General features: G+C 39.7%; 16 protein-coding genes and 1 pseudogene across 19 annotated transcripts; 10 read left to right on the top strand and 7 right to left on the bottom strand.

Annotated features, from left to right (window-relative positions):
• Positions 1-1,103: 1,103 nt before the first annotated feature.
• Positions 1,104-55,256, top strand: LOC119744950. Its single transcript, XM_038221173.1, has 70 exons — positions 1,104-1,164; positions 1,910-2,242; positions 3,212-3,541; positions 4,417-4,491; positions 4,883-4,924; positions 5,704-5,733; positions 5,898-5,984; positions 6,514-6,609; positions 7,004-7,075; positions 7,787-7,831; positions 8,281-8,385; positions 9,095-9,217; positions 9,802-9,915; positions 10,631-10,741; positions 11,195-11,326; positions 11,673-11,801; positions 12,563-12,685; positions 13,315-13,611; positions 14,319-14,495; positions 14,766-14,816; positions 15,202-15,345; positions 15,679-15,921; positions 16,368-16,568; positions 17,023-17,148; positions 17,638-17,928; positions 18,560-18,742; positions 19,099-19,134; positions 19,755-19,916; positions 20,683-20,976; positions 21,324-21,755; positions 22,111-22,316; positions 22,450-22,557; positions 23,060-23,221; positions 24,109-24,271; positions 25,012-25,182; positions 25,828-26,024; positions 27,074-27,278; positions 28,587-28,619; positions 28,938-28,967; positions 29,686-29,870; positions 31,288-31,431; positions 31,877-32,012; positions 32,652-33,125; positions 33,426-33,452; positions 33,834-34,018; positions 34,468-34,695; positions 35,303-35,444; positions 36,432-36,554; positions 37,308-37,495; positions 37,760-37,867; positions 38,484-38,624; positions 39,101-39,254; positions 39,718-39,900; positions 40,394-40,596; positions 43,738-43,912; positions 44,549-44,823; positions 45,344-45,457; positions 46,304-46,504; positions 47,044-47,209; positions 47,650-47,858; positions 48,192-48,302; positions 48,944-49,105; positions 49,412-49,568; positions 50,319-50,507; positions 50,893-50,989; positions 51,462-51,567; positions 51,936-52,110; positions 52,476-52,978; positions 53,532-53,669; positions 54,130-55,256. The coding sequence occupies exons 1-69, from the start codon at positions 1,104-1,106 to the stop codon at positions 53,664-53,666; spliced, it is 11,316 nt and encodes a 3,771-aa protein (XP_038077101.1). The 3' UTR covers positions 53,667-53,669; positions 54,130-55,256.
• Positions 55,257-59,810: 4,554 nt separating this feature from the next.
• On the top strand, positions 59,811-66,811 carry LOC119745920 (charged multivesicular body protein 1b-like). The gene is made up of 6 exons (XM_038222598.1): positions 59,811-59,938; positions 60,072-60,255; positions 61,627-61,724; positions 62,387-62,602; positions 63,366-63,517; positions 65,155-66,811. The coding sequence occupies exons 2-6, from the start codon at positions 60,237-60,239 to the stop codon at positions 65,270-65,272; spliced, it is 603 nt and encodes a 200-aa protein (XP_038078526.1). The 5' UTR covers positions 59,811-59,938; positions 60,072-60,236; the 3' UTR covers positions 65,273-66,811.
• Positions 66,812-67,244: 433 nt separating this feature from the next.
• LOC119745589 (histone deacetylase complex subunit SAP18-like) lies at positions 67,245-69,419 on the top strand. The gene is made up of 3 exons (XM_038222062.1): positions 67,245-67,370; positions 68,281-68,387; positions 68,561-69,419. Exons 1-3 carry the CDS (start codon positions 67,296-67,298, stop codon positions 68,850-68,852), a joined length of 474 nt encoding a protein of 157 aa, XP_038077990.1. The 5' UTR covers positions 67,245-67,295; the 3' UTR covers positions 68,853-69,419.
• Positions 69,420-69,632: 213 nt separating this feature from the next.
• Positions 69,633-76,938, bottom strand: LOC119745588 (acetyl-CoA acetyltransferase, cytosolic-like). Its single transcript, XM_038222061.1, has 9 exons — positions 76,726-76,938; positions 75,432-75,666; positions 73,988-74,069; positions 73,246-73,363; positions 72,564-72,707; positions 72,097-72,219; positions 71,673-71,827; positions 71,047-71,157; positions 69,633-70,749 (listed from the first exon to the last, which is right to left on the bottom strand). The coding sequence occupies exons 1-9, from the start codon at positions 76,769-76,771 to the stop codon at positions 70,582-70,584; spliced, it is 1,182 nt and encodes a 393-aa protein (XP_038077989.1). The 5' UTR covers positions 76,772-76,938; the 3' UTR covers positions 69,633-70,581.
• Positions 76,939-82,114: 5,176 nt separating this feature from the next.
• Positions 82,115-103,130, bottom strand: LOC119745475 (sodium/glucose cotransporter 5-like). Of its 2 annotated transcripts, none has more exons than XM_038221839.1 (16): positions 100,201-103,130; positions 98,970-99,073; positions 98,429-98,500; positions 97,888-97,992; positions 96,983-97,042; positions 96,572-96,676; positions 95,686-95,794; positions 95,016-95,096; positions 94,385-94,602; positions 88,457-88,592; positions 87,596-87,703; positions 86,570-86,720; positions 85,102-85,273; positions 84,372-84,587; positions 83,672-83,792; positions 82,115-82,951 (listed from the first exon to the last, which is right to left on the bottom strand). In XM_038221839.1, exons 2-16 carry the CDS (start codon positions 99,048-99,050, stop codon positions 82,674-82,676), a joined length of 2,013 nt encoding a protein of 670 aa, XP_038077767.1. In that variant the 5' UTR covers positions 99,051-99,073; positions 100,201-103,130; the 3' UTR covers positions 82,115-82,673. The 2 variants fall into 2 exon arrangements, with proteins under 2 accessions (XP_038077767.1, XP_038077768.1); XM_038221840.1 differs by having other exon boundaries at positions 82,115-82,945.
• On the top strand, positions 90,936-93,047 carry LOC119745476 (annotated as a pseudogene).
• An 80-nt stretch (positions 103,131-103,210) lies between the features above and the next one.
• LOC119745477 (prefoldin subunit 3-like) lies at positions 103,211-107,740 on the bottom strand. Its single transcript, XM_038221842.1, has 6 exons — positions 107,597-107,740; positions 106,322-106,446; positions 105,808-105,874; positions 105,325-105,423; positions 104,701-104,839; positions 103,211-103,826 (listed from the first exon to the last, which is right to left on the bottom strand). Exons 1-6 carry the CDS (start codon positions 107,681-107,683, stop codon positions 103,765-103,767), a joined length of 579 nt encoding a protein of 192 aa, XP_038077770.1. The 5' UTR covers positions 107,684-107,740; the 3' UTR covers positions 103,211-103,764.
• Positions 107,741-108,255: 515 nt separating this feature from the next.
• LOC119745908 (cullin-5-like) lies at positions 108,256-121,008 on the top strand. Its single transcript, XM_038222590.1, has 19 exons — positions 108,256-108,456; positions 109,951-110,060; positions 110,575-110,674; positions 111,386-111,571; positions 112,136-112,277; positions 112,670-112,815; positions 113,137-113,217; positions 113,471-113,564; positions 114,091-114,221; positions 114,366-114,473; positions 114,662-114,726; positions 115,388-115,520; positions 116,289-116,420; positions 116,963-117,086; positions 117,399-117,571; positions 117,890-118,051; positions 118,615-118,733; positions 119,180-119,303; positions 120,061-121,008. Exons 1-19 carry the CDS (start codon positions 108,433-108,435, stop codon positions 120,253-120,255), a joined length of 2,349 nt encoding a protein of 782 aa, XP_038078518.1. The 5' UTR covers positions 108,256-108,432; the 3' UTR covers positions 120,256-121,008.
• A 1,926-nt stretch (positions 121,009-122,934) lies between these two features.
• On the bottom strand, positions 122,935-132,993 carry LOC119745487 (kinetochore protein NDC80 homolog). 2 transcript variants are annotated; one of them, XM_038221857.1, is made up of 17 exons: positions 132,889-132,993; positions 131,612-131,732; positions 130,933-131,059; positions 130,485-130,593; positions 130,192-130,361; positions 129,615-129,717; positions 129,125-129,217; positions 128,443-128,536; positions 128,096-128,190; positions 127,803-127,947; positions 127,441-127,646; positions 126,611-126,772; positions 125,934-126,023; positions 125,187-125,279; positions 124,552-124,682; positions 124,121-124,223; positions 122,935-123,576 (listed from the first exon to the last, which is right to left on the bottom strand). In XM_038221857.1, exons 2-17 carry the CDS (start codon positions 131,712-131,714, stop codon positions 123,487-123,489), a joined length of 1,914 nt encoding a protein of 637 aa, XP_038077785.1. In that variant the 5' UTR covers positions 131,715-131,732; positions 132,889-132,993; the 3' UTR covers positions 122,935-123,486. The 2 variants fall into 2 exon arrangements, with proteins under 2 accessions (XP_038077785.1, XP_038077786.1); XM_038221858.1 differs by having other exon boundaries at positions 123,487-123,576; positions 131,612-131,724; positions 132,889-132,990.
• A 62-nt stretch (positions 132,994-133,055) lies between these two features.
• LOC119745488 (probable L-cysteine desulfhydrase, chloroplastic) lies at positions 133,056-138,941 on the top strand. The gene is made up of 13 exons (XM_038221859.1): positions 133,056-133,122; positions 133,596-133,657; positions 134,200-134,319; positions 134,721-134,889; positions 135,159-135,275; positions 135,447-135,541; positions 135,823-135,851; positions 136,012-136,104; positions 136,423-136,646; positions 137,178-137,288; positions 137,706-137,762; positions 137,894-138,003; positions 138,228-138,941. Exons 1-13 carry the CDS (start codon positions 133,110-133,112, stop codon positions 138,339-138,341), a joined length of 1,314 nt encoding a protein of 437 aa, XP_038077787.1. The 5' UTR covers positions 133,056-133,109; the 3' UTR covers positions 138,342-138,941.
• A 3,513-nt stretch (positions 138,942-142,454) lies between these two features.
• LOC119745264 (organic cation transporter protein-like) lies at positions 142,455-158,980 on the top strand. 2 transcript variants are annotated; one of them, XM_038221500.1, is made up of 12 exons: positions 146,982-147,090; positions 147,910-148,119; positions 148,629-150,993; positions 151,354-151,457; positions 151,870-152,024; positions 152,962-153,130; positions 153,761-153,902; positions 154,273-154,364; positions 154,516-154,724; positions 155,223-155,331; positions 155,962-156,171; positions 156,507-158,980. In XM_038221500.1, exons 3-12 carry the CDS (start codon positions 150,574-150,576, stop codon positions 156,691-156,693), a joined length of 1,797 nt encoding a protein of 598 aa, XP_038077428.1. In that variant the 5' UTR covers positions 146,982-147,090; positions 147,910-148,119; positions 148,629-150,573; the 3' UTR covers positions 156,694-158,980. The 2 variants fall into 2 exon arrangements, with proteins under 2 accessions (XP_038077427.1, XP_038077428.1); XM_038221499.1 differs by lacking the exons at positions 146,982-147,090; positions 147,910-148,119; positions 148,629-150,993; ... (3 more) ...; positions 153,761-153,902; positions 154,273-154,364 and adding exons at positions 142,455-143,705; positions 143,929-144,032; positions 144,545-144,699; ... (2 more) ...; positions 146,090-146,181; positions 146,484-146,547 and having other exon boundaries at positions 154,580-154,724; positions 156,507-158,766.
• Positions 158,981-160,336: 1,356 nt separating this feature from the next.
• LOC119745263 (organic cation transporter protein-like) lies at positions 160,337-168,740 on the top strand. The gene is made up of 10 exons (XM_038221498.1): positions 160,337-160,780; positions 161,075-161,178; positions 161,481-161,635; positions 162,507-162,675; positions 163,283-163,424; positions 164,035-164,126; positions 164,273-164,481; positions 164,981-165,089; positions 165,720-165,929; positions 166,266-168,740. The coding sequence occupies exons 1-10, from the start codon at positions 160,361-160,363 to the stop codon at positions 166,450-166,452; spliced, it is 1,797 nt and encodes a 598-aa protein (XP_038077426.1). The 5' UTR covers positions 160,337-160,360; the 3' UTR covers positions 166,453-168,740.
• Positions 168,741-175,979: 7,239 nt separating this feature from the next.
• On the top strand, positions 175,980-183,781 carry LOC119745261 (organic cation transporter protein-like). Its single transcript, XM_038221495.1, has 10 exons — positions 175,980-176,700; positions 176,995-177,098; positions 177,401-177,555; positions 178,429-178,597; positions 179,205-179,346; positions 179,779-179,870; positions 180,017-180,225; positions 180,706-180,814; positions 181,450-181,659; positions 182,006-183,781. Exons 1-10 carry the CDS (start codon positions 176,281-176,283, stop codon positions 182,187-182,189), a joined length of 1,794 nt encoding a protein of 597 aa, XP_038077423.1. The 5' UTR covers positions 175,980-176,280; the 3' UTR covers positions 182,190-183,781.
• A 581-nt stretch (positions 183,782-184,362) lies between these two features.
• LOC119745262 (organic cation transporter protein-like) lies at positions 184,363-190,243 on the top strand. The gene is made up of 10 exons (XM_038221496.1): positions 184,363-184,797; positions 185,157-185,260; positions 185,565-185,719; positions 186,425-186,593; positions 187,285-187,426; positions 187,922-188,013; positions 188,158-188,366; positions 188,980-189,088; positions 189,455-189,664; positions 189,985-190,243. The coding sequence occupies exons 1-10, from the start codon at positions 184,378-184,380 to the stop codon at positions 190,163-190,165; spliced, it is 1,791 nt and encodes a 596-aa protein (XP_038077424.1). The 5' UTR covers positions 184,363-184,377; the 3' UTR covers positions 190,166-190,243.
• A 2,254-nt stretch (positions 190,244-192,497) lies between these two features.
• On the bottom strand, positions 192,498-200,463 carry LOC119744573 (organic cation transporter protein-like). Its single transcript, XM_038220558.1, has 10 exons — positions 199,984-200,463; positions 199,588-199,691; positions 198,922-199,076; positions 197,962-198,130; positions 197,453-197,594; positions 197,098-197,189; positions 196,152-196,360; positions 195,136-195,244; positions 194,319-194,531; positions 192,498-193,901 (listed from the first exon to the last, which is right to left on the bottom strand). Exons 1-10 carry the CDS (start codon positions 200,401-200,403, stop codon positions 193,715-193,717), a joined length of 1,800 nt encoding a protein of 599 aa, XP_038076486.1. The 5' UTR covers positions 200,404-200,463; the 3' UTR covers positions 192,498-193,714.
• A 2,023-nt stretch (positions 200,464-202,486) lies between these two features.
• Positions 202,487-209,920, bottom strand: LOC119746436 (organic cation transporter protein-like). The gene is made up of 10 exons (XM_038223390.1): positions 209,427-209,920; positions 209,031-209,134; positions 208,365-208,519; positions 207,403-207,571; positions 206,898-207,039; positions 206,543-206,634; positions 205,608-205,816; positions 204,592-204,700; positions 203,774-203,986; positions 202,487-203,417 (listed from the first exon to the last, which is right to left on the bottom strand). The coding sequence occupies exons 1-10, from the start codon at positions 209,844-209,846 to the stop codon at positions 203,231-203,233; spliced, it is 1,800 nt and encodes a 599-aa protein (XP_038079318.1). The 5' UTR covers positions 209,847-209,920; the 3' UTR covers positions 202,487-203,230.
• A 2,566-nt stretch (positions 209,921-212,486) lies between these two features.
• On the bottom strand, positions 212,487-219,933 carry LOC119746435 (organic cation transporter protein-like). Its single transcript, XM_038223389.1, has 10 exons — positions 219,514-219,933; positions 219,196-219,299; positions 218,539-218,693; positions 218,029-218,197; positions 217,004-217,145; positions 216,664-216,755; positions 216,000-216,208; positions 214,887-214,995; positions 213,425-213,637; positions 212,487-213,026 (listed from the first exon to the last, which is right to left on the bottom strand). Exons 1-10 carry the CDS (start codon positions 219,931-219,933, stop codon positions 212,840-212,842), a joined length of 1,800 nt encoding a protein of 599 aa, XP_038079317.1. The 3' UTR covers positions 212,487-212,839.
• Positions 219,934-222,539: the final 2,606 nt, after the last annotated feature.

Raw genomic sequence — 222,539 nt, 5'->3', positions numbered from 1 at the left:
AAAAAAAAAGACTGTCCCGCTTAGTATGCCACATCTACCCCCCCCCCCCCCCCCAAAAAGCTGAAGTTACGATGAACAGGGTATATGCATGTAAATATTCTCTTCTGCTGTACGGTAATGTCTGATTCGAGTATTAAGAACAGCTTCGGACAATCATTAAAACTGACCACTGCAACTGGGCCGCATTATCGCAAAATGCCGAATCCTCCAGTATTTAAGCATGGACGTTCGTCACAGTCTTATCAGTTTTTAAGGTCGGGTTGACACATTCCTAGAGAATCATAAAACATTTAGAATTAAATCCGCCATCTCCCCGAAATAAATATGACACAAACAAAATATTCACTGTCGACACAATAGAATTGTCATCGATTTCTGCCAAATCAATAGAAAACAATATTGATTGTTTCATTGTCTTTGTATTACATCTGTCCATTTGCGTCCGCTTTGATTTGGTACACTTATATCAGTTCATCTTTCCTATGAGCGGAGAGGAACGGATCCTTGGCAGAAAAATACAATAAAATCGTCTTTGGAGCGCGTTTTGGAGTACATAAAACAGGTAAGATTTCACATCCGTAAGGCTTAAGTCCGTTGTGCATTTTTACTGAAAATCCTTGCCGAAAATCGAATCAAAACGTTGGCAAATTAAATAATTCTGGCAATTTTATATACTGGTGTGCAGTGGTTTAGAGGGTCATATATTTTATTGATTAAATAGTATCGATTTTGTTGTGCTCTTTTTGAATTTGGTGCAATAATTTACATCTACAACATATTTACTCAGTAATTTAACAGATATTTTGCTAAAATATTTTGGTGGTTTTTTTAAAGAAAGTAATACCGTCAATGTGGTGTCGTTATTTTTTCTGAAAGGTTTTCTTTAGTACCAAAACAAATACTAGATTGTATTAACGTAACAAAAGCAACTTAACGCAGTTTTCATCATCAGGTGTCTGGGAAAACCTTCCTTCAAAAGGACACATCTTGTTTACAAAATTGAAGAAGAAACCGTCATTTTGTTACAATCTGATTTCTTTTAGTTTGCCGAGTGGCGCTTGTTCTTCAGCTCAGCGTCGCGAGGCAATATTCCGCCGCCGATCATGGCCCGTCTGAAACCCAGAGGCTGGTTCGCGCTGGTGACCTTACTGATTGCGATTACCCGTAAGTACATCACAAATAAATGATATTTAACTATGAACGTCATGAAATGACATAGTTTGAGTTTCGATAAGTGCTTCGTTTTAAGTTTTTTTTAATAACGATATACCAAGTATATGCCCTATGCGTACAGGGTGGCGATACAGAGTGGTGAATCTACGGGGATATGGGGGGGGGGGGGGCGGGTAGGGAAAACACAGCAGAATAATGCCCGCTACCCCCCCCCCCCCCCCCCACCCACCCAGCAGCGCTAAAGGTTCCTCTTGATCTAAACCTTGATCCGCCCCTGGAGACAAGCAGTTTTATTGCTATCTGTCTATTTCTCCCTTCGACATATACATACAACTTGGACATATTCACAAACCAAACCAAATCAAATCCTACTATGTGCCACAAAATGTGAAGAACGTCCCAAGGAAATAAAGACGAACGTTTGCATGCAACTCCCACTAAGTTGATCTCTGTCATTTGCCCTGATGACAAGTAAAGTCAATTAAGTAATGAAACATAATCTCTCCTTCTTCTTCTTCTTCCAAGTTATGCGCCAACTTAACTATAACATAATTATGGTAAGGCACATTGTTAGGTGGTCTCCAACCTTGGAGACGAAATGACTGAAACTGTCCCGCTGTTTTCACCGGAGGAGCAGCATATACTACTCCTCGCAACAAATTATTTTGAAGAAACAAAAGAAGTTGTCTTAAATTCTTAAAGAATTTTTTGTCATTTTCTTGACCCTATACCCCAGGAACCGAGGCATCCGTCAACATGCAAACCAAATACGCTTGCGAGGGTGAGATCCTCAGTCTGGACTGCGGAGAGAAGTACATCAAGGTGTGGAGCGCCCTCTACGGCCGTGCCAATCCAACCATCTGTCAGGAGAACGTGATGGCACCCCTTCCTCACGCCTGCCGAGCCGACAAGTCCAATTTTGAGAGCATACGTCACTGTGACGGCAACAACACCTGCGAGATACGGGCGGAGAATTCCGTCTTCGGAGACGCGTGCGGCAGCATCAAGAAATATCTCCAACTGGAGTTCTACTGCCGCAGCGAGAAATCTTCAGAATGCAACCCAAGAGGTATAAAAACTTCCCTTTACCATCTCAACCCATTTCAAAACATTATTTTTTTCTTATCGCAAGTCAAAACACTGCTCCTTTAAGGTATAACGCATATCGAAATATAGAGGGCGCCCTTCCGATAAACTTGATCTTCCGGGAAACTTCAAACTCCATATGAGTGAAGATGGTTGTTTTGTTGTTACGGGAAACGCTGTAAGTTTGCAGTCTAATCACACTAATCAATGGTACATCTGAATCCTGAAAAGAATATCCGAAGATCGTTTGACTGGAAATGGTCAAAACTGGCCTTTTTATATATGTCAGTAAAATTACCAGTTCCCTTGCTGAGGCTGAGCGGTCCAGCCGGCCGGCTGGCCGGCGCGTAGACCCGTGAACGTGGCTTGTAAACTATTCACGGGTCTAGCCGGCGCGGCGTTCGTCGTGTTTCCGTGTTGGTTCCAACAGCCAAAGATCCTGACGTTATTAAATACTATAAGTCAGAAAACCAGACGGTTCCATAACGATAGCAGTTGAAAAATGATAGCAACTGCGTAAAAAAATACTCGGCAATGAGACGAAGGCTTGTTGTAAAGTTTCATGCTGACGACAAAAGCCCACGCACTAAACCTTGTCAGCATTTCCTGAAATCAGTTTTAACATTAGATACGTAAATTATATAGGCCTATATAAAGAATTGAACATGTTGGCTTAGCCTGCGCCTGCATTTTTTGTTCTTACTTAGTTTTAATGAATATCAAGTTGTGATATTCATATTAACTTCAGTTCAGATATGAAGTTTTAATTAATGATGTTTTTGCGACTTGAGTTCTACACTACTACAGGCCAAGGCCTTTTTTCTTTACAAATTAACGTCACCAGAAACATATGCATGTTGACCCTCATGCTACATTGTTATTGTGACTTGACATTGACAAAATGAAAGGTTCTTAATATCCAAAATATTTACCAAACTTCTAATTCTTACAGACTCTCCGACGTACAACACCAAGTATGCCTGTGATAACACTGACTTGGTGTTGGAATGTCCCAACCCTGGAGACGTCATCAAAATCCTTGATGCCAACTACGGTCGGCAAGGCTCCAATGTCAACTGCACCTACAGGCCCGGCGTCGACGACGTTTTCTGCGACGACGATACCGGGGAGTCCTTTGAGCATGTGTGTTTGGAGTGCCGCGGAAAAACAGAGTGCACCGTTCCTGTCAGCCCGCAAGAATTCAAGGATCGCTGTGTGAATACCAACAAGTATCTGTCAGTGCAGTATGTGTGCATTTCAACAGAGCCTGAAGAGGAAGAAGGTACTTTATGTTCAGAATTAATAGGTTTTATCTCTGTTTTCTTTTTTTTTAACCTGCTCTTTCATTTTGGAGGATTTTGTTAGAGGAAAGAATGTTGTTCCTGACGCCACTTCTTTGGTTTTGTACAGTCTATGGAGAGTTAAGTGCATTTTCAAAATATTTTCTACCAAGTTGGAAATGTTTCTCAGTCCCAGATTCATGTCTTTTCAACATTTTTGCAATGACTGACCTTCATTGAGATAATATATGAAATTATGATGAAGAAAGTGGCGTCAGGATGCAACATTCTTTCCTTGTTGGATTTAGGAAGGTGGAGTTTACCACTATAACTTTATATGGGGATCAGTGCTTCTTGGATAATGACATTGGGCATTTATTAGGTTCTTGCAGTGTGGAGGGTTAAATTGAATAAATTGTGAAAAATACAAAATTGGTTTGGTATCTGCTCCGTTCACAATTGCCCCCTCACTGGCAAAGAAGGAACAGTTGGGGGTGACCGACCGACGCCATCTTGCCTGACTGCAATTCATTTGCCGCGAAGCGCGGCCACTGCATGTACATAGTACAAATCCCCTGGTGTACGTGCGTCATACACAAGGAACGGTGCGCGTCAACCAACGAAATGTCCCGCCCATGGGACGTCGTTGCTAGGTGAAAGGGCGCCCTCTTTGTCGGCGCACGGAGCCCATATTTTACATCGATTCTCTATCTCTGTCAAGTGCCAATTTGGATCAGTGGGCATACCACTGGCAAAGATATACATGTAGGGCCTAAACAGTAAGTTATTACCTGCAATTTATCGTCCATACATCCAGTGTCACAGCCAGGATTTCTTTCCATTCTTTTCATTGCCTCTTCTTTTCTGGTCAATGTAGAAGAAGATGAAAGAGAGACTCCCCAGGAAAGTGAAATTCCTGAAGATAATAACCGACCACCACCAAGACCTCGACGTGAGTTTTTTTTAAGATGATCATGAGTCAACACGTTACGCAGATCACAACTTCTCTATTTCATGACTGATTTGTAAACATTCCTGTCCTGTTGTGTAAATAAAAAGATGTTAAGCGTCCCCAAACTCATTTTGAGTTGATATACATGTGATTTCGAAAACTTGATTTTAAAATGTGTTAAACAGACATGGTGTGTCTAATAATACCGATTCATTTGTATCTTCGTTGCTGTCTTTGTTGCATTTAAACAACAATATTTTATTAGATGACAAGAATTTTGTTGAAAAGTCATCCATTATTTCTCATCTATACCTGGGGCTCACTGCAGCAAGGGTTTGCCGCTTCGTTTTGCATAACTATTTTTTTTCTTCATATTAATGCATCATTACAGCTGAACCAGAGGGCACTACTACCGCAGCACCAAAAGGCCCAAGTGAGTGTAACTGACAAAAAGAATCCCATTGAAGCCTTTAAGTCTCACTCAGGAATGAACTCAATAAATATCATAACTAGGGCCCATCTCAGTTCATGTCTGGAACGAGTTCCAGACAAATTGCAGACATTGTATCGGGTATAAGTTGCAGGACTTGGAACAACTTCCTCGCAATCTTCCCGCAATGAAGTTATCGGTATTGGTGAGTCAAGCAGTTGCTTATGAAAATTTCCCCGGATCATGTCTGGGACAAATGCAGAGCTTCTTCCGGACAAAGTGAACGATTCTACCTGCAACTTGTCCGGAGCTTGTCCCGGCTATAAAATGAGACAGGCCATAAGTAACACAAACGGCCGTATGGTATCAGGTATCCTGACCAATTTCCTTGGAGTCCTCCTGAATTGAAGTTATCAGCATTGATTCAAGACTGATAACTTCCTGATGTGAAGATTTGGGGGAAATTGTTCAAAAGTCTGCAACAAATAGCCATACAATGTACTTATTTTGGATAAACTTTGATGTAACTTTTCCTGGAAATTTATGAGATGACCTCTTATAGACTGCTGATCCATGAATGCATTTGCAGTCCATTTGTGTCAGTTGTGGAGCTACGCAAATAGTTTGCTGATAAGCTTTCTTACTCAGTTGCTCAACAGATGAAGTTGGATTTGTAATTAGTTTGATTTAAGTTTGATTTCCTTGAAGCAAGTTTTCAGTAATTGTAGTGTGATAACTGATTAAAAAAATGCTAACAGGAAGTCTTTTGTTTTCTTTGCTAGTATTTTTCATGCTTCCCAAGCCTGGACAAGGTAAATATGAAATATTCATTGCAGTATTGATTTTTAATATGCTAAGTATGTGGAGTTGTGTTAAATTATGCATATAGTGTATATTATACTGAATATTTTTGTTGTTGTGTGGAATAAATTATTAATGTTGTTAAAGTCAACCCCAATTTTAATTCTGCTTTCAGTGATTTCTGGAAGCATTGGATCTGCCACTGGACAATCTGACACTAAAACTTTCACCTGGAATGGAGGATTAGAAGCACCTAGGCCGGGTAAGAAATCGTACATTTTAAAAATTAACGTTACATTTTTTAAATTTTTTTTAATTTTTTTAAATTTTTTTACATTTGTTACACTAATTATATTATTTAATACTCAAACCGAATTTAAAAAGTGAAAAGGGAAATCTCACCTGGTCATCCAGTTTTCCAATACGTTTGTAGTGCTGTGGTTGTTAATTTTTGTTCTGGCAATCCTATTTATCTGTTTTATGTTAGTCTCTTTGTCAGCTTACTTGTTTTATTTTTTTCTTTTCTTCGTTTGTTAATTTACCTGCTTAGTTTGTGTGTGTTACAATGTATTCCCTGTTAAATAAGAAATGAAATGAAATGGATATGTTTCACTGTTTAAAATGACTTAAAAATAAAGTGGTATTTCTTTTAGGAAACGTGGTAAATGATAAGTATGAACAAAACTTAGCTTCTGTATGATACATAGATTAAAGCGGTATTGCCCAGATTTTAAGGTCCTTATTTAATGCATACAATAACCTTAAATTTGGTATCATATTACGCCTTGTAGGATCCGGCAATACAGGAGGAAGTATTGGATCTGGCACTGATCCAGGATCTGAGAACACCTTCACTTTTCTCAGGCCTGGCCAAGCTGGAACGCCGGGTATGATTAACATTTTTGTTTGAATATTGGTCATTTTTATTTGGAATGTAATTGAACCTTTCCAACGACGGATTTGGTATCTGTTAAGTTTTGTTGAGTATTTCCACAAGGTTCCGTTCCTTTTTGTCAGGATTCTTTTCACAAGGAAAAAGGAAGGAATGGTATTTTATTTAGGTTCATTCATAGTTATTCAACAAGATTCTTTTTGTAAATGAACTTTAAGAATGGCAACAGTTTTACTTTTTCCGAAAGGAAAATTGAATCAAATGCAAGCAGGTAGATGTTGTTTCCAGGACAATTAAATAGCTTCAAGTTTTATTCCTCAGATTGAAGATGAGGAATTCCATGAGAAATGATGTTAACTAAGCCAAAACCCTTCTTTCGATACCGACAGGTAAAAATGGAATCCAGGGAAGCATCGGTTCAACCCGACCTGATGGGTCGGAGAGAAGCTTCACGTGGGGAGGTAAGTCATCATTGATTCATCAAAGGTTAAAATTAGAGAAAATATGGAGTTTAGATTGATACTGTAGCATTAGAATTGCCTACTATCACAGTATGACCTGGTACAAGTAGAGATAGACACTATTTAAACAGTTATTCAATGTAACTCATTACCGAAACTTAATTTCTTTCAAGAGCAGATCCAGGGTGGATCTTTGGAGGGGGGGGGGGGGGGGGCAACAGGGGCCATCCCCCCCCCAAAAAAAAAACGAACCAAATTTTTTTTTTTAAGTGACGTCGCAATAACGGCAGGCACTGCGTACACCATCTTTTCCTCAACAAAAATTGGTTAAAGTGGTCAGAAATTGCCTCGGATCGCACCACAGAGCATCTAGAATCCAAAAAAATTTCAGGGCCCTTAAGCGGGCCCCGAACCCCACGCTGTCATTTTTTGACCCACTTTTTGGGAGACCAAATTTTTTTTTGGCCCCCAAAAAATTGTGTTCTGGATCCGCCCTTGTTTCTTTTCATCTAATAAGTGATTACACACTTGGATGTTAATATATGTACTGAAGTATCACCTTGCTAGGGCCTTCAATCAAGCAGTACCTTTTTTTCGGGGGGGGGGGGAGGCCTGGAGGTACATGTATTTACAATGAATTTGTTTTGCAAAAAGTTCAACAATGTTCAACCCTAAATGACAAAGTGAACTCCTTTTGCATAATTTCTCCAGGAGAGCCATTTGAAGGATTCACCTCTCTCTTTGCACCTGTCGGAGGTAAATTTACAAGATCTTACCTTTATCCTTGAAAAATGTTTATAATAATGTTTACAGAATGCATTCTGTAAAATTTAGAGATTTCTTAACTGTCAAAATACATACACATGTAGATGCATTAGCAATGATATTCTATTGGTTTGGATTTTCGATGTATAACAAGAAAAAAAATCCCTTGTAGGATGCAGAAGTTGAGGATGCAGAGGTTTTAATTTCAGTTATTTGTATTCCTTTGTAGCTTCATGAGCAATATTTTTGATCTTATATAAAAATATTGAAGTAAAATTTAGAGATTTCTAAACTGACAAAATACCACACACGTAGTTGCATTAGCATTGATATTCTATTGGTTTAGATTTTCGATATGTAACAAGGAAAAAAATCCCTTGTAGGATGCTGAAGTTGAGAATACAGAAGTTTTAATTTCAGTTATTTGTATTCCTTTGAAGCCGCTCCTGGTTCGACTGAATTGATCATGAAGATCATTGTGACTACCGACGCGAGTGGACAGAAGTATTTCACCTGGCAGGCAGTGCCAACAGGAGCAACACCTGGTAAAAATAGACATACTGACAAACAGACAAACTGTTTACATAACTGATCTCTTGTAAACTAGCTTTAGACCTGGAATTGCATACAATTGTATCTACCGGTAGGTCACGGCTAATGTTACCCTGGACTTGGCCTTGTTGTGGCACAAAATACTTGCATCTATATAGACTTGTACATTTTCTAGTTAAAGGAGATTTAATCTTGGGTCTTTAGGAATGAAAATGTGAGGTTTCTAACTTTTCAGTTAAAGGTCTAGTATTTTCTTACTCTAAAGAGAAAAGAAATGAAAAATCAAATTCAAGTCTGGAATTGGAAACTGATATTTGACAAAAAATGTTCATGTGTACCACAGAAGAAAACTATTATGCATGCTGCAACTGCCCAGGTACTTATTAACATAGCAGGCCAAGATGTTTTGAGAAAAAAATGTTGCAACCTGATGCCACTTTTTTCTTCATATATCATCTCAATGAAGGTCGGTCATTGCAAAAATGAGGATAACACATGAATCTGGGACTGAGAAACATTTCCAATTTTGTTAGGAAATACTTAGAAAATGTTCTTGACTCTCCATAGACTTTGTACACAACTGCTGAAGTGGCGTCAGGTTGCAACATTTTTTTTTCTGGTTTTGATTTCCAGAGGCAGAGTATGTCAGTCAATACTTTAAATGATCAGATAGATAACTTACTTTATTATCTTATTTTCCAGGTGGTGCTGAATATCTGATGAAGATTGACCTGACCAAGTTAGCTCAGTACACTCAGCAGTTTACATTTGCACAACTGATTGAAGAGTTCAACAGGGGTATCACGTTCTACAACATGTACAACAGTAAGTTCTCACTACCTTCAGTCATTAGCCACATCTGACGTACTGGGATATGGCTGGTATTAACACACATTTCTATGGGAAGTGGCTTAGCCACTTCATAGCCACATGTGTGATTGCAAGTAATTTCGGCTGTGGCTTTTCAATTTGTTTTTACCTTACTATGCTCTGAAAAAAAGATACATGTTTGTATTCTTTGAACTTCAAACTCTCCATGTTTTGGAACACTGAATTGTTATAATAATAATAATAATAATAATCGGCATTTAAGAACGCTCAAGCAATTAGTGACAAAGTGCCTTGCTCAAGGGCACACGCACCATGACCCCGGCTGGACTTGAACCCACAACCCGCAGCTTTACCCACAGACCACGAATCCAGTGCCCTTAACCACGAGGCCGCAGCACTCCACTACTTCTAGGTATTGGTGTTTTAAATATGAACAAAATTGACTTGTTAAAACCATCAACACAAGGCTCAAAAGTTCAGTTGTTGTGTAACAATACAGCATTCCAGCCGGCATAGGTTCAAATCCCGCTTCAGTCATTTTCTTGGTTCAACTTCATGCTCTTGTTTTTAAATGCTAGAACCATCTGATGTCAGTCCACCATTCCAGTTCAGCATCGGCAAGGGTCTTACGGCCTTCTTTCCATCCATATTTGAACTGATCACTGAAGTCGATGCCACAACAGGAAAGACAGGTTAGTGTACAACAAAAATTGAAAACTTGCAATTTGAACTTTTTTAAAATTTATTACTTCTGGTACTGAAACCAAGGATTCCCCAAATAGCGCCCTAGGCACTGTAAGCTCGCATTCCTGAAGAAACCTGTAGAGAGAAGTGAATGAGAAGACATTACAGTTTTAGAGGTGGAAGGAAAAGCCCAGAAGAATATTCTGGGGAAAACCCACGGAATCAGGCAGGGACTGAAAACCCAATCCACATATTGGCCCGGCTGGGATTCGAACCTGGGTCACAGCTGTGGAAGGCGAGGAAAGTACCGCTACGCCAACCTGACTCCCTAATGCTGGTCTCAGAATTTGTCTTAATATACCAGTGAAGGGGTCGTTTGTCAATTTTTATCACAGTATATTAATGTAAAGAACTCTGGATGGACGTCTAACCTACTGTATCAATGGAAAAAAACTAATCAAGCAACCACATCAAGAAAGTGATCTCATCCTCTGTTACGACCAAGGCAAATCATGGTACCTCTTTAGTGAAGGCTTTGTAGCTTGTGGTCACTGATATGTGTATTGTTAACTATAGAAAATACAATTTTGAGGCAGATGAATGAGTAGCTGTTCTTAAGATGCTACACCTGTTAACTTCACTTGGAATGATATAACACATCACTGTCAGTTGCTCTACAACCAGCTGATGAAAACGTCTTGATTTTTATAATTTTTTTTGCAGTCACCGTTCCATCCCCCTCATCGTCCAATTTCCAAGTTCTTCTTGATGGAGGCAACAGGCAAATCATTGAGTACCTCATGTCATTCACCAACATGAACCAGCAATTACGATGTAAGTTGCCTTCAACTTGATGAACAATGTCTTACCTGCAACTGACACACAAAAACTCTGCCACCAGTACATTGCAAGAGTCTTTAAATAAGCACCGACATCCTCATGAATCGGGATCGGCCATGCTGTGCAAGACTGGGAGAATACTGTTGCAGCTACCAGTTGTCGCCACCCACCCCAAGTGACCCAGCCGACATATAGAGACTGACTGACTTCTCATCAGGACATTAGCTAATTTTGAGGAATGATATTCGGCTGAAAGAATTATTTGAACTGAAAAAAAATTGAAATAATTTCATTATATCCGGTCAAATTTTGCTTCAACTTCTTCAACAAATTTTGTTTCGACAAAATGAGAGAAAATAAAAGATTGAAGGAGCTTTACTGTGAAAAAAAACCCTGTTTTAGGTGAAAACAGCAGAGTATTAACTACGTTTATTTTTCTCCTGTTAGCTGAACTGCTTGATCACAATCTGAGGATACCACTGAGGTACTACGATGAGACAACCAAACAGATTGAAGACATCAAAATTCCCTTCTACGTCAACTACAATGGTTTAACAGGGTCCCTTTCGACTGTTTACAGTAAGTAATAATGTACAAACTGATTGGTCAGTTTCTCGAGGTCATACGCAGTCTAGTTGCATAATTAATTGCCAAATCTGTTTACGTACAATAGACCATGGTCAGCTTCGCCTGGGCCAGGGTCTACCGGTATTACATAGACTAGGATTACTTCAGGTTCAGCCAAAAGTTGTACTAACTACAGCAAACAAATTGTGCTTACCGCATCTAGGCGGATATCATGACTAAGACCATCTTTCGGTCAATTTTGTATTGAGAACTTTTTACATTAATGATGAATTTTGACAAATTGTTTTAAAAATATTGATGGCTTTTGATTAAACTACTTGAAACAACTTTTTTGTAGATGCAATGCCGAAACCAACATCCCAGTTTGGAATGAAGTTTCAAATCATTGGGGAGGACGGCAGCAGAGAGCTCATCACCTTACCCCTCACTATCGTTGAGGACCAAGGAAAGAAGATGCTCTTCTTGAGTGAGTAAATTCCAATTTCCTGATGAAATAGTCATCATCTGTTTGTTTTTTTAAAGCAAACCAGTGTCATCAACAAAATAAATCCCATCAGCACCGTTGGATGTCTGTGAGTGTGAGCAATGTTGCTTCTGATTGAGTACCATGTGAATAATCGAGGTGCTTCAACACTGCCTGCACATACATAAAACTTACTGTAGCTTATTCATGTTCTCTTAATTTTTTCAGCATCATTGCAAGTATTCTTTCCTTTTTTTCTCTTAAAAACCTCAAATTCGAAGGAGTGGAGAGGGACACTATAATAATAATGCATATTTAAAGTGCATGTATCCACCAGTATTGGTGCTCAAAGCGCTACATTATTATTACCCTGCTCATTGGGCCAATGAAACATTACAAATACAATCTCAGCTCCCTCGGTGCAAAGCAGCTAAAATCAACCACTAGATACTATCTCTGCCCTCACAGGTACCCATTTACTCCTTGATGGAGAGAAGTAATGAGTGACAAAGTGCCTTGCCCAAGGGTACACGCACCATAACCCTGAGCTGGACTCGAACCCACAACCTGCAGAATTACCCGCAGACCACAAACTCAATGCTCCGGACCACAAGCCACGGCAATTTCCTAGTTGGAAAGAGAAATATAATTCTGCCATGGTTATGCCTATGTCAGTGACTGTTTGATTACTTTTTAAAAACAATTCCATTGATTCCACTAATTGTCATGCAAATATCAAATTGCTAACTTACTTCTCTCTGCAGCACTGTCAACCTGTGCTGCCTATAAGATGTATGGCTTTGGTGACGACAAGGAATATCTCATTGATCCTGATGGAATCAACAAAGGAGAACAACCATTTGTTGTCAACTGTAACATGGAAAAGGGTGAGATTTTAGTGCTTTCTGTATATTCACGAGTTGCTCTTGCCATACATGATATGAAAAGGAACGCATTTTTGAAACATGTTTTTGTTTTCACCATTTTGTTGTGAACTGTACCATAGAAAATTATGGTGGTGTTATAGTGGTTTTGGGAAAGAAGAATTTTATGTCTTGTATTTTGTGCAGTATTTTAGCCGGAGTTTGTTATTTCAGGGGCTTGGTTGACTGCAGTGAAAGTTTAAAGCAGTGATATGGACACTGTCAATAATATGTTGATTCACTGGTCATCCAGAAACACTGATGTTCAATAATATAAAACCATTTATACACATGTCATTTTTATCCAGAAATCGTTCCTCAAATTCAGTTTATTATTACTGTGATTATTTTCTTTGGTAATTTTCCATTGTAAATTAAAATATATCCACTTCTTATGAAGTTCATCGTGTTAACTCTTTAGTCACTGTACTGCCCTAAACCGCCCTGCCTATTACTCCCTGTATCGCCCGAAACCGCCCGAGCCCTCTATGGTTATCATTGATTCTTCAGTGAGTAAACACACAGCAATACAATGTTGTACAGGTGCTAATTAATTAAATTTTGCTTCTTTTTCATCAAACTACTTGAACTAGGCGAGACAATCATCAACCACAATCGCGAGGAGTCAACGGTAGCCTCCTACCCAGCCGGCCAGAGCAGACTGAACGTCGACATCACATATGACGGAGCCTCGGCAGCACAGCTTGCAGCTCTGAAAACCGTCTCGGAAACTTGCGAGCAGGAGCTGTCGCATGAATGTGTCAAAACATCGGCCCACTTTGTGGGTGGAAATGCAAAGATCTGGTGGCAGAGTTTTGATGGGAAGAAGAGAGAGAACTGGGGCGGTGTGGAAACTGACGTCAAAAAGTGTCACTGCGGATTGACTGATGGTACATTTTCACATAAATTCCAAAGAAGAGAAGTTTTTCAAAATAAGTAAACTCGACAGTGTGGTACAGGAATGCAAACATTTCAATTAAATAGAATGGCACCTTTCCCTCAAGCAAACCACATCAAGAACGTGATCGCATCCTCTTATGACCAAGGCAAATCATGGCACCTCTTCAGTGAAGGCTTTGTAGACTGTGATCACTGATCATTTTGTACTATAGAAAATAAAAAAGTTAGGCAGACAAATGAGTAGCTGTTCTTAAGATGCTACATGTGTAAACTTTACTTGGAATGATATCACGTGTCACTTTCAGTTGCACTACAACCGGCTAATGAAAAATGTCTTGATTTAAAAAAAAAAAACTTGCAGTAAACTCAACAATGTGGTACAGGAATGCAGTCATCTCAATTAAATAGAATGGCACCTTTCCCTCAGTACAAAATGATGAATAATTTTAAAGTGGAATATTGCATTATTGTACACTTGTACAGTTTATAATAATAATAAATAATATGGAGCTTTTATAATGCGCCAGATCCACCTTAATTAGGCGCATAAAGTTATAAAGTTGTCTCTGTCTTTAGTTACAACTGCCGGATATTGCTTAACCTGTGACTGACTTTTGCTGAACGAAATCACCTGCAACCCACCCGTACCAATTAATTAAGCACCTGTCTCTCTGTTCTTGGGTTTATTTCACTTCAGCATGCAAGATCAAGGGAAGCCTTTGCAATTGTGACAACGCAGAAGGAACAAGTGACTGGGGTGCTTTGATTGACAAGGACACCCTTCCTGTCAGCAGGGTCGTCTTTGAAACACCTGCTGCTACACAGGGTCAAGACAAACTCAAAGTCGGTGCTCTGAAATGCAGTGGAGATCAAAGTAAGACATATCTCTAACGAAGATTTCTCCAAACAACTGATTTTCTAGATTAGAAATAATATTTTAAATACTTTTCTGTTGACTAGAATTGTTGTTTTTTTTGCGTGCCGTTTATGTTAGAATATGATTTAAGGTAAGTACCTTAGCTGTTTGGTAAAAACTTCAGAAAATGTTTTTAGCAAGATCAAGCAAACCTTTAGTGGCCAAATTCTTGATTGATTATCATTGAAGGGTGGAAAAAACATGAAATCTCATTCCTTTTTTTTTTAGGTTCCAATACCTTGAAGTTTTTCATCATGCTGATGCAGATGTTGGCTCGTGGTAAGCTCGTCTTAAAAAAAAAAGATAATTTTGGAGACTTTTGAAGATGTTAGTTGATAAAAAAGTCAGTACATTGCCCCATTGTTGGCACTCGGTGAATAGTGGTTTTTGTTGAAAATAGAATTGTTAATGTTGTTGAAATTTATTTACTATTGTCCGAACATCACAAATTTATGATGCAGATGATTTTTGGTGTGTGTATCTGATATATTTATTGGCAAGAAATTAATTAATGATTTTGATGTCAAACAGCTGACTGTGGGAGATGTTATCTTTTGGGTATTCATTTTCAACATACTGTTTGGCACAGTCAGTACACGGCACCTGTTGTTTTCAGAAAGGGGGAACAAGTAAATAGAAAACCTCATGTATTGAAACATTGCAGGCACTGGAGGTAAAATTCTGAAAACTTGTGATGAATACAAGAATGTTGGCTACGAGCTTGACGGCGTCTACCTGATTGATCCTGACGGGAAAGGAGGGGAAAAACCTTTCACTGTTGTCTGTGACATGGAAAAACAGGAACATGGTAAGACAGTTTTTTGGTACGTTTATGTTTTTAACTATTTTTTTTTCTCTATTTGTTTTTGTTTTTCAACTCAAAAGTTATGGACGGATTTGCATGAACATTTTTTTAGGGGTGGTCCTTGGTACAAGTATGAATGGATTAGATTAGATTTATTAAAAACATTGACAAAGAAATTAAACATAACATTCTAAAATTCATATCACATATAGAAATATCTGAATTAAAAGTGAAAAAAGGAAGAAAACGCAACATTGATTAAAAAAAAACAACGTATAAATAATTTGTGAGTGATAATGTACCAGAATTTCCTTTATTGTTTTCTACTTTGGATAGGTGTAACCATTGTCCATCATCAGGTCAGCAACCAGCGCACCATGGTCAACAACTTTGAGGAGCCCGGCAGTTACAGCATGGACGTCAGTTACGGGGCCACCTTGAGACAAATCGAGAATCTGAAACACGTGTCGGGAGTCTGCGAGCAGTCTGTCACATACGAGTGCCAGGGGTCTGCGTTCCGCGTCGGCGATGTTCAGTATCACTGGTGGATGTCGTTTGATAATGAGAAGATAGATCCCAGTAAGTCTGATTAATAGTTGTAAATTTGTTGACTCCATGCACGAACAGTTACGGCATTGTTTGACTGTTTACCAGAGCTCCAGTTTGCATGCATGCACACAGCCTTACACACACAGTCGTGTTTTACATAACTCCCTAGGACAAGCCATTGTCTTTTCCTTTATACCTGTAATATGACACTCTCTCATAGACTAAGCACATCAACGCACAATTGATGCCCATGGTGCCCAGTAAAGAGAAGTCAATGTGAACAAATTGCAGTTTTAGATGTGGGAGGAAAAGCCCAGAAGATTATTCTGAGGAAAACCCACGGAGTCAGTTAGGGTCTGAAAACCCTATCCACATAATGGCCCAGGCAGGAATCGAGCCCGGGTCACAGCGGTGGCAGGCGAGGAAAGTACCACTGCACCAACCTGACTCTCCCAATGTCTCTCTGATCATGATAGCTTGCCTGGGAAACTCCAACTGCGACTGTGACAAGGACGACAACGTCTTACGCAAGGACGTCGACCTCTTGAAAGACAAGAACAAACTGCCAGTCATGCAGCTGCGTTTTGGCGACACGGGAGGCAACGATGAATTTGGCTACTACACCCTCGGCCCTCTCAGATGCTGGGATTATTCTAGGAAAGATGTCGCTACCCGTGGTAAGCTCCCTTGAATTCTATATGAAGTACAAAATACTGCTTCAGTTAATGATTTTGCTAAACCTCATATTCTTAAAAAGTTAGCCAAGTCTGTTTCTTGTGTTGTTCTACATGATGAAGTACAAATCTGTAATAAGAAAGGGGTTTTATTTTTTATTTTTTAGAAAACTTGCAGTTGCTAATATCTGGCATGATAGCTTTCTTATTTTAATAGGATTTCCAATTTATTTCGCCTTTCATTTTTTATTATTTTCCTCCATTTTCAACTCTGAGTGTGTTTCCGAAGTAGCATTTTTTTTTTACAGGATTTTTTTATATTCTGTCAGGCATTTGAGGCTAATCACAAGAAGCATAATGCTTTTGTAGAATCAGGATGGCAGCGTCCTAGCTTTAACCAAACATTTCAGAGAATTCTGGTCTTAAGATTTTCAACGAACTTGATTATCCTTCTCAGCTGATCTAAGCTCTTGTGAGGCTATCAAGAAGGCTGATCCAGCAGCCAGAAGTGGCAACTATTACATCAAGGTGAACATAAACTTGGAGAGGTTCCTCGTTTATTGCGACATGTCTGGAACTGAGGGTAAGTTACTTCACACAGTCTGAAAACAGCTACCGTTAAAAAACTGTTAGTATGACCTGCACACAAATCAAACTTGTTACACCTGTACACATTGAAATAATCTGAATGTTTAATTTTATCAAAATATCAATGGTACTTATGTCGGTGGGGAGTGTGGCCTTGTGGTTAGGGTTCATGACTCATGATCAGAGGGTCTGGAGTTGGAATCCAGCTGTTGGTCATATGTCGTGTCCTTGGGCAAGCCACTTCACCCCAACTTGCCTCTCTCCACCCAGGAGTATAATTGGGTACCGGCATTAGCTGGGGAGTAACCTGCGATGGGCTAGCATCCCATCCAGGGGGAGTAGAATTATTCTCAGTCATTTCATGCTACTGAAACTTGAGATAAACGCAGGCCAGATGGGCCACATTTGCTCGTGACAAACTTTACTATTTCTTTACTTATGTCAGTGTTATAAACATTTCTGCTTATGACCATTGGCTTTGTAGGAATCACCATCATCTATCCTGATAGTGTACGAACGCTAGAAATTGACGGCTTCTATGAAGAGCCAGGAACCTGGGCTCGTTCCATCCGCTATGGACCATCTGAGATCCAGCTCCTAGCCCTGACGACTCTGTCAGCCTCCTGCAAGCAGTTCATCAGCCATGGTTGCCATGGCTCCCTGCACCATGACGACGTGACGGGAAAGATGTACACCTGGTGGCAGTCCAGGAGAGGAGAAAAGATGACATACTGGGGAGACACCAAGGAGGGATGTCAGTGCTATGCTGATAAAAGTAAGGACGGCACAAGTTTGGTTTGGAGTGTGGAATTCAGTTTTACTTGAATTCCAAATTTACATCACCAAAATTACAGTGGCAGCAAAACACATGAAGAATATTCAAATTGACCAATGAGACAAGGAAGAGAAAAGGGATAACAAAACAAAGATAATTGAACTGTTTAATGTCCAATAACCCTTAGAACAGAACTCACCCATCAAACCCCAACAGCATGTTTTGTTGGAATCAATCAGGATGGGTACAGTGCCCCTAAACTGACAGTCTTTTACATTGGGTTTGGCACACCTCGGTCAGAAATATGTGGGTGCAGTTTCCCATATGGTGTGGGTATGGTTCCTAGTATTTCTGCTAGGGAGCTAGGGTTAAAGTATGAAGAATGTACATTGTATGTTTTGCACTTTGCAAATGTTTGAAAGAATTGTAGGCAAGAGTCTGTTGCCAGTATGACTGCATATTTCATAGACAGCAGTTGAAAATGCAATCTGAAATGAAAAACGTTTTAGAATTGTTGAGCAGTACCGACAGATCATCAGCTTGTTTCAAGTCTGGTTTCATTACTAGGCTTATACGTTATTCTCTAAACAAGATAAAATTACGCTCGTGTTGTTGTTTATTCAAATAACAGCCTGTCAGGTAGCCAACCAAAAGTGCAACTGTGACGTCAACTCTCAGAGTCTGAGTTCTGACGAGGGATTCTTGACGGACAAGTCTGTGCTTCCGGTGTCAGCCATACGATCCGGAGACGTCAGCGACAACAACGGCTGGGAATATGGAACGGCTAAGCTGGGACCCTTGATGTGCCAAGGAGGTCAGTGGAATCATGCTGTGAAGAAATTACTCGGCACTCAGCTTACAGTAGTAAAGGTCAAAGATTACAGAAACTAACATGAGTCTCCTTATAAGTTTGGGGTATTTGGGGTTTTTTTAACCTTCAAGAAAGCTTTGATGTTTTAATTATCAGATTCAAAAATACTTGAAGTTTGCCAGAAATTGCTCGATTTTAACAGTTGCTCAAGAGTTTGCTTATTTGAAAGTTTAGTTTTATAGTTCAGTTCAGATTGTGATTCAGTTCAGATTTGAAGGTAATGAATACAGACAGATAACTTTAATGTTAACATGAGTTTACAACTTTGCAAATTTTGTCCCTCTTTCACTCTATTGCAGAGCAAGCATTGCCCGGGGTCCGGGAACTTGATTCAGGTATGTACAAATTCATTTTATTTGCATCAGTTATTCAAATTGAAGAAAATTGACTGTGAATAAACTGATTTGAACCAGTCTAAAAAAATGACATAGGCGAGGCATTCTGGCAAAATGTGACTGAACTGGGCACAGGACATAGTGGAGAAAATATTTTAAAAGAATGAGTGTAAAAATGAAGAATAAAAGTGTATGTCAGGAGAAACAAATTGGCATCTTCCATTGTCACCACTACAAAAGTTGACAAATAAAAAATATACACTTTAAACAGCCATAACTTGTCTGATTGAAGTGCAACAAACAGTATTCTATCCTCGTTCCTAAAGCCCGGTTCATACTTCATGCAAAAGCGAAAGCGAATGCGAATCTGAGACGTCATGGCAAGTATTCGCGCTGCGAATTCGCAAAAGTTGAACACATTTCAACTCGGGCGAATTTCGCAGCGAACGTTTCATGGCGTCAAATTCGCATTCGCATGAAGTATGAACCGGGCTTTATACCCACAAACCCCCATTTCGACCTCTGCCCAGTTCTGTCTCATATTTGATACTTTATAAAAAAAACCCTGAAATCAAGAAAATCCTGACAAATCTCATCCCTGCTATAACTTGTCATTTCAGAACCAGATTGTGAGCCTATCATAACTGAAGATGGAGGACAGTATCGGGAAATGACTGGAGAACAGACGCTTAGTGACTTTGAGTTCAGTGTGCGAACCCCTGGGACTGCCATTCTTAAACTGGGTGTATACAGCGGGCCTGCAACTGCTTACTACAAAATTGGTACCAACAATTCTTCTAAAGTCAAAAAGAAATTTTTCATTAAGGTAGTTTTTTGGTCAGACAATGAGATGAGACTACTGACACACTATGGTCATGTTAAGGGACAAAACTGCATTAAAAAAGTCATTGCTTAAAGCTAGAGTCCATCATTTGCAGCCATCCGAAAAGTAACTGGCGTAATTATTGTTGAAAAACAAACTTGGTTGAAAGATAGTAAGGGAACTAAACTCCCTGTGAAATTATTCTTTCTGGGAAGCTGTCATTTTGAAGTAATCAACGAAAGAAGGCATTTCCAACGGTGATTCTTAAGAAGCACCGTAGGAAAATTTAAATTAGTAGTTCGTTTTGTTATTCAGCGCAGCGCGCGCAAGTATTGGAACGACGCACACGCGCGCGCGGTTGTTATAATTCGTCGGATCAGTGCGCTACGTCGCGTATAGCTGCAATTCAAAACAATGCAAAACATGATTCAGTAACTTTTGATTTGAAATTGAGATCTTAGAATGCTGTTTTTCTCGGAATGTACAGCTGAAGCTTAGCTGAAACTTCATCAGGTTAGTTGTTTAGTATCCTTCATTAGATTTTGAACTCTTTTGTTGCTTCAAACGAACAAAATGCACAAATTACAAATGATGGACTATAGCTTTAACAAACCCATACAGTACTGGGGCAGTTTGGAGCAGTACTGGGAGTAACATGGAGGGTGGTTCAGGGTGGTTCAGGGACTAATGGGTGTATATCTCTCTCCTCCGTGCGTTGCCTTCAGAAATTGAGCCAGGGAAAAACGTCAACTTCTATCGTTGCAATTACAATGCGAGACAGGAGGACTGCAGCGACAAACAGACACAGTCCTTTACATCGGCCCCATCCAGTGCCACCGAGGACCGGAAGTTCATCCTCACATTTGGAACGTCCGGACTTGAGTTGACTGAGAATGGCGAGAGCGTGACGTTCCAAGACCGGAGTATAAGAACCTTGCCCGTTAAGTACTTTGCCTACAAGACATCGGGTGGTGATGGCCAGTGGTTGTTTGACAGCATCTGTACAGGGACTGTCAAAGGTCTGATTATTGCTCTTAATGCATAGCATTCAAAAAACAATTTTTCTTTTGTTTTTCAAGCAGTAAAGATGAGGAAGAAACATTGTTTGTTCCCCGTCTTTCTGCCTGTTTGTTGCTGTGCTTGTCTGTACTTTGGTGCATGTGAAAAATATGCAGTACATGTGGATTGGATACGATTTGACAATTCCATACAAAAACCACAGGATCAGATTTATCAGACTTTGTAGCATGTATGATGTTGCATTGTTCAACGTTAATGTTATAGGAAGGCCAACTCTATCTTTCCTTAAATACAGTGGTCCTTGTCTGATTAATGTTTTATTTCTTTATCTCCGTGTGCGGTTTAGTTATGTGTAGTGGAACCGACACATTGAGCTGTGTAGCACCGATGAAGCCTTACATTGTAAAAGCCTTGTATGGACGGACAGAGAGGGATGTTTGCGAAATATCGAACGATCCGACGGATTATCCAGACTGCCAGATAGACGTCACAAAGCAATTACGGAATAACCATGCCTGTTTGAATCAGGGCAGTACTTGCTACTACCATGCCTCGGACAACTCCTACAAAAGTGCTCTGATAAATGCAAGATGCAGGCCGAAGAAGGGATACCTTCACCTTGTTTACTCCTGTCGGAAGGAGTTACCACAGGAGAAGAATCTGGGTGCATGTAGCTCCAACCCCTGCCAACACGGCGGCACCTGCTTAGAGTCGGATGACGAAGCGTCTTATTCTTGTTTGTGCCACGAAAAGTTCGCTGGAGTTAACTGTGAGACAGGTATGATGATATAAGTGGTGAAATAAAATTTGCCTCTCATATTTACACCCTCGCTGTCTCTCCCCCTGAGTGTAATTTTGATCTGTTTTGTGACCGTTGTGAAAAAAAGTGGATTATCCAGAATAAGAAGTTAAGAAATGACACCGTAAAAATGTAGTTTGCTACCTGGGAATGATTTTACATCACTGCGAAGTGCACAAATTGGCCAAGGCAGAGAAAAGTCTTCCTTGGCAAAAGAAAGTTTGGAGTGGTGATTGGGTAATTTTTGCTGCGCCTGCAAAATAACAACATATGCTGCAGTTCCTCCATCTTGATATTTTATTGATCTCTGAATGTTTGTGTTTATCCTTTTCAGAGATGGTTACCTGCAGTGCCCTCGGTGATCCGCACTACAAGAATTTTGCCGCACATAGGTTTGACTTCCAGGGCAACTGCATGTACGTCTTTGCTCGTGACTGCAAAGAGGATCCAGATTTTGAGGTCCTCGTGGTGAATCAGTCTCCGAAGCTTAACACTGCAGTGTCCAGTACTGCAGAGGTTATCGTGGTAATAAACGACAGGGTAAGTTGAACAAACAATTATACTTTCTTGGAGTGATTTTCCCCATTTTGCCATTCAAGACAATCTAGAAAATACACCAAGCATTCACTCCCACTTTTTAAATATTTCAGTCATTTCTCTCCTCTCATTGAAGAAAATCCAACTGAAGAGATACAAGGAAATTCTCGTTGATGGTGAGCGGATCGAACAGCTTCCCGAGGTAGATGAAGATTTCAGCATCAGAGATCGAGGGGCACACGTGGTAAGTTGACTAGCTTAACCAGAGTTTATCAAGCTGCTTTGAAGGGTAGTGTCGCATATGCTTCGCAAAAGAACTGATAGTTGGTTGTCTATATTCTAATACTTTAGTATGCAACCCTACTCTGCCAAACTGAGTCAAAAGAAGAGACAGACCTATGACGTACACTGTAAAAGAAATCCTTGTCTATCATTTTTAATCCTTGTCTAGTCACATTGCTATTAGTCTTAAGGCATGATTACGCCAGTTTAACTGGTATCCTTGGTGCCTGGAGGGAGACTTTCAGCAACTAGAATTTTCATGTCCAATTGTTGTGTGAGGTTGGCGAGCTTTCCTTTCCATGCTTTGAGGCGTGCCTCTGCTGGAGAGGTATCAAGGGGTTCTACACTTAACAGAAAACTCTTATGTGACTTGAGTTAGCTCGGTGGGGGTGTGCCCCACAAAAAGATGATAATGCAGACAGAATAGAACTCACTCGTTTTATTGGTTTTAATTTTCAATTCAGGAGTTGCATGTGCCAGAGTACAGCCTGACAGTAACTTGGAACCACAACGACATTACCAAAGTGATCCTTCCAAAGAACGACGGTTCCAGGGACATCTGTGGACTCTGTGGGAACACGCGTGCATTTCTCTCTGTCGGCAGTTACCAGATGAAGTCAGGAACGGTATGGTTTTTCCTAGTATAAAACATGAAACTGAAGCCACGTATGTTTTGGCCATGGTTATTGTTGCATGTTCCTTCACATGAGCTACAATTTGATCAGGTTTCAAACCTTGTTTGAAGTGTTCAAGTAGCGGCAAAAAGTTGTAATCAGGGAAACACTGATAATGTGATGGTACCTTACTGTCTCCATCCACTGCGTTTTGTGTCACAACTATACTCTCGGTGGTAAAAGTGTAAAACATTTCTTGCCTTGACAGACACTTAAAAACCATTTCCCTGTATCTGAGCTCAGGTTGTTTTATTTCATGCACAATTCATAAGAATTGCGGTACCGGCTGCTACATGTACATCGAATTCAACCCAACCAACCAATCCCGCAAGCTCGGTGGTCGAGCGGTAAGACGTTTGCACTAAAAAGCAGGAGGTCGTGGGTTCCAGTCCCATCCGAGCGATTTTTTTCCAACTTTCACTCGGAGTGAATACACTGAGTATTCAGTGTCCATACGTCAGTGAATGGCAAAACCCTATATTGATTTATTTGATGCAGTTATAACATTCAGGCACGATATAACCCCACTTCACCATTGGAATCCCTCAGTCTCCTGACGACAGGCAGAACATACTGTCCAAAACACTGAGTACCTTCCGTTTTTTTTTTTCAGAATCGCACATACTCACAAAAAGAGATTTTGCCGCACTGTGCTACCGCAGCAACTTATTTTATTGTTAGACATTCGGTTGGATATTAGTCATGAGCAGTTTACACCATTTTGCAGGTGTTGATCAGTGCCTCGCACCTCATGAACTTTTTGGCTCTCACAGATAGGCCAAAGAGCTCTCTACACTTCCTGCACGAAAACCTGTATCTCTCCTCATCACATTTGACAGATTGTGACAGACCCAGTTGTCTTTGGCAATAGCTGGCAAGCTGATACAGACACCTGTGTAGCCAACACGGATCCCAGGAACAAAGGTCAGCTCAGCCAAGCCATCAGCGTTGGACAGCTTGTGATTGCTAGACGATTCTGCAAGGCAATCTCAGCTACTAATGGTAAGTCTCCTCTCTTTACCTGTTAAACTGATTTGTTAAACTATTTGTTATTTAAAATTTGTCTTAAAGCTATAGTCCATCATTTGCAGCTATCCGAAAAGTAGCTGGCGTAATTATTGTTGAAAAACGTACTTGGTTGAAAGATAGTAAGGGAACTAAACTCCCTGTGAAATTATTCTTTCTGGCAAGCTGTCATTTTGAAGTAATCAACGAAAGAAGGCCTTTCCAACGGTGCTTCTTAAGACGCACCGTAGGAAAATTTAAATTAGTAGTTCGTTTTGTTATTCGGCGAAGCGCGCGCAAGCATTGACATGACGCACACGCACCCCCGCGTAGCTGCATTCGGCTCAGCGAGAACGTGTCTCGGACGCTGAATTCATGCGCAATTCAAAATATGATTCAGCAACTTTTGATTTGAAATTGAGATCCTAGAATGCTGTTTTTCTCAGAATATACAGCTGAAGCTGAGCTGAAATTTTATCAGGTCAGTTGTTCAGTACCCTTCTTTAGATTTTGAGCACTTTTGTTGCTTCAAACGAACAAAATGCACAAATTACAAATGATGGACTATAACTTTAAAAAATACCAAATAGCATCCTGCACAAGTAGAAGTACATGAGAAGGAATTTGGCAGCTGAAGTAGTTGGAGGGTTGCGAAGCTAGTGTGGGCAATCCAAATGACGAAATGGATGTAGTAACTTTTCGATCCAAAATAAGTTAATTTGATCTTTCCCTCACAGTTGCAGGATGTCCAAATACAGCAGCCACTGCTGATGCAAGCAGGCAGTCATGTGAGTTTGATCACGCCAGTGGTCTTGCAGAGAAGGCCTGCAACATCATCAAGGATTATCAAGACGAGTGTGTGGAAGAAGGGGGAAGCATTGTATCGGGTGGAAACACCCAGTGTGGTGGTAAGTCCTCGTTTTTGTCGTTTTTTTAAATCCCTTCTTCAAGTTCCTAGATCCCGACGCTCTTGGGGTGACCACAGCTTCTCTCACGCAGGCCCCACTCTCTGGAACAGTCTACCCCTCTCTATCCGTCAAGCTCCCTCTTCGATCTCCTTCAAACAAGAACTCAAAACCTACCTGTTCACACTCTAATCTCCTCTTCGGCTTGTACCTTGCAATTCATATGTCTTGGACCTAGCATTTATAATTTGTAGTTTGTCATTTATAAATTTTGTAGCTTGTACTTACTCTTTGTATAGCGCCATGAGCGTCACCGAGTGATGGACCTGTTTGCACTTAATAAGATGCCACTATTATTTTATTATTATTATTAAATTATGAGTTACATTATGATGCCAAAGTTTTTGTCTTAGAAAGTGCCACATAGCTAATGCCTCTGATGTCCTTGCTAGTACAGGTTTCATACCTCCTGACTAATGCTCTTCGAAAAAAGAATTTTATACTGGCAGACCACAAATGTAAGGCTGGAAATTAAAGTTGGTTGAACAATGGCACCGTGTTTGGAGCTTGCAGGTTCGAGTCCCACTCCGGTCAATTTCTCTATTCAAGTATCACATCTTAACAGATATTTTGACTGGATATCCACAGCTGCATGTGCAAAGCATCTGGAGCACACTCAGTGCGTCATGCCGTGTGGCACCTGCGCTTCGTTCCGTCTCTTATCCGGCAACTGTAATGAGCCCTGCATCTCTGGATGTTCCTGCCCGGATGGAAAGTACGACGATGGTGATGCTTGTGTGGAGGAAGAAGAGTGTGGATGTGCATATGAAGGCAGATACTATAAGGTGAGAACAATTTGATTAACCTTAACATCCTCGGCAGTTTTGTTAGAAACCTTTAGAATCCTAAGTAAGATTTGAGGCTTTGCATGGTGGAGATACTAAATAATGAAAGGTTTGCGGAAACACCATGTGCGGATAATTTCTCAACTAAGAGAATGGTTCTGAAAAGAACCAGAGGTATAAACTCGACGTTCCGGTCAGTATGCTCTGACTGTCTTTAGGAGAGTGCCTAAACTCTAAGAAAGTGGATACTTAAGTAGCAAAAAGCAAAATCATTGAAGTGTGAAGTTGCATCCTGTGAGGATGCCAAGTAGACAGGATCCTAGAGCAAGCTTTAGAATCCTCTCAAATCCACCACTCCACACCAACCGTCTTTGTAAAACATTCGAGCAGACTCAAGTGCCATGTAAAGTAATAGTGGCTGGACTGTTTGTGTTTAAATGCTACCCAAATCTCCAAACCCTCCTGCAGTTTTTGGAAGATCTTAAAAGGTAGGGGTTAAACAAGTAGCTGTCCACACTTTGAAATAAAGGTGGAGGGAGGGGTTAGCAATTAAAGTCTGTCATGAGCCAATGTGGCCCATTTCGGCCGGCATTTATCTCTGGTTTTAGTAGCATGAAATGACTAGGAATATTTCTGTTCCCTTGGACGGGATGCCAGTCCATCGCAGGTTAATGCTGGCACCATTTATACTCCTGGGCGGAGAGAGGCAAGTGGGGGTGACGTGGCATACCGAAGGACACAACATATGACTAACAGCAGGATTCGAACCCCTGACCCACTGATCATGAGTCACAAACCCTAACCACTAGGCCACACTCCCCTGGGGGGAGGGGGAACTTGTAGATTTTTCTCAAAAAAGCCATCTGGATAGATGCCACCTCACCTTATACTTAATGGTAAATGTCAACAGCGTTGTTGAAACAAGAAAGTCAGTACAAATCTGAGAGGCCAAATTGTTACAGATATTCACTGTCAGCAATCAGTGTCAGCAATTACCGAGTTGACATGTGCTTAATAACTCTACCAATTCTTCCCCACAACCTTTGCAGCTTGGATCAAAATTCCTGGATGCCACCTGCACTGAGGAATGCACCTGTTTACAAGACAATGTTGTTGAATGTGGTACACCTGCAGACAAGCTGTGTTCCATGGATAATCCTGAGTTGCATACCATGTGTATGCTCAATGACGGTGTCTATGAGTGCGTGTGCATCAGAGGGTATGAACTAAACGCAGATAAAACAGCCTGTGTAGGTAAGTAAATCTGTGTCCGAAACTGGCTTCCAGAGCTACGGCTATGTCTATTGTCAGCTTGTTCCTACGTTGTTGTAATACGGGTGATTCCCAATACAGTGCTCCACCAAGAGTTGGCCATGGAGAGTCCATTTTTCAACTTTACGGTCCACAAAAACATGGCTGACTTGCCGCAATTTGAGCAAATGTCAGAAGACAACTTGAGGAAAGTTTTGATAGATCGGTGCATAAGCTTTCTGCTGCCTCCCAAAAAACTCCATCAGAAAAGAAAAAAAAATACTTGAATTATAGGCTTACGAAACTACTGATCTGCCTAACTAACAATTTTAAGTGTCCCGTGCCAACAAACTTGTCGATCGTCTCCCAAAATGCTCTGCGAAAAATGGACTCCCTGTGGCAAACTCTTGGTGGCGCACTGTATTGGGAATCGCCCGTATTGAGGAAGACCTACACAATAGGTCTAGTAAAGAGATTCAGACTCGGCCTTACAAACAGCACTGTGGAACTTTCAGAGGGGAACAGAGGCAATAACACCTTGAACTAATCTCAAAGACAGGTGGCAATTCTGATCGGTGTGACAACGGAAATTGCCTTGCTGATAAAAAAAGCAATGTTCAGGCCTAAAGAGTTAGTCAGACATTTCAACCTGAATGTTCATAGACTGTCTCCAATCAAAATATTTTCCAAATGAGGAATGTCAAGATGGAATACATAAAGTAAGACACAACATTGTCTGAAAAACTTTTCACTATTTGCTGTCTCTTTTGCCTGTGCTTACAGTTTGTTCTTTTATAAAATAATTTAAGGGGGTGGGGGGAATACAATTTGAAGCATTACTATTATTTGTATATTATCTGTGGGGCGCTGTGGTCCAATGGTTACGGTGTTCGACTCGTGTGCCGTGGTGCATGGGTTCGAATCCTGACTGTGGGAACATGGTGCTTGTGCTCTTGAGCAAGGCACTTAACCATTATTGCTCCGTCCTTCGGATGGGACTTAAAGCCGTAGGTCCCGTGTGTTGTGTAATGCACGTTAAAGAACCCAGTAACACTTATCGCTAAGAGAAGGGGTTTGCCCCGGTGTTTCTGGCAGTGGCTGCAATGTGCGCCGCAGCACCTTGTAAACCATTATAAGGTGCTACATAATGGGTCTCATATTTCTCATAAACTTTATTTACATTTCTTTAATAATTGACATAATTTCCAGCGCCTTGAGTACCTAATTGTTGGTAGATATGTGCGCTATATAAGACTCCGTTATTATTATTATTATCTGCATGATATCATTTTGTTCCTTTTCTTTCTGTAGCAATGCAAATGAATGATCTAGTGTACCCACCAGGTAAGTTGAGTCCTTTCCATTTAATAATTTAATAATTCTAATCTCATCCATGATTATATGAAAATTATCTTTTCCTGCTAGTAAAGGGATTCAAATGAGAAATTTGGAGCATATTGTTCACTTAATTACCAATTGTTCCAATAATGTAAAAAAATATGTTTAATATAGATGCCAAACCGTGACTGTTTTTCCCTAAGCCAAATCTCTTACCAGATAACACATTGGGCAGATGAAGAAGTATTACAAACTACCATAACCTTTTCGTGATATTCCATCATGGAATGAGAATATTTTTTTTTTACAATTCTTACGTTTCAGGTCGTCGGCGTCGCAGAAGGGATGTCAGTGGTATGTAGACTCATTTCATTCTCAAGTAACACCTATAGTATATGATAAAGACCACCATATTTCTGTCTGGTCGACTTGGCTTTGTTTTTAACCTTGCGCAGAGTGACCTGCTGCCCTTTAGGCCCCAGGTAACCGAATTTTTTGAATAAAAAAAAAAATTAGGGCCAATAACGTTCACCTCCTATCTAATCCTCATTCAACCCTTGCCAAATCAGCTGGTTCAATGAACTTTGCAGCCAGGGCTACACCCAGGCCGTGTCAACAAACTTTCGACCAGGCCTCCTGCCAAGTCTCATTGAAACATCAACAAAGACCTGTAACTTGACACAGTCATCTCCCTTCATAACTGCATACCACAGCCGCCAGTCAATTATCTTTCCAGCGCACTGTCTGGCAACTGTCTGGACACTGTCTGCCACGTGGCTTTTTGTTGTATTGCTATGAATAGGGTCTTGCATAGTGCGGGAAAGTACTTGCTGCCCTCTGGGCAGCAGTTGACGAGTTGTTGTAAAGTTTTTTTGTAAACGCTGCGCAGGGTTAAAAAGCTATCTTGAAATGGATTGTGGTAAAGAAGATTCACAGATAATGTAGAACCTGTCCTCAAAATGGAGTCTTGCCTTGCCATTCATATGAATGGCATAGGAAAATCAGCACAACCAATTATACACCTGTACAGAGTACTTCCATTTCAATCAATTATCCACCTGTGCTCTTGCAGAAGCTGAATGCAATGTGGAATTGGGCATGGCCTCAGGCCGCATAGCTGACAATCAGATCTCCTCCTCCTCAAGCAAGAATGGGAAGAGTCTAGCCAAACATGCACGGCCCAACCTGAGCGGCTGGACCCCACAGAGAGGCGACACCGAGCAGTGGCTCATGGTCGACCTAGTAATACCAACAGAGGTAAACTTTAATAACTACCCCAATGAGAATAAAGATGATAATAATAATTTGGGAGGCTAATCATCCTTACTCGCAGCTGGTATGCTGAATTGCAAAAGATGCGGCTACAACGTGGTCGGGCCGCTGGCACGTAAAGGCGCCTATGGCTGCCGGCCACATCGACCCATATATGACCACGGAGCACAGCCTGAGATCGAAAGTGTTTGATTTTTCCGGAGGGAGGAAAACCGGAGGGCCCGGAGAAACACCCTCGTGGCACAGGAGAGAACCAACACACAACTCTACTCACATGCGATCCGCGGCCAGGATTCGAACCGTGGTCACCTTGGTGAGAGGCGAACGCTTTACGCACAAGCCACCCATGCCACCCAAATAATAATGGCCATAATCAACAATGCCATTAATAAAAAACAATGCCATATACAGTGTTGGAACAACTATTCACCATTAGACAAATCATTGGACACATTCATTTATTCTTTATGGCAAGGATGAAAAATGAAGTTATATGACTAGAGATCTATCGAAAAGCCAGAAGAGGTAGCAACACCTAAAAAGCATAGCTTGTGTGAGGCATGCCATTACAAAGGACATGAACTTTTTACAGGAAACCATTATCCAGGAACAATTTCCCACACGTTTTTTTGCGAGCATGAGCATCAATGTGTAGAATTCGCGTTGTGTATCAATCGCCCTGCACCTGATATCATGGATCATTCAATGGGTTGAGTTTGAAAGAAATTACTCAGCCTATGCTGTTCTCTGGGCCAAGGAATCTTCTGTTCATCTCTGCAGTAAAAAGTCTTTCTTAACCACTTCGCGCCGGGATTATTTTGACATTGACCGGACCCAGGCGCGGGATTGTTTTTACAACCCTTGATGCCAGACGGGTTCAGGCTGTCATCTGCGGGTAGCACACCCTGATATTTCTGGCCTCGCTCACTGCGAGTGGGTTGCAGACAGATATTTCCGGCCTCACTTGTTGCATGTTTATTCGTCATCTGTTCCGAATACCGTGTATACAAGTCATCCAACGTGAACTAGGGAGTCAGGTTGGGGAGTCAGGTTGGCGTAGCGGTTGGGGAGTCAGGTTGGCGTAGCGGTACTTTCTCGCCTTCCACTGCTGTGACCCGGGTTCGATTCCCGTCTGGGCCAATATGTGGATTGGGTTTTCAGTCTCTGCCTGATTCCGTGGGTTTTCCTCAGAATACTCTTCTGGGCTTTTCCTCCCACATCTAAAACTGTAATTTCTTCACACTGTCTTCTCTTTACTGGGACCCATGGGAGATCAGTGGATTCCACTGGATGGGCTACCTAGTTAAAATAAGAAATAAATAAATAAATAAATAACTGGCTAAGGACACTACATTCATTACTTCTTTAAACAGAACCAACATTTCATCTGATCTTTGCACAGATAACTGGTGTGATGACTCTCGGCGATCGCCACAAAGTCGGGAGGAGGTACAAGCAAGCATGGGTGAGTGCCTATGGAGTGGAAATCAAGCTGGATAGCTTGGATCCATGGATAACAGTGAGAGATTCCAACCGCCGAGAACAGGTACGTAATCAATTCTTAAAAAGTCACAGTTATTTTTGCGTTGAAAGTAGTTTGATGTAACTAATACTACTGGTCAATGAGGTATAAAACCTAGGTCTTGTGTTACGTAAGAAAGCACTTTCAAGCTGGACATTTTTTTTTTCACATAAATATTCTCACTCAGCTCATCTCAGGCGTGTGACACACAAAGGAGTTTATCAATGGAAAATCAGCATATAATTTTCAGGAAATGTGTTTGAAAAAAAATTGTTTACAGAAATTTGTTGGGCATCTGAAATTCAAATACAGAATTTACTTGTTAGTGTTAAAAGTGAACGACAGAACGCATTAAATTTCATACTTAACACTAATATTCCTGCGTGGATACTTTCAAACATCATAATGCCCATTTGTAATTTACGGCATAGACATTCAATCCCTTTTTTTTATTTCTATTTTGTTACAGTTTTACGGAAATACAGACACAAACACCCCCGTCACAAACACGTTTTTCGAGCCGGTCCATGCACGCTTCCTACGCATCAGGCCCATATCATTCTATGGTGAAATCAGCATGCGTATGGAGGTGATCGGCTGCAAACGTAAGTAAAATTACTCGGCGTAGTACTTTGCATACATACAGCGTGTGTCAATAGAATGTAGCAGTCAATCCATAAATATTAAAAAAAAATACTAGCACTCCCTTTTTGCTAAACTTATCTATAGAGTCTGAAGGTATAGTAAATACTGTACACAATGGTCTTTATCCCACCTCATTTGGACACCCCAGTCCAGAGATACAGCTCATTAAATGAAAGGACTTAAATTCCAGATTTTTCAGATTATCTGGTATCTAGGCATTCACATACCAAGAAGGTGTGTGAATACCTTTCATTAGATACCAGATAATCTGAAAAGTGGCCCAAAGAGATTTTGACAGTCTTTACAAGCTGTGCCGCTTACAACTTTTAAACAAAGGTCCAAATCACACAGAACAAAAATCTTGTCAAGGGTAAAGAAACCCTCTATCTTCTCATGGTAAATTTATTTACCAAAAAACCTGATGTAGTTTCCACTAGAACAAAAATATTGTTTAGACTGCTACAAAAACATAATCTTCACAAGTTAGGGTAGCAAACACTACCCCCTCCTTTAAAACTATATTCTTTTCGAAACTGAGGGTTATGCTTATGAAATGACTTTTTGATTCCAAATGTGGTTATTGTGTTTTATATGTTCAGAGGTATGCGATGCAGAGATTGGCACCTTCCCTGTCACCCGCCACATTGCATCCGACAACTGGTTTGTCGTCAACACCGGTGAACCAATCACCTGCATGGGTCAGGTCACGGCTTGGAAAGTAATCCACGCTAGAGAAGAACCTCTTGAGGCGTGGGTCCTAAGACCTCTGAAAAATAATCCAGACGGCTTCATGCTTATCGGAAACACCCACATACCTGCTGGTCCTGTCGACAAAGAAGTGGAATACGAACTGATGGGTGATCAGCGCATACCTGTACATACTGGTGACGTCATCGGGTTCTTGTACGAGCGGAACCCTCTCTACTCAAGTGAAGAAGGAGAGGAGACGATGGACTACAAGTGGCTGCACATCCGCGACATCTCCAACTTTGAATCCATGAAACCAGGATTTTCCCTCCGATTCACTGCTGGCGACGGAAAACGTGCTTTCTCCGCTGTTGCTGTTCTTCAGCGTAAGGAAACATTCATGGATGACTTTCATAATCCAAATAGCTCCACAAATTTCCACCAGTCTTACATCCTCATGTTCTCTTAGAGACTTTTGATGATTTCCAACAAGACTTCATTCTCTGAAGTATAGGACTTTAAAAGACCACTCTGTCTGATTTCCCGATTGTGTTTTCAATCTTCATGTACTCCTGTCTTTGAATCTGGAATAAGCAATGCTGACTTCTCAAAATCAGAGTCAGTTGACTTGTGAATGCACATCTTTGGTTTCAATAACCATCAATTCTTTTTCTTAATAATTGCAGCATCCAATGGAGTACCTGTTCCCCCAGGTAGGTACCTTTTTAAAAGTTGTCTACATTTTCGTGTTGTACATTTATCATCATGCAATAATCAAGTGTGTGTTAATCAAATTAGCTTTTGCCCTTCACCGACGTATAAACACTGTATACTCAGTGTGTTACCTCCCAAGTGAAAAATCACTCGGGTGGGACTCGAACCCACGACCTCCTGCTTTCTAGTGCACACATCTTACCACTCGACCACCGAGCTAATGGGATCGGTTGGCTGGTTCGAATCTGATGTACACAGCAGCGGGTAACGCATTAACTATTCATAAGATGGAATTTTTGCGTCAGGGTGATGTAAATCGAAATGTTAACGAAATGCTCTGTTGTTGAATAGTGAGGTACTAAATACACTCCATATTTCAGTCCAATGTGCTGGAGAGATGGGACTGAGCATGGACAAGATAGTGATACCAGATGAGGCGTTTTCTGCGAGTAGCCACGTGAAGGGTCACAAACCAACACGAGCCCGCCTGAACACACTCTACAGCCACGGTGGGATGAGAAGTGGATGGACGCCCAGACGGAGAGACAGGAAGCCTTACTTACAGGTCAGTCTTAAGTTTTAAGCTCCTTGATGCTCTCCATCGGGACTAAAAAACTAGCACCGTGATTTCCAAGTCTCCCATCGTTTGCCACCTCGACTTTTCATTCGGAATCTTTTTACACTTTTGACCCAAAATACAGATCAAAAAGTACACTGAAACATCCGAGTGACCTGCATCACCGGTGCATTGACTTACCACTAAGAAGCTTGCATCTTGTGGACAATTTCTTTAGCAATTGATAGCATCACCCTTACACTTGATTTATCAATTAGGTCCATTCCAAAGGGATGCAATAAGTAGCAAGGCTTATTATGGCTGAAATATGTCAGTATCATTCTAAAATTGCTTTAGAGAAAGATTTTAAAATCGAAATGTAAGGTCCTCTACTTTTTTTGCTTCCCTCTCAAATTAGTTTAGTCAACAAGACTATTTCCGGTCTTTTTTTTTGGAAGGTTGATCTTGGAGATCAGCGACATCTGTCTGGCATCATCACCCAGGGAAGGCACTTAAAGGAAAACTTGAAGAACTTTAAGGCAGACACTGGACGGAAGAGGAGGAGAATGCGACGACAAAAGAGACGTGCCCGAAGGAGAAGTGCCTGGGTTACTGCCTACTTTGTGAAATACAGCTTGGATTGTGAGCACTGGGAGTACATCAGGACACCTGATGGACAACGGCAGGTAAATGGATAAAGAGTATTGTAGACAACTCAAGACGACCACAATAGGCCTAAGACTTAGGCCTAACCTGTAATATTGTATTTCAACTTATTGTACACACTGTACATTTCCTTTTCCAAGGACAGCATAGAAATAAATGTACTATTCAATCAAAACCTAATGATGCCACGCTTTGTTTACGTGTGTGCTTTCCTATGGGAGCCAGGTAGGGACAATTGGCTGGTGTCCCCACCTGGCTCCCATAGGAAAGAGCACATGTAAACAAAGCATGATGTCATTAGGTCTGGGGACTATTACAAAGGTGGTACATCACGTGTGTGACAAGCTGCTCAAATGCTCAAAAGCTTTCCTTATACTTGTGACATGACTTATGATGTGACTTGATATGGGCTCAGCTTCAACTCACCTTGCTCATTTCAACTGGATATCTATGAAAAACTGTGTTCTTAAACACTTTAAAAATGAAATGAAAGCCTTCATAACCTTCGGTTCTAAGATATCTAGAGTCTTTATAAGCTTGGCGGCAGTCGCATGGGGAACACTGGAGTAAGACCTCTTCACAGAACTTTGTTAGAAAGGCTTCTAATTATCTTTTCCTTTTCTCCAGCTGTTTGACGGAAATGTAAACCCAAGCACCCCGAAGACAAACTATCTGGATGAACCCGTAACAGCAAGATGTATCCGCATCCATCCAAAGAAACAGCGGCGGTCAAAAATTGGGTTGAGATTGGAGCTGCTTGGCTGTTCAGGTGAGGTTTTTGTTCTAACAAGACAAATAAGGCCTTCTGGGGCATTGCAGTCAATTGTACGTTATTTGTGGATGTTGTTTGGTGTGTCACTCATTCACACACACTGGAATTTGTATCCTTGTGGAGACATTCCTTTGTTCTCGTGTACTAAAGTTTTTGAGTTTGAAAGTGTAGTTTTGCTCTTATTTTAACCAGAATTAATTTCCTTGGCTGAAATTTGGAATTAATATCCCTTTTCTAACACTCTTCCATTTGCGACAGATCAACATAGCTTGGAAATTCCTAGTTTACGGTAAAATCCATATATCTTTTTTGTAAAAACCTTGTGGAGATGTATTCATCTATAGAAATTGCCCTGTGGAGACGTATACAATCTTTTGTTCCCTATTGTACACACGTCTCCAGAGGGTACGGTGTTTTAGATCATTCATTCAAGTTTAGCTCTAGCTGCATACGGCAGCTGCTGAGCGGGCGTGGAGAGTCAGTCCAACGCGCAACATTTGTCAGTGGTGATAGCGTGGGTGATAGCATGGATGTTGACTACCTGCTGCAGGAGGGTGTGTTGCCTTTTTTGTTGTGCTGGACTGCCGAGTTGCATAACGGAAAACCCTTGGAATCAGGCAGGGGCTGAAAACCCAATCCCCAGCACGTATTGGATTTGAACCCGGGTCATGGAGGTGGAAGTTGAGGTGGAAGTTGAGGAAAGTACCACTGCACCAACCTGACCTTTGACCTTAGCCTTCCACACCAGCAGGCTGTGTGATGACTTCTGCTTCATGATGTCCTGCCAAACACTTCTGTGGAACGCCAGCCGACTTGCTTCTGACAGTGAGATGTCTCTCGTTCTGCAGTCCGTTCCGAGACAGTCGAGCCATTCTTTGTTGGTCTTCCTCTTGATCTTGTCCCATGGGTTCTCCCCTGGAAAATAAACCTAGCTCAAATTTCAATATTGTATTTGGATAATAATTACCAAACTCTCTGTTACAGTTGACCCATGCACCAGCAGCCCTTGTGAACAAGGAGGGACCTGTAGACAGACGTCAGGCCTGAATCCGGATGGTTACGTCTGCCAGTGCCCAGAAGGATGGACAGGAACGAGATGTGAGATTGGTAAGGCAGCATTTTTTGGCTGATCAATTTTTATTGATGTGATAAATTTATTGATCGGTTGATTGGGAGTTTTTAATATACAAATGAAGTTTTTACAGTATTTTAATGGTATTTTATCTATGTGCGGTACTGCGGTACTTAACAGTTATACAGTATTTAACATAGATATTGACTGTTTTGGATAGCACCAACATATAGAGCAACGTAGCTTATAAGAATAGTTTGTAGAGTGTAGAGATGATGTTTTTGAGGTCACAGGTTCATATCCTGCTCTTGTCAATTTGGTTTTGTTTGCTCGTGATATTTATCGATTCATTAACTTCTTAATGGGCCTAGATGATTTCAATCAAGTGTGGAGTTTACTTCGCTTCTGAAGAATGTATCTTTAAATATTAAACAGATAATTTTCTAGCATCTAGAATATATACAATTACTCTTCAAATATTTTAATTGTTTTGGGGTGCTGTGGTCCAATGGTTACGGTGTTTGACTCGTGTGCTGTGGTACATGGTGTCGAACCTCACAAGGAACATGGTGCTTATGCGCTTGGGCAAGGCACAGAACTACAATTGCCTCTCTCCACCCAGGAGTACAAATGGGTACCTGTGAAGGTACAGTCCACATTGCGCGGATCTCGAGCTGCTGCAGGGTCTCATTCTTGATGAACAGGGATAATAATTGTGATGCGCATTTCATCATATTCTTACGGAATTTGCGCAAAATAAATGTATATATTATTATTGACCTACACAGTTGAGGGCATGTGCCGTAGTGCCGGTGACTCCCATTACAACACCTTTGACGGTCGTCATTACTACTTCCCTGGCGAGTGTACGTACACTCTGGCTAAAGATTGCATGAACGGGGATGCACCAACCTTTGACGTTCTCACCAATAATGCTGCTGCTGGCCGTGAGATTTACATCTTCACCAACGATATAGTGAGTAGACATGGCAAAAGTGACTTTTATTAATTTATTCTTTAACTTTTTTCACTTTTCCAGATGGCTCCATCACTAAATAGGTCAAAATCATACACTAATTGGTAAAACAATTCTTAACTAACCATCTTCAGAGACAATGTCAGCATTTTCTTGAACAATTCTATCGTACCTTTGAAATGTTTAATGTATCCATTTTGTTAAAAATTGTCATTTTTTTTTAACCCTCAAATAAAAAATTGTTTTTCTGTTTTTTACTCCCAGATGTTTGAATTCAAACAAGAAGGTGTCGTACATGTCGATGGAGAAGCTTGCAGGCTACCAGTCAAACGGAATGGTGTTTCAGTCGTTCATAATGCCTACACTGGAGTGGTAAGTAGGCCGAAGTATATTCCATAAACTTTTTTTTATAGGAGGTACCATCTTGTTACTTTTTTTAGGACATATACAAGCTTGTTGTGAGCATGCACTCTTTATAAAGATCAGTTCATTAACATTTTGGAAAGTTCTCAAGTTTCATTACAAGTCTTGTAAGGGGAGCCATGTTGAAACTTACAAGGCTGCCTTCTACAGATACAAAAATTTGAAGATTACACTCTAAGTAAAATAACCTAAATTTCATGTTCAAAACTCAGGCAAGTGTCTCCAGTTATTTTGGAGTCACCAGAATAAAGCCTGGTTCACACTCCGCATGAAAGCGAAAGAGAACATGAATTTGTGATGTCATGGCAAGTATTCGCGCTGCGAATTCGGAAAAGTTGAACGTATTTCAACTCGGGTAAATTTCGCAGCGAATGTTTCATGACATCAACTTCGCTTCGTATTTGCATGAAGTATGAACCGGGCTTTAGGCAAGCATAAATTGTATGACCCTTGCTGCAGTACTGAGTCTTAGCATATATTTGGGGATACGGTTTAGTGGGGGAAAAACAAAGCATGTAAAGTGCTGAGTATGATTAACAATATGTATCTTGACCTCTGTTATCAGTTGTTGCAGACAACCTATGGTTTGACTGTAGAATGGGACGGTCACCATCGTGTCGTTGTGAATCTGCCAGCAACTTTTGCGGATGGAGTGTGTGGGCTGTGTGGCAACTTCAACGGTAACAGAGATGATGACATTCCAGAGGTAAGATGATGGATTTTTCTTGTTGTACAGATACTCTGTAAATTATGGCCATTAAACTTTCCTGTTTTCGCCTTCGTCACTTTTTAGGCCAGTGCTGAAGCACTTTTTTGTAAATTTTTACGGTGGCTACAAATATTCACTATTCATCATGTCGCTGCAAATACAGCTGATGTGGACTCGGCCTTATTTTGTGAAGACGATATTGGCACAGAAAGATTTAAAATAGTTAAAAAAAGACGTTTTATGAAGAAATGGAGATATACTACTCAATAAAAGTTTATTGTGATTCGTGAAAGGGTCTCACAAAGGACATTGTCTAACTCTGACTTTGGAATTAAAAAAAAAGAACAATAAAAGTTGAACCGACATAATTATAGGTTTATCATCTCAGGGGATGTAATTTCAAGCCACTGTATTAGCTCATTGTATTCAAAGATTGTATGATGATTTCTTCAAATCTATGTTATTTTGTCAAGGGTGTCTCTGAGATGCAGTATGGAGAAACGTTTGCATCAGAACCGGAGAATTGTGAAGTCTGCGAGAAGTGCCAGCTGGACAAACCATACGATAGCAATCCTGGCAGACAGAGTGAAGCTCAGGAGTCGTGCAGTCCGATCAAGGATCCACTTGGTAAGAATTTATTCATGTTTACTTCCAATCGCTTTTCAAAATCCGAAGTTGTCTCAGATTTCTGAGACAACTTTCTCACCGTGTACATGGATGTATGGACCGCACGTGTATGTACATGCCTGTCGCTGAATCACGAGAAGCGGAGTTACAGCTAAACATGACGCATTCAAATTTGACATGCGTTCACGTATTACGTAACAACGAACATGCCAGACGGACGCACATGCCGTTGGATCGCATGTGTTTGGAATTTGTTTTGTCCAAGGATTGGAATATCACATGATATTCAACAGACACTGTGATTGGATAATGCTTGTGAATGGCGATAGGTCAATTACCCCCTCAACAGCAGTGCACTTGCTATTCTGAAGAAAGTCCTAAAATGTTGTCATCCAACAATAAAATTCACCGTTCCACCACTCATCTCTGACAAGAGTCCTGTTATGTCTTTAATTTCATCCAGGACCCTTTGCACGTTGCCACGGTGTAGTGAGCCCAGACGAGATCTACGATGACTGTCTTCAAGATGTCAGTGACTCAGACTCACTGAGCAGTGTTCCACGCTGCACCCAGTTTGCCGAGTATGCCGACATGTGCTCACTGAATGGCGTAGTCATTACGTCATGGAGGAAGAAGAATTTGTGTGGTAAATATTCTTCTTGAGTTATAGCGACTAATTGGAACTGATTATTAACTTGAACGATGTATCATGGATTTATTTACATAAACAGGAATGAAAGATTCAATACAGTGATAAGTACTTTCACGTCTCCTGTTACAGCTTCTGTTTGGATCAAACAAGGACAAGGGAATATTGGGTTAGGGTACATTTAAGCTTGAAAAATTTTGTGCACAAGTCTATGGGGATGTCTCCTAAATGTCCAATCCAGGGTAATTATTATGATAATAATTATAATAATCAATGGTTGGAGAGTTCATCTAGTACAAATTCCTCTCTTTTTATGGCCGTCTACTTCAATAACTTCAAAACTAATTTTTAAGATTATGCTGAAGTGAAAATTCAACACCAAAATCTAATGTCGTTATCCTTCTTTCAATAGGCTGTCTTGCTGTTCAGGGTGTGGAAATTAAATTAATTATAATAGAAATCAAACAAATAAACTTGATGTCTTTTTCAGGCATTACATGCCCAGCAGGGATGATTTACACTCATTGCGGAAGTGCTTGCCCAGCAACCTGTGGTGACCCCCATGCTCCAAATACCTGCACCAAACCCTGCGAGGAAACCTGTCAGTGTCCAGAGGGGCTTCTCAAGGAGGGTGACAAGCTTTGTGTGCCACCGTCTGAGTGTGGATGCACTGACAATGGATGCTACTTTGAGGTATTGTATTTTCATTTTACAATTTGACTTAATTCTTGAAATTTAATTCAGCTCTCAAATCTGTCGTTGTGAATTTAGAGACTCTTAACAGATTGGACAAGAACCTTGCTACCAACAACAACATGATGCTATGTTTTAGTAGTAATAATAATAATTTTGGGGGCTAATCATCCTTACTCGCAGCTGAGAAGCTGAATTGCGAAGGACGCGGCTACAACGTGGTCGAGCCAAAGCCAATAGGCAGCCGCTATTTGACCCATGTCTGACCATGGAGCACAGCCAGATCGCAAGTGTTGATTTTTGCGGGTGAGGAAAACCGGACAGCCCGTAGCTTACCCTCATGGCACAGGAGAGAATCAACGCACAGCTCTACTCACATATGGCCCGAAGCTGGGAACCGAACCCGGGCCACAGCGGCGAGAGGCAGGCACTTTATGCACTAGCCACCCATGCCACCAACGCTAAATAGTGTTGTGCTCATTACTTTCAGCAGAGGTCCTTAGAATTTACAACTCTGGATATTCACCGTAGTACAGCATCTAAAGCCAAAGCTACAAAACACCATCAGCTACACAAAAGATAGGCACAATATGATATGGATACATATGAAATCTTTTCAAGATTTCATAATCAAATGTAAACTGCTTTCAAGACAGTCTATTCTTTTTGAAAGCACTTTGAGATGCATACCCAGTATGCAGACAGCAATGAACAAAACACCTTACGCATCTCAGCATTCCTCAAATAATAAATGACAACATTGAGCCAGCTATTGGTCATTAAGAGAACGTCACATAAGGCTTCCACCGATAACGGAATGTCAGTCTTCAACTTGACAATTATTCGCACGACATCCGGCACCCAGCCAAGGAGTAACGCGGCAGCGATGACCACTACGGTAGTGAGAGTTCTCATCATGGGTTGTTGAAAGCCGAGAGGATTTGCTGGGGCAATGCGTTGAGCCTGCCTGCGAGCGATAACCAATATGTGGACGTAGAGAACCATGATGATCACCATTGGAATCAGCGTTGATAAAATGTTATTCAGGCCTTCCTTTTGTCCTTTCCAGGTGCACGAATCTGCGCGCAAACCATCAAGAAGTCCGGTAATGATAATAGTGGTTATGATCACACAGGTGGTTATAAACCTTGATCGACGAACCGTCAGTAAACTCAGATAACGAAAAGGGTAGACTATCGCAATGTAGCGTTCCAGAGTCAACATTAGTAAGGCCATCAAGCCAGCATAGAAGAAGGTTTCGTTCATAATTTTAGATACGATGCATGCAGCATGGCCAAGTGGCCACGTCCCTGCAATGTAATCTATCGTGGTTGGTATGGCAGTGAAAACTCCAAGACCGATGTCGCAGATCGTGAGAGCCGTCAGGAAAACTTTGGTTACATCACTGATGCTGCTAACACGCCGGAGGACAACGAGGCACAGCAGGTTCAGTGATAGGATTAAGACGTCAGTCGTCACCATCAGAACCATAAGAAATGTGAAGCAGGATTTGTTGTAAGGCTCTGTCTGCCTGTCAAAATTGTCGTCATAATTGAGGCTTTCGTTTCCCTCAACTTGAGATTCAGACTGCATCTTTGCTAATGGAATTAATTTCCCTGCAACAATTTCGTGACTTTGGATCATCCAGATGTCAACACAAGGACCTGCCAAGATCCGTATTCTAAGGAGTCTACTTCAGAAAGTTCATTGCTGATCACAGATAGTCAAAGAGAAGTAGAAGCATCCCAGTTGTACACAGCTCACAAATATCCTTCAACACTTCAATTAGAGCAAACGTCTCCTTACTTGGTTCAAATAGGTAGATCTCATTTTTTTATAAGAATTCGCTGTGTCAACAAAAAATTAAGCACCTGTTTTCAAAAGTATGTGTTCATGGCACCATCTCATAAAGAGAGAAGAGTAATATCAACAGCTAGGCCTGAGCTTCTTTAAAACAGGAGGTAACAACTTGCTTTGTCTTGTTATTCTGCAGAGCTGATAACAGTGTTGTGGTACTCAAAACGTATGTCAACTGAAAGCTTTATAGACATGTTTGTTTTTTTCAGTCGCTTCCTTCACCTTCTGGAACTGTGTGCTAGAGTAGGCACTTTATCTTGCGAGCCATCAGTTCTCAGACAAGCTAGAATTTGTCTTGAAATGGATCTTGTACATTTTCAAGAATAAATTACTTGCAGATCAAAGATAGCGGAAACTGTCAAAGGATGATACAGCCACTTCTCTAATTTATCCAGCATAACACAAGCTAGAATTTGTCTTGAAATAGATCGTGTACATTTTCAAGAATAAATTACTGTGCAGATCAAAGACAGCGGAAACTGTCAAAGGTTGATACAGCCACTGGTCTAAATTATCCAGCATAACGCGTGTTTCCGAGTTCCTGTTCAATCTGCGTTTCATCCCCATTAAGAGCACCTTTGGCAGATATTAATCAAGATATGGAGGTGGCAAGCAGAAATGTTGTCTTTGGGGCAACACGTTTCTGACTAATCATTAACCATCAAATAGAGGAAGGATTGTGCACTTTATTTTATCATGATTGATATACCATATGGCCTTATTTTTTATGAAGTAAGGGGTACATGACAACTAAACTGAACTTTAGGAACACTTTGTACATTTATTTATATACCATTTTGTTGGCCTAACATTTTTTAACTCATTGAATGAAATTAAATTTAAGAACATAAATTTTCTGTGTGTTTGAAAAAAATACTTACTATTCAGAATTGATAAAGTTTGAAATGTCTTTTGTTTGACACAGATTTTATGGAAATGCTGAGCAGCAATTCTATTCTTTTTAAAGATTAACTCTTAATTCATTTACATCGGCTAAACTAATTAGACTTTCATCATCATCATCAAGTCGACTCTCGTCGGACTGCAACAAATTAGACATGCCTTACATCTGACTGTGAAGCTGAAATGTAAAAATCTAAAAACCACTGTCAAATTTGGTTTTGCCCTTCACCCACGTTTAACGTCGGTGAAGGGCAAAACCTAATTTGATTTATATCACCCCGACACAAAACTCCATCTTAAACCACTGTGTTATCCAAAAATTGAGCCAAAGCTTCGAACAGAATTACAAGTTTTCAAATCATTTTTTCCCTCCTATTTTAGCGTTTGACGACTTTCTACCGCTCCGGATGCACTGAGAGAGGCTTCTGTGGATTGAATGGCGAGGTGATGTATGAAGCAAGCCAGTGTGGACAAGATGCAACCTGCGGATCAAAGGACGGTGTGTATGGCTGCTTCTGCAATGATGGTTTCTCTGGTGATGGACTGCAGTGTACCGGTAAGTTCATCAGGAATAAGGAAGACTTGAAGGATAGAGTATTTTTTAGCATGGGTAATTTTCTTTAGGGGCATACCAAATATGACCTGCTCAAAAGAAAATGTTAATGAAGTGATGAAAACGATGACAATAACAATCAATTAGTGGCATTGACAATGGTGCCAACGATGACAGCAATATTAGGATGAGGGTAATGATATAGATTAGGTCCAGCTTGTATCTAGATACTTCAAAGCACACAAATACAAAATAAAAAAAGAACCATTTAAATATAATAGGCTTCAAAGCCTATGCAAATGCTTATGAGACACTACCATCAGGAGACGTGTTCATTGTAATTGACCTGTCGACGTTTTCGAGTTAGACACCTCCTTAGACAACCCTAAAGAATTTTGTACGTTTAAGTTTCGCTTGTCTCAGATTCTGCGTGTTCTGCGTCCATTTGTATATCATGTAATTGGACAAAATTTCACAAGCTGCGTTTACGCGATTCTACCAGTACGCGATTCTACCGCTAAAGAGGACTTCTGAGAATAAAACTGCTCTCACGGTCATTAGAAGAAAGTATTGTTTTAATTAATAGTCATTTATACAAGTATTTACTACTGACTTTGAGTTCATATCTTCTTGCCACAGATGTTCAAGGTGATAAAGCCTTGCTCACATGCGAAAGTGATGTCTTGAACCTCGACTGCGGGGCGGGTCAGCACATCGATATAGTGGAAGCAGTCTACGGCCGAATGGAGGACTTTGAGAAATGTCCCACCAAGAATCAACCGAAGGGGGAGTGCTCGTCACAATCTACAATGAGTGTTCTCATCGCCAAGTGTCAAGGAAAGGAGGAATGCAGTGTTGATGTCTCATCAGAAGTATTCGGAGATCCTTGCTATGGTGTCAACAAGTACCTAGAGGTATATCTTGGAATTTCAATTCATTGATGAGTTAAAGCATTACAGACCTCTCTAACTGTTTTTTTGACAGCACTGTAGGTATTTAATATAAAACTGTTCTTTATACGTACTTGCTTTTTATGTTATTTTAGTTCACTATAGTATACCAAGAAAGAACCAAGAACAAATTATAACCCTTAGTACCGAACTATTTGCCGTAATTAGATGAAATAATGACTGAAATCTTAACACAGTCGATTATTATCTTATTGTCTCTGTTAGCTAAAATTTCAAGCTGATATACCAGCTTGCCGTGCGCCAGGAATTAAGGTTAAACATTAAAAGTTATTACAATTTTAATTGTTTCTGGATTTTGTTAGGGAATTTCTTTGCAATGTAGAGCATCATAATAATACAGAGTATTTGTACCCTGCTATAAAAGGAAAGAGAAAAATAAAGCACAAATAAAAACAAACTAACACATATTTACCCAAAAGTAAGAAAACAATTTCTTCACGAATGGTTTTGTTTTGTTTTGTAGGTGGACTTCCAGTGCACAGCAACTCCAAAGCCGAAGAGTGTATCTGAGGAGGTGATGAAGAGAGTGTGCCAAGGAGACTCTATGGAGATTGACTGTGGAAACCTGTACATAGAGGTAGGTTTATTATGTTTTATTCGTGAACATTTGTTTTGTTGAGTTTAAGAACATTTGTTTGGTGTATGATTGCAGTACAATGACACAAAATGCAAAGCTACAATGACAGTTCTTCTTCTTCCTTACAAGTGCAGACTTCATGGCTGAAGATAATCGCACTGCCAGAAACACCGGGCGAACCCCTTCTCTTAGCGATAAGTGTACTGGGTTCTTTAACGTGCATTAGACATTATACAACACACGGGACCTCTGGCTTCACGTCCCATCCAAAGGACGAAGCAATAATGGTTAAGTGCCTTGCTTAAGGGCGCAAGTGTCCGCGCCCGGGCTCGAACCCACGTCACTGTTGCCTCTGAAACACCAGAACATGAGTCCGGTGTTCTTAACCGCTAGGCCATGACACTCCTATTTTTCCCATTCATAAGATGGAATTTTGCGCCGGGATGATGTAAATCAATATTAGGTGTTGCCCTTCAGTGATGTATAAACACTGTTTACTGAGTGTGTTACCTCCCGAGTGAAAATTGGAAAAATCCCTTGGTTGGGACTCGAACCCACGACCTCCTTTCTAGTGCAGATTTTTCTCCCTTTATTAAAATTGCGAGTTAAATGAAGAAAGGACATGGACAATACACCAAGAACGAAATGTACGTGGCAATGAGTCAAAGATCAGGGAAAGGGTTACTAAAATCACTTTGCCTGATACGGCCAAGAATGGTTCAAGAGCGGAAGGGGCAAGTATAGACAGTAACAGGTGCTTCTCACGAATTCCCAAATTCTTTCCTCTCTCATTGTAGCATCTCTCAGGAATTCCATGATCTAAGATATTACGTCCTCATTTCTTAGGTTCTTGATGCCGTGTATGGACGTGTGACTGACGGTCAAGTCTGTCCTGGTGGCCACATTGAGAGCGTCGATTGTATGGCCACAACCTCACTGGCGGTCATCCAGCAATTGTGTCACGGAGAGACTAAGTGCACTGGATTGCAAGCAGCCAGTCATCTGTTTGGTGGGAACCCCTGCGGAAGGACGTTCAAATATTTGGAGGTAAAATTGGAGTTTGAAAATGAACAAATTTGATTTCTTTTCCTTGCACCTTGGTTTCTCGTAGCCTGTTGAGATGTTTTGCAAGGATACTTGCTTGAAATCTCTAGCAGCAACAGGTGGAACTCATTGTCTGATGCTTCTTGTTCCTTTATCTCAATATATCCGTGCATTTCAGAGTAAGACAATGCCCGAATATTGTGTTTAGAGAGCTAGGACTAGGTCTTCACTGGTTGCAGCTATGTGGGCAAGTGCTGACAATAGACGTAGTCGTACCCCTGGAAGCCTGTTTCGGACACAGGCTAAGCTATCTTCAGATCAGCTATCCTTGTCACTTCTGATTTCTTCTTTTTGGCACTATGTTTTGAGTAGCTGAAGCTTGTAGTGGCCACTGTCATAAAAAGATGGAAGCAATTCGGAATGGCAGTTCTTATGAGGATCCTTTCAATGCTGAACTTAAATAAGAACAAAGATTCTCTCATCTTCTTCCAACCATTCTCATAACTGTATTCCGTTTACACTGTCTTCAATTTATGTCACAGGTGAAGTACAGGTGTAGTTCTGAAGTTGTACAAAAGGCGAATCTTCCTGCCAACCCATGCGCAGAGAATCCCTGTCTGAACGGAGGACAGTGTGTGACACAGGAGACCTCCAGAGGCTACAAGTGCACCTGTCCTCATGACCGGACGGGGCCGAACTGTGAATTTGGTGAGGAAATCTCAGTTTGTATATCAGGTTTATTATGCAGCCACTTTAACTTAGATCAGTCAATTTCTAAGATTGTATTTTAATTACAGAATGCACTGTCTATTTGCAACAACTTAGCTCAATTATACAAATGTTATAGTAGAGTACATGTGCCAATTATGGAACTTGGTACATCGGATGCATCTCAGTTATAGTAAGAAGTGGCATCAAGCCCTGTGGCACTGTACAATGAAGGTTTTTTTTTCACTCATCAGAAGAGAAGTGGGCAAAAAATGCTGTCATTGCAAAGCTTGCTAAACGTTTGTTATTTATTTTTTTTCTGTAGAAATCTATCATGAAATTTGTGTTTAAATAAAGCCCAATTGGTATTTTAGGTACATTTCTTGTTGTGATAATTGTAAAAATTGAAAATTATTTCCACACTTTCTTTAAATCAACAGAGGAAGTCAGTTGTCGTGCATCAGGAATCTCCCACATTATGGACTTCAACGAGCAACACTTTGAGTTTTTAGGTGACTCCAAGTATGACCTAGCCACGAGTTGCCTCGAGAATAAAAATGACTTCCGAGTCATGATCAAGAAGGCTCGAATGCCGACTGAGAACAGTGTGTCGACCATTGAAGCTGTGCATGTTCATTACGATGGCAAGGTAGTAAACATGTATTAATTATAGTTTAATAAAGTCAATTAGTTTTGAGACGGTCTGTCATGGAAAAGCACATTACAAGTAAAACTTCATTCAGTCTGTCAAAAAGTAATCGTTAAACAAAATTTTCTTCTCTTCCTATTCATTCAGCACATTCAAAATCCAGGCCTACAAATATTCTTGTTTTCCAAGATACAGAAGACTTTCCACTTTTGGTAAAACTTTATTTGATCAGCGTCAGAATCAAAGAAATCTATTTGATACACTTTGGTGAGATCAAGTTGACTCAAATCTCTTTTTAATGGTTGAATAATATTATATTTTGTGTTCTCGAAGGTGATTGAGCTCAAGCAAGAATACAAGGTCCTCATGGATGGCAAGAAAGTGTCTGACACGATGAACCTCAACTTTGGAAAAATCCGGCTCTGTCGAGTCGGCAACTACTTGGTGAGTCTCTCGTGCCAGTAGCTGCAGAATTGGCTAAACATGTCAACTTTTTCTATTGACTCATACAATATCAACAAAGGTTAGGCTATTCGGGGGAACAACTTTTGCAGCAAGATTCAACAAATTCTTTCGTAGAAACAACAACTTTACATAATAATTGTCAACAATGTAAACTTGTATGCTCAGATAAAGTACTGGGCAATGGGTATAGTCAGACTACTAATTAAAATCAGACTACCAGTTAAAGGCAGACTGCTAGTTAAAATAAGACTGTTAGTTATAAAAGTAAGACTGCTAGTTAATGCCAGACTGCTAGTTACAGTCAGATTGCTAGTTAAAGTCAGACTGCCGGTTAAGCTCATGCGCCATTGAAGGTTGAAGAAGTGTGACAACATGAAAGCCATTTTGGTTGTATTGTATTGTATGTTGTGTTACAGTGCATCACAATGAACAATAAAGGTATCATCTGTTACAAAGAAATACAGGAGTGATGGATGTTTTCTAAACATACAGATGGCAATTAACATGTTTACATTAGGTGCATGGGCATGGGTTGAATGCCAATCAGAAAATGGTGTCACGAAATTCCGTCTCTTGCATTTCCGGATGAAATGAAGACTTTATATTTTACTCCATTGTAGCTCCTTAAAACTGACTTTGAGATGATCGTAGCCTGGGATGGCCTTCACCGTGTACAAGTGAGAATGCCAGACAATGTGGCCAGACAGACGTGTGGTCTGTGTGGTACCTACCATGGGCTCGGTACAGAAAACGAAGGATTCATTGGAAAAGATGGAAACAAGGTAAGTCTCATCACTTCAAATAATTCCTCAGGAGTCCGAGAAGAGATGTGAGGGTGCCATGCTGACAAGCTGCACACCAATCTCCGTCAGTTGTGGTGGTTGTGTGTATGGGCTTTGTCAGGATTTTTTCTCTAGAGGGGGACAAAGCACCCAACAGAAGCGAAGGGGGAAATCACCGGCCGTGGAAAAATCGACACCCATGTTGCAAATATACATAAAATTAATGGTAATATGATTCACCCTTTTTCGTTTTCATGCCAACTGAAATATGAGAGACGATAATTTTGATTGATTTTTTTCTGGCAGGTGGATGACGTGGATGCCTTTGGCTCCAGCTGGCGTGTTGCTGCTGATGCTCCAGCCTTTGTCCACACTGATCTCATCACCATGCACCCCTGTAGCATGTGGCCATCACGGGCACATGAGGCATCTGTGTTATGCTCGGAACTCAAGAATGCAAGAGGTTGGTCACAGAATCATTTTCTTTGCATATCATAAATCCAGGGGAGAGAGTCCTTTTATGAAACTGTCCTAGAAGGCACAAGGAATTTTTACAAGGGACCTTTCAATGAATCCACCAAAAGCCTCAACAGACAAATGGCACATTCCTTGCACTCAAATAATGTTGGAACAGCAAATCCCACATAAAATTATAGTGGCTGGAATCTTCCTTTTAAATCCTTGAATAATCCTCCAAAACCTCCGGACAGTGTTTCCCCTGGCTAATGAAATGAGCGAGGTGGTAAAAATTCAAATTGATGATTGAAACAAAATTGACGCAGTTTGCAAACTCAAAAGGATGCTGCCCTTACAAAAATGCGAGATGATTCCATTTACACATCCAAATTGTGAGTTCTTGATACATAGAGGTCAAGGAAAACGCTCATAAATTACACAAAATGAAAATTTTTCCTTTATTGCAAATCTTCACAGCGAGGTGGTGATATTGGCAAAAATTGAGCGAGGTGGTCACTGAAAGTAGCGAGGTGGGCCGCCTCACATTTGAATGGGCAGGGGAAACACTGCCTCCGGATGGAATTTAAAGGATCGCTGAGAGTGAGGGTTAAGGTAAAACTGCAATACTTCAGTGACTGAGGAGGTGAATTAGAGGTTAGGGAAGGGATAAGCAAGACAGTGAGAGAGGGTACCCTCTCTTACTTCTTTGGGGACTCTAATTGGGAAATCTAATCAATCAATTTTGTCAATTGGACAGGTGTATTCAGAAGTTGCTTCGCCAAAGTTGACCCAGGAGAGTACTACCGCAAGTGCATGTATGATATGTGCGCAACACTACCAAGCCAGGAGTTGCTGTGCCAAGCTATGGCTGAATACGCAGATATCTGTCTGGACGAGGGAATCGTCATTGATAACTGGAGATCTAGTTTCAGAGAAGGACAATGTGGTAAGGGTGTCATAAGTTAAAAAGGGATTGTGTAAATTTCTGAGATTGTTTTGACACCTGTGATTGAGGATTGGGTAAATTATGATGTAGCTAATATTAAAGCGAGGAAAATATTCCATTTCACTGCCCTCATCTCACCAGTCACCAAAAACATGCTTCTCATTGTAATTCCTTTTAATCTTATTTTCTGTTGTGTTCCAAATCTTTTCCCATTACTAAGGCATATTAACAACTACAAACAATTGATTATGACCGTGGACAGGGACGATGTGAGATGAAGAGATTCTAAATGCAAGGAACCAAGCAGAACGTTCATTTCACGTTGCAACAGTTACTAGAATTACTCTTATGTTTACAATATATTTTTGGTCTCTCTCTTGTCTAGAAATGGCATGCCCCAACGGACAGGTGTACAGTGCCTGCGTTCAATCCTGCCCCAAGTCCTGTGGTGATCCGCATGCTGGAAAGGAACCTATGGACAGGTATGTAACACTTACACAGACTGGAGAAAAAAATCTACAGTCGCTTACACCCACAACGTCAGTACAGCCCAAACAATGGGAAAACAAATGACTAAACCAACCATCGATGGATCGCTGACTGTGGCTCTCTAAACTAAAACTGAGACTCCACTGAAAACTATCACTGTTAATTCTCTGGACATATACCATATAAATTAAATCTACACATCTGCACGCCAAGACAAATATCCAATTGGACGTACCTGCCAAATAAGAAGTAGCTAGACGGGAGTTAGATTTTGAGCCAGAATGTTTGTAAAATAATCGCAATGCTTAAATAACATTGTAAATATGACACAACTAGAAGATCTTGACATTGTTTTACGATCATAATCACAGACGATAATGATAAAAGTGCCACTGTAGGTAATGTCTATGGCAACTCATGGTCCTTTATATAGAGTTGATTTTAACAATGGCATTGTCTCCGTAGGTGTTATGAAGGATGTATGTGTCCAGAGAGTGGACACTTACAGGATGGCGACCAATGCCTGACATCAGACAACTGTGGCTGTCAGCGATTGGGCATCTATTACCAGGTATGTTGGTTTAAATATTAAAAGTGTCAAGACAACTGGAAGACATACTGCTTTGAACAGCTTTTAAACAGCTCATCAGGCAGTATATTTCAATATGACCGTTTTAGGATGGTTTCTGAGACAAATACAAGTGTTACATATCATTAAGACATTTCACATCGTTATAAAATGGAAAGTTAGCAGTAGCTATTATGAAATAAGCATCTTCTTTGAAATTCACTCGTCACAGAAATAAGAAAACAACTTTTCTAAATTGACATAGATTGGACAATTGCAATTCGCATATCATTTTTTTAAAACATTGTTTACAGGCAAAGTCAAAGAACCATGTAAGGTTACAAACTTTGATTTTTCCTTCTCTTGTCTAGCCTGAGGAAAGGGTTGTCAACGACCAATGCACTGGTCAGTACATCTGCCTACCAGGAGGAAAATGGAATGAGAATCCACTGACCTGCGATGCCAACGCTCATTGTGGAGTGGTGGAGTACAAACAGGACTGTGTTTGCAACGACAACTTTGCTGGAAGTGGGAAGCAGTGTTTTGGTGAGTAATGTAAAGGGCTCAGCTCATGAACTACCCCTCAAATACCCAAAGAAGATATTCATAACAGCAAGATATTAATATCTGTAAATTTCTTTCTGTAGTTCCTGTAGTCATAGTTTTAGTGATCATGAAGAATCAGTTGAAGAAATTGCACTTCTTGTTTCTCTTGTTATGCAATTAACACATCTTGCTCCTTCCAACCTCACAAACCAAATAATGAAACCAATGCTTGCAAGCAAAATGCTGTGGTCAAACTTTGCTCTGCTTCTGTTTTGGGATTCTGTTTGAGCAAAATGGATGGGATGCTTCTTTTCTAATCACTTCTAGGTCAGTGACAATACTTTCTGGTTGTTTGTTTCTCTCAGATGCTAAGCATGTCACTCCCAAAGTTGCCTCTCAGGGTGAGAGCCTCCACATCGACTGCGGAGACGAGTATGTTGATCTCATATCAGCAGACTACAGCTTCACTGATCCAAGCAGTGCCGGAGCGACCACAGATCCCGATTGCCGTGCCTCCAATGTCATGGATGTCCTGGCCAACCACATCTCGAAAGACGGCAAAATCCTGGAAGCCAAGGCATCTGCCTACCACTTTGGTGAGACCTGTCAGCAAACAGGCAACGTCTTGACCGTCAGTTACATGTGCTCTGCACGGCCTGTTGTCCGAGAAGTGGAGCTTGGCAAGGTGGTGCACATGAGGGGATGCCAAGACAGGGAGATCTCCTTGAAGTGCCACAAGGGGTCAAGGATTAAGATCTTGAAGACTGAATATGGACGGCAGACTGGCAGCGAGGTGTGCCAGAGTGCTTACAGCCAACATATACTGACCACTAGCTGTCGAGCTTCTCCAAAGCGACTCGAGAAGAGGGTAAATATCTATAAATGATTACTAAATCATATTTTTCTATTATTACACATATTTATTTTGTAATACTATACCGTTCTATTTGTTATTATTACTTATATCTATGAAGTCAGTGATTCCTCTAAATTATCCACAGCACTGTAGCTTGCAATCCAGTACAGTAAAAAATGGTTGAAGCCATAAGACGATACCCCAACATCAGCATTCTTCAGTTATAAGATATTTGTACACCTAGATCTTATTGTTTTCGTTGCACAAGTCATTTTCAAGGAACCATAACTCTAAGCTAGCTTCGGCTACTTCAAACTTATTTTGATAGGTTGGATAATAGTTGAAGGTTAAAGATATCTTTTTATCTTATTTTTATTTCAGGTGCGAAATGCTAACATGGGCTTTCTTCAGTTATAAAATATATTTACACAGATCTTGTTGTTTTTCTTTACAAAATTCAGTTTCAAGGATCCATAACTCTAAACTAGCTTTGGCTACTTCAAACTGATGTTGATAGGTTGGATAATAGTTGAAGGTTAAACATTTATTTTAATTTGAATTTCAGGTGCGAAGACGTTGTGACAACCGTGAGGAATGTCGCATCCAGATCAAGAAGCGTAAACTGAGAGTGAACCCATGTAAAGAGACGCCAAAATACCTGGATGTCACGTACAAGTGTGAGGCTCATGAGCCAAACTAAATGGTAAATATTATAATCTTGAACCCTGCATTACAATGGGCCTTATTCACAAATCGGCCATATTGAATTGAAAGTTAGGTAAAATCTTAAATTTTTGGAACTTGCGAAGAGGAGTGAAAGCAAGTTAGTTTATAAAAAAATTCGAGTCTGCTTTAATGAATAATTAAAAATTTGTAATTAAACATGTTTAAAGCCACATTTAAAAAAACAAAATCACCCTAAAATAATGCTGCATTGTGCCTGCATAAATAGTCTGGCGCCATACTTTAACAATTATCAATTAATAAAATACATTCAGGGAACTTGACAAAAATGGCCAACTCGTGCATAAGGCCCATTCTCTTCTCTCTTCTTCTAAATATTAAAACATGTTGAAATTTATGAATTCAATTGTGTATTTTGATACATTTCATCTGAGCTTAATGTTGATTCACTGTTTCATTTTCATTCTTTCTTTATTCAGAGGACAAGAAAGCTGAAGTATTGCAGCACAAGGAACTCCTAAACAACAGGTCACTCATTCAGACCTGACAATTATCTTTCTCTTTGTAATAAGGAAATTCTAAAATGTAGTGCTGTCATTCCACAATAATTGTGGGAATGCAAAATTAAAAGGAAATTGGCTTATCATCAATTCAGAAAAAAACATTGTCACACAAAAAAACCCTGTTTCTAATGGGCTAAAGGCCGCGCGAAGTATTTCCAAAAAATTGTGGAATCAAAGTTTTCTTAAAATGTACATTTGTAATTGGTGAACTGTATCAAGGGTTTTCTGGGGAAAAGGTATTCATTTAATAAAAGAGTAACTTCAACTTAATTTTGAGGCCTTGTTTAAATTCCAGATCAATTTAAATTCATGCACCTGTTTATCTTAATTAATTACATTATAGTCATAGAATTACTAACACATTAGAATAAGGAGATTTAAGGCAGAGTAAAGGGTCTTAAGGCAAGTAATTTATCAGTCTTAATGTAGATACTTTGGGCATAATGTATCAATAATTTTGGTCATGAATAACAAAATATAAAAATGGAGTTTTTGTTTTATTTTGGGCAGAAGGTTTACATTAAATGGTGTAAGATGTAATATAATCATCAATCGAAATTAATTTGTTTTCGTGTGAAGACGATCTTGAAAAATTTTGTTCATGGGGGATAAGGTGACTTTCATCGTCATACCAGCTGTGGTGTCTGATTGCAGGCTATATATAGTTTATTTATGCTTTGCACTAGGGATATGTAGAGATATACTTCAGTTGTACTTTGGTACAAGTTAACTTGCATAAACATTTCCTAGGATGATTTAATGAATTCGAAAATCAAAATCTGTCCCATTCATTTCCCGTAAATAAAATGTAGGAGCCAACCAATTTTTTTTTCAATATTTTGTTCAGTTATTTTTTTTTTTAATTCATCTGTCGGAATGGATATATTTTATTTGTTTATTATATTTTTGTCTTTAACCTTTTATTTTGTGATTCTTAAAGTGAATTCCAGTTGTAAAATGCTTGGTGTAAGTATACTTTCGAAAGGTGTTGCTGTATCTAAAGAACTGATTAAAGTTTGAATGCTTCTGGTGGCGTTTCTAAATTGCATACTTGTTTGTTTCCTTATTTGTTGCTGTTCATCAAACGACATTCATTTAGATGACTAGAAAGCAAACGAAATGAGACTCGTGCTTCAGAACCACAAGTGCTTGAAGCAGATGACAACGAAGATTTAATAATGTCATTTGCCGGGGGGATACCTGGGCGACTACTGCCGGCCCGAAGGACCTGCGCGTCAAACTTCAATGTTGCATTATTTTTATTTGCCCGGCGGCGGGCGTAGCGCGCCTCTTCCACGTCGCGCGCGCCCATGGCCATATATGGATCCGCCAGTGACCGAGAAAAATTAAACGTCTGAACTTTCTGAACACTTCAATAAAAAAAATGGTATTTATGAAAACGGGAAAGATTCAAGTACTTTTTAAAATCATTCCACAGATGCAACTTTATTTGATGCCGCCTACATAAATAAACACGTGATTAAAAATTGCGGTTGGCCGACAAATTTAGAAATAAAGATCATTCATGAACAGCTTTCTTCTCTCTGTAATTTGTTTTAAAAAGGGGTCATTTCGATAATTATTCAGTTATTGACTAGTTCATGCTCAGTTAGATCTAACACTTCGATCATATTCCTCTCAGACGGATCGCATTCAGGTCAGGATACCCAGCTGTCTGACATCTTAGGTTGATGATTCCTGATCTAAATCATGATTCCTATTCATACAGCCGCCGTTGTCGTCTTAGAACTAATTTATCATAACTAAACTTATCTGGTCTTTGTTCCTTTGTTGCATTTTGTCTCTATGGTGTCATTAAGCCTACATCTTATTTTATTTTGCATAAACATTGTCTCCATGAAGTTCACTCCTGCAATTTGGAAGTTTTGTCCAGGAAATCTGTATGATGCATTTTAGCTTTGTTTTGGAAAAGTTTTTATAAAAGCGTCTATGTCTTTTGACTTGGTTAATTCCGTGCCTGGCTTATGATTCTAAGCCATTACATGTATGTCTTCAGCAATGTTCTATCGTAGCATCTGAAGTCATCCCTGCCTGAATCAAAAGAGAAGAAAGTAAATATGAAATGGTTAGGTAGCAATTGTTGATATAAGAGTGACAATTACTCCAAATTTAAGTTGTAGGCCTATCTCGAGTTATTTTGTATTCGTTGGTAACGATTTCATCAGATTTGCCCTAATGTCTGTCAGACTGTCATGATGTTGACCTCGGTCGCGAAATACATCAGTGTGCAGCATGTAACTGTCTTATCGTGTGCGCTGATCAGAGGATCATGATCTTGACCTTGATCTTCATCATGACATCAGTCGACGTCACTCAGTTGCCTACGTCATGCTTACGTCATTAATATAAGATGATGTCATTAATACATGCCGCATATAAATGTACATGGCATAGCTGATTAAAAAAGTCACACATACCTAATCTAATTAAATTATGCTAAAAAGGGTCAACGCCTGTTTAGTTTTAGTTTTATTGTAAGCCTACAAGTTCATGATCTTGATCTTGTGGGATTCATCTTAGATCGCATTCAGGATACTCAGATCTCTGACCCTTGACCTTAGATTTTTGATATCCCTGATCTTAATCATGATCCCTAGTTTTACAGTTGTCGTCATCGTCTTTAGAACTAATTTATCATAAATTTAATCAAGTGGCGGATCTTAATCTGGTTCGTGGGGTTGCAACCCCCCCCCCCCCTCCATCAGCTGCTGACTAATGTTACTAGACCTAACATGGGGCCAAACACAATGCAGAAAAGCTCTTATTTTTTCTTGAATTGCCTTAGAATGCTGGAGAAAGCATCGTAGATTTCAAATCCCCCAGATAAACATTCAACATGCCTTATTTGAACCAGACTCCCCCCTCCCATTTGTATACCCCTTTCCTGAGCTGACAACTAGATCCACCTCTGTAAACTCATTATGGTGTCTTCTTTATCAGTAGATGTTTGTTTTCCTCTGTAACATCTATGATCGTTTGAGATGCATGAAATTAAGACTGAACCTGACAATCAATTTAAAGATGATAACTAGTAGGCCTATAGTCGAATTTCACCCCGAAAGGATATTTTTTTTTCTAATTGCTAGTTTTCTAGTAATCTAATTTAAGTTACTCACCTTCGATTATAATATCGTTCCATATTCCATCGGGACGTATATTGAATTATTTTCTTTACAAACTTCCAATTATTTGCAGCCGGCAATATTTTGGCTCTGGAAGGGGGGGGGGGTCATTGTGTGAAAAAATAGAGGGTTGCATGCTGACGAATATTCAAAATCAGATTTTTTTTCTGATTTTTTTCTCAATTATTATTTTATTACAACCATTATTGAATGATACATCAACCGGAAATATCCACCGATGTTACTTGGAAAAAAAACGTGGCGTTTATATATATAAAAAAACCGATTCAATAACTTTTTAAAATCATTCCATGGATGCAACTTCATTTGATGACAACTGCATACATAAACACATTAATGAAATGCGTTTGGCCTACAAATTTAGGAATAAGGATCATTCATGAACAGCTTTCTTCTCTCTGTAATTTGTTTTAAAAAGGGGTCATTTCGATAATTATTCAGTTATTGACTAGTTCATGCTCAGTTAGATCGAACACTTCGATCATATTCCTCTCAGACGGATCGCATTCAGGTCAGGATACACAGCTCTCAGACATCTTAGATTGTTGATCCCTGATCTTTATCATGATTCCTATTCATACAGCCGCCGTTGTCGTCTTTAGAACTAATTTATCATAACTAAACTTATCTGGTCTTTGTTCCTTTGTTACATTTTGTCTCTATGATGTCATTAAGCCTACATCTTATTTATTCTATTTTGTATAAGCATTGTCTCCATGAAGTTCACTCCTGCATTTTGCAAGTTTTTCCAGGAAATCTTTATGATGCATTTCAGCCTTATTTTGGAAAAGTTATAATAGCGTCTACGTTTTTTGACTTGACTAATTCCATACAGACTTCTTTCGATTCTAAGCCATTATATCTTCAGCAATAAGACCACAAGGTGTCGCTCTTCAATCGTAGCATCTGAAGTCATCCCTGCCTGAATCAAAAGAGAAGAAAATAAACATGAAATGGTTAGGTAGCAATTGTTGATATAATAGTGACAATTATTCCAAATTTAAGTTGTAGGCCTATCTCGAGTTATTTTGTATTTGCCCTAATGTCTGTCAGACTGTCATGATGTTGACCTCGGTCGCGAAATACATCAGTGTGCAGCATGTAACTGTCTTATCGTGTGCGCTGATCAGAGGATCATGATCTTGACCTTGATCTTCATCATGACATCAGTCGACGTCACTCAGTTGCCTACGTCATGCTTACGTCATTAATATAAGATGATGTCATTAATACATGCCGCATATAAATGTACATGGCATAGCTGATTAATAAAGTCACACATACCTAATCTAATTAAATTATGCTAAAAAGGGTCAACGCCTGTTTAGTTTTAGTTTTATTGTAAGCCTACAAGTTCATGATCTTGATCTTGTGGGATTCATCTTAGATCGCATTCAGGATACTCAGATCTCTGACCCTTGACCTTAGATTTTTGCTATCCCTGATCTTAATCATGATCCCTATAAAATATTACGTACTGTCGTCGTCATCGTCCTTAGAACTAATTTATCATAACTATAAAGACGTGGCGGATTTAAGGGGGTTCGTAGGGTTGCAGCCCCACCCCCTCCCTCAGCTGCTGACCTATGTTATGATATGCTAATGGGGCCAACTTATAATAAATAGAATACTGAAAGTTCTTAAATGTTATTCTCGAATTGCCTTATAGAATGCAGGACCGTCGGGAGAATCATCGTAGATTTCAAATTTTCCGGGAGACATGCCCCGGATCCCCATATACGACGAAGGCCGTGCCTAGACTCAAACCACCACCCCTCCCCATTTATACCCCTTAAGGCTCCTTTCCTGACGTCAGCTCCGCCTCTGTAAACTCATTTATGGTGTCTTCTTTACCAGTAGATCGCGTTTTCCTTTCAGTGTAACATTTATGATCTTTATTGAAAAGTTCGATATCATGCTCAACTTGGATCGAACCCGCCTCGGGTATTCGATACTCCTCTCATATTTACCAGTAGGCCTATAGTCGAGTTTCACCCCGGAAATTTACATTATTTTTTTCCAATTGCTATTTTTCTAGCAATATAATTTAAGTTACTCACCTTTGAAAGAGACATCGACCGCCAAAAATATCCACCCGGACGTAGTATATAGTTAAATTGAATTATTTCTTAACAAATTCCGATTTTTGTTGCGGCCGGCAATTATTTTGTTTCTGGGAGGTGGGGGGGGGGCTGATTGTGTGCACCCCTCTTAAGTTAATTAGTCTGACCTGAAATTACTTTTAAGTTACATTTTCATTTTTCTACAAGTGCTAAGTGCTAAGGGGGGGGGGGGTAGTTGTCAATTTAATACAGCTCTTGTCACTGACCAAAAAGTTTAGTTGAGGGCGCTGTCTTGTGACAAGCAATCGAGTGATGGTACCCTGCCTTCTTTGCATTATATAGTTATTCATAAATATTTTAGGCACCAGACTTTATCGATGACGCACAGTCACAGCACAGTAAATCACTAGATTGAATAAAACCGAGTTTATATCCGGAAAGTGATATCATTTTTGTTTATAAAACACCCTTCAGTTCTTGTTGCCTGTTTGCCAATAACTAGTAAGTAAAGCTTTACATTTAAAGACGAAGCTCGATTGAATGAGTTGATGCATCTGAAGACATTCATTATCGACTGCGAATTACTTGTGTTCATTTTGTTCAATTTTGTTTTGATTTGGCACTGGCACAGGCGACCATTGTCAACAGAATCAGCTGACTTTGTGTAACAACAGAAATACTGCCACTACCGCTGTACCAGAAGCCGAAATTCTACAGAGATTGTGAACTGAAGATTGTGTACTTTTGGCGCCAACTTAACGTCCAATTTTTGAGATAGTTTAACAACTCGTATAAAATGTCTTCGGCCTTGGAAAGTATCCTTTTTGAAACGGAATAGTGAGTGAGTTGTGTATTTAACATGTTTAAAACTTTAAGTTTTAAGTCCATGTTTAATAGGCCTAGGCCTATGCCACTCATTTTCAGTAAGTTAAACTTTTCTTTTGTTATTATTTTTCATATTATGGAAGATTGTTGGAATTACTAACCAGGGCATGCCATATTCCGAGTAACTAGGACTCTACGAATCCCTTTTTTTTTTTTTTTACATTTGGACATCCCTCGACCATGTCCAAATGTTAAAAAAGGCGATTCATAGAGTCCTTGTTACTCGGACTAGGCATGCCACTACTAACAAGACTTGACTTTTGAATTAAGGCGTGTTACTTGTTAAGATTTGTGTCTTTTGCAATTAAGTGAGAAACTTGAATGTAACCATCCTAGCTCAATGATTTAAATTAACTTCCACAAAGTAAAACGTGAAATTGGTTAAAACGTGAAGTGGTAAAAAGTTTGATTGCTTTCAGTTCTTGTAGTGAGTAAAAAGGTAAACGTAACATATATGACAACTATTGATGAATCCATATTGCCGTTGAAGTTCATACATGTAGTTGTTCTAGGAATTAAATCTTTGCTTTATTTATTAATTAATAAACTGGCACGCAACTTTTCCTCTAATCAGTTGATATCCTCATTTTAAATTTCACACTTTAACCCTTAGGCCAAAAAAAAAAGTCTCCGGTTTCTGGTATGGAGCTTGCCCAAAAAGTGGTGCGGCGACGCGTTTTTTTTTTTTTTTTACCTGATTTTTTGCTTCAAATGTCGGCTGATGACTGCAAATGGTGCCCGACTAAACTTAGTGCAAATATATGGGAGTCCAGAGAGGCCACATAAAGCTTATTCTCGACCGTAACCCAATCTAAAAACATGTTAAAATTGTGCAGCAGCAGGATTCCAGTCAAACCAGTGAGTTTGGCGGTTTTGAGACATCATCTTTCATTGAAAAAAAAAACTTTTTCATTTTGCCGACGCGCATGGCTACGGCGAAGCGCGCGCATACCAGAAACCGGAGACTTTTTTTTTTTGGCCTTAGGCTTTAGTCACTGCAGCGCCCAAAACTTCCCCGCCTATTACTCACAGTAGGACCCGAAAGCCGAAACCGCCCAAGCACTCTGTGGTTTTTATTGATTTTTCAGTCAACAAATACAGTGTAATATAAGGACGTCCAGGCACTAATGGGTTAATATGTTGTTAAAAATGGAAAAACGCTGCATAAAAACTAAGCTTGGAATTTCCTCTTTTGTGTAACTTCCCAGTTACACACCTGATTAGAATAACGAAATACAAATTAATGTTTGTCATCTCAAATCACAAAGAAACAACTTTCCTAAACAAGTTTCCTCCTTCAGAGAACCTCTTTCAGTTGAAATTTGCTGCAAAGCAAATGGATCGCAATTCCAAGAAATGCGAGAAGGAAGAGAAGGTGGAGAAAGGCAAATTGAAGAAGGTCTGTGTATCTTCCTGATTTTGTGTTTGTCTTTTTTTAGGATTTTTATTATTTCTTTATTGATCAATAAATAATTGGTAAATATAAAACAGGACTTGTGAAAGTATTCAACTGATGCCCTAACTACTGATGGAATGGAAATCCCATTTGCATGTTATTTAAAACATGAGTCATGGCATGGTTTGCACATGAATGTATATGAAGGAAGTTCCACACCTTGGATTTTTGGTTGTTCACATTAAATTTACTTTTCTTTCTAAATTCTTTACAGCAAAACTAGCAGAAAATTGTATACTACAGCAGCAAAAAGCAGTAATACAAAATACAAATATGTAAAGTCTGTTTAGAGCCAAAAATGTGGCCCATCAGGCCAGCGTTTATCTCGGTTTCAGTAGAATGAAACGACTGAGAATATTTCTATTCCCCCTGGACGAGATGCTAGTCCACCGCAGGCTACTCCCCTGCTTAGTATCCATTTATACTCCTGGGTGGAGAGAGGCAAGTGTAAATAAAGTGGCTTGCCCAATGACACAGCATATGGCCAGCGGCTGGATTCAAACCCATGAACCTTTGATCTAGGGTCACAAACCCTAACCGCTAGGCCACACTCCCCACAATGTGAAATGTTAAATCTTGTAATTTCCTTTGAATACTTATTGTAGGCCATTCAGAAGGGTAACGCGGACGGGGCGCGCATCCATGCAGAAAATGCCATCCGACAGAAAAACCAGAGCCTGAACTACCTGCGCATGTCGTCCAGGATCGACGCTGTTTCACAGCGTGTACAGACAGCAGTCACGACACAGCAAGTCACCAAGTCCATGTCAGGCGTGGTCAAATCTATGAATGTTGCCTTGAAATCTATGAATCTGGAGAAGGTAAGTCGGACTTTCTTCTAATGAAATAATGAAAATAACAATATATTGTCCTTATTTGCTGCTGTTGTTCTACTTCATGTAGTAGAAAAGGATAGTGTTCTCTGATACACAATATTTGAGCACTTCGAGTGGTATAGTTAAACTAACCTTCCCAGCAGTTTATTTTCCCGAGGTGAAATCAAGGGAGGATGTGCAGAAAATATCCTCTTGAATTTATGAAAATTTTAATCACAGAAGCTTTACTCTAACAACTATCGCTGAAAAAAAAAATAGAAAGCACGTTTTGAAGGTGATATAGTGTATGTAAGAATACACTTCCAAATTTGCATGTTTTTCACAATGATGGGTAGATAAAAAAGACTCGGAAGTAAAGAATGTCAAATGTTCTCAGTCGAGCTTTCCATTTTTGTCTTTTTTTTCTGATTCCACTTATATGTATGGGTTCCAAGCACAAGTACCCCCTCAATGGTTACAAAGGGAGAGTTGGGGGAGACCACTGGGAGGGACATTCAAATGCATTGTCAACAGCGTGTGATGCTCATGCGAAGACGCTGTTGTTTTGTGCACATTCAGAGTAAAATTAGTCATGGTTACTTTGCCCCACACGTGCGCAAAACAGTACACATATGCCGCGTGTCCTGTCCACAGGGCGCTCGAAAGTTGTTCAAAAAGCGTCTTCTACTGTTCGTGCAGGGGTCCATATGGGGTCATGAATTTGGTTCCCCACATCTCAGGGATCACAATTTAATGTTCTTATTTACAGGTAACACGTATTATGGACCAGTTTGAGAAGCAGTTTGAGACCCTTGATGTACAGACTGAGGTCATGGATCAAGCAATGGCAGGAACAACAACTCTCAATGTCCCAGTGGCACAGGTGGATACCCTGATGCAAGAAGTGGCTGATGAAGCTGGGTAACTATCATTGATCCTTAGATATAAAGCCAAATATTTAACCCTCCCATGCAATCCTACATTCTGTGTCAAGTATTCCTTTCAGTCAAAACTAAACAAGTGACTGTTTTCAACAGTTAAGAATTCCCAGCCTACATAAAGCAGGATTGACTGGCTGGGACTGTTTAACCCTTACCCTACTTGACCCTCCAATGCATGCCAATTGTGCCTCAAGAAAATCTCCTATGTTTTTTGCATGGCCCTCCAATATCTGCCATGTCATTTCAAGGGTAACTGGACAGGCACTCCAATACATGCCACAGAGAACAATGAGAGTCCTCTGATAACAAAGTGAGTGCCCCCAGCTGGTCAGTATCAGGCACCCTCCAGGGCCTCCAACTCCTGCCAATTGGAGCCTTCACTGTTAAGACTTGTTATATGCCAAATAACTGCAGCTGGAGGGCATTGGCATAACCAACTGACATGCAGTAAACTACCCTCAGAGAGTAAGGGTTAAGTTACTTGATACAGCTATGCTTTGACTCAGGGTGAATGAAAAAAAAACAGCTGTGACCACAACTTGCCTGCTTTGTCTGTTGACCCAGTTTGACTGGTCACAGTGCTTGCTTGACATAAGCTCTGACTGCTGGTGACTAGCCTTTGTTAAAAGTATAGAAGGGGAAGAGGAAGTGGAAGTGAATTTTGACTGTCTGTGACTTTAAATAGCAGGAGGGTTAAACTGAGAGGTAATCATACCTACCTGTACATGTATCCCCCTTGATACATTTTTCTGAATTCCCTGAATCTTCTGACGTCAATCCTCCAATGTGTAAGAACTCAGTGGCACATTCTTAAAACTTTAGAAGCATTAAGCTTAAGTAATTTGTTAAGTTACAGCAGCTAGACTCTCTCCCCCCCCCCCTCTCATTCCTGCAAAGTCTCTAAAACCATCCTTGTAGATTTTCAAGGATCTGTGTGGGTTGGGGTTAAAATTAATCAAACAAAATTTCTTGATGCGATTTGAGATGGTTTATTTAGTTCAGCACAGTGGTTTATTTAGTTCACCACAGAAAGAGCTAGATGAAGGCGTTTTTCGCTTGTTCAGAAATCTGTATTAGTCACATATTTGGGGGGAATGTTGCCATCCTCTTCTTCATTCCTCAAGTGGTTTGAAGACCTCACAAAGATAATGGATTTTCTTGAAATACTCTGGAAGTGCACCCTTTAGTTACTGTATACCTCATGTTTTAATTAGGAAAAAGTACTTAGTACTTGGTTGGTTCTTCTCCTAAATACTCAGCAGGGGAGTTTTTACGGGAGGCCAGAAACGTCGGGGCAAACCCCTTCTCTTGGTGATAAGTGTTACCGAGTTCTTTTACCTGCATTGCATTACACAACACACGGTACCTATGGCTTTACGTCCCATCCGAAGGACGAAGCAATGTTGGTTAAGTGCCTTGCTTGAGGACACAGGTGTCCAGACCCGGGCTCGAACCCACATTCTGTTGCCTCTGAAACACCAGTGCGGTGCTCTTAACCTCTGTCGATGTCTTAGCCATGTCGACATTCCATGATCATTTCATCAGAGCAAACCCACATCACGTAACTGTAATTTTACACATTTACTTAGTTCATGTTTCTTTGTGTTCTGTCCTCAGCTTGGATTTGAATATGGAGTTGCCGTCAGGGCAGACCACATCCCTTGCCGGAGCCAGTGCTGCATCGATGGAGCAAGACGAACTATCACAAAGATTACAACAACTCAGGAATCAATAAGGCAAAATACGGAGGGTTTTGTAAAGAGGAAAAGATGCAACATGTGCTTGCAAGCTTAAAGTTCGGGCTTAAGATATATAGTAGGATCATTGTTCAAATTCTAGCTCAGAATTTGAAATTGATCTTCCATAAACACCTGGCCCACTATATACTGGATTTGTTGTATTTCTAAACAGTATGCTCGTAGTCATTGTGTATAAACAATATTTAACAACATTTGCCCTATGCTGTTAGACACGAATCAGTGCTGTTTTTTATTGGCATTTTTTGAGAATTTTGTAAGCTAAAAAACAAAAACAAGACAACATTAACCCTCCTATGAAAAAAATGCATTCTGAGCCATGTTATTACTTGGGTCAATGCTGGTCAAGACCCCCATTGGTTTGTTAACAGTATGCCGGGGGAGAGGAAGGAAATTTGGACCGTTTGTGACCTCTTAAATAGCAGGAGGATTAACGAAGAAAAACATCACGGCAATTCAAAGCATGACACGCTGACAGATACATCACGTACATGTAGCTCTTAAATTGCAACTGCATTTTGAACAATTGTAAGTGGTATGTGACAGTGATAAGTGGTTTCGTAGAAGGAATGAAACAGTGCAAAAGTAAATTAGAAAAGTATCATAAAACAGCTTTTGAACCACAAATGTTAGGTATGGTGGACAACTGAGATAAGTGACCACTGATATATTTTATTTATCACAAACTGATATGTGTCTAGATTAATAGGCTATTAATAGCAATACCCTAAAGTATTTGTGAATCTAATTATAGTTCTGTTCGCCTTTATTTAGGACAGAAGCTTTTCATCAAGTACATACTTTACAAGAGGTTTTTAATTGATTTTTTTTTCAAATTAATTAATTAAAGTTACATTTTTGGAAGAGATTTTGATTAGCCGAGGGATGTTGGGTGGTAGTACATGAAGATTAAGCGATCCTTATTTTGGCATTATTATGTTGTTACACAGCATTTACATTGAACAGGTAATAAATAAAAATAATAAAATGATTGAAATGCATGTACCACCACCGAGAACTCCAACATTAACCGTTACAAATCTAGGATTACTTACAACTGAAGCTGTAAATACAAATGTGTAATTCTGGTATGTTATGTATCTTAGATCATTTAGATATGTATTGAATTTCATTGTAAATATTTCTCAAAAAGAAGAAAAATCAGCAAGAACAGGGATTTTTTTATGTAAAAGAGATGGGCCTTTCAGAAGTGTATAGAGTGTAATCGAAAGCGTAAAGCAATCTGCACCTATTTAAAAATTCTGTGTGTTATTAAAAAAAAACATGAAAAATGCACTTGTTCAATGTTATGACAATTACCATTCTCGGGTACCTGAGGGACAACAGACAATGGAGGTCAGAAGTTTCTTGCTTTAACGTTCCAAGGGCTTTATTTTTTAACCATGATTTTTTTCTCACATTTCATCAAACCATATTTAAACCTAAATCACAACCAAGATTAAAATATTTGATTTAAAAATAAATGCAATGTAAAAAGTACATCCTTGTTAAAAGCATGTACCGTGTGCATGTGTGAATACAAAAGGGAAGTGCCTATAGTAATTTAGAATCCCCGAAAACACCAAGCTGAAATCCATCATGAATACGCAGTTTTCATGGAAAGATATACATGTAAATTTGATATCCTACCAAAAATTAATTGTGAAAGGAATTTCCTCATCCAAATATAGCCCTCCCCATTGGTAGGGAAAAGTGTAAAACCTGGCAGAACTTTTTGTTTAAAAAAAAAAATTAAAAAAATGGAAATTGGGTCATATTTAGGGCGCACATGTGTTCTAAGCACTGGGGTATGAATCTTTCCGTATATTCTAGGTTGTTTAAAAACTGCATTGACGCCCCGAGAATCCTCAACAAAAGGTTTATTTTGCCAAGTAGAAATAAAGTAACCGTCGCCCCCCCCCCCCCCGGCCCCCAGTATCTTTAATACTGTGAAGTTGGAAGGGCGCCCTCACGAGGGACGCTACTTCATTGATGTAAATCATGGCGTCTTTCATCGGATCACGCGTGACAGAGGTGGAGAACAAACCTATTGAAAAACCGGTCGATCGTGAAAAGGTAGCTTATTTTTTATTATTTAATACATTGTGACTCCTTATAGAAAGAAATTGTCTAGAAATTGAATTAATGCACCTTTTCCGTAAAAGATTAGCTCTAATTAAATTGCTTATGAATTAACCGGCCGGTCGTTGTTGCCGGGAAATCGTGTAGGGCTACGCGCGTGTCACGGTGTTGCCAGAGAAATAAAATAGCGCCATCACGCAGCCTTTACAGTCTACACGCTCCGAGTTCGAGAGCAGTCCTGTGAAATTATGAACATATAAAAAACGCAGTGGCTATTGTTACGGCAGCCGTAACGCATTTCCCATTTTCTATCGTTACGGTAGACTGCAACCTGGCAACTTTTATAAAAAAACATGACAAGAAAATATAAAATTAGAAGGAAAAAAGTGAATTTGAACTTTATGAAATTCGGACTTTATTTCCCTTTTAAAAAAAATCCTCCAAAGCCTCAGGTTAGAAAAGGAAAAAAATTCGAGTGCAAAACTGAGATTCGAACCCGCAACCTCGCGGTGCAAAATCCTACCCTCTATCGGCTGAGCTGGCGCACTGCTCGATAAAACGTGTGGAAACAAATAATTATATACCTGCGTGCGTATCAAAAAAATATCGTAGAGGGCGCTAAACAACGAGTGCCGTAACGATAGCCACTTCGTATAAAAAAAGGTTTTAAAATTATCAAAATGGAGCAAAAACGCAAACAATCAAGTCAAACTAAACCAGACATGCCAGATTTCCATGGTCCAGTAATTTACTCAACTTCAGGTAAAGCAACCTTTACTCACTCGATTCTTGATACAAGATTTTGTAAAAAGCTGTAGGCCCTAGTCTGAAAAACAAAATGTCATGAATGTAGCTTTTGTAGGCCCTATGAATCTTTCATGTTTGTTTTGCGTCTTGTTTCTAGACATGCCCACTGCTTCTGCGAGTATTCTGCAACTCGGGTCATCACCACAGAGTGGAAGAATTTCAGCGTGGAAGAGTACCACCAAATGAACTACAGATTTACACATGGTAATTTAACCTTTAACAAAAGTCACGTTCCTGTCACATTAAATAGGAATCAACACTTCAACAACAACTAAAGTAGAATAAATACTCCAGAGTTATCTCCAGTCTCCTGTAGCAAGGTTACATGCTTGTATGACTTTCAAGATGATTAACAAACTCTTCTTTTGTACTTCAAGGATGGATGCCTCATTAAAAGAGCTGTCAAGCCTGGTGAAAGAAGTCAATCCTGAAGCAAGACGAAGGGGAACCTTCTTCAGCTTTGCCATCGTCTCTCCAGACAACAGACGTCCAGGCTATCACCTGAATAACATCGGCATGACCTGCTCTGGACGGAAGGGCCCAGATGATGCAGTTACCTTGGCATCGACATCATTCCAGATTGGGGATTATGTGGACATTGCAATCTCATTGCCAACAAGAGGAGGTGGGCCTCCACCTCAGAGAAGAGACAGCTGGGGACGGATGTAGATTTGATGCTTTCTTACTTGTATTTAAGACGCGCGTCTTCTAGGATAGACAGTAGCAGAGCTTGGTATCAACCATCTTTTCTTGAGCAAAGAAGCACACAAACTTGTATGGTTTAAGACACTCCACGTACTGGAAGATGAGGTCTTCAACAAAAAAACCCATCTTCTGAACTGTTACTTGATTGCAAAGCTTGCGCTGTCTCTTAGTATTTTTAACACTTTTTACGCTGTTAAATGCACTTGTAGCAAGTCAGATTTGTAACATTTTGTGCACCCTTATTTGGAAGTCTTTGTAGTTGTCTTCTCAAAAAATTCTCGCTGGAATTTTGTTCACTTCATTAAGCGCCTGTACATAAGCAGAAATTAGTTTGAAGCAAAGGAAAGTAGTGTAGATTTAATCAGTTACTAACATATGGAACCAAGATCAATAAATTTAAAAAGCTACATTTCCAAATCTTGAGCGGGGTAACTGCACAGACATTGTTTTTTTAAAGTAACACATCAGGTATGTATTTCATTGATACTCATTTTAGAAATAAAAGAAGCAGTGAAGTTCACATTACAATGATGCAAGAAGTTTATTTATTCATTTTGTTGAATGAAAAGGCAATTTTTAGTTCAATTATATGCAGATAATCACACATTGTGTACAACACATTAAAATGGCATCTCCCAATTAAAGGAAATCGGATATTTGTGAAATATTCATCTCTCTACAGATACGTGAACTTAATACATAACTAAATTCTGATCATGGAATTTGCAAGCTTGCAAAAAAATCTAGAAATGCTAAAGATCACATGATTTGTCATGTTGAGATAAGACCAACACATGCAGTTAAGTTATGAGTTGTCAACTATTCAAGGGAAATTAGGTTTAACCCATTCATAAATTAGTCAAAGAGCAAAAAAAATACGACTCAAGACAATTTTACATTTTTTTTTAACAACTGGGATTCTAAACAGATGTTAGACTCGTTAAGTGTATTGGGAAATGTGAAATTGTTTCAAAAATTTCAGAAGATTTTGGCAAATTTGCCTAACTAAGAAGCCTTTAAGAAAATAGTATTTACTTACAAGGCCACATTTTAAAGGGGCCAGCCCATCTAGCTTTTGGAATGTTAGCAATATTCAGAAAAAAAAATCGAATTTACTAAGCACCCCCATCAATTATCAGTTAAACAATGTTCAAGGACAACTACACCTTGAAACAGGTATTTGCCGAGTTATACAAGATACTGTCTTACTAAAATATTAGTAACTATCTTTGGGTGTGGAATTCTTTCAGAAAGGGTTTCTACTTCCTCAAAAATTTGATAAACAAGCCTGCCTTGTCCAAGACAAATCCATAATAACAAAATGTCCCTTCATCCAGACAAGCAAGTAAACAAAGCTGTCGGTCATGTCTACTTTATTTCAGCAAACAACGTTGTTGTTCGAAATGTCCTCCTTTTCCCCACAGCCATCTCATCCACATACATTTATTTAAATTATAACAAGCAGAGCTTCAAAAATCTGAATTCCTGCCAATTTCATCCAGAATTTCAGCTGCCAAGTTTGTTACTGTTCAATCACTTTTAAACCCATTAGTCCCTGTACTGCCCTAAACTGCCCTGCCTATTACTCCCTCTTCTGCCCAAGCACTCTATGGTTTTATAGATACTTCAGGGAACAAATACAATGTAGTACATAATGGTGCTAGGGTTGAAGGCGTTCCCCAAAACGAGGATTTTATAATTCGACACACAGTGCAATGCCCATACCCCCTCCCACACATAATGCAGCCACGCCTTTCTTCCCGCCTGTCTGTTTGAGTGCGTGCAGCAGCGTCACAAGAATACGTGCACCTGATGCTCCTATGGGGTGACCCAAAGCTATAGCACCACCATTTATGTTGACCTGTAGAAGAAGAAAAACAAACAAACACAGTTTAATAAATAACTGTTCCCAAAGTGTAATTAGAGGGGGGGGGTGTATAAAAATATGCAAGAGTCAAAAATTTGTGTTACTACAACTACACCATATCAATGTCAAATTGGCACTTCCTGCTGCAAACGGATTCAGAAGCAGCTTATGAAAATATTACGTTTGAGGAAGTTGTTGGTAGAAGGGATTGGACATTTAAAAAAAAAATATTTTCGTTTCAAGAAATTTGGCAGAATTTTAACTTAAATTCTACTGCAAAATAACCTTTACCTTAGCTGAATCTAATCCTAACTCCTTGACAACAGCCAGAGACTGAGAAGCAAAAGCCTCATTCAACTCAAACAGATCCACATCTGATATACTCCAGCCTGCCTTTTCCAACTGCAAGTAAAATTTGAGAGACACGGAAGATGTTAAAGGAGTTTCTGATGATAGGTGCCAGAGGTAACCATACCTGTAACTGTTTATTTAGAACAATAATATGGGCAGCTAAAATGGGAAAGCACAAAGACAATTCAAACTAATTTTAGATAAAGAAATTGCAAGAAATGCTCATCTGTAAAACAGCTAATTTAGAGTTGTAAATATTGATGAGCATGATCTGAATATAAACGTACTGCACGTGACATCTCTAACAGGCATGCAACTTGGAAGAAACAAAAACGAGGAAACTCCAATCTTTACAAGACTTTGAACAGTGTTTTTAAATTTTTAATGGCATGAGTGTGAAGTGAAAAACCAGGAGTCAGCTGATCCAAGGAAAATTTGCATGCCTGCTCTAAACAATAACAAATTTCCTTGGCATCCAAATTTTCTGCTCCAACTCTTTCACGCTTGGCATATTATCACTTCACCTGAATGAAATAAGATCCTAAAGCTTCAAAGACTAGACTCACAGCTTTCTTGATTGCAGGTATGGGTCCAGTTCCCATGACAGCAGGGTCAACACCAGCCTGTGCCCAATTAACAATGGATGCTAATGGAGCGATACCTCTCCTTTCAGCTTCCGACTTCTTCATCAGCACAAGCCCTGCTGCACCATCATTGATACCTATTTACACAAAAAGGAAATCATCAACCTTGATTTAATGCTTGCCATCAAAGAAATTTACACTCAAGAAGACCACTTGGCTTTGTCTTCCATCTTCCATTTCAATCTCAATTCAATGAGATTTGGATGCAACCTGCCAACACAAACCTTGTCTTTGGCTTATTTTTTGTTGTAAAATTGACAGTCTAACAGAACTCTTGCACACTTTTTGAAAAAAACTCTTTCACTGACTAATTTAAACAAATAAAATTCAGAACACTATATTTTACCTGATGCATTCCCTGCTGTCACTGTGCCTGTTCCATCTTGAATGAATGCTGCTCTGAGTTTGGCAAAATTCTCTATCACACAACCCTGCCGTGGAAATTCATCCTTCTTTACAACTGTACTCCCTGTCAAAACAAAAAATTACTCATAAAAATGTGAACCTCAGTGAATTCTTCTCATGAGCATTATAAGCTGAGAAACACTGTAAGCCTAGGGCAAAATGTTGTTTTAAGTAGAATGTAGATTAATCCTCAGGTGTGGCATGGCTTAAAAATGGATGGAGTTGTGCTGAAATCCCGGTCCATTATATTCAATAATTAATACTTCCATTGGCTCAAGTCTCTTAACCAATTAATACTTTTCAGGAACATAAACAACTATCTCAGAGTTGAGATCTGCAAAGATGAACTCAAAAGGTGATGAAGGATGTTTTACATTGTCTTAAGTATTTGAGACAAACAATTCCTACCTTTCCTTTGGGTTATTGTCACCGGAACAATTTCTTCATCAAAAGCCCCTTTTCCCTGGGCTGCTTCACAGCGGAGTTGAGACTTCAGTGCAAACTCGTCTTGCTCCTCCCTGGAGACGTTCCATTGCTTGGCAACATTCTCAGCTACAAGTACAACCAGCAGCAAAGTATGCCAAAGTGATTAATTCCCAGAAAATATTATCGAAAACAGGCAACTGGAAAACATCTCTAGGGCGCCGTGACTTTTTTGTGTCATAATATTTTGTATTTAATGCATGTATAACATCTTAATTTGGAATTTATTTATCTAGATCCAACAGCTTGAAAAAAAAAAAACATAAAGCAAACATAGAAAATGAGAAATTGGGAGGGGACGGGGGATACTGGAATACAGCTCTGATGAGTGTCATAATATCCCTGTTTTGACAATAATGCGTGTCTATTAGGAAACAGTCTTTCTAAGGTTGTTTGTCTGGATTCAACAGTTTGAAAAATATACCTATAAACATAAATTAGGAGGGGGATGCATGAAATTGATTGAAACAGGAGGTTTAATAATGTTGGGGTACAAGGTATAACACATGGGCAAGGCGGATGGGGTGGGAGGGGCAGAGGGTGAAGGGGGAGGGGCAGGGGTGAAGGGGGAGGGGCAGGGAAAGTGCAGCTTCCTCATTCAACACACCTGTTATTCCCATGTGATACTTGTTGAAAGCATCTTTCAATCCATCAGATATTAATGTGTCTGCCAATGAACAATCCCCAAACTTGACGCCATTTCTCATGTGGACAGTATGAGGTGCCTGTGGATGAGTTAAAAGGGGTTTTCCATACATAAGATTAAATAATACTCAGAGTAGAGGTTTATCAATAAAGCTTTTTGATTTCAGTATTTCTTCTATATTGGATTGTAAAATTGCCAGTGTGCCAAGTTTAAATCCGAATATTTCCACATTTGAATAAGATTGCAACAATGATAAGAAATTAAGAAGAAACTGAAAATCATCCAAGGCCAAAAAAAAAAAAAAACCAACCTACTGCTTCTGCTTCCGATTACATGGCATTTGAAAATAGGGTGGGTAGGTAGGGAACTTTTTTGGCAATTTTTTTTGTGTACGATCATATGAAGGAGTCTGTGTGTAGTCAAGGGTAAAACATAGTAACTGATGATTTTCATTTTTTCCCCTCATTTCCCCCTCCCCCCCCCCCCCCCAAAAAACCCACCCAATATGGTAGGACGAGAGGCTGTCAAAATATGTAGGTAGCGCAACCGGAAACAGAACTATTATTTTTGGGGGCCTAAGAAAAGAATGTGGCATAGTAGAAGTGAATGAAATAAAGCCAATTAGTTCCAATCGTAAAGTTTTGGTTAATTATTGCTCATTTGATAATTTTGTCATTATGATAATGCTGTGCATTTGTAATACCTTGCTCATACTCTCTTGGCCACCTGCTACAACTACTGTCGCATCACCACACTGTATGGCTTGGGAACCAAGAACAACAGCCCTGCAAAATAATAAGTAGAGGCCATATAAAATAACTTCTGCTTACATTAAAGCTTAGTCCAGTATATAGACACTTTGAACAGAGACACTGACAAATTGGGGAACCACCAACATAGGGCTGGATAGCTCAGTTGGTAGAGCACTGGAAAGCAATCTGGAGATTTTAAGTTCAAACCCTGTTCCAGTCAATTTCTTTGTGGCAACTTTGAAAAGAAACTTTATAACGCACCTGTAGTGAGTTTCACTTTGTGGTGTTTTAAAACTTTGAAAACATGTTAGACATTTTTTTCAGCTACAAAGCTAATTCCCCCAAAGATCTCAATAAGCATGATAAGACTGATGGACAGATGTATTCTGGGACCCCTGGTACGGGCGAGAATTGTATTTGCAAGTCTTGTAAGAGCCCAGTTCAATGTCGAACTATTTCTATTCCAGTGAAGATAAAACTGATATCTGCACTAAATTCAGACCAGGCACAAAGAGAACAATACTTACTTAAGATACTCTATGTACACAAAGCTATATTTATTTTCAGATTTTGTTTATAACAAAAGGCTTCATACTAAAAATAGGATTCATTGAAGTCAGTGAAATCAGACCACTGATAATACATTTGAAGTGGTCTAATTCAAGCAATGGTCAAAGGTTTTTCTTTTGAAGGTAGAGTGTATTTTAAAGGGGCAGGCTTGAGCACACTTATATACAAATCTGACGACCTACTGTGTATTTCCATACGAGGGAAAGAACATTGCTTTCAGACCATAGGTGTCCAAGTCTCATTTGAAACCCTGTTTTAAATTGGGACACTTTTGAAAATGTGTTAACATGTATTGAAAATGTATGCAAGCTCAAATTAGGCCCCCCCCCAAAAAAATAGTTATGCTTCTGGTTTCCCTACCTACCCTATTCTGACAGCCCCTACCCTAATTTTTTTTCATTGGAAAAATGAGAAAAACACCCAAAACCATCAATATCTATCTTTTACCCTTGAATACATGCAGACGCCTCCATATGATTGTTCACACACAAAAATTGCCAAAAAAAAATAAAAAATTCCCTACCTACCTACCCTGTTTTCAAATGCCATGTAATCGGACGCAGAACTATTTTTGTTTTTGGACCTTAACTGAACTTTCGTTCACCTTATTTTTGTAAAGTTTTTCTTGGCTGAAAACCTAGTGAGGGCAAATTGACTTCTCAAGCTTCCCTTGTGAATTTAATAGTTTTGAAGGTGAACAAAGAAATTCTATGAATTTAATAGAAAATGTGATTCTATAATGAGTTATGACAATCAATGTGCCTGTGGTGATGGAGAAAAGGGGGTTGAGGAGAGAGACAATTTAATTTGGGCAACTCTACATACCTCAATCCTGACCCGCAAACCATGTTGACAGTGCATGCGGGTACAGTGACTGGAATTCCGGCATTAACGCTGGCTTGTCTCGCTGGATTCTGACCTTCCCCGGCCGTTAAAACCTGACCCAGGATGACCTCTGACACATCACCGGGATTGACCTTTCCCCTCTGAAGGGCCTCTTTGATGACAATTGTGCCGAGCTGGTTTGCAGCCAGAGATGAAAGCGCTCCATTGATGGAACCTTTTGAATAAAACAGAGAAAAAAAAAGATTTGGCTTTAAGGTTTTTTTAAAGAAATCGGATGAACGTATAATATAAATGAAATTTATACGTTGTCCTGTCTCTTAGCAATTACAAGTCTTGAAATTTGTATTATATAACTTAATTTTAAATTTAAGCCTACTCAGTGTAGGTGGGCGGAGATCCAGATTTTTTTTTTACTTTGGTTTATCTACAATGATCTAGCTCCAAGACCTACATTCTTGATACTCTATGGTTCTTGAGTCTGGAATGCTAAATCAGCACATAGCAACTGATGAAAACACGCACAAATGAATAGATGCTTTTATCAGATGATAACATTTGATCAGATGATGTCAGCCACTCGATCAGCTTGCCCATACCTACTGAGAAAGCCTATCACTAAAATCACTAACTAAGTGGGTACCTGCAGATTTTACAAAACTATGCAGAACTGTGCCTCATTTCCTCCAAACTTGCCAAGTAAGTATGCTGGGTATCATCCATGTATAAATTCAAATGGAGGGCATGGTGGGAAGAGGTGCTGGCATACCATTTAATCTTACAAAACTAAAGCTAAGCCACTACTATAAACAGATTGGGGGGGGGGGATTTTTATATTTACACTACTTAAGTATTTCACTGAACATGATAATACACCTTTTGCTAAAAACATTTAACCTGATAACCATGAATAAAAATTGAAGGAAATGTAATAAAAGTGCAAAATTAAAGCAAACCAGTTAGGCCTATTTATGTTTTTGCAACCATGCAGCTTTAATTAAAAAAGGCAAAGAAAGAAAACAAATTCCTCAATAACAAAAAGTACAGTGATGGGGTTAAATAAATTTCACTGATTCGATTCAATTCAATTCAACATTTATGTATATCCAAGCACAAACAAAATACAATTCATATAGACATTGAGGGAAATCCAGATTTTTTTTTTATGAAAAACAAATATGGAAAAATATAAAAGAAAATGCAGCTAGTACTAGTACTAGTAGTAAGCCGTAAGCTTAGAAACTCTTTAAATCTAAAATCAAAATTCTAAACTTACCAATCGGAGTTCGAACTGCAGATACAATCACCACTGGATCTGCCATCTTCTGCGGATACGAGCAAACTAAACAAAACCACCACGGCCGGGAGAGACACGAGTGAGTAGAAAGCAGACGGGTTGACCGAAAGGCAATCAATGCGAAACTGATATGATGGCTGCTGATGATCGATGATACGCTTACGAGACGTGCACTTGATGTACATTTGTACATGTGTATGTTGTGCCCATTCTTGGAAATCACGCATTCTCGAGAATGGGCGTGCACATTCTCGAGAATGGACGCGCATTCTTAAGAATGAGCGCCCATTCTTAAGAACGAGCACGCGTTCTTAAGAATGAGCGCTCATTCTTAAGATTGGGTGGGAATATCACGTGCACAATTTATGAATTTTGCCCAATCTTAACAAACATTGCACGACATAATTATGTTAAATGAATTGTATAGCGGTTAAAAGGGAAACAATTCATATAAAGAGGAAAGAAAATGTTCTATGCTTCTGTACTCACATAACTACGATAATTTGAATCATATTAAACCTGTTATTATTGCTTTTTTCTGCCCACTATGGGAAGTTTTGTAATAACGGAGGACTGGGAACTAGTCTGGGAAGTGCTTTGTTTAGGCTAGACAAGTTACAAGTCCCTGCATGTATCATATGCGTGCCACGAAAAAAAAACGATGTCCAGAAGCTGCCAAAATTGCTCTTTTGACTAGATAGAATCCAGCTCTGCGACGTTATGGTGGGATGTGAACAATAAATTGGTGGCAATTTAAATGGGAAATAGCATTAGCACTATGGGATGTCGCAGTATTCATTTCATTCTTCACATTCTTCATTCTTACGTGTCCCCCCCCCCCCCCCCGCTTTTATTATCCCAAAAATCAGAATTCTTTGCACTAGTATTATTATGTCTCTTATTTTTTCCCGGTCCCCCCCCCCCATATCAATACGCCTTTACTTATCATATCCACTCTACTTTTCAGCGCCTTGCGTTGCAACAGTATAATTATTGAGAATCAGTGAACGAGGATTCAGCTAGACTTGCCAAGCGCAGCCGGTGCTCGGCATCGACAAGACCGTTATCTTGTCGCGCATTCTCAAGAATGTGCGCTCAATCTGGAAGAGTTATTTTTGCCAAGATTGAGCAAGGATCCAGTTGCACATTCTCAAGAATGTGCGTGCCCATTCTCGAGAATGCGTGATTTTCAAGAATGGGCACAACATGTACTGTACGCCCGATTTATTTACAAACCTGCATCACGCCAGTACGGAGCGCCGAAGATACAAATGGTTGCTTCTCTTCTTTCATAATGTGCATGCGTGCGGCGCGTGAATGGGGGCGTGGCATTGACATCAGTGCATATTACTAGTTATAAAAGAAATCAGACACTAAGCTTTTTCCTTATTTTAGACCAGATGTTCATATGTTATGCAGCACTTAAGACATTGGTATCACGGCAGCGGTTAGGCTCCTGAAGCTTAAAATTTACTATGGGCCTACATACCGAAAAGTACTTCACATTAAAAGGTTTGAGTTTACAAGATGGAAACATAGTCAATATGATGTGCAATATATTATCGTAAACATATTTCTATAAATAAATTACAGTATATCGTGTTACTGGGATTAACAACGTTAGGGCAGCATTTGATTGGCAAAAACCACAAAGCTTTATTTTCACAAGACAATTAGTGCCACCTGATGTAGGCCTACATGTAGATTCCCATCATGTCATTAATGTGAGTTGAATTTGTTGAATCAGACCACAAATAAAATAAATAGAGCTAAGAAAAATCTGTGGTGAATTTAAAAAAAATCATCACACGCCTAGTGCAAGCAAAACCAAATTGCTACAGAAGCAATTCATGTTGACAAGCATCCCTGTTGTCTTCTCACATGATGGCGCTGTTCTAGTTTACAATGGGTTCGGCGAAAGCGGGTGCAGACATTACTGCGCCGCGCTATCACAGGTCCCCATTATCCGTCTCCGAGCCAGGAGTTACAACGAAATGTTCATTTCCCGAGGATGACGGAGGAAAGTTTGGAAAAAAACCTTACAAACTGAATATTTATAAAGTTCTCCACGGGAAGTTGGGGTCCTCTCATGAACTCTTTCTTCAACTTTTAAATCTTGGAAAGACAGTTTCAATTATACTACTAGATCTGCAGAAGGTTTGAATTAAATGATTGATTTAAATCTCTTCATTGTTTAAGCTGTTTGGGCAAAGCCCATAGCTTTATTCTTGTCATTATAAGTTCAGCTTCCACGTTTCAGCTAAAAAAGTTTTTCAAAGGCGAACTTAGTTGATTTTGGGCCCTACCCTTAGAATTAAAAAAAAATTGATGTTTTGCACACTATAGTAACTGGCTACACAATGAACTTCATTCAAAGTGGATTTGATTGGCTGAAACTTGGACGACTACGAACACAGGTGTTGGAGATGAATAGCGAGAACTCATGAATTTGGGCACACGGCCAGATCCAGACGAGCAGTCAGAACATACAAACAGTGTCACAGCTTTGTGAGGAAAATAAGGAGGATATGGATATTCAGACTCCGAGCATGAGTTACAACTTGTTTTGGAATGCAGAGCACACAAGTCTCTGACTTACAATGATTAAATAAACAGAGTGCGAGTGAATGATTTGAATTATGTTTGTCGACGCCTAATCTTACATGCCTTAAGGTGTCGGTGATTGAAACACACATTTATGATTTATGCTGATTTGTGACAACACATGTGGAGCAGAGGAAACCAAGGCATTCAATGCCTTAAATATGTAAGTAATAAAATATTGCACTATGATTTCGTTTTACCCAAAACAAGAGGAAGGTTGTGCTACTTTATAAAAACAGATTCTATTCGATGCTTAACCTAAACACTGGCTAAACTTAGTCCGTTTCACGGGTCCACTTACCTCTTCATTTCACGTTTTTTTAAACTTACCGATGAAGAACTCTTCTTCTCGTCTTACAGATCATTTGACAACATCCAGCACATTATAATTTCCAAGAGAACAGTTTCTTGCGGCTCAGTTGAACACAGACCTAAATTTCTTCACGGTTACAGTCGGCTCGGTGTCTACGTACGACGAGACAAGTGTCGCATAAGAGCAAAAATATCGAAAATTCTGCCAGTTCTTTGCTTCAAGTTATCCAAGTTTTACCTCAGTCCGTTCGGCAGTGAAAAGTCACTTTCCCTGTCAGTACAAAGTCAGAAACCCAGAAGGTATAGTTGCCTCAAATTCAGACAGAGTCTTTCCAAAAGTTTGACGACATTTTCTCGGAGGTTGAACGCAGCATCACACTCACGTCGCTTTGCACACAGCGTAGTGGTGGAATTTTCCGCAGGAGAAGAGAGCATCTCTGACCGAGAATTTTTCCACTCATTTAGAAAATTCACACTCCACCATGTCACTGCAGATTGTCCCTCTAGAATATGACACGGAAATGTCAAAAACTCCACTCACTGTGTTTTGAAAAAGTTGCTTTTGACATCATAAGTGACCGACGGAAAATTAGCATCCCTGCGCCATGGCGGATTTCACTCGTCTGAAAATTCCACAGTGCAAATTTGTCGAAAAATCAGACGATAGGTGTGAATCGGTCAAGCCAGATTACGCAGAGATCCTTGAGCGATTGAAAGCACATGAACTTCCCTCACAGAATCGTCTAAACGATAATTGCAACAGAGAAAGTCCTCAAATGAGAAGAAATTTGTGTCGAAATAGCTAAAATGAAATTATTTTAACTCTGACTGATGAAGATTGCGTCAGTAGCAAAGCACTATTTTCTTCGACCTCTGCTCTCTTGAAGCGAATGAATATCTTTGACAAGTGCGGGTTTTTCCCCCCCGGCTTTCGTCATTGGCCAATAGTTCGCGATGCACCACTGGGATTGGATAAAACCGGATGCACCAGGTGCTCATTATAATATTTTTCAGTCTGTAAGCGTTCCTTAGTGTATAAACATCTATATCGTTTGACAGTTCAAAATTTCTGTGATTTTAACTGGTCAACTTGAATGACCAGCGGACCAATAACATAAGACAACACATTTCATGTAGCTCCTATGCTTTTGCATGTTATGTGCATTCAGAGCGGCATTATTCACTTTTGAAAAAAAAATAGGCTCTCTGTATAAACTCAACAAACCCATATCGATCGGTCTGGCCCCAAGAATGCCATTCCATTAATGTATGGGATGGTGATTAAATGGGCAGTCATTTTCTTCGGAAAAAAGTTCATGTAATTAAAAACAGATTCGGATTAATCTTAAGTTTATGTTTGATGGTGGGACAGGTTAAAGAATTAATGGAAGGATTCAATGGTTATGTATTGAGTAATAATAAGCAATTGAATAAACAAAAAGGACATCAGTAACATACTTAGTTTTATTAAAATATGACACTTTTATTTTCTACATGTCAAAAAGAAGTCGTACAAACTGCCAAAATAATGTCCTTCTTTGAAAGGTTGATTTACAAAAGACTAAATCCCAAGATGTTGTTGTGAATAATTGTTTCTAACACAACTGGGATGTCTTACATCACTGCCTTAAATAATTAAACCATTAAAGCTTGGATCTCTGATTTTGGAGGGTGGAGGGGAGGGGGGGGGGGGGGTCCCGAATCTCAAGTAAAATCACCCTTTCCCATAAATGTGATAATGTGCATTGATTACTCGTGTGCGTTTTCACATTACATTCAATAACACTGTCATTTTATGCAGAAGCATGTGGATCAATGAAAAGATAGTGGATGATTTCTAAACATTCAAAATATTAATGAGGCTACCTCTGTAAAATATTGAACAGCTACTGGTTGAGTAAACTTGTCAAGCAATAGTGGTGAGCAAATCCAAATCACCACAACATAGATGGGGGGAGGTGGGGGGAGGGGAGGGGATGTAACCTCTGTGTGAAACTGTCTTGAGCTTATCACACCATGCACAGCAGATGAATCCAAACCTTCGAAGAATGATACGTAATCTACTACTGTGTGGTGAAATACTTAAATAAAACCATAAAAATACATGAACATGTTTAATCAAAACACCTCTAACCACCTCTAACTAACCCTAAATTGCTGCAATAAACATACAAAGAAACACAATTTTTAATCTCTTAAACCCCCAAATAAAAACTATTCACACTTATTGGTAACAAAAACACCACTATTTAAAGCTCACGCAATGTGGCATAAAAAGGTAATGTCAGTATTACATGTATACTGAAAATTTGTCTAAAAAGCTACATGTACACGCAATTATTTTTTATTTAAAACGATGAAGTTCAATGTACCTAAACTATTTTCTACGTGCAAAATGGCCAAACTTATAAAAAAAAAGTAACAAGGAGAGTAGAAAAAGCGTTTTTTTTTAATAAGAAATAATCTGCTCAATGTACACATTACCCTTAATTCAGAAAATGTTTCATGTTCCACAAAATATTTATGTAATAGCAGATGTATTAAAACAGAAGATAATATTTCATGAATCTTTTTTTTTTAGAACAGTCCAACCTCTTTCATTAAAAGGTGCTATCTTGGGAAAGATTTGTGGTCTCAAACATCAAAACAATTCAGACAATACAAAAATGCAATTACGGCTTTATTCCAAGTGAAAGGTAAACCTACAGAAAATCTCCCCAACATCTTAAACCAAATTTCATCAAATGTTCATGCTTTCAAAAATAAGCAGAGAAGCAATACTTCATATGCTATTTTGAGTTGTACTTTGTTTTTTTTTGCTAAGCCAAACTTTGTATGCTTAGCTAACACAAGTGCTCTCCAGCTTAACCACTTAGCAAATGTATTAAATTGTATTACATGTTATTTACTCCTCCATGCATCCATCAACCAAAGAATGCCAGGGCAGTTTGGGGTGGTATGAGGAGTAACAGGCAGGGCGGTTAGGGGCGGTACAAGGACTAAAGGCGTAATTAAGCTTGACTGTTTTCATACACCATGATATGAGTTGGAAGCGAGAAGAACGAAAACATCGCAATGGCAGCCAGCAGAACGATCACCAAATTTATGTTCAGGAAGACCTTGGTGCATGTGCTCTGGCTGATGTCAACCGCCTCATACTTAGTAAAGCTGTCGCTGTCGCAGGGACGTTTACGCCTTGGGGTGACGTCGTAGCTCGCATAGCCGCAGAACCACTCATAGCAATGGCGCGCCTTGGACTTGCGCCTCCAGTGGGTCATCTCATCTGCAACTTTCAAAATACAATCACAAGATTGTTCAGAATTTCCCGTCATTTTGTATAGAAACTGTTAGAATCATCTACCAGTACTTTTCCTGCTGTGAATTAGGGAGTTGGACGTATTTGGTGTGCATTTTGGTAGACAGAAGCTAAACCTGGCTTGGTTGTTTCTCATTTGTTTAGCCTCCAGGAGCCAATTTCATGGCGCTGCTAAGCACACAAATTTGCTTAGCACAAAAAAAGACTGGCTTATAAAAGCAGGTTACCAGCCCAAACTCCCCGTGATGTATATTACTCCTGATTAGTATTCAGCTGTTGTTTGCTTAGCATGAAAATCACACAGAGTTTTGGCTGGTAACCTGCTTTTATAAGCCAGACTTTTTTTGTGCTGAGCAAACTTTTGTGTTTAGCAGCGCCGTGAAATTGGGCCCTGCAGCTTTGTGGCTACTTGAGTCCTGCAGTAACTCACAATGATTACTTTCCAAGTCCCCAAAGTGCTTGACCGATGAAAACAACTAAGCAGCAAACAAGCAACAAAAATGGACTTGGACATAACACATCTACGCAAGAAATGGAGACGATATCACTGGATCAAACTAAGAGCAAAATGTTTTATTGCTGCAGTATATAAGTAACGAATCCTTGCATAAGCATGCTTACATGTGCATGCATGTTCATCCCGTCAAAAGTCAATCGATGGCAAATGTGCCTCCTCTATCATGACAGACTTACCTTCATAAGCATCTTCATCTATAAGAAGCTGGAATGGGTCTGTGTGGGCAGTCTCCGATTTCTTCGCACAGCTTTTAGCTGAGGCAGAACTGTGTCGGTGCCAGAACGTGGTACGGACAAGCTACAAACATAAACAGAAAAAGGTCCAATTCTAGTAATCCTGAATTCCCTTTTTGTGAAAAAAAAATTACAAATTAAAATATGCGGAGGATCATCTCAGTGATTCAATTTCAAACGTTGGCATCCTGAGCTAAAGTTAGTATGTCAAGATTAACAAAGCGCAATCCTGTAAGAATTTAGACTAACTGCCGAATTTGCCTTTCCTTGACACGCGCATGTGTGACAAACAAATACGTGATATATGTTCTGCGATTTTTGAAATTATTACCGCGATAAGTCGGACGACTTTGTCGCGTAACTGTAAACGCGCTCATTGATTAGTGCGTGTGTATAAATACGCGTGACATTATCGCGCGACAAAATCGCGTGTGTGTGTATATAAAATTCAGGGAACATGATAAAAAATGGCTACATCTGTTATGGGCTTGCCTTCTCCAGTGGTGGCATTTTGTGCCAATATATCCAGTTGTACGCTAAAGACTTAAGGCATTTTTAAGGTCAAGCATTAAATTTAAGCACCTTTTTTCTCTTGGAGCAATAAATTATGTGATTCTACTTAATCCATCTGACAAAAACTTACCAGTCTGTTATCTGGTGCCGCTGTGCAGAGGCTAATGATGACATCGACAATCACCGTCACCGCAAATATGATCAGAGTGATGTAGAAGGTGTGAACTTTCTTGAAGAACACCGGACGAGTGTCTTCAGTGCCACAGGCTGGTTGCGGGAACATGATGCTGCATACTATGTGCGCAATGCCCAATGCTACTCCAATCAACAGGGCAAAGAAAGAACCCTGCCAAAAAAAGGTCAAACATTTGCCGAGTGTGAATTAGGGTTTGCTGGAAAAAGGTTATCAGCCAAATAAATACAGAAAAGTACATTTTGGCTCTTCAGTGAATTTCAATGTGTGCCTTACATTTCATGTGAAATGAAAATCATTCCAAGCTGATTACCTCGTAATTATATCTATTGCAAAAGAAATTTCATGTGTTCCAAACTAAGGGTGCAATGAAACATTTCAACTGAACAATTTCAACACAGGAACAAATGTGATGTCATCAAGCTACATGAGTCAATTGGCGACCCTGGTCAAAACAATTTTTATTACAGATTTCAACAGAGCACAATCTCAGCATTACTGCTGTAAAACCACATGTTTATACCGTCTTTAGTTTAAAAATTACGGAACTAAGAGATGTGATGAAGTGATGTGATAACGTGGCCCTATTTTGGCCTGCATCTCCAAATATAAATTCCTGACAAACGACTCATTTAGCTTGTTCGCATCACACATAGGAAAGAAGTACCTTCTCATTGGCTCTTGGCCAAACAATGGCCAGAAGGAACACAGCGGCGATGGATGGAGCAAAGCCAAACTGGACTTTGAGGATTGCAGTGAACACGTCACTCATTCCCATACCAAAATGGACTGCGGGTACCCAGGCAAAACAGACTACCAGCATCACAAGGATAGAAGTCCTTAGAAATAAGGTGAAGAACAAGGCGTTTGGGTTAGAAATTCAGAGAGTTCACCTGAGTTGGGGCGTCAGGTTGGCATAGCGGTACTTTCCTCGTCTTCCACCGCTGTGACCCGGGTTCGAATCCCGGCCGGGCCAATATGTGGATTGGGTTTTCAGTCCCTGCCTGATTCCGTGGGTCTTCCCCAGAATATTCTTCTGGGCTTTTCCTCCCACCTCTAAAACTGTACTTTCTTCTCATTCAGTACACTTCAGGTTTCTTCAGGCTTTCGAGCTACAGTGCCTATGGCGCTATTTGGGGAATCCTTGGTTTCAGTACCAGAAGTAATAAATAAATAAATAAATAAACCTGAACACAAATGAGCAATCAAGTATCTTTCAAGAACATAGTATTCGACACGTGAACAGCGGAGGGTGCAATTATGCACTCAGTCAATGTTGTATTAAAGGAGTACAGACTACCAAATGGGGTAAAAAGATACAACTCCGGTAGATATTCAAACCATGGCTCATCTATAGTTAATCCTGGACATTATCTCCATAGTTTAACACAGACATTCATGGATGTTGTAAAAAAACAACTGGTGATGCACTATCACCATCACAACTAGATTATCAAACGGTCTCTAACCCAGAATGTCCAAGTAAAAACCATCGTTCTGCTTCCATGTTTTACCCAGTGTTGTAGTACTCATACTTGGTACTTGTACACGAGTACTACTTGAGTACTTTTTTAAGAGTGCTCGTACTCGTACTTGTACTCAAATGTCAAAGTACTCGTACTCAAAATGACAGTAACAAGCACTCGGGTAGCAAAGTACTCGCACTCGACATGTCTAAATTGTACTCGGTCATCAAAGTCACTCGTATTCGAATGGCAGTGCTCGAAAAAAAAAATGGTATTTTAGCTTGACTTCCCACGGCCTTATTTTATCGATACTCTCAGTTTGAAATGTTTGATTGGCTTTCCTTGTTTTTCTCTGTGCGCGTCTGAAAAAAAAACATTTAACAGCTCACCATAAGAGGTCTGTAGCAGTCTGACTGGACCCAGACCAATTAGCCTATGCACAATGAACCATTTGTCGTATGGCTGTATTAAAAAAAGTACTTGTTCTCGTACTCGGAATACAAGTACTCGTACTCGTACTCGTACTTGGAAGTACAATTACTCGTACACTGAGAACTGTCCTTGTACTTGGAAGTACATGTACTTGTACTTGTACTCGTACTCAGAACCCTAAGTACTCAGCAGTTCTCGGTACTTGGAAAAAGTACTCGACTACAACACTGATTTTACCTAGCGGCAGCCATGGCCCATCGGCCAATTAAACGCTTGTTCACGCCTCCAACGATGTCTACGGTGATGATTGTAGCAGCGCTGTTGAGCACCGACGACAGGTCAGCCATCGCAGCAGCCAACATGACGACCAGTAGGACACCAAGGAGCCCTAATAAACAAAAAGTCGTTCAAAGGGCTTGTTGATTGGCTTTTAACAACCTAGTCTCCAATAACCCTCACCCCAAATCTTTACTTTTTTTGTCATTGGTGAATAGGAAACCCAGACAAGCCTGTTTTTGGTACAAGACTGTAGGCCCAAAACATAATTATTTTGTTATTTGATGCAAAGCCTGCATTTTGCAGCATAGTGCTGGGTTTGGAAAAGTCGGAAAGGTTTCTGTAAGGGAACTGAGCTTGGAGTTAATCCATGACTACTTTCTCAATGTATCTGTGTGACTAAAGTTAAACTGTTTTTTCAATGTTCAATTGTCTATGAGGCATTCGACAAACACCTAAATAACCCAGTTCCTTGTCTCAATCAGGAGTAACAAGAAACCCCAAAAGAAATGTGTAAGCCTACTAGGCATCCTGAATGTAACGACTATTTCAGGGTTCGACTTCAGCCAGCAAGCCAAATGTTAGTCAAAGCAATGGCGGGCTAGTCAAACTATTCCTTAAGTAGCCCGGCTGGCGAGTCAAAAATTATTCAGATATGGCAAAGATGAAAGGACAGGAAGAAATGAATCACTAAATTCAGAAAGCAAACCTGTATCACTTTGTGTCTAATTCTATTAACTGTTTAGGATTACATTATTAGATCTGTTTATTAAAAACACCAGTACAAGATTGCCTCAGGATACACGTTTTACATGTGTGTACATTGTTTTTTATGAGACACTTTATAAAAAAAAGCAGGCGGGCTAGTGAAAATGCCCGCAGGCTAGTTAAGAGCCCATTTCACTAGCCCGGCTGGCTAGTGAAAAAAAAAAGAGTTAAGGTCGAACCCTGCTACTTTAAGACCAAAGCGTCTGAACACTTACGTACCCTGTGGCAAAAGACCCATGATGAGTTTTGGCCATGCAAATTCACTACAGCCATGAGGGTTGCCGCACGCTGCCTGACACTGCTCTTCTGTTGCACAGCCAACAACATCTGAAAAATTCAATCAATTTAAAAAAAAAGCCTGTCATTTGTGATTTGAAAAAATTGAAAGAGAGGCTTGGAACGCATAAATATTCTGGCACCATCCCATTCAACAGTTTACAATTTATGAAATACATTCAGGAAACACGTTAAAAATGGCTTCCTCGTGAATAAGGTGAATTCACACGCATAACAGGTACTTAATTTCAGTGTCTTTTCTTGGTGCATTTGAGTGTCTCTTGTATAATTCAATCTAAAGCTTCCAATTCTAAAACTACTCCGATGACCAAATTACTAAGGCGGCATCACTTAAATTTGAAGTGCTGGTTCACCTGGACAAGTTGTAAGCACCAGGGGTGTGAGTGACCACTGATAAATATAGCTGAAAACAGCTGAAAAAAGGTGCTTAAAAAAGCTGAACTTTGGAAATCTCCTGTACTTTTGTACATAGCAAGTGAGGGAAAAAAAGCTAAAATCCAAAACAAAAAAAGCTGAAATCAGCTTTAAAGTTGAGATTTCACACCCCTGTAAGCAACTGGCCGAGGAGCTTACAGTGCCTTACACACAGATGACTTGCATGCAAGTGTGGTGCCATCAACAAGAAAAGGGGTACTTTTTATGTACTTGTTCCATTGTCCCACATGTGGTACTAAGGGGACCGAAGACACTGTGGGGACAACAGAAAGTCCCCATAACTCGGTTCTAAGTTGCCTAACAATAAAAGACTTCCTCATAATCTGGTAACGGCCCGCCCACACTTACTAGCATACAGGCTGCGGCTGATCATTCCCGGAATCACAAGGAGAAACATGGGCAAGATCTTGAGATACCCAGCAAAGATGCAGCCTCCTTGGGCATGCGACAGGTTTTTAGCGGTCATTGCCTTCTGAACCAGCAACTACAAGACACAGTGTGGTAATATAACAATTATTGTTCTGCCTCGTTCTGAGTGGCGAGTTGAATACATCTGAAAGACATGGGAAAGGCTGGGGGGGGGGGGGATGGGGAGATGCCTGGGGGCTTAACAATGATGGGCTCTTTGTGGCGCTTATATACATGATACATTATCTAACTACATGTAAGTATACTGTCACCTTATAATACGGCTAAGTTTCTTCATGCAGGGCGTCTCACAAAAAAATGTAGCAGTAAAACAACATTTTTTTCTGATGAAACTAAAACATTTTTTTAAAATTCCCATGAGATGATAAAGAAGGTTTCTTTACCCTTGACAGGATTTTTGTCCAGTGTGATTTGGACCTTTTGTTTAAAACTCACGGTAAAGCTTGTAAAGACTGTCAAAATATGTTTGGGCCACTTCCTTGTTGCTCACATTAAACACCTTCTCGGTATGTAAATGCATGATCTGAAAAGTGGCCCAACTTGGAACTCAATTCTTTTCATTTTTAATTAGCTGTATCCCTGGACTAGGGTGTCCAAATGAGATCGAATAAAGACCATTATTTAGAGAATGTACTACACCTTCAGACGCTATTTTGCAAATACATGTAGAGAGTGCCGTTATTCTTAATATATATGGACTGACTCTTACATTTTTTATTGTCACACGCTTTATTAAGAGATTCAAACGTTTAGGTGAGAACATATTCCTGATATTCAAAGAGTAGGGGGGGGGGGGGAGAAAAAAAATTCCCCTTTGCTCCATTCTTCCATCGACAAAGACTCAATATTCTAGACAATGATAACAAACACAAGTCTGGCCTTGCAGTGATAATTTCAGCCAGAATACATGACTTGTATTCTGACTGAAATTATCACTGCAAGGACAGACAGTGAGTATCTTTCTATTAACATTTCTTTTATTTTGGCACTTTACTACTTTTCCGTGTATTTTTTTTGGGTGAAGCTTCCCTTTGTTGCCATTATCTGCTTGATTTCTTTGTTTGATTTCCTTCCCACATAATACTGGCAGGATTTTTCTTTTCCTGGTTATATGAAACAGCTGCTCGAGCACTATTGCTTTCATTATTATTACCAGTGCTACAAAAATATTAAAACAAAATAAACAATGTACTCCTTTTTATGTTGCAGATTTCAGTTTAGGCTGTCATTTTCAGTGGAAAATACTAATATGTGTCTTTGGCATCATTCCAACTTTCGTATGATGTGATAATACAAAGAAAAATGTGAAAATGAAAGTATATTTACACTATTTGCAATTTTTAAAGTTACTTCCTCAAAAATAAGAGTACTGTTACAATTGCCTTTATTGCTGTTGGGCATCTCAGTGGAGTAGGATGGTTTATAGCAGTTAAAGTGCTGAACACTGCGAAATACATCTGTTCGCATAAAGTAAGTTACTTTTTTTATTGAGAAATGACAGCAATTGTTGTTTGCTTCTAATTACTTAAAATCTCTGAATCGTAAACATTTCTGAAAAGTTAGCAAATTACTGCTGTTATATGGATAGCCAAATCAGCATGTACATGTACAGAATCTAGACTGCATGATTTCCTTACTGCACACAAACAAGACAGCAACAATTTTTGTGAGGTTCTTTCCTCGTCTTCCACATCTATGGTCCAGGTTTGATTCCTGCCCTGGTCCACGTGTGGATTGGGTTTTCAGTCCCTACCTGATTCAATGGGTTTTCCCCAGAGTATTCTACTGGGGTTTTCCTCTCACCTCTAAAACTGTAACTTCTTCTCATTGTCTAGTCTCTATCGGGTTCGTTAGTAAAAACGTCATAACTGCGCGCGCACCACTGATTACTAGCCCCCATTGGATGAACACTCAAGTTGCGTTTGCTTCTGGTTCCAATGCTACTGAATGGCCAGTGGGTGTGGTTTAGACGGAACTGACATCACACTAACAAACCGGATAGGTTTCTTCAGGCTTGCGAGCCTCAGGTTGCGTTTGCTTCCGGTTCCAACACTACTTAATGGCCAGCGGGCGTGATTTAAAATGAACTGACGTCACACTAACAAACGGGATAGGTTTCTTCAGGCTTGCGAGCCTCAGGTTGCGTTTGCTTCCGGTTCCAACACTACTTAATGGCCAGTGGGCGTGATTTAAAATGAACTGACGTCACACTAACAAACGGGATAGGTTTCTTCAGGCTTGCGAGCCTCAGGTTGCGTTTGCTTTCGGTTCCAATGGTTCCAATGCTACTTAATGACCAGTGGGCGTGGTTTAAAATGAACTGACATCACACTAACAAACCGGATAGGTTTCTTCAGGCTTGCGAGCCACAGTGCCTAGGCCGCTTTTGAGGAATCCTTGGTTTCATTACCAGAAATGATAATTAATAATAATAATATCCCGAAGAAAACTTCCTTTGTTTTAATTCACAGATTTAAAAGATGGCATCCAGTGTAACAGCTCAGTCAGTGCTCGGTAAGATAAGTGAGGGCCATCTTGAGTGCTCCATCTGCTGCAGCCGTTTCAGGCAACCAAAATTACTTGACTGTCTCCATTCATTCTGCCTGAAATGCCTAGAAGATTACAGAAAAAGTCAGGATCCGAGCAAGGCAATGATTTTGTGCCCTCTGTGTAGACACGAGACATTGCTTGCTGATACAGGCGTAGCGGGTCTGCCAAACAATTTTGCACTTTGTGCCCTGGTGGAGGAGGTCACAATGCAGGAGCAGCTGCTTGAGGGTCAAGGGTCAGAGATCAAATGTCAAGCCTGTGACGAGAAAAACCAAGCCATTTCCATCTGCATGGATTGTGCGCATTTCCTCTGCCAGGAATGCCAAAAGGCACACCAGCGCTTGGCTGTTATGAAGTCTCACAAAGTCTACACCCTGGCTCAGCTTCGATCAGGAGAGATCGTCTACAAGAGCAAGCTCCGGGACGATGTTCCGAAATGCGACATTCATCCTGAGCAGAATCTTAGCATCTACTGCAACACATGTGAGAAACTTCTCTGCACAACTTGCTCTGTTCTGTCCCACGGCAATCTCAAACACTCCCTATTAGGCCTCACTGAGGCTTTAGACAAGTGTAAACAAGATGTTGCGGAGACAGCTGCAGAAGCTGAAGAGAACAAAAAGAAACTGCTCTTGGCTATAGACAACAACAACAAGTCCCGTCAGGTGCTGGAAACGAAGTTTGCCGACACCACAGAGAAGATCTCGATCAAGGCTGAAGAGAAGATTTCCAAGATCAGAGGAGAGATTGACAGGATCGGAGAGGAGGCGCAAAAACTGAAGAAAGAGAAGGCAGAGATTTATCAAGAAAGGGTCAAGACATATGAATATGCTCAGGCAACAAACAGAAAAGGAGTGGAGCAGATAGAACACAAGTTGGAGGAAGCAAACAAAGTGATGGCCCACGCAAGTTGCTACGAGATATTAGAACTCAGGCAAAAACTCTTGCATAATCTCAGAGTATCGTCAAAAGTACAACCAGATATGGTTCCCCAGAAGTTTTCCTTCATGAACTTCAAAGAAGGTAGGGAGTCTCTTTTGAAACTCGTCCTTGAGTGTGAGGATGGGATGACATCTAAGGCTGAAGACGACAAAGAATCAGCAACACCCAGAAAACCAATGGTAACAGAGAATTGGAAATTAAAGACAGACATTAATACATATGGGTCCAGACGGCACAAGTTTGGAGGTGTGTATGACGTAGCAGTCTTCTCTAATGGAGAAGTCATTATGGCAGATTATTTTTACCGAAAGCTAATTTCCTACTTACCTAAGGCCAAGAGCAAGGATACACCGCAAGCCATCCCAAAAGAGCTGAAAATCAAAGATCTTATGAATCCAATACGTATTGCCGTCAACAGTGAAGACCAACTGATCATTCTGGATGGCCCAACAGTCAAGACCTTCGATAGAGAATACCAGCTTCTTCGTCAATTTACAGCAATCTTGGGAACCAACATCACACCAACGTGTCTTGCGGTGGACAAGGACAATCTGATTGCAGTGGGCTATGAGAGAAAGGAGGAGGTATCCCTACACAAGCCAGACGGTACCCTCATCAAGATGCTTCACACTCCCATGATCGATGAGTTTCTGACCACCTGGAAGGAGCGACTCATCTACACCAACTACAAGAAAAAAAGGTGCTCTGTGTGGATTACAAAGGCAATTGGTTGTTCTCCGTGAGCATGTCCAGTGAAAAGTACGAAAAGCGGGGTCCTACTGGTGTGTGCGTTGTCCACGATGACGGAAGCATGTACATCGCTATGCACGGGAGGTCCTTGCAAGGCATGGAAGGTGAAATCCATCGTCTGTATGCTGACGGCCAGTACATCTCAGGTCTCATCAAGGATTGTGGGTTTGCACACAACATCGCATTGACACCTGCGGGTGACTTGGTTGTAGCTGCATCAGATTCCGTCAAAATCTATCAGCGTGTGTAAATTTACTACGCTTGAATAGTTGAGCTTGACATAAAGGGGGGGGGGGGGGAGGGGTCAGTCAGTCAGGGAGTGGGCCAGTCAGTCAGTCGGTCATTGAGTCTGCCCTTCGTCAAGGTATAGTCAGTGAGTCAGTGACTCAGTCAGTCAGAGGAGAGTGGGGCACAACTATAGAATACAGGGCCACTCCACTCTACATCCGCGCCTCCGTATGAATGCATGGAGCCGTGGAGCCGCAGTCGACCTACCACTGAGAATTGCGCCCTCTACCGGCGCGTGACTCCGCGACTCCAAGGCTCCGCCCCTCCAAGGCTTCGCGCCTCCCCTGTAGTCCTGATCATTCATATGGATATCCTACCGCTGAGAATTGCGCCCTCTACCGGCGCGCAACTCCGCGACTCCGCGCCTCCAAGGCTCTGCGGCTTCGAGCCTCCATTAATATGGATATGGATGCTTCGTTCTCAAAGAAATGTAGTCCTAGGATCATTCATATGGATATCCCATCGCCGAGAATTGCGCCCTCTACCGGCGCGCGACTCCGCGACTCTGCGGCTCCGAGCCTCCAGTGCCCCGTCACAAGCGCACCCTCTCTTCCTTGAGAAAACAAATGCATTCGCTGTACTTAGCACTTTTTGCGCATCTGCATATTATTGTACTTTATGCCCACTGACCCCGGCCTCGATTCAAGGCTCCAAGTACATAAAAAAACCTTGCTCTGGCGTGGCCCTGCATTCTATAGTTACTCCGAGAGTGGATGGCGCTTTTGAGTCCAGCAGAAATTACAACCTCAACAAGTCAAAGGAAGGAAAGGAAAGGAACCCACAAAATAAAATATGCGCTATTTGAACATTAGGCTCGGTGCCACTGCATTTATCTTGGCTGAAATGGATATAAGATGATCGTAGGATCTTTTTGCTTCAAGACGTTACGAAGACCCACTTTGCAAGAAGACCCATATATTTGAATAAGATTTTGTGAAATACACAAAGCATCTCATCTCTTGTGGATTTATTCTCGAGTATTTTCAACAGTAATTTTGTAATGGCAGTCAACTGCTAATTCATTTGTTAACCCTTTAGCACTTGTATTAAATTCTATTACATTGTATATACTCCTCCAAGAATCCATGAAACCATAGGCCAAGTTCGGGCGGTCTTTTCTTGACACTGGTGTAATTGTTCTCATGCTCTATCCGTCAGGGTTTTGCACGAATAATAAACCCGTGTCAAGAACAGACCGCCTGAACTCGGCCATAGAGTACCGGGGGGGGGGGGGGGGGGGGGGGAGGTTTTGGGCGGCATAACAGACAGGGTGGTTTGGGGTGGAACAAAAGGTTAAAGGTTAAGTTCAATTCTTACCTGGTCTGCGCACCACATCCAGAAAATATTGCTGCTGTATCCAAACAGAAAAGCGGCCCACGGCATATCAGGCTGATTGGCATCTCTGAGCATGTAGAATGCATTCTCCTTAGGGAAACCGCACGGCTGGTCCATCTTCATGAAACTGTCATTGGATACGGATTTTGGACTGAAATATTTCTTCTTCAAGCCAGGGTATCCACCAACTTCCATGTACGCTGTCAAACAAAATAAAACATTCACTGTCATTGAGTTAAACCACTTCTTCCCCTTCATTAACATTTACCATAAATTAGATTCTTACATCTAATACTGGAAACAAATTGAAAGCGTAAGACTATCAAATTTTACACACTTTTGATAAAAAAATTATCTCCACAGTGTCTTATTCAGAAAACTGTAGATACTTCATATATCTGAAAGATGCATAATCCAAATATGTGTGAATGAAATATCAACAAGGATGTACAAAGAATTTGTAAAGATTATACAAAAGGATTTCTCGTTGCAAAACCAGACGTTTTATTGTGACTTTGCACCAATCAGTTGTGAAGGGCACAGATTTATAAAAGCCAAAATGTGTAAATTCTTGATGAATTTGAATGATAAAATCGCTGTAACGGTAATTTACCATAGACTGCAAGAACAGAGGAGCCAGCAATGATGACCAACGTCTGCACGATGTGCATAGCAATGACAACCCCCAATCCTCCTGTAAAATGAAAACACAAAATAATATATCAGTTCCATTTTACTGTGGAGTGCCATGCCACTTAGTGTGGGGATATGATGCATTTGTAACAGCAAGTGAAAATGAGCCTTTTGTTCAGAATGACTTTCAATTTTACCCCTTATAAAGTAAACTTATGACTGGGAGATTGTATATTCATAAATACCTTTACAGTTTACCCACTCCTATTGGTCAAGAGTCTGTCACGTGGGTGGTTTTAAATGGTTGATAAAACACAGACTGGTTTTAAACACTTTATTCCGGTACCGCTGCTTTCTGCACCAGATTGTGCAGCATGCGTCATGTACACGCCAATCTCCATATAAGGAGATTTTGTAGTACTACTCGTGCGAGGCACATACCGGTACCATAAACATAGCTAGAGGGGTGTTTCAAAAAACATGAAGTAAAACAGTTGAACAAAATTATTTGAAATTTACAAGTTTCAACTTGTTTTGAATTTTTGACCGAAAGGTATTTATGAATGGGAATAAATATGTGCTTGGCTGGTATTAAACAATTTATATGACAGAGACTGTTATTTGATATTTTTGATGGGCCAGGAATTTACCTGGGATTGTGTACAAAGCCACCACCAGAATCATGGGGATCACAACTGCATAAATGCTCCAATCAGGGAAGATAGATTGAAGAAAGGTAGCAACGGCGTACAAATTCACCTGATGAAGAGAAAGTGTAAACAATTATTGAAAAGAATAGGATAATGAATACTACATGACTTGAATATCATGCCTGTATCATGATGTATCTTAATAATGTTAAATGTGAACTATGTTCCGATCTTCTGATTTAATTTTTTTTCAACAAAATCTGTAAAAACAAAAAAAAGGAACAACTATTGAAACTAATCCTTTATGTTTCCGTGTCCGACAGTTTAGTTTAGAGATGACTAAGTTTAGAGATGATTTTATTAAAGTTGGTGTATACATGCTTTTGGGTGTGGCACCTTGAAAAATATATTTTCAAATTGATTGATAATATTCTAGCATTACATTAGTTATAAGCTTTCCTATGAGACATCGTATGAAAAAAATGGGCCTACGACAGGTAATAAATTGATTAATTTAAATTTTTGAATTAAGAGGGGGACGTTCCTAATTCGTTCTGAATAGTGTGCGCAATTTCTGAACTGGAGCGCGGTAATTTAAAACCACTGTTTAAAACTGTATAAAGGCCTGCAAAAACAAACAAGGACATTTATTTGTCACGGGACATATTTGTATTTCTTTAAATATCGTTCGGAAAAGAAAATTGAAATTTTGAAAGAGCATGTACATACCAACTTTAAGTTGTGAGATGCAATGGTTTGCAGAATAGTTAATGTATTTGTCCTTTAGACACAAACGGTTGAAGACAGTTTTTGGCGGTTGAGTGAAAAGGCTGAGGATTTAAACAGGGTTTTAAAAATGGTGAAAAAAATGTTTCAGGTTACTCACAGACAACCTGACTCCGATGTAGAGCACAAGATAGATGATAACAAGTAGGATGCGCATCCGTTGACCACCAAACCGTCGGTGAATGTACTGGGGAAGGCTGAATACCTTCAAGCATAACAAAACAGTCATTTGAAGACAACTTATTGGCACATCTACATTTCTTTATTGTAAAAAAGGCAAAACGTTGTAATTTCAAAAACATTTCCTTTTCCAATTTGCCTTCTGCTCATGAATGTTTCACAGTTGTCCTTGCTGTTTAAGAGGAACATGTCAAAGTGTAGCACTCAACAGGAACTTGGTTTGTATTCATGGACTTTCTATTGATGACTTTCATTTTATGGACAAATCATATTGCACAATTTTATGTCGTGTTCTTTTCTTGTAAATGATCCAACTTTGAAGTTTACTTACATTGCTTGTGATGTAGACTGGAACAAACACCCATCCAAGTACCAACAGAAAAGGCAATGCCTAGGCAAGAGTAATGAGTTTATTATAAATATATAACAAGTCCGTCATTTGTCAAGGTTAGAACAATAGGAAAGTCTCAAGCTATTTGTATTAAATCATATAAAGGCTGGTTCATATTTCATGCGAATGCAATGCGAATTTGACGTCACGAAGCAGTCGCTGCAAATTCGCCAGAGTTAAAATGTGTTCAACTTTTGCGAATTTGCAGCCCAAAAACTTGCCCCGACATCACAAATTTCACGTTCGCGTTCGCGCTGAGTATGAACCAGCCTTAACTAGATTAGTAATGTTAATTATTCTTTGAGATTTGGGACGTGTCTTGTGACTTTGAGACTTGTGAAAATTACATTAAAAAATAATTTTTAAATTCTTAAAAATATCATGTAATAATGGAGAGCAGCTTATGCCAAAAAAAAAAAGTCTTCGGTTTCTGGTATGGAGCTTGCCCCAAAAGAGGTGCAGCGACACGCCTTTTTTTTTTTTTTTTCCCCTTCAAATGTTGGCCGATGACTGCAAATGGTGCCCGACTAAATTTAGTGCAAAATATATGGAGCCCAGAGAGGCCACATAAAGCTTATACTCGATCGTAACCCCATTGTGCAGCAGCAGGATACCAGTCAAACCAGTGAGTTTGGCGGTTTTGAGACATCATCTTACATTGAAAAAAAAAACTTTTTTATTTTGCCGACGCGCATGGCTACGGCGACGTGCGCGCATACCAGAAACCGGAGACTTTTTTTTTGGCCTTAGATTGTCCACATGCACACCTAATTTCAAAGTTCCCAAAATCTTGTTGAAATCTTCAATCTCAAGGACAACAAGAAGTAAAATATTAAATTCCTTACAAGTATTTCAGTAGCTGCAGCTGCGAGGCCTGTGGAGGCTCCGCCCCCAGTTAGGGAAATAATCCTCTCAAAGCTCATGCTGCTAGCAAAGAGTGAGGCTCCAATCTAAGAAAAAAGAAGATAAATCCAGAAAGGGAAATACATGTATGTTTATATTTATAAGTTTAAAGTTGAACAAAGACAAATTTAAAATTATTATAATGCACCTATAGTTAGTTTCCCTTTGCGTTATATTTGAAAATGTGCTTATATTTAGTCAGAAATTGCCAAATCTTTTTTTTTCATTTTACACTTTTAAACAGGGACACACAATATTATATTTTCCCATTTCTTTTTGGAGATGCGGAACTTGATTTGAAATTCCTCTGAATTAACTAATTATTTGAAGGAAAGTAAGGTGAGAGTTGACCTTGACGTCTGGTTGAGGAAAATACATGTAAGTGGTGCATGGGATTGTGAATGTTTCACTTTCATGATTGTTTAAGAGAAAAGAAAGGTTCATTTTTATCTCCGTCCATTAAACACGGACTATTAGATTTACCCCAAACCACGTCACTTTGCGATCTCCAAGGAAGTACCCCTCTTTGCTTCCACGGTCGGATTTCCAAAGCCTCTGAAAAAACAAAAGAAGCATTTGTAGTTGAAAAATGCGGCTTAACTGAAATTCTAAGACAACGTCACAAGGTGTGTAATATTGATAAGGAACAGAGACTTGCATTGGAAATTTGAAGTGGTTTCCGTAGGTATGTCTTAGCGAGGGGTCACGGATACATGTAATTATGCATGTCCAGCCAAATTAAGCAAAATATAATTGATGCGTAATGTTGATGATGAGCGACGAAATTGACTGCAGTGGGATTAGAACCTGTCAGTATTAAAATGCAGTTCCTAACGGACACTCTAAACACTGAGCTATCCACCCCTATGTTGGCAGGCTCCGAACAAAAGTGATTAAATGTCTTGAAAGTCATGCAAGTGCCCGATTGAGATAGTTACTTTGAACATCGAAAAGAATGCAAAATAGAAGCATTTGTAAAAAAAAAAAAAAAAAAGAAGAAGAAAAAGTAGTTAGTGGTACTTACAAAAGCTGCCACGACAAGTGTGAGGACTATATAGATTCCAATGACTGCACGGTCCCAACCTACAAGAGCCAGTTGCTCCATGGTGTATTCTTGAGACAAAAAACCTACAAACCAGCAAAAGACAAACGAGAAGTACATCAGTGGCTGTCTATGCCACAGTAGCAGACAACTCCTTACATGATACTGCAAGTCATAAACAAGTCTAAACAAAAGAACGGCGACATTCCTTTCAAATAAACACGAGATAAAAAATCAGCAGGCCTTCAATTTGAAATCTTATCCTTTCTGAGACATGCGCATTTTTCAATCTTGAACCAAAGACGGAATAAAAAAACAGTTTGTAGATTAAACAGAAAATCAAAATTGTTTTCAATTGCAAAAACATTAAAATTTCTTATACCCTTTACATATCTCTTTTATTCAGTACTTCGTGAAAAAAATAAGGATACACGGCACAGTTTGATTTCAAATTTAAAAGACTTGGAGAATTTGAATGCCAATGAATGGGTTTTATAAAAAATTACCTAAAATTCACCTCTGAAATATTCTCCTCCTTAAGCATTCAACTAAACGCAATATATTAAGAGTTTAGGAAAAGAATGTAGTATCCAGATAGACGTGACTTTTCTGGCTATGTACAAAGTCTACGGAGAGCTGAGTGCATTTTCAAAGTATTTTCTGTCCCAGATTCATGTCTTTTCAACATTGTTGCAATGACTGACCTTCATTGAGAGTATGATGAAAAAAGTGGCGTCAGGGTGCAACATTCTTTCCGAGTTGATTTCCAAAATGCAACATATGACCATTTGAAAATGGTGAAAAAGTTGGACGGTTATGAAACATTACAGAGTAAAATCAATATAACAGCTGTTTTTAAACTTCATTTTTTGCTTTATTGTATTCTTAAGTTGTGTTTAAATATATAGCAGCCATCAAAATGTATTATGGGCAACAAGGAGAGAGCAGGATTCTAAAAGGGAACAAAATGGCATACACCACATTTTGGAAATAACTTTTCGTGTTTCAAATGTCATTTAGTCATCTTCATACCCTCCATGGTCTAACTGTTCAACTGAAAATGACACTCCCATTTCAACATCCAACAAAATTATTCAAGCAGAATAATTCAAATCTTCTTTTGAAGTGTTCATCAGAACAAAACCTCCACATAATGAAAAGAATATTACTACTCAGAGAAAAGTAAACATCAAAAGGAAAGCAAAATACTTACCACCCTTGCCGAAAGTTACCAGATAAAACAGTGAATTGAGTGCCCGAGTGCCCTAAATCCAGTAGTAATGTAGCAGTGTAGTAATGCTAAAAAATATGACGGCCTTGACTGGAGTCCCTGGGTTATCACTCAAAAGTCAGCTCCACACAATGAGGCTGCAGTCACAGTCTGTTGGCTAGCTGGCTCTCATAAAAAAGTAATTTGCATAAAGCTAGCGCTTCACAATGCCACACTTGAATGCCAAAAATGAATTTTTGTTAACATGACCTGGCACAGTATAAATTTATGCATCACCACTGCATCTATTCTGGATACTGTCCGACTACGAATCCTTTTCATGTATACAAACCAATAAACAAACTTAAGCAAAAAATATGGTGCAGTTCAATTAGCATTTTGAGCTGAGAAAGCGACCCGAATAGGACGTGAAACTGTTCTCTATCTAGTAAGTTTTTTTTCTTTCAATCTTCTTTCAAATTTATATCTACCTAGATATCTCAAAATCTCCATCAATCCAATAACCAGAACAGTTCATAATTTTGTCAATTTCAGACACAAAAACCCAACATTCAACAAAATGTACACCGGTTATTTTACATAAAGAATATTCTTTTGCACAAGCAAATTGTTTTTGTTTTTTCCTTATACTGTCAGAACACAAGTTAAAAGAGAATACAAGTTAAACAAAGCTTTTTGTTTTGTTTATACATGTATAATGTAAAGTTTCTGATTTTCACTTGGAGAAACTGGAACTACAGAAAGAAAAGCAAGTAACTGCAAATACAAGTCCATATATCCAGTGATAAAAAACAAACAATTAAGCATTTGTTTCAGACAAATTTGATCAAATAAAGAAGCTTACCCACATGATTTCATTTTAGCTTAAGTTTATTTCACTCAAAGAACTCCTAATATCCTATAGATTCTAATTTAAAAATCATAGTGCTATTACTTCAATTCAAAAGCATAAATCAAACATTTATCGAAATTTCAGATGCAACCATGCAAAATTGAGTATACCCAGAAATGCTGAATATTTGACTGCCCCCAATATCACATTAAATACAATTCCAAGATATGATGTTTATCATGCCTTTTAAGAAAATGCAAACGTGCTATTTAATTTATTTTTTTAATTTTTTTTTACAATTTTCACCAAAATTGTGATGTATCATATTCTGAGAACTGGCTGTGACAAATGTACCCGACAAAAATGTACTTGACTTTTATGAGCTCTGTGCACGAGTACCCCTCTCAACTGTAAGAGAGTTGGGGTTGGGGGAGACTATGGGAGATCAGGGTTCCTACAGAAATCTGAAAACCCAATTCCATGACTTTTCCCAGGACTTTCCAGGACTAAAATTTGACAATTTCGATGACATTTAACGCCATTTTGAAGAGAAAAATTGTTTGGTATTATGATACTGATGAACAGCTGATGTTAGGCTAACCATTTGTTAGCTTTGGAAAATAAGTTTTAATGATGTTCTTGGTTTCATCCATGTCTTTTTGTTGTTGTTGATTTATGAATAAAAGATATGAATTAATAATAAATGGCCTCCTCCTCCCCTTACAGCCATCGTTAAAGCGGCCCATCAAAAACAACCCCTACATGATCTTGATTCCCATGACTTTTTAAATTTTTTCCAATTTTCCATGACTTCCCATGACTTCCCAGGACAAATATTTTCCAGGACTTTCCATGATTTTTCCATAACCGTGGGAATCCTGGAGATACATTTGAGCGCATTGTTGATGACGCCTGACGCTCACGCAAAGTACCGCCCTAAACTGCCCAAGCACCCTGGATCCACTGGATAAACACCATGTAACACAGAGGCATATAGGTTACATGTAAGTTACCTTGGCTGCAGTTATCAATTGAAATTTGCAGGGGGCCCAAGGTTGATATTGTAAACTGGGGAAACGTATGCTTGGTGACAAATGAAAATGGGCATCTACAATCCCGGCCAAAACTCCCTGGACCCCCACCCCCGGCCCCCGGCCAATGTTGTCTCTCATTGCACGGTCTGTGCCCAAGCACGAGATGACAACATTGAGCGGGGGAGCGGGCGAGGGTATGATCATTGTGTGGACGTGTCCCAACCATTTTGGCCAGGATTGTAGACTCTAATCAGTTATTTCATTGAACGCTGTCAGGAAAGAACTAAACTTATTAACAATTCTTTCAGTCCACGAATCTCTGCCATCTTTTTAAAGAATGACTATATTTACACTGTCTTTGGAAAACACAACACAGGTACAACACTCTCGCAAAAATAAAACAAAAATCCAAACAGGCAACCTTCCTGAATCCTTCAAAATCCATCACTTTACAGGAACCAAGTGCCAAATACATGTACTACATACTTTATCTTTCAAGGGACACCATGTGTTAAGTACTAATGGCTGGGTTCACACCAACCTCATCAATCCTACAAAATCCTCCAAAATGTCTGGGGTTTTGTGATCTCGCGTCATCCCATTATTATATATAATGGGTCATCAACTACTACATTAACAAACATCAACACCACATTGTCTGTATTGCTTTATGGATTCTGTGGTCAATAAGAATGATAACTGGTTAAGGCAATGTCTTCAAAGAAGATTTGGAAATCACTTTCTCCATACTTCCCAAGTGTCTTGGTTTTTTCCTAGTATTTTGACATCCAAGCAAATACATTGGGCAATATAGTAGAACATCACTTGACGTGCAAATGTATCGACAGTGAATTTGTACATGAATTCACTGACCGATAAAATTCTGCTAGTATAAAACTATAAAACTGAATTTGTAAATAATTAATGGTTATGAGTGCAATGGTAAGAATAATTTCATGAGGTGACAGATGGAATCTTCCATTCCGCGAGGTGAAGCCGAGTGGACTTGAACATTCCATCTGTCACCTCGTGAAATTATTCTTCCCGTTGCACGAACGTGAAACATTTATCATTTGTTTTATACAACACCTGACTAAATCCTTGTCATCTGATTGATCAGAGCCACCAATCATGTGACCGTGCAATGGAACTTCTATGTACCATGGAATAGAACTATTTTTGCGTTGCATCCGGGCCGTGGGTTTAGATGAATAATTCAATGACATGTGATCAGCGACCCACCAATCAGGTGACGGGAATTTATTCAGGTGTTGTATAATTACATGTAGCACACGAATTTGAAGAGCAATATTTTTTTGGTCAGCAATACTATGGAATTGGGCCCAGTTCCATACATTGATTGGACTGTATGGGGCTAGTGCACGCGAAAAAAACAAGTTTTGTGGTTATTGCAACTGCCATGCAATGGTTACATCATAACCCATGCCCACTTATCCATCTTTTATGAAATAGGAAGGGCTGGCTACAACTAGACAACTTCACATACGTCTGTAGAATCCATTTGTTGCAAAAAGTATACTCTTACTTAGACTCACTTATACACGTATGTATACCAAAAACATCTCAATACAAATATGAAGAGAGCTTTTAATATATTGTTCCATAGGAAAAGCTGCAGTCAATACAAGATGAAGATCAGTAAAGATAAAAAGGGTACACCTAGCTTGCTGACTGGGCACCTTGTCTTTTCTTGACTCCGTAGTTGTATACACGTGCCATGTCTGTGACAATGTGTTAAGGATCGTCAGTAATTTATTGGCATGGGACTTCTGAAAACGAAGCATCTGTTTAGTCAACTTTCTTTTAAGATTAAAGCCCCTTTAAATATTTTACACATATCAAGCAAGTGCGGCATTTTGGGTTGGCAAATTCCTGGCATGATTTTGTGAACATTTATATCAGCACTTCAACGAGTGATGGGGTGAAAATTATGCAGGATAGTTTGGGTGCTTTGTGTTCAAAAGTTTATGAGAACTTGTGATCATATTTCTGAAACAATGTGGATATCATCACCATTTGCAAAGTTATGCCATTGGGATTTAAGTTTGCCAAACGTTGGCAAAATATTTACAGATTGATGAACAAGGTTTATCGGGTAACGATAAAGGGGTGTCTGGGTGTCTTTTGGACAACCTGTTGGCTATTTTGGCCCTACCTTCAGGTTGTTGGGCAAATGAAGCCAACAGCATTAAACGCTTCCTACTTTGATGCCCTGTGTTTCAATAAAAGGCAAACTTCAAGGCAACTAGTTTTAAAATGTTGAAGAAAATTGCTGCCGATCCCTTTTTTTAATGCTGGTCTTATTAGAGGCCCCGTAGCCGAGCAGTTTGAGCGTGGGGCTACGGAGTGGAAGGTTGGCGGTTCGAATCCCATTTGGATCAAAAACTGGAAAATTTTCTACGACGACCCAACAGTAAAAAAAAATGGGTACATGATTCAGTCAGGGAAGGTAAGATGGCAAGAGGAGAGGACTGGGCACCGCCACTCATATGCCGCGCCCAAGACACAGTGGACCTCTAACATCCCACTGCCCCTACGGCCAGTAATGGCTATGGGATACCTTCACCTTTTATTACTTCAAGTTTAAAAGGATACTGACTTCAGTGGTGGTGTACTGATCCCTAAGAAAGTCCAAGTCGTGGTCTACTTGCAGGAGACTCTCCTTCGCTGCGGTGAGGTTGTTTGTTAGTAAAGATTCTGCATCTTCTAAGCTGTACTCTAACATTACATTGGCCTGTGAGGAATAGTATAAGAGAAGGGGTGCTTATTTCACAAAGTCTGGTATAAGCACATTTTTGTTAGGATCAGAACAGGTTTTCTTAGAAATAAAAGATTACCACCAAGTTAAATGAGCTGTTAAGCTGAAAATACTGCTAAGCAAAATACAACTTGTAATAAAAAATTACACTGTGACTAGTTCTAAAGTAATTTTTCATGTGACTAGTTCTAAAGTTGTATTTTGCTGAGCAGTATATTTAGCTTAACAGCTCTTTTAACTTGGGCCTGAGATGCAACATAATATAACATGTTTTAAGTCTAAAAAGTGGCTTCTGTTAATACTGCATCATCCTCGAAAAGGGCATGCACATGATGAAGCCAGTCTATGAACATATTGGATATCTGACACCACTTTTAAAAATCGATTAAGCTAAAATTTCAATTAAATATGCAGATATCTACAAGGGTCCATTTCTCAAAGACTTTGAACTATGTACTTACCCCTAACCATAAGCATACTCTATCAGACGGAGGTATAGATGCCTTAGCATATACCTGGTCAGCTAATAGGAACTGTGTGTCCATCTCTTCACCAGACCCCTGATATCAGAGAAAAAACAAAATTCTCTGTTACAGTTAATTATCACAATACTTGATTGATTGTCTATTAATTGGTCAGTTTGTTACTAATGATTTTTGGCTTATTGTGCTTTATTGCCATGTTTTGCTGTGGTTACTATTCTTTGTTTTGCTTGGTTATTAGTGTTGAAAATAGAAACGAATAAAATGGAGAGGGCAAGCCACACCATAAGCTTTTCAAAAGAACCTTTCATCTACACAAACGAGGACAAAAAAGTAAACAAAATAGATTATTTGAATGGCAAGGGTTAAGACGGGGTAGTTTACTAGACACACTTTGTTATGCTGTCTTACCCACATGGAAATGTGTCTAAATGACGCATTATTTTTTTTAGGCAAACATACCTGTTTACTTCTCATATGTTGTACTATCTCCAGTGTAGTTTTAATATCTGGTATTTGTGCTCTCAATCTAAGACAAATATAAAATACATTAATTATACACAAACTTACATATTTTACATTGACATGTGCCAAAGTTGTATTTTGAGATGTTTAAAAGAGAATGACCAGGGGTCAGGGGTTCGAAACCATCTCCTTGGTAATATGTTGTGTCCTTGGGCAAGCCACTGCACCCCCACTTGCTTCTCTCCACCAAGGAGTATAAATGATTACTGACATTAGCTGGGGAGTAACCTGCGATGGACTAGCATCCCATCCAGAAGGAATAGAATTATTTTCAGTTGTTTCATGCCACGCAAACCGGATATAAACACCGGCCTGATGGGCCACATCGGCTCGTGACAGACTTTACATTTTACTTACTTTCTATGGTTACTGAAAATTATCCATACCAATGCATGTACAATTTTTAGGTGGACTCATTGTACAGACAAGACTCCAGTGATCTAATAAGTACCTTTTCTTCTTTTGAAGTAAATTGAGCTCCATAAACTTATATTTATTGTGCTGCTCGTCTAAACGCTGGACCACTGCTGTTGGGTCTGCATTCTCTGGCTTCTGCATAAATGCATCGACATCCTCCTGCAAGAGACAAATTAATAATACAGCATAAAAATATACAAACTGGTGCACAATGTAGTTCACTTTTTACAACACATACATTGCAAAACACTGCAGAAGACATGTTGCGTCAATAAACTTTCACTTCAGCATTTAGAGATCTGCTTTAAAATTGGGAAAGTATGTATACTACTATATGTTACTCAATCATAAACTCAATAATTCATCTTTAGTTTTTAATTTCTTTTATATCTGAATCCGACAGGCAAGACAGGGTGCTGATATTTAATTTTATTAAATATTCATTTACCTCAACATACACCTTAAATATAATGAATGATCTCAATGTCATAAGAAGTGCTTATGGCTGAGTGGACAAGACTGGTGTGTTTAATTACAATAATAGTTTGAATGCGTTCCAGTAAATAACTGATTAATAAAAGGAAAGAGAGAGTGAGTCAGTCCAGGAGGGAAAATCAAGAAAATAACGATATTAAAGGCATTAGGATGTACGTTTTTGACGCTTCAAAATTTATTGAAAAAAGTGATGTACGTATATTTTAAGATTACCCTATACCTACTCTATTTTGACAGCCCCTACCCTAATTTTTTGTTTGGGAAAATGACTCCCCCCCCCCCCCCCCCCACTGAAAACCATCAATTACTACTTTTTACCCTTGACTACACGCAGACACCTCCATAATGATTGTACACACAAAAAATTGCCCCCCCCCCCCCCAACAAAATTCCCTACCTACCTACCTACCCTAATTTCAAATGCCATGTAATCGGAAGCAGAACCATTTTTTTGGGGGGGGGGGGGGCTAATCTTTCCAATGGGAATATACATCTTATTTTTTTTTTATGCATGATGCCTTGAACTAGCTCTTTTAAAACAACAACTAGGTATGACACTGATCATTCATGCTGATGAAAACAAAATATCACATTCACAAAACAAACCCCTTTAAAGTTGAACATGTACCTGTCTCCCTCAACACAAAATACTTGATTTGCCTGCTAGTCACCCGACTATCCTCACACATTTTTCCTTGGTCACGAAAACACTGGATCATAAAAATTATTAAATTTCCGTAATCAAGAAGTATTACGGTATAGAATGTATCTTATTATTTCCTGCAAAGTAAGGAGAATAAGTAAATCTACAAACCAGGAATACTGCTTCGGGAATTCCAGTGTGAGACTTCGATTTCATCTTCTTGGCGGACTTCGTTCCTTCCTCGACTAGCGCCATCATGCATGCATGCCGTTGTCATTAAACTTGTCATCAGTCCCCGCCGCGCCCAGGCCCCAATCATCGCGTTGGGCGGGACTTTAAATTCTTTTTTTTTTGGGGGGGGGGGGGGGTCCTCCTGTCAAATTCTGGAATATTGGGACACATAATAATTTTATAATTAAATTGTCAAATGATGAGAATTGTGATAGCCACGTAATTTCTTTGACAACATCTTTGCGTAAAAGAATGAAGAAAAAATAATAATAAAGAAGTCTATGATGTCTTGAAAATGCTTGTATTTTTATTCCTCCATGCTTGACTTTATTTTCAGTTTCTTTCCTTTTCTTGAATGATGAATATACCGTAGAGCAAGGAGTTTTAATCAACGTTGTGGATAAGTTGCCCTCATGAAAATTGTTTTGCATGCATAAATTATTTAGAAAGTATCGGCAGTAATCGATGTTTGTTTACTCAGCGCTCCATACAGCGTTGAACAAGGTCACTGAATGACCTTCCTTTGATGACATCAAAAGGCGAAGGACAAATTGTAGTCTGGCAACCTTTCCCATCCGTTCAAAACCCCTGGATAACAAGGCATTACGATCTGGACACAATACCTACAAGGAAAGAGGATTCTTTGTACACACAAACAGTGAATCATTTTGTGCTTTATGCGTCAATTGATTTGTAGCTTTGTACAGTAACTGTTATTAATCTGTGAAAGACTGAAGGTTAGTTTGCCAGAAATACGAAACAGGATAGACGTAATCATGGCGTCCAGTGCGATGCTAAAGGTGAGAAATTTTCACATTTATTTTTAGCCCGACTGCGTCTGGCCGTACAGTACTATCGCAAGCTCTGTAGTACGGCCAGACGCCCGATGCTTCCAAAAAGACTGAATTTTTTTGGCCGCCGATGTAGCGATTTTGCTACATCTTTCGATCGCGATTTTCTTTTCATCCAGGACACAAATTTCCAAAGTTAAGGTTCGTAGTGGTAGAGCAACTCATACCTTTTCGAAAAAAACGTTCTTTGGTCTCAATATTTTCATCCATCTGGCCACAAGACGAATTTCAGTCATCAGATTCCACAAATATCGTCCCCCATGCGATCCCCCATGCGATTTCAAAATGGCGGCCGCGCTGTAATGTATGCATTATGCGAGCGCGCTTGGGCAAGATAATGAATATGCATTATTTAGTTCATGACCTCGTGTTTGTATGGCCAGCCGCGCTAAGTGTCCGACAAACGTCATAAACTATGATGCATATTCATTATCTTGCCCAAGCGCGCTCGCATAATGCATACATTACAGCGCGGCCGCCATTTTGAAATCGCGTGGGGGATCGCATGGGGGACGATATTTGTGGAATCTGATGACTGAAATTCGTCTTGTGGCCAGATGGATGAAAATATTGAGACCAAAGAACGTTTTTTTTCGAAAAGGTATGAGTTGCTCTACCACTACGAACCTTAACTTTGGAAATTTGTGTCCTGGATGAAAAGAAAATCGCGATTGAAAGATGTAGCAAAATCGCTACATCGGCGGCCAAAAAAATTCAGTCTTTTTGGAAGCATCGGGCGTCTGGCCGTACTACAGAGCTTGCGATAGTACTGTACGGCCAGACGCAGTCGGGCTAATTTATTTTATGTGCCTAGGCCGACACGGTGCGTTTTGTATTCGTCCATCAATTCTCAATCTCATCATGAATCAATGTTCAGACAAGTACGTATATATATCACAAAGATAAAAAAGGATTTAAACCATATATAAAAACAAAAAAATTCTAGTTTTTAACATAATTGGTTGCACATTATTACTTCCAGTGGTTATTCAATATGAATGAAATATTAATTATCACTGATTTGTATCATGATTTGTATTTTTGTTTAAATAAATTAACTTAAAAATGTGAATGAAATGATATATATAAAACAAAAATAATCTTTACTTTGTATCAAACATGATGTTCATTGAAAAAAGGTTCTCAATGTGAAAATGTGAACAATTTTCAGACAAGTAAAAGCTATTGAAACATTTGTGTGACTCCCCCTTAAATTTAAAAAGGAAGTATTTTCAGTGTTTAGCAAATGTTTTTTTTTTTCTGAGCAAATTCCTCGTTATAGAACTTTTAAAGTGTTTTTCATAAGTTGACCACAGCAAGATCTAGACTTTGAGAGTCCGAAGTTTTCTTTATACATACACAATTTGGGTGGAATTAAAAAGAAATGAAAACCTGTTCAGTACGAAGATAAATACAACATTTCGTCTTACTATATTTCAACAGGATAAGATGCAGTTACAGTTTGAGGACAAGTGGGAAGGCATGCGTCCTACTGTCCTGAAACTTCTAAGACAGGAGAACGTCAGCAGAGGCGAATGGCAGGATCTCTTCTGGTAAAAACCAAGCCCCATGAATAGGGCCCAGCTACTAAGAGAGGGAGCCGTATCATAAGTCTGACGACTTATAGGTCCGACGCCTCATATGTCTGAAATTTCGGACTTATGAGGCGTCGGACTTATGAGGCATAAATTTATTTATTCCGCCTCATAGGTCCAACGTCTCATAAGTCCAACGCCCCATAATTCCGACGTCAGAAAAACGAGGCGTTTAATTTGTCGGACCTACGAGGCGTCGGAGCTAAGACTGAGGCGTTGGAGCTATGAGGCGTCGGACTTATGGGGCGTCGGACCTATGAGGCGTCGGACTTATGGGCCTTTATTTGGTTAGGGGATGCGATTTTGTTGGACTTATGAGGCGTCGGACCTATGAGGCGTCGGACTTATGAGCAGACCCCCTGAGAGAGGCAGTCCAGTATCTTGGCCCCATATGTGGGGCTAAACATGGTAATACTAGTTGATTCAAATATGTCACCAATTTTGATGCCAATTTTGTCAATTTATATTTCAGGGATGTCCATTCAGTGTGTCTGTGGGATGAGAAAGGGGCCTACAAAGTCCACGCTGCGCTTGTAGATGACATCAGAGAGTTTGTACAGCAAGCTAAATCAGTAAGTGTACTAATGAAAATACATTGACTATTCAAGGTTTTTTTGGGGATCGCTTCTTTTTTAAAGTCTTTAGCACTATTTTTCATGAGCTTAATTCATCACATGTGTGTATCTTGCAGATTCTACCGTTCATTTTGATTTACAAATGGCTATTAATGCATACTTAGTTCAGTGAAAAGATGAAGCTAGTGACATTGATGTTCTATGTACATATAGATCTATTGTTCATTAACCCTAACTCCCCAGCCTAATTTACTAGGAACCGTACCCATCCTGGCAAATTCCAACACCCACATGGGCAATCGTACACACACACTGTTGGACTTAGTTTCTGGAGGTATGCCAACCCCAGTGTAAAAGACCATCAGTTTAGGGGTACTGTACCTATCCCAACAGATTTAAACAAAACCAGCTGTTGGGCTTTGATGGATTGAGTTCTGTTAGGGCTAAGCTAATCAATTTGCAAATATTATTTTTATCATTTTAAGTTGAGTCATCGCAATGCCATCATAAGTCGATCACAAGTCATCTCATTCCGAATCAAGTCACAAGCTATTCAAAATAACTGTGACAAAAGCTCCTGTTACTTGCGACTGGACTTTTAAATTGACTTGTGATTCACAAGTACAAATACATCGACTACAGCACTGATCTTTTGCTCAGATTTCATTTGTTACATCTCAAATAAGCCAATTTCACTTCTTTTCACAGAGGGTGCTACATGACCAAGAAGACACTACATTATTAAAAGCCTACATCAGTGAATGGAGTAAGTTCTTCACGCAGTGTAATTATCTCCCTAAGCCCTTCGGTCCGTTGGAGACGGCGTTAACACAGATGAGCGCTGGCACACAACAGAAGAAGAATGTACAGAATGAGGACACTGTGGTCAGGAAGGTCAGTAATTTTCCCCCTTTTGCTTAAATGTAATTTAATCGTAAACCTCCCAGATTCTTCAAAATGTGAAGGTATTATTTGCATTTCGTTCATTTGTTTTGTTTGAAGCAACAAACTTGCTCAAAATCTTAAGTAAGGTGCATAACAACTAACCAGTGGAAGTTTTAACTAAGTGGCAACTAAACATCTTGAGAAAACAGAGAAAACTTATGCACAATTCTTTGGGTCTCATAACTGGATTTCCTTGCTAATGCACGTAAACAAAAAGTGTGTCTGAGGGCACACCTCTTAAAACCACCTTCTAGGATTGTTTTCTTCCGAGTGATACAATTAGTGCAATATAGGAGAAGGCTCTGTCTCCGTAGCTGACAAGGCGGGATATGGGTACATGGAGTGTGAGAGCCGAGGACCGCAGACCAGGCCTCACATTGCGAAGGTGTATCACGTCCTGGATGTAGATTGGAGCGAGTTGATAATCTTTGCAGTATCCCGTAACAAGAAAACGTATTTGTCTTAAAAGTTTTTTTTTTTTTCATCTTGACTCAATATTAATACTCCTTTCAGCTGATGCTAGAGAGTTGGAACGATCACATCTTCAACAACATCAAGCAGCGACTACAGGACAGTGCAATGAAACTAGTGCTGGCTGAAAGAAACGGAGAAGCCTTCGAAAAACAACTCGTCATTGGGGTCCGGGAATCATATGGTGAGTTGACTTCAACTGTTTGTTCTGAGTACTCCCTCTTTTAAATGACAAACTTTTTTTCGGCCTCCCCATTCTAACGAAACTTTTGTCGAATAAATACAACAGATTAGAATTTCATTTTTGAAAAGCAAAGTTCAACTTTTCACACTGTGAAAGATACTTGAGGTGGCATTAAAATTTTGAAAAATATAATCTTTGGAATATTTGAAGAAGGCAAAAATGTTGAAACCAGGGAGTGAATATTAGGCAATGTCATTGAAAGTCGTAGATATGACGTCTTTATTTTGAGTGTAAAAAGCATATTTTTTGGGAAATATATAATCCTATGTTGCTGTACCTGTCGTGTTAATCTTTGTATTATTTCTCTTGAATTTCTTTTTTTCTTTTTACAGTCAATCTGTGCTCCAATGTTGACGACCGTTTGCAGATTTATCGGGAGAACTTTGAGAGGGCGTACCTGGAAGCCACAGAGACCTTCTACAAGAGAGTAGGGCCGGATTACCTCCGTGAGAATGGTGTACAGAACTACATGAAATTTGTGAGTAAATTATTCCAATCTTGTCACTCATAATCTGTCACCAAATGTATTTCAATCCTCGAAAAAAAATTATCAAATTTTAAGGCTGTCTTTTGTTAAGTAAAAAAGCCAAATACTCTATACTCTCTACTTTAGTCAGTTAATTAAGTACTGGTGTAAAATAATATTTTTTTATTAATTGTGTCAATTGATTTAAAGTTCTTCAACTTCAGTCTCCAACTAAGCAAACAATTCCAAAAATTATAAACATCAAATGTGTGCATATATGAGAGATGTTTAGAAATAACACTCCTTCATCTTTTCAATATTTTGTCCCATTAGGCTGACAATAAGTTGAAGGAGGAGGAAACGCGAGCCCTGAGATACTTAGAAACCTGCAGAGGTAGCAACTCAGTTACTGCAGTAAGTTATAAATCTTTGTTCTTGTAACTTGAAAAATTCACAGTTTTATTAGGATGGTTCTTAGAATATGGATATTTAACATGCAAAACATGCAATAGCAGACCTTGCATGATAACAAATTTTAATTTAAGTAATAGCACTTTGAATCGTATATGATACATTTGCTAATTGTATCTATTACCAGTTTTCACACTGAGAAGCTACCAAGATACAAAGCTGTCTTCAACCTATTTTTTTATATTCCTCGTTTCAGTTATCTGAATGCTGTGTTCAAGCCTTGGTGAGTTCCTTCAAGGAGGAAATTCTTAGGGAGTGTGCTCCGATGATCAAGAGCAATGAGACAGAAAGTAAGTAGGAATGCATGTTCATAGCATACTTAAGCAACAACAAATATAGGATTTAATGCTTACATAACTGAATATCTTTCAAGGGGAGTCAGGGTGGCGTAGGGGAGTCAGGTTGGCGTAGCGGTACTTTCCTTGCCTTCCACCGCTGTGACCCGGGTTCGAATCCTGCCTGGGCCAATATGTGGATTGGGTTTTCAGTCCCTGCCTGATTCCATGGGTTTTCCCCAGAATACTCTTCTGGGCTTTTCCTCCCACCTCTAAAATTGTTACTTCTTCTCATTGTCTTCTCTCCACTGGTTTCTTCAGGCTTGTGAGCTACAGTGCCTAGGGCGCTTTTGAGGAATCCTTGGTTTCATTACCAGAAATGATAAATAATAATAACATTAATAATAAGTCTCGTACAGAAATACATGTCCAAGCTTTTGATACAGTTTTCATATTTGGTCCTCATTTTGCATTTTTATTAAGAGTTTTTGAACCTTTTCTAAACTGTCAGTGTCCTTTTTTTTTATTTCTCAATGTTCAGAACTCAACCTGATGTTCAGGTTAATGGATAGGGTACCAGACGGCATCAACCCAATGCTGAGGGACCTGGAGCATCATATAATGGAAGCTGGTCTGGCTGACATGGTGGCAGCAGCTGATATCATTGTCACAGTAAGGAACCAGACTATTTTTTCTAGGTTAACCCATAACTTTCAGTACGGGAAACGACTCTAGTGGCTGTGATTTTATTGTCAGAAAGCATATATCCCTGTCGATTATTCATGGAAATGCCTATATTTTAATTTTTATCTTCAGGATTCGGAGAAGTATGTTGAGCGGCTACTGGAATTATTCAACAAATTTAGTGCACTTGTCAAGGATGCATTTAATGATGATCCCCGATTCCTAACATCCAGAGATAAGGTAAGTGGAAAAAAGAAAAAAAAAAAGTGTAAAAAAAAAAAAATCAAACTTATGTAAAGAATTGTACTCTACATGGTTTACTTACACAAGACATTATTACAAATGGCTATTCAAAAGGTGTTTGTTTTTTGCCTAAAGGTGTTTTATGCTGCTTTCAAATAATTGACTTCCTTTCGTCTTTCTCTTAGGCTTACAAGCATGTTGTCAATGACACCAAAGTCTTCAGGCTGGACCTACCTGCCAAAAACAAAAGGTATGTGGAATTAATTGCATACTGTTTTTAACTAACCACCAATCCATATACAACAACCTCATCAATTTAATTCCCCTAAATCTTGCTCTTTGAATAAGCCATTTGCGAGTTAATTTTGAATAATATCAAAACGCTGACTTATTCCAATGCTTTGCACGTTTTAACTTTGCAATCTCCCGACCAAAGAGACTGTTACTATATCATGTGATTCGGGGCAAGCCTTACACTAGCAACCCCCAGCTCCGGCATGGTCTGGTGTCTTTGTGCCATTCTCACCCATTGTGAACAATGTATTGGTGCTGAGCGTCACGTAACTATGCAAGAGCTTGCCCCGAATCTTGTGATTAGCAACAGTGTCTTTGGTCTGGAGAATTCAAATTTAAAATGTGCCAAGCATTCTGAGCAAGTCAGTGTACCAGATGTTTTTCAAATTTAAATCCCAAAGGATATAGGTCACTCGCAAATGAGTTATTGGAAGAATGGCCACAGTTTTACGATAATTATTGCAGTGATGAAAAGTAGACATGTGTGTCTACTTTGTTTTCTAATATTCTTACTACGCATTCATTTGGATAGCTGCAAGTTGATTTTACTTTTTCCTTCAAGCATATTTTTCATAAATTTGATGTCATCTGAATTCCTCCCCTCCCTTTGCACACAGTATAAGTAGTAAGACCCAACCAGAGTCCAAATGCCCCGAGCTTCTTGCCAATTACTGTGATCTCCTGCTGAGAAAGACGCCACTGAGTAAGAAACTGACATCGGAAGAGATCGAGAGCAAACTCAGGAACGTGGTAAGGATATCTGGCATCTAGGTCATGTCTCTTACCATCTGAAACTCTGTGGAGAAAACAGTGTGAAGATAACCTAGTGACATTCTTCATACTTTGATAAATCATGTCGCCTGTTTTATCACGACAACTCTGTCTGAATTTGGAAGACTATGCAAAAATGCTTGGCCTGGATGGGATTCAAATAAAAGTTGTGGCTTTCTGTTGCATCCTCACAGAATGCACCGAACTGCAAATGGTATTTCCCCTGGAGTGCAAATAGGTGTTGACCAGTGGTTGGAAGTGTTCCATACTGAAACAGCATCAAATCCATGGGAATGAAAAACGTCGCTTTTAGTTTGTTCCAAAGACATTAGGGACAAAAGGAGCACCCAGGATTGGACTTGGGGGGGGGGGCCTTCACAATTTTTTTTCTCCAAATATTTTAGAAGTTTGAATTTTTCAAAAAATGTTGTCCAAAATTTTTGGCCGCAGACATTTTTTTTTGGGGGGGGGATGGACTATTTGGACGTTGGTGGCGCCATTTACACCCCTATTATACTACTCAAAAATAGGCCACATACATATTATCACGATCAAAACTGTGGGACTAAAAAAAATTGACAACCTCTTGGGGGGGGGGGGGGGGCTGAAGCCCCCGAGCCCCCCTTGGGTGCGCCATTTTTGCCTGGAATTGCTTGACTGTTTTGCTCTGTCATATTGGAAATCATTTGGAAATTGTTTTGACATCATTTCCTTGAGGTTTAACCCCATCTTTGTATTCCCCCATAGCTTTTGGTACTGAAGTATGTGCAGAACAAAGACGTGTTTATGCGCTACCACAAAGCCCACCTGACAAGGAGGTTAATTCTAGACACGTCGGCAGACAGTGAGAAAGAGGAGAACATGGTTGAATGGCTCAGGGTGAGTTGCAAATAAATCTCGGCATTATAGCCCAACCCTTGGCTTGTTCGGCTTCAGAATCGTCAAGAAGCCGTAAATGTTTAAACTAAGGAGAAAAACTCTGACCTCATATTAACCCTAAACCCAAGGCTATTTTGGCTAGAAACCATGCCAAATGCACCAACATGCAAACCAGGCCTGCTCAGTGCAGCAAGATCCATCGTCTCAGAAATCTCGTGGCCAAACTGGCTCAGAGTCAGTGGTCTCCAACTGCGGCAGGATACAACTGTGGCATTGTTCAATGGGACTAGCTCTCATTGTTTCAGAAGCGGCCGTTTGTTCACTGGTGTTGATGGCTCAATGCAGCAAGGTCCCACAGACTACAGTTGTATAATGTGCTGTTTTGTGTGTTACAGGGTTAGTGTTAAAAGATTTGTGCCTAAATGACTTCATTCTTAGATCATAAAGTCAAACCATTTTTCTTGTTGATAGTCACAATTAATTATAGGAAAAATCGATTACTCCTTTTGATTGCAACAACTGCATGAATTCTGTACACACAGGAGGTTGGTATGCCAGCTGACTACGTCAACAAGCTGGCAAGAATGTTCCAAGACATCAAAGTTAGCGAGGATCTCAACCAATCATTTAAGGAACTCCATCGGAACAACTACGACAGTGTAGCAGGTATTCTGATTTTTCCAGATTATTCAATTTCACCTACAAAGAAAGTGGAATTTATTTTCAGTCCACACATGTATTGAATTTTTTGGTTTGAATTCATATGTTCAAATTTCAAAAGTAAAGTTGTATTTTGCCATGATTAAAGCACAAATTTAAAGCGAAAATAATTGTCCCAATGTGCAATTAAAAAACGTTGATTATGCCCCCCTTAAAACTAAAATTGCTCCTTGTTTTCAGAAATGTCGTCTTAAAATGTATTCTTCAGAATACATATTTTTCAGAAAAGAATAATTTTGTGACTTTATTTTTCTTCAGACAACATAAACATAAAGATTCTGAATGCCGGGGCGTGGTCCAGGAGTTGTGAGCGGGTCCCCGTCTCCCTCCCTCTGGAACTAGAAGACTTCATCCCCGAGGTGGAGGAGTTCTACCGGAATAAGCACAGCGGCAGGAAGCTGCAGTGGCATCACCTCATGTCAAATGGCATTGTAAGTCGTGACCTCTGACCCTTGGGTCAAATTTGAAATGGCAGTGACAAGTAGTTGTCAATAGTGAGAACGGTGGTAATTGATTTAAGACTTGGAAGGCGATCAAGTTACTCAAGTTACAAAATCTATCTTGTAAACTACACTTGATACCTCTATTAGAATGGTGAAAATAACGATGACGGTGTTGTTTTCCCAAGAAAAACAATAACCACTTGACTAGATTGATATGAACCTACATCTACTTGGTCAGAAACCAGTGCACAGTACTACGAGAAGTATTCTAAATATCTTTATCCAAATTTGATTTTCCTATTACAGATCACGTTTAGGAATGAGATCGGTGTCTTTGACCTGGAGGTCACGACCTTTCAGATGGCTGTCCTCTTTGCCTGGAACCAGCGACCCAAGGATAAGATCACGCTAGAGAACCTGAGACTGGCCACAGAGCTTCCTGACAGTGAATTGAGGAAAACATTATGGGTAAGCAAAGCTGGAGAGTAAGCACAGCAAAGTCTAGAAAGATCTACATGGCGAATTCACCTTCAAGAAAATCTGTGTGTAATTGAAAAAGAAAAACAATACAAACTCAATGTTTTGGATAGTATGCGGTGCTCAACATCAAAACATACCAACTTTAAGATACTTTAATAGTAAAACTACTAAGGTTTTTATTTTCTTTACTCTGTCTTTTAACTTGTGTGGTTTATTTAGAATAGGGCTCTGCTTAATGTTAAAGAAAATCCCCCTTACTGTAGTAAGAATAATATACTTACTGTTCGCATATTTCACAGATTAGAAATGAATTTTGGCTTTTGCACATGTGTACATTACGGAGCTAAGAATTCTGTGCTTACAGGGTTAATCACAGAATTTTTGCTAGGGTTGTTAGCATGGAATGGTGATCTTAAGTGTGGCATTTTTGTGGTTAGCAGAGCCGTTAAATTGGACCTTGGATAACACCGTTGCATTATTGGTGCATCATATGTTTTGGCAAAAAATTCAAAGACTCAATTAGCGATTTTGTAATTTTTTTCCTTTGGCAGTCCCTTGTAGCGTTTGCCAAGATGAAGCGGCAGGTCGTGTTGTGTCATGTGGAGGCCAAGTCTCCCAAGGACTTCACCGATGCTACAGTGTTCTGGTTCAACCAGCAGTTTGCAGTTATGTAAGTCAGCACTAAAGAATATGACTTTTTTAATATTAAATCTTTGAATACGTGTGGTTTAATGCTATTACTTTTCACTAATTACAAAAGTTCAGAAGCTGCTTGTGAGGGATTTGAATTTTTTTTTTTTAATAGATTTTTTCAAAAATGATATCCCTGACATCCCTCCCTCCCTCCCTTAACCCTTTAGTCACTGTAGCGCCCTCAATCGCTCTGCCTTTTACTCCCTGTATTGCCCGAAACCGCCCGAGTACTCTATGGTTTTATTGTTTCTTCAGTGAATAAACACAATGTAATACAATGTAGTACAGGCGCTAATTGTTAAATCACTTTGTGTGTTTGAAATTAAACTTATTCTCCCATAAACTCTGCGGAGGTAAAAACTGAAGGATATTTTTGAGATAATTACTTTTATTTGATTAATTAATTACTTAATTTTTTTGCAGTAAGAATGGAAAGCCCCAGAAGCGAGGTAAGATCAATCTGATTGGACGGTTACAACTGAACACGGAGAGAAGCGGGGAAGAGGAGAAGGAGGGAATCGTACAGCTGAGAATACTCAGAACACAGGTGGGTAAACGCTGTGCAGTAGTGAATACATCTTGCACCTTGGCCTAAAAAAATCAGAAAGATTTTGTAAGGTTCCCCTACTCCTCAGCACATTGTCTAGAAGCTACATGTGTGGTGTTATTTTTTCCCTGAAATATTTTGATTTTGACCTGCCTCAGCTGGTGAAGTGCAATAAATGTGTTTGCAACGGAATAAAGAGGCATTGTAGTAGACAGCGAGGTTTAAAATATTTAAAATCTGATTTGACCTTGTCTTGACGTGCACCTTGCACATTGCTAGTGCTAGAATTTAGCACTAGCTGTTTTAATTTATTCAAACAGAACATGAAAATCACAAGATTTAATAACCCTTACCTCCCCAACTCCATCAAAATCCATCCCCCCATTTTGGTGAATTTAGGGGACTTGGTCCTGCAGGCCTGGTTTGACTAAATATTGATGGACTGGAGTATGATGGACTTGGGCCTGGAGGCCTGAAGCAAAGCATGCATTGGAAGCAGTGTGATTGATGGATTTTGGCGGACTTAGTCCAGTAATTAGTAGGGACAGTAGGGACTTAGGGTTAAAGAAAATCTGTGAAAATTAAACCTATTAAAAATTACTACTTGCAATTACAACTTCTACATCCTACTCAAGAGTTAGTTTGTATTCAAATCCAGAATTACGCCTTTTGTTTTCGGAAGTACATGTAGTTTATACAACTCCAAATGAGACAAAGTGTGTAAATGTTTGGGGGTTTTTTCTTTCGATTTTTGCAGGAGGCTATTGTAAAGATCATGAAAATGAGGAAGAAGATCACGAACGCTCAGCTTCAGACTGAGCTGGTGGAAATCCTCAAGAACATGTTCCTTCCTCAGAAGAAGATGATCAAGGAGCAGATCGAGTGGCTGATTGAGCACAAGTACATGAAGCGGGAAGAGAACAATATCAACACCTTCATCTATCTTGCTTAGTGTCAACTTTGCTGATTGGGCAGTTAGGTCATTGCCGTCCAGCAAACAACCAATCAGGATGTACATGACTTCTGTCTTGGAAGAAAATGCCCTGCCTGGTTAAAAACAGTGATTGGCCGAGAAGTCTACATCAGACAGTGATGGTAACCACTCAGAAAGTTGCTTTCATAGCACTGCAACAATAGGGTGCTTTTGATTGGCTGTTAAAAATGTGCTTCTGATTTGTAATGACCAATCAGATGTTTTGTTGATAACCGTCTATAAATACTCAGACCAGGTGCTTTGTCGTTTGAATTCATGTACATGTACCAAGTGGATATATATTGAACTGTACTTTGTTGAAGAGTGTACTACAACTGTAAGGGTACATTAAATACAAAAGGCAGCAAAAGTAATAATTTTGTTCCTATAAATGGGTTGATGTAAGAGTCGAAAGCTTTTGAAAAGGTGCTTTGGTTCCCCCTATGAAACAACGCACTGGCTGCAGAGGTGTTGTAAGATTAACAAACCAAAGGCAAGCACAGACTTTTTGCAAACTAAATTAGTAGCAGACAAATGGAAGGAATCTTCAACATCGAAACTTGTAGTGAATGAAATTGTCCGCATCTTTTGATTTCAAAAAGCCATTTACTATAAGACTTTTTTTCTGAAAAGATTCAACGGCATGATTTATAAGCACTTAACCCATTAGCGCATGTGCTACACGGTAGTACACTGTGTTTATTCACTAATGAATGGGGCTGTACAGAGGGGCAAAAAATGTTGCAACCCAACGCCATTTTTTCTTCATATATCGTCTCAGTAAAGGTCAGTTATTGCAAAAATGTTGATAAGACATGAATCAGGGACCGAGAAACATTTCCCATTTTGTTAGGAAATACTTACAAAATTGTCTTAACTCTCCGTAGACTTTGTACACAACTGCTGAAGTGGCATCTAGATACTATATTCTTTCCACAGAGAGTAACAGGCAGGGCATTTTGGGGCGGTACAGAGCGCAACAGGTTTCGTAAGATGTGAAAAACCAAGCTGCTGTAAGAATCCCTTGTAGTCCCAAAATTGTAGCATACACAACTGATTCAAAGCTGACGACCAAGTGTTACCAAAATGGGTTGTTGATTTCAATCGAAGCCTGTTGCCATGGCAATGACCAATCAACATAAAGACTCAAACTGCCTGGAATGTTAAATGAGATACTCAAGACAATGCACATAGGTATATACATACAGACATCAACTACAAGTTCTATTTTAATATTCACATATCACTTGAAAAACAAGACAGTTCATGTCATTCTACATGTACTTCACAAGTACACACATACGCAAGTGAATATACAGTGTCTCTGACTAATAGTCACCATAAACACAAACTTAAAAGCAAATGTAGAATGATTATTACGAGCAGGCACATTGTTGTGTTAAGTCAATTAACATTTTTCTCAATGTTCGGTTTCACTGCATTGTTAATATTCTTACTGCTGTATTATGTTGTAAAAAAATGACTAAAAACAGTGCATGTTGATGCTGAGTGATATGCTGCTCCAAACAAAACAGGAATGTTCCAAATTGTTTTAAATGTTCCCCTTTTTCGACAATATCATATTCTCTCCAGAAATACTTCTGGAACATAATGCTGTCCAAAACTAAAGCATGCTTTGTACAGCGTCAACAATACATTGCTGGGTCTTTTAACCCTCCTGCTATTTAAGCATTCATAGACAGTCAAAATTCACTTCCACTTCCCCTGCTATACTTTTAACAAAGGCTAGTCACCAGCAGTCAGATCATATGTCAAGCAAGCACTGTGACTAGTCAAACTGGGTCAACAGACAAAGCAGGCAAGTTGCGGTCACAGCTGTTTTATCACTCACCTGGAGTCAAAGCATAGCTGTATCAGGTTTCTTAAGCAGTCCAAGGCAGTCAAACCTGCTTTATGAGGGCTGGGAATTCTTAAGGGTTGAGAACAGTCACTTGATTGATTTGGACTGCAAGGACAATTTGGCACAGAATGTATGTTTGCATAGGAGGGTCAATTAGGTTTACTGCTAGTCCACAGAATCCATCCTTAAAGTGTTAAAACGTTAACTGTCTGTCTTCCAAGGTGGTCAATCTTCCCGGATAAAAAAACCCAAACTTGCTGTGTACACCCTGCTGTTAATTAACTAGTGAGGATAATTTTGCCCCAGCAATAGAGTTGTAAATTAGTCAATCACAAGTCAGTTCACAAGGAGCTGGGGATGACCAAAGACAAAGGGATGTCTTTGTCATTGTCCACTAAAATGGTTTGTCAATGGATTTGAAACCGGATGAATTGTGATTGACTTGTGTCGACTTAATTTGGGGAGAATGTTGCATCCTGACGCCACTTTTTTATCATCATATATCATCTCAATTAAAGGTCAGTCATTGCAAAAATGTTGAAAAGACATGAATCTGGGACTGAGAAACATTTCCAATTTTGTCAGGAAATGCTTGTTGGCTCTCCATAGACTTTGCACACAACCGCTGAAGTGGCGTCTGGATACTACATTCTTTCCTTGATTTCAAATCTGCTGTGCATATAAAGAGCAGAAAAGAGTACGAAACGATTTTTGTATATGAAGTTTGAACTGAAGTAATAGTATAACCACATGGTGTGTTTAATTTGTACAGAAATGATTAAACACTACAAATTATCCAAATGTCGGCATATGGTTTTGATTATTTCTCTGTCCTTTCTGAAGCCAGGAATTACAGATGAACCTGTTTTGAATTTCTTTTTTTTGATAATTTACATATCTAAATCTAATTAAACTTTACATAAATTTAAGGGCTTGGTGCTTGAAGTGAACTTAATGAGACTGTTTCTTATTGTTCAAAGCACTAAATTAATTTAGAAATTCACTAGCTAGGGCCAGCAAATTTTGGCTACAGAACAAAAATGAAAATAGCTCCTTGTGTTTGGAACCCAAGCATTACACGGGTGAATCATGGTGCTAGTTCGTTCTCTTTTTACCAAGCCCAACCGGTTTCTAATAAAACAAAACAAAAACAACAAATACACAATATGTACAAAGGTTCTCTACAACTGTTAAGGAAGTTTTAACATACATGTACCTTTAGTTACAAAAGTCAGTAGATGCAGGCAATCTGCATCAATAGTCTTTTCCAAAGTTAAAAGGTTGTTAAGGTTATTCTGGCTGTACAACATTTTTCATCCATGGTTTCACTGACACAATAATCGGCTGGATCATTTGGATGGTGCCGGTGGGGGCAGATCAATGTTCCTCACCCTCTGGATCATCGCAGATGCTTGCTGATCGAGCTCAGAAATGCGCTCCTGAAAAGTAAGACAGAAGATTGATTATCAAATTGTTCGTGAGGAAATAGAACATTTCGCCATTCCAATGGTATTTTTGGTACAAAGTTGAAGTCAGGGTGTGGGATAAAATGACAGACGGATATGAAATCACAGAGTTGTATTTCAAAACTGTGTAATTGCAAGTTCATTTCTCAAACCCAGTGGAACTCGTCTGCAATCCAACAACTACATGGAGATTTACTTAGAAAACCCACTGAAGGAGTCGGGTTGGCGCAGCGGTTCTTTCCTCGCCTTCCACCGCTGTGACCCGGGTTCGATTCCTGCCCTGGCCACATGTGGATTGGGTTTTCAGTCCCTGCCTGATTCCTTGGGTTTTCCATGGAATAACATTCTGGGGTTTTCCTCCCACCACTAAAACTGTAATTTCTTCTCATTGTCTTCTCTCCACAGGTTTCTTCAGGCTTGCGAGCTACAGTGCCTTGGGTGCTTTTGAGGAATCCTTGGTTTCATTACCAGAAATAAATAATAATAATACAAATGTTTATCATCTCTTAGGACTTACATCTATGATGGCCTTGTGTTCTAGCACTTTGGTGCAGGCATGCAGGAGGAACTGCTCATAATCCTTGTATTCTTGCTGCATCTCCGCCACATGCTCATGGTACCTGTGAGAAAAGTTGCAAAGTTACAAATCAATTTAAACAAATAACGAATACAAAATAAGAGATAGACTGGGCATCATTGAATTTTGCCATCTATACTGCTGCAACTGTACTTAAACATTTTTCTCTTTAGACTTTTATTTGTTCCGATCGACCGACCCTACTTCAGAGGCAAAGAAATACGAGGAACCATAAAAATGAAAAGGGATGCCCTAATAGGGATTTGTGCACATTCAGAATAGAAGGAATCTTTTTCAAAATATTCTCCTGGGAGTGGTCACGAAGGTGTCAAGACCTAGATTCACAATTATAACGACGTGAGTTATCTTACCTCGTGATGAGTTCTTTGAGCTCCGCCTGTGCCCTGTTCTGATCTGTGTCTCCTACCACCTGCTGCTGTTGGATCTTCTGCTCCAGCAGGCTCTGCTGCTCAGCCAGCTGACGACTCTCCTCCTTGATTTTCTGTGAGGAGGGGGAAAAAACACAGGAAATCAATTTTAAATTGCAGCAAAGCACATTTTCATCTGCTTACGGAGTGCCGTGGCCTCATGGTCTGCAGCATTGGATTTGTGGTCTGCGGGTAATTCTGCAGGTTGTGGGTTCGAGTCCAGCCTGGGGTTGTGGTGCGTGTGCCCTTGGGCAAGGCACTTTGTCACTCATTGCTTCTCTCCACCCAGGAGTAAATGGGTACCTGTAAGGGCAGAGATGGTTGTTGTGATTGATTTTAGCTGCTTTGTGCCGAAATGGCAGCATGGAGCTGTATACTCCCCAGGGCGCTGAGATTGTCTTTTGAATGTTTCATTGGCCTAATGAGCAGGGTATTAATGCTGCGCCAGGAGTGTCACTATGTGACAGACATGGCGCATTACAAGTCTCCATTATTATTATTATTTATCAAACATAAACACAGGAGAGAAAGGGGAGAAAACCAGGTGTAAGAACTCAAAACTCTTAATTCTTACAAACCTCTTTCAGTGTTTCGAGTTCCTTGGCTCGGCGCTGCAGTCTGGTGTCCAACTTGCTAACTTCATCCTGTTTGCTCTCAACCATCTCCGTCAACTGTAAAAACAAAAATTACAAAGGTGGTTTGATTTGGGCATTTTGACTTGGTCAACGGGGGACAAGGAGATAGGCGGAACTCTAGAATTTGTTGCCACAGTACGCCAAGCACCTTACACCAACCACCTATAGGATGATCCTACGTTTTTTGTTACATGCGTTTGCTCGTACATGCGTAACACCTGCCACAACCACCCTGCTGAGAGGACGTCTTTGCTTAATTGGTCATGCACTGCAGAGACTTGAGGTGTCTCTCGCTGTCTTCTTGAACTCACAAAACCAACTATCACAGCCCTTCTGACAGAAAGGCCTGCGTCGCACCTACCTCTCACAGATTATAGACGACCTTAACGCCATCTGCCTTAAACAAGATCAGGCTGTTCGTGCTGCCCAGGATCTGGCTGGATGGCAGAGACGAATTTCAAGCATTGGAAAAACCAATTGAGTGCGAGTTGAGTGCGGCTCGAGTACTGCAACTATACAGTAGTATGTATTTCTTCAAACTCAAATGAACATTGGCCGCACGTACTTGGAGTGATATGGGGGAGAACCATACATACAAAGGGTTTCAAAGGGATCACCTTGTGCAAGTTTTTCATGAGCGATGATTAGAATGCGAATGTTTAATTGTGGAGGGTATCGTCCTAGGATTACCTGTTCCAGTGTTTCTTCTTCAAGAAGCTTCTGACTGTTCAGCTTGTGGACCTCCTCGTTGACTTGCTTCTTCATTTGAATCAGGGCAGGCTGGAAATAAACGAAAGATACAGTATACTAACGATGTCCTTATTTCAAATAGTGTCATGTATCACAATGTACAGCAGGACGCCAGGATGCAATTTTTTTTTCCCAGACAGGATCTGGCAGGATCGAAAGAGAGTGTCCTCTCCGCGTTCATGCATATTCATAGATGTCCACAGCTTTTGAGAATTTAAGCTAATGCTGGGTCAGTGCTGCCGAGAACAAGTCATTAGATATGTATGTAATGGACCAATCAGAAGATGGGAAACCCAATTCGAATTGACATTTTTTGATAACATTTGTCCACAAGAATCGTTCCCACTTTGCTGTTTGCACTCACATTCAAGTTACATCACAAAACAACTACAGTCGACTCTCGTTAGTACAAACTCTGTTGATACAAAATTCTGGTTGTAACAAACATAAAGCCTTGGTCCCAACTGTGCATTTATATGCACAATGAGTGGGACTGATGTTCCTCTTAATACAAAATTTTGATATAACAAACAAGTTGGCTAGGTCCGAACGAGTTTGTTATAACGAGACTCGACTGTACTACTTGACTGATGGTTCTTTGCCAGCCTTGCTCATACCTTTATTGTGCTGGTGAAGTCCATGAGTGAGGCTTTGTTCCCGTGGGCGTTGTAGAAGTTGATTTTCATCTCGTAGTCTATGCCGTGGGCGTTCTCTGCCGTGGAGGGGATCAGGTTCAGACTCCTTGCCTGGCTGTTGAACTGAGTTACATGCTTCTCCAGCTGAAATAAGGTTAACAAATCGTTGGAAAAGGAGTGAGTTCACTCAAGAAATGTCCACAATTTCCAAACAAGAGGGGAGTTCAAGGTAACACAGTACTTGAACAGGAGAAAAGTTGAAGTACTTTTCATATCAAGTTTGTTAACTTTTGGAGCTGAACTGGACTGCAAACAAATGGAGTATTAGAGAGTGTCTTTAAATGAATCACTTGTTCAACTAGCAAAAATATGTTCTGCCTGTGCCCATGGAGAGCAAATGGTCTTCCATATGAGAAAATTTTAAGCTAACTCAATACAACCCACTCCAACTCAGAACAAGTTGGGAGTACAGTGTTGTCTCGAAATTGCTGTTTACACTGAGGAAAGAGATCGGCTTTCTCTGTGATACACAATGCATGCATTGCATCAATCTATGATCTAATGTTGAATTCAGCCCAAGTTTTTATTCGACTTATCGGGTACTTCCTTGAATAAACTCCCATGGACTTACGCATAGAATCAGCTGCTACCAGGAACAATTCACCAAAATCAGAAATCCAATTCCAAATTGAAGTGATTCTATTTTGATTCAGGCACAGAGGTTCCAAAGCTTACAAACAGTTCTAAAAGGACCAGAAATGTCACACACCACTTACAAAGATCCAAAAACCATCATCTTTCCTTAGCCTCACCTGTTCCTGTTTCTTGGCAATCTGTTTCTCCTTGTCCCATATCTCTTGATCAATCTCCTGCTTGTCTCTCTCGATGGCCTCCAGGGTGGCGTTCAGCTGTCTCATCTCGGAGTGCAGACGCTGCACGTCGCTGGCCGACAGCTCCTGATTGGCCAACTGATGCTCGAATCGCTGCTGCTCGTTCATCGTCTGCTCCAACTCCAATTCTGATCAAAAGAAGGTGAGACAAGAATTTACTCTCGGCTCCTTGCGCAGAATCGTAATCTTAGAATGCAAGCAAGACAACACATGGAAAACAGACTGTCGTGTGTTGATGGAAGATTTTGACAACTTCTAAATGTAAGACCAGAAAATTGTCAGACCTGCTTGTTGGAATTGCAGTTCGATATCTTGCAGTTTCTGCTGGTGGATTCGCTTGTGTTCATTCAACTCCTGCAGATACTTGTAGAAGCGTTCGTTGTCACCAGCCATCATCTGAGCATGCTCTTGTAGTGCTGTCAGGCGACACTGCACAATAAATAGAAAAATTAGCAGAAAGTGTACATAGGGGACCTACATAGTTGGATGACATTGCTAGAAGTGGCAAAAAAGGTTTTGTCGTTCTTTGAGGAAGTTAAGCTATAATGTAAGATGTAATTCATGAGAGGTGACTTACAGGTTCTTGCTGCAGCAGCTGCAGCTCAGCGGCCAATCGCTGCTCCTCTGCTGCCAACTGCTCCAGGTTTCCTGTCTGCCCAAGGCTACGCTGCTCTGCTCATAGAAGAAAAAAACCCACGAATACATGTTAATGAGTTATTTAGACAGTCATTTAACACAACGTCAATCCAATTCAAAATCCTGAGACTTTTATTCTAGGCTGTTTATTAGTCACAAATCAAATAAAATCAAACAATTGAGGAACATTTACAAATTCATACCACAAAAACATCAATTTTGAAAGTTGGTTCGTAAATTATACACTTCAACATTTTCACTGAATAAAAACGAAATATTTTTACTTACTGATGCCTTGTGCCAGGGCTTCCTCCCTTTCTTCAAACGTATCTGCTCCATCCAAGAACTCCTTGTACGCTCCCTCGACATAATTGAACAAAACCTACAAAAAGAGAAGCAAAGTGTTTGAAACAAGTCTCAACACAAATATCATCAAGTGATAATTTTCCAATTTTTCCCTAAATATGGCTTTATTAAAATGGACGATGAGAAGGGCGTTTTGAAAACAAAATGGTAAGTGAACACATTTTTGGGCGCTGTGGTCCAATGGTTATGGTGTTCGATTCATGTGCCAAGGTGCATGAGTTCGAACCCTGGCATGGAACATGGTGTTTGTGTTCTTGGGCAAGACACTTTACTACAATTGCCTCTATCTACCCAGGAGTATAAATGGGTACCTGTGAGGGTAGAGACCAGAATGCGCTGATCTCGAGCTGCTGCAAAAACTGGTCCCATGGCCTGATGAACAGGGGTAATAATTGTAAAGCGCTTTGAGACCTTTGGTATAAAGCGCTATATAAGCATTACGTTATTATTATTATATTATTATTATGACGTTTTTGATCAGTATGCTCTGATCATCTTCAGGGCAAGACTGCAGTCAGTGCCATGTCAGGTATTTTTTTATAAGTGTGCGTCCAAGAACAGTACTAAAGAATAAGTATTTGTAGAAGTTGTGTGATTGTCTCACCTCAGAATCGGTGCCTGAATCAAACTCATCCCCCTGGTCGTCGGTGAGCTGCGCTGAGAAAAGCACCGATTGCTCATCCACACCAAGGGCATACTGTAAAAAAAAAAACACAAATCAATATAATAGTTAAAAGGAAAAATCAAAAAAGGAAGAAAATGCCCATACAACAGACTTTTAATAGTTTTACAATGGATCATAGGCCAAAATTTATTCAAGAAAAAAATATTTGTTGTACCGGAAAGAGAGTACATGCATAAACAAGGACACAGAGTCATTATGAAAAATTCAATTTTACAGCCAGGTGATCACAAACCTAACTGCTGAAGCTCGTCTCAGACATCGAAACTTCAAAAATGCTGGAACAAAATTCATTTAATATGCTGCTCATTTGGTATGACATCCCTCAGCAAATCCAATAGATTCTGCTGTAACTGAAGAGCAACCGATGAAATAGATTCTTTGGGGGGAAAAAAACTTGGTCTCTACTGACCCTGACTGAGTTGAGCAGCCAATGCAGGGCACCCAGGATGTTTGGCCAGGTGTGAGGGCTGCCCACGGTGAACATGGAACTCTTGGAAATGTTGAATGGATATCTGGAAACAAAGTCAAACAAAAAATCATGGATAATTGCTTTTGAACTTCTCATTTAATTGCTGTTGGCGAAAAATCGTCAAGTTGAAATGAAGACAAAGTAAATAATTTTTTTCTGGAAAGTTTGGTATTGGATGCAAGATTTGCTATTAATGAATGACAAACGTCTTAGAGATTTAAATGAAAAATTGAACAAATGACAACTTAACAATTTTCATTTTCAATTGAAAATACATGTAATGTAAAACTTCTTTGAGATTTAAATGAACAATTGAACAAATGACAACTTCACCATTTTCATTTTCAAATGATAATACATGTCATGTAAATTATGCTTCATCAGTACAGGGTTTAATTGAAAGTCTTCCATACAGGCAAGTTTCTACCCGAGCTTGCACAAAAAAGTCATGCATGTTTCTGGATGCCAACTTTACTTAAAAACTGAATATTTCTAAGGGTGAATCACCGTGTCTTACTTCAATGTCTTGAAGATCTGGGGTATCTCCTCTTCAAACTTCTGAGCCGGCGCGTACTTCACCTCCAGGAAGTTGTAGAGGAACTGGAAGATCTTGAGGAAGTCTTTAGTCGTTGGTGTCATCAGCATCTTGTTGTTGAGGGGATGAGGGTAGCCGTGCTGTGTCAGAAACTAAAATGGAAACAAAAACAATATCACAGTTCCCCTGCTGGTGCCAAATTGGGGAATTATTTGTAAAATTGACATAAATTTGCGATAAGAAATACAATGGTGTGATGATAGAGTGTTACGTACGTCCACTATATCTCTGATTTCTCGTTGCATGTAGGACTTGTCGCTGAGGGGTCTTGTGTCCTTCATGATTTCATGGCCAAAATTCCTCCCTCCGTATCCACTCGACTGCCTGTAAAATTGGTGAAAAATAAAGATGGATCAACCTTTCATTGAACATTTCCCTTTGATTGATGAAAACAACAAACTTGAAATAAGGGTGAATAGCTCATGAATAATTTTCTAAGTTGGTCATTAGCTTTAATGTCCTGCGTATTGACAATTTTCTTTTGTTGAGGATCACAATTTAAATACTGCTCATGTAAATCAACCATCACAGTTGAATTTAATAAATGATTTCAACTTTTAAAATTTTAAACAATCATTACTAAATTAGCCTTTTTCTGGAATGAACATTTTGTTGTTCATGAATCCGATGTTTCACAACCGATTATCTGTGACTGACTTTTACCGTTTGGTGTTAATGAAGCCATGTTTCTGGGAGACAGATTTCCGGTTACCGGTTGACGATCTGCTGCTACCTGCTCCACTGTCAGAGCTGAGACGTTTGGAGCTGCCAGCATTGTTAGATCTTCCAGCTATCAAGACAGGCAGGAAAGAAGAAAAAAAAGTTGAACCAATCTCATTGGGGTTCAAATATCATTGGAATTTAGGATGCAGTATGTGAACCTACACTCCCACATATTCAAGCTTCCAATTCTACTAGATTTTGGAGGATCTAGCAGGAATTAGGGTGTTTAGGAAAGGTAGCCTTTGTTTTTTGATAGCCAGAAGTGTGCAGCGAAGGTATATATGTAGCTTACACTGTACTGTGAGACAGCTTGAGCTGCTGAAACTTCACTGCACACCTCTGATTGATCCGTAGTTCCACAACAATGTTGTAGTTTAGTCCATCACAAGTCCAGTCACAACTTAAGTAAGAGTGGATCAAAGATCATTTGAATAGCTTGGTTTTGATGACTTGTGATGGCCTTGCAGAAAGTTACAAAACTTGTGATAGACATAGACTCAACTACATAGCCATGATAGCTGTTCCGTATATGTACCCTGAATGCCTAGAAGGAGAGAGAGACAGTTAGTGTTTTAAACTGTAGAATGTTGATGGTTAAGAACTAAGGAAACTTGCTTACCATTGTCTTGCTTGACTCTGAGTGGGGCTAGTGAGGCACGTCCACTGTTTACTGAGGACCGTCTGCTACTGCTACTGCTGCTACTCTGGGATGGACGGTACATGGTTGTCTCCCTGTATTCCTGTAAAACAAACAAATCAGTGACTGGAATATGATAATCTGACATTCCCATGACGAAAATAAAAAAAATTAAAAGAAAGTACAGATTAAGAAAAACGCAGTGGCTATTGTTACGGCAGCCGTAACGCATTTCCCATTTTTTATCGTTACGGTAGACTGCAACCTGGCAACTTTTATAAAAAAACATGACAAGAAAATATAAAATTAGAAGGAAAAAAGTGAATTTGAACTTTATGAAATTCGGACTTTATTTCCCTTTTAAAAAAAATCCTCCAAAGCCTCAGGTTAGAAAAGGAAAAAAATTCGAGTGCAAATCTGAAATTCGAACCCGCAACCTCGCGGTGCAAAATCCTACTTTCTATCGGCTGAGCTGGCGCACTGCTCGACAAAACGTGGGGAAACAAACAATTATATACCTGCGTGCGTATCAAAAAAATATCGTAGAGGGCGCTAAACAACGAGTGCCGTAACGATAGCCACTTCGTAAGAAAAAATGTTGAAACCTGATGCCATTTTTTTTCTTCACATATCATCTCAATGAAGGTCAGTCAAAATGTTGCATCATATGCTATCGTTTATACGGCAGCCGTAACGCAATTTTCAACTGCCATCGTTACGGCATTGCAACAACACCATTGCGAATATATATCACATTTACAACTACCCAGAGCACTTTGGCAGCTCGATTGGTTACACATTCACATCACAACAACGATTCAGCTACTGTGTGATGTGTGCGGAAGTTTCTGAGATCGACCTCGGCGCTAGGCATGCTAGGGCCCTTCACATTCATGACATTCGTGACATTATTTTTATTTTTTTGATAAAAAAAAATATTAGGCTGGGCCAATGTAGCTTTAAATCTTACTGCATCAAGCTGAAGCATACACAATGTTTATATCTGTGTAAGTATAAAGTGTAACAGTACAGTGTCTTAATTTCAGGACAGGTGTGCACAAAACAAATGCACGCAAGCGAACGACGGCCATGACGGCGCGGCGACGACGACGTTGCACTTGCAGATAAACGCCGATCACATGATCACAACGTCAACATACATCATTTTGTTAGTTTCTTAGGCATTTACTCAATATTAATCTCTTATCAATTATTCAAATTAGTTAGAAGACAAACAATTTCTATACGTATTCACTTACAAAAATCGGCCGTAACGTTACTCCTTCCGTAAGATTTTGAAAATGGCCGCCTTAGCTTAAAATCCTTCCCATCATGCTCTTTATCCCCCAAACGGGGTTTTGATAGTTGTTCTCTCCCGATCGGGGTATATAGAAATAAATTTCAAAATCCTGTCAATTGAGGGCGCTATTATCAACCACCGCATGTGAGTCGAGTGCATGCAGTGAAAATAACTCGAACGATGTCATCCGCAGGTGGGATTATTTATAAAATGAGCAGGATAGTGTTGGTACTTGCGAGTTATTTATAATGCTTACATGCGGTTGGGGATTAGTAACTCATATATTTAAATTCTAGAGCCTAGTAAATACAGGCCTAGGCCTAACGTATTGGCATGAATTTTTTTTTTTTGGGGGGGGGCCCTTTCAATTCAGCTGCTGAAGTTCCTTCTCAAAATGGGGGGGGGGGGGGGGGGGGCTGTGAGTGAAGGCGTGCCTTCCCCCCGCCCCCCACCCTTCATATCAACACCCACCCCACCTCCCGTTTCCTGAAAGCTAGATCCACCCCCTGGTTTATCCTGTTTATCATGTTTATGGTGGTATTATGAAACTACACTGTTGTTAACATGGTTAACTGGTTAATTCCTCACTGGAGCTGCCTAGGTTATAATGTCCACATTAAAACTCAAAACAATACAAATACTTTGTTTGTACCTTCCCCTTTATAGGAAAGCGGGACTTTGGATCATTTCATTCATCTAATGTCGAAGAGCTGATAGCACTTGCACAGGTAACCGGTCGTACAGGCTATTAAGTATTATAAAAATAAAAAAAAGCCGGCCCACTTTGGCACTTTTTTTCTCCAAAGATGGCGATTTTCAAAGAAGGCAGATGGATTCTTTCATTTTCTTAACTCTTTTGCTGGAAGCAAAGGAAATGACAATATCATTGACAATAAATGTGCAAAAATCTATTACAAATGTATAAATGAATGAAAAAAGCGGGCAAGAAAAGCCGGGAAGAGAAAGTATTTTACTTGGCCAGAATTACAGCTGCTTCTAACATCTTCCTGAGCTTAATTTCATTTGTTAATTTGGCCTCCCTATGCTCATATTCAATTTTTAAATGATGAATTGCATCCAGTTTTACGATTGCATAAAATTTGAAGTTTAAACTAATTCATATTTTCAACTTATGGTGAATGATACATCTGAAAGCTGCATGTTTACATAAAAATTGGAAATCTCAATTTAGAGCCAAAATCAATTATAGTGGGAGAATGCAAGATTACTTTTCTCTTACATCTTTTAATTCCTTTTTTTTTCTCCAAAGGACGATTATGTGCCACCAAAGCTACCAACCGATCTACCAAATTTTGCCGACTACAAAGCAGACCCAAGCAGCATTGCAGCATTTGGTCAGGAGATGAAGAACAGACATTTCCTCTTGGAGGTGATCAATATTTATCAGACAATTTTGTGAAAGCAAATGTCTTAAAATTATCACCAAAGTTTTCCTTAAAAAATGGAGTATTTTTCAAACAATATTGTCAAAAATTACAACAGAGGACATGTCAGTTCTACAAAATGTTCATGAAACTTTTGTGGAAAGGGGTCATCATCATCACAACATTTTTCAATTGCAAATTCTTACCATACATTCTGTAGCCAATGAAACTTTGGCTGAACTTGAATCAGGCATGAGCTTTCCTCGATTCCACTGATTTCCTGGGGGGTTTTCTCATGAATGCCACTACAAATTGAAAAACACTGTACAAAGTCTAGTGTGTGTTTTTTTCTAAATTCTCAGTTGCATTCCTGTTAAATATGAACTTTATTTTCTCTATTTTCAAGGAAGAATGCACTTTCCTTAACCACGGTGCCTTCGGTGCCGTTCTTAAGGATGCCTTGACGGCAGCTCAACGATGGCAGACTTACATCGAGAGACAACCTCTGAGGTTCTTTGACCGAGAATCTCTCCCACAGCTTGTGTATGTTGTCCGTAGACTCTCCAAGTTTGTCGGTAAAAAACGCTTTCTCACTTTCCACATTTGACGTTGAAAATAGACACGGTTGTTTGTCTCATTCTAAACTGAATAATTTGTGTATTTTTAGAAAAATAGCAATTACAAAACCGTCTACTTTTCTGGGTAGGGAAAACTGAAAATAACATGGACTGTATATTATATTTTAATTAACACATTGTTTTTTCAACTTTTCGCATTATTTATAATTAATTATGAACAATGATTAATTATTGTGAGCATTATGTTTGTTTCCTTTGCTTTATAGGATGTGACCCAACAGGGCTTGTTTTGGTTCCCAATGTTACAACAGCCATGAACTGTGTAATGAAGAGTTTGAACTTCAAAAAGGGCGATGTTATTTATTGTCTCAGTGTCACTTATGGTATGTATTAAAATCCTCTTAGACCAAGTTATAAAAGATGTGACCATGTTGATATCATAAATACCTTTGTCATTGAAAAATTGAACTAAGAGCAGAATCTGATACAAAGTGCCCAAGGATCTAGTCATACTTGGTGTATAAAACATGAATAATTCACTTTTCTTGAAACAGGTGCCGTTAAGAAGCTTTTAAGACACACTGCAGAGACAACAAGTGCAGTTATACAGGAAGAAACAATCACATTCCCACTGGCTTCTAAAGAGCAGGTACATCAACTGGAAACATTCACTCTGAAATTCGCTGTCATGTAGCCACGAAACCGCTTTTTCAATGAACATGTATATATTTTATCTGTTTAATTCATTTCATCAGGTTGTGGATCTTGCAGTGCAATTTCTGCACTAGAAAATGAAATATACTAAAAAGCACCTTCGGGAAAGTATACAATTGCTCAATAAAATAAGTCTCTTAAAAAAAAATTCAAATTTTCCAGGCATTTCTCGTTCTGCACACTTGTTTGAACTTTCCTTTTAATTTTTTGTTGCAGATAGTGGAAACTGTCAGGAAGAGCCTGAAGTAGGTTGAATCATTTTAAATCTTTTTACTCTGTACTTTTCATGATAGAAAGTTTATAATCCAAAAAGCGAAACATTAAGCAATTCCTTACTCTTATTCCTCTGTTTGCTTCTGTTACATAATGAACTTGCCAATTTATTAATGCTTTTCTCTTCAACAGACCTGGTACACGATTGGCTGTGTTTGATCATGTGCCTAGCAACACTGCTTACATTCAGCCAATCAAAGAACTCATAGACATCTGCCATGAAAGGTATGATTATAACGACCATGTTTTGATTCCCTCTCCCATTTACTTGATTATTAATTCCCTTCATTTCATGCATAATAAACACTGTTAATATTATTTTTTTTCTCACTTATGAATATATATGCTGATTCTGCTTTTTGTTTTGATATGTCAGCCAGTTTGACATTTATATGCATATCTTATGTGGGTGAAAGTCCTATGAATCTTGATTTCTGGTTGTGCAAGATTTGTACAATGAACCTATTACTCAACAGTAACATTTGTGACTGGTGGATTTGCATTTTAAATTTTATGCAACTTTATTTACACCAATTTTTCTAGGGGTGTACCTGTACTGATCGACGGAGCACACGCCCTGGGCACCTTACCCCTAGCCCTAGATTCCTTGGGTGCTGACTTCTACACCTCCAACGCCCACAAATGGTTGTGCTGCCCCAAGGGGTGCGCCTTCTTGCACGTGAAGAGGGAGTGGAGGGGTGCCATCAGACCCCTCGTGGTATCCCATGGGTGGGGTAGTGGGTTCAGCTCCGAGTTCATGTGGTCAGGTGAGGTTCTCATAATGCTTTTGATAATGCCTGTATCTGATCTATGCATTACTCATTGGGGGCGGTGTGCATGTGTGGACTAGCAGTACCCTATTTGGTCTGCATAACCAATTTGGTCGAAAAACAACTTGAAACAAAAACAGTGTGTGTAAAGTGTCTTGCCCAAGGACATAAGTCCTAGGACCTCATCCCCCAGCCTGTGGTGTGACTCTTCATTCAAAACTGCCTTGCAGTTGCCCTGACACCATAAGCTTCTTGAATATCCCAGCTGGAATTACATCTGCAACGATGGTCAAGTCTGTGAATTCCTAGTACAGGAAATGCACTTTCATAAACAGGAATCGTTGCCTTACGTCTGTCCTTGTTTGATTGGGTTCAATATTTCTTTTTCCGAAGGACTTGTGCTACACTTTCCTAAAACAAACTATTATGAGACCATTCAACTAATTGAACTTGTGAAACAAAGTTTAATATATTTCAGTTCAGATATAATTTGTACCAAATTCCGATAAGTAAATTTTTTTTCTTCAGGCCTTCGTGACTACAGCCCCTTCCTGGCTTTACACACCGTGCTTGATTTCTGGGAGGCTGTCGGCGTTGACAAAATCCGTCGGTACAATCATCAGTTACTATGCGATGCAGGTCAGTAACTTTAGGGGAAAGTGGGTAAATTTATAATTTAACGACTTCAAGTTGTTCTGAAAGTTGGCAGTAACGGGATGAATGAGGCTTAAAAGTTTGCATGGTGGACATGAACAATGAATGGATGGATTGCACACTATGCTTGATTTCTGGGAGGCTGCCTCAAAATCTGCATTCTTTTTTCTCATCACGAAAAAGGGGGGGGGGGACGATTCAATAGCCCATCCCCCCGGTCAAATTTTTTTTTTGGGGGGGTGGATATATACCCCCCATCCCCTGGGATTTTCGCCACTGGGTCTGAGGCTGTCTCATCGAATATAATCTGACATCTATTCCTCAGTATATGACTTCTTAGGGCATCCCACTTGTCCGTTTGACTGCATTTGATTAAGTAATGTTTTTCTCTTCTTTATGCAGCTGAACTGTTTATGAAAGAATGGAAAACTAGTTTATTAGCTCCATTAGAAATGTGCGGTAAGTTAATAATGGCTATGTCAATTGACTAAATCACATCAGATTCCACAGAATTCCTTAGTTTCATTTATTAAAAAAATGTGCCAAGTTATCCTTTTTACAATTAGTTTTTGTCTGTTTTTGCTTGTCAGGCTCCATGGCTCTTGTTCAGCTCCCGCCCGACGCCGCTGGAAACAAGACTAAGAATTACGATGCGGCTGAAATGATCCAAAACCAGCTGTACCATGAGTTTAACATTGAGGTAACTTTTTTTGAGGAATTAAAGTTGAGCTCCTATTTTCATCCTTCAAAGAAGTAAACACGAAGAGTTTAGGAAGGGTGCATTTAAGGTCATCTTTCACAGCAAAATCTTATTTCATTGCAGTTTTTCCGCCCTCTTTTCTTTGAGATAGTTGTTTTACCTGAATTGAAGATCCTTATGACTCTTTCGAATTACAAAGATTTTTTCCCCATTGTTTTGCACAGGTACCAATCAAAGCAGTAGACGGTAAACTGTACGTTCGGATTTCTGCCCACATATACAATGAGCTACCAGAATACCAACGACTTGCAGCAGCTATAAAAAGTATTCAGACATGACATAAAATAAAGAAAACTAAGAATACTACAGTAAAAGTATTCAAATATATTTTATTACTGTTTTATTTGAATGCTAATAAAACATACAAAACATATACTAAGTGTGGTCATTATTATTTTATTGTAGAGGCTTCTGAGGAATTTTGACATTCACATTTTAACTAGTTTAAGTTACCGAGTCAAGCATGAACATTTAGGTGACGCTCTCAACATGTGCACACTAGGCGCTCCATACACAAAATTTACATATCATGAATATTTATGATACAGCGACTGGGCATTTAAGCCGCTTGCATAAGGCTTTATTTTAGCGATAGCATTGTTTGAAATACGTGTGTGGCACAAAGCATTTTTATGTTGAAATTCCGTCTTTTTAAGCCATTGCTTGAGAAGCAGAGTATAAAATGGGAGACAGAGTAATCTTAGGAAAGAAGCTGTGACTTTAATGTGGAGGTCAACAAATTGGTTTTGCTTGATTATTCACAGACGGTTACATTTCTCTGATGTGAAATTCTAAACCTCTTTTAAATTTCTCAAGTAGGGCTGAGGAGTTTGGTTCTCGCCCACGTAAATTGATAAGAAAGAATGTGTGAAATTTGAGTTTCATGTACTTCCTAAATATGTGGAAGGTAAATCTTGACAGATTCAAATTATCCGAAGTTCATCTTTTGATTATGTGAACGATACGGTTGGCTCTGACTTAAGAAGTTGTAAAAAAAAATGCCTTTTCAAGTTTCAGATTCTATAATAAGAGCGATTCAATGTAACGTAAACATGCAGTTCCCTTGAGCTGTATAGAAAAGTTCAAATCTAAATCTCATTTTTTTTGGAGATAGTTGTTACGACTTTGGGCTTTATATCCCCCAATATACATAAACGACAAGGCTAAAGTGGCCATTGTTATGCTTTGGAACGTGCAAAGCCAAGTTTGCTCAAACTATTGATAAGAAAAATAAATAAAATCTGAATAAATAGTAATAAGTCTGGAAATATGACACCACTGGTGGTCCATAAAGGCAAATCTAAAAGATAAATCAAAGTACTTGTTGATCTTTAATATTTGCACTCTGTTATCATTTTTCACCGTTGAGGGGGGTACGTGTTGAGTAATTAGTGGTTCCGAAATAAGAATGCTAATTTGATGACTGCATAATGAGTAGACACCGTCGTATAATAAAACTGACGACTTTGGCAACATTTTTATTTAAACAGTAATTGGAAGTCGAGCCAACCCTCAGGACTCTGGTCCTCTTGGGTACCTTGTCCGTAGTCTATCTGATCAGGTTATATAGTTCAATCATTATGTTGGCATCATGAACCGGCCCAGTTAGTCGCGCCAGGCCTGGGCGGAAGTACCGGTGCCGGCCGGTTCTAGCAAACGTCCGATTCGGCGCGGGTCGACGGGGTTCACCCGGCCGTAGGTCAGGAAGCATAACTTAAAGCATAACTAACCGCTCATTCCACTGCTCATTTGCTTAATATTCGAGTTCAACCATCTGCCTTTGTGTTTTCTGTTTAGTTAAATCATCGGCCCAGTTCAAGACATTAAAACATTTCGTGTAGCCTTTACTTTGTTGATCTTAACCGGTTTCTTTGTAAGCATAATCAATTGTTAAACCAGGCACATAATAAGCTTCAGATTACTATAAACAGCTAGAAATGTTTATGAAAAGGGATATCACTGGTGAAGATACTCTTTCTTCAACGGCGGCAGACCATTTCTGAAAGTCAGGAACGAGCAGAAAATATACGTCTCCGTAGCGGGGATCTGATACACCGTGCCCTCTGGAGACATGCACACAATAGGGAACAAAATATTGTATACGTCTCCACAGGGCAATTTCTGTAGATGAATACGTCTCCACAAGGTTTTCACGAACTACATATGGATTTCAACTCAAAAACTAGGAATTTCCAAGGTGTGTTAATGTGTCGCAAATGGTAGAGTTTTAGAGAAGGGATATTAAGTCCGAATTTCAGCCAAAGAAATTAATTCTGGTTAAAATAAGAGCATTTTGAAACTTTACTTTCAAACTCGAAAACTTAAGTACACAAGAACAAAGAAATGTCTCCACAAGGATACAAATTTCAGTATGTGGGATCTAAAAGTTGTAGGAAACCCTTTTTTCCCCTGAAAAATGGGGAGGGGTATTGCCTCCCCACCCTCATGCTTCCTCCACCTGTAAGAAGAACACGGATGATGGTTTCACGGAATGGAACTAGCCGCGCGCGCACTCTACCTAAACAGTTATAATTTCGTGCTCATTAAAAGGCGATTGCGTCAGTCATGGCTGATTCGTGACAGAATAGAAACGAAATGTCGATTAAAAACTGATTCGGCGGGGGGAAAAAACATGATCCGGTGTTGTTCCCGTGCGAACACACAGAGCTGAGGTTTGCAATTGCAGAATTGCGTCACGTAGGCTAAATGTGGCCTTTTGTGATCTTTCGAGAACAGTTATAAGCCCTATGAAAGTCTGAACAATGGAATTTGCAGTATATATCAAAATGATTTATGTACAGATTTAATCTCATTTATAGCACAAAATATGTCTGTCACACGGCTTTCGCTAGGCATGTGGCCCCCAGTCAGCTGGTTTTTTTTTTGAGTGACCTATGGATCAACAATAAAGATCTCATTTTATTTTGTCGCGTTCAACTTCAACTTGAAAATTCAGCAATTATCATCATTTTTTTCAAATTCATATCGAAGTCCCACTGTAATTGGAATCCTGAGAAAAAATCCAAGCATCAATTTGAATAATTCTTCAATTCGTTAAAATGTGTGTATGGGCCCTACATGTACGTCATCGTTCGTAACTCGCACTGTAGCTTTGTTAATTGTGCGAATTACTATTGTAGTAATAAGTTGTCTCGATATTGCTTATCACAGGCATGCAACTTTTCCTCGGATCAGCTGATTTCCTCTTTTTTTTACTTCCCATGCATGTGTGCCATTGAAAATCGAAAAACACTGTACAAAGTCTTGGAAAGATTTGAATTTCCTCCTTTTTTTTGACTTCCCAGTTGCATGCCTGTTATCAGCATAGGATTTTGGCATTCAAGGACGGTATTTTAATTTTATTTCTTTCACTGAATGGACGACATTAGGCTGCATTAAGTTGAGGATCAATATATCAACCAAAGAGAAACTATCAATTTTATTGTCCTTCAGGTAAAACTAGAATTTTAGCCTACACGGACCCATGGTTCATGATCATAGCACGGCCTGTGCCGTCCGCGGAAACTTCGCACTAGGTTCTGAATACAGGACATCATGAGCTATAGGACACTAGCTGCCACCTGCAATGACCAATCACTTCCCTCCTTGGGCCAAGGGATCGAGGACATCGAGTGGGATGGACCGTGACCGTGGCGGTCATCCTGGCCTGACCCCTCGCCTCAACCCGCGGCTAGCTGTCGCCCAACTTGCTGCAGTATTTTTACGTACGTGTTTTTGGTCAGAATGTGTAGAAGTCTCATCTCAAGAAATATATGAGTTCTCAATTCTTTGTCGTACTAACTGTCCGTGTGAGGATACTGGAACTAGCACCAGGCTATAGTCTGAATATCATCCGTTAATTGTTCCACGGAGCCCTCTAGTTACACCAACGTCTGATATAATGTGAGCATGCACATTTTTATGAGACCGCGTGCCAGCCAATCGTACTTGTGACGTTATTTCCATCAGAAATGTGGACTAATAAGCTCTTGATTTGTCAATTTGGCTGCCGTGTTTTTGTACTACAGCAACAGGTTACCGAAGACCCAATATAGGCGCCCGCTGAATGGTCAGAATCTTGATTTTAAGACGCAGATCTAGTTTTGCATAATTAATCGCCGAATCTAGCTGCTCATATAATCATAGACCAATTGCTGTGCCAGGGGATATATACTATTACTTGGCATAGAGCAAGGAAAAAATGAAACTAGTAATTAATAATGCACTTAATGTTATAATGCAACTTCAAGGATACGATCTATTTTTGAAGTAATCTGACCATGATCTGACGGAGGCTGAAACGATCGGCGTTTGTTCCCCCTATGGAGACGTACGCATTTCTTTGTACGGTCTTCATGGAGAAATAGTTTTCCATATATCTTTCAAATCCAGTACATGTATGTTGACTGTGTTGCTTGAAGAGGGTGTTGGATTGAAATGAACAAGTGGTCATGTTTCTGATTTCTCCGAGCGATTGATTATTCGTCATCAACACAATTGCAACACAAACGAAAAGAAGTAGTTTGAGGTGAAATATGATTTTCATTGCTTATTACCCAAGCAAACATCGGCCCGCCAGCGTCGAAAGTGAAATTAACACCTTTTAGTAAACTGAGAACAATCGAGTCGAGTGCATGACTAATCCCCAAACCCAACAACCGTGCTCGTGCCGTTGCAACATAAACATTGTCATCCCGTTACAAGGAAATGCCACGCGTACGTACGATAGCACGTCTCATATTTCCTGGCCTACTTCCAGAGGCTTGGGGAAAAAAGTTGGTTGAGGTCAGAGTTGTAGCTGATAGATTTCCCTTCCTTTCCCCGGCCGTACGTGGTCGGGTTTTAACCACACCGATTAAATATGAGCGACCTTGATAAGTGGGGCTGGCTTACTGACTGACTTTCCGGTGGTCGATATACAGTTCAGGCCTAGCGCCTGCACGATACGAAGGAATGCAGTTGTTTGTTGAGTAAGATACTTTACGGGGAAACCAGGATTACAATGTTGACTTCTCGTTAGCAAGTTCAGTGCCACCACAAGTGTCTGGGGTATTCTGTATGTTAGCGCGATCCAACATGTCTACAAAGTAGTAGTGGCACATTGCGAGAAGTAAGGCAGTGGCTGTACAGTTTATCAGTACAACTCGAAGCGGAAGTTTGTGTTCTGTCCTCAACCAACAACTTTCTCCATTCTGCTTGGGACGCGCGCCTGGAAGACCAGTATGAAGCTCGAAGATATCATACCCTTACTCGGCAACTTCGGTCGCTATCAGTTCTTCATGGTCTGCTACATGGGACTGGTCAGTATCGTCAGTTGCCTGACGACTCTCAGCAATGTGTTCTACGCTGCAGGGACCGACCACTGGTGCAAGGTTTTGCCCAAGGAGAACTGCTCCAGTTGGATGGAGTTTCAAGACAACTGCACAGACGTGAAGAAGTCCATCCTCCTGCCTCCTCCAGAAAATGACACAAACAGTAAGAATGCTTTCTCCAGTTGTAAGCAGTGGGAGTTACCAGATGGGTACGTATTTGATCCGTACGTACCGCTCGATGACTTCGACAATTTCACTTCTTCCGAAGTGTCTTGTGAAGATGGATGGGAGTACGACACGTCGCAGTACAAGACCACCACCAGATCAGATGTAAGTTTTCCTATTAAACGAGTATATACGTGTATTATTGGCTTCTTCGTAATGGATAGACGTAAAGTGTGAGAAAGGGAAGTACGAATCATTTTCTCCACATGGAAAATTCGGCCGGCTAGGACTTTGATTACTGAAACTAAATTATGATGTTGGTATTAAAACAGAATCAAACAAATAATTGGTTAAGAAATGTACGTTCTATTATCCCTTTTGTTTTAAGTTCGACCTGGTTTGTGATGACAATAGTCTGCCAAGCATAGCGCAGTCCGTCTACTTCATCGGTTTTCTGGTAGGATCCTTCGTCTTTGGTACGATCTCTGACTGGTAAGTCATACAGCAGCCTCCTTAACCCCTATTGTGTATGACATATGGGAATTGCAACATTGGCGAGTAAAAAAAAATTCATAAGCTATAGGCCTAATTCAGGTGCATGGGACTCGAACCCACAACCTTTGTCCTGCTCGCTAGTGCATATTTCCTACCTCGGTTAGAGAAAGTGCATTTGAATGATGCTTACTAAATGACGTCGGTCAAATACAAAAACTTTCCCCCGACGCCTTTAGTGAGATCAGATGTTGGAAATATGCAATGTGTGATATAATTATATATTATACGTGTTTGTCTTTGGAAGCTTGAGTGTATTATTTTTCGAACTCTGTATTGCTTTTGAACAGATTTTTGTTCTTAAATAGGGGAAATTACATTATTTCTTCTTAAGCGGTACTTCAATTCCACGAGGAAGGTGCCTCTCCGTTAAATCAAAGAACTTTGACTGCCTCACTAACAGTGGTAAATGAACCGACGAAAAGTTCTTTTCTCATCTCATGCTAATTCAGGGCTGGTCGAAAGAGATCTCTTGTCCTCGGCCTTCTGTTCTGGTTGATTGGTTTCATCGTCACGTCGTTCTCAGTCAACATCTACATGTACACGGCCTTCCGATTCCTGGCTGCCTTTGGCGGGCTTGGTGCATACATCTCAACCTATATATTACGTAAGTTGCTTTCTACTCATAGTTTGATTTCTCCAATTAACTTTTTGTGTGTGATTTGAAAATGACTGAGGTCTCGATTTGGAAAATAAAAGGTACATGCACAACTGAGGGTTTTCCTTGAAAATGGGCTGAAAAACAGAAAATTTTACATACATAGGTAACATTAATGCACAGAGCTACATATGTATTTGTGCAAAAAAACCTCTAAATCGACCCCTGCTTTGCTCTCTCCATGCAAGACTAAAGACGTTTCAAAACCACTTTCTTTCCCAGTTCTTGAGGTTGTTGGGAAGTCGTGGCGAAATGCCGTCACCATGGTAGCGGGGATATTCTTCGCAGTTGGGTACTTCTTTCTGGCGACGGCGGCCATGTTCATCAGGGAGTGGCGGACTCTCTCCCTGGTTCTGTCCGTGCCTTCGATTGTTTTGCTCATTCCAGTCCTGTAAGTATCAAAGTCAACTTAATCCCACAGCAACTAAATTAATGTGTGTGAGGGTAGTGCGAGAATTACATGTATAAAATTGGGATGTCTAATTGACATTACTGATCTTCATTTTACATTCAGTGGAGCATTTATTAAACCAGTCAGGTTTTAATGAACTTGCTTTTTTGCTGGACTCGACGGGCCATCCTATAAATTGTCCTGTGAATGATTGACTGCAGTTGAGTCACTGAAAATAAATAATGTCCTAAAATGAGGCTTTCGGGTCTAGCTGGAATAGGCAAGCTAAGCCATGCCACCCCCTCCCCCAATGACTCCCTTACATTCAATTCAATTCAACAGAACATTTATTTCCATACCTTCAACAGTAATAACGACACAAGAATAATACAATTATGTAAACACTTAATGTAATGCTAAATGAATGTCACAAAAAGACAACAGATAAATAGATATGGAAATAAATAGATAGATATTAATTACATGATATGTACAAGATGAAGGCATGGAGGCACTTTCAAGAAACCTAAGGGTTACTGCTGCTTTCTCCTTGTAGATTTGTTGAGGAGTCCATCCGATGGTTGGTATCTAAGGGCAGGATCGATGAGGCTGAAGCGGTCATCAGGAGAATCGCCAGGATGAACAAGAAGACTTTGCCGGATGTCTTATTCGATCAGGGGGATATACATGAACAAATGGTGAGCATGGCTTCCGAGTTTAGATTAGTATCGAAGTCCTGAGTTATTTTTTCTGGTTTTTGTTTTTGTCAAGGATGGCAACACTCTGAGGTGAGACGAACAAACCACCAAACACATTGAAAAGGTGACAAACATATACTGATAGATGGACTATTGCTTTAAAGAAATATAATAAGCAAATATGAGAATGATAATGCACATGCCGGCGCCTATACATTTAACTTCTCAATTTCTTCACAACTTGTAAAAGGAATTGCAGAAGTCGAAAATACCCCCGTCGGCCATTGACCTCTACAGAACACCCAACATGGCGGTCAAGACTCTAAACCTGCAATTCAACTGGTAAGTCAAGTTTAAAAGTAACCATTTTTCTCTCTTGGTGGACGTGTTTTAATTACGTTTCCTAAACAAGAAGTTTGTTAGCACTCAAGAAGGCCTCCCTGTAACAGGGGTAACACACTGAGTATACAGTGTTTATACGTCAAACTAGTATGAGAAATTTCATGGCAGTATAATTTTTTTGTTGACTAGGGCCTCAATAGTTCTGTGGCCTCAAATTTGCTTGATGATAGATTCGTTTTTTAGGATTCTTTTTTTACTTTCCAGATTGAAATAATAACATTTTCATTCTTTGCTTTTCACAGGATGGTCAACAATCTCGTGTACTACGGCCTGTCCCAGAGCACCGGCGATCTGGGCGTGAACACTACACGTGGTCTTATAGGTGGGAATTGACGTTTTTGATTGAACTTTATCAAATCTTACGACTTGTTAATTTTGTTCACTACAAATGCTCACACTCAAACTGTCAGGTCGGGGAGTCAGGTTGGCGACTTGGCGTAGCGGTATACTTTCCTCGCCTTCCACCGCTGTGACCCGGGTTCGATTCCTGCCTGGGCCAATATGTGGATTGGGTTTTCAGTCCCGACTTGAGTCTTCTGGGGGTTCCCTCCCACATCTAAAACTGTAATTTTTTTCACGTTGTCTTCTCATTACTGGGGCCCATGGGGGACCAGTGTATTCCACTGTATGAGCCACCCAGTTAAAATCAAATTAAATAATATGAGGAAACCCACGCCCCATAATACAGCATTGTGGGAGAAAATAATCTTCCTTTTGTTCTTCGCATTTCTTGTATACAGCTATCGGGATTTGGAGAACAGTGGTCTCCATGGTCGGCAAGTTCTGCATCTCTGTCACTTTCAGCTTAATATATCTCTATTCTACTGAAGTGTTTCCAACACCAGTCAGGTAAAAGATTCAGAGGGACATAAACATGTGTGAATATATGATATGTTATCTTGTGGGTACGGTCAATGTCTTGTCATTTTGCACATCATATGAATCTCTCTCCAAAACTCTGTCTTTTCTCGAACAAGTCAAAATGTCTTCTGCCTCTCTCTATCTCTATCTCTCTCACAACAAAACAAACTCCAACATACCACACACAAAAGGCCCTAAACGGCGTTTCCGAAAAGTACAAAACGATCTATTCTTTACTGACTGACGTGATTTGTTCAACAATTAGGGTGGGCGTTCTCTGACAATTACCATGGCCTTATACAAATGCTGTTGCGTAAGATAGAAGGGCTTTTTTAACACTCCACGAACGCCTTAGCTCTAAGTGAATGAGAAAAGTCAACGAGGACTGACTGACACGTTATTGGTTAAAACTTTCGGACGATTTCATTTATGGCGGGGTGCACAGGTATATACAAAATAAAACAATAATGAGCGGAACGCAGTAAACACATGATCAGCGAAAATAATTATATACTTGTCGGTTGCACTGTAACACTTTTGTGTTTCCATAATGTCATCGAAAAAATAAATAATCTCTTTCAGGTACGGTATCCCAGGGGTCGCGGGTTCGGACCCTGCTCCAGTCAATTGTTTTATAATACTCGCCAATGTTAGAACTCAAAATCGCCTCCCTAGCTGTTGACGATGTCGATGTTTGCTGCCATCATTAAAATAAACCTCATATGGTAAAGGGAGTTCGAAATTCACTTGGTAATCTTTGTATCTTATAGGAGACTGAAAGACTCCCTTTTTGTTCTTTTCACACAGAGCTGTCGGTGTGGGTGTCTGCTCCATCGCATCTCGTATTGGAGGCATCCTCTCTCCCATCATCCTGCTCTTGAAGTACACCTCCCCCGACCTCCCTCTGATACTCTTCGGCTCCAGTGCCGTCGTAGCGGGTCTCTTGGTGTTCCTGTTGCCGGAGACGAAGGGCCAAACACTGCCACAGACGCTGAAGGAGGGAGAAGAAATCGGAAAGTAAGAACTCTTAAAGTGCTTCAAGTAACATATTATTGTAATCTTCATTTCGGGGAGTGTGGTCTGTTGAGTTTATAGGTAAAACAACTCATGATCGGAAGGTCAGGGGTTCGAATCCTGCTGCCAGACATTACGTTGTGCCCTTGGGAAAACCACTTTACCTCCACTTGCCTCCCTCCAGTCAGAAGTATGGGTACCGACAACCTGTGATTGACTGGTACTTCGTCCAGATGGAATAGAAATGTGCTCAATGCCTTCATACTCAGGGAATCTGTTTTGAGGAGTCATGTTGGCTCAAGACAGACAGCACTGCACATAAATCACACAATTTATTTGGGATTATTATCTTATGTTCATGGGCTATAATTAAATGTTGACAATATAGCAATTTCAATCAATCAGCACGTGTACGTAGCGATTGACAATGTAAAGATTAAGACCGATTGTTTTGCTTGCTGGTGGCAACTTGAGCTGCTGATGAGATCCGCTGTTTGGTTCTTGGTTGACAGGTGTCGATGTCTGCGCAGGAGTGACGATGACCAGTCGGTCATTGACCTCTACGAGACCAACGTGAATAAAGACAGCGCCACTACAACTGCAGACCTTGACTCCAATTAAAAGAGAAAGGGGACTATAAACGTGTCATACCATGGAGCTAGGTGATCCTAGCTCCATAGTCATACCAAGAGAGTTGTTGGCTACTGTATGACATTTATCTTTGGTGTGGGCCAAAAGACCGTGTCCTTTTTCAGTTGTCTGAAGCTTCCTGGCGCCTCCCACAGTTTGAAATAAATGTCTGACGACGAATTGTGCGCGGGAACCAGTGATGCATTCCCAACTCTGAAACTACAAAGCTCCTAGATGGTTACAGTTTACCATTGTTTCATGGTGGGAAGGTGATATTTCCCCATAAGTTCTAGGTTTGACATTGACCTTTCAGAACTTGAACTGATTATAAATTTGGCGCGTTTTTTTTTTCATTTTTCCTTTTCTGAGTGTAATGTTTGTTTGTCGTTTGAGTGTTTAGCGTCAAAATTCTACGTTTTTATCTTGATGTAGCCTAAGTTTTGTAAATGGTGATGCTTTTTAGTTTTCTGTGTGGTGCTTTAATTTTTATGGGCATTTGTACAGAAATTAAATTGTATTAAAATGTTAATCCTATGTTTGATGGTTTATGATTTCTTAGGTGAAGCTTCTATCCATAATGATGATAGATTGAAAGTGAATGCGTAAATTTGACTTTAAACGGCGGTTTCACATCAGGGTTTAAACGCATGTAACATACCTTTTGTACATTTCTTACTTTGAAAGAATAAATCTACATCTTCCTACCAGTATTTTCATTACTTTAAGAGCAATGTCCATGTTTTTGTTTGACGCAGCCTGTATATGAATCAAAGGTTAGCCAAAGGTAAACAAATTAACAAATATGGTATATAACAAATATGGTATATTCAACACAAGATAATTGTCCAATTACATGATATACAAATGTACGCGAAACGCGCAAAGTCTGAAACAAATACAACTTAGTGTACACAAACTTTATAGGGTTGTCTAAGGGGCGTGGCTAACTCACAAACGGCGATAGGTCAAATTGACTCGAAACGAGATTAAGAAGATCAAATCAAATACTATACATGCCAAGCTCTTCATGATGTATCTGTTGGTCTATGATTGCGTATAGGTACAAAATTGCTGTCGAGATGTAACTATTAAAGAAATACTGAGTGACATGAGAAAAGTGACATACAAATCAGACGAACTCAACAGATTACAGAATGACCAAATTAACGGATGAGAGAAAGGATAGTTGTTCACGTGCGTTTTTGGTCTTGTTATTGCGCACACATTTTCGACATTTCTAGTCGCAAAATAAAAAAACAAAGGTTTTGTAACGTAACGTCACGAGTGCACCATCATAAAGATCCCTCCATGATTGTGGTAATCATGTATGAAACGAATACAAAAACTCTCAAGTTATGCAATACCCACTGCTCGTTTATTAATGCTGATCTATAAATTGCCTCAAACGCGTTGGTTTTGTTTTTGCAAGAGACGTGCTTTACCACTGTGCAAAACTTGCAAACCAAGTTGACTTTTACAAGGCCTAGTAAATATCTTGTATAAATGTGGGTCACACGTTCAGTCGTCACGTGGTCACATCTGCATTTTTACAATAGTTTGATTAACTCCAAAGGTTACTTCTCGTTATCTTAAAACCAATTTAAAGGCACAATACAGCGATAACAAAATGGTCAGGTCAAATAACGTGTCCAGTTTGCAATTTGTCAAATAGGTCAATTGTACATACTTGAGTGGTAGGGCGGTGCTGCTTTTAGGTGCCAGTGCCGATCTGTTCGAGTTAGTGGTACGCCTATTTCTGGTAGAACAGTAACAACGACAGTAACAGCAACGACAACGAACAACAACATAACTAAATAAACAAACAAAATGAAGCTCGAGAACATTATTCCTATGCTCGGCAACTTTGGCCGATACCAATTGTTAGTTGTTACCTACGCTGCTTTGCACAACATCTTCGGTTGCTTCACAACTCTGGGCAATGTGTTCTACGCAGCGGAGACCGACCACTGGTGCAACGTTTTGAACAACGCGAATTGTTCCAACTGGGCGGAGTTTCAAGACAACTGCACTGACGTGAAGAAGTCCATCTTCCTGCCTCCTCCTGAAAATGGTTCCGACAGCGAGTATCCTTACTCCAATTGTAAGCAGTGGCAGCTACCAGATGGGTACATATTTGATCCGTACGTACCGCTCAGTTACTACGACGGTTTCACTAATGTGAGTGTGCCCTGCAAAGATGGATGGGAGTACGACACGTCACAGTACAAGACCACCACAATCATGGATGTAAGTCAAGGCTTTATTAATCTCATTACGCTGATGTTTGCGTCCATTATAATTCCATGTATTAATAACTGTGTTTTGTAGTTATTACTTTCAATAGTTCACAGCAGGTGCTGCATGTACGCGCGCACTCGGGCGTCATCTACGCCCATTGGCGTGTTTAGCAAATGGGCGCTAGTAATCAGTGTGCGTGCGCGTGTAAGACGTGCAGTCACTTTATACGAAAATCAACCCCTGCGCGCCAGGACTTCGTGAGGCATGCGCACACGCATGCTTCCACCTGTAGCTTCTAATCTGTTCTTCTAATCTTTTCCGCAGGATTAGTCTTGACACATTTCCCTTGTTCGTTTTTGTTCTCTCCAGTATGGTCTGGTGTGTGATGACGCTTACCTGCCCAGCCTGGCGCAGTCCATCTACTTTGGCGGTTTCTTGGTAGGATCGTTCATCGGAGGTTCCTTTTCAGACTGGTAAATAAATACCTTAGGAATAACATCATTGGCAATATGAGTTATTTTTGATCTGTTGAAAAGCAAACAGCAGGCCCTTCGCTAGTGGTGGGGGAGGGGGGGGGGGGGGCGGAGGGGCGCCGTACCCCTGGCAAGCAATTGCCACTCCGCACAAAACCATTATTTTAGCATCAACATTTTATGCAATTGTGTTAATTTCTTGTGGTGTGGCCCCTAGCTGTTAATGTTTAACACTAAACATGTTTAGAGTAAGGATGGATAGTGTTTAGCAACAATACTGATGGTTTAGGAATTGAACACATATATACTGTTTAGCTGCTAAACATGTTTACAAAGTGATAGCAAGATTGTGTTTAATTGCTTAGCACAGATTTTAGAGTGTACCTAAGTAACCTCTTTTTTCTGCCATTAGGTTTGGTCGCAAGAAGGTCGTTATATTCTTCCAGCTGTTGTGGTGCGCCTCTTTCATAACAACTACGTTTTCAGTTAACATCTACATGTACATAGCCTTCCGCGTTATGTCGGCATTGGGCGTTCTGGGAAGCTACGTGGGACTGTACGTGTTAGGTAATTAAAGCAACACACGTTATTTTGTATTCAAACCAAAGGCAAAGATCTTTCCAAACAACTTTATAAAGGGTCCGTGGTATGAAATTTTCTCGGGAACGCAATTTATGCAATTGAAACTCTTCAAAATGAAAGCCATGTTTGACATCCCTTTTGGGTTCTATTCAAAAGTGCATTTCTATAGAAGACATTAAAAAAAATCCATACTTTTCGGACAATTGAGGGCGCTGTTGCTGTGATTTAGGCCCTAATTTCACGATCGGAAGACACTTGTGGTTTTCTATTCAAATTGTGAACTCAAAATTTGCTCAATGACTACAATGCATCGTAAGAGAAAAGAGAATTTATGAGAGATCGAGCAAAATATCCAGTATTCTGGCAACATGTGATGCTGAAATAGCTGTATTTAACATGGAGGTTTCTGCCTCAAATGACATGACTGTTTTGCTCATGAATATGGCAATTTGCATTAGCATAAAAACCAAAAAGGTACTAAAATAGCCTTGTTGAAAATGGCTGAACGATAATTGAAAATAAGGTTGTTAATGGGACTCAAATATGTATTTTCAAGGATTGCATTATACATTACACACATGGGCCCTTTAACTGCACCCTTGTGTCCCACTAAGTTGCCTTTCAATTTTCAGTCTTTGGCCTGTTAATTTCGAGGGCCTGTTTGGGCCTCTTTTGTCGCATAAAAGCACCCGAATTGGTAAAATAACCAATTGAAGTAGCACCACAGTGTAAAGGAATACACGTAGCTGTAGAGAAATAGAGTCATTGTAAATAATTATGGTAAAAATATCAGAGGAATGTGACAAACAATTAGGGTGCCTTGTGGATTTTCTTACATCTCAGAGGCATGCGCATTTCAAGGTTCCCTTTATTTCACGGCCCCTTTACAATGACTTTGCACATTTCCTGTTTGCTTCATCAGTTCTTGAAGTCGTTGGGAAGTCTTATCGCACGGCAGTCACCATGGCCTTAGGGATATTTTTCGCCATAGGCTATTTCTTCATTGCGACGGCGGCCATGTATCTTCGACAATGGCGCTCTCTGTCGATGGCCCTCTCCATATCGTCAGTGGTTCTTTTGATACCGCTGTTGTAAGTTTCAAAGGCAGTTCTCTTTTTAATTGCTTGCTCTTTTGTGATTGGATTAAAGGAGAGAGATTTAAGCTAAAGCAGATTTCACGATCACAATACACTGCAAAAAACGGTGTTAAGTATTATTTTTAAAAAATGTCTAAACACTTGTTTGCTCTTGCAGGTATAAACATGTTTACATACTAAACATGTTTTGAGTATAGATAGATAGTGTTTAGCGATTGAACATTGCTGTTAGGAGTTTGACACGCAATGCTAAACATGAGAAACATGAGAAACATGAGAACGAGAGCAGCATTGTGTTTAATTGCAGAACACTTTAAGTTTTTAGAGTGTACGTTAAAGATTGATTAAGATCGGACATACCGGTGTAATGAAATTTAACCCTCAAACAAACTGTTTTACCTTGTATGAACTCTGACCCTCACACGTGTATTGTCAATGCTCTAATTTCATCCACTGAGGCATGCGCAATACAATCGATGAGTCCATATTTCATAGAGTCAATATGGCACATTACTTCGGCACAGTGAGGCTACAAAAGCCAGCAACTGTTTCCATGTTTGCATACAGGGTATGTTTAGAGAGTACAAGTTCTGTAACTATTTTGTCCCGTCGGTATTCCAACAGCTTCATCCAGGAGTCCATCAGATGGTTGGTATCCAAGGGCAGGATTGATGAGGCTGAGAAGGTCATCAGGAAAATTGCCAAGATGAACAAGAAGACTTTGCCTGATGTCTTATTCGATAAAGAGGACATACAGGCAGAGACGGTAAGTCCGCTCGGAATTATATTAGGTGATAGGCCTAGGTATATCCACACCATTTTGGAGATGTTGTGCTTATGAATAGGGATAGGATTGTATAACTATATGGGATTGCCTTAATCCCATCCACCAGGGGCAGATCCAGCACTGGGTGCGGGTGGGGGGGGGGGGGGGGGGGGGGGGGGGGTAGCTAGCATGTGCTGTATACTTTCATCGGTGTGATAGGGTTAACAAAGATTGCTGTCAATTTGCCCCAAAGGCAAAGTGTGCCTTAATTGACTTTTAACGTCTATGTTGAAAAGCGGTTTTTAAAGTGCGCTTTGGCGTCCGATGCTGGCCTCAGTAACGGCAATCAACACTTTTGTTTTAATTGCAGGAATCAAAGGAGTCGGCAATACCACCATCCGTCATTGATCTGTACAAGACCCCCAACATGGCGGTCAAGACACTCAATATGCAGTGGAACTGGTTGGTAAAATCACAGGACGAAAATACCAATTAGGCCTAAACATTCCTTTGCAATTATTGTTCTATCAATAAATATAATTATGTTGGCTGCCGTTCGTTTATTCTTGTAAGATATTTGGTATCAATTTTTTTTTCTCAACAACCCCTTCAGGTTTGTCAATAGTCTGGTGTACTACGGCCTGTCGCAGAGCACCAACGATCTAGGAGTCGACGACTACTGGGCTTTCTTCGTGTCGGGAGCCGTGGAAATCCCGGCCCTGCTGTACGCCACTTTTGGACTGGAGTGCTTCGGCCGGAAACTGAACTTGGGAATATTGGAGTTGATTGGCGGCGTGGCTTGCTTGGCTACTATCTTTATTCGTACGTTCTGAGCCTGACAGTTTATCAAAATTTCGATATCATGATGCTGGTCAGCACAACTATTTGCTGAACGCAAAAAAAAAGAAAACAAATAATTGCCAGAATGGCATGGGACTTTTCTGTTTGTGTCTTAATTGTTCTCAACTTGTGAAACTTTCCGAAGTAATTGTCTGTTATGGAATTTTGCGTAGGCGTATGTAAAGGTTTCAGTTGAGCGGTATACTTTAACAGCATTTTCAAAGACTACATTAGACCATTGATTACCGATTTGATGACCAACGCTTCTCATTACAATTACTTGATAAACATGTCAAGAATCATTCATGTCCCGAGCTTCTCATGAATTTGCACTTAATATCCAAACTAGTCCAGTGCTGCACTCTTTGTGAAAAAGTCAATTCCTTACTGAACATACTCGGGCAACATGTCAAATATAACACTCTTCCTGTTTGATTGTGCTTCTGTTTTTATTTAGTTTTTGTACTATTCAAATTGTAGCCAAAGGGATCTGGAGGATTGTTGTGGCTATGATCGGCAAGTTCTGCATCTCGGCCACGTTTTCCATCGTTTACGTCTACACTGTGGAGCTATTCCCAACCCCAGTGAGGTGACAATACTTCTTTGATTTGTATAAGTGTTGATTTTGTATGTTGGAGCTGTGGCGCAAACAAAGGACGCAATCCACATCTCAGTTCTCTAAGTATCTTTTGATTCTAACAGAGAAGGCCTATGGAATCAATTTCATATAGTTTAAGTCGTTCCTCTGAACTGCATACCAATAAGAAGACGTCCTGTTTGGTTACATTATTTTTTAGTTATGTCCTAATAAAAAAAAAAAACCCTGACTCTCAGAGGGAGCTGTTACTATGACGTCACTTTTGAATACGATTATATTCTCATAAGGTGGTTTGGTTGCAATTATGACTCTGGAGAAAACACACCACAATTTGTGCATACATTTTGCTCAATGACTGCAACTTGAATAAACATTAAATCAGACATTTGGAGAAGAAAAAAAACTACATTTTAAACATCTATAACGTAAGGCCTAAAACTAAAAGCTTCTGATGACATCACTGTTTTGTGCATGAATTTTAAGGTTCGAAACAGAATTTCTACAGAAGCCAAAACCCTGATACCCTTTCAAAAATGACAAATGTAAACCAAAAATCGGTTTACATCTCAAGCTGTCCATCCAGAAAAAAATATTTCATCAGATCTTAATTTTTTTATGCAGGGCGGTTGGCTTGGGCGTGAGTTCGGTCGCCTCTCGTGTGGGTGGCATTTTGTCACCCATCATTCTGCTCTTAGATAAAACCGTGGCTAACCTGCCGATGTGGCTGTTCGGCTCCAGCGCAATCTTGGCGGGAACTCTGGCGTTCTTTCTGCCAGAGACAAGAGGCAAAAAACTGCCGCAAACGCTGGAGGAAGGAGAAGCATTTGGAAAGTATGTCCCTTTGTCCTATTAGGCTGTAAAATTGAATACGTGAAAGAAAGGACCTGTGTGTTTGCTGACATCAACGTCTCAAAAGTCTCCCATTGGTAGAAGTTTTTTTATAATACTTAGTACAGCCTAAAAAAACCCAGATTTTGGGTGTTTTTTTATGGAGGAGAGGTTCACAGTGTCATCTCCCCCCCCCCCCACTTTTGGGAAATCAAAAGCTGGTGCAGTCTGCCTACTGATCGAGTCTTAACTGAACTGCAATATAAAGATCCTATAGCAGAATCGTCAGTATTATTATTTGTTTGAGTGTAAAAAAGGGCATTTGTTTTTCTTTTTAGATGTCGTTGTATGGGTGGACAAGCTTTCAACGACGAGTCCAGTGTGGAACTTGATGGCATGGACACAGCAAAAGAGGGCGTCTTTGCGATATCCAACGCTGTCTTCGATCACAAGGAGGAGGAGAAGGAATATCGCGACTTCTCGCAGCAATTCACGCGTAAACTTCAAGAGTCCTCCCACATGTGAAAGCACAACATGCTTCGTTAAAGACCAACTGCTTATTGTGGTTGTAGACTTTATTCCCGAGTCGGCCATATTAAATTGAAAGCGATGTAAACTGTTCATTTTTGGAACTTGCAAGTTGAAATGAAAGTAATGCAATCAAAGTTCATCACCAATCGATACCAGTCTGTTCTGATGAATAATGTCAAATTTGTGATTAAACATGCCATAATGTTTTAAGCCAAAATAGTCTGGCACCATCCCATTCAACGGATTATAATTTATAAAATACATTCCATTGGCTTCCTCGTGAATAAGTTGTATGTACTCAAGAATCTAATTCTAAAGACATGCTTTTATCTATATATACTATATCTACTAAACTGGTGGATATAAACTGAAAAGAAAATATAAGCTATGTCGATTTGATCACTGCCATGTAATTATCATGTACTTTATGAGGGAAATCATACAATGTTTTCATTCAGTGTTTTTTTATGAGGAAACACACTTTCGGGTTTTTTTTTAAAGAAAAATCTTCGTTATAAAGTCGGCCGGTTGTGAATTATGGATCATTGATATCTGTGTATCCTTTTTATTATAAAGTTCATTATAAAGCTTTCTGTAATGGAGTATGCTCACATTTTAGACAAATATATTGGTATAAAATGACTAAATACGTATAATATAGTGTTATGATATAAGTGTATATATTAATTAACAGCATAGTACAAGAAAGTATTGATATATTCAAACACAATATTTAATGAAGTAAGTGTATATTATAGTTGGTTATTCCCCGTTTTTAATGATTGTAGGTGTCGTTGATTGTACTTATTTTTCTTCGGTCTCTGATGACACAGCACTAAAATTTTATTGAGAAACATCATTATGTACAAAATATGACCATATCTTAACTGAAAGGACTTCTTTATTACTTGCTCCGACTAATGAGTAGCGGTCATGGCCTGTCCAGTTTGTATGCTTGCCATGACAAGCAAACTGACTAAAGTTGTGATGTTTTCAATTTCCTTAAGCTATAATTAAAATAAATAGGGCGCCCTCACAGACTTTGCCTTTGATTCCATACTGTTAACAAAAATAACTATCGGAAACCCTTTACATCTAAAAACGACGATGATACGTTGATAAGAGAAACATCTAGATCAGTTTTTTTTTTTAAAGCACTATTTTTAGGGCAATCGTGATTATCCTTGTTTACTTTTACCACTTCAAATGTATGCTTATCAGACTATAACATCAAAGGTGGACTGACTGTTGATGGAGACAACATGAAACTATGTGACATAATCATGGCAAATGAGAACTAATAATCAGTCTTTAATGCAATTAATAGCTTAAAGATATACCAGCGGCCCGAAGTCTTGTCTGTCCTGTCGCATGCCATTTGTAGTTGTTTTAGCAAAAATATCAGCACAAGGGTTTTCTCTGTAATACATCCATTATAATCTGATCATTAATAGAAGGCTGTTCACATCCACGCTCCCAAAAGAAGAATAGAAACTCATATCCCGCCGTTCATAGCGTTCATAAACTAAAATTTGAAGAGAAAAACCCAGTTCATTCTGAGCTGTTATATTGTGATTTTGCTTTTTAAGATACAGTTGAAGTGTGCTTCGCGATGTCATATAGGCAGACTTATCTGAACAAGGCACTGTCTACTTTCTAGATATCTCGAAAATAATGTTTCGTCAATTGTAATTCTCAAGTTCATTTTTTGTTTATATTTCCCACAAAATACATTGAGTATATAAGCCTGGATTGGCAAAGTATTACAGTGTTCAAGAACCGTTGTCAAAAACTATAAACCCAAAGTTAAACGCCATGCTTTATCGTGTGAGGGTTCTATAATATGTCGGAGTGCCGTTTCAAAGTTGACACCAAAGATGACGAAATGGAGTTTGTTGTGTGTTAAACTGAAATGGTATTTAAACCTCGAAGTTGGTGGCCCGCGATTGTTTGAAACTTGGAAATGGATTTACTCTAGTACTTTCAGATAAACGTAAACTATTCACATATAAAAACTCACCTCAGAACACTCTCATAACCATGATAACTGGCATTTATCATAACATTTATTTTAAAACCTGCTGCTTCCAATGTTAAAATAACATGCTTTATATATCAAGAGTATATAACATAGTCTTGCCCTACCTTCTACTTGGTTACCCCGGATACTTATGGGATTGATTATTCTGACATCTTTTCAGGAAACGACATGGTTTTATATTAACTGAAATATCACGTAGCTTAATGTGATCCGGCGTGGACAAGGTAAACAAAAATGGTGTTTGTGTTCAAAATTCCATATCAGGAAAAGTACATGAGCGAATTGTTTTTCACTAAAAAAAGCTTATTCATTGGGCTTTCATATCCCAGATCTGGAAAGCACTACATGCAGATATTCTTTTTAAAAAAATAGGGGCACCACGGAGAAATGGACTTTTAATGAATTGTTAAGGGATGAAGATACGTTAGCTTTTTTGGACTCACCCTGTATAACATGCCGATTGTCAGAAAACATGAAGTTGCAACTAGGCATATTCAAATGCCGTCGGGTGCTCAGCGCGGTAGCGCTCCAGTCAATTTCTTAATAATCTTAATGATATCAAAAATGACTATTAAAACAACCACAATCTGCCCATACTAAAACCCAAGAAAGCCTACCTGAGGAAAGTGTGCATTTTGCCACCCAAAAGTCCTTAGTGTAACATTGACCTGTTAATTTTGTTTTTCAGTTGGGAGTGTGACCTTGTTTTGTCTTTTGGGTGTTTAGCGTAAAACTTCCACGTTTTCATTTTGACTTAAGTGTTGCAAATTGTGGGGATCTTTAGATGGTGTGCAATTGTACAGAAATTAAGATTGTAGTAAAAATGTCAATCCTATGATTGATGGATTATGATTTCTTTGGTAAAGCTTCTATCCATAATAACGAAGAGAGAATGAGAGTGAATACATTAATTTTAATTTAAACTGCGGTTTTACATCATTTCTTAGACGCATGTATGATAACTTTGGTATTATTATTTACTTAGAATAATCAATCTTGATCTTCCTGCCAATATTTTCATAACTTTAAAAGCAATGTCCATGTTTTTATTTGACGCAGCCTGTATATGAATCAAAGGTTACCAAAAGTTTAACAAATTAACAACCAGGGTACAAATTAAACCTTTTGACTTCTGATGAATCAATAATCTTTAAACCTTTCGACCTTTGTATATGCAAAATGTTTTTTTTTGGCAAAGTAACTTCACGAGTGCACAGAGAAGATCTGTTCATGGTGGCGGTATACTGAAATGAATACAAAAGCTCTCAGTTATGCAATACCCATACTCGTTCATTTTGCAAATATTACTGCTCATCTGTAAATTACCTTAAACGTGTTGGTTTTATCATTGCAAGAGACGTGCTTATCATTATAAGATCTGCTGGTGCTGGGTCGCAAGTTCAGTCGTCACGTTCAGTCTGCAGTTGTTCAATAGTTCAACAAGCTCCAAAGGTATAATATAGCCTACTTGAGTGGTAGGGCGGTGCTGCTTTTCAGTGCCAGTGCCGATCTGTTCAGGTTTAATAATAGTAGAAGGCCTATTTCTGGTAGAACAGCGACAACGACAGCAGCAGCGACGACAACAGTAACAACAACAACATAACTAGATAAACAAACAACATGAAGCTCGAGAGCATTATTCCTATGCTCGGCAACTTTGGCCGATACCAGTTGTTTGTTTTTACCTACACTGCCTTGCGCATGATCTTCAGTTGCTTCACAACTCTGGGCAATGTGTTCTATGCCGCGGAGACCGACCATTGGTGCAACGTTTTGCCCAGCGCGAATTGTTCCAACTGGGCGGAGTTTCAAGACAACTGCACTGACGTGAAGAAGTCCATCTTCCTGCCTCCTCCTGAAAATGGTTCGAGCAGCAACTATCCTTACTCCAATTGTAAGCAGTGGGAGCTACCAGATGGGTACGTGTTTGATCCGCACGTACCGCTCAGTGACTACGACGGTTTCACTAATGTGAGTGTGCCCTGCAAAGACGGATGGGAGTACGATACATCGCAGTACAAAACAACAACCATCATGAATGTAAGTCGACTTTTAAACCTTCTTGTATTCCGAATACTGAAAGGTAGTAACGGTACTTTGATGATTTCGTTCTGTCAAAAAAACAAATTAGATTTGTCCGTATAATCAATTTGTTTTGCGACCTCCACTGGCCGGTGGAACCAAGCCCTCGCGCAGCCCGCGCGTGCACGTTCAATGCGCCTTTGCTTCAACCAATAGGGTAACTATAATGCGTCGCGCGCGCGTTCCAAGACTAGTGTCACGCATCAGTTCACGATTCGTCTAGCTTCACATGTTCGTCTTTGTTCTCTCCAGTTTGGTCTGGTGTGTGATGACGCTTACCTGCCCAGCCTGGCGCAGTCCCTCTACTTCGCCGGTTACTTGGTAGGATCGTTCATCGGAGGTTCCTTTTCAGATTGGTAAATACATACATTAGAAATGACCTCATAAGCTATTGTTTGATCATTGAAGTGACAAATTAAAGCCATACTGCAAATTTGAGTGAATGGGATTGTCACGCCATCGCGCTGTTGAAAATAGAGAATATCAATGACAAATTGATGAAACAAAGTAAATGTTAAAAAAAGATGAACACTAATAAAAAAGTAAACAACATATCGACCCAAGTAAACAAAAACTTGATTGAAGGAAAAACAAATATTAAAGAATAAAAAAAGAGTATAGGTGATTAAAAAGGTATTTTACTTCTTTTTGCCATTAGGTTTGGTCGCAAGAAGGTCGTTGTATGTTTCGAGCTGTTGTGGTTCGCAACATTTATTGCAACCACGTTCTCAGTTAACATCTACATGTACATGGCCTTCCGCTTCATGTCGGCCGTGGGCAGTATTGGAAGCTACATGGGACTTTACGTGTTAAGTAAGCAACACACATTATTCTGTATTTCAAACTAAATTGCTTTCAAAGGCTCGTGCAATAGATATTTCCAAAACAATTTTTAACTACACCCTTGCGTTCCATTTGCCTTTAGGCCAAAAAATAGTCGGTCTGTGGTCAGACCAAAGTTGCGGAACTGATGCAGATGCGGGTTTTTTTTTAAAGATTGGATTGTACAGAGGAGGTGGAAATTATTTTGCTTTTTTTGTGTCCTCACTAGTGTCCTCCATTATTTGCCTTGTTTGGCGCCCTCCATCATTTGCCTTCCTTGGTGCCCTCCATCATTTGCCTTGCTTGGTGCCCTCCATCATTTGCCTTGCTTGGTGCCCTCCATCATTTGCCTTGCTTGGTGCCCTCCATCATTTGCCTTGCTTGGTGCCCTCCATCATTTGCCTTGCTTGGTGCCCTCCATCATTTGCCTTTGTGCCCTTCCCCATTCCTGGACATACAGTGCTCATTGGTACGAACATTTGTGATGATGCGGCCAAAAAGGGGTAGCTACTGCGGAAAATTTGAAGAAAAAACAAACAAACAAACGTTGACGTGCTTGATCAAAATCGATGCGCGCGCTGACCAGAGACCGACTATTTTTTGGCCTAATTGTCAGTCCGCTTATATTATTTTCGAAGGCCTGCTTTAGACTTTTTTTAAAATATAAAATACCCAAATCGGTAATAAAACTAATCATTGTAGCATATCAGAGTGTGCCAAATGGCAGAGTCATTGTAAATGGTAAAAGAATATAAAAGTGAATCATAACCACGCGAAGCGTGCCTTGTGATATTTCATACATCTCAGAGACATGGACATTAATTTTAGAATGACTTTGCACTGTTCCTGTCTGTTTCATCAGCTCTTGAAGTCGTTGGGAAGTCTTATCGCACGGCAGTCACCATGGCCTTAGGGATATTTTACGCCATAGGCTATTTCTTCATTGCGACGGCGGCCATGTATCTTCGACAGTGGCGCTCTCTGTCGATGGCCCTCTCCATATCGTCAGTGGTTCTTTTGATACCGCTGTTGTAAGTTTCAAAGGCAGTTCTCATTTTAATTGCTTGCTCTTTTGCGATTGAATTAAAGGAGAGAGATTTAGGCTAAAGCAGATTTCACGATCACAATACACTGCAAAATATGGTGTTTAGTATTATTTAAAAAAAATGTCTAAACACTTTTTGCTCTCGCAGGTACAAACATGTTTACATACTATTCATGTTTTGAGTATAGATAGATAGTGTTTAGCGATTGAACATTGCTGTTAGGAGTTTGACACGCAATGCTAAACATGAGAATGAGAGCAGCACTGTGTTTAGTTGCTAAACACTTTAAGTTTTTAGAGTGTACGTTAAAGATTGATTAAGATCGGACATACCGGTGTAATGAATTTAACTCTCAAACAAACTGTTTTACTTTGTATGAACTCTGACCCCCACACGTGTATTGTCAATACTCTAATTTCATCCACTGAGGCATGCGCAATACAACCGATGAGTCCATATTTCATAGAGTCAATATGGCACATTACATCAGCACAGTGAGGCTACAAAAGCCAGCAACTGTTTCCATGTTTGCTAGGATATGTTTAGAGAGTACAAGTTCTGTAACTATTTTCCCCCTTCGGTATTCAAACAGCTTCATCCACGAGTCCATCAGATGGTTGGTATCCAAGGGCAGGATTGATGAGGCTGAGAAAGTCATCAGGAAAATTGCCAAGATGAACAAGAAGACTTTGCCTGATGTCTTATTCGATAAAGAGGACATACAGGCAGAGACGGTAAGTCCGCTCGGAATTACTTGTATATGTGATAGGCCTAGGTATATCCACACCATTTTGGAGATGTTGTGATTATGAATAGGGATAGGATTGTATAACTATACGGGATTGCCTTAATCCCATCCACCAGGGGCAGATCCAGCACTGGTTGTGTGTGGGTGTGTGGGTGGGTGGGGGGTGTGGGTGTGTGGGGGTGTGTTCCTGCATGGCATTACGCCTGAGGACAGACAACAAAAGGAGCACAAAGGGGCCATTGATCCTCGAAGGAAGGTGCCTATTGTCCTCGAACGCAGGTTTGTGTGCTTAGTCTATGGGAGAGTGTTATATTACAGGGACAAAGGAAAACACAAAGCCAATCCTCGGAAGCATAGCAAAAACGACTTTGTGTGTGTGTGTGTGGTGGGGGGGGGGGGGGGGGGGGTAGCAAGCATGTGATGTATACCTTCATCGGTGTGATAGGGTTAACAAAGATTGCTGTCAATTTACCCCAAAGGCAAAGTGTGCCTTAATTGACTTTTAACGTCTATGTTGAAAAGCGGTTTTGAAAGTCAGCTTTGGCACCAGATGCTGGCCTCAGTAACGGCAATCAACACTTTTGTTTTAATTGCAGGAATCAAAGGAATCAGTAATACCACCATCTGTCATTGATCTGTACAAGACCCCCAACATGGCGGTCAAGACACTCAACATGCAGTGGAACTGGTTGGTAAAATCACAGGACGAAAATACCAATTAGGCCCAAACATTCCTTTGCAATTATTGTTCTATCAATAAATATATGTTGGCTGCCGTTCGTTTATTCTTGTAAGATATTTGGTATCAATTTGTTTTCTCAACAACCCCTTCAGGTTTGTCAATAGTCTGGTGTACTACGGCCTGTCGCAGAGCACCAACGATCTAGGAGTCGACGACTACTGGGCTTTCTTCGTGTCGGGAGCCGTGGAAATCCCGGCCCTGCTGTACGCCACTTTTGGACTGGAGTGCTTCGGCCGGAAACTGAACTTGGGAATATTGGAGTTGATTGGCGGCGTGGCATGCTTGGCTACTATCTTTATTCGTACGTTCTGAGCCTGACAGTTTATCAAAATTTCGATATCATGATGCTGGTCAGCACAACTATTTGCTGAACGCAAAAAAAAAAGAAAACAAATAATTGCCAGAATGACATGGGACTTTTCTGTTTGTGTCTTAATTGTTCTCAACTTGTGAAACTTTCCGAAGTAATTGTCTGTTATGGAATTTTGCGTAGGCGTATGTAAAGGTTTCAGTTGAGCGGTATACTTTAACAGCATTTTCAAAGACTACATTAGACCATTGATTACCGATTTGATGACCAACGCTTCTCATTACAATTACTTGATAAACATGTCAAGAATCATTCATGTCCCGAGCTTCTCATGAATTTGCACTTAATATCCAAACTAGTCCAGTGCTGCACTCTTTGTGAAAAAGTCCATTCCTTACTGAACATACCCGGGCAACATGTCAAATATAACACTCTTCCTGTTTGATTGTGCTTCTGTTTTTATTTAGTTTTTGTACTATTCAAATTGTAGCCAAAGGGATCTGGAGGATTGTTGTGGCTATGATCGGCAAGTTCTGCATCTCGGCCACGTTTTCCATCGTTTACGTCTACACTGTGGAGCTATTCCCAACCCCAGTGAGGTGACAATACTTCTTTGATTTGTATAAGTGTTGATTTTGTATGTTGGAGCTGTGGCGCAAACAAAGGACGCAATCCACATCTCAGTTCTCTAAGTATCTTTTGATTCTAACAGAGAAGGCCTATGGAATCAATTTCATATAGTTTAAGTCGTTCCTCTGAACTGCATACCAATAAGAAGACGTCCTGTTTGGTTACATTATTTTTTAGTTATGTCCTAATAAAAAAAAAAAACACCTGACTCTCAGAGGGAGCTGTTACTATGACGTCACTTTTGAATACGATTATATTCTCATAAGGTGGTTTGGTTGCAATTATGACTCTGGAGAAAACACACCACAATTTGTGCATACATTTTGCTCAATGACTGCAACTTGAATAAACATTAAATCAGACATTTGGAGAAGAAAAAAAACTACATTTTAAACATCTATAACGTAAGGCCTAAAACTAAAAGCTTCTGATGACATCACTGTTTTGTGCATGAATTTTAAGGTTCGAAACAGAATTTCTACAGAAGCCAAAACCCTGATACCCTTTCAAAATGACAAATGTAAACCAAAAATCGGTTTACATCTCAAGCTGTCCATACAGAAAAAAATATTTCATCAGATCTTAATTTTTTTATGCAGGGCGGTTGGCTTGGGCGTGAGTTCGGTCGCCTCTCGTGTGGGTGGCATTCTGTCACCCATCATTCTGCTCTTAGATAAAACCGTGGCTAACCTGCCGATGTGGCTGTTCGGCTCCAGCGCAATCTTGGCGGGAACTCTGGCGTTCTTTCTGCCAGAGACAAGAGGCAAAAAACTGCCGCAAACGCTGGAGGAAGGAGAAGCATTTGGAAAGTATGTCCCTTTTGTCCTATTAGGCTGTAAAATTGAATACGTGAAAGAAAGGACCCGTGTGTTTGCTGACACCAACGTCTCAAAAGTCTCCCATTGGTAGAAGTTTTTTATAATACCTAGTACAGCCTAAAACCCCCAGATTTTTGGTGTTTTTTTTTTTATGGAGGAGAGGTTCACAGTGTCATCTCCCCCCCCCAACTTTTGGGAAATCAAAAGCTGGTGCAGTCTGCCTACTGATCGAGTCTTAACTGAACTGCAATATAAAGATCCTATAGCAGAATCGTCAGTATTATTATTTGTTTGAGTGTAAAAAAGGGCATTTGTTTTTCTTTTTAGATGTCGTTGTATGGGTGGACAAGCTTTCAACGACGAGTCCAGTGTGGAACTTGATGGCATGGACACAGCAAAAGAGGGCGTCTTTGCGATATCCAACGCTGCCTTCGATCACACGGAGGAGGAGAAGGAATATCGCGACTTCTCGCAGCAATTCACGCGTAAACTTCAAGAGTCATCCCACATGTGAAAGCACAACATGCTTCGTTAAAGACCAACTGCTTATTGTGGTTGTAGACTTTATTCCCGACTCGGCCATATTAAATTGAAAGCGATGTAAACTGTTCATTTTTGGAACTTGCAAGTTGAAATGAAAGTAATGCAATCAAAGTTCATCACCAATCGATACCAGTCTGTTCTGATGAATAATGTCAAATTTGTGATTAAACATGCCATAATGTTTTAAGCCAAAATAGTCTGGCACCATCCCATTCAACGGATTATAATTTATAAAATACATTCCATTGGCTTCCTCGTGAATAAGTTGTATGTACTCAAGAATCTAATTCTAAAGACATGCTTTTATCTATATATACTATATCTACTAAACTGGTGGATATAAACTGAAAAGAAAATATAAGCTATGTCAATTTGATCACTGCCATGTAATTATCATGTAATTTATGAGGGAAATCATACAATGTTTTCATTCAGTGTTTTTTTATGAGGAAACACACTTTCGGGTTTTTTTTTAAAGAAAAATCTTCGTTATAAAGTCGGCCGGTTGTGAATTATGGATCATTGATATCTGTGTATCCTTTTTATTATAAAGTTCATTATAAAGCTTTCTGTAATGGAGTATGCTCACATTTTAGACAAATATATTGGTATAAAATGACTAAATACGTATAATATAGTGTTATGATATAAGTGTATATATTAATTAACAGCATAGTACAAGAAAGTATTGATATATTCAAACACAATATTTAATGAAGTAAGTGTATATTTTAGTTGGTTATTCCCCGTTTTTAATGATTGTAGGTGTCGTTGATTGTACTTATTTTTCTTCGGTCTCTGATGACACAGCACTAAAATTTTATTGAGAAACATCATTATGTACAAAATATGACCATATCTTAACTGAAAGGACTTCTTTATTACTTGCTCCGAATAATGAGTAGCGGTCATGGCCTGTCCAGTCTGTATGCTTGCCATGACAAGCAAACTGACTAAAGTTGTGATGTTTTCAATTTCCTTAAGCTATAATTAAAATAAATAGGGCGCCCTCACAGACTTTGCCTTTGATTCCATACTGTTAACAAAAATAAGTATCGGAAACCCTTTACATCTAAAAACGACGATGATACGTTGATAAGAGAAACATCTAGATCAGTCTTTTTTTTTTAAAGCACTATTTTTAGGGCAATCGTGATTATCCTTGTTTACTTTTACCACTTCAAATGTATGCTTATCAGACTATAACATCAAAGGTGGACTGACTGTTGATGGAGACAACATGAAACTATGTGACATAATCATGGCAAATGAGAACTAATAATCAGTCTTTAATGCAATTAATAGCTTAAAGATATACCAGCGGCCCGAAGTCTTGTCTGTCCTGTCGCATGCCATTTGTAGTTGTTTTAGCAAAAATATCAGCACAAGGGTTTTCTCTGTAATACATCCATTATAATCTGATCATTAATAGAAGGCTGTTCACATCCACGCTCCCAAAAGAAGAATAGAAACTCATATCCCGCCGTTCATAGCGTTCATAAACTAAAATTTGAAGAGAAAAACCCAGTTCATTCTGAGCTGTTATATTGTGATTTTGCTTTTTAAGATACAGTTGAAGTGTGCTTCGCGATGTCATATAGGCAGACTTATCTGAACAAGGCACTGTCTACTTTCTAGATATCTCGAAAATAATGTTTCGTCAATTGTAATTCTCAAGTTCATTTTTTGTTTATATTTCCCACAAAATACATTGAGTATATAAGCCTGGATTGGCAAAGTATTACAGTGTTCAAGAACCGTTGTCAAAAACTATAAACCCAAAGTTAAACGCCATGCTTTATCGTGTGAGGGTTCTATAATATGTCGGAGTGCCGTTTCAAAGTTGACACCAAAGATGACGAAATGGAGTTTGTTGTGTGTTAAACTGAAATGGTATTTAAACCTCGAAGTTGGTGGCCCGCGATTGTTTGAAATTTGGAAATGGATTTACTCTAGTACTTTCAGATAAACGTAAACTATTCACATATAAAAACTCACCTCAGAACACTCTCATAACCATGATAACTGGCATTTATCATAACATTTATTTTAAAACCTGCTGCTTCCAATGTTAAAATAACATGCTTTATATATCAAGAGTATATAACATAGTCTTGCCCTACCTTCTACTTGGTTACCCCGGATACTTATGGGATTGATTATTCTGACATCTTTTCAGGAAACGACATGGTTTTATATTAACTGAAATATCACGTAGCTTAATGTGATCCGGCGTGGACAAGGTAAACAAAAATGGTGTTTGTGTTCAAAATTCCATATCAGGAAAAGTACATGAGCGAATTGTTTTTCACTAAAAAAAGCTTATTCATTGGGCTTTCATATCCCAGATCTGGAAAGCACTACATGCAGATATTCTTTTTAAAAAAATAGGGGCACCACGGAGAAATGGACTTTTAATGAATTGTTAAGGGATGAAGATACGTTAGCTTTTTTGGGACTCACCCTGTATAACATGCCGATTGTCAGAAAACATGAAGTTGCAACTAGGCATATTCAAATGCCGTCGGGTGCTCAGCGCGGTAGCGCTCCAGTCAATTTCTTAATAATCTTAATGATATCAAAAATGACTATTAAAACAACCACAATCTGCCCATACTAAAACCCAAGAAAGCCTACCTGAGGAAAGTGTGCATTTTGCCACCCAAAAGTCCTTAGTGTAACATTGACCTGTTAATTTTGTTTTTCAGTTGGGAGTGTGACCTTGTTTTGTCTTTTGGGTGTTTAGCGTAAAACTTCCACGTTTTCATTTTGACTTAAGTGTTGCAAATTGTGGGGATCTTTAGATGGTGTGCAATTGTACAGAAATTAAGATTGTAGTAAAAATGTCAATCCTATGATTGATGGATTATGATTTCTTTGGTAAAGCTTCTATCCATAATAACGAAGAGAGAATGAGAGTGAATACATTAATTTTAATTTAAACTGCGGTTTTACATCATTTCTTAGACGCATGTATGATAACTTTGGTATTATTATTTACTTAGAATAATCAATCTTGATCTTCCTGCCAATATTTTCATAACTTTAAAAGCAATGTCCATGTTTTTATTTGACGCAGCCTGTATATGAATCAAAGGTTACCAAAAGTTTAACAAATTAACAACCAGGGTACAAATTAAACCTTTTGACTTCTGATGAATCAATAATCTTTAAACCTTTCGACCTTTGTATATGCAAAATGTTTTTTTTTGGCAAAGTAACTTCACGAGTGCACAGAGAAGATCTGTTCATGGTGGCGGTATACTGAAATGAATACAAAAGCTCTCAGTTATGCAATACCCATACTCGTTCATTTTGCAAATATTACTGCTCATCTGTAAATTACCTTAAACGTGTTGGTTTTATCATTGCAAGAGACGTGCTTATCATTATAAGATCTGCTGGTGCTGGGTCGCAAGTTCAGTCGTCACGTTCAGTCTGCAGTTGTTCAATAGTTCAACAAGCTCCAAAGGTATAATATAGCCTACTTGAGTGGTAGGGCGGTGCTGCTTTTCAGTGCCAGTGCCGATCTGTTCAGGTTTAATAATAGTAGAAGGCCTATTTCTGCATTACTCGGACACTCTCGATAGAAGTGACATTTAATTGAATGTACACGAACCATCGGTACCGATGGTTCGTGTACAAACCAGAATGAGCCAATAAGACAACAGCGCCGATGGTTTGTGCACTGACAGATACAACCAATGAGAGAGCATACAATCACTGGTGGTCATCGGCCCAGTGACCTTGCCAAGCTCAGCTATCAGTGAGATTTACGTAACGTTGCGTAACAAAGTGTATGTGGGGAAACTGTGGCCAGGGCCCTGGCCCTGCACAAGGCCATGCATGTGCATGCTATCTTAATATGTTAATGTAACGTACACTTTGTACAGTTGAAACCTTATATTAATTGCTTCTATTTCCAGACATTAAGGTTTGCTGCATGCACTATAATATATTACTTGGACTTGGTTGTATAGCAAGGACCTATAGTTGTACCATGGAGGAAGGAATAGAAAAATACAACTTGGAAAACGATAATCTAAACGAGAATATGCTGAAATGTAGCGCCCACTGAGAAAGAGAACTGGAGTTGTAATACATGCATGTCAACCGTGCAGACAAGTTCTGGGAGAGAATATTCAACCGACGGCGAGATTACTTACACCATGGAGGAAGGAACACCTCCATGCTTACACAAGCTAAAACTGTAAAAGATTTAATGTTTTCATATTCCTTGCTCTATGGTTATTCCAAATGGTCCGGCCGTGATTATTTTAATTAATCTGTTATTACTGATCATTAATTTTTGTCAAACCTGTTTTATAAACCAACAAACAATCAATTGTTGTTCTATGCATTTTAACTGGACTGGTGTTATTACCATTAAATCCCATATTCAAGGCATAAATAGATATTTGTTGATGTATGATGTAACATAGCATGGCGCCGCCACTGACGCGTGGTGTACTTTGTTTGTTCGTCTGTCGCGCTATCTAGAGCAACAGTTTTGTACTGAACTTTCACAAAAACCGGTATAATTTCATCGAGTTCTAAACACTCCCGTTCCTAAATCACGAGTTAATCCGATTCCTGTTACAAAGTTACAACAAAACATTATTTCGACATGATTTTCCTATTTTATTGCAAAGTGCATGGGTAAACCCTTTGAAAATATCCCCCCCAAAATGAGGAAATAATTTTGTGACAAACTTCTAGTTGGGTATATAATAATGGTTTATCAGATTTTATCAACTTTACAGAATTCTTCAATGGAATTTTCCGATATTTATTTAAGTGCGCCACGTTAGGGAACATTCAGCCGTTTGTGTGCCCAATTTCCGGATGCCACCGTTTTTGAATTTCGGAATATAATCTCATGACACCGAAATAGTTTACAGAGGTATAAACCGCCGCAGTAATAAGGTGTAAGTACCAGTATTTCACGGACTGAATTTGAAGTTTATCAACAAATAAGTTTGGCAACACTACATGAGGAAAGTCAAGGTAAACGTCGAAGTGTGCCAAGTTAGGAAACACCACTATGTAATATATTAAGGAATTGATAGGGTACTGGTTTTAAGAAATATATTTATAGACTTTGAGCGCATTATTTTTAAATTAGAGATGAAGGAAGGGTATTTCCAAAAAGCAGAGCTTGTCGAGTAGGAATCCCCTATAACATGAATTAATACATACATTTAATGAAAAAAGCAATTGCAAACAATTAAACATGTAAGCTGTACATGCCCCCCCCTCACCAAAAGCAGTTCCTTTGCGCCACCATATTCCACGGAGCACACTTTCATGATATAATTTTAGAAATGTTGATACTGATTTCCGGGGCGGGGCAGATACGTGTTCCCTCACGTCCCCCTCATTTTGGCGAAAAATAAACCTAACCCAGCGTAGTTTTTTACTTTTGATGTAACGAAGGAGAAATCAAAAATGTGGGGGTTTTTTTACCCTAAAAGAGCCGGGGCGGAATTCGCCACCCCCTCGACTTTTTCCGCGATAGCCTTTAAACAATTTTTTTCGCAACCTGAGCTGTTATGACTTTTTAGCCTCGAGCCTTGAGCATCTTTTGACAACAAAAAAATATAAAAATCAGACCAGGGGTTGTTGCGCAGCGAAAAATTTCCCGGTGCCATGCGAATTTTCCCATATACGCAGCGTACACAAACCAGAATAACCATTCGTACATATGAATAATTAATGAGCCATAATTCCAGAACCCTTTGTCCTATAATCATGAAATTTCTTGGGTATATTTATGAAGAGTTGCTCTATGCATCTTCTTCGCCCCTTGGGGGGGGGGGGGGGGGGGGGGAGGGGGGCGTGAATTTGCAGCATGTTAGTGCCAAGAGAAGAAAGGGGTGCGGGAAGGCAAAATAGGGGTGCGGGCGTGAATTTGCAGCATGTTAGTGCCAAGAGAAGAATAATCATTCGTACATATGAATAATTAATTAGCCATAATTCCAGAACCCTTTGCCCTATAATCATGGAATTTCTTGGGTATATTTATGAAGAGTTGCTCTATGCATTTTCTTCGTCACTCGGGGGAGGGGGCGTGAATTTGCAGAACGTTAGTGCTTAGAGAGGAAAGGGGTGCGGGAAGGCAAAATAGGGGTGCGGGCGTGAATTTGCAGCATGTTAGTGCCAAGAGAAGAATAATCATTCGTACATATGAATATTAATTAGCCATAATTCCAGAACCCTTTGCCCTATAATCATGAAATTTCTTGGGTATATTTATGAAGAGTTGCTCTATGCATTTTCTTCGTCACTCGGGGGAGGGGGCGTGAATTTGCAGCACGTTAGTGCAAAGAGAGGAAAGGGGTGCGGGAAGGCAAAATATGGGTGCGGGCGTGAATTTGCAGCATGTTAGTGCCAAGAGAAGAATAATCATTCGTACATATGAATATTAATTAGCCATAATTCCAGAACCCTTTGCCCCATAATCATGAAATTTCTTGGGTATATTTATGAAGAGTTGTTCTATGCATTTTCTTCGTCACTCGGGGGAGTGGGCGTGAATTTGCAGCACGTTAGTGCTTAGAGAGGAAATGGGTGCGGGAAGGCAAAATAGCGGTGCGGGCGTGAATTTGCAGCATGTTAGTGCCAAGAGAAGAATAATCATTCGTACATATGAATATTAATTAGCCATAATTCCAGAACCCTTTGCCCCATAATCATGAAATTTCTTGGGTATATTTATGAAGAGTTGTTCTATGCATTTTCTTCGTCACTCGGGGGAGTGGGCGTGAATTTGCAGCACGTTAGCGCTTAGAGAAGAAAGGGGTGCGGGAAGGCAAAATAGGGGTGCGGGCGTGAATTTGCAGCATGTTAGTGCCAAGAGAAGAATAATCATTCGTACATATGAATAATTAATAAGCCATAATTCCAGAACCCTTTGCCCTATAATCATGAAATTTCTTGGGTATATTTATGAAGAGTTGCTCTATGCATTTTCTTCGTCACTCGGGGGGGGGGGGCGTGAATTTGCAGCATGTTAGTGCCAAGAGAAGAAAGGGGTGCGGGAAGGCAAAATAGGGGTGCGGGCGTGAATTTGCAGCATGTTAGTGCCAAGAGAAGAATAATCATTCGTACATATGAATAATTAATTAGCCATAATTCCAGAACCCTTTGCCCTATAATCATGAAATTTCTAGTGTTTATTTATGAACAGTTGCTCTATGCATTTTCTTCGTCACTCGGGGGGGGGGGGGGCGTGAATTTGCAGCATGTTAGTGCCAAGAGAAGAAAGGGGTGCGGGAAGGCAAAATAGGGGTGCGGGCGTGAATTTGCAGCATGTTAGTGCCAAGAGAAGAATAATCATTCGTACATATGAATAATTAATTAGCCATAATTCCAGAACCCTTTGCCCTATAATCATGAAATTTCTAGTGTTTATTTATGAACAGTTGCTCTATGTATTTTCTTCGTCACTCGGGGGGGGGGGGGGGGCGTGAATTTGCAGCATGTTAGTGCCAAGGGAAGAAAGGGGAATCCGCCCCGGCTGTGAGGTGGTCAAAATAACCCGGCAACAATGTTACCAAGCGGGCAAATAATTGTTATTTAAAGATTTTGTCAATTCAATAAAAGTGTCAGTCATGCGTAATGCGCTTGTATGTATTTAGTGTATTTTGTACACTCCATGTTCCAACCTTTAATCATCTTAAAGTTACAATTATTCCTTAAAATATAGCATAAACAGTCATTTTACTCTTCTCTTCTCTGTATTGTTTTAGTGTTAATTTGTTGTTATAATAATGTTATAATATAACAGGTATAATGAATCTAATGCGTAACGTCATCCACGGTAATGTCAGTCACAGAGGTTTATTTGCATATTAAAAGAAATCATGAAAGTTTTGCTCATTTACTACATGTGTTGGTTACCCTATAAGCTAAAATGCTCGCATGGATTTAAATACGTAGAAATTTTAACTTGAAAAGAAATTTGAAAAACATGTTTGATATTTTTTGGTTGCATCGCTTTTTGTAATGTCAGTCACGACAGTAAACTACCACTCTAATTGGAAAAACTGAACATGAAATTTTAAATTTTCAATACCGTATTGTGTATTCAGGTCCCAGTAACTCCCATGCCAAACAATGGTTCAGTTGGCTTTAATTGTTTACACATAAGAGCTGAATTGATATTCAAAATTAGTAAAAATGTAATGTCAGTGACGGTCTTAGGCTTAGTGTAATGTCAGTCACCAAAAAACGATGCTTTTTCCATAAAAGCATTCAAGATAGCAATAAAAATCTGCCCTTCATTGTTTTCTTAGCACGGGGTCTAGGTATATCAACTTCTATTGTTGACAGACGAGGCTATTTTAATCGGGTGTTAATTTGTTTTATATTAACAGGCATATTCATTCAAAAATTCATGATTTTTCCCCCCATCTTACTACATGCGTTAGTAACCCTATTAGCTCTAATGTTCTAATGGATTTTGATCTGCAGCACTTTTAACCTGAAGAGAAATTTAAAAAACATGTTTGACACTTTTGGGTTGCATCGCTTTTTTTAATGTCAGTCACAGCACCAATCAGGGCTCTGGAGTGCTCTGAAACGTGCAAAACTAAATCAGGCCCACTTTACTCACAGTTTAGCCAGCAAATTTCTCCAAAAATTCCACTGGGGCAAAGAAAATGTCCTCAGTATTTCACCAACCAAGTTTGCAGACTCAATTCAATTTTTAAAGGAGACTTTTCTTTAATATTTTGCACATGAGAGGGAAGTCAAGTGATTTCAAAATGGGGCTAAATACTGGACTGGTACATGTTCAACCATGGTCCAACTATTTGAAAAGACTGACCTCATTTCATTCAAAGTCAATAGTCTGGTGGCTTGACTATGGAGAGATGTGTAGTAAATTGAGAATAGTTCCCGCTAGTTCCTGTTTTGGGACTCTCATACACAGTATTGAGAGTCCCAAATTTTCGGACTATCACGGCACTAAACAACCCCCCAAGTCAAAAAAGCTAACCATGAAATTTCAAAGATTCAATACTGTATTGTGTATGTAGGTCCTAGTAACCCCCTTGCCAAACATGGTTCAGTTGGCTGTAATTGTTTAGACATTAGAGCTGATTTGATACATGTAATGTCAATCATGGTGGAATTGCCCAGATAATGAAGACATTAAATCCTGTAGCTTGTGTTGGTAATCTCGCCGTCGGTTGAATATTCTCTCCCAGAACTTGTCTGCACGGTTGACATGTACATGTGAACTCCAGTTCTCTTTCTCAGTGAGCGCTACATTTCAGCATATTCCTGTTTAGATTTTCGTTCTCCAAGTTTCCGTACAACCATGTCCAACTAATATATTAAAGTGCAAGCAGCAAACCTTTGTCCAGAAATAGAAGCAAAGAATTATAAGGTTTCAACTGTACAAAGTGTACGTTACATTAACATATTAAGATAGCATGCACATGCATGGCCTTGTGCAGGGCCAGGGCCCTGGCCACAGTTTCCCCACATACACTTTGTTACGCAACGTTACGTAAATCTCACTGATAGCTGAGCTAGGCAAGGTCACTGGGCCGATGACCACCAGTGATTGTATGCTCTCTCATTGGTTGTATCTGTCAGTGCACTAACCATCGGCGCTGTTGTCTTATTGGCTCATTCTGGTTTGTACACGAACCATCGGTACCGATGGTTCGTGTACATTCAATTAAATGTCACTTCTATCGAGAGTGTCCGAGTAATGTGGTAGAACAGCGACAACGACAGCAGCAGCGACGACAACAGTAACAACAACATAACTAGATAAACAAACAACATGAAGCTCGAGAGCATTATTCCTATGCTCGGCAACTTTGGCCGATACCAGTTGTTTGTTTTTACCTACACTGCCTTGCGCATGATCTTCAGTTGCTTCACAACTCTGGGCAATGTGTTCTATGCCGCGGAGACCGACCATTGGTGCAACGTTTTGCCCAGCGCGAATTGTTCCAACTGGGCGGAGTTTCAAGACAACTGCACTGACGTGAAGAAGTCCATCTTCCTGCCTCCTCCTGAAAATGGTTCGAGCAGCAACTATCCTTACTCCAATTGTAAGCAGTGGGAGCTACCAGATGGGTACGTGTTTGATCCGCACGTACCGCTCAGTGACTACGACGGTTTCACTAATGTGAGTGTGCCCTGCAAAGACGGATGGGAGTACGATACATCGCAGTACAAAACAACAACCATCATGAATGTAAGTCGACTTTTAAACCTTCTTGTATTCCGAATACTGAAAGGTAGTAACGGTACTTTGATGATTTCGTTCTGTCAAAAAAACAAATTAGATTTGTCCGTATAATCAATTTGTTTTGCGACCTCCACTGGCCGGTGGAACCAAGCCCTCGCGCAGCCCGCGCGTGCACGTTCAATGCGCCTTTGCTTCAACCAATAGGGTAACTATAATGCGTCGCGCGCGCGTTCCAAGACTAATGTCACGCATCAGTTCACGATTCGTCTAGCTACACATGTTCGTCTTTGTTCTCTCCAGTTTGGTCTGGTGTGTGATGACGCTTACCTGCCCAGCCTGGCGCAGTCCCTCTACTTCGCCGGTTACTTGGTAGGATCGTTCATCGGAGGTTCCTTTTCAGATTGGTAAATACATACATTAGAAATGACCTCATAAGCTATTGTTTGATCATTGAAGTGACAAATTAAAGTCATACTGCAAATTTGAGTGAATGGGATTGTCACGCCATCGCGCTGTTGAAAATAGAGAATATCAATGACAAATTGATGAAACAAAGTAAATGTTAAAAAAAGATGAACACTAATAAAAAAGTAAACAACATATCGACCCAAGTAAACAAAAACTTGATTGAAGGAAAAACAAATATTAAAGAATAAAAAAAGAGTATAGGTGATTAAAAAGGTATTTTACTTCTTTTTGCCATTAGGTTTGGTCGCAAGAAGGTCGTTGTATGTTTCGAGCTGTTGTGGTTCGCAACATTTATTGCAACCACGTTCTCAGTTAACATCTACATGTACATGGCCTTCCGCTTCATGTCGGCCGTGGGCAGTATTGGAAGCTACATGGGACTTTACGTGTTAAGTAAGCAACACACATTATTCTGTATTTCAAACTAAATTTCTTTCAAAGGCTCGTGCAATAGATATTTCCAAAACAATTTTTAACTACACCCTTGCGTTCCATTTGCCTTTAGGCCAAAAAATAGTCGGTCTGTGGTCAGACCAAAGTTGCGGAACTGATGCAGATGCGGGTTTTTTTAAAGATTGGATTGTACAGAGGAGGTGGAAATTATTTTGCTTTTTTTGTGTCCTCACTAGTGTCCTCCATTATTTGCCTTGTTTGGCGCCCTCCATCATTTGCCTTGCTTGGTGCCCTCCATCATTTGCCTTGCTTGGTGCCCTCCATCATTTGCCTTGCTTGGTGCCCTCCATCATTTGCCTTGCTTGGTGCCCTCCATCATTTGCCTTGCTTGGTGCCCTCCATCATTTGCCTTGCTTGGTGCCCTCCATCATTTGCCTTTGTGCCCTTCCCCATTCCTGGACATACAGTGCTCATTGGTACGAACATTTGTGATGATGCGGCCAAAAAGGGGTAGCTACTGCGGAAAATTTGAAGAAAAAACAAACAAACAAACAAACGTTGACGTGCTTGATCAAAATCGATGCGCGCGCTGACCAGAGACCGACTATTTTTTGGCCTAATTGTCAGTCCGCTTATATTATTTTCGAAGGCCTGCTTTAGACTTTTTTTAAAATATAAAATACCCAAATCGGTAATAAAACTAATCATTGTAGCATATTAGAGTGTGCCAAATGGCAGAGTCATTGTAAATGGTAAAAGAATATAAAAGTGAATCATAACCACGCGAAGCGTGCCTTGTGATATTTCATACATCTCAGAGACATGGACATTAATTTTAGAATGACTTTGCACTGTTCCTGTCTGTTTCATCAGCTCTTGAAGTCGTTGGGAAGTCTTATCGCACGGCAGTCACCATGGCCTTAGGGATATTTTACGCCATAGGCTATTTCTTCATTGCGACGGCGGCCATGTATCTTCGACAGTGGCGCTCTCTGTCGATGGCCCTCTCCATATCGTCAGTGGTTCTTTTGATACCGCTGTTGTAAGTTTCAAAGGCAGTTCTCATTTTAATTGCTTGCTCTTTTGCGATTGAATTAAAGGAGAGAGATTTAGGCTAAAGCAGATTTCACGATCACAATACACTGCAAAATATGGTGTTTAGTATTATTTAAAAAAAATGTCTAAACACTTTTTGCTCTCGCAGGTACAAACATGTTTACATACTATTCATGTTTTGAGTATAGATAGATAGTGTTTAGCGATTTAACATTGCTGTTAGGAGTTTGACACGCAATGCTAAACATGAGAATGAGAGCAGCACTGTGTTTAATTGCTAAACACTTTAAGTTTTTAGCGTGTACGTTAAAGATTGATTAAGATCGGACACACCGGTGTAATGAATTTAACTCTCAAACAAACTGTTTTACTTTGTATGAACTCTGACCCCCACACGTGTATTGTCAATACTCTAATTTCATCCACTGAGGCATGCGCAATACAACCGATGAGTCCATATTTCATAGAGTCAATATGGCACATTACATCAGCACAGTGAGGCTACAAAAGCCAGCAACTGTTTCCATGTTTGCTAGGATATGTTTAGAGAGTACAAGTTCTGTAACTATTTTCCCCCTTCGGTATTCAAACAGCTTCATCCACGAGTCCATCAGATGGTTGGTATCCAAGGGCAGGATTGATGAGGCTGAGAAAGTCATCAGGAAAATTGCCAAGATGAACAAGAAGACTTTGCCTGATGTCTTATTCGATAAAGAGGACATACAGGCAGAGACGGTAAGTCCGCTCGGAATTACTTGTATATGTGATAGGCCTAGGTATATCCACACCATTTTGGAGATGTTGTGATTATGAATAGGGATAGGATTGTATAACTATACGGGATTGCCTTAATCCCATCCACCAGGGGCAGATCCAGCACTGGTTGTGTGTGGGTGTGTGGGTGTGTGGGGGTGTGGGTGGGTGGGTGGGTGGGTGGGTGGGTTTGTGTGTGTGTGTGTGTGGTGGGGGGGGGGGGGGTAGCAAGCATGTGATGTATACCTTCATCGGTGTGATAGGGTTAACAAAGATTGCTGTCAATTTACCCCAAAGGCAAAGTGTGCCTTAATTGACTTTTAACGTCTATGTTGAAAAGCGGTTTTGAAAGTCAGCTTTGGCACCCGATGCTGGCCTCAGTAACGGCAATCAACACTTTTGTTTTAATTGCAGGAATCAAAGGAATCAGTAATACCACCATCTGTCATTGATCTGTACAAGACCCCCAACATGGCGGTCAAGACACTCAACATGCAGTGGAACTGGTTGGTAAAATCACAGGACGAAACTACCAATTAGGCCCAAACATTCCTTTGCAATTATTGTTCTATCAATAAATATATGTTGGCTGCCGTTCGTTTATTCTTGTAAGATATTTGGTATCAATTTGTTTTCTCAACAACCCCTTCAGGTTTGTCAATAGTCTGGTGTACTACGGCCTGTCACAGAGCACCAACGATCTAGGAGTCGACGACTACTGGGCTTTCTTCGTGTCGGGAGCCGTGGAAATCCCGGCCCTGCTGTACGCCACTTTTGGACTGGAGTGCTTCGGCCGGAAACTGAACTTGGGAATATTGGAGTTGATTGGCGGCGTGGCATGCTTGGCTACTATCTTTATTCGTACGTTCTGAGCCTGACAGTTTATCAAAAGTTCGATATCATGATGCTGGTCAGCACAATTATTTGCTGAGAGCAAAAAATAATTGCCAGAATGACATGGGACTTTTCTGTTTGTGGCTTAATTGTTCTCAACTTGTGAACATTTCCGAAGTAATTGTCTGTTATGGAATTTTGCGTTGGCGTATGTAAAGGTTTCAGTTGAGCGGTATACTTTAACAGCGTTTTCAAAGACTACATTAGACCATTGATTACCGATTTGATGACCAACGCTTCTCATAACAATTACTTGATAAACATGTCAAGAATCATTCATTTTCCGAGCTTCTCATGAATTTGCACTTAATATCCAAACTAGTCCAGTACTGCACTCTTTGTGAAAAAGTCAATTCCTTACTGAACATACCCGGGCAACATGTCAAATATAATACTCTTCCTGTTTGATTGTGTTTCTGTGTTTTTTGTTGACTATTCAAATTGTAGCCAAAGGGATCTGGAGGATTGTTGTGGCTATGATCGGCAAGTTCTGCATCTCTGCCACGTTTTCCATCATTTACGTCTACACTGTGGAGCTATTCCCAACCCCAGTGAGGTGAAAATACTTCTTTGATTTGTATAAGAGTTGATTCTGTATGTTGGAGCTGTGGCGCAAACAAAGGACGCAATCCACATCTCAGTTCTCTAAGTATCTTTTGATTCTAACAGAGAAGGCATATGGAAGCAATTTCATATAGTTTAAGTCGTTCCTCTGAACTGCATAGCAATAAGAAAACGTCCTGTTTGGTTGAATTATTTTCAGTTTTTGTCCTAATAAAAAAAACACACCCTGACTCTCAGAGGGTGCTGTTACTATGACGTCACTTTTGAATATGATTTTATTCTCATAAGGTGGTTTGGTTGCAATTATGACTCTGGAAAAAACACACCCCAATTTGTGCATACATTTTGCTCAATGACTGCAACTTGAATAAATACTAAATCAGACATTTGGAGAAGAAAACAAACTACATCTTAAACATCTATATTAAACGTAAGGCCTAAAACTAAAAGCTTCTGATGACATCACTGTTTTGTGCATGATTTTTAAGATTCGAAACAGAATTTCTACAGAAACCAAAACCCTGATACCCTTTCAAAATGGCAAATGTAAACCACAAATTGGTTTGCATTTCAAGCTTTCCCATCCAGAAAAAAAACTATCATCAGATCTTAATTTTTTTTATGCAGGGCGGTTGGCTTGGGCGTGAGTTCGGTCGCCTCTCGTGTGGGTGGCATTCTGTCACCGTTCATTCTGCTCTTAGATAAAACCGTGGCTAACCTGCCGATGTGGCTGTTCGGCTCCAGCGCAATCTTGGCGGGAACTCTGGCGTTCTTTCTGCCGGAGACAAGAGGCAAAAAACTGCCGCAAACGCTTGAGGAAGGAGAAGCATTTGGAAAGTATGTCCCTTTGTTCTATTACTATTAGGCTGTAAAATTGAATACGTGAAAAAAAGGACCTATGTATTTGCTGCCACCAACGTCTCAAAAGTCTCCCATTGGTAGAAGTATTTTCATGGTATTATGATCAGTACAGCCTCAAAAAGAATAGATTTTGTGTTTTTTTATGGAGAGGTTGACAGTGCCAAGTCCCCAAATCCCAACAACCCCCAACAACCCCCACCCACTTTTGGAACATCAACAGTCTGTTAACTTACTGAGTCCTAACTGACCTGCAATATAAAGATCCTACAGCAGAATTGTTATTATTTTTGAGTGTAAAAAAGGCATTGGTTTTTCTTTTTAGATGTCGTTGCATGGGTGGACAACCTTACGACGAGTCCAGTGTGGAAGTTGATGGCATGGACACAGCAAAAGAGGGCGTCTTTGCGATATCCAACGCTGCCTTCGATCACACGGAGGAGGAGAAGGAATATCGCGACTTCTCGCAGCAATTCACGCGTAAACTTCAAGAGTCCTCCCACATGTGAAAGCACAACATGCTTCGTTAAAGACCAACTGCTTAGTGTGGTTGTAGACTTTATTCCCGAGTCGGCCATATTAAATTGAAAGCGATGTAAACTGTTCATTTTTGGAACTTGCAAGTTGAAATGAAAGTAATGCAATAAAAGTTCATCACCAATCGATACCAGTCTGCTCTGATGAATAATGTCAAATTTGTGATTGAACATGCCCTAATGGTTTAAGCCAAAATAGTCTGGCACCATCCCATTCAACGGATTACAATTTATAAAATACATTCAATTGGCTTCCTCGTGAATAAATTGTATGTACTCAAATATCTAATTCTAAAGACATGCTTTTATCTATATATATACTATATATGTTTGCTTATATATAAGACTATAGTCTATACTATACTGTTTTGATCCAAAAAACTTTTCTATTCCAGTTTATATCATATCGATTGAACTAAAGGAGATATACTGAAGAGAAAAGATAAGGTATTTCGATTTGATCACTGCCATGTAATCATGTAATTGATGAAGAAAATCATACAATGTTTTCATTTAGTGTTTTTATGAGGAAACACACTTTCGGTTTTTTTAAAACAAAATCTGTTAACTCAGCGGTTGGGAGTTCTGGATTATTGATATCTGTGTATCCTTTTTATTATAAAGTTCACTAAGATAGCGTTGAGAGCTCATAAGCTTTCTGTAATTGAGTAGGCTCACATTTTAGACAAATATATTAGTATAAAATGACTAAATACGCATAATATAGTCTTATGGTATAAGTGTATATATTAATTAGCAGCATAGTACAAGAAGGTATTGTTACTTGCTCTGAATAATGTGTAGCGCCGTGACAAGCAAACTGATTAAAGTTGTGATGTTGAATCATTTATTTAGTCGCCTTGCACTTGTTAATTACACTGTTCACAACTCATGTTTTGTCTTTTGGGTGTTTAGTGTAAAACTTCCACGTTTTCATCTTGAATATAAAGTGTAGAAAATTTCGGGGATCTTTAGATGTGTGCATTTGTACAGAAAATTAAGATTGTAGTAAAAATGTAAATCCTATGAGTGATGGTTTATGATTTCTTTGGTAAAGCTTCTATCCATAATAACGAAAAGAGAATGAGAGTGAGTGAATACATTAATTTTAATTTAAACGGCGGTTTTACATCATTTCTTAAACGCATGTATGATAACTTTGGTATTATTATTTACTTAGAATAATCAATCTTGATCTTCCTACCAGTATTTTCATAACTTTAAAAGCAATGTCCATGTTTTTGTTTGACGCAGCCTGTATATGAATCAAAGGTTACCAAAAGTTAAACAAATTAACAACCAGGGTACAAATTAAACCTTTGACGTCTGATGAATCAATAATCTTTCAACCTTTCGACCTTTGTATTTGCAAAATGTGTTTTTTTTTGCGAAATACCTTCACGAGTGCACAGTGAAGATCCGTTCATGATGGTGGTATAATGAAATTATTATTATTATTGATTCGGCCAACAAATGAACAAAAGTACAATGTCAAAGCAAAGATATATCAAAAAGTAAACAAAATTGGAAATTGAATAAGTATGACCAGACAAGACTGCAGGATGCGAGAAGGAATGGGTCGGGGGGGGGGGGGAGGGAGGGTGGACAGTTTGGCAAGGGAGAGGAGATAGAGGGAAATAAAACAAGGATAATGTAACATTCCAAACCGGCCAGGGTAAACAAAAGTGTACTTAAACACTGTAGCCCTAAGGCCTGCCTACCCAAGCTAGAAATGTCTACACAAGAATAAAATAGATCTTAAACAAAATGATATAATTATAAATATATAAATGAAAAGAAAATGAATAAAAACAAAACAAAAATGAATACAAAAGCTCTCAGTTATACAATACCCATGCTCGTTCATTTTGCAAATGTTACTGCTTATCTGTAAATTGCCTCAAACGTGTTGGTTTTATCTTTGCAAGAGACCTGCTGGGTCGCAAGTTCAGTCGTCACGTTCAGTCTGCAGTTGTACAATAGTTCAACAAACTCCAAAGGTATAATATAGCCTACTTGAGTGGAGGGGCGGTGCTGCTTTTCAGTGCCAGTGCCGATCTGTTCAAGTTTAATAGTAGAAGGCCTATTTCTGGTAGAACAGTGACAACGACAGCAGCAGCAACTACAACAAACAACAACATAACTAAAATAAACAAACAACATGAAGCTCGACGACATTCTTCCTTTGCTCGGCAACTTTGGCCGATACCAATTGCTTGTTTTTACCTTAGCTGCCTTGCACAACATCTTCGGTTGCCTCACAACTCTGGGTAATGTGTTCTACGCAGCGGAGACCGACCACTGGTGCAACGTTTTGCCCAACGAAAATTGTTCCAACTGGGCGGAGTTTCAAGACAACTGCACTGACGTGAAGAAGTCCATCTTCCTGCCTTCTCCTGGAAATGGTTCCGACATCAACTATCCTTACTCAAATTGTAAGCAGTGGGAGCTACCAGATGGGTACGTATTTGATCCGTACGTACCGCTCGGGAACTACAACAATTTCACTAATGTGGAGGTGCCATGTAAAGACGGATGGGAGTATGATACGTCGCAGTACAAGACAACGACCATCATGAATGTGAGTCGACTTTTAAACCTTCTTGTATTCCGATTACTACGGTACACGGATTCTGAAAGGTAGTTACCGTACTTTGATGATTTCGTTTTGTCAAAAAACCCGAAGTAGAAATATTTGTCCGTATAATCAATTTGTTTTGCGACCTCCACTGGCCGGTGGAACCAAGCCCTCGCGCAGCCCGCGTGTGCACGTTCAATGCGCCTTCGCTTCAACCAATAGGGTAACCAAAATGCGTCGCGCGCGCGTTCCAAGACTAATGTCACGCGTTCGACATGCGCACGTCAGTTCCACTTCAGCAAAGGCTTCTAATTTTGTTCGCCGGATTCGTCTAGACACATGTTCGTCTTTGTTCTCTCCAGTTTGGTCTGGTGTGTGATGACGCTTACCTGCCCAGCCTGGCGCAGTCCCTTTACTTCGGCGGTTTCTTGGTAGGATCGTTCATCGGAGGTTCCTTTTCAGATTGGTAAATACATACAATAAAAATGACATCATTGGAAATGGAAGCTATTGTATGATCATTGAAGTGACAAATTAAAGCCATACTGCAAAGTCGAGTTTATGGGATTGTCATGCCATCGCGATGTTGAAAATATAAAATATCAATAACAAAATGATGATACAAAGTAAATGTTAAAAAGCATGAAAACTAATGAAAAGTAAACAACATATCGACCCTCGTAAACAAAAACTTTATTGAAGAAAAAACAAATATTAAAGAATAAAAAAAAGAGTATACCTGATAAAAAAGGTATTTTTTTTGCCATTAGGTTTGGTCGCAAGAAGGTCGTTATATGTTTCCAGCTGTTGTGGCTCGCAACATTTATTACAACTACGTTCTCAGTTAACATCTACATGTACATAGCCTTCCGCGTTATGTCGGCCTTGGGCTATCTGGGAAGCTACATGGGACTGTACGTGTTAGGTAAGCAACACACATTATTCTGTATTTCAAGCTAAATTTCTTTCAAAGGCCATGCAATAGATCTTTCCAAAACATTTTTTTAACTACACCCTTGCGTTCCATTTGCTTTTAGGCCAAAAATTAGTCGGTCTGTGGTCAGACCAAAGTTGCGGAATTGATGCAGCGATGCGTTTTTTTTTAAAGATTGGATTGTACATAGGACGTGGATATTATTGTGTCCTCACTAGTGTCCTCCATTATTTGCCTTGCTTGGTGCCCTCCATCATTTGCCTTTGTGCCCTTCCACATTCATTGACATACAGTGCTCATTGGTACGAACATTTGTGACGATGCGGCAATAGAGGGTGCTGTTGTAGCTACTGCGGAAAATTTGAAGAAAAAAAACCGTTGACGCACTTGATCAAAATCGATGCGCGCGCTGACCAGAGACCGACTATTTTTTGGCCTACTTGTCAGTCCGCTTATATTATTTTCGAAGGCCTGCTTAAATAGACTTTTTTTTAATATAAAATACCCAAATCGGTAAGAAAAACTAATCATTGTAGCATATCAGAGTGTGCAAAATAGCAGAGTCATTGTTAATGGTAAACGAATATAAAAGTAAATCATAACCACGCGAAGCGTGCCTTGTGAGATTTCATACATCTCAGAGACATGGACATTTATTTTAGAATGACTTTGCACTTTTCCTGTCTGTTTCATCAGCTCTTGAAGTCGTTGGGAAGTCTTATCGCACGGCAGTCACCATGGCCTTAAGTATATTTTTCGCCATAGGCTATTTCTTCATTGCGACGGCGGCCATGTTTCTTCGACAATGGCGCTCTCTGTCTATGGCCCTCTCCATATCGTCAGTGGTTATGATGATACCGCTGTTGTAAGTTTCAAAGGCAGTTCTAATTTTGATTGCTTGCTCGTTTGTGATTGGAAAAAGGATAGAGCTGTAGGCTAGAGCAGACAATACTGCAAAACGGTGTTTAGGAATTAACCACTTTAATTTTTTTCTAAACACTTTCTTGTTCTCAGGTTGTAAATATGTTTACATACTAAACATGTTAGAGTAATTGATGGCTAGTGTTTAGTGATTGAACATTGATGTTTAGGAAATGGACACGTAATGTTAAACTTCTAAACAAAGTTTACAAAGTGTTTACAAAGTGAGAGCAAGATTGTGTTTAATTTGCTAAACACATGCGGGTTTTTTTTTTGGGGGGGGGGCGTGTACGTTTAAGCTTGATTAAGATCAGCCGTACTGGGGTGTCATGTGAAATTGAACTCTCAAACACATTTTTATAAACTCTAACCCTCATACGTGCGTTGTCAATGCTCTGATTTCACCCACTGAGGCATGAGCTTATTGACGGCGACTCGTCCGCCACCTTGACGACGGGGGATAAGCAAACCTGCAGTCTGCTTATACAACCAATAGGTCCAGATTTCATAGATTCAATAGTTCACGTTACTTGGGCACATATAAGGTTAACCAACAATTACTGTTTCCATGTTTGCAGGAGATATACAGAGAGTATACACATTCTATAAGTATTTTTCCTTTCGGATTCAAACAGCTTCATCCAGGAGTCCGTCAGATGGTTGGTATCCAAGGGCAGGATCGAGGAGGCTGAACAAGTCATCAGGAAAATTGCCAAGATGAACAAGAAGACTTTGCCAGATGTCTTATTCGAATATGAGGATATACAGGCAGAGACGGTAGGTTCCCGCGTAATTACATGTATTTTAGGTTAAGGGTCTAGATATAATATTTTTTCTATCTACCCCACTTTGGAAAGTTTGTGCTTATGAATAGGAATAGAATTGTAAAACTCTTGGAGTAGGCCTATACAGGAGAATAACATCGTGAAAACGGCGATGCAGTTTGTTGAAAGCAGTTTTCAAACATCAATCCCACCCTCCAGGGGCGGATCCAGCGCTTGTTCCGGGGGGGGGGGGAGAAACGAGGCATACGCTGTTTACGTTTATCTGCACGATTTTCCTTTTTTGGCGGCCGTGCGGGGGGGGGGGGGTAACCTAGACCTCCCGTAGATTCGCTGCTGCGCACTAGTACCGAACTTCCTAAAACATCACAATTGGGTTAAAAACGATTGCTTTCAATTTTACCCCGAAGTCAAAGCGTGTGACCTTTAACGTCTATGTTGAAAACGTTGGCCTCAGTAACGACAATCGACACATTTGTTTTAAATGCAGGAATCAAAGGAGTCGGCAATACCGCCATCCGTCATTGATCTGTACAAGACCCCCAACATGGCGGTCAAGACACTCAACATGCAGTGGCACTGGTTGGTGAAATCACAAGACGAAAATACCAATTAGGCCTAAACATTCCTTTGCAATTGTTCTATCAGTAAATATATGTTGGCTCGACTTCCGTTCGTTTATTCTTGTATTATTTAATCCATTTTTCCCAACCTTGAACCCGTCAGGTATGTCAATAGTCTGGTGTACTACGGCCTGTCGCAGAGCACCAACGATCTAGGAATCGACGACTACTGGGCTTTCTTCGTGTCGGGAGCCGTGGAAATCCCGGCCTATATCTACGCCACGTTTGGAGTGGAGTGGTTCGGCCGTAGACGGAACTTGGGAATACTGGAGTTGATTGGCGGCGTGGCATGCTTGGCAACTATCTTTATTCGTACGTTCTGCTGACAATTTTAAAGTTCGTAAAAGTGATGCTGGTCAGCACAACTATTTGCTAAGCGAAAAAATACTTGCCAGAATGACATGGGACTTTTCTGTTTGTGTCTTGTCCTCAAGTTGTAAACACTCCCTAGGTAATATTGTCTGTTATTGAATGTTGCCCAGGCCTACGTAAAGGTGTCAAAGTTGAGCGGTATGCTTAAAAGCAATGTTGACTACATTAGACCATTGATTACCGATTTGATAACTATCGTAAGTACTAGTACACGGGAGACACTTTAGTGTCAGAAGTTATACCTTTGAGAGACATGTGGAATTAGAGAGACATGCCGCAGCCCCTATTTAGAGGCAAAATGGTAATGTCGCAATAGGCTACAATCCTGGCCAAATCTCGCCCCGGCCCCCGCTCAATGTTGTCTCTCTCATTGCGCGGTGTGTGCTCCATCAGCTGGAGAGAACAACATTGACTGGGGGAGCAGGGGCGTGGGCGACCTTGAGATGCTAAAGGGAAGAGTCCCAACCATTTTGCCCGGGATTGTAGATCGATTGCTCGTGATCCAATAATTAAAAAAGTTTCTGTGGTTTTTTGTTGACTATTCAAATTGTAGCCAAGGGGATCTGGAGGATTGTTGTGGCTATGATCGGCAAGTTCTGCATCTCGGCCACGTATGCCATCATTTACGTCTACACTGTGGAGATATTCCCAACCCCAGTGAGGTGAAAATATTTCTTTCACAGTCAAAAATTATACATTTCCAACAATTTTGTTGAACAGTTTTACTTCATTGATTTTTTTAAACGCCCCTCTAACTATGGTATGGAATATCCTCTCGTGAGTAGTAGTCAACAATCGCCTTATATGGTGATTGACGCGCGCGTGGTGCGTACTGCGTGATGTTGCGCGGAACGCGGAGCGCCGGTGTGTAGTGTGCTGATTGGCTACACAATTGAAAAAGGATGTCTTGATGCGCGCACGATCGCGATGTCGTCGTAGAAGTTGAAATTTGTCTACTCTTGCGACTACATTTCAAGCTGTCCATCCAGAAAAAAAATCTATCATCAGATCTTTATTTTTGTATGCAGGGCGGTTGGCTTGGGCGTGAGTTCGGTCGCCGCTCGTGTGGGTGGCATTCTGTCACCCATCATTCTGCTCTTAGATAAAACCGTGGCTAACCTGCCGATGTGGCTGTTCGGCACCAGCACAATCTTGGCGGGAATTCTGGCATTCTTTCTGCCGGAGACAAGAGGCAAAAAACTGCCGCAAACGCTGGAGGAAGGAGAAGCATTTGGAAAGTACGTCCCTTTGTCCTATTACTATTAGGCTGTAAAATTGAATACGTGAACAAAAGGACCTATGTATTTGCTGCCACCACCGTCTCAAAAGTCTCCCATTGGTAGAAACATTTTTATGGTATTATTATCAGTACAGCCTCAAAAAGAATAGATTTTGGGTGTTTCTTATGGAGAGGTTCACAGTGTCAAGTCCCTAAACAACTGGTGAAGTCTGCTTACTTACTGAGTCTTAACTGACCTGCAATATAAAGATCCTATAGCAGAATCGTTAGTATTATTTTTTTTTTAGTGTAAAAAATGGCATTGGTTTTTCTTTTTAGATGTCGTTGCATGGGTGGACAAGCTAACGACGAGTCCAGTGTGGAACTTGATGGCATGGACACAGCAAAAGAGGGCGTCTTTGCGATATCCAACGCTGCCTTCGATCACACGGAGGAGAAGGAATATCGCGACTTCTCGCAGCAATTCACGCGTAAAGTTCGAGAGTCATCCCACATGTGAATCATGCATTATGCTTCATTAAAGAACAAGAGTCTAGTGTGATAATGTACTCACCAAGGCATGCTTATATCTATTATGTTCGCTTATATCTAAGTCTACACTGAAAACTTACCTGGGTTAGTTTTACCAAAAAAAGGGTGAAAACTGGAACTACCCAAACTTGGGTTGTTCTATAACCAATTGTTTGGGTTAGAATTTATGTTAAATTCAACCAAAAGTTGTAGTCATACAAAACCAAATTAAATTCGGTCTTGAATGACCACAAATTTTGGTTGAATTGAGCAAAAATTCTAACCCAAACAATTGGTTATAGAACAACCCAAGTTTGGGTAGTTCCAGTTTTCACCCTTTCTTTGGTAAAATTAACCCAGGCAATTTTTCAGTGTATAGAACTTTTATTCTTTCCATACCAGTTTATTTTATATCTATTGAACTGATAAAGATATACTGAAAATAAAGTATAAGGTGTTTCGAGTTAATCACTGTCATGTAATTATCGTTTAATTATCGGGAAAATCATGATTTTTTTCATTCAGTGTTTTTATGAAGAAGCCCACTTTCAGTTTTTTTTACAAATTATTTATAACGGATTGTGAGTTCTGGATCGTGCTAATTGTTGATATCGTGTATACTTTTGTTAATAAAGATCACTAAGATAGAGTTTAGAGCTCAAAAGGGTTTGTGTAATTGAATATGCTTACATTTTAGAAAAATGTATTGGTACAAAATGACTAAATACGTATAATAAAGTCTTATTATCAAGAAAATAATAACAGAAAGTATTGATACATTCAAACACAATATTTCAATGATGTCAATATATATTACAGTTGATTATAACAATAGCAATGTATTCCATATTTAAAGTAAGATTAAAGACATATCAAGACAATAAGTGAATCAACACTTTCGACACTTTTATTCGAGAACTTCATTGGAGAGCTAAACTACAGAAGAAGAACAAAAAGTTCTGGAAACAGTTTCTGTAACATCTTATTTTAATTAATATAATATAATGTAACTACGTAATTAAGTAATTAATACGTATGTTTGCTCAAAAAATGTAAACAATATTACGACAAATAAAAGCGCTCGACGCAATAAAAAAAAAAAGAAAAAAAAAAGTTGGTTATTCCCACTAATTAAGTCAAGTTGTCCTTGTTAACAAGTAGTGTGTGCCGGTGAAATCACAGATCACTCCGAAACAAGGAATTTGGGAAAACGTGTGTTTGTGCTGATCCGTGTCAAGCGTTGCGAAATCTAACAAATGATGACGTCTCGCCATCAAGCTTAATATCATTTTGCCTTAATCTTCTTTTTTGTCTCTTGAAAAACCGAAATGTATAGCTTGAGGAAGTCATATAGAGGAGAACCCATGATTTTCAAAGGGGAGTGGGGGTGGGGGAGGGGATGCTAAGTTGTTGAGGTCAAGGGTCAGCTAAACTTTTTTCATATGTTGGTGCATGTGTTGGGTACAAGAGACAAGTTAACCATTAACCCAGTGTGAAAATAAGGCGCCATCACAGACTTTGCAGTTTGATTCCATGGAGAACTGACATGAACAATAAATCAGAAACCCTTTACATCTATACAAACGATCGCGGATGATACGTCGATAAGAGAAAAAGACAACAGTCTAGTATTTTGAAGCACTTAGGGCAATTGTGATTAGCCTCGTTTATTTTTACCGCTCCAATTAAGTTCTTATCAGACTGAATGGCATCTAAATTGGAAGGACTATTGATAATGTGAGATAACATGAAATTATGTATCATAATCATTGCATAATCATGGCATAATAGCGGCCCATGGAGTCTTCTCTGTCCTGTCGCATGTAATTTGTAGTTGTAGAATTGTTTCATACATCAGCAAAAATATCAGCACATGTTTTTTTTTGTCTCTATAATACATCCATTATAATCTCATCATTAATAGAAGAATGGTCACATCAACCTTTCTAAAAGAAGAACAAGAACTCGAATCCCGCCGTTCATAGTGTTTTTCTTTACAGTAAACCAACATTTGAAGGGAACAAAAAAACAGTTTTAGCTCTTTATATTGCTTTGTGAGTTTGCTTTTTAAGATAAAAATTAAGGGTGCCTCACGATGGCCTATGGGCAGACTTATCTAAACAAAGGCATTCTTTTTAGGTATCTCAAAAATAACCATAATGTTTCGTCAATTGTAATTCTAAAGTTCATTTTATATTACCAACAAAATACATTGTGTACCTATCAGCCTGGATCGGCAAAGTATGGTGTTCAAGGGTCCGTTGTCAAAAACTGCAAAGCTGACACATGCTTCATCGTGTGAGTGTGTCTTAGTAGGAGTGGCGTTTCGAAATTGACGAATTGGAGTTTTGTCTAACCAAAAAGTATATTCGAAATTGTTCACTTGCGATATTTTGTGACAACATCAAATGACAAAGCCATCATGTATAAAACTAAGATCAATTTTTTTTCTAACAGAAAAATAAACAATGGATGTTGTTAACTACAGCCAATGCTGAAAAAAAGAATACTCTTAGGTCTGAGAGATTACAGTGATAGATTGTATATATGTGGCAATATCCTAAATCCTGAAACAGGCAAAGCTTTGCATTGTTTCCTTGGATTGAATAGTCAAAATGTATTTTACTTAAACAATACATGTGACCAATACTGTTGGGCATACAATCGAAATAGACTATAAGGCCCCAGTATCTACAAAATGTACATGTATACATTTGCAATCAATGAAAACGCAAAGCTAAAGAATAAAGTTTAAAAACAGGTAATATACTGTTTCATTCTTTTAGGTTCCATAACTGTGCAAGTTGTCCACCTTTTTCAAATGGATATGTCACGTTATGGAAATATATTCTTCACCTATATTTAAGCAGCCGTGTGTCTAAAAGGTATGGAGTGCAAAATTATAAATTCCCATTTTGTAAAGAATCAAATTAAGTAAAAATCAAAGCATTAATAGCCTTCAGTATAATGTGATAAGATCAATACCAATTTAATTAGGACCGCCCATGAACAGCCATAAACCACTTGTGAACTTGGTTATATAAACGTTATACATATTGATTTTTGTATCACTGTTTTATATAGCACAAAATGCATGTGTATTAGCCAGTTGCTCAATTCAGGATGATATACATATGTTTGTGTATATGTATGACTGTCTGTGTTCATGAGCTGATAACATCGTTTGCGAAGTGGGCAACCGTCGTCCGTAAAGCCTCGCTTTTGGCTATAATGCAAAGTTCGAATTTTCTTGACACAAGTGCCGACTTTCGGCACTCCTTCGAAATTTGAAGACAATGCGCTCTGACTCAATCGGATATAGGCTAAACCAGTAATTGTGTGAACATATATTCATCAATTAGTACAACATTACGTCACAGTGTTTGTGACTAAATGTTGAGTCATATGGTTAATTTATATTTGTTTTGTCTTGTTGAAAACGTCCAACAAAATGATGCATTATATGCTACGTTTTTTTGGCCAGGATAGCACATTGGCAGAGGAAAATAACAAGCGTGTCTCGTGTACATCTTCTGTTCTACATATGCGAACTGTCTCGAAGGTCTTTGGTGAATTGCTGCGAGAAGTCGCGATATTCCTTCTTCTCGTCCTTTTGATCGAAGGCGGCGTTGGATATCGCAAAGACGCCCTCTGTGGCTGTGTCCCCGTCATCAAGTTCCACGTCAGACTCGTCATAGATGTTCCCGCCACCCATGCATCGACATCTGAGAATAACAAAATTAAATGGAATATAGACATTTTTTTGTCAAGCAACTGAAAGTGGAAGTTTGAAGAAGTCAATCATGAAATGCAATTCTGGTAGTGTGTAATGGATCATGAAATGCAATTCTGTATATCGAAACTGAGTGAAAATGTAGAGGGTGCTGCAAACCTCATGGTCTGGAGCATCAAACGTATGATTTATGGTCAATTCTGCAGTGTGTTAGTTTAGCCCATGGGGTTGTGGTGCGTTTGTCATTGAGTAACATATACCTGGTCACGGGAGTAAATGGTCAACCTGTGAGTTGGTTTAATACTGTGATGGATTTTTTTATCGCTTTTCACCGGAATGGCTGCATCAAGCTTATACTCCTATGGAATGTGATATGAAACAAACTGGTAATTTGTCATTATCAACTTACTTTCCAATTTCTTCCCCTTCCTTCAACGTCTGAGGTAACTTCTGGCCGCGTGTTTCCGGCAAGAAGAATACCAGAACGCCGGCCACAAGCGCACTTGCACCGAATAGTATTAAGGGGAGTGCCTCAATGGTGGTGTCTCCAAGCAGCAGGATAATGGGAGAGAGCATCCCGCCGGCTCGAGCCGCAAAGGAACACAGTCCCAATCCAACACCTCTGTAGGGCAAATTTGAATAAAAATGTAAAAAATCATTGTGAATTTATCTTAGTGTGTGAATTAAAAACAACAACCACAAGAACCACATCAACCACCACGAGAACCACATGAACCGCAACCATGTACAAACAATCACCCAATCACGACCACTCGTACCCCAACCACCACAACCACCACGACTACATCCACATAACCAGCACATCAACCACGATCACCACAACCACATCAACTGGATAACAAATGTTCTGGGTGAGTGGAACAGCGGGCCGGGTGAACAGGGAACCTGGCATATTGACCAACGTTTTATAATCTCAAAATCGCAATCCTCACTGGAGAAAACATACTCGAACAAACAGCACACATATTAGAAACAAAATGGCGGGCACTGGTATGAGCGGACATCGTTAATTTCACAAGAAAATACATTTCGGAATCTCCAAAATAGCGCTATCTCTACACCTGGATTGGTAATATACTGCACTATACTTATCAATGCTCGCATATGTTTCAATTGGTCGGGAATATACTTAGGCCTATAGATTATTACACCCAGCATAATTATTTCAATGATCCCAACCAAGTTCCCTGCACGTGAACCTTTACCTGATTGGTGTTGGGAACAGCTCGGTAGAGTAGACATATACGATGCTGAATGTGGCAGAGATGCAGAACTTGCCGACCATGGCGACCACGGTCCGCCAGATACCAGCGGCTGGAAAGAAACAAAAAGGAAAAACTCGTTTGCAGATATGCAAGAAAAGAGAGCAAAGGTGAGTGTGTAGTTAGTGTGGAAATCGTGAAGTGTAGGGCCCCTGTTTTGTTTTGATCAAATAAGAGTAAAAAATGTGTTTTATTGCTCAAAAATCACCTTTATAATCAAAAGCAGACTTTTCTTAATTCTAATGACACCCGTTTTGCAATTTTGAACAGATTTTTGGGGTAGAAATTACGATTTTCCTGCGCGGTTTGTGCTTTTTTTGCGATTCAGCGCGCCGTGCGTGCTCACGGTACATCGCGCGGTGATCGCCATCTTTATTTTCGGGTCGCATGTTGTCGCCGCGCTGTCGTCGTCATTTTACCCCCAAATTTCCCTCAAAAAATCAAAACCCTGCCCTCTATCTATGACTTACCTATTTATTGAGAATGTCGCCAACTAGTTTGGTAGGTCCAATAATTTTAAAGTGGATTTTGTTCACTTATAGGAACCGGGCCCTACCCTACACGATCGCCGTTAGTGTGGAGTGGTTGTGTCCAGACCGGAATGCAAAAGTGGCACACAATTTTCCTCCCTGTGTTAAATATTCCTCAGAGAGGAAGATATAAGTTTTTAAAAAGGAATAATGTTATAAATAAGCATTTGGCCAACACTCTGATGAGCTGTACACTTGAAAGTGCAAGTATTCACATAATATCTCTCGAATAATACACAAAGGGAAGATGCATTTCTGCTCACCATAGAAATAAACAGGCCTGTGAAGATTTGTGTTCAAAGTCTTTAAATATATGTATTTATCAGATATTATTACTTGGTATTACACACTAACAAAGCAAAAACAAAACAAATGTTGTTCAAGTTAAAGGTTTCTGAATAAGGTTTACGAGGTACTGGTTACACTCACGGATGAAGATAGTGGCTAAACACGCTGCGCCGCCAATCAATTCCAATATCCCGGTGTTCAGTTTCCGGCCGAACCACTCCACTCCAAAAGTGGCGTACAGCAGGGCCGGGATTTCCACGGCTCCCGACACGAAGAAAGCCCAGTAGTCGTCGACTCCTAGATCGTTGGTGCTCTGCGATAGGCCGAAGTAAACCAGACTATTAACAAACCTACGAAAAAATAAATTTGAAAGAACAACAATTGTTGATGGTTTCATCCCAAAATGGATACTGATGCTTCTGGGCTACATGATAAAGATTTAAACAGACCTGAGACCTAACGACGTAATGGCTTTGTTTACATAAAATGCGTTTTCCTATGGGAGCGAAGTCGGGACGCCAGACAAGTAGGGATCGTCTACCACATAGAAAAGTGTTCATGTTAACAAAGCGTGACGTCATTAGGTCTCAGGTCTATTTCGCCTTAACGAAACATAATAGTGACATCTTGACGAGAAAATTAATCCCAATTAGCATTTCGAATAAATGCATGACTACATTTAGTCGCAAAGGTAATCTTAATTTTGTATTATATATCTGCATATCAATTAAAGGACTTCAGCGGGGGGGGGGGGGGGGGGGGGGACTATTAAAAAAAGGTAATATTCTTGTAATTCTGGGCGTAGCCGCACCCGCTTTCCCTTTATAAGACAGTATGTTACAAAACACGAAATATAAGGGCCAGAGAATATGTATGTTTTAGTTATAAAATAACAAGACCTACAACGAGCGTTGCCAAATGTTTCCTACAAAAACGTGGCTTTTCCGTCTTGATTTTCCTTCCACCTCTAAAACAAGATTTCTTTCTCATTTCCTCCTTTTTTGCTTTTGGCAGACATGTGAGTTGTCTGTAAAAAAATCAGAATCTTTAGTGTCAATACAATAAGATTTTAAATAATAATAAATACCAGTTCCACTGCATGTTGAGTGTCTTGACCGCCATGTTAGGTGTTTTATACAGGTTAATGACAGATGGAGGGATTGTCGACTCCTTCGTTTCCTGGGGAGAAAAACAGGGGGAAACAATTCACTCAATCTGATTCACTCAATCTATTTTCAGCTTGATTTGTTGCAATTAATGTTCTCTTTTACTGAACAAAGGACGATTGTACTGTCTGTGTACAATAGAAAGAAAAATTGCCTAGATTCATAAATGTATTCATCAGTTTCATAGACATATTTTGGTTCGAAGCCTCTGCAAACGTGTGTCTTCTGGCAGAGGTTTAAGATTGTATGTAAACATTTAACTGTGGTCACTATTACCATTTCTTTCATGATATCCTCTTTATCGAATAAGACATCAGGCAAAGTCTTCTTGTTGTACTTTGCAATTCTCCTGATGACTGATTCAGCTTCATCAACCTTGCCCTTAGACACCAACCATCTAATTGACTCTTGTAGGAAACTACACGGGGGGAAAAAATCAGATTTAATATCGGTTACAGTCTCAAAATAGGACTTGGATTCAGCAGACCTCTTCTCTTATACTTCACAGTTTTACTTCTTGACTCTGTTTGCTAGACCTGAATGACCAGCCGAGGCCTGCTGTTCTCTGGCTGACCGAGTCACTGACTGACTTCGTGTCACTGATTATGAATAATGTCGTTAACTGAGACTCCCGGGTCCAGCTCAATTAAGATAACCTATAGTCTTGTCGTCTTTTTAAGGCGATTTGGGTACAAGTTGAGTACCCTGAAAAAAAGTCTACATGTTATCTGACTTTGCGTTATTCCGTTTTCTCCTAAAAAAACAAAACAGAAATAGATACTAACATCAGCGGGATGAACATGACCACTGACGTCACGTTGAGATACAGCGACAAAGGGCGCCACTGCCTGACGTACATGCCTGCAGTCGCAATGAAGAAGTACCCCACTGCGTACAGCATGCCAACGAACATTGTCACGGCTGTACGCCATGACTTGCCTATGACTTCAAGAACTGATAGGAAGTGAAGACAAACAAAATTGTTATACCTCTGTCTTGAATACTGTATTTTCATTGGCCTAGAATGATCATGCCTTAAGTTTATAAAAAGTTTTGGCACACTCCCTGTGGGATATCACGTGTGCTATGACTTTGTACGTACGGTGCGTACGGTGTGAAACGCTTGTATCGCTGGTACCCACGCTATTTTCACCATGCTTTCACGTATGAGTGGGAGCAGCGATCAGACGATCAGCTGTTTCGAGCAAGTGACATGCCTGTGAGTTGACGTTCAATTGTCATGATTGTCTGGTTTACTGCTGTTTGTTTTCGTGATTTTTACATCAAAATCCAAAGATTCCAATAACAAAACAATTGTTGACTGCTGTGATGTGGGATATGACGTTTTGAACACCCGAGGGGCGCACAGAACGTCATGTCTCACATCACAGCAGTCAACAATTGTTAATTATCTCACATGTTTATCGTGAATCTATCATAAGATAATCATCAATTAAATCACAAGTAAATCACAAGGCAATCGTGTTAAATTATGACTCAATCACAAGTCTTACCTCAATCACAAGTTATTCACAATAAAAATCACAAGCAGTCATAAACGAATCTTAAGTCGATCACAAGTCAGTCACGGGTCATTCACAAGTCAGTCACGAGTCATTCACAGTGTAAATCACAAGTCAATCACAACTGTATTGCGGTTCATTTTGAGTGACTTGTGATTGACTTTGTGATGTCTTGCGATGAGCCTCGATTACAATTTGGGCACTGAAACCATGCTTTCTTACCCAAAACGTACAGGCCGACGTAGCTTGCTATGTTACCGAAACCAGAAATGAATCGGACAGCCATGTACATGTAGATGTTAACTGAAAATGTGGTAGCGAGCACGCCGGCCACCCATAAACACTGTCCAATGATTATGACCTTCTTACGACCAATCCTACCAAAGTTGAAGGAAAAATATCCAATGTTATAAATTGTCAACATTTTTAAGAGTTGTTTTCTATTCTGCATAATTTATCACAAGGCATTCACGGGTATAATCAATTGAACACTAACAAAATAATTCCTTTGTCGCTGTTCATCAGCGCCTGTTACCTGTGATTTGACTTGTGAATTACGGCTATAACTACGGTACATCTCTGATAAGTATGATTAATTTGTTACTTCTTGCTTTCCTTGTGCTTTAAAAAGAATATATTTGTGCTTTTCCTCGAAAAACTCTAAAAGGGGTTCATGTTCACGATACAAAGTATTTCGATTCTGTAGAGTTAACTTTTGGCATTACGAAAGTAGCTATAACATACACGTTTCGATTATTGTGCCGAGTTGGCAATTTGTTGCAAGCATTTAAGTGCATGACCTTTTTCTTATTCCCATGTCAAATTCTTGTTGTACAAAAAGAATACTTAGTCAACTGTAATATTGTAAAATGTCTTGTTTAGACCTACCAGTCAGAGAAGGAGCCGCCAACGAAGGAGCCCACTAACAACCCGGAAAAGTAAATGGTCTGCGCCAGACTAGGCAGGCTTCCTTGGTCACACACCAGACCAAACTTGAAATCAAGAGAAAAAGGTCAAAGAACACAACAACTTATAAAACCTTGTATTTCACCTTGTAATTCGTGTTTTATTACAATACCTTCATCTTATATTCTATCGGTTATGACAGTTCACATACTGGTTCAAACTGAAATTTCAAAATGTTTCTAATGTTCAAAGCATAGATACACGTACACTACGCCTTTCACATTACATCACAGTACTTGATAAGGCTCAGAAGGATTTTGGGATTTGAAAAATACACTAGTCAAACCAAATTTATACCAAATTTCGGGATCTGGTTACCTCTGAAATGGTGGTGGTCTTGTACTGTGACGTGTCGAACTCCCATCCATTTTTGCAGAGCACATCCACGTAGGTGAAACCGTCGTAGTCACTGAGCGGTACGTACGGATCAAATACGTACCCATCTGGTAGCTGCCACTGCTTACAATTGGAGTAAGGATACTCGCTGTCGGAACCATTTTCAGGAGGAGGCAGGAAGATGGACTTCTTCACGTCAGTGCAGTTGTCTTGAAACTCCGCCCAGTTGGAACAATTCTCATTCGGCAAAACGTTGCACCAATGGTCGGTCTCCGCCGCGTAGAACACATTACCCAGAGATGTGAAGCAACCAACGATATTGTTTAGACCCAGGTAGCATATCAGGACGAACTGGTAGAAGCCAAAATTACCGAGAAGCGGAATGATGTCATCCACTTTCATCGTGTTTTAGTGGACAACAAAGTTTCCGACTGAAGTCTCAACAGTTGTATGAAGTTTCTGTCACGGTTACAAGGGATTTTTCACGGGGGGAGGGGATGCTGGTACGTCTGTGGTGGTAGAGCGGACGAGTTACTCATTAATCCAGCGTGTAAATAGGGCGCTATCACAGCCTTTGATTCCCGCCAAGGAAAACTGACCAAACAAAACCGGTCGAGGGTTTCATATATAACACAACAAAGGGCTTTATCTGATTGTCATGAGGTCATGTCTTTATGGCACTAAGAAAATGGCGTATTGGGTCGTGTGGATATTACCATGCAAATCGACACACAGACTGAAAGTTGAAAATTGGAGAAAAAAATAATCTTGCTTGAAATCGTGCTTGTTATTGAGGGTCGAATTGAAGCCTAGGGTTTATATGAGCGATCAAATCTTGGTCAAACCTTTTCATGTTTTTCGTCAATAGTAATTCTAAAGTTCATGTTGATGTTGCCCACCCAGTTCACGCGTTATCCATGAACCTTAATTTCATTTTTGACTTAATCTTATTTATTTTGTCTCTTGAAAAACCAAAAATGTAGCTTGAAGATGTCATTCAGAGGAGACCCCATGAATTTCAATGGGGGGTGGGGGTGCGGGAGGGGATGCTAAGTTGTTGAGGTCAATGGTCAGCTAAACCTTTTTTCATATGTTGGTGCATGTGTTGGGTACAAGAGACAAGTTAACCATTAACCCAGTGTGAAAATAGGGCGCCATCACAGACTTTGCAGTTTGATTCCATGGAGAACTGACATGAACAATAAATCAGAAACCCTTTACATCATTCTATACAAACGATCGAGGATGATACGTCGATAAGAGAAAAAGACACCAGTCTAGTATTTCGAAGCACTTAGGGCAATTGTGATTAACCTCGTTTTTTTATTGCTCCAATTTAGTTCTTATCAGATTGAGTGGCATCTAAATTGGAAGGACTATTGATAATGTGAGATAACATGAAATTATGTATCATAATCATGGCATAATCAGTGCATAATAGCGGCCCATGGAGTCTTCTCTGTCCTGTCGCATGCCATTTGTAGTTGTAGAATTGTTCATACATCAGCAAAAATATCAGCGCATGTTTTTGTTTTCTCTATAATACATCCATTATAATCTCATCATCAATGGAAGAATGGTCACATCAACCTTCTAAAAGAAGAACAGGAACTCGAATCCCGCCGTTCAAAGTGCTTTTCTTTACAGTAAACCACCATTTGAAGGGGAAACACCCCCCCCCCCAGTTTTAGCTCTTTATATTGCTTTGTGAGTTTGCTTTTTAAGATAAAAATGAAGGGTGCCTCACGATGGCCTATGGGCAGACTTATCTAAACAAAGGCATTCTTTTTAGGTATCCCAAAAATAATCATAATGTTTCGTCAATTGTAATTCTAAAGTTCATTTTATATTACCAACAAAATACATTGTGTACCTATCAGCCTGGATCGGCAAAGTATGGTGTTCAAAGGTCCGTTGTCAAAAACTTTAAACCCAAAGCTGACACATGCTTCATCGTGTGAGTGTTCTATGTCCGAGTCGGAGTGGCGTTTCGAAATATGCGAATTGGAGTTTTGTCTAACCAAAAAGTATATTCGAAATTGTTCACCCGCGATATTTTGTGACAACATCAAATGACAAAGCCATCATGTATAAAACTAAAGATCATTTTTTTTTTGCTAACAGAGGAAATAAACAATGGATGTTGTTAACTACAGCCAATGCTGAAAAAAAAAATACTCTTTGGTCTGAGAGATTACAGTGATAAATTGTATATATGTGGCAATATCCTAAATCCTGAAACAGGCAAATCTTTATAGCATTGTTTCCTTGGATTGAATAGTCAAAATGTATTTTACTTAAACAATACATGTGACCAATACTGTTGGGCATACAAACGAAATAGACTATAAGGCCCCAGTATCTACAAAATGTACATGATTATATTTGCAATCAATGAAAACGCAAAGCTAAAGAATGAAGTTTAAAAACAGCTTATATACTGTTTTATTCTTTAAGGTTCCATAACTGTGCAAATTGTCCACCTTTTTCAAATGGATATGTCGCGTTATGGAAATATATTCTTCACCTGCTGTTTAAGCAGCCGTGTGTCTAAAAGGTATGGAGTGCAAAATTATAAAATCCTATTTTGTAAGGAATCAAATTTAGTAAAAATCAAAGCATTAATAGCCTTCAGTATAATGTGATAAGATGAATACCAATTTGATTAGGACCGCCCATGAACAGCCATAAACCGCTTGTGAACTTGGTTATATAAACGTTATACATCTTGATTTTTGTATCACTGTTTTATATATATATACATAGCACAAAATGCATGTGTATTAGCCAGTTGCTCAATTCAAATAGGATGATATACTTATGTTTGTGTATATGTATGACTGTCTGTGTTCATGAGTTGATAACATCGTTTGCGAAGTGGGCAACCGTCGTCCGTAAAGCCTCGCTTTTGGCTAAAATGCAAAGTTCGAATTTTCTTGAATTTTCTTTTTCAAGTGCCGACTTTCGGCACTCCTTCGAAATTTGAAGACAATGCGCTCTGACTCAATCGGATATAAACCAGTAATTGTGTGAACATATATTCATCAATTCGTACAACATTACGTCACAGTGTTTGTGACTAAACGTTGAGTCATATGGTTAATTTATATTTGTTTTGTCTTGTTGAAAACGTCCAACAAAATGATGCATTATATGCTAGGTTTTTTTAGGCCAAAATAGCACATTGGCAGAGGAAAATAACAAACGTGTCTGGTGTTCATCTTCTGTTCTACATATGCGAACTGTCTCGAAGATTTTTGGTGAATTGCTGCGAGAAGTCGCGATATTCCTTCTTCTCGTCCTTTTGATCGAAGGCGGCGTTGGATATCGCAAAGACGCCCTCTGTGGCTGTGTCCCCGTCATCAAGTTCCACGTCAGACTCGTCATAGATGTTCCCGCCACCCATGCATCGACATCTGAGAATAACAAAATTAAATGGAATATAGAAATGTTTATGTCAAGCAACTGAAAGTGGAACTTTGAAGAAGTCAATCAGTGAAAATGTAGAGGGTGCTGCAAACCTCATGGTCTGGAGCATCAAACGTATGATTTATGGTCAATTCTGCAGTGTGTTAGTTTAGCCCATGGGGTTGTGGTGCGTTTGTCATTGAGTAACATATACCTGGTCACGGGAGTAAATGGTCAACCTGTGAGTTGGTGTAATACTGTGATGGATTTTTTTTATCGCTTTTCACCGGAATGGCTGCATCAAGCTTATACCCCTATGGAATGTGATATGAAACAAACTGGTAATTTGTCATTATCAACTTACTTTCCAATTTCTTCCCCTTCCTTCAACGTCTGAGGTAACTTCTGGCCGCGTGTTTCCGGCAAGAAGAATACCAGAACGCCGGCCACAAGCGCACTTGCACCGAATAGTATTAAGGGGAGTGCCTCAATGGTGGTGTCTCCAAGCAGCAGGATAATGGGAGAGAGCATCCCGCCGGCTCGAGCCGCAAAGGAACACAGTCCCAATCCAACACCTCTGTGGGGCAAATTTGAATAAAAATTTTAAAAATCATTGTGAATTTATCTTAGTGTGTGAATTAAAAACAACAACCACAAGAACCACATCAACCACCACGAGAACCACATGAACCGCAACCATGTACAAACAATCACCCAATCACGACCACTCGTACCCCAACCACCACAACCACCACGACTACATCCACCATAACCAGCACATCAACCACGATCACCACAACCACATCAACTGGATAACAAATGTTCTGGGTGAGTGGAACAGCGGGCCGGGTGAACAGGGAACCTGGCATATTGACCAACGTTTTATAATCTCAAAATCGCAATCCTCACTGGAGAAAACATACTCGAACAAACAGCACACATATTAGAAACAAAATGGCGGGCACTGGTATGAGCGGACATCGTTAATTTCACAAGAAAATACATTTCGGAATCTCCAAAATAGCGCTATCTCTACACCTGGATTGGTAATATACTGCACTATACTTATCAATGCTCGCATATGTTTCAATTGGTCGGGAATATACTTAGGCCTATAGATTATTACACCCAGCATAATTATTTCAATGATCCCAACCAAGTTCCCTGCACGTGAACCTTTACCTGATTGGTGTTGGGAACAGCTCGGTAGAGTAGACATATACGATGCTGAATGTGGCAGAGATGCAGAACTTGCCGACCATGGCGACCACGGTCCGCCAGATACCAGCGGCTGGAAAGAAACAAAAAGGAAAAACTCGTTTGCAGATATGCAAGAAAAGAGAGCAAAGGTGAGTGTGTAGTTAGTGTGGAAATCGTGAAGTGTAGGGCCCCTGTTTTGTTTTGATCAAATAAGAGTAAAACATGTGTTTTATTGCTCAAAAATCACCTTTACAATCAAAAGCAGACTTTTCTTAATTCTAATGACACCCGTTTTGCAATTTTGAACAGATTTTTGGGGTAGAAATTACGATTTTCCTGCGCGGTTTGTGCTTTTTTTGCGATTCAGCGCGCCGTGCGTGCTCACGGTACATCGCGCGGTGATCGCCATCTATATTTTCGGGTCGCATGTTGTCGCCGCGCTGTCGTCGTCATTTTACCCCCAAATTTCCCTCAAAAAATCAAAACCCTGCCCTCTATCTATGACTTACCTATTTATTGAGAATGTCGCCAACTAGTTTGGTAGGTCCAATAATTTTAAAGTGGATTTTGTTCACTTATAGGAACCGGGCCCTACCCTACACGATCGCCGTTAGTGTGGAGTGGTTGTGTCCAGACTGGAATGCAAAAGTGGCACACAATTTTCCTCCCTGTGTTAAATATTCCTCAGAGAGGAAGATATAAGTTTTTAAAAAGGAATAATGTTATAAATAAGCATTTGGCCAACACTCTGATGAGCTGTACACTTGAAAGTGCAAGTATTCACATAATATCTCTCGAATAATACACAAAGGGAAGATGCATTTCTGCTCACCATAGAAATAAACAGGCCTGTGAAGATTTGTGTTCAAAGTCTTTAAATATATGTATTTATCAGATATTATTACTTGGTATTACACACTAACAAAGCAAAAACAAAACAAATGTTGTTCAAGTTAAAGGTTTCTGAATAAGGTTTACGAGGTACTGGTTACACTCACGGATGAAGATAGTGGCTAAACACGCTGCGCCGCCAATCAATTCCAATATCCCGGTGTTCAGTTTCCGGCCGAACCACTCCACTCCAAAAGTGGCGTACAGCAGGGCCGGGATTTCCACGGCTCCCGACACGAAGAAAGCCCAGTAGTCGTCGACTCCTAGATCGTTGGTGCTCTGCGATAGGCCGAAGTAAACCAGACTATTAACAAACCTACGAAAAAATAAATTTGAAAGAACAACAATTGTTGATGGTTTCATCCCAAAATGGATACTGATGCTTCTGGGCTACATGATAAAGATTTAAACAGACCTGAGACCTAACGACGTAATGGCTTTGTTTACATAAAATGCGTTTTCCTATGGGAGCGAAGTCGGGACGCCAGACAAGTAGGGATCGTCTACCACATAGAAAAGTGTTCATGTTAACAAAGCGTGACGTCATTAGGTCTCAGGTCTATTTCGCCTTAACGAAACATAATAGTGACATCTTGACGAGAAAATTAATCCCAATTAGCATTTCGAATAAATGCATGACTACATTTAGTCGCAAAGGTAATCTTAATTTTGTATTATATATCTGCATATCAATTAAAGGACTTCAGCGGGGGGGGGGGACTATTAAAAAAAGGTAATATTCTTGTAATTCTGGGCGTAGCCGCACCCGCTTTCCCTTTATAAGACAGTATGTTACAAAACACGAAATATAAGGGCCAGAGAATATGTATGTTTTAGTTATAAAATAACAAGACCTACAACGAGCGTTGCCAAATGTTTTCCTACAAAAACGTGGCTTTTCCGTCTTGATTTTCCTTCCACCTCTAAAACAAGATTTCTTTCTCATTTCCTCCTTTTTGCTTTTGGCAGACATGTGAGTTGTCTGTAAAAAAATCAGAATCTTTAGTGTCAATACAATAAGATTTTAAATAATAATAAATACCAGTTCCACTGCATGTTGAGTGTCTTGACCGCCATGTTAGGTGTTTTATACAGGTTAATGACAGATGGAGGGATTGTCGACTCCTTCGTTTCCTGGGGAGAAAAACAGGGGGAAACAATTCACTCAATCTGATTCACTCAATCTATTTTCAGCTTGAGTTGTTGCAATTAATGTTCTCTTTACTGAACAAAGGACGATTGTACTGTCTGTGTACAATAGAAAGAAAAATTGCCTAGATTCATAAATGTATTCATCAGTTTCATATACATATTTTTTTTCCGAAGCCTCTGCAAGCGTTTGTCTTCTGGCAGAGGTTTAAGATTGTATGTAAACATTTAACTATGGTCACTATTACCATTTCTTTCATGATATCCTCTTTATCGAATAAGACATCAGGCAGAGTCTTCCTGTTCATCTTGGCAATTCTCCTGATGACTTTCTCAGCTTCATCAGGTCTGCCCTTAGACACCAACCATCTAATTGACTCTTGTAGGAAACTACACGGGGGGAAAAATCAGATTAATATCGGTTACAGTCTCAAAATAGGACTTGGATTCAGCAGACCTCTTCTCTTATACTTCACAGTTTTACTTCTTGACTCTGTTTGCTAGACCTAAATGACCAGCCGAGGCCTGCTGTTCTCTGGCTGACCGAGTCACTGACTGACTTCGTGTCACTGATTATGAATAATGTCGTTAACTGAAACTCCCGGGTCCAGATCAAATAAGCTAACCTCTAGTCTTGCCGTCTTTTTAAGGCGATTTGGGTACAAGTTGAGTCCCCTGAAAACAATTCTACATGTTATCTGACTTTGCATTATTTCGTTTTGTCCTAAAAACATAACAGAAAGAGATACTAACATCAGCGGGATGAACATGACCACTGACGTCACGTTGAGATACAGCGACAAAGGGCGCCACTGCCTGACGTACATGCCTGCAGTCGCAATGAAGAAGTACCCCACTGCGTACAGCATGCCAACGAACATTGTCACGGCTGTACGCCATGACTTGCCTATGACTTCAAGAACTGATAGGAAGTGAAGACAAACAAAATTGTTATACCTCTGTCTTGAATACTGTATTTTCATTGGCCTAGAATGATCATGCCTTAAGTTTATAAAAAGTTTTGGCACACTCCCTGTGGGATATCACGTGTGCTATGACTTTGTACGTACGGTGCGTACGGTGTGAAACGCTTGTATCGCTGGTACCCACGCTATTTTCACCATGCTTTCACGTATGAGTGGGAGCAGCGATCAGACGATCAGCTGTTTCGAGCAAGTGACATGCCTGTGAGTTGACGTTCAATTGTCATGATTGTCTGGTTTATACTGCTGTTTGTTTTCGTGATTTTTACATCAAAATCCAAAGATTCCAATAACAAAACAATTGTTGACTGCTGTGATGTGGGATATGACGTTTTGAACACCCGAGGGGCGCACAGAACGTCATGTCTCACATCACAGCAGTCAACAATTGTTAATTATCTCACATGTTTATCGTGAATCTATCATAAGATAATCATCAATTAAATCACAAGTAAATCACAAGGCAATCGTGTTAAATTATGACTCAATCACAAGTCTTACCTCAATCACAAGTTATTCACAATAAAAATCACAAGCAGTCATAAACGAATCTTAAGTCGATCACAAGTCAGTCACGGGTCATTCACAAGTCAGTCACGAGTCATTCACAGTGTAAATCACAAGTCAATCACAACTGTATTGCGGTTCATTTTGAGTGACTTGTGATTGACTTTGTGATGTCTTGCGATGAGCCTCGATTACAATTTGGGCACTGAAACCATGCTTTCTTACCCAAAACGTACAGGCCGACGTAGCTTGCTATGTTACCGAAACCAGAAATGAATCGGACAGCCATGTACATGTAGATGTTAACTGAAAATGTGGTAGCGAGCACGCCGGCCACCCATAAACACTGTCCAATGATTATGACCTTCTTACGACCAATCCTACCAAAGTTGAAGGAAAAATATCCAATGTTATAAATTGTCAACATTTTTAAGAGTTGTTTTCTTTTCTGCATAATTTATCACAAGGCATTCACGGGTATAATCAATTGAACACTAACAAAATAATTCCTTTGTCGCTGTTCATCAGCGCCTGTTACCTGTGATTTGACTTGTGAATTACGGCTATAACTACGGTACATCTCTGATAAGTATGATTAATTTGTTACTTCTTGCTTTCCTTGTGCTTTAAAAAGAATATATTTGTGCTTTTCCTCGAAAAACTCTAAAAGGGGTTCATGTTCACGATACAAAGTATTTCGATTCTGTAGAGTTAACTTTTGGCATTACGAAAGTAGCTATAACATACACGTTTCGATTATTGTGCCGAGTTGGCAATTTGTTGCAAGCATTTAAGTGCATGACCTTTTTCTTATTCCCATGTCAAATTCTTGTTGTACAAAAAGAATACTTAGTCAACTGTAATATTGTAAAATGTCTTGTTTAGACCTACCAGTCAGAGAAGGAGCCGCCAACGAAGGAGCCCACTAACAACCCGGAAAAGTAAATGGTCTGCGCCAGACTAGGCAGGCTTCCTTGGTCACACACCAGACCAAACTTGAAATCAAGAGAAAAAGGTCAAAGAACACAACAACTTATAAAACCTTGTATTTCACCTTGTAATTCGTGTTTTATTACAATACCTTCATCTTATATTCTATCGGTTATGACAGTTCACATACTGGTTCAAACTGAAATTTCAAAATGTTTCTAATGTTCAAAGCATAGATACACGTACACTACGCCTTTCACATTACATCACAGTACTTGATAAGGCTCAGAAGGATTTTGGGATTTGAAAAATACACTAGTCAAACCAAATTTATACCAAATTTCGGGATCTGGTTACCTCTGAAATGGTGGTGGTCTTGTACTGTGACGTGTCGAACTCCCATCCATTTTTGCAGAGCACATCCACGTAGGTGAAACCGTCGTAGTCACTGAGCGGTACGTACGGATCAAATACGTACCCATCTGGTAGCTGCCACTGCTTACAATTGGAGTAAGGATACTCGCTGTCGGAACCATTTTCAGGAGGAGGCAGGAAGATGGACTTCTTCACGTCAGTGCAGTTGTCTTGAAACTCCGCCCAGTTGGAACAATTCTCATTGGGCAAAACGTTGCACCAATGGTCGGTCTCCGCCGCGTAGAACACATTACCCAGAGATGTGAAGCAACCAACGATATTGTTTAGACCCAGGTAGCATATCAGGACGAACTGGTAGAAGCCAAAATTACCGAGAAGCGGAATGATGTCATCCACTTTCATCGTGTTTTAGTGGACAACAAAGTTTCCGACTGAAGTCTCAACAGTTGTATGAAGTTTCTGTCACGGTTACAAGGGATTTTTCACGGGGGGAGGGGATGCTGGTACGTGTGTGGTGGTAGAGCGGACGAGTTACTCATTAATCCAGCGTGTAAATAGGGCGCTATCACAGCCTTTGATTCCCGCCAAGGAAAACTGACGAAACAAAACCGGTCGAGTGTTTCATATATAACACAACAAAGGGCTATATCTGATTGTCATGAGGTCATGTCTTTATGGCACTAAGAAAATGGCGTATTGGGTCGTGTGGATATTACCATGCAAATCGACACACAGACTGAAAGTTGAAAATTGGAGAAAAAAAATAATCTTGCTTGAAATCGTGCTTGTTATTGAGGGTCGAATTGAAGCCTAGGGTTTATATGAGCGATCAAATCTTGGTCAAACCTTTTCATGTTTTTCGTCAATAGTAATTCTAAAGTTCATGTTGATGTTGCCCACCCAGTTCACGCGTTATCCATGAACCTTAATTTCATTTTTGACTTAATCTTATTTATTTTGTCTCTTGAAAAACCAAAAATGTAGCTTGAAGATGTCATTCAGAGGAGAACCCATGAATTTCAAAGGGGGGTGGGGGTGCGGGAGGGGATGCTAAGTTGTTGAGGTCAATGGTCAGCTAAACCTTTTTTCATATGTTGGTGCATGTGTTGGGTACAAGAGACAAGTTAACCATTAACCCAGTGTGAAAATAGGGCGCCATCACAGACTTTGCAGTTTGATTCCATGGAGAACTGACATGAACAATAAATCAGAAACCCTTTACATCTATACAAACGATCGAGGATGATACGTCGATAAGAGAAAAAGACACCAGTCTAGTATTTCGAAGCACTTAGGGCAATTGTGATTAACCTCAGTTTATTTTTTACCGCTCCAATTTAGTTCTTATCAGATTGAATGACATCTAAATTGGAAGGACTATTGAGAATGTAAGATAACATGAAATTATGTATCATAATCATTGCATAATCATGGCATAATAGCGGCATAATAATTCTCTGTCCTGTCGCATGCCATTGTAGTTGTAGAATTGTTCATACATCAGCAAAAATATCAGCACATGTTTTTTTTTTCTCTTCAATACATCCATTATAATCTCATCATTAATAGAAGAATGGTCACATCAACCTTTCTAAAAGAAGAACAGGAACTCGAATCCCGCCGTTCATAGTGTTTTTCTTTACAGTAAACCAACATTTGAAGGGGTAAAAAACCCAGTTCTTTATATTGCTTTGTGAGTTTGCTTTTTAAGATAAAAATGAAGGGTGCCTCACGATGGCCTATGGGCAGACTTAACTAAACAAAGACATTACTTCTAGATACCTCGGAAATAATCATAATGTTTCGTCAATTGTAATTCTAAAGTTCATTTTAAATTACCAACAACCTACATTGTGTACCTATCAGCCTATCAGGGCCCGTTGTCAAAAACTTGAAACCCAAAGCTGACACGTGCTTCATCGTGTGAGTGTTCTATGTCCGAGTAGGAGTGGCGTTTCGAAATATGCGAATTGGAGTTTTGTCTAACCAAAAAGTATATTCGGAATTGTTCACCCGCGATATTTTGAAACGTCAAAGTTACTTAATTACTTAAAAGTGAAAACATCAAATAACAAAGCCATCATATATAAAACTAAGATCATTTTTTTTCTAACAGAAAAATAAACGATGGCTGTTGTTAACTACAGCCAATACTGAAAAAAAGAATACTCTTTGGTCTGGGAGATTACAGTGATATAGATGTCTAATTGTAATATATGGCAACATCGTACATCCTATAAAACAGGCAAAGCTTATAGGCCTATAGCATTGTTTCCTTGGATTGATAGTCAAAATGTATTTTACTTCAACAATAAATGTGACCAATACTGTTGGGCATACAAACGAAATAGACTATAAGGCCCCAGTATCTACAAAATGTACATGTATATTTGCAATCAATGAAAACGAAAAGCTAAAGAATGAAGTTTAAAAACAGCTAAAATACCGTTTCATTCTTTAAGGTTCCATAACTGTGCAAATTTCCACTTTTTCAAATGAATATGTCGCGTTATGGAAACATATTCTTCACCTACTGTTTAAGCAGCCGTGTGTCTAAAAGGTATGGAGTGCATCATTATAAAATCCTATTTTGTAAAGAATCAAATTTAGTAAAAATAAAAAGCATTAATAACCTTCAGTATAATGTGATAAGATCAATACCAACTCAGGTCCGCCCCATTAACTTGAATTAACATTGAACTTGGTTATTATAAACGTTATACATATTAACGCCATGGTCCAGTGGTTACGGTGTTTGACTCATGTACGAAGGTGCGCGGGTTCAAACCCGCCCAGGAACATGGTGTTTGTGCCCTTGGGCAAGACACTTAACTACAATTGCCTCTCTCCACCCAGGAGTATTAATGGGTACCTGTGAGGGTCAAGGACCGATTGAGCGCTGATATCGGCTGCCGCGTGGTCCCATGGCCTGATGAACGGGGTAATAATCGTAAAGCGCTTTGAGATCGTTGATACGATGGAAAGCGTTATATAAGCACATTTATTATTATTATTATTATATTGATTTTTGTATCACTGCCATATACACAGTACAAAATGAATGTGTATTACTAACCAGTTGCTCATTTCAAATAGGAGGATATACAAATGGTTGTGTATGTATGAATTGTCTGTGTTCAAGAGTTGATTACATATCGTGTGCAAAGTGGGCAACTCGCCCGCGAAGCCTCGTTTTTGGCTACAATGTAAAGTCCAAATTTTCGTGACACAACAAGTGCTGACTTTCGGCACTCCTTCGAAAACTGTGGACAATTAAGTTTTGTCTTGTTGAAAGTGTCCATCAAAATGATGCATATGCTGGGTTTATTGTGTCAAGGATAGCGCATTTGCAGATGAAAATAACATAAAAATGTGTATCGTGTACATCTCCTGTTCTACATATGCGAGCTGTCTCGAAGGTCTTTGGTGAATTGCTGCGAGAAGTCGCGATATTCCTTCTTCTCGTCCTTTTTATCGAAGGCGGCGTTGGAAATCGCAAAGACGCCCTCTGTGGCTGCGTCCATGTCGTCAAGTTCCACGTCAGACTCGTCATAGACGTTCTCGCCACCCATGCATCGACATCTGAGAATAAGAAAATTGAATGGAATTTTGAAATTTACGTCAAGCAACTGAATCATTATGAAACCAATGTTATTGTGGTAGAGCTAAACTTAGTGAAAACGGGGGGGGGGGGGCCTCTGTGAACTCTTGGTCTGGAGCATTGAATTTAAGATTTGTGGTCAATTCTGGAGTGTGTGCAATGTGTTGGTTGGAGTTTAGCCTATGGGTTGCGTTGTTCTTGTGCAAAATACTTTGTCACATGAGTAATTAACGGTTAACCTGTGAGGGTAGATTTGGTTTAGTACTGTTATCGAATTTTGTTGCTTTTGAATGAAATGGCGCTATATACTCCTAAATGGTCTTCAGAATGTTATATGGAACAAACTGAGCAGGGGCAATATTTGTCGTGATCATCTTGCTTTCCAATTTCTTCCCCTTCCTTCAACGTCTGAGGTAACTTCTGGCCGCGTGTTTCCGGCAGGAAGAATACCAGAACGCCGGCCACAAGCGCACTTGCACCGAATAGAATCAAGGGGAGTGCCTCAATGGTGGTGTCTCCAAGTAGCAGGATGATGGGTGAGAGCATCGAGCCGACTCGAGCCGCAAAGGAACAAAGTCCTACTCCTACACCTCTGTCAATTAAAGGAAGGCATATGCCAGAATCAAAATGTATACATTATTGAAATGCAGTAATTGAATGAATTATTGAATGTGTGTATTAGTGAATATCAACAAGAAAAACAACAACCACAACATTTTCCAAAACCACAACATCCTCCACAACTACATCCTCCATAACCACCACATCTACCACAACCACCACATCCACAACAACCACCACATCCACAACAACCACCACATCATCCAAGAAAAACAACAACCACAACATTCTCCACAACCACAACATCCTCCACAACTACATCCTCCATAACCACCACATCTACCACAACCACCACATCCACAACAACCACCACATCATCCAAGAAAAACAACAACCACAACATTCTCCAAAACCACAACATCCTCCACAACTACATCCTCCATAACCACCACATCTACCACAACCACCACATTAACCACGACCATCACATCCACAACAACCACCGCATCATCCAAGAAAAACAACAACCACAACATTCTCCACAACCACAACATCCTCCACAGCTACATCCTCCATAACCACCACATCTACCACAACCACCACATTAACAACGACCATCACATCCACAACAACCACCACATCATCCAAAACCACCACCCTCAACACCACCATGTAACTATTACACATTAGTAAGAATAACCGTCCTATTTAAATAATCGCTGATGGCAAATAAGTCTTCTATTAAAGATAATTTGTCATTCAGAAATGACTAAACAGAGTTACTCATTGTTACAAAGAGGCAGCAACAGCATCAACAACAACAGCAACAGCGACAACGGCAACAACGGCAACAACAGCAACAGCAACAGCAACAACAGCAGCAGCAGCAGCAACAACAACAACAACAACAACAACAATAACAATAACAAGATCAACAACATGCAGCAACGACAGCAACAACAGCAACAACAACAACAACAGCAACAACAGCAACAACAACAGCAACAACAACAGCAGCAACAGCAACGACAGCAGCGATAGCAACAACAACAACAACAACAACAACAACAACACCGGAGGAAACATACTCGAAACAATATGAAGGGGACATCATGCACAATACCATCAATTTCGGATTCCCAAAATTCCCAAAATCTCGAAACCTGGATTGTTAACGCATCACACTATAGTCTTATCAACGCTCGTATGTTTTGAACTGGTCGGGAATTTATGTCATAACCACAACATGTTTCACTGACCCAAAACTACCAAAACTTTACCTGATTGGTGTTGGGAACAGCTCGGTAGAGTAGAGATATATGATGCTATATGAGGTAGAGATGCACAACTTGCCTATCATGGCGACCACGGTCCGCCAGACACCAGCGGCTGAGAGGAAGACAGATGGGGAAACACGTTTGTATATTCTATGTAAGCACCGGAGACTAAATGTTAAGGTATGTGTTGCACAAGTGGCGGAACATTTCCTTTGCTGGTCTCACGTTGTAGGCCTATTAAATAACATTTTGATATAAAAAATTAATTTTTTAAAAAGTTGTGCGACGGTACCGACATTGTCAGTATAATTTTAAAATATTTTTAAGAACTCCGTCATTTTTTCGTCCAAAAAATTCATACTCCGCAAGTGCCCCATTAATCCTGGTTAAACGTTTGACCCAGAATTTCTGAGGCAAAGATCCGTCCCAGGCCAACTCCCTTATGATTTATATTGTCTCGTATAGTATTTCAATTGGATTGTCTTGTAAGTATAGCTGCTGTTATCACAAAGGCCATCAATCATCCTTTTACTAGGTACCGGTACAGTCGTGAAGCCTAGACACAGGTGATCCTCAGCCTCTTTTTAGCTACATGTATAAACATGTAGCTCAGGCTGTTGTGTTGGGGGGGGGGTGGGATGGCAAGGGAAACATCAGGGAGATGAAAATTTCACTTTTTTGCACGGGTACTGACCAAACACATAGTAATCCAGGCATGCAAACACTTTGTTTTAGCTTGAAATTGTTTTCTTGAGTAAATATGGCCTCTATCCATCTATTGAGACACTAAAGAGAAGGGATTATGTTCACCAAAACACCTTCTGAAGGGATTGTGTTAGACCGTAACACCCATGCACCATTGCACTAAAAAGTTATACTGTGGTGGATTGCAACTAAAATAAAACGATATCGCCTCGCAGGGTTAAAGTGCAAGTACGAATGGGAAGGTCGTTTCTGCTGAATAGCAGTCAATAGACTTTGGTTTATAACCATTGAGTTAAGGTCTTTATCAGATATAAGTTCTGGATATTACTCAGTAACAAAGAAAATAAAAGTATTGTTCAAACTATTTCATATGTAAGGATGGCGAGAGAATATGGTATTGGTAACACTCACGGATGAAGATAGTGGCTAAACACGCTGCGCCGCCAATCAACTCCAATATGCCGGTGTTCAGTTTCCGGCCGAACCACTCCACTCCAAAAGCGGCGTACAGCAGGGCCGGGATTTCCACGGCTCCCGACACGAAGAAGGCCCAGTAGTCGTCGACTCCTAGATCGTTAGTGCTCTGCGAAAGGCCGAAGTAGACCAGACTGTTGACAAACCTACGAGAAACAGAACACAACATTGTGAAGGACACTTTTTTTTTTTAATATTGACCATTTCATTCCGATTGGTTAATACACTTCTGTGTACACGATAAAGATTTTAATTCCACGTTTACGAAACGTGATAGTGACATAATCGTGTTGACAAAATTACTCCTAACTGCCATTTTGAATAAATGCGTGGCTGCAAAGATAATCTTAATTTTGTATTTGACATCTGCATATCATTTAAAGAACTTTAAAAGGGGAGGGGCCATTATTCTCGGTTTTTTTTTCTCTTCATTTTGGCGGGTACATACAGAAGCCGCACCCTCTTTCAATTAATTAAGGCAACGTAAAAAAAAAATAGAGGTCTATGTCTGTTTGCAACATTTCTCCCTTTTGGGTTTCTTCAGGCATGTGATCATTTTCAGAATCCTTATAGCGCACAGTAAGAATTGCATAATACATACCAGTTATACTGCATGTTGAGTGTCTTAACCGCCATGTTAGGCGTTTTATAGAGATTAATTGCAGATGGAGGGATTGCCGACTCCTTCGCTTCCTGGGTCGAAAAACAGACAACAAAATTGGATTCAATCTAACTTCATCTTTAATTGTTGCAACTGATGTTCTCTTTTACTGAACGGAAGGACGATACTGACAATACAGAGAAAAATGACCGAGATTCATAATTGTGTTCATCAGTTTCATATTCATGTTTTTCTACGATAAGCCTCTCCAAACGTTTGTCTCCTGGCTGACGTTTAAGATTGTACGTATATTAAACATTTAACTATGGTTCACAATTACCATTTCTTCCACGATATCCTCTTTCTCGAATAAGACATCAGGCAAAGTCTTCTTGTTGTACTTTGCAATTCTCCTGATGACTGATTCAGCTTCATCAACCCTGCCCTTAGAAACCAACCATCTAATCGATTCTTGTAGGAAACTACACGGGGAAGAAGTATCTAAAACTGAATAGAGTATTACAGAAGATAAAGTAATCCATATTGCTGGCATTTTTATTAAAAGCCGGATAATTCATGGGATTTGGACTCAGCAGTCACGTGCTCTTACGTCACACTGCATTTGTTCTAGTTTTACTTCTTGAATCTGTTTGAGTATCTGCTGGACCCTAGGTCCACTGTTCTCTGACTGGCTGAATGAGTCACTCGCTGACTTTGAGTCACTGACTGACTTTGAGTCGCTGAGTATGAAAAATGTCCTTAACTGAGACTTTCGGTTCCAGCCCCACTCGGCTTACCTATATAGGCCCTAGACTTGTTCATCTCCTCGTCTTTTTCAGGCGATTTTTTTTTTACAAGTTGCGTCCCTGACAAAAAAATCCTCCATGTATATTTGACTTTGCATTATTGCCTTTTGTAAAAAAAAAAACCCCAAAAACCCACATGCACACGCATCTTTGCAAACACCGGGAATCATGGTCCCCAATTGTCCCTAATCCACATTCCTTTGTTTGTACACTAACTTTTTAGCAACAGCTCTTATTGGTTTTGTACACGAATTTCAATCATGGACTATCGGTCAATCGTGGACCCTTTGTTTATGCCCTAACCCTTTTGTCCCTAGTACACGATTTTGCCAGTGTTTACATACTCACACTCGCACATGTGTATTTACCAGCAGTTGGGGACCCCCTATTGTCCATCTTTTGTCTGTACTCTTTAGGAGAACTCCCATATGTTTTGTTCACAATCGCAAAACTGGGGACCTTCGGGAATTGGGGACCCTATTGTCCTCTATTGTTCAACGTCCCCTATTGAATGCATAAACAATCTCACACACGTCACACACCCAAAAGAAATACTTACAACAGCGGGATGAGCATAACCACTGACGTCACACTGAGATACAACGACAAAGGGCGCCACTGTCTGACGAACATGGCTGCAGTGGCTATAAAGAAGTACCCCAATGAGTACATCATGCCCGAGAACATTGTCACGGCTGTACGCCAGGACTTGCCTATGACTTCAAGAGCTGATAGAAAGGGAAGAAACACAAAAATGCATCGATAATATTGGATGATATCACAGGTATAAATCCAAAATCTATCAAAGATAATCATCAACCAAATCACAAGTGAATAGTCAAATTACTACTCCTTACGCCAGTCACAAGTTTAATTATCACGATAAAAATAACAAGCAGTCTAAATCAATCTTAAGTTGATCACAAGTTGATCACAAGACGTTCATAATGTAAGTCACATCACAACTATTTTGCAGTTCATTTTGAATGACTTGTGTTTGACTTAATTTGCGATATGACTCGCGAAGGGCTTCGATTGCAATTTGGTAAACGAAACCATGCTTTCTTACCCAAAATGTAGAGGCCGACATAGCCTGTTACGCTACCGAAACCAGTAATAAATCGGACGGCCATGTACATGTAGATGTTGACTGAAAATGTGGTAGCGAGCACGCCGGCCACCCATAAACACTGTCCAATGATAACGACCTTCTTACGACCAATCCTACAAAAGGGAAAATATCCAATGTTACTCTGTCAACCTCCGTAAGAAATGTTGCCTATTCTGCATAATTTATCTCAAGCAGAGTTCACAAGATTTTATTGAACTGTACATGTATAACAAATGCATTCATTTGAAGTGTTCATCAACTGTTAGGTGTGATTTGACTTGTGAATTACGGCTGACTACATCTCTCGTAACCATGATTATGAGTTTGTGACTTCTTGCTTTCCTATGCTTTAAACAAAAACCATTTATTTATGCTTACTTTGTGGCAATACGGAAGTATAGCTATAACATACTCGGACGGAGGTCTAGCTATATTACCGAAGTAGAGCTATAAGAGACTCGTTTAGATTATTGTGCCGAGTTGACGATTTGTTAATCGCAAAATATTTATTTAAATGCATGGGCGTTTTTATATTCCCATGTCGAATTCTTGCCGTGCCAAAAGAATCCCTAATTAACCGACTGTGGTATTGTACAAATTCTTGATTGGACCTACCAGTCAGAAAAGGAGCCACCAACTAAGGATCCCACTAACCACCCGGAAAAGTAAATTGTCTGCGCCAGACTAGGCAGACTGCCTTGATCACACACCAGACCGAACTTGAAATCAAGAGAAAAAGGGTAAATTAACAAACAAAAATTTACCTTATTTGTTCACATTGTAGTTCGTGTTTTAACACAATACCTTTATGTTGTTTCCTATCGGTTCACCTACTGGTGCAAACGTACATTTTAACCTGTCTCTATTGTCCATAATAAGGCTCAGAAGGCCGGGGTTTGGGTATATTTATACCAAACCTTTGGAATCTGGTACCTCAGTAATAGTGGTGGTCATGTACTGTGACGTGTCGAACTCCCATCCATCTTGACAGGGCACCTCCACGTAAGTGAAACCGTCGTAGTCACTGAGCGGTACGTACGGATCAAACACGTACCCATCTGGTAGCTGCCACTGCTTACAGTTGGAGTAAGGATAGTTGCTGTTGGAACCACTTTCAGGAGGAGGCAGGAAGATGGACTTCTTCACGTCAGTGCAGTTGTCTTGAAACTCCGCCCAGTTGGAGCAATTCTCGCTGGGCAAAACCTTGCACCAGTGATCGGTCTCCGCGGCGTAGAACACATTACCCAGCGATGTGAAGCATGAAATGATATCGGTAAGACAAAGGAAGCATATCAGGACGAACTGGTAGAAGCCAAAGTTGCCTAGAAGCGGAATGATTTCATCCACCTTCATCGTGTTTTAGTGGACAACAAAATTCAAGGATTCCGACTGAGTTTAACAATTGTAAATAGTTTCTGAAACGATTGCAAGGGCGCAATCTCAACAGGTGTATATATTTTCTGATACCGTCACATGGGATTTTTCAGAGGGGGAGGGGATGCTGAGGTTCTGCGGTCCGGGCTGTGCTCAACTTTTTTCAGGTGCTGGTACGTGTGTTGTGGTACAGCAGATGATCTTATTAACCTAGTGTGTAAATATGGAGCCATCGCGGACTTTACCTTTGATTTCGAAACTGATTAAAGACCGAAATTGGTTAAAGACCGCTCGGAGTGTCTGTTAGATGTTTCTGCTAGTCACGAGGTCATGTATTTATAGAATGGAGTATGTCATGTGGATATGTCCATGCAGATCAACATAGAGAATGAAAGTTGAACAATTGAAGTTGACAAATTCCTCTAGACATAATTTATTTTTTTTACCGTTTCGCAAGACATCCTGTGCAAAACTAAGATCAACCTTTAACAATGAATGCTCGAATTCAAATGATATATACATGTACACAATTTCTTATTGAAAAATAAACAGTGCATGTTGATATACCCATAACGAATACTGGAAAGAATACACTCCGGTCCGAGATGTACAACAATAAATGAATAGCCTAATCGTAACTATGGAAACAAGCAACATCCTGAAACATACAAAGCTTACATTGCAATATTTCCCTGAAGTGAAGAGCAAAAATGCATTACGTAAACAGTTATGGCCAATACTTTTGGGCATACTAAAGAAATACAGACTGAGTCAAAAAGAGCGAAACCCAAATGTCGGGACTATTGTTTTAGTGAAGTTCTGCATGTAGCACTTTCTAAATCTAGGATATGTAAGCCTAATTCATAAACTTTGTTTAGTACAACCATCATTTAAATCACTTAAATACTTTTCAACATACGGAATTTCAAACACAACCACCTTCCTAAAGTTCTGTCCACGGATTACAAAAAAAGGTGTGCGTTCTTTCAGCAAAACGAAAACAATTCACGCACATCCCCTACGTGATTTGTTTTTGATAAATTGCTGAAAGAACGTTCTTGTGATACGTGGACAGAACTTTAAAATGGTGGTTGTGTTTAAAATTCCGTAACTTGAAAAGTACATGAGTGATTTGAATTCTTGAACTAAAAGAAAGCTTATCAACTAAGCTTTCATATCCGAGATTTTAAAAGTGCTAAATGCAGAACTTCACTAAAGCAATAGTCCCAACATTTGGGTTTCGTTTTGTTTTACTCACCCTGTAGACTAAAAGGTCCCATTTTCTATATTTGAAGAGCTTATTTTCAAAACGAGGCACATCCATTAGAAAAAGGCGAACACATTTGGACGGTTATGAAACTTTAAAGACTGAAAAAAAGTATAACAGCTGTTTCATAACCTCATTTTCTGCTTTATTGAATTCTTAAGTTGTGTTTAAGCACGTAACAGCCGTCGGATTATGGGCAGCCAGGAGAGAGCAGGATTCTTAAAGGGAACAAAATAATGAAGTATCTCTTGTTTTGGAAATAAACAGTATAAACTCTTGTGGCTTAACTTGGTAAATATCAAATTGGTGAAAATCAAAGCCTTGTTTAGCCTTGAGTAAAATATAATATAATATAATATTATTAAAGAAGGTCTATACCAACTCACGACCGCCTCTAGAACGGCCATATTAAAGGGCTCATGAAGTGAATATTTCTTAGGAACATATTTGGTGCTACTTTCTAATCCTCTTAAGTGTATGTGAAAACTAATTGATACTCCCTTTTGGTTAATTTTGTTGAAAGGTGCACTTCTTTAAACATTTAAAATTGTCCATGCTTTCCGGACGACTGAGTGCGCTGCTGTCGTGATGTCATTTCAGGAGACACTGTTCATATTAGGTGTTTTTCTATTGAAATAGTGAACCCCAAAAAATGCTCAATGAAAACATTTGTGAGAAAAGTGTACTCATAATTGGCTTACTGCCATTGTCAAGTCATGAAGAAAAGAAAGTTTACGACAGCGATCGAAATATCAAACAAATTTGCAACTTTTTGTGCATAAACTAATTGCAGCAATGAGGTTTCTGCCTGGTATGACATCACATTTTTGCTCATGAATATGGAAATTCGCATTAGCATAAAAACCAAAAAGGCACCAAAATACCCTTGAAAATGGCAAAATGAAAAGTAAAAATAAGGTTAAATGGACACAAAGGTGCATTTTCAAGGACATTTCATGGCCCTTTAAACCCAAATTGTTACCTTGATAACGGTTATTACAGCGAATACACAACCTATTGGTTTTTGTATCACCGCGGCTATCAAGCGCAAATCAGGCTGTTTTTGTGTGATTTCGTTATCCTTCTCGTCTGAGGACTTGGAACAAAGGGTTACCTGCGATAACAATATCAACGAGGACCTGAGCCAAGTCCTCGTGAGGTTTTCGTGTACAAAGCTTATGGGATATGTTTAGAAAAAGTCAAAACAATAGGAGTAAAAGAAGTAAAACACGACTGTGTGTGTTTTCGGGGAGTGTTCACAAGTTGGTCGCGTGGCCCGCGAAGCGAGGCTGGGCCTTGTTTGGCTATATACGGCCGA

Source organism: Patiria miniata, unplaced genomic scaffold (genome assembly GCF_015706575.1).
Source record: "Patiria miniata isolate m_02_andy unplaced genomic scaffold, ASM1570657v1 HiC_scaffold_7, whole genome shotgun sequence".
NCBI lineage: Eukaryota > Metazoa > Echinodermata > Asteroidea > Valvatida > Asterinidae > Patiria > Patiria miniata.
The sequence above is the reverse complement of the archived record's forward strand: the minus strand, read 5'-3'. Positions and strand labels throughout refer to the sequence as shown.

Coding starts and splice junctions, on each gene's coding strand:
- LOC119745908 (XM_038222590.1), top strand. CDS start 108,433: ATGGCGTCCAGTGCGATGCTAAAG. Junction 113,218..113,470: donor GTAGCAACTCAGTTACTGCA/GTAAGTTATAAA, acceptor TCCTCGTTTCAG/TTATCTGAATGCTGTGTTCA. Junction 113,565..114,090: donor CAAGAGCAATGAGACAGAAA/GTAAGTAGGAAT, acceptor CTCAATGTTCAG/AACTCAACCTGATGTTCAGG.
- LOC119746436 (XM_038223390.1), bottom strand. CDS start 209,846: ATGAAAGTGGATGACATCATTCCGCTTCTCGGTAATTTTGGCTTCTAC. Junction 209,135..209,426: donor AGACCACCACCATTTCAGAG/GTAACCAGATCC, acceptor CTTGATTTCAAG/TTTGGTCTGGTGTGTGACCA. Junction 208,520..209,030: donor GGCGGCTCCTTCTCTGACTG/GTAGGTCTAAAC, acceptor CAACTTTGGTAG/GATTGGTCGTAAGAAGGTCA.
- LOC119744573 (XM_038220558.1), bottom strand. CDS start 200,403: ATGAAAGTGGATGACATCATTCCGCTTCTCGGTAATTTTGGCTTCTAC. Junction 197,190..197,452: donor AGGATATCATGAAAGAAATG/GTAATAGTGACC, acceptor TTTTCTCCCCAG/GAAACGAAGGAGTCGACAAT. Junction 195,245..196,151: donor TTTAGCCACTATCTTCATCC/GTGAGTGTAACC, acceptor GTTTCTTTCCAG/CCGCTGGTATCTGGCGGACC.
- LOC119745589 (XM_038222062.1), top strand. CDS start 67,296: ATGGCGTCTTTCATCGGATCACGCGTGACAGAGGTGGAGAACAAACCT. Junction 67,371..68,280: donor AACCGGTCGATCGTGAAAAG/GTAGCTTATTTT, acceptor TCTTGTTTCTAG/ACATGCCCACTGCTTCTGCG. Junction 68,388..68,560: donor GAACTACAGATTTACACATG/GTAATTTAACCT, acceptor TTGTACTTCAAG/GATGGATGCCTCATTAAAAG.
- LOC119745262 (XM_038221496.1), top strand. CDS start 184,378: ATGAAGCTCGACGACATTCTTCCTTTGCTCGGCAACTTTGGCCGATAC. Junction 185,261..185,564: donor GGAGGTTCCTTTTCAGATTG/GTAAATACATAC, acceptor TTTTGCCATTAG/GTTTGGTCGCAAGAAGGTCG. Junction 189,665..189,984: donor GAAGGAGAAGCATTTGGAAA/GTACGTCCCTTT, acceptor TTTTCTTTTTAG/ATGTCGTTGCATGGGTGGAC.
- LOC119745487 (XM_038221857.1), bottom strand. CDS start 131,714: ATGTACCGTCCATCCCAGAGTAGCAGCAGTAGCAGTAGCAGACGGTCC. Junction 130,362..130,484: donor AAATCAGAGATATAGTGGAC/GTACGTAACACT, acceptor TTTCCATTTTAG/TTTCTGACACAGCACGGCTA. Junction 129,718..130,191: donor CAGATCTTCAAGACATTGAA/GTAAGACACGGT, acceptor CTTTGTTTCCAG/ATATCCATTCAACATTTCCA.
- LOC119745261 (XM_038221495.1), top strand. CDS start 176,281: ATGAAGCTCGAGAGCATTATTCCTATGCTCGGCAACTTTGGCCGATAC. Junction 177,556..178,428: donor CATGGGACTTTACGTGTTAA/GTAAGCAACACA, acceptor CTGTTTCATCAG/CTCTTGAAGTCGTTGGGAAG. Junction 180,815..181,449: donor CTATTCCCAACCCCAGTGAG/GTGAAAATACTT, acceptor TTTTTTATGCAG/GGCGGTTGGCTTGGGCGTGA.
- LOC119745488 (XM_038221859.1), top strand. Junction 134,320..134,720: donor ACAGACATTTCCTCTTGGAG/GTGATCAATATT, acceptor TCTATTTTCAAG/GAAGAATGCACTTTCCTTAA. Junction 137,763..137,893: donor AGCTCCATTAGAAATGTGCG/GTAAGTTAATAA, acceptor TTTGCTTGTCAG/GCTCCATGGCTCTTGTTCAG.
- LOC119745475 (XM_038221839.1), bottom strand. CDS start 99,050: ATGGAGCAACTGGCTCTTGTAGGTTGGGACCGTGCAGTCATTGGAATC. Junction 96,677..96,982: donor CAGTCTACATCACAAGCAAT/GTAAGTAAACTT, acceptor TTATGCTTGAAG/GTATTCAGCCTTCCCCAGTA. Junction 86,721..87,595: donor CATGGGTCTTTTGCCACAGG/GTACGTAAGTGT, acceptor TTTGTTTATTAG/GGCTCCTTGGTGTCCTACTG.
- LOC119745588 (XM_038222061.1), bottom strand. CDS start 76,771: ATGGCAGATCCAGTGGTGATTGTATCTGCAGTTCGAACTCCGATTG. Junction 74,070..75,431: donor GTTTGCGGGTCAGGATTGAG/GTATGTAGAGTT, acceptor ATTATTTTGCAG/GGCTGTTGTTCTTGGTTCCC. Junction 73,364..73,987: donor GCCAAGAGAGTATGAGCAAG/GTATTACAAATG, acceptor ACTCATCCACAG/GCACCTCATACTGTCCACAT.
- LOC119745920 (XM_038222598.1), top strand. Junction 62,603..63,365: donor AATCTATGAATCTGGAGAAG/GTAAGTCGGACT, acceptor TCTTATTTACAG/GTAACACGTATTATGGACCA. Junction 63,518..65,154: donor GAAGTGGCTGATGAAGCTGG/GTAACTATCATT, acceptor TTCTGTCCTCAG/CTTGGATTTGAATATGGAGT.
- LOC119745264 (XM_038221500.1), top strand. CDS start 150,574: ATGAAGCTCGAGAACATTATTCCTATGCTCGGCAACTTTGGCCGATAC. Junction 153,903..154,272: donor AGGACATACAGGCAGAGACG/GTAAGTCCGCTC, acceptor TTTTAATTGCAG/GAATCAAAGGAGTCGGCAAT. Junction 155,332..155,961: donor CTATTCCCAACCCCAGTGAG/GTGACAATACTT, acceptor TTTTTTATGCAG/GGCGGTTGGCTTGGGCGTGA.
- LOC119744950 (XM_038221173.1), top strand. CDS start 1,104: ATGGCCCGTCTGAAACCCAGAGGCTGGTTCGCGCTGGTGACCTTACTG. Junction 4,925..5,703: donor CGCAGCACCAAAAGGCCCAA/GTGAGTGTAACT, acceptor TTTCTTTGCTAG/TATTTTTCATGCTTCCCAAG. Junction 31,432..31,876: donor ATTCCAACCGCCGAGAACAG/GTACGTAATCAA, acceptor ATTTTGTTACAG/TTTTACGGAAATACAGACAC.
- LOC119745477 (XM_038221842.1), bottom strand. CDS start 107,683: ATGATGGCGCTAGTCGAGGAAGGAACGAAGTCCGCCAAGAAGATGAAA. Junction 106,447..107,596: donor TTCCCGAAGCAGTATTCCTG/GTTTGTAGATTT, acceptor TGTCTCTTGCAG/GAGGATGTCGATGCATTTAT. Junction 104,840..105,324: donor GAGTATGCTTATGGTTAGGG/GTAAGTACATAG, acceptor TATTCCTCACAG/GCCAATGTAATGTTAGAGTA.
- LOC119745263 (XM_038221498.1), top strand. CDS start 160,361: ATGAAGCTCGAGAGCATTATTCCTATGCTCGGCAACTTTGGCCGATAC. Junction 162,676..163,282: donor GTTCTTTTGATACCGCTGTT/GTAAGTTTCAAA, acceptor GTATTCAAACAG/CTTCATCCACGAGTCCATCA. Junction 164,127..164,272: donor CTCAACATGCAGTGGAACTG/GTTGGTAAAATC, acceptor CAACCCCTTCAG/GTTTGTCAATAGTCTGGTGT.
- LOC119746435 (XM_038223389.1), bottom strand. CDS start 219,933: ATGAAGGTGGATGAAATCATTCCGCTTCTAGGCAACTTTGGCTTCTAC. Junction 218,198..218,538: donor TGTCGGCCTCTACATTTTGG/GTAAGAAAGCAT, acceptor CCTTTCTATCAG/CTCTTGAAGTCATAGGCAAG. Junction 213,638..214,886: donor CTGTTCCCAACACCAATCAG/GTAAAGTTTTGG, acceptor TTTAATTGACAG/AGGTGTAGGAGTAGGACTTT.